This window comes from Triticum urartu, chromosome 3A, assembly GCF_056163025.1.
Source record: "Triticum urartu cultivar PI428250 chromosome 3A, HENAU_Tu73, whole genome shotgun sequence".
Classification (NCBI taxonomy): Eukaryota; Viridiplantae; Streptophyta; class Magnoliopsida; order Poales; family Poaceae; genus Triticum; species Triticum urartu.
Window position 1 is genome coordinate 109,888,574 of NC_141875.1, and position 288,358 is coordinate 110,176,931.

Below are 288,358 nucleotides of genomic sequence, written 5' to 3' on the forward strand. Positions count from 1 at the left end.
AGAGTGACAAATCCTAATCTCGAAATACGCCAACCCAACAAGTACCTTTAGAGACACCTGTAGAGCACCTTTATAATCACCCAGTTATGTTGTGACGTTTGATGGCACACAAAGTGTTCCTCCTGTAAACGGGAGTTGCATACTCTCATAGTCATAGGAACATGTATAAGTCATGAAGAAAGCAATAGCAACAAACTAAACGATCAAGTGCTATGCTTACAGAATGGGTCAAGTCAATCACATCATTCTCTTAATGATGTGATCTCGTTAATCAAATGACAACTCATGTCTATGGTTAGGAAATATAACCATCTTTGATCAGCGAGCTAGTCAAGTAGAGGCATACTAGTGACACTCTGTTTGTCTATGTATTCACACATGTATTATGTTTTCGGTTAATACAGTTCTAGCATGAATAATAAACATTTATAATGATATAAGGAAATAAATAATAGCTTTATTATTGCCTCTAGGGCATATTTCCTTCAGTCTCCCACTTGCACTAGAGTCAATAATCTAGTTCACATCGCCATGTGATTTAACATCTATAGTTCACATCACCATGTGATTAACACCCATAGTTCACATCTACATGTGACCGGTTACTGAGGTGTGATCATGTTTTGCTTGTGAGAGAAGTTTAGTCAACAGGTCTTCCACATTCAGATCCGTAAGTATTTTGCAAATTTCTATGTCAACAATGCTCTGCATGGAGATATTCTAGCTAATTGCTCCCACTTTCAATATGTATCCAGATTGAGACTTAGAGTCATCTGGATCAATGTTAAAACTTGCATCGATGTAACCCTTTACGATGAACCTTTTGTCACCTCCATAATCAAGAAACATATCCTTATTCCACTAAGGATAATTTTGACCAATGTCTAGTGATCTACTCCTAGATCACTATTGTACTCCCTTGCCAAACTCAGAGCAGGGTATACAATAGGTCTGGTACACAGCATGACGTACTTTATAGAACCTATGGCTAAGGCATAGGGAATGACTTTCATTCTCTCTCTATCTTCTGCCGTGGTCGGGGTTTGAGTCTTACTCAACTTCACACCTTGTAACACAGGCAAGAACTTCTTATTTGACTATTCCATTTTGAACTACTTCAAAATCTTGTCAAGGTATGTACTCATTGAAAAACTTATCAAGCATCTTGATCTATCTCTATAGATCTTGATGCTCAATATGTAAGCAGCTTCACTGAGGTCTTTCTTTGAAAAACTCCTTTCAAATATTCCTTTATGCTTTGCAGAATAATTCTACATTATCTCCGATCAACAATATGTCTTTCACATATACTTATCAGAAATGCTATAGCACTCCCACTCACTTTCTTGTAAATACAGGCTTCAGCGCAAGTCTGTATAAAACTATATGCTTTGATCAACTTATCAAAGCGTATATTCCAACTCCGAGATGCTTGCACCAGTCCATAGATGGATCGCTGGAGCTTGCATATTTTTTTAGTACCTTTAGGATTAACAAAACCTTCTGGTTGCATCATATACAACTCTTCTTTAATAAATCCATTAAGGAATGCAGTTTTGTTTATCCATTTGCCAGATTTCATAAAATGCGGCAATTGCTAACATGATTCGTACAGACTTAAGCATAAATACGAGTGAGAAACTCTCATCGTAGTCAACACCTTGAACTTGTCGAAAAACTTTTTGCGACAATTCTAGCTTTGTAGATAGTAACACTACTATCAGCGTCCGTCTTCCTCTTGAAGATCCATTTAATCTCAATGGCTCACCGATCATTGGGAAAGTCAATCAAAGTCCATACTTTGTTCTCATACATGGATCTCATCTCAGATTTCATGGCCTCAAGCCATTTCACGGAATCTGGGCTCATCACCGCTTTGTCATAGTTCGTAGGCTCGTCATGGTCAAGTAACATGACCTCAAGAACAGGATTACCGTACCACTCTGGTGCGGATCTCACTCTGGTTTACCTACGAGGTTCGGTAGTAACTTCATCTGAAGTTACATGATCATCATCATTAGCTTCCTCACTAATCGGTGTAGTAGTCACATGAACAGATTTTTGTGATGAACTACTTTCCAATAAGGGAGCAGGTACAGTTACCTCATCAAGTTCTACTTTCCTCCCACTCACTTCTTTCTAGAGAAACTCCTTCTCTAGAAAGGATCCATTCTCAGCAATGAATAACTTGCCTTCGGATCTGTGATAGAAGGTGTACCCAACATTTTCTTTTGGGTATCCTATGAAGATTTACTTCTCCGATTTGGGTTCGAGCTTATCATGTTGAAACTTTTTCACATAAGCATTGCAGTCCCAAACTTTAAGAAACGACAGCTTAGGTTTCTCGCCAAACCATAGTTCATACGGTTTCGTCTCAACGGATTTAGATGGTGCCCTTTTTAACGTGAATGTAGCTGTCTCTAATGCATAACCCCAAAACGATAGTGGTAGATCGGTAAGAGACATCATAGATCGCACTATATCTAATAAAGTACGGTTATGACGTTCGGACACACCATTACACTGTGGTGTTCGAGGTGGCGTGAGTAGTGAAACTATTTTACATTGTTTTAACTGAAGGACAAACTCGTAACTCAAATATTTTACTTCTGTGATCATATCATAGAAACTTTTATTTTTGTTACGATGATTCTCCACATCACTCTGAAATTCTTTGAACTTTTCAAATATTTTAGACTTGTGTTTCATCAAGTAGATATACTCATATCTGCTCAAATCATCTGTGAAGATCAGAAAATAATGATACCTGCTACGATCCTCAATATTCATCGGACCACATACATCAGTATGTATGATTTCCAACAAATCTGTTGCTCGCTCCATTGTTCTGGAAAACGGAGTCTTAGTCATCTTGCCCATGAGGCATGGTTTGCAAGCATCAACTGATTCATAATCAAGTGATTCCAAAAACCCATCAGCATGGATTTTCTTCATGCGCTTTACACCAATATGACCTAAACGGCAGTGCCACAAATAAGTTGCACTATCATTATTAACTTTGCATCTTTTGGCTTCAATATTATGAATATGTGTATCACCACGATTGAGATCCAACAAACCATTTTCATTGGGTGTATGACCATAGAAGGTTTTATTCATGTAAACAGAACAACAATTATTCTCTAACTTACATGAATAACCGTACTGCAATAAACATGATCCAATCATATTTATGCTCAGCGCAAACACCAAATAACACTTATTTAGGTTCAACACTAATCCCGAAAGTATAGGGTGAGGGAGTCCTGGATTAGGGGGTGTTCGGGTAGCCGGACTATACCCTCAGTCGGACTCCTGGACTATGAAGATACAACATTGAAGACTTCATCCCGTGTCCGGATGGGACTTTCCTTGGCGTGGAAGGCAAGCTTGGCGATGCGGATATTCAAGATCTCCTACCATTGTAACCGACTCTGTGTAACCCTAACCCTATCCGATGTCTATATAAACCGGAGGGTTGTAGTCCGTAGGCAATCAACTCCATATACAACAATCATACCATAGGCTAGCTTCTAGGGTTTAGCCTCCTTGATCTCGTGGTAGATCTACTCTTGTACTACCTATATCATCAATATTAATCAAGCAGGACGTAGGGTTTTACCTCCATCAAGAGGGCCCGAACCTGGGTAAAACATCGTGTTCCCTGCCTCCTGTTACCATCCGGCCTAGACACACAGTTCGGGACCCACTACCCGAGATCCGCCGGTTTTGACACTGACATTGGTGCTTTCATTGAGAGTTCCTCTGTGTCGTCGCCTTTAGGCCCGATGGCTCCTTTGATCATCAACAACGATGCAGTCCAGGGTGAGACTTTGCTCCCCGGACAGATCTTCGTCTTCGGCGGCTTCGCTCTGCGGGCCAATTCGCTCGGCCACCTGGAGCAGATCGAAAGCTACGCCCCTGGCCATCAGGTTAGGTTTGGAAGCCTAAACTACACGGCTGACATCCATGGGGACTTGATCTTCAACGGATTCGAGCCACAGCCAAGCGCGCCGCACTGTCTCGATGGGCATGATATAGCTCTGCCGCTGAACAACGCCTTGGAGGCCGCATACGCATCGGTTTCGACCATTGATTCGGAGCCTACTGCGCCGATCGAGGATCAGCGGTTGGACGCTGCCTCAGGGGCTGCGATCTCAGAGGCGATCGACCAGAACGCTAGCCCCGCACTCTGTACTACCCATGACTCCGAGGATCCGGACTCCTACCTGGACTCCGAACCCCCCGCGCCCCTGCCAATCGAATCTGATTGGGCGCCGATAATGGAGTTCACCGCCGCAGACATCTTTCAGCATTCGCCTTTTGGCGACATCCTGAATTCTCTTAAGTCTCTCTCTTTATCAGGAGAGCCCTGGCCGGACTACGGTCAGCGAGGGTGGAATACGGACGATGAGGAAATTCAAAGCCCACCCACCACCCACTTTGTAGCCACTGTCGACGATCTAATCGACATGCTTGACTTCAGCTCCGAAGACATCGACGGCATGGACGACGATGTAGGAGACGAACAGGAACCAGCACCTGTAGGGCGCTGGAAGGCCACCTCATCATATGACATATATATGGTGGACACTCCAAAAGATGGAGATGGCGATGGAACAGTGGGGGATGACGCCCCCAAGAAACAGCCAAAGCGCCGGCGTCAGTGGCGCCGCTCTAAATCCCGCCAAAACAAAAACGGTGATTCCGGCACGGGAGATAATACTACCCCGGATAGCGCCGAAGAACACCCACCTCAGCAAGATTCGGCACAGGAAGATGGAGAAACTAGCCCTCATGAGAGAGCGGCAGACCGAGAGGTCGAGGATGATAACTATATGCCTCCTTCCGAAGACGAGGCAAGCCTCGATGACGACGAATTCGTCATACCATCAGACCCTGCCGAACAAGAGCGTTTTAAACGCAGGCTTTTAGCCACGGCAAGCAGCCTCAAGAAAAAGCAGCAACAGCTTAGAGCTGCCCAAGATTTGCTAGCTGACAGATGGACTGAAGTCCTTGCGGCCGAAGAGTATAAACTCGAACGCCCCTCCAAGAGTTACCCGAAGCGCAGGCCGCTACCCCGATCAGAGGAGGAAGCACCTACATCACCAACGCATGACATGGCAGACCGGCCACCTCGCGGACGCGACAGAGAGGCCTCTCGGCCCTCCACCCAAGCCATGCCCCGACGCCGCTCAACTAAGGCACGGGAAAATGCGCCCGACCTGCGAGACATACTGGAGGATAAGGCAAGACAAACAAGATCGATCTACGGATCGCGCAGGCGCCCTACGGCATGTGACAATGATCTTCACTCTGGATACAACAAATCCGGCCGGGCCGAACACAACAGACATAGCTCTTCCGAGCTGCGTCGTGATATAGCCCAGTACAGAGGCGCCGCACACCCGCTATGCTTCACGAATGAAGTAATGGATCATAAAATCCCAGAGGGTTTCAAACCCGTAAACATCGAATCATACGATGGCACAACAGATCCGGTGGTATTGATCGAGGATTATCTCCTTCACATCCACATGGCACGCGGCGATGATCTACACGCCATCAAATACCTCCCGCTCAAACTTAAAGGACCGGCCTGGCATTGGCTTAACAGCTTGCCAGCAGACTCAATCGGTTCTTGGGAGGACCTGGAAGCCGCATTCCTCGACAACTTCCAGGGCACTTACGTGCGACCACCGGATGCCGACGACTTAAGCCACATAATTCAGCAGCCAGAAGAATCGGCCAGACAATTCTTGACACAGTTCCTAACAAAGAAAAACCAGATAGTCGACTGTCCGGACACAGAGGCCCTAGCAGCCTTCAAGCATAACATCCGCGACGAGTGGCTTGCCTGGCACCTGGGACAGGAAAAGCCGAAATCCATGGCAGCCCTCACGACACTCATGACCCGCTTTTGCACGGGAGAAGACAGCTGGCTAGCTCGCATTAACAACTTATCAAAGAACCCTGGTAATTCAGATACCAAGGATAAAAGTGGGAGGACACGTCGGAATAAGCAAAAATGCCACGTTAACAGCGACAGCAATGAAGACACGGCAGTCAATGCCGGATTCAAAGGCTATAAATCCGGTCAGCGGAAAAAGCCATTCGAAAAGAATACTCATGGCCCGTCCAGTTTGGACCGAATACTCGATCGCTTGTGCCAGATACATGGCACCCCCGAAATGCCAGCCAATCACACTAACAGGGATTGTTGGGTGTTCAAGCAGGCAGGCAAGTTAAGGGCCGAAAACAGAGACAAGGGGCTGCACAGCGACGACGAGGAGCCCAAGCCGCCGAACAACAATGGACAAAAGGGCTTTCCCCCACAAGTGCGGACGGTGAACATGATATACGCAACCCACATTCCCAAGCGGGAGCGGAACCGTGCGCTATGGGACGTATACGCGATGGAGCCAGTCGCCCCAAAGTTCAACCCATGGTCCTCCTGCCCGATCACTTTTGATCGAAGGGACCATCCCACTAGCATCCGTCATGGCGGCTTCGCCGCATTGGTTCTCGACCCAATCATCAACGGATTTCATCTCACAAGAGTCCTCATGGACGGCGGCAGTAGCCTGAACCTGCTTTATCAGGATACAGTGCGGAAAATGGGCATAGATCCCTCAAGGATTAAGCCCACAAGAACAACCTTTAAAGGCATTATACCAGGTGTAGAAGCCAACTGTACAGGCTCAGTAACACTTGACGTGGTCTTCGGATCCCCGGACAATTTCCGAAGCGAAGAGTTAATCTTTGATATAGTCCCATTTCGCAGTGGCTATCACGCCCTGCTCGGACGAACTGCATTCGCAAAATTTAATGCGGTGCCGCACTACGCATATCTCAAGCTCAAGATGCCAGGCCCTCGAGGAGTAATTATGGTCAACGGAAACACCGAACGCTCCCTCCGTACGGAGGAGCATACGGCGGCTCTCGCAGCGGAGGTACAAAGTAGCCTTCTCAGGCAATTCTCCAGTCCGGCCATTAAAAAGCCAGACACTGCCAAGCGCGCCCAGAGTAACCCACAGCAGGACCGCCTGGCACACTCTGAGCAAGCGTAGCAATGCGGCCCCAACCCCAGCCTTCGCAACATAGCGAAACCAGTACCTCGCGTACATAACTACGCCCTTGAAATACCATGGGCACAGGGGAAGGGGCACAATAACGGCACGCCCAAAATACGGCTTAAAACGTACTAGGGGCTGCCGGATTCTTTTTTTAATTTTTTCTTACTTTCAGGACTCCATACTTCGGACGACCTGTTCGGCAATTCGACTGCCGCACAAACGATGCAAGATCTAGGGAGGCAGACAAGCCATGCCGCATTATGGAACCCCCAGGTGGTCTCTATTACGAGCAGTATACCTGTTTTGAATACAATTCCGTGGCCTGCCCCTGGCTAGGACATGTTAAATAGTCCAATATCTTTACCTTATAATACCACTTGTATCGTTCTGCTCTAACAGCAGCCTTTATATAAACAATGCATAGATTTTGTCTATTTTCTGCATTACTCTCTTTTATATATGTTCATTAATGACATGTTGCACCCGTACACTGTGGTACGGCAAGTACGCCAGGGGCTTCAGTACCCTTTAATATGGTGTGAGAAGTCCGTACACTTTCACAAGTGTGGCACCCCGAACTTATAGCACTATATGCATCGGCTCCGAATCATGATTTGGGTCAATAGTTGGGTTTTCCCGGCTCCTATGTTTTGGTGCCTTACGTTCCGCTATATCGGCTAAGGTAGCACTAGGAGAACCACTGCGATTGTGCCCCGGTTGAGCTGGGTTAAGCACCTCAGTGGAGAAAGCTAAAATTGACTGTCATGATGAGGCGAGAGACCGGCCGCTGTTCGAGAGGTTTTTCGAGTCCCTAAAGACTTATGCCGCTTCGAGCGAGGAGCCCGATTTGTCCGGCCAAGGCGTGGATAGCGCCCCGAACTCGGTCTTCCGAACTAGGGGCTTCGCCGAAATTTAAAATTATAAAGTTCTATGGCTAAGTGAGAGTGTTCAAGCATTATAGTCCGATTGCCTGGTTCGTTGTGCTGAGCGCCTCCCTCGAAGGACCCAACTATGGGAAAAAGAGCGCTCAGGTTTATCCCGAACACCCCAGCACTAGTGGCATGGGGGCATAAGCCGACGACTGGCCATCTCTCAATTTTTTGATAAACGGCCGCACAGAAAATAATATTTTAAATTCAACAAGCATTGCTTAAGCGCCTATGAACAAGTTTTCAGCGCACAGGATAAAAACGAGCGAGTTTATTCAAAATACATCCTTGGTACATTCATCCGCCACAAGGCGGGCACCCGCAAGAACATCCTTGTAATAGTTCTTGGGCTTGCGATGCTCCTTCCCCGGCGGCGGCCCGTCCTTCACAAGCTTCTCACCGTCCAGCTTACCCCAGTGCACCTTTGCATGGGCAAGGGCCCGACGGGCACCTTCGATGCAGACGGAGCGCTTGATGACCTCGAGCCTTGGACAGGCCTCCACCAGCCGCCGCACCAGCCCGAAGTAGCTCCCAGGCAGGGCCTCTTCAGGCCACAGCCGGACTATGAAGCCCTTCATGGCCTGTTCGGCCGCCTTGTGGAGCTCGACCAGCTGTTTCAGCTGGTCGCTCAAGGGCACAGGGTGTCCGGCGTCAACATACTGAGACCAGAACACCTTCTCCGTCAAGCTGCCCTCTTCAGCTCGGTAGAATGCGGCGGCGTCGGATACGCTGCGGGGAAGATCTGCGAATGCCCCTAGAGAACTCCGGATTCGGGTAAGTAACAAGTAGTTTACTTTTATATTTCTTCTTTGCATAAAGAATGCCTTACCCGCTGCTATCTTCTTCATCTCCTCCAACTCTTGGAGGGCCTTTTGGGCTTCGGCCTTGGCAGACTTGGCAGTCTCAAGGGCCTCCGCGAGCTCGGACGCTTGGGTCTTTGACTCAAGCTCCAAACTCTCATGTTTTTTCATGAGAGCCTGAAGCTCTTGCTGCACCTCGCCGACCTGAGCCCCAAGTTTCTCTCGCTCGGTGCGCTCCGCGACCGTTTTCTTTTCGGCCTCGGACAGTGCCTGCTTGAGGGTCGCCACCTCAGTCGTGGCCCCTATAATAAGCAATGCAATCCTGTTATTTTTTGCAATCACGCCTCTCTATAGGCACTTTTTCTGTAAGGTATTTCCTACCTTCTTTTCCCTCGAGCTGCCGCTTGGCAAGGCCGAGCTCTTGCTCGGTCCGCTTGAGGTCCTGTTTCAGGACACCCACCTCCGCAGTCAGTGCGGCGGTGGATAGCAGTGAAGCCTGCACACGCATATTGACTCTTTATTGTTAGACTCCTGCGAAATTTACTAGATCCTCTATTCGGCTTTTCTTTCCGAACGCCAAACAGAGCATCAGGGGCTACTGTCTATGCGGTAATATTTTTACATATTTTTACTTACCTCGAAGCCTGTTAGAAGGCTAGCGCAAGCTTCAGTCAGTCTGCTCTTGGCGGACTGAACCTTCTGGATCACCGTACTCATAATAGTATGGTGCCCCTCGTCGATGGAGGCGCCGTCAAGCACCTCCAGCAGATTGTCCGGCTCCTCCGGTTGGACTGAGGCCGCCGGCTCAGAAGGCTTGCTCCCCTTGGAAGGAGTTCGCCTACCGTGGTCCGGAACTGTGGAAGATTCCGGCGCGGTGTCCGGCACAAAGCCGGACTTGGAGCCCTGGGGGGCCTTATCCCCTTCACTCCTAGAGTCCGGGAGGTTGCCTTGCGGCTCCTCCGGGACCACCTCCTCCTGCCCCGGAGCTTGTTGCGACGCCACTTCGGCATCGTCTGCAGTGCGGGGGGAGACAGCGGGCGGAACTGAGTTCACGTCCGATGAGTCCAGGGAGCCGCCCGACGATTCGTCGAATTCGGCCCGGGGCGGACTACATAATTACATTCGACATTAGGGAAAGCTGTGCAACAAAGGAACATCATAAGTTATTCTGATATCCGAACTTACGATTTCGCCGGACGCTTGGCCCTGTTTGGCCACTCCTCTTTGCCCTCTTCGGCGTTGGGGGCGTAGTCCGGCGGAGGGGTCTTCCTTTTCCTAGACCCCTCGGCCCCCCGTTGGGGCGGCCTTCCTCTTCTCTCCTCCCTCTGCTGGGGGGGGGGAGAGTTTTCTTCTTCCTCCTCCTCGTTTTCGCGGGAGGAGAGCATCTCGGACTCGTCGGATGACGAGTCCGACACCACCACATTACGGGCACTCTTTCGAGTCCCCGTGGCCTTCTTCTTCTTGGCCTTCTTCTCCGGCACCACATAAGGCGCCGGAACCAGCAGCTTCACTAGGAGAGCAGGGGTTGGGTCTTCGGGCAAGGGAGCCAGACAGTTAATCGATCCGGACTGCGCCTGCCAAGCCTGTCAAAGGTGAGGGAGTTTAGATCCCGCATAGAGTCAGACTATGAAAAAACTTAACATCCTGTAAAAGGTGAAAATAGCTTACCTCGCTAGCGTGACGCCGCGAGCTGTATCCGCGGTCCTTGGAAGCGGATGTGGGAGCGTTGGCGCCTTTGGTTAGCACCTTCCAGACGTCTTCATACGTCGTGTCGAAGAGCCTGTTAAGGGTTTGGTGCTGCACTGGGTCGAACTCCCATAGATTAAAGTCCCGTTGTTGACACGGGAGGATCCGGCGAACGAGCATAACCTGGACTACATTGACGAGCTTGATCGGCTTGCTCACCAGGGACTGGATGCATGTCTGCAGTCCGGTCACCTCTTTTTCGTCGCCCCACGACAGGCCCGTCTCTTTCCAGGACATAAGCCGCATGGGGGGTCCGGATCAGAACTCGGGGGCTGCGATCCATTTCGGATCGCGTGGCTCGGTGATGTAAAACTACCACGATTGCCACCCCTTCAGGGTCTCCACGAAGGAGCCCTCGAGCCATAGGACGTTGGCCATCTTGCCCGCCATGGCGCATCCGCACTCCGCCTGGCTGCCGCGCACCACCTTGGGCTTGACGTTGAAGGTCTTGAGCCAGAGGCCGAAATGGGGGCGGATTCGGAGGAAAGCCTCGCACACAACGATAAACGCCGAGATGTTGAGGACGAAGTTCGGGGCCAGATCGTGGAAATCCAGGCCATAGTAAAACATGAGCCCCCGGACAAATGGGTGGAGTGGAAAACCCAGTCCGCGAAGGAAGTGGGGAAGGAATACTACCCTCTCATGGGGCCTTGGGGTGGGGAGAAGCTGCCCCTCCTCGGGAAGTCGGTGCACGATGTCTTTGGACAAGTATCTGGCCTTCCTTAGCTTTTTGACATGGCCCTCCGTGATGGAGGAGACCATCCACTTGCCTCCCGCTCCGGACATTGCTGGAGAAGGTTGAGGTGGGAAGTGCGGGCTTGGGCGCTGGAGCTCGAGTGCGCAGGAGATGAATAGGCAAAGGAGGAAGAAGGCGTAGGTAAAAAGGTGGATCCTTATCCCCTTATATGGGCGGATGCGGTTGTGCGTCCCCACCTGCCTAGTAAAACTCGCTTGCCTCCCAAGCGCCGTGATAAGTGGCGCGATTGGATTACCCACGTCCGTATTGATGAGAATCTCGTAAAGGGGGTACACGATCTCTGCTTTGACAAGACGTGCCAAGGAAACCTCCTCGCAAAACATGCTGAGGTGGAAAAGTAAAAAACAATTCGAGTGAAGGACTTGGCCGTAGTGTGATGACACACTACAGAATACGTTGGCAGTTTTGTTTTGTGTTAATATTATTCTCTCTATGGCGATATGTGGAAGCTTATTTTGCAGAGTCGGACACTACTCTTGGTGTTTACAATCTTCTATGAAGGACTTGGAGGAGGAACCCGCCTTGCAATGCCGAAGACAATTTGCGCGCCAGACTCGTCGTCATTGAAGCCTGGTTCAGGGGCTACTGAGGGAGTCCTGGATTAGGGGGTGTTCGGGTAGCCGGACTATACCCTCAGCCGGACTCCTGGACTATGAAGATACAAGATTAAAGACTTTGTCCCGTGTCCGGATGGGACTTTCCTTGGCGTGGAAGGCAAGCTTGGCGATGTGGATATTCAAGATCTCCTACCATTGTAACCGACTCTGTGTAACCCTAACCCTATCCAGTGTCTATATAAACCGGAGGGTTGTAGTCCATAGGCAATCAACTCCATATACAACAATCATACCATAGGCTAACTTCTAGGGTTTAGCCTCCTTGATCTCATGGTAGATCTACTCTTGTACTACCTATATCATCAATATTAATCAAGCAAGACGTAGGGTTTTACCTCCATCAAGAGGGCCCGAACCTGGGTAAAACATCGTGTTCCCTGCCTCCTGTTACCATCCGGCCTAGACGCACAGTTCGGGACCCACTACTTGAGATCCGCCGGTTTTGACACTATCATTATTAACTTTGCATCTTTTGGCTTCAATATTATGAATATGTGTATCACCACGATCGAGATCCAACAAACCATTTTCATTGGGTGTATGACCATAGAAGGTTTTATTCATGTAAACAGAACAACAATTATTCTCTAACTTACATGAATAACCGTATTGCAATAAACATGATCCAATCATATTTATGATCAGCGCAAACACCAAATAACACTTATTTAGGTTCAAAACTAATCCCGAAAGTATAGGGAGTGTGCGGTGATGATCATATCAATCTTGGAACCACTTCCAACACACATCATCACTTCACCCTTAACTAGTCTCCGCAACTCCCGTTTCGAGTTACTACTCTTAGCAACTGAACTAGTATCAAATAATGAGGGGTTGCTATAAACACTAGTAAAGTACACATCAATAACATGTATATAAAATATACCTATGTTCACTTTGCCATCCTTCTTATCCGCCAATTACTTGGGGTAGTTCCGCTTCCAGTGACCAGTCCCTTTGCAGTAGAAGCACTCAGTTTCAGGCTTAGGTCCAGACTTGGGTTTTTTCACTTGAGCAGCAACTTGCTTGCTGTTCTTCTTGAAGTTCCCCTTTCTTCCCTTTGTCCCTTTACTTGAAACTAGTGATTTTGTTTACCATCAACACTTGATGCTTTTCTTGATTTCTACCTTCGTCGATTTCAGCATCACGAAGAGCTTGGGAATCGTTTCCGTTATCCCTTGCATATCATAGTTCATCACGAAGTTCTACTAACTTGGTGATGGTGACTAGAGAATTCTGTCAATCACTATCTTATCTGGAAGATTAACTCCCACTTGATTCAAGCGATTGTAGTACCCAGACAATCTGAGCACATGCTCACTGCTTGAGCTATTCTCCTCCATCTTTTAGCTATAGAACTTGTTGGAGACTTCATATCTCTCAACTCGGGTATTTGCTTGAAATATTAACTTCAACTCCTGGAACATCTCATATGGTCCATGACATTCAAAAAGTCTTTGAAGTCCCGATTCTAAGCCATTAAGCATGGTGAACTAAACTATCAAGTAGTCATCATATTGAGCTAGCCAAACATTCATAACGTCTGGATCTACTCCTGCAATAGGTCTGTCACCTAGCGGTGCATCAAAGACATAATTCTTCTGTGCAGCAATGAGGATAATCCTCAGATCACAGATCCAATCCGCATCATTGCTACTAACATTTTTCAACATAATTTTCTCTAGGAACATATCAAAAATAAAAAAGGGGAGCTAAACGCGAGCTATTGATCTACAACATAGATATGCAAATACTATCAGGACTAAGTTCATGATAAATTTAAGTTCAATTAATCATATTACTTAAGAACTCCCACTTAGAAAGACATCCCTCTAATCTTCTAAGTGACCACTTGATCCAAATCAACTAAACCATAACCGATCATCACATGAAATGGAGTAGTTTTCAATGGTGAACATCACTATGTTGATCATATCTACTATATGATTCACGCTCGACCTTTCGGTCTCAGTGTTCCGAGGCCATATCTGCATATGCTAGGCTCGTCAAGTTTAACCTGAGTATTCTGCGTGTGCAAAACTGGCTTGCACCCGTTGTAGATGGACGTAGAGCTTATCACACCCGATCATCACGTGGTGTCTGGGCACGACGAACTTTGGCAACAGTGCATACTCAGGGAGAACACTTATACCTTGAAATTTTAGTAAGGGATCATCTTATAAAGCTACCATCGAACTAAGCAAAATAAGATGCATAAAATATAAACATCATATGCAATCATAATATGTGACATGATATGGCCATGATCATCTTGCGCCTTTGATATCCATCTCCAAAGTACTGTCATGATCTCCATCGTCACCGGCATGACACCATGATCTCCATCATCTTGATCTATATCAATGTGTCGTCACATGGTCGTCTCGCCAACTATTGCTCTTGCAACTATTGCTATCACATAGCGATAAAGTAAAGCGATTATTTGGTGCTTGCATCTTATGCAATAAAGAGACAACCATAAGGCTTCTGCCAGTTGTCGATAACTTCAACAAAACATGATCATTTTATACAACAACTTATATCTCATCACGTCTTGACCATATCACATCACAACATGCCCTGCAAAAACAAGTTAGATGTCCTCTACTTTGTTGTTGCAAGTTTTACGTGGCTGCTACGGGCTTAGCAAGAACCGTTCTTACCTATGCATCAAAACCACAACGATAGTTTGTCAAGTTGGTGCTGTTTTAACCTTCTCAAGGACCGGGCATAGCCACACCCGATTCAACTAAAGTTGGAGAAACTGACACCCGCTAGTCACCTGTGTGCATAGCACGGCGGTAAAACCAGTCTCGCGTAAGCGTACGCGTAATGTCGGTCCGGGCCGCTTCATCCAACAATACCGCCGAATCAAAGTGTGACATGCTGGTAAGCAGTATGACTTATATCTCCCACAACTCACTTGTGTTCTACTCGTGCATATTACATCAATGCATAAAACCTAGGCTCTGATACCACTGTTGGGGAACGTAGTAATTTCAAAAAAATTCCTACGCACACACAAGATCATGGTGATGCATAGCAACGAGAGGGGAGAGTGTTGTCTACGTACCCTCGTAGACCGGAAGCGAATGCGTTAGCACAACGCGGTTGATGTAGTCGTACGTCTTCACGGCCCGACCGATCAAGCACCGAAACTACGGCACCTCCGAGTTCTAGCACACGTTCAGCTCGATGACGATTCCCGGACTCCGATCCGGCAAAGTGTCGGGGAAGAGTTCCGTCAGCACGATGGAGTGGTGACGATCTTGATGTTCTACCGTCGCAGGGCTTCGCCTAAGCACTGCTACAATATTATCGAGGATTATGGTGGAAGGGGGCACCGCACACGGCTAAGAGATCAATGATCAATTGTTGTGTCTTTGGGGTTCCCCCTGCACCCGTATATAAAGGAGCAAGGGAGGAGGAGGCCGGCCCTAGGAGGGGCGCGCCAAGTGTGGAGTCCTACTAGGACTCCCTAGTCCTAGTAGGATTCCACCTCCCATATGGAATAGGAAAAGAGGAGGGAAAAGGAGAAGGAAGGAAGGGGGCGCCCCCCTTCCCTAGTCCAATTCGGACTAGACCAAGGGGAGGGGTGCGGCCACCCTTGAGGCCCTTTTCCTTCTTTCCCGTATGGCCCAATAAGGCCCAATACGTATTCCCGTAACTCTCCGGTACTCCGAAAAATACTCGAATCACTCGGAACCTTTCCGATGTCCGAATATAGTCGTCCAATATATCGATCTTTACGTCTCGACCATTTCGAGAGTCCTCATCATGTCCCCGATCTCATCCGGGACTCCAAACTCCTTCGGTACATCAAAACTCATAAACTCATAATATAACTGTCATCGAAAACCTTAAGCGTGCGGACCCTACGGGTTCGAGAACAATGTAGACATGACCGAGACACGTCTCCGGTCAATAACCAATAGCGGAACCTGGATGCTCATATTGGCTCCCACATATTCTACGAAGATCTTTATCGGTCAGACCGCATAACAACATACGTTGTTCCCTTAGTCATCGGTATGTTACTTGCCTGAGATTCGATCGTCGGTATCTCAATACCTAGTTCAATCTCGTTACCGGCAAGTCTCTTTACTCGTTCCGTAATACATCATCCTGCAACTAACACATTAGTTGCAATGCTTGCAAGGCTTAAGTGATGTGCATTACTGAGAGGCCCAGAGATACCTCTCCGACAATCGGAGTGACAAATCCTAATCTCGAAATACGCCAACCCAACAAGTACCTTCGGAGACACCTGTAGAGCACCTTTATAATCACCCAGTTACATTGTGACGTTTGGTGGCACACAAAGTGTTCCTCCGGTAAAAGGGAGTTGCATACTCTCATAGTCATTGGAACATGTATAAGTCATGAAGAAAGCAATAGCAACAAACTAAACGGTCAAGTGCTATACTAACGGAATGGGTCAAGTCAATCACATCATTCTCCTAATGATGTGATCCCGTTAATCAAATGACAACTCATGTCTATGGTTAGGAAACATAACCATCTTTGATCAACGAGCTAGTCAAGTAGAGGCATACTAGTGACACTTTGTTTGTCTATGTATTCACACATGTATTATGTTTCCAGTTAATACAATTCTAGCATGAATAATAAACATTTATCATGATATAAGGAAATAAATAATAGCTTTATTATTGCCTCTAGGGCATATTTCCTTCATAAGGTACATGCCTATCTCGTGGATATGATGCTCATTTCTGAGGAGGCGCATCGTGCGCAGACGCAACCACTTGATGTCTCACATATCATGTGGTGTGAGCTCCGGTTTACAGTGTTCAACCGTAAGGTACCCATCTACGGTCCTTACCCGTTTCACTTGATCTCAAAGACTTGGGAGAATCTCTATCCCAATGTTGAGTTTGAGGCCTTCGACTGGACCCGTCACGAGCCCATCAAGCTCCGCGTCAAGCCTAAGTGGGCTAACACCACTACCAGTGCTGAAGCAGCGGCTGCTCAGATGGATGTCGATGAGGATGAGATTGAAGAGGAGGAAGCGGATGAGGACAACTCTGCTGGGTATGCTCCTCCCTCTACTGAGCCCTCATGGGCTAAGAAGCTGAAGGCCAAGATGAAGGCCTTATTCTGCATGCAAGCCAAGGGGCAATACAAAAATCAAGTTGCTTCCAAGGAGAGTCGCCGCCGCGACAAGAGGATCTTGAGGACGTTTGGCGAGGACATATCCAGTGGGTCTGAGAAGCACATCACTCCAGAGGCTGAATGGATGGCGAAGCAGGGTTACAAGTGGACTAATTCTGAGGAGGACCCTCATACGTCTCCGTCGTATCTACTTTTCCAAACACTTTTGCCCTTGTTTTGGACTCTAACTTGTATGATTTGAATGGAACTAACCCGGACTGATGCTGTTTTCAGCAGAATTGCCATGGTGTTGTTTTATGTGCATAAAACAAATATTCTCGGAATGACCTGAAACTCCACGGAACATCTTAGAAAAAATAATAAAAAATCCTCGCCAAAGATGAAGACCAGGGGGCCCACACCCTTCTCACGAGGGTGGGGGGGAACCCCCCCTAGGGTGCACCCCCTACCTCGTGCCCCCCTGGATGCCCTCCGACGCCAACTCCAACTCTATATATTTGCTTTCAGAGAGAAAAAAATCAGGGAGAAGAAATCATCGCGTTTTACGATACGGAGCCGCCACCAAGCCCTAAAACCTCTCGGGAGGGCTGATCTGGAGTCCGTTCGGGGCTCCGGAGAGGGGGATTCGTTGCCGTCGTCATCATCAACCATCCTCCATCACCAATGTCATGATGCTCACCGCCGTGTGTGAGTAATTCCATCGTAGGCTTGCTGGACGGTGATGGGTTGGATGAGATTTATTATGTAATCGAGTTAGTTTTGTTAGGGTTTGATCCCTAGTATCCACTATGTTCTGAGATTGATGTTGCTATGACTTTGCTATGCTTAATGCTTGTCACTAGGGCCCGAGTGCCATGATTTCAGATCTGAACCTATTATGTTTTCATGAATATATATGAGTTCTTGATCCTATCTTGCAAGTCTATAGTCACCTACTATGTGTTATGATCCGGCAACCCCGAAGTGACAATAACCGGGATACTTACCGGTGATGACCATAGTTTGAGGAGTTCATGTATTCACTATGTGCTAATGCTTTGTTCTGGTTCTGTTTAAAAGGAGGCCTTAATATCCCTTAGTTTCCAATAGGACCCCGCTGCCACGGGAGGGTAGGAGAAAAGATGTCATGCAAGTTCTTTTCCATAAGCACATATGACTATATACAGAATACATGCCTACATTACATTGATGAATTGGAGCTAGTTCTGTGTCACCCTATGTTATGACTGTTACATGATGAACCGCATCCGGCATAACTATCCATCACTGATCCGGTGCCTACGAGTTTTCCATATACTGGTTTACACTTATTTACTTTCCCGCTGCTACTGTTACCATCACTACAAAATACCAAAAACATTACTTTTGCTGTCTTTACTTTTGTTGCCGCTACCACCACTATCATATTACTTTGCTACTACACACTTTGCTGCAGATACAGGATTGAAGACTTCGTCTCGTGTCCGGATGGGACTCTACTTTGCGTGGAAGGCAAGCTAGGCAATACGGATATGTGTATCTCCTCCTTTGTAACCGACCTTGTGTAACCATAACCTCTCCGGTGTCTATATAAACCCGAGGGTTTTAGTCCGTAGGACAACATACAATCATACCATAGGCTAGCTTCTAGGGTTTAGCCTCTCCGATCTCGTGGTAGATCTACTCTTGTACTACCCATATCATCAATATTAATCAAGTAGGACGTAGGGTTTTACCTCCATCAAGAGGGCCCGAACCTGGGTAAAACATTGTGTCCCCTGCCTCCTATTACCATTTGCCTTAGACGCACAGTTCGGGACCCCCTACCCGAGATCCGCCGGTTTTGACACCGACAATGATGCTCACCGCCATGCGTGAGTAATTCCATTGTAGGCTTGCTGGACGGTGATGGGTTGGATGGGATCTATCATGTAATCGAGTTAGTTTTGTTAGGGTTTGATCCCTAGTATCCACTATGTTCTGAGATTGATGTTGTTATGACTTTGCTATGCTTAATGCTTGTCACTAGGGCCCGAGTGCCATGATTTCAGATCTGAACCTATTATGTTTTCATCAATATATGAGAGTTCTTGATCCTATCTTGCAAGTCTATAGTCACCTATTATGTGTTATGATCCATTAACCCCGAAGTGACAATAACCGGGATACTTACCGGTGATGACCGTAGTTTGAGGAGTTCATGTATTCACTATGTGTTAATGCTTTGTTCCGGAACTCTATTAAAAGGAGGCCTTAATATCCCTTAGTTTTCATAAGGACCCCGCTACCACGGGAGGGTAGGACAAAAGATGGCATGCAAGTTCTTTTCCATAAGCACGTATGACTATATTCGGAATACATGCCTACATTATATCAATGAACTGGAGCTAGTTCTGTGTCACCCTAGGTTATGATTGTTACATGATGAACCGCATCCGGCATAATTCTCCATCACTGATCCATTGCCTACGAGCTTTCCATATATTGTTCTTCGCTTATTTACTTTTCTGTTGCTATTGTTATCATCACTACAAAATACCAAAAACATTACTTTTGCTACTGTTACCTTTTGCTACCGTTACCACTACTATCATATTACTTTGCTACTGAACACTTTGCTGCAGATATTAAGTTTCTAGGTGTGGTTGAATTGACAACTCAGCTGCTAATACTTGAGAATATTCTTTGGCTCCCCTTGTGTCGAATTAATAAATTTGGGTTGAATACTCTACCCTCGAAAGCTGTTGCGATCCCCTATACTTGTGGGTTATCAGAGCCCATCCCCACTGCTGAGACTGACGAGGAGCATGACGAGTGATCGTTTCAGCTTGAGCCACCACTTGTGTCGTAGGTGTCCTCTCTGCCTTTTTGGTGTCACGATGCCAAAGGGGGAGAGAGAGAGTAGGATTTGTGAGTCATATGTCGTGTTTCGTCCTGTCGCTTTGTTTTCGTTTCGTTGAACCTCGTTTACATTGGTTTGGTTTGTGCTTGTGAGACCTTTCTATCATATGGTGTAAGACATATGCACTCTTGCGTACCTTATTGAGCCTATGCTATCAGGTGCCCGTTACTTTATGCTCATAGTTATTGTGTTGTGTAGTGTTAGCTTTATCATTACAAGATTTGCCTTGTCTATACAATATAGGGGGAGTGTTGATCCTAGTATGTGTGCCGTGTAGTCCAAAGCACTTCTCTAGTTAGCACACATCTAGGGGGAGCCCGTTTATATTTTATAGATGTGGGGTTTGCCCATGTTCCTTTTTATATCCCTTTGTGCAAATCCCGTATTGTCATCAATCCAACAAAAATGGGGAGATTGTAAGGGCATATTAATCCCTTAGTTGTTTTGGTGATTGGTGAGAATGCTTTTGCGGACTAATCGTGTGCATGGAGTATTTCAGACATATCATGACTAGGCACAAGACGATTTGGTGCCCCACGAAGACTATTGAAGATGACATTTCTCTACGTTTCTTTTCTATGGATTTGAGTCATAGGAAAGCCGTACTATTAAGAGGGGGTCCGCTTTGGAAAGGTTTGGGTGGAATCATCACGTAAACGTCTACTACTTTTGCACCACCTCTCCTTTGGCCCTTTGGAGCATCCTCCATCTCTCTTTGTCTATGCAAAATGAAGGTCTCCTAATGTTGCTGAACTGGGGCATGCAGTAGTACTACTCCTCGGAGCGGTAGTACGGCAGGCCCTTGCGGTAGTACCGCCTCTGGCGCGGTAGTACCGCAAGTGCTCACGGTAGTACCGCACCTTGGGAGCGGTAGTACCGTGGCCTCAGGCCAGGCCCTACTGCTAGTGCTGCAGTAGGGGCGGATGTAATTTTTTACATCCCCGCCCTACGCGGCAGTACCATTCCATGGGCGCGGTAGTACCATGCACTTTGGCCAGGCTCAGCAGCATGAGCGGTAGTAGGGGCGGATGTAATTTTTTACATCCGCGCCCTACGCGGTAGTACCCCTCCAGGTCTGCGGTAGTACCGTGTCGGATTTTTGCATGGATCAAAACTCAGCAGAAGTAGTCACGGATGTATTTTTATATGTCCATGCCTTCCCGGCCTAGTCCATTCCTGCCTTGCGGTAGTACCGCAAGGGGGTGCAGTAGTACCGTGCCAGCGGTTCTACCGCTCCTTGCCTTAGCGCTTCAGGACTGGTCTTAGGCCCTGCCGCGGCAGCGGTAGTACCGTGAGCCCTTGCGGTAGTACCGCTTGTTTGGTGCGGTAGTACCAGAGGTCGCGGGCTGGTTAAGTGGATAACAGTTGGATTTGCTCTTTCACTATATAAGGGGTGTCTTCTTCTCCGAGTTGACTACCTCTTCCACCTCCAAGCTCCATTGTTGCTCTAAGCTCCATTTTCGCCCGATCTCTCTCCCTAGCCGATCAAACTTGTTGATATCCTAGGGATTGGTTGAGAAGGCCCAGATTTACACATCCACCAAGAGATATTTGATAACCCCACTAATCCCTCGCGGATCTTGTTACTCTTGGGTGTTTGAGCACCCTAGACGGTCGAGGTCATCACGAAGCCATACTCCATTGTGATGAAACTTCATGGTGTTGTTGGGAGCCTCCAATTAAGTTGTGGAGATTGCCCCAACCTTGTTTGTAAAGGTTTGGTGGCCGCCTTCAAGGGCGCCAATAGTGGAATCACGACATCTCGCACTGTGCGGGGGCGTGAGGAGAATACGGTGGCCCTAGTGGCTTATTGGGGAGCATTGTGCCTCCACACCGCTCCAACGGAGACGTACTTCCTCTCAAAGGGAAGGAACTTCGGTAACACATCCTCGTCTTCACCGACACCACTCTTGGTTATCTCTTCCCTTTACTCGTGCAAGCTTATCTTGTGTTACTTCCCTTGCTTGCTTGTTTACTTATTGTTGTTGCATCATATAGGTTGCTCACCTAGTTGCATATCTAGACAACCTACTTTGATGCAAAGTTTAAATTGGTAAAGAAAAGCAAAAAATTGTTAGTTGCCTATTCACCCCCCTCTAGTCAACTATATCGATCCTTTCACCCGTGTTCGCAAAAGTAGGGATCGTTGGTTTACTTAAAGAGAACATTATTCTATGTTATTGTGCAACTATTTTGTCTATTATCTGTACCTTGATCCCGGGGCTCGTCAGTACCTAAGACTCTGGAGGTCCGAAAAAAGAGATGTTAAGGATAGAGAGAAGAGAAAAGCTATGATGAAAGCCGGTGATAGTAAACTAAGTACGTGATGCGGCTTGAATCTACGTCGGTATTTCCCCAAAGAGGAAGGGATGATGCAGCATAGCGACGGTAGATATTTCCCTCAGTGATGAGACCAAGGTTATCGAACCAGTAGGAGAACTAAGCAACAACACGTAAGTGGTGCCCGCACACAAATAACAACTACTCACAACCCGATGTATTAATGGGGTTGTCAATCCCTTTCGGGTAACGGTGCCAGAAATTGACAAAACGGACGTGAATAAATTGTAGTAGACTGATAGATTGAACGCCAAATGAAATAAATAAGAATAAATTGCAGCAAGGTATTTTCGTATTTTTGGTTTAATAGATCTGAAAATAAAAGGCAAATAAAATAGATCCCGAAGGCAAATATATTAAAGAAGAGACCTGGGAGCCGTAGGTTTCACTAGTGGCTTCTCTCGAGAAAAATAGCAAATGGTGGGTAAACAAATTACTGTTGGGAAATTGATAGAACTTCAAATAATCTTGACGATATCCAGGCAATGATCATTACATAGGCATCACGTCCAAGATTAGTAGACCGACTCCTTCCTGCATCTACTACTATTACTCCACACATCGACCGTTATCCAACATGCATCTAGTGTATTAAGTTCATGGGGAAACAGAGTAATGCAATAATAACGATGACATGATGTAGACAAGATCTATCTATGTAGATATAGACCCCATCGTTTTATCCTTAGTAGCAACGATATATACTTGTTGGTTCCCCTTCTGTCACTGGGATAAAGCACCGTAAGATCGAACCCACTACAAAGCACCTCTTCCCATTGCAAGATAAATAGATCAAGTTGGTCAAACAAAACCCAAATATCGGAGAAGAAATACGAGGCTATAAGTAATCATGCATATAAGAGATCAAAGAAGATTCAAATAACTTTCATGGATAAAAATATAGATCTAATCATAAACTCAAAGTTCATCCAATCCCAACAAACACACCGCAAAAAGAGTTACATCATATGGATCTCCAAGAGACCATTGTATTGAGAATCAAACGAGAGAGAGGAAGCAATCTAGCTACTAACTATGGACCCGAAGGTCTACAAAGAACTACACACGCATCATCGGAGAGGCACCAATGGAAGTGGTGAACCTCTCCATGATGGTGTCTAGATTGTATCCGGTGGTTCTAGACTCTACGGCGGCTGGAATTGATTTTCGTCGACTCCCCTAGGATTTCTAGAATATTGGGGTATTTATAGAGCAAAGAGGTGGTCCAAGGGGCACCCGAGGTGGGCACAACCCACCAGGATGCGCTTGGGCCTCCTGGTGCGCCCTGGTGGGTTGTGCTCCCCTCGGAGCACCCCCAGGCGATGCCTTGGCCCATTGGGTGTCTTCTGGTCCAAAAAAAATCTCCAAAGAGTTTCGCTACGTTTGGACTCCGTTTGGTATTGATTTCCTACGATGTAAAAATCATGTAGAAAACAGGAACTGGCACTTGGCACTATGTCAATAGGTTAGTACCAAAAATGATATAAAATTATTATAAAACATCCAAGATTGATAATATAACAACATGGAACAATAAAAACTTATAGATACGTTGGAGATGTATGCTACCTCTTGAGCACTGCGTTGGTTTTCCCTTGAAGAGGAATGGGTGATGCAGCAAAGTAGCACCTCAGTTTTTGAGAACCAAGGTGTCAATCCAGTAGGAGACTTCACACAAGTCCCTCATACCTACACAAACAAATAAGAACCTCGCAACCAACGCGATAAAGGGGTTGTGAATCCCTTCACGGTCACTTACGAGAGTGAGATCTGATAGAGATAATAAGATAAATATTTTTGGTATTTTTATGATATAGATTGGAAAATAAAGATCACAAAATAAAATAGATTGGAAACTTATATGATAGAAGATAGACCCGGAGGCCATAGGTTTCACTAGTGACTTCTCTCAAGTTAGCATAAGTAATACGGTGGGTGAACAAATTACTGTCGAGCAATTGATAGAAACGTGCATAATTATGAGAATATCTAGGCATGATCATGTATATAGGTATCACGTCCGCGACAAGTAGAACGAAACGATTCTGCATCTACTACTATTACTCCACACATCGACCACTATCTAGCATGCATCTAGAGTATTAAGTTCATAAGAATAGAGTAATGCATTAGGCAAGATGACATGATGTAGAGGGATAAACTCAAGCAATACGATATAAACCACATCTTTTTATCCTCGATGGCAACAATACAATACGTGCCTTGCTACCCCTGCTGTCGCTGGGAAAGGACACCGCAAGATTGAACCCAAAGCTAAGAACTTCTCTATTGCAAGAAAGATCAATCTAGTAGGGCAAACCAAACTGATAATTCGAAGAGACTTGCAACAATACAAATCATACATAGAAGATTTCAGAGAAGAATCAAATATTGTTCATAGATAAACTTGATCATAAACCCACAATTCATCGGATCTCGACAAACACACCGCAAAAAGAGTTACATCGAATATATCTCCAAGAAGATTGAGGAGAACTTTGTATTGAGATCCAAAGAGAGAGAAGAAGCCATCTAGCTAATAATTTTTGGAGACGTATCAAGCATCCCCAAGCTTAATTCCTGCTCGTCCTCGAGTAGGTAAATGATAAAAACAGAATTTTTGATGTGGAATGCTACCTAGAATAATTCTTAATCTAATTTTCTTTATTGTGGCATGAATATTCAGATCCGAAAGATTCAAGACAAAAGTTTAATATTGACATAAAAACAATAATACTTCAAGCATACTAACAAAGCAATCATGTCTCCTCAAAATAACATGGCAAAAGAAAGTCCATCCCTACAAAATCATATAGTTTGGTCATGCTCCATTTTCGTCACACAAGAATGCTCTCATCTTGCACAACCCCGATGACAAGCCAAGCAATTGTTTCATACTTTAGTAATCTCAAACTTTTTTCAACTTTCACGCAATACATGAGCGAGAGCCATGGATATAGCACTATGGGTGGAATAGAATATAATAATGGGGGTTATGTGGAGAAGACAAAAAAAAGAGGAAGTCTCACATCGACGCGGCTAATCAACGGGCTAGGGAGATGCCCATCAATTAATGTCAATACAAGGAGTAGGGATTGCCATGCAACATATGCACTAGAGCTATAAATGTATGAAATCTCAACAAAAGAAACCAAGTGGGTGTGCATCCAACTTGCTTGCTCACGAAGACCTAGGGCATTTGAGGAAGCCCATTGTTGGAATATACAAGCCAAGTTCTATAATGAAAAATTCCCACTAGTATATGAAAGTGACAAAACAAGAGACTCTCTATCATAAAAATCATGGTGCTACTTTGAAGCATAAGTGTGGAAAAAAGGATAGTAGCATTGTCCCTTTTTATTTCTTTTTTTCTTTTTGGGGCCTTTTTTTATTTGGCCTTTCTCTCCTTTATTTTATTTTATTTGGGACAATTCTCTATTAATGATGATCATCACACTTCTATTTACTTACAATTCAATGATTACAACTCGATACTAGAACAAAGTATGACTCTATATGAATGCCTCCGGCAGTGTACCGGGAAGGGCAATGAATCAAGAGTCACATGTATGATAAATTATGCATGGTGGATTTGCCACAAATATGATGTCAACTACATGATCATGCAAAGCAATATGACAATGATGAAGCGTGTCATAAATGAAACAGTGGAAAGTTGCATGGCAATATATCTCGGAATGGATATGGAAATGCCATAATAGGTAGGTATGGTGGCTGTTTTGAGGAAGATATAAGAAGGTTTATGTGTGATAGAGCGTATAATATCATGGGGTTTGGATGCACTGGCGAAGTTTGCACCAACTCTCAAGGTGAGAAAGGGCAATGCACGGTACCGAAGAGGCTAGTAATGATGGAAAGGTGACAGTGCGTATAATCCATGGACTCAACATTAGTCATAAAGAACTCACATACTTATTGCAAAAATATACAAGTCATCAAAAACCAAGCACTACGCACATGCTCCTAGGGGGGTAGATTGGTAGGAAAACACCATCGCTCATCCCCGACTGCCACTCATAAGGAAGACAATCAAAGAACACCTCATGTTTCAAATTTGTTACACAACGGTTACCATACGTGCATGCTACGGGACTTGCAATCTTCAACACAAGTATTTCTCAATTTTACAACTACTCAACTAGCACAACTCTAATATCACCATCTTTATATCTCAAAACAATTATCAAGCATCCAACTTCTCATAGTATTCAACGCACTTTTTATGATAGTATATATTATACCCATCCTGGATGCCTATCATATTAGGACTAATTTTATAGCCAAAGTAAATTACCATGATGTTCTAAAGGAATCTCAAAATAATATAAGTGAAGCATGAGAGATCAATAATTTCTATAAAATAAAACCACCACCGTGCTCTAAAAGATATAACTGAAGCACTAGAACAAAATTATCTAGCTCAGAAGATATGAAGCACATAGAGTATTCTAATAAATTCCGATTCATGTGTGTCTCTCCCAAAAGGTGTGTACAGAAAGGATGATTGTGGTAAACTAAAAATCAAAGACTCAAATCATACAAGACACTCCAAGCAAAACACATATCATGTGGTGAATAAAAATATAGCCTCAAGTAAAGTTACCGATGGACGAAGACGAAGGCATCCCCAAGCTTAGGCTTTTGGTTGTCCTTGAATTTACCTTGTGGTTCCTTGGTCATCCCCAAGCTTAGGCTCTTGCCACTCCTTATTCCATAATCCATCAAATCTTTACCCAAAACTTGAAAACTTCACAACACAAAACTCAACAGAAGATCTTATGAGCTCCGTTAGTCTAAGAAAACAAACCACCACTTAAGTTACTGTAATGAACTCATTCTTTATTTATATTGGTGTTAAACCTACTGTATTCTAACTTATCTATGGTTCATACACTCCGATACTAGCCATAGATTCATGAAAATAAGCAAACAACACACGAAAAAACAGAATCTGTCAAAAACAGAACAGTCTGTAGTAATATGTAGGTTTCGATTACTTATGTAATTACAAAAATTCTGAAATAAATTTTTTGACGTGAGGAATGTGTCTATTAATCATCTGCAAAAAGAATCAACCTAATCGCACTCTCCAGTAAAAAATGGCAACAAATCTCATGAGCGCTAAAGTTTCTGTGTTTTACAGCAAGATCGCAAAAACTACCCCCAAGTCTTCCCAAAGGTTCTACTTGGCACAAACACTAATTAAAATCATAAAACCACATATAAACAGAGGGTAGATGAATTATTTATTACTAAAAAGAACCAAAAAGAAAGAAACAAAAATAAAACGGGTTGCCTCCCAACAAGCGCTATCGTTTAACGCCCCTAGCTAGGTATAAAAGCAAGAATAGATCTAGGTATTGCCATCTTTGGTATGCAATTCGTAGGTGGCTCTCATAATAGATTCATAAGGTAATTTAATTTTCTTTCTAGGAAAGTGTTCCATGCCTTTCCTTAACGAAAATTGGAATCTAATATTCCCTTCTTTCATATCAATAACTGCACCAATCGTTCCAAGGAAAGGTCTACCAAGAATAATGGGACATGTAGGATTGCAATCAATGTCAAGAACAATGAAATCTATGGGCACATAATTACTATTTGCAACAATAAGAACACCATTAATCCTTCCCGTAGGTTTCTTAATAGTGGAATCCGCAAGACGCAAATTTAACGAACAATCATCAAATTCACGGAAACCCAACACATCACACAAAGTTTTTGGAATCGTGGAAATGCTAGCACCCAAATCACATAAAGCATAGAATTCATGATCTTTATTTTTAATTTTAATAGTAGTTTCCCACTCATCATGAATTTTTCTAGGAATAGAAACTTCTAATTCAAGCTTTTCTTCATAAGATTGCATTAAAGCATCAACGATATGTTTGGTAAAAGCTTTATTTTGACTATAAGCATGCGGAGAATTTAGCACTGATTGTAACAAGGAAATACAGTCTATCAAAGAGCAATTATCATAATTAAATTCCTTAAAATCCAAAATAGTGGGTTCCTTGCTATGTGAAGTTTTGACCTCTTCAATCCCACATTTATTAATTTTTGCATCAAGATCTAAAAACTCTGAATCATCGACGCCTTTTAACTAAAGTTGACTCATCTCCAGTCCCATCATTATCAAGATTCATATTGCAAAAAAAGATTTAATAGGAGACACATCAATCACTTAGATCTTCATCCTTATTATCATCAAAACTAGAAGAACACACTTCTATAAAGCAATCCTTTTTAGCACGCATCCTAGTGGTTCTTTCTTTGCACTCATCAATGGAAATTCCCATGGCTTTGAGAGACTCATTGATATCATGCTTAGGTGGAATAGATCTAAGTTTCAAAGAATCAACATCAAGAGAAATTCTATCCACGTTCCTAGCCAACTCATCAATCTTAGACATTTTTTCTTTAATCAAAGCATTGAAACTCTTTTGCGAACTAATAAATTCTTTAATACTAGATTCAAATCAAAGGGCATCTTATTAGAATTTCCATAAGAATTATTGTAGGAATTACCATAATTATTAGAGGAATTACTAGGATACGACCTAGGACTAAAGTTTCCTCTATACGCGTTGTTACCAAAATTGTTCCTACCAACAAAATTCACATCCATACATTCATTATTATTCTCAATCAAAGTAGACAAAGGCATATAATTAGGATCAGAAGAAACACTCTTATTAGCAAACAATTTTATAAGTTCATCCATCTTTCCTCTCAAAACATTAATTTCTTCTATAGCATGAACCTTTTTACTAGTAGATCTTTCGGTGTGCCATTGAGAATAATTAATCATAATATTATCTAGGAGCTTAGTAGCTTCTCCTAAAGTAATTTCCATAAAAGTGCCTCCCGCTTCCGAATCTAAAAGATTTCTAGAAGCAAAATTCAATCCAGCATAAAAAAATATAATCATCCATAAATTCAAACCATGAGTAGGGCAATTGCGAATCATTAATTTCATCATCTCCCAAGATTGTGCAACATGCTCATGATCTAGTTGTTTAAAGTTCATAATATCGTTTCTAAGAGAGATGATCTTAGCGGGAGGAAAATACTTAGAGATAAAAGCATCTTTGCACTTATGCCAAGAATCAATACTATTTTTAGGCAAAGAGGAAAACCAAGTTTTAGCACGATCTCTAAGCGAAAACGGGAATAGCTTCAATTTAACAATATCATTATCCACATCTTTCTTGTTTTGCATATCACACAAATCAACAAAGATGTTCAGATGGGTAGCAACATCTTCAGTAGGAAGGCCAGAAAACGGATCTTTCATGACAGGATTCAGCAAAGCAGTATTAATTTCACAAGATTCAACATCGGTAAGAGGAGCAATCGGAGTGCTAATAAAATCATTATTGTTGGTATTGAAAAAATCACACAATTTAGTATTATCTTGAGCCATCATGACAAACAATCCAACACACAAGCACACAAGAAGCGAGCAAAAAAGAGGCGAACGGAAAAAGAGGGCGAACAGTAAAGAGGGCGTAAAACGGCAAGGGTGAAGTGGGGGAGAGGAAAATGAGAGGCAAATGGCAAATAATGTAATGCGAGGGATAAGAGTTTGTGATGGGTACTTGGTATGTCTTGACTTGTGCATAGATCTCCCTGGCAATGGCGCCAGAAATCCCTCTTTCTACCTCTTGAGCATTGTGTTGGTTTTCCCTTGAAGAGGAAAGGGTGATGTAGTAAAGTAGCATAAGTATTTCCCTCAGTTTTTGAGAACCAAGGTATCAATCCAGTAGGAGACTTCACACAAGTCCCTCGTACCTACACAAACAAATAAGAACCTCGCAACCAACGCGATAAAGGGATTGTCAATCCCTTCACGGTCACTTATGAGAGTGAGTTCTGATAGAGATAATGAGATAAATATTTTTGGTATTTTCATGATATAGATTGGAAAATAAAGATTGCAAAATAAAATAGATTGGAAACTTATATGATAAAAGATAGACCCGAGGGCCATAGGTTTCACTAGTGACTTCTCTCAAGATAGCATAAGTATTACGGTGGGTGAAAAAATTACTGTCGAGCAATTGATTGGAAAGTGCATAATTATGAGAATATCTAGGCATGATCATGTATATAGGCATGACATCCGCGACAAGTAGACCGAAACGATTCTGCATCTACTACTATTACTCCACACATCGACCGCTATCCAGCATGCATCTAGAGTATTAAGTTCATAAGAACAGAGTAATGCATTAGGCAAGATGACATGATGTAGAGGGATAAACTCAAGCAATATGATATAAACCCCATCTTTTTATCCTCGATGGCAACAATACAATACGTGCCTTGCTACCCCTGCTGTCACTAGGAAAGGACACCGCAAGATTGAACCCAAAGCTAAGCACTTCTCCTATTGCAAGAAAGATCAATCTAGTAGGATAAACCAAACTGATAATTCGAACAGACTTGCAAAGATAACAAATCATACATGAAAGATTTCATAGAAGAAAATATTGTTCATAGATAAACTTGATCATAAACCCACAATTCATCGGATCTCGACAAACACATCACAAAAAGAGTTACATCGAATAGATCTCCAAGAAGATCAAGGAGAACTTTGTATTGAGATCCAATGAGAGAGAGAAAAAGCCATCTAGCTAATAACTATGGACCCAAAGGTCTGTGGTAAACTACTCACACATCATCGGAGAGGCTATGGTGTTGATGTAGAAGCCCTCCGTGATCGATTCCCCCTCCGATGGAGCTTCGAAAAAGGCCCCAAGATGGGATCTCTTGGGTACAGAAGGTTGCGGCGGTGGAAATAGGGTTTCGTGGTGCTCCTGGATGTTTTTGGGGTATATGGATATATATAGGAGGAAGAAGTAGGTCGGTGGAGCTACGAGGGGCCCATGAGGGTGGGGGCGCGCCCAGGGGGACAGGCGCACCTCCCTGCCTCGTGGCTGCCTCATTTCTTTCTTTACATCTACTCCAAGTCCCCTGGATCACGTTTGTTCCGAAAATAACTCTCCCAAAGGTTTCATTCTGTTTGGATTCCATTTGATATTCCTTTTCTGCGAAACACTGAAATAGGCAAAAAAAACAGCAATTTGCACTGGGCCTTGGGTTAGTAGGTTAGTCCCAAAAATAATATAAAAGTGTATAATAAATCCCATTAAACATCCAAAATAGATAATATAATAGCATGGAACAATCAAAAATTATAGATACGTTGGAGATGTATCAACATATCACCATCGTCAAGCTTAATTCCTGCTCGTCCTCGAGTAGGTAAATGATAAAAACATATTTTTTTGATGTGGAATGCTGCCTAACATGTCATATCATATTCTTTTATTTATAGCATGGAAATTTGGACTTTTATATTGTTCAAAGCAATAATCTAGTTTTGACATGATAACTTAAATACTCGAGCATATTAACAAGTAATGATGTCTTACGAAATATCAACGCTAAAATAAGCTATCCCTAGCCCATCATGCTAAATCATTGATCCATTCATGAAACACACTCGCATATTAACTAGACCCAATGCTCAAGTACGATCATAGTGCCTCCTAGTTGGTGCTTTATATGAGAAGATGGAGACTCAAATTCAAAATGAAAATTGCATAAATTAAAAGAAAGGCCCTTCGCGGAGGGAAGTAGGGATTTGTAGAGGTGCGAGAGCTCAAAGCGAAAATTGAGAGATAAAAACATTTTGAGAGGCATACTTTTCCCACCAATGAAAACGACTTAGAGTTCCCAACACTTTCCATGCTAGATATATCATAGGCGGTTCCCAAACAGAAATTAAATTTATTCCTTTTCCCCCAAACTTTCACTTTCCATGGCTAACCGTATCCACGGGTGCCTTCCATACCAACACTTTCCAAGGAATTTATTATTTGACAACATAAAGTAAATTCATTTCTCATTTCGGGACTGGGCATCCCTAATACCTTTGCCTTATCTCGTGCAATGGCAAGTGAATAAACACTCATCGTGAGAATAACACATCTAGCATGGAAAATATTAGCCACCCCTCACTGACTTGTTAGCGGTACGAGCACACAAAAGAGAAATTTATTTTGAATATTAGAGATGGCACATACAAATTTGCTTTGAATGGAAAAATAATACTTCATATAGGTAGGTATAGTGGACTCATATGGCAAAACTGGTTTAAAGGTTTTTGGATGCACAAGTAGTGATCATACTTAGTGCAAAATGAAGGCTAGCAAAAGATTTAGAAGCAACCAACCAAGAAACGAATAATCTCATAAGCGAGCATTAAGCATAATTAACACCGAATAATGCACCACAAGTAGGATATAATTTCATTGCATAATTATTGACTTTCATGCTTGCATAGGGAATCACAAACCTTAACACCAATATTCTTACTAAAGCATAATTACTCATCAAGATGAGTCACATATCACATCATCATATCTCAAAACTATTATTAAGAATTAAGTTTATTTTGTCCAATGATCTTCATGAAAGTTTTTATTATATCCTTCTTGGATATCTATCACTTTGGAACTAATTTCCATATGTTGCTTTTGATAAGCTCAAACAAATATAAGTGAAGATCATGAGCATAAAATTTCTTTCTCTCAAATTAATTTAAGTGAAGCAAGAGAGAATTTATTGAAAATTTTACTAACTCTCTAATAAATCTAAGTGAAGCAAGAGAGAATTTCTTCAAAAAATACTAAAGCACACCGTGCTCAAAAGGATATAAGTGAAGCACTAGAGCAAATCCATAGCTCATAAAAATTTAAGTGAAGCATAGAGAGAAATTCTAACAAGTCAAGACATAAATTTGGCTCTCTCAAATAGGTGTTTCCAGCAAGGGATCAAGACTACAAACACAAAATAAAACAAGCAAAGACTCTTATCATACAAGACACTCCAAGCAAAACACATAGTATGTGATGAATAAAAATATAGTTTTGAGTAAATTACCGATGATCGTTAGAAGAAAGAGGGGATGCCACTCGGGGCATCCCCAAGCTTAGTTGCTTGCTCTCTTTTGGATAATAGCTTGGGATGCCGGGGCATCCCCAAGCTTAGGCTCTTCTTACTCCTTATTCCTTAATCCATCGTAAGATAATCCAAAACTTGAATACTCCAATCACACAAAGCTCAACAAAAGCCTTCCTGAGATCCGTTAGTATAAGAAAACAAATTACTACTATAAGTGTTGTAGCAAACCAATTAATATTTTTTTCTTGCATTATATCTACTATATTCCAACTTTTCTATGGAAAAAACTCATCAAAGAACACCATAGAGTCATCAAAATAAGCACATAGCGCAAAGAAAACAGAACAGTCTGTAGCAATCTGGATAGTTCGAATACTTCTGTAACTCCAAAAACTCTGAAAAATTAGGACCACCTGGGCAATTTGTATATTAATCTACTGCAAAAGGAATTTCTATTTTATCGCTCTCTGGTTAAAAGCGAAAATTATTTTCGCGAGCTCAAAAGTTTCTGTTGTTTTCAGCAAGATCAAACAACTATCACCCAAGAAGATCCTAAAGGCTTTACTTGGCACAAACACTAATTAAAACACCAAAAAACAATAATAACAATAGCATAATTGTGCTAACACTCAAGAAAAAAAAGCAAAAATAAAAAATAAATTTTATTCATTGGGTTGCCTCCCAACAAGCGCTATAGTTTTACACCCTTAGCAAGGCATAAAGCAAGGATCTAAGTTTTGTCATCTTTGATTAGAGATCCATAAGAGGCCCCCATGATTGATTCATATGGTGGCCTACTTCTTGTTCTAGGGAAGTTCTCCATACCCTTCCTCAAAGGAAATTGGAACTTAATATTGCCTTCTTTCATATCAATCACGACACCGATAGTGCGTAAAAACGGTCTACCAAGAATAATTGGACAAGATGGCTTGCAATCAATATCAAGAACAATAAAATATATGGGCAAATAATTCCTATTTGCAAGAATACGAACATCATTAATTCTCCCCATAAGCTTTTTAATAGTAGAATCCGCCAAGTGAAAATTTAAAGAACATGATTCAATATCGGTAAGACCAAGCACATCACATAAAGATTTTGGAATTGTAGACACACTAGCACACCCAAGTCACACAAAGCAAATAACTCGTAATTTTTAATCTTGACTTTGATAGTAGGTTCCCATTCATCATGTAATTTTCTAGGAATTGAAACTTCTAATTCGAACTTTTCTTCTAAAGCTTTCATCGTAGCATCAACAATATGTTTAGTAAAAAATTTATTATGTACAAAAGCATGGAGTGAATTTTGAAGGAAATATGCCCTAGAGGCAATAATAAAGTTGTTATTTATATTTCCTTATATCATGATACATTTTTATTATTCATGCTAGAATTGTATTAACCGGAAACTTAGTACATGTGTGAATATATAGACAAACAGAGTGTCACTAGTTTGCCTCTACTTGACTAGCTCATTGAATCAATGATGGTTATGTTTCCTACCATAGACATGAGTTGTCATTTGATTAATGGGATCACATCATTAGAGAATGATGTGATTGACTTGACCCATCCGTTAGCTTAGCACGATGATCGTTTAGTCTGTTGCTATTGCTTTCTTCATGACTTATACATGTTCCTATGACTATGAGATTATGCAACTCCTGAGTACCGGAGGAACACTTTGTGTGCTACCAAAGGTCACAACATAACTGGGTGATTATAAAGGTGCTCTACAGGTGTCTCCGATGGTGCTTGTTGAGTTGACATACATCAAGATTAGGATTTGTCACTCCGATTGTCGGAGAGGTATCTCTGGGCCCTCTCGGTAATGCACATCACTATAAGCCTTGCAAGCATTGTGACTAATGAGTTAGTTGCAGGATGATGTATTATGAAACGAGTAAAGAGACTTGCCGGTAACGAGATTGAACTAGGTATTGAGATACCGATGATCGAATCTCGGGCAAGTAACATACCGATGACAAAGGGAACAACACATGTTGTTATGCGGTTTGACCGATAAAGATCTTCGTAGAATATGTAGGAACCAATATGAGCATCCAGGTTCCGCTATTGGTTATTGACCGGAGATGAGTCTCGGTCATGTCTACATTGTTCTCGAACCCGTAGGGTCTGCACGCTTAAAGTTCGGTGACGACCGGTATTATGAGTTTATATGTTTTGATGTACCGAAGGTAGTTTGGAGTATCGGATATGATCATGGACATGTTGAGGAGTCTCAAAATGGTCGAGACGTAAAGATTGATATATTGGATGGCTATATTCGGACACCGGAAGTGTTCCGGATGATTTCGGAGAAAAACGGAGTGCTAGAGGGGTTACCGGAACCCCCCGGGGAAGTATTGGGCCTTAGTGGGCCTGAGGGGAGAGAGAGGGCTGCAGCCTAGGAGGTGGCGTGGCCCCTCTTTCCCTCTCCCTCTCTTTCCTTCCCCCTTCCCTCCTCCTAGTTCGACTAGGAAAGGATGAATCCTCTTCCTAGTTGGAATAGGATTCCTCCTCTCCTTGGGGCGCACCAAGGCTGGCCGGCCTCCCCCCTTGCTCCTTTATATACGAGGGCAGAGGGGGGGGCACCCAAAGACACACAAGTTGATTGTTCGAAGCAGTGTGCCGTGCTCCCTCCACCATAATCCACCTCGATCATATCGTAGCGGTGCTTAGGTGAAGCCCTGCGTCGGTAGCAACATCATCACCGTCATCACGCTGTCGTGCTGACGAAACTCTCCCGTAAAGCTTTGCTGGATCGGAGTTCGTGGGACGTCACCGAGCTGAACGTGTGCTGAACTTGGAGGAGCCGTTCGTTCGGTACTTGGATCAGTCGGATCGTGAAGACGTATGACTACATCAATCGCGTTCTCATAACGCTTCCGCTTACGGTCTACGAGGGTACGTTGACGATACTCTCCCCTCTCGTTGCTATGCATCACCATGATCTTGTGCGTGCGTAGGAAAATTTTGAAATTAATACGTTTCCCAACAGTGGCATCCGAGCCAGGTTTATGCGTAGATGTCATATGACCGTGTAGAACACAAAGGAGTTGTGGGCGTGGGTATATACATATTGCTTGCCGTCACTAGTTGATTCTTGATTCAACGGCATTGTCAGATGAAGCGGCCCAGACCGACATTACGCTTACGCTTACGCGAGACTGGTTCTACCGACGTGCTTCGCACACAGGTGGCTAGTGGGTGTCTGTTTCTCCAGCTTTTGTTGAACCGGGTTCAATGAACAGGGTTCTTTCTGAAGATCAAAAAGCAATCACTACACCGCGTTGTGGTTTTTGATGCGTAGGTAAGAATGGTTCTTGCTCAGCCCATAGTAGTGTTGGGGAACGTAGCAATTTTAAAAAATTTCCTACGCACATGCAAGATCATGGTGATGCATAGCAACGAGAGGGGAGAGTGTTGTCTACGTACCCTCATAGACCGAAAGCGGGAGCGTTAGCACAACACGGTTGATGTAGTCGTACGTCTTCACGGCCCGACCGATCAAGCACCGAAACTACGGCACCTCCGAGTTCTAGCACACGTTCAGCTCGATGACGATCCCCGGACTCCGATCCAGCAGAATGTCGGGGAAGAGTTCCGTCAGCATGACGGTGTGGTGACGATCTTGATGTTCTACTGTCACAGGGGTTCGCCTAAGCACCACTACAATATTATCGAGGACTATGGTGGAGGGGGGCACCGCACACGGCTAAGAGATCAATGATCAACTATTGTGTCTCTGGGGTGCCCCTGCCCCCGTATATAAAGGAGCAAGGGAGGGAGGCGGCCGGCCTAGGAGGAGGGCGCGCCAAGGGGGGAGTCCTACTCCCACCGGGAGTAGGACTCCTCCTTCCCTTGTTGGAGTAGGAGAGAAGGAAAGAGGGGGAGAGGAACAAGGAAAAGTGGGCTGCACCCCTTGTCCAATTCGGACCAGAGGGGGGGGGGGGGCGCACGCCTCCTTCCTTTTGGCCTCTCTCCTCTATTCCCGTATGGCCCAATAAGGCCCATATACTCCCCGGCGAATTCCCGTAACTCTCCGGTACTCCGAAAAATATCCGAATCACTCGGTACCTTTCCGATGTCCGAATATAGTCGTCCAATATATTGATCTTTACATCTCGACCATTTCGAGACTCCTCGTCATGTCCCCGATCTCAGCCGGGACTCCGAACTCCTTCGGTACATCAAAACTCATAAACTCATAATATAACTGTCATCGAAACCTTAAGCGTGCGGACCCTACGGGTTCGAGAACTATGTAGACATGACCGAGACACGTCTCCGGTCAATAACCAATAGCGGAACCTGGATGCTCATATTGGCTCCCACATATTCTACGAAGATCTTTATCGGTCAGACAGCATAACAACATACGTTGTTCCCTTTGTCGTCGGTATGTTACTTGCCCGAGATTCGATCGTCGGTATCTCAATACCTAGTTCAATCTCGTTACCAGCAAGTCTCTTTTACTCATTCCGTAATACATCATCCCGCAAGTAACTTATTAGTTGCAATGCTTGCAAGGCTTAAGTGATGTGCATTACCGAGAGGGCCCAGAGATACCTCTCCGACAATCGGAGTGACAAATCCTAATCTCGAAATACGCCAACCCAACAAGTACCTTCGGAGACACCTGTAGAGCACCTTTATAATCACCCAGTTACGTTGTGACGGTTTGTCGCACACAAAGTGTTCCTCCGGTAAACGGGAGTTGCATAATCTCATAGTGATAGGAACATGTATAAGTTATGAAGAAAGCAATAGCAACAAACTAAACGATCAAGTGCTAAGCTAATGGAATGGGTCAAGTCAATCACATCATTCTCCTAATGATGTGATCCCGTTAATCAAATGACAACTCATGTCTATGGCTAGGAAACATAACCATCTTCGATCAACGAGCTAGTCAAGTAGAGGCATACTAGTGACACTCTGTTTGTCTATGTATTCACACATGTATTATGTTTCCGGTTAATACAATTCTAGCATGAATAATAAACATTTATCATGAAATAAGGAAATAAATAATAAATTTATTATTGCCTCTAGGGCATATTTCCTTCAGTCTCCCACTTGCACTACAGTCAATAATCTAGTTCACATCGCCATGTGATTTAACATCAATAGTTCACATCACCATGTGATTAACACCCATAGTTCACATCGTCATGTGACCAACACCCAAAGGGTTTACTAGATTCAATAATCTAGCTAGTTCTCAACGCTATGTGATTAACGCCCAAAGAGTACTAGGGTGTGATCATGTTTTGCTTGTGAGAGAAGTTTAGTCAACGGGTCTGCCACATTCAGATCCGTAAGTATTTTGCAAATTTCTATGTCAACAATGCTCTGCACTAAGCTACTCTAGCTAATTGCTCCCACTTTCGATATGCATCCAGATTAAGACTTTGAGTCATCTGGATCAGTGTCAAAACTTGCATCGACGTAACCCTTTACGAGAACCTTTTGTCACCTCCATAATCGAGAAACATATCCTTATTCCACTAAGGATAATTTTGACCAATGTCCAGTGATCTACTCCTAGATCACTATTGTACTCCCTTGCCAAACTCAGGGCAGGGTGTACAATAGGTCTGGTACACAACATGGCATACTTTATAGAACCTATGGCCGAGGCATAGGGAATGACTTTCATTCTCTCTCTATCTTCTGCCGTAGTCGGGTTTTGAGTCTTACTCAACTTCACACCTTGTAACACAGGCAAGAACTCCTTCTTTGACTGTTCCATTTTGAACTACTTCAAAATCTTGTCAAGGTATGTACTCATTGAAAAACTCATCAAGCGTCTTGATCTATCTCTATAGATCTTGATGCTCAATATGTAAGCAGCTTCACCGAGGTCTTTCTTTGAAAAACTCCTTTCAAACATTCCTTTATGCTTTGCAAAATAATTCTACATTATCTCCGATCAACAATATGTCATTCACATATATTTATCAGAAATGTTGTAGTGCTCCCACTCACTTTCTTGTAAATACAGGCTTCACCGCAAGTCTGTATAAAACTATATGCTTTGATCAACTTATCAAAGCGTATATTCCAACTCCGAGATGCTTGCACCAGTCCATAGATGGATCGCTGGAGCTTGCATATTTTGTTAGCACCTTTAGGATTGACAAAACCTTCTGGTTGCATCATATACAACTCTTCTTTAATAAATCCATTAAGGAATGTAGTTTTGTTTATCCATTTGCCAGATTTCATAAAATGCGACAATTGCTAACATGATTCGGACAGACTTAAGCATAGATACGAGTGAGAAACTCTCATCGTAGTCAACACCTTGAACTTGTCGAAAACCTTTTGCGACAATTCTAGCTTTGTAGATAGTAACACTACTATCACCGTCCGTCTTCCTCTTGAAGATCCATTTATTTTTTACGGCTTGCTGATCAATGGGCAAGTCAACCAAAGTCCACACTTTGTTCTCATACATGGATCCCATCTCAGATTTTATGGCCTCAAGCCATTTCACGGAATCTGGCTCATCATCGATTCCTCATAGTTCATAGGCTCGTCATGGTCAAGTAACATGACCTCCAGAACAGGATTACCATACCACTCTGGTGCGGATCTCACTCTGGTTTACCTACAAGGTTCGGTAGTAACTTGATCTGAAGTTTACATGATCATCATCATTAGCTTCCTCACTAATTGCTGTAGTAGTCATAGGAACAGATTTCTGTGATGCACTACTTTCCAATAAGGGAGCAGGTACAGTTACCTCATCAAGTTCTACTTTCCTCCCACTCACTTCTTTCGAGAGAAACTCCTTCTCTAGAAAGGATCCATTCTCAGCAATGAATAACTTGCCTTCGGATCTGTGATAGAAGGTGTACCCAACATTTTCTATTGGGTATCCTATGAAGATGCACTACTCCGATTTGGGTTTGAGCTTATCAGGTTGAAACTTTTTCACATAAGCATTGCAACCTCAAACTTTAAGAAACGACAACTGAGGTTTCTTGCCAAACCATAGTTCATACGGTGTCATCTCAACGGATTTAGATGGTGCCCTATTTAATGTGAATGTAGCTGTCTCTAATGCACAACCCCAAAATGAAAGTGGTAAATCGGTAAGAGACATCATAGATCGCACCATATCTAATAAAGTACGGTTACGATGTTCGGACACACCATTACACTGTAATGGTGTTCTAGGTGGCATGAGTAGTGAAACTTTTTCACATTGTTTTAACTGAAGGCCAAACTCGTAACTCAAATATTTTACTTCTGCGATCATATCGTAGATACTTTTATTTTTGTTACGATGTTTCTCCACTTCACTCTGAAATTCTTTGAACTTTTCAATGTTTCAGATTTGTGTTTCATCAAGTAGATATACTCATATCTTCTCAAATCATCTGTGAAGATCAGAAAATAATGATACCTGCCGCGAGCCTCGATATTCATCGGACCACATACATAATGATGTATGATTTCCAACAAATCTGTTGCTTGGTCCATTGTTCCGGAGAACAGAGTCTTAGTCATCTTGCCCATGAGGCATGGTTCGCAAGCATCAACTGATTCATAATGAAGTGATTCCAAAAGCCCATCAGCATGGATTTTCTTCATGCGCTTTACACCAATATAACCTAGCCGGTAGTGCCACAAATAAGTTGCACTATCATTATTAACTTTGCATCTTTTGGCTTCAATATTATAAAAATGTGTATCACCACGAATGAGATCCAACAAACCATTTTCATTGGGTGTATGACCATAGAAGGTTTTATTCATGTAAACAGAACAACAATTATTCTCTAACTTACATGAATAACCGTATTGCAATAAACATGATCAAATCATATTCATGCTCAACGCAAACACTAAATAACACTTATTTAGGTTCAACACTAATCCCGAAAGTATAGGGAGTGTGCGATGATGATCATATCAATCTTGGAACTACTTCCAACACACATCATCACTTCACCCTTAACTAGTCTCTGTTCATTCTGCAACTCCCGTTTCGAGTTACTACTCTTAGCAACTGAACCAGTATCAAATACCGAGGGGTTGCTACGAACACTAGTAATATACACATCAATAATCTGTATATCAAATATACCTTTGTTCACTTTGCCATCCTTCTTATCCGCCAATTACTTGGGGTAGTTCAGCTTCCAGTGACCAGTCCCTTTGCAGTAGAAGCACTCATTTTCAGGCTTAGGTCCAGACTTGGGTTTTTTCACTTGAGCAGCAACTTGCTTGCTGTTCTTCTTGAAGTTCCCCTTTCTTCCCTTTGTCCCTTTACTTGAAACTAGTGATTTTGTTTACCATCAACACTTGATGCTTTTCTTGTTTTCTACCTTCGTCGATTTCAGCATCACGAAGAGCTTGGGAATCGTTTCCGTTATCCCTTGCATATTATAGTTTATCACGAAGTTCTACTAACTTGGTGATGGTGACTAGAGAATTCTGTCAATCACTATTTTATCTGGAAGATTAACTCCCACTTGATTCAAGCAATTGTAGTACCCAGAAAATTTGAGCACATGCTCACTGCTTGAACTATTCTCCTCCATCTTTTAGCTATAGAACTTGTTGGAGACTTCATATCTCTCAACTCGGGTATTTACTTGAAATATTAACTTCAACTCCTGGAACATCTCATATGGTCCATGACGTTCAAAACATCTTTGAAATCCCGATTCTAAGCGGTTAAACATGGTGCACTAAACTATCAAGTAGTCATCATATTGAGCTAGCCAAACATTCATAACGTCTGCATCTGCTCCTGCAATAGGTCAGTCACCTAGCGGTGAATTAAAGACATAATTCTTCTGTGCAGCAATGAGGATAAACCTCAGATCACGGACCCAGTCCGCATCATTGCTACTATCATCTTTCAACTTAGTTTTCTCTAGGAACACATATAAAACATAGGGAAGCAATAACGTGAGCTATTGATCTACAACATAGATATGCAAATACTATCAGGACTGAGTTCATGATTAATTAAAGTTCAATTAATCATACTACTTAAGAACTCCCACTTAGAAAGACATCCCTCTAATCTTCTAAGTGATCACGTGATCCAAATCAACTAAACCATAACCGATCATCACGTGAAATGGAGTAGTTTTCAACGCTAAACATCACTATGTTGATCATATCTACTATATGATTCACGCTCGACCTTTCGGTCTCAATGTTCCGAGGCCATATCTGCATATGCTAGGCTCGTCAAGTTTAACCTGAGTATTCTGCGTGTGCAAAACTGGCTTGCACCCATTGTAAATGGACGTAGAGCTTATCACACCCGATCATCACGTGGTGTCTGGGCACGATGAACTTTGGCAATGGTGCATACTCAGGGAGAACACTTTTATCTTGAAATTTAGTGAGAGATCATCTTATAATGCTACCGTCAATCAAAGCAAGATAAGATGCATAAATGATAAACATCACATGCAATCAATATAAGTGATATGATATGGCCATCATCATCTTGTGCTTGTGATCTCCATCTCCGAAGCACCGTCATGATCACCATCGTCACCGGCGCGACACCTTGATCTCCATCGTAGCATCGTTGTCGCCTCGCCAATCTTATGCTTCCACGACTATCGCTACCGCTTAGTGATAAAGTAAAGCATTACAACGTAATTGCATTGCATACAATAAAGCGACAACCATATGGCTCCTGCTAGTTGCCGATAACTCAGTTACAAAACATGATCATCTCATACAATAAAATTGAGCATCATGTCTTGACCATATCACATCACAACATGCCCTGCAAAAACAAGTTAGACGTCCTCTACTTTGTTGTTGCAAGTTTTACGTGGCTGCTATGGGCTTAGCAAGAACCGTTCTTACCTACGCATCAAAACCACAATGATAGTTTGTCAAGTTGGTGCTGTTTTAACCTTCGCAAGGACCGGGCGTAGCCACACTCGGTTCAACTAAAGTTGGAGAAACTGACACCCGCCAGCCACCTGTGTGCAAAGCACGTCGATAGAATCAGTCTCGCGTAAGCGTACGCGTAATGTCGGTCCGTGCCGCTTCATCCAACAATACCGCCGAACCAAAGTATGACATGCTGATAAGCAGTCTGACTTATATCGCCCACAACTCACTTGTGTACTACTCGTGCACAACATCAACGCATAAAACCTAGGCTCGGATGCCACTGTTGGGGAACGTAGCAATTTCAAATAAATTCCTACGCACACGCAAGATCATGGTGATGCATAGCAATAAGAGGGGAGAGTGTTGTCTACGTACCCTCGTAGACTGAAAGCGGAAGCGTTAGCACAACGCGGTTGATGTAGTCGTACGTCTTCACGGCCTGACCGATCAAGCACCGAAACTACGGCACCTCCGAGTTCTAGCACACGTTCAGCTCGATGACGATCCCCGGACTCCGATCCAGCAGAATGTCGGGGAAGAGTTCCGTCAGCACGACGGTGTGGTGACGATCTTGATGTTCTACTGTCGCAGGGCTTCGCCTAAGCACCACTACAATATTATCGAGGACTATGGTGGAGGGGGGCACCGCACACGGCTAAGAGATCAATGATCAACTGTTGTGTCTCTGGGGTGCCCCTGCCCCCGTATATAAAGGAGCAAGGGAGGGAGGCGGCCGGCCTAGGAGGAGGGCGCGCCAAGGGGGGAGTCCTACTCCCACCGGGAGTAGGACTCCTCCTTCCCTTGTTGGAGTAGGAGAGAAGGAAAGAGGGGGAGAGGAACAAGGAAAAGTGGGCTGCACCCCTTGTCCAATTCGGACCAGAGGGGGGGGGGGCGCACGCCTCCTTCCTTTTGGCCTCTCTCCTCTATTCCCGTATGGCCCAATAAGGCCCATATACTCCCCGGCGAATTCCCGTAACTCTCCGGTACTCCGAAAAATATCTGAATCACTCGGAACCTTTCCGATGTCCGAATATGGTCGTCCAATATATCGATCTTTACGTCTCGATCATTTCGAGACTCCTCGTCATGTCCCCGATCTCATCCGGGACTCCGAACTCCTTAGGTACATCAAAACTCATAAACTCATAATATAACTGTCATCGAAACCTTAAGTGTGCGGACCCTACGGGTTCGAGAACTATGTAGACATGACCGAGACACGTCTCCGGTCAATAACCAATAGCGGAACCTGGATGCTCATATTGGCTCCCACATATTCTACGAAGATCTTTATCGGTCAGACCGCATAACAACATACGTTGTTCCCTTTGTCATCGATATGTTACTTGCTCGAGATTCGATCGTCGGTATCTCAATACCTAGTTCAATCTCGTTACCGGAAAGTCTCTTTTACTCGTTCCGTAATACATCATCCCGCAAGTAACTTATTAGTTGCAATGCTTGCAAGGCTTAAGTGATGTGCATTACCGAGAGGGCCCAGAGATACCTCTCCGACAATCGGAGTGACAAATCCTAATCTCGAAATACGCCAACCCAACAAGTACCTTCGGAGACACCTGTAGAGCACCTTTATAATCACCCAGTTACGTTGTGACGGTTTGTCGCACACAAAGTGTTCCTCCGGTAAACGGGAGTTGCATAATCTCATAGTGATAGGAACATGTATAAGTTATGAAGAAAGCAATAGCAACAAACTAAACGATCAAGTGCTAAGCTAATGGAATGGGTCAAGTCAATCACATCATTCTCCTAATGATGTGATCCCGTTAATCAAATGACAACTCATGTCTATGGCTAGGAAACATAACCATCTTCGATCAACGAGCTAGTCAAGTAGAGGCATACTAGTGACACTCTGTTTGTCTATGTATTCACACATGTATTATGTTTCCGGTTAATACAATTCTAGCATGAATAATAAACATTTATCATGAAATAAGGAAATAAATAATAACTTTATTATTGCCTCTAGGGCATATTTCCTTCAAGTAGCCACATAAAACTTGCAACAACAAAGTAGAGGACGTCTAACTTGTTTTTGCAGGGCATGTTGTGATGTGATATGGTCAAGACATGATGCTAAATTTTATTGTATGAGATGATCATGTTTTGTAACACAGTTATCGGCAACTGGCAGGAGCCATATGGTTGTCGCTTTATTGTATGAAATGCAATCGCCATGTAATTGCTTTACTTTATCACTAAGCGGTAGCGATAGTCGTGGAGGCAATAGTTGGCATGAAGACAATGATGCTTTGATGGAGATCAAGGTGTCAAGCCGGTGATGATGGTGATCATGACAGTGCTTTGGAGATGGAGATCACAGGCACAAGATGATGATGGCCATATCATATCACTTATATTGATTGCATGTGATGTTTATCTTTTATGCATCTTATTTTTCTTAGATCGACGGTAGCATTATAAGATGATCTCTCACTAAATTTCAAGGTATAAGTGTTCTCGCTGTGTATGCACCGTTGCGAAAGTTCGTCGTGCCGAGACACCATGTGATGATCGGGTGTGATAAGCTCTACGTTCACATACAATGGGTAAGGGAGTCCTGGACTAAGGGGTCCTCGGATGTCCGACCTGTTATCCATGGGCCGGACTGATGGGCTGTGAAGACATGAAGACCGAAGACTATACCTGTGTCCGGATTGGACTCTCCTTGGCGTGGAAGGCAAGCTTGGCGACCGACTATGAAGATTCCTTCTTATTTAACCGACTCTATGTAAACCCTAGATCCCCTGGTGTCTATATAAACCGTAGGGGTTAGTACAGAAAGGACACATTCATTACCATAGTCATACAGGTTAGAATCCTTGGGTTTAGCCATTACAATCTCGTGGTAGATCAACTCTTGTAACACCCATATTCATCAATATCAATCAAGCAGGACGTAGGGTATTACCTCCATAGAGAGGGCTCGAACCTAGGTAAACATTGTGTCCCCTGTCTCTTGTTACCATCGATCCTAGACGCACAGTTTGGGACCCCCTACCCGAGATCCGCCGGGTTTGACACCGACATTGGTGCTTTCATTGAGAGTTCCACTGTGCCGTCAACGAAAGGCTCGATGGACCCTTCAATCGTCTATAGCAACGCTGTCCAAGGAGAAACCTTCCTCCCCGGACAAATTTTCATGTTCGGCGGTTTCGTACTGCAGGCCAACTCGCTCGGCCATCTGGAGCAGATCGATAGCTACGCCCCTGGCCACCAGTTCAGATTTGGAAGCTTGAACTACATCACGGATATCCGTGGAGACTTGATCTTTAGTGGATTTGAAGCCGCATTGACCGTTTCCCCTTGCTCCGAGGAACATGACTTAAATCTGTCATCGGATCACATCCAGGAGATGGTCCCTGTTGCTGCAACGGCCTTAGAACCAGAGCAGATCCCGCCATCTGAAGCCACAGAGTCCGCGGTGTTGGAGCCGCGCACGGACTCGTCACCCCGCGATATCTGCGTCAATGGAACTCCGGATTCCTCTCCAGCTATAAATTCCGGACCATATACGCTTGCGGACACCGAGCTAGATCGGTTATCAATCTTCGAATTTGGTGCCACAGACGTCTTTCAGCACTCACCTTTGGGCGATGTATTAAACTCTTTAAAGAACATGTCATTCACGGGAGAATCGCAGCTGAACTATGTCCGGTTCGAACTAGGGGCTGACGATAGAGAATTTTGTTTCCCACCCGCCACCCACTTCATAGCCACTGTCGAGGACTTAACCGACATGCCCACTCCTGGCTCCACAGACATTGACGGTCCAGGCGACAATGCAGATAAGGAGCAAGGCCAAGATCCGCCAGTCTTCAGACGCAAGACGGCCACCCCTTCACATGACGTGTACATGATTGATACACTTAAAAAGCCTTGCGGCAAAGACAAGGGAGATCCAGTTAAAACTCCTGAGTCACAGTCTAAGTTCCGGCGCCCCAAGTCACACCGCAACAACAATGGCACTGGAGAAAATAGTACTCCGGACGGTGCCGAAAGCAATGAAGACCATGTGGGAGCAACATTCGAGCAGGAGGAACAGGAAAACGGGTAAGCCAGCCCCGACGAACAGGCCCTGCCCAGCGACGGATCAGAGGATGACAACTACCTCCCGCTCTCCGAAGATGAGGAAAGCCACAACGACGAAGACTTCATCGTACCCGAAGAGCCCCTCGAATAGGAGCGCTTCAAGCGCAGGCTGATAGCTACGGCAAGGAGCCTGAAAAAGAAGTAGCAGCAGCTTCAAGCTGACCAAGACCTACTCAATGACAGATGGATTGAAGTCCTGATCGCCCAAGAATACGGCCTCAGTGGCCCAGCCAAAAGCTACCCAAAGCACATATCGCTCTACCAGTCCGATGACGGGGCGTTGGAGCCCATACCATCGTCACACAACACGGCAGGTCGTCGGCAACTCTGTCCGGATAAAAAGGCAACTCAAGCCGAACACCAGACCGCCCCACCTTGCCGTAAAGGCAAGAAGAACACATGCCACAATTACCCGGACAACCTGCAGAGGGACTGGGACAATAGAGCAGGAAGCGCAAGACCGATCTACGGATCACGAAAACATGCTTCGACACGCAACGATGGCTACCTATTTGGACGTGTCACACCTCGCCGCAACCAGGCCGAAAACCGCAATGGGACTCCTTTGGAGTTATGCCGCAGTGTGGCCCAACATAGAGGCGCCACACACCTGCTTTGCTTCACTGATGAAGTAATGGATCATGAATGCCCCGAAGGATTCAAACCCGTCAATATTGAATCATACGACGGGACAACCGATCCCGCAGTATGGATAGAAGATTTCATCCTCCACATCCATATGGCCCGTGGAGACGACCTCCACGCCATTAAATACCTCCCACTAAAACTAAAAGGACCAGCTCGGTACTGGTTAAACAACCTACCTAAAAATTCCATAGGCAGCTGGAAGGACTTGGAAGAGGCCTTCCTCGATAACTTCCGAGGAACACATGTCCGGCCACCGGATGCCGATGACCTAAGTCACATTGTCCAACAGCCCTGGCGAATCAGCCAGGGAGCTCTGGACCCAGTTCATAGTGAAAAACAACCAAATCGTCTACTGTCCGGACGTGAAAGCCCTCGCGGCTTTCAGACACAGCGTCCGGACGAATGGCTTGCACGCCACCTCGGCCAAGAAGGACCTAAATCCATGACAACTCTCACTGCTCTGATGACTCGCTTTTGCGCAGGAGAAGATAGATGGCTTGCTCGTAGAAGCAATAGGGCCAGCAACCGGGGCACCTTCGAAATACAAGACGCCAACGGCAAGCCACGGGGAAGCAAAAACAACAGTCACAATGACAATGAAAGATCAAGCGACACATCGGTCAATGCCGGATTCAGCAACCCCAAGCCCGACCAGCGGAAGAAGCCATCCAAGGCGAATCGAGATGAACCATCTAACCAGGACATGATTTTGGACCGACCCTACCAGATTCATGGCCACCCCGATAAATCAGCTAATCATACCAACAGAAAACTGATGGGTCTTTAAACAGGCCGGCAAGCTCAACGCCGAACACAGGGGAAGGAAGCCGTCAACCGACAGGGATGGTGGAAAGGTTCACCAACGAAAAACCAGGGGTCTAAAGCAGTCTCCACCCGAGGATTAACTACCCCTAGAACGGAAATAGCAGCCCGGCTTCCGCCACCCACTCCGTACACCTACAAAGTTTGTACCGCGCATACATCATTACACACTCAAGATATCATGGGCATCGGCGGAAGCACAATACGACAAACCTGCGAGCACTCCAGTAACTTTTTCTATATATAATTATTTATTTTCTTTTTATTTCCTCTTTTGATATCGTTTAAAAAATAGGTGACGAACAGTTTAAAAATCGGAAACTGGCTCTATCGGAGTTCAGATCCGTACACTCACCTAAAGGGGCTACGCCCATCAAGGATTCCCCACCGAGGACTGGTGGCACAGATGTGCGGTAGGAGGTCCAAAATAACTTTTTGTAGACCGCACTCCCCATTTTTCGAGCCTGTACTATGCCTGTTCCTCCGCCTCCAACCCCGAGCATGTCAAATAGCCGGGTGGAATGGCTTTTATATAATCATAAGTAATCATTGGCATATCGCTCAGTTACCAGTAAACAATATCCGAACTAATCATCTGTATGGTTTTCTCGACAAATATGGCTCCTACCGTTATTTCACAGAAATACCTTGGCCTAATCTGCTAGGGGCTCAGTGTGGGAACAAATGAGCTACGAGTAAAGTACGAACAGCTCCATAGCATACTTCGGCGTCGCAAGTTTGGACTTATATGCATCAGCTCCGAATCATTGTCTTGGGTCAATAGTTGGTTGCCTGGCTCCTGTGCTTGCTACCCTATGTTCCACTCTATCATCTAGGGTAGTAAAGGGAGAACTACTGCGATTGTGCTCTGGTCTAAACTGGACGAGCACCTCAGTAGAGAAAGCCGAAAATTGACTGTCATGATGCGGCGTGAGCTGGTCAACCACTTGACGACTTATTGGAATCTTTAGTGATTCTCCATGTCACACGAGGGGTCTTTTTCAGATCAAACATGTAAGGCACCATACGCCACATACATACCAGGGGCTATGTCATAGCCCCACCATAAAACTCCTATGGCTAAGTGAAAGTGTTAACGCTTTATAGTCCGATTGCCTGGTTCACCGCATTATCACCTCCTTCATGGACCAAGACGTTGGATAAAGAGTGATTAAATGTTTTTCCGAACACCCCCGTACTTCCTACAAGGGGGCTGAAGCCGACGACTGGAAAACTTTCAGACTATATCAAAACGGCCGCACAGGAGGAATTCAAGCTTTCAAGCAAAAAACATAAATAGATTAACTATAAAATTGTCTTTTACAATTTTCACTCGAACATTATGTCTTTCGAGCACTGACCCTCTACAAAGCGAGCCGCCTCTAGAACGTCCTCAAAATAATGTTCCGGTCCCGGACGGTCCTTGCCTTTGGGTGGACCCTTCGTCGCAACATCGATGGCTCTCATCTTCCCCCAGAACGTCTTGACTCGGGCGAAAGCCATCCGTGCACCCTCAATGCACATTGAGCGCTTCACAGCATCGATACGCGGCACCGCGTCAACAAGCCTTTGCACTAAACCGAAATAGTTGTTCGGAACAGGCTCGGTTGGCCACAGCCGGACTACGATGTCCTTCATGGCAGCGCCGGTCATCCTATGAAGTTCGGTCCATTGGGACATCTGTTCATTAAGCCACAAGGGGCGCTTTGACGCGCCAAACTGCGACCAAAAAAGCTTCTCTGTTGCATATCCATCACGTGCTTGGTAATACTATGCCGCATCGGCAGAACTCTTCGGCAAGTCCAAGAACTCGTCCGGAGAACTCCATACTTGGTTGAGCTGGACATAGTTCGGGTCACCGAACTTAGTTTGTAGCAGAAAGGGCTTTCCTCGTGGGCCGCTCTGCATTCTGACCGCACTCCTCTTGCCTCTTGCAAGGCCTTCTCCAGGTCAGCTGTTAAGGCTTCACTCTCCTTCTCCAGAAATTCACAGCGGCTGGTAGCATTCTCCAACTCGAGCGTCATCGTGGATATCTTCTCCTCATCTTGGCGCCGTACAGCTCGTTCGGCTTCTAGTTCAGCCGATGCCTTTTCGGCAGCAGCATTGCTACGCCGGTCCTGCTCCTTGGCCCAGGCCAGCTCCGCTCGAAGAACTTCAACAGCGGCAGCACCATCTGCAGCCAAATTTCAGCGTCACGCTTATACCACAAAAATGTATGAGGGTTGCCCCGAATACATATGTTGCGACTCGTCAAGACGCATATTGATTAAAGCAATATCATCCCCTGCCACATCAAGCTTTCGCTGCAAATCGGCAATCTCCATAGTCCGGGAAGTGGCCAAAGGGAAGGCAGCCTGTGTTCAAGGTTTATCAGGTTAGTCCTCGAACGATCCTTTTTTGATCCTCTGTTTTGCTTCCCAGTGGAAGCCAACCCGAGTATCAGGGGCTACTACCTATACACAGGCGTATCTTCACAAATGAAACATTGCTGGGAACATTATGTTACAAACCTCGAAGCCCTTCAGTAGGATCATGAAGGCTTCATTTAAACCGCTCTTCGCGGACGAAATCATCTCAATCACTGTACCCATCAAGGTACGCTGTTCCCCTGAGACATATGCTTTCCGCAACATGTCTTGCAATATATCCGGAGTCTCCGGGCTTCCGGAAACTGCTCCAACAGCACGATCATCCTTTGAAGGAATCTGCTCGCCCGTCTCCAAAATCGCTGTCGGCTGTGAACCGAATAGTTCAAGGCCCTTGTTACCATCAGCCCCGGAATCCCGGATGGTCGGAGGCCCACCTTGGGGTACCGCCTCTTCTGTCCCCTGGTCTAAAGGGACCCTCCACGATGACACTTCAGAGTCATCCGCCTTGTTGGGCGATGAGGTTGGAGGAGGCATCTCGCTCTGCATCATCTCTGGAAGGAGACTCCCCAAAGAAGAGGATCGCCCAAAAAAATTCTGTGTCGACCTATAAAAATGCACGAATGCGTTATGGTAACAGCAACAGAACATGACGCTATCAAGGTACTCCAGATTTTCTTACGGTTTGGCCGAGGGTTTGTCCCCTTGTTGGAGCTGCTCAACGGCGTCACCTTCCAAACCCAAGCCGGTCAACGGTGGCATCTTGCCCTTCTTGGAAGTCCGCCCCTCCCCATCTTCGGAGGCGGCCCTTTTCCTCCTCTTCGGAGAAGGAACACCGGGTCCTTCCCCGCCTTTGTCTTTGGGCGAGGAAAGGTCGATTTCTCCGGACTCAGTGTCCGACTTACCTCTAGAACCAAGGTCATCTTGGGTCTTCTCGCCCTCCCCTGCTGATGCCTGGTATGGCACCAAGGCCAGGATCCTTGTTAACACAGGAGTAGCTGAGTCTTCGGGAAGGGGAGCCGGACACCTAATCAATTCCAGCTTCTTTATCCAGCCCTTAAAAAGGATGATACCATTGGTTTCTTGCCACTGGATATCTGACTGTAAGGTATCCGGTAAACGTGTACTTACCAGGGTGTCCGGATGGTTGCAGTCTAGGCCGACATCTCTGGCGGTGTCCGGCCATGGCCTTCGTTTTCCGAAGACTAATCTCCACATTCCTTCGTGCGTTGCGCCGAAGAAGTTCTGAAGAGTTCGCGGCCCTTCTGGATTGAACTCCCATAGGCGGAGAGGCCGTCGCTGGCATGGCAGGGTTCGACGAACTAGCATTATATGAACGGCGCTGGCTATATCGATGTCCCTCTCAATGAGGCTCCGGATGCGACTTTGCAGAGTTTGCACATCATTCGTTGATCCCCAATCTAGCCCCTTATTAATCCATGATGCAAGTTGAGTTGGAGGGCTGGGTCGAAATACGGGCGCAGTCGCCCACTTGGAGCTACGGGGCTCGGTGATATAGAACCACCCCTGCTGCCACAGATCGGAAGATTTGGCGAAGGATCCTTTCAGCCAAACGGCGCTAGCAAGCTTGCTCACTGCAGCACCGCCGCACTCGGCCTGCTCCCCCTCTACCACTTGTGGCTTCACATCAAAGGTCTTGAGCCACAAGCCGAAGTGCGGAGGAGTTCAGAGGAGGGCTTCACACATGACGATAAACGTCGAGATAAGAAGAATAGAGTCCGGGGCCAAATCATGGAAGTCTAGCTCGTAATAATACATGAGCCCTCGGACGAAGGGGTTAAGTGCAAACCCCAACCCACGGAGGAAGTGGGACACGAACACGACCCTCTCGCTGGATCTGGGGGTGGGAATGACATGCCCCTCGGCGGGAAGCCGATGATGGATTTCAGCGGTCAGGTACCATGCTGTCCGAAGCTTCGCAATGTCTTCCTCCGTGACAGAAGAGGCTACCCACCGGCCTTGACGGTTAGATCCGGACATGATTGGGGCTGGTGGCGACCGAAGCCCGGGAGTTGGAGCTCGGGGTAGCAGGAGTTGAGGAAGAAGCAAGCATGGAAGAAAAAGATGGGTCGGTACCCCTATATAAAGGCTGAAAATATCAAACGTCCCCTCTCGGGCCTCAAAAACTTGCTGGTTTCCAAGGAGTTGTACCCAAGCGACGGTTGGGTTACCCACGTTCGGGTCGATAGGAATCCCTTAAAAAAGGGAGGCACGATCTCCGTTTGGATAAAATACGCCAATAATGCAACGTCCTGGGACATGGGGCGACGGGCCGGCTAAAACGGTTCACAGGGAAAGGCCGGGCAGGCGTGGTGTCCTATTACCAAAAAGTGGTCGGTGGACTGAACCCATGAAATACTATATCCTCTACGGTTGTGCATACAAGTCCGGATACAATCATTACATCTGAAGATCAACTGGGAGTTCGGAAGAGGGAACCCACCTTGCAATGCCAAAGATAATCTGCGCACCGAACTCCTTGTCATTGAAGCCAGGTTCAGGAGCTACTGAGGGAGTCATGGACTAAGGGGTCCTCGAACGTACGACCTGTTATCCGTGGGCCGGACTGATGAGCTATGAAGACATGAAGACCGAAGACTATACCTGTTTCCGGATTGGACTCTCCTTGGCGTGGAAGGCAAGCTTGGCGACCGACTATGAAGATTTCTTCTTATGTAACCGACTCTATGTAAACCCTAGATCCCCCCGATGTCTATATAAACCGGAGGGGTTAGTCCGGAAAGGACACATTCATTATCATAGTCATACAAGTTAGACTCCTAGTGTTTAGCCATTATGATCTCGTGGTAGATCAACTATTGTAACACCCATATTCATCAATATCAATCAAGCATGACGTAGGGTATTACCTCCATAGAGAGGGCCCGAACCCGGGTAAACATTGTGTCCCCTGTCTCCTGCTACCATCGATCCTAGAAGCACAGTTCGGGACCCCGTACCCGAGATCCACCGGTTTTGACACCGACAACGGGTGCAAGCCAGTTTTTGCACACGCAGAATACTCGGGTTAAACTTGATGAGCCTAAAATATGCAGATATGGCCTCGGAACACTGAGACCGAAAGGTCGAGCGTGAATCATATAGTAGATATGATCAACATAGTGATGTTCACCATTGAAAACTGCTCAATCTCACGTGATGATCGGACATGGTTTAGTTGATATGGATCACGTGATCACTTAGATGATTAGAGGGATATCTGTCTAAGTGGGAGTTCTTAAGTAATATGATTAATTGAACTTAAATTTATCATGAACTTAGTACCTGATAGTATTGTGCATGTCTACGTTGTAGTAGATAGATGGCCCGTGTTGTTGTTCCATTGAATTTTAATGCGTTCCTTCAGAAAGCAAAGTTGATGGTAACAATTACATGGACTGGGTCCGTAACTTGAGAATTATCCTCATTGCTGCATAGAAGAATTACGTCCTGGAAGCACCGCTAGGTGCCAAACCCGCTGTAGGAGCAACGCTAGATGTTATGAACGTCTGGCAGAGCAAAGTTGATGACTACTCGATAGTTCAGTGTGACATGCTTTACGGCTTAGAACCGGGACTTCAACGACGTTTTGAACGTTATGGAGCATATGAGATGTTCCAGGAGTTGAAGTTAATATTTCAAGCAAATGCCCGGATTGAGAGATATGAAGTCTCCAATAAGTTCTACAGCTGCAGGATGGAGGAGAATAGTTCTATCAGTGAACATATACTCAGAATGTTTGGGTACCACAACCACTTGATTCAACTGGGAGTTAATCTTCCTGATGATAGTGTCATTGACAGAGTTCTTCAATCACTGCCACCAAGCTACAAGAGCTTCGTGATGAACTATAATATGCAAGGGGTGGATAAGATGATTCCCGAGCTCTTTGCAATGCTAAAGGCTGCGGAGGTAGAAATCAAAAAGGAGCATCAAGTGTTGATGGTCAACAAGACCACCAGTTTCAAGAAAAAAGAGTAAAGGGAAGAAGGGCACCTTGAAGAAGAATGACAAGCAAGTTGCTGCTCAAGTGAAGAAGCCCATGTCTGGACCGAAACCTGAGACTGAGTGCTTCTACTACAAAGGGACTGGTCACTGGAAGCGGAACTGCCCCAAGTATTTGGGGGATAAGAAGGATGGCAAGGTGAACAAAGGTATATGTGATATACATGTTATTGATGTGTACCTTACTAATGCTGGCAGTAGCACCTGGGTATTTGATACTGGTTCTGTTGCTAATATTTGCAACTCGAAACATGGGCTACGGATTAAGCGAAGATTGGCTAAGGACGAGGTGACGATGCACGTGGGAAATGGTTCCAAAGTCGATGTGATCGCGGTCGGCACGCTACCTCTACATCTACCTTCGGGATTAGTTTAGACCTAATTAATTGTTATTTGGTGCCAGCGTTGAGCATGAACATTATATCTGGATCTTTTTTGATGCGAGACGGTTATTCATTTAAATCTGAGAATAATGGTTGTTCTATTTATATGAGTAGTATCTTTTATGGTCATGCACCCTTGAAGAGTGGTCTATTCTTGATGAATCTCGATGGTAGTGATACACATATTCATAATATTGAAGATAAAAGATGCAGAGTTGATAATGATAGTGGAACTTATTTGTGGCACTGCCATTTAGGTCATATTGGTGTAAAGCGCATGAAGAAACTCCATTCTGATGGACTTTTGGAATCACTTGATTATGAATCACTTGGTACTTGCGAACCATGCCTCATGTGCAAGATGACTAAAACGATGTTCTACAGAACTATGGAGCAAGCTACAGATTTGTTGGAAATAATACATACTGATGTATGTGGTCCGATGAATATTGAGGCTCGCGGCGGGTATCATTATTTTCTCACCTTCACAGATGATTTGAGCAGATATGGGTATATCTACTTGATGAAACATAAGTCTGAAACATTTGAAAACTTCAAAGAATTTCAGAGTGAAGTGGAAAATCATCGTAACAAGAAAATAAAGTTTCTACGATCTGATCGTGGAGGAGAATATTTGAGTTACGAGTTTGGTCTTCATTTGAAACAATGTGGGATAGTTTCACAACTCACGCCACCCGGAACACCACAGCGTAATGGTATGTCCGAACGTCGTAATCGTACTTTACTAGATATGGTGCGATGTATGATGTCTCTTACTGATTTACCGCTATCGTTTTGGGGTTATGCTTTAGAGACAGCGACATTCACGTTAAATAGGGCACCATCTAAATCCGTTGAGACGACGCCTGATGAACTGTGCTTTGGCAAGAAACCAAAGTTGTCGTTTCTTAAAGTTTGGGGCTGCGATGCTTATGTGAAAAAGCTTCAACCTGATAAGCTCGAACCCAAATCGGAGAAATGTGTCTTCATAGGATACCCAAAGGAGACTGTTGGGTACACCTTCTACCATAGATCTGAAGGCAAGACATTCGTTGCTAAGAATGAATCCTTTCTAGAGAAGGAGTTTCTCTCGAAAGAAGTGAGTGGGAGAAAAGTATAACTTTATAAGGTAACTGTACCTGCTCCCTTATAGGAAAGTAGTTCATCACAGAAATATGTTCCTGTGACTCCTACAACAATTAGTGAGGAAGCTAATGATGAAGATCATGTAACTTCAGATCAAGTTACTACCGAACCTTGTAGGTCAACCAGAGTAAGATCTGCACCAGAGTGGTACGATAATCCTGTTCTGGAAGTCATGTTACTTGACCATGACGAACCTATGAACTATGAGGAAGCGATGATGAGCCCAAATTCCGCAAAATGGCTTGAGGCATGAAATCTGAGATGGGATCCATGTATGAGAACAAAGTGTGGACTTTGGTTGACTTGCCCGATGATCGGAAAGCCATCAAGAATAAATGGATCTTCAAGAAGAAGACTGACGCTGACGGTAATGTTATTGTCTACAAAGCTCGTCTTGTTGCAAAAGGTTTTCGACAAGTTCAAGGAATTGACTACGATGAGACATTCTCACCCATAGCGATGCTTAAGTCCGTCCGAATCATGTTAGCAATTGCCGCATTTTATGATATGAAATTTGGCAAATTGATGTAAAGACTGCATTCCTGAATCGATTTCTGGAAGAAGAATTGTATATGATGCAACCTGAAGGTTTTTTCGATCCAAAGGGAGCTAACAAAGTGTGCAAGCTCCAGCGATCCATCTATGGACTGGTGCAAGCATCTCGGAGTTGGAATAAACATTTTGATAGTGTGATCAAAGCATATGGTTTTATATAGACTTTTGGAGAAGCCTGTATTTACAAGAAAGTGAGTGGGAGCTCTGTAGCATTTCGAATATTATATGTGGATGACATATTGTTGATTGAAAATGATATAGAATTTCTGGATAACATAAAGGGATACTTGAATAAGAGTTTTTCAATGAAAGACCTCGGTGAAGCTGCTTATATATTGGGCATCAAGATCTATAGAGATAGATCAAGACGCTTAATTGGACTTTCACAAAGCACATACCTTGATAAAGTTTTGAAGAAGTTCAAAATGGATCAAGCAAATAAAGGGTTCTTGCCTGTGTTACAAGGTGTGAAGTTGAGTCAGACTCAATGCCCGACCATTGCCAAAGATACAGAGAAAATGAAAGATGTTCCCTATGCTTCAGCCATAGGCTCTATCATTTATGCAATGTTGTGTACCAGACCTGATGTGTGCCTTGCTATTAGCTTAGCAGGGAGGTACCAAAGTAATCCAGTAGTGGATCACTGGACAACGGTCAAGAACATCCTGAAATACCTGGAAAGGACTAAGGGTATGTTTCTCGTTTATGGAGGTGACAAAGAGCTCGTCATAATTGGTTACGTCAATGCAAGCTTTGACACTGATCCGGATGACTCTAAGTCATAAACCAGATACATGTTTTTATTGAACGGTGGAGCTGTTAGCTGGTGCAGTTCTAAACAAAGCGTTGTGGCGGGATCTACGTGTGAAGCGGAGTACATAGCTGCTTCGGAAGCCGCAAATGAAGGAGTCTGGATGAAGGAGTACATATCCGATCTAGGTGTCATACCTAGTGCATCGGGTCCAATGAAAATCTTTTGTGACAATACTGGTGCAATTGCCTTGGCAAAGGAATCCATATTTCACAAAAAAACCAAGCACATCAAGAGACGCTTCAATTCCATCTGCGATCAAGTCAAGGAGGGAGACATAGAGATTTGCAAGATACATACGGATCTGAATGTTGCAGACCCGTTGACTAAGCCTCTCTCACGAGCAAAACATGATCAGCACCAAGACTCCATGGGTTTTAGAATCATTACTGTGTAACCTAGATTATTGACTCTAGTGCAAGTGGGAGACTGAAGGAAATATGCCCTAGAGGCAATAATAAAGTTGTTACTTATATTTACATATATCATGATTAATGTTTATTATTCATGCTAGAATTGTATTAACCGGAAACTTAGTACATGTGTGAATATATAGACAAATAGAGTGTCACTAGTTTGCCTCTACTTGACTAGCTCATTGAATCAATGATGGTTATGTTTTATTACCATAGACATGAGTTGTCATTTGATTAACGGGATCACATCACTAGAGAATGATGTGATTGAATTGACCCATCCGTTAGCTTAGCACGATGATCGTTTAGTTTGTTGCTATTGCTTTCTTCATGACTTATACATGTTCCTATGACTATGAGATTATGCAACTCCCGAGTACCGGAGGAACACTTTGTGTGCTACCAAACGTCACAACATAACTGGGTGATTATAAAGGTGCTCTACAGGTGTCTTCGATGGTGCTTGTTGAGTTGGCATAGACCAAGATTAGGATTTGTCACTCCGATTGTCGGAGAGGTATGTCTGGGCCCTCACGGTAATGCACATCAGTCTAAGCCTTGCAAGCATTGTGACTAATGAGTTATTTGCGGGATGATGTATTACGAAATGAGTAAAGAGACTTACCGGTAACGAGATTGAACTAGGTATTGAGATACCGACGATCGAATCTCGGGCAAGTAACATACCGATGACAAAGGGGACAACGTATGCTGTTATGCGGTTTGACCGATAAAGATCTTCGTAGAATATGTAGAAACCAATATGAGCATCCAGGTTCCGCTATCGGTTATAGACCAGAGACGAGTCTCGCTCATGTCTACATAGTTCTCGAACCCATAGGGTCCGCACGCTTAAAGTTCGGTGACAATCAGTATTACGAGTTTATATGTTTTGATGTACCGAAGGTAGTTCGGAGTACCGGATATGATCACGGACATGACGAGGAGTCTCGAAATGGTCGAGACGTAAAGATTGATATATTGGATGGCTATATTCAGACATCGGAAGTGTTCCGGATGATTTCGCAGAAAACCAGAGTGCCGAAGGGGTTACCGGAACCCCCCGGGGAAGTATTGGGCCTTACTAGGCGCGAGGGAAGAGAGAGGGCTGCAGCCCAGGAGGTGGCGCGCCCCCTCCCATGGGGACTCCAAATTGGACTAGGGGAGGGGGGCGCGGCCCCTCTTTCCCTCTCCCTCTCCCTCTCTTTCCTCCCCCCTTCCCTCTTCCTAGTTGGACTAGGAAAGGATGAATCCTCTTCCTAGTAGGAAGAGGATTCCTCCTCTCCTTGGGGCGCACCAAGGCTGGCCGGCCTCCCCCCTTGCTCCTTTATATACAGGGGCGGGGGGCACCCAAAGATACACAAGTTGATTGTTCCAAGCCGTGTGCGGTGCCCCCCTCCACCATAATCCACCTTGATCATATCGTAGCGGTGCTTAGGTGAAGCCCTGCATCGGTAGCAACATCATCACCGTCATCACGCGGTCGTGCTGAAGGAATTCTCCCGTGAAGCTCTGCTAGATCGGAGTTCCTGGGACGTCATCGAGCTGAACGTGTGCTGAACTCGGAGGTGTCGTGCGTTCAGTACTTGGATCGGTCGGATCGTCAAGACGTATGACTACATCAACCGTGTTCTCATAACGCTTCCGCTTACGGTCTATGAGGGTACATGGATGATACTCTCCCCTCTCGTTGCTATGCATCACCATGATCTTGTGTGTGCGTAGGAAAATTTTGAAACTACTACGTTTCCCAACAAATTTATCATGGATTCACTACAAAAAAAAGACACATCCGTGACATTTTGGGCCGAACAATTTTTTTCTGTCATACTTATGACACTTCTATGACGATAATTGTGACAAAACCCGGTATCATCATAGATGTGGTGGGATCCTACTTCTATGACAAAAAATCATGATAGAAAATGAGCTTTTTGTCCTGGGCGGGCTGGAGGCGCAGCTGCATGACATTCTTTGGGCCGTCCATGATGGAAAAAACCGTGGTAGAATAGAGGGCGAGGAAAATATCTGGGTGTTCCCAGTTATGGTCGGTAGTCGGGGCCGAGCGATGCGCATTTCTCTCGTAAACGCACGCGCGTGGGTGCGAGGCGTTGGGCTCTAACTGAACCCGAGTGAGGCGTTCGCGTACAGAACCCGAGCGGTTGCACTGCAAGCTACGCGTTACTAAACCCGAGCGATCGATCAATGGCTGTTAACTAAACCCAATCGAGCGATTCCTTGGCTACTGCTGCTAACTGAAGCCGATCAATGCTGCCTCTGGATGAACAGTGGGCGTTGCTGGGGGGGTGGATGAACAATTCCCGGTGGGGTGGATGAACAGGACCTCGTGGTGTTGCCTCTGGATGAACAGGACCCTGATCGATCGAGCCGGTTGGGGCTAGATGAACAGGACGACCCCGTGGAGGGCTGGATGAATAGTAGACGGTGGAGGGCTGGATGAATAGTAGTCCATGGAGGGGTGGTTGAACAGGAGCCTGTGTGGAGAGGGCTGGTTGAACAGTAGCCGATGGAGTAGCGTGCGGTGGAGGCTGGATGAACAGGGGCCCGTGGATGAACAGTCACAGGTGGAGGCTGGAGGGGGTGGACGGTGGATGAACAGTAGCTCGTGCAGGCTGGAGGAGGTCGACGGTGGAGATGAACAGTATCCCGTGGAGTCCCGTTTTGTGGTACGCCACACCCCTCCCAATGAAGAGGACCCCCGTTTCGATCGTAGCACTCCAGCACAAGTCTGTTTCCTCTGCTTTGCGGTACGCCACACCCCTCCTGATGAACAGGACCCCCGTTTTGACCGTAGGAGGTCTGTTTCCTCCGTTTTGCGGTACACTAGACCCCTCCTGATGAAAAGGATCCCGTTTCGACCATGGCCGGTCGAACACAAGGCCGTTTCCTCTGTTCTGCGGTACGCCAGGCCTTGTTTCCATCGGCTGTTCCGTCCAAGCGCTCCCGATGAACACGACGACGCATTCAGTTCCGACCCAGTCGGTTCGCTCCCCATGAACACGACGACAACGCTGTTTCTCCGTTCCGACCCAGCCATGTACATGAGCCCTGGCCGTACGTATGCGCGAGTAGGCGTTCGAGACCCTGCCCATATATACGTACGTGGCCGTATTTCCTTTCTTTCACACTGGCCGATGTACGTACGTGTACATGCTACGTGCGCGCCTCTACTACAACACGTGCGCGCCTCTACATGGACCAGTATGTGCGTACACGTTCGCGACTAGAATGACAACGCTACGTACGCTTCGACCAGGTGGGTCCCGACTGTCAGCCACTTCCTTGCGTGCGAAGATGTAGCTGGTGGGTCCCAGCAGTCAGGGGGGTGAATCATTTTTTTCGCCCGTGCGCACTTCCTTGCATGCGAAGATGTCGCTGGTAGGTCCCAACAGTCAGGGGGAAACGTTTTTTTTGGTGAAATACGGTTGCCCGTCTGGTGAGTCCCTGCTGTCACGTGGAGGAATCATTATTTTCCGCGTAATAAGGAGGCACTTCCTTGCTGCGGCCATGGACCCAGCTGTCAGCCTCTCCACATACAGTCCATGTCCGATGGAAGCCATTCCTTGACCACGTTGACCACGCCGCGTCGAGAGCACCAGGGCGGTGGACGACGGCCAGGCCTAGAAAGGGGATGCCACGGAGCCGGGGAAGACGCGGCAGTGGATGCCCACGCGTAGAGGAGTATGAGGGTTCATTGGTTCGCTCCGGTGTGAGGCTGCCGTCGCCGCAGAATAACAGGGTGTGTGGGTGAGTAGAGGGATGGCCTGGCCAGCGGTGGGAGTAGTAGGGGGCGGTGAGTCCTCCGCTGCATCGCAGCCGGCCATGGGAGGCAGGAGCACGAGGCACGACCGGCGCTGGTTTAGGCGGCTGGAGCAAGAAGACCAGAGGTTGAAGAAGCACTACGGCCATTGGATGGACATCGTATGGTCACTGGAGCTAGAATCATGCATATTGACTAAGTTGACAAAGCCCTCCGTCCCCGTCAACTTAGTAGGCCCACAAGTCAGCCTCTCACTATAGTGGGTCCCAGCTAGCAGGGGGAGTATTCATTTTGTTGCGTAATAAGGAGGCACTTCCTTGCATGCAAAGATGTAGCTGGTGGGTCCCAGCAGTCAGGGGGGAAACATTTTTTTCGCGAAATATGGTGGCCTGTCCGGTGGGCCCTTCTGTCAAGTGGAGGAATAATTATTTTGCGTGTAATAAGGAGGCACTTCCTTGCGGCCGCCGTGGACCCAGCTGTCAGCCTCTCCACGTATAGTTCTCTTCCGATGGAAGCCGTTCCTTGACCACGTTGACCACGCCTGTAACATCCCAAATTTTTAATTTGGAATGTTATACACAAGATCATTGCGTAGCATATTTTACTGCATTTTGGTTGATCCTAGAAAATTCTATGCAACTCAAGGACCCTCGGAGAGAGTTGGGGATTTCGTTATTTTCAGATTTGAGTTTTCTCAAATTTTGAAAATAGGATCATTTGATTTTATTTATTTTATCTTCAATTATTTCTATTACAAAAATATGAGAGAGGGAATAAAAGGACTTTCCCAAAATAAATAAATATTGGGGATTTAATAAAAAAATCAAATAAGATTTTATTTGGGTTTTATTTGCTATTTTATTTGAATTTAGGAAAAATGTGAGTTTTTCAAAATTGCATTTAGGCCCCAAATAAATGTTCATCCTCTGCGGCTTGATTTTAGAAGCCGGGGAAAATTTATTTCAGGATTTTTGGAGTCCGTTTAGTATTCATTTTGTTTTTTTCTGAGCGTAATTATTAAAAAAAATCCGAACCGACTCTGGGCCGTAACCGGCCAGGACTCCGCCTGGCCGGGCCTTTAAATAGTGCCGCCCGAGGCCCGACAGCCCAGCCGTGCCCCCGCCCCCAAACCCTAACCCTAGAGCGCCGCCGCCGCCGCGCCGCGTCGCCTCGCCACCCGCCGTCGCCTCGCCGTGCCGCCCCGCCGCTGGACCGCCGCCGCGCCGCCTCGCCGGACCGCCGGATCCGCCGCCGCCAGAGGTAGATCTCGTTGCCGGTATTTTTAGAAAACCGATCGGTTTTCTGTCGGTTTCGTTCGGTTTTTTTAGTTTCATTTTTGAAATAGATCGGTTTTCCGGTTTATTTATTTAGCGAGCATTCGCCTGTTCGTTCGTTTTAACGAACGCGTTCTTCGTTTAGGTCCAATAACGAACGTTCGTTCGTTAATCTGTTCGTCGTTTTTCTTTTTCTCGGATTTAATCCGCGATTTTTCTGATCGCGATTCCTGATCCGTTTTTTGTTCTAGTATAACTTTTCGCTCGTTTATCGGAATCAGGCGATTCAAGCGTCTGGTTTTTGTCTCGAAACCATATTTCCGTTTAACCAACTCAAACAAGTTTTTGCCACTGTAAAAATTGCCCTAGATCCAGAATAGTAAACAAAGCTTGTTTCTTTTGTTGTTTGTCTTTCGTTGCTTCGTTCGATTTGATTCTTTTTGCCAGCCGGAGTTCTTAAGTTGAACTTTCTGGTTATATCTCTTATTTGAGTTTTACCTGTGCATTAGTTGAGTACTTATTGTATGCTTGTTTGCGATAGAGTACCCGGAGTGCGCCGCTTGCTACTTCGAATCGCTAGGTTTTGCGGATCATCAGCAAGGCAAGTAACACTTTGATCATACCTCCTACTACCCAGTTTTATTGCATTAGATCAATCCTCACACATTGCATGATTACGATCTAATTAAATTGTGGGTTTGGGAAGTAGTTGAGGTAGTACCTATTACCTGTTATTATCAAACCTTTGGGAGTTACTTCTACGTTTGCTTATTATGCCATGCTATGCTAGTAGACGTGGATTGGGTGAGTGTATCCATGACAAATGTGAGATTGTTAAATTAATGGTTTATCTAAGGTGGCAACTTAAATACACATCTGGGTGGATTGAGGCACCTGGGTATTCCAGCGATTGCCTTTTTCTTTTGGACCGCCACCCAGGCTCAAAGGGATCATGAGATTATTCATGCTAGAAACTTCCGTGTGCAGCCACAAGATACTATGGGCTCTAGCATAGTTGACTAAGTCGCACGAACTCTTACAGTGATAGACTAGAAGATGTAGGGGATGTAGGTTGGTACGGTCTACCCGATCGTAAGGTGCTAGCGCTTCTGAAAAACTATGTCTCGGTCATCCGTTTCTCAAACACATTGTAGTGCAAGAAATCCAACAGAGGAGATCGAGTCTTGTGGGGAAAAGTGCACAAACCTCTGCAGAGTGTATAAACTAATCATGGTTAACCGTGTCCCCGGTTATGGACATCTTGAGTATCTAGTACTTGGAGTATCATGTGAATCTCATCATATTACTCTAAAATTAATTTGTCGGGTTTGTTTAATGATGATGATTAATTGGGATTGAGAATGCTATCAACCATTCTCAATGTTTAACAACTACCATGATAGTTAAATAAAATTTATTCCTTTGCAGTAGGGAAAAATTGGCTTTACGCAAAAAACTGTAACCATAGAGCTTTCCACCAGCCAAATATGCATATAGTATAGCCTATTTCATTCCATTACTCTCTATGTGTTACATTGCCAGCATATTCCATGTGCTGACCTGCTTCGGGCTGCAACGTTAATGTTGCAGACTTTTCAGACGACGATTAAGGTGCTTTTAGGTCGTGGTTCTATACTTAGTGATGCCGTTGGAGTTGATGGACTCACTTATCTTCCAAGCCTTTCGCTGTTATCATTATTAGATGGCCTTAAGCCATATTTATTGTAATAAGCTCTCTCTTGAGACACTCGATGTAATAAGTGTGTGATTGCTACTCTGTTATAAATCATTCAAGTATTGTGTGGTGTCAGCATTACTGATCCAGGGATGACACCGGAGCACAGAGATTGGACCGTTTGAGGTCTGGTCGCTACAACGCCGCGCTGAGAGCACCAGGGCGGTGGACGATGGCGACGCCTAGGAAGGGGACGACGTGGAGCCAGGGAAGACGCGGCAGTGGATGCCCACGCGTAGAGGAGTATGAGGGTTCACTGGTTCGCTGCGGTGTGAGGCTGCCATCACCGCAGAATAACATGGGGTGTGGGTGAGTAGAGGGATGGCCTGGCCAGCGGTGGGAGTAGTAGGGGGCGGTGAGGCCTCCGCGGCATCGCAGCTGGCCACAGGAGGCAGGAGCATGAGGCACGACCGACGCTGGTTTGGGTGGTTGGAGCACGAAGACCAGAGGTTGAAGAAGCACTACGGCCGTTGGATGGACATCGTACAGTCACTGGAGCTAGAATCGTGCATATTGACTACGTTGACAAAGCCCTCCGTCCCCGTCAACTTAGTAGGCCCACAAGTTAGCCTCCCACTATACTGGGTCCTAGCTAGCAGGGGGAGTATTCATTTTTTTGCGTAATAAGGAGGCACTTCCTTGCGTGCGAAGATATAGCTGGTTGGTCCAAGCTGTCAGCGGCGGTAACGTTTTTTCGTGAAATATAGAGGCCCTTTCGGTGGGTCCTAGATGTCATGTGGAGGAATCATTATTTTGCGCGTAATAAGGAGGAATTTCCTTGCGTGCGGCCATGGACCCAGCTGTCAGCCTCTCCACATACAGTCCACTTCAGATGCATGTCGATCGTTGACCATGTTGACCAGGCCGCGCCGAGAGTACCAGGGCGGTTGACGACGGCGAGGCATTTTTCAAAGTTTGGAAATTGCAGTGGCATTTCTCGGAAACACCAGATTTGGAGTGGCATTTATCAAATTAACCCAAAACAAAAATAATTGGGCAAGCTGCTGGGTCCCTGGTGTCAGCCGCTCGTGGTGCAATTCTCTCGTTTTTTGACTACAATGACAATGGCATGGGACCCAGATGTCAGAAATCCACTAGGAGGAGCCATTTTTTTATTGGCTTGAAGTAAGGAGGCACTTGCTTGTGTACTGCCATGACCTTGGCGGGTCCCTGCTGTCATCCTCTCCACGTACAATCATCTCCTGATTGCGTACGCGTCAACTTGGTAGGCCCACAAGTCAGCCTCTAAACCCGTGGAGGACAAATACAACCCATTTATATATAAAAAAATAACAGCCCATTCCATACGTTCAAACGGAAAGTTCAACATTCAGAGCAAAGTAACAGGTCTGATCCACATATAGAGTACTGAACTTCCACGTTGACAACCATCATAGCCAAGTTAACTATCTACTCCCACTAATACTCTAGTAGCGTACAAGTACTAACTTACTCTTAGCTAACTAGACAATGCTGGCCGCCATCTGCGGTACACGCTAAACGCCGGCACCGGCGTCCTCCGCCTCGCCTCGGACTTGCCAGAGGTGCGATAGGGCGCATTGCTCGCGCATGATGGCCCTTTCCATGCCGGCGTGGTCCACCGAAGCTCCGGCTTCTAAGCAGGAAACCCACTTGACGAGCTGGTAGTAAAAATCAGCGTCGCGAACGTGTGCGTGCCTGACAGCCTCCAGGGCTATTTGCCGGGCGCTGGCCTCCACGTAGTCGGCCCAGTTGCGGGCACTCTACTCGTGACTCAGAGCGTCGATGCGCTGCTGCTCCATGTCCCGCTGGCGGCGCAAATTGGCAATACGCTGCTCCTCCGCCAGGTGGTCACGCTCCAACAACTCCTCATGGTCTGCATTGCCATCTAAAGACCGATAGAATGCCTCCTCCCTTCGTCTGCCTTCTAGTGAAAAACCGAACACTAGTTCCGGCGGTGACCGCCTCCGGTGTCGCCTATCACGAATGGGTGGGGCATGTCGAACGTGGCAAGAGCGAGGATAAGTGGCGAGCGACGTCGGGCCGATGGGGCCTTATAAGGATAGGGTGATTTGGGTGATGGTGCCAATGGAGAAGCCCGGGAAACAGTAATTATTGGCGGAAGGTAGGCGAACTAGCGTGTCGCGGGAAACATGATGGTCATCACGGTCATCGGAATTCAATGCATAAGCAGGCATGGCTTAGCGCGCCAGCTTGCGGTGGAAAGCTAGAAAAACTGAAATTATGACTGTGCCGTCCCGTCCCGTCAGTGGTGCGTCCCGTCCGTGCTGGGTCGCACGCTGGCATGACGGTCAAACGAGTGAACTCGAATCATCCAGATGAGGTACTCCCTCCTTGTCAAAAATGATTCCATCACTCATCATCTACCTTGGTTGGTTAGATTTTTGAATTAAGCCCTGCAAACCGGAAAGGAGGTAGTACGTGCGTGATCCGCTATTTATTCGTGTAGGATCGAGTAGGTCGTTTTTTGAATTGAGCCCCGCAAACCGGAAAGGAGGTAGTACGTGTGTGATCCGCTATTTATCCGTGCAGGATCGAGTAGGTCGGATAGTGTATGTGTAGGATCGGACGGCGTACGTGTATGATCACATTAGCTGATGAACGTTCGCTGGGAGATAAGGCATTTGCGAACATTTTTGCTGGCAGTTTCTTCAGATTCGCATGGCTTTTTCTTCAGACCAGCTTGTCAGTTTCTCTAGAGGTAGGCATTTTTATTCAAAAAACTACCACTTCGGATCTTGCGTCGGAACTAAAACTGCCAGGAGCGCATTAGTAGGCTAGCTAGTGATCGATCAGTAACTTGTAAACACTGAGCGAACAGAAATAAGGAATTGTTAGTAACTTGTAAACACCGAGAACACAAAAATAAGGATCATGTTGTGCACATCAGTAAGAGCCGATCCGTTCAAAATGTTCACACGAGACTCACAGGCCTGGCATTGTAATATGTTCACATTAGTAGCCCAAATTCAAAACCAACTAGTACGATTCCCATACATAAGATCAACATGTCAATGCATCTCAATGATTCACAGATCATATATAAATATGTAGCTCCAAAAGCAAAGATCTAGAAAAAACATTTGTTCTTCCTACTAACATGGATGCTTCTCTTGGCCAACATTAAGTACAGACTGAAAGACAAATTTGTTTGTGAAGTCTACAATTCCTCTTGCAAACGTAAGTGGTTTCACCAAGAGCTGGAACCATGAGAATGAACCACACATGATGGAGGAACATCCACTGCAATATGATTTGGTCTTCTCTCGATCATACGTCGAGACAATTTTCGGAATGCAAACTTTAACTTAGGCAAAATGATGCCCATTGTATAATAACACCAAAGCAATGAAGCACCTAGTGTTGGCCAATAAATAGTACAATACTACTTTTCTGCAGTCCATGAAGTGACTATCCAATCTTTTTGTGTCTATTTTCAAATGGCACTCCATGCGGTGACTATACTATTCTCTTGTGCAGTTGAACCAAAATTGCGGTCACTTTGTGTGTTTGCCACATAGCGACGGGCAGACATCTCTGTCTGCACAAATATCAAGCAGCTAGTAAACATATACCCCACCTTGTATTTTTGGTTTAAACATGTCTCTTCCGCTTAGCATCGGTCATGTTTTGCATTGGACAATTTGATACAGTCATGTTTTGCCCTGGACAATTTCATACTGAATTGATTTGCTGGTTCAGAGTAGAAATATAGCGCCCATTCTTCATCATACCAAGGATATCCATGTTCGCAATGATGGAAGAGGTGAAATCGATACAACCGAAATTGAGCATCCAATCATTGAATCCTGTCCTGCACCTCCAATGTAGGTCCACCCTGCCAATAAATTCACATGCAAACCACTAGTATTACTATCTAATGACAGCACAAAAAGAGTAGCAAGATAGTAGCAAACCATGTACCTTCGTAATGAACAGCTCATAGTGCCACCAATTGGATATAATGGTTTGGAAGAAAACATGCTCCTAATGTTGAACCAGTTGGACTTTTTGTGTAGTTCCACTAAAATTGAGCATCCCTATTTGCATAGATATTGAAAGCGTGATTACTATAAAAGTGGCACTAGTTGAAGCATAGACTCGCAAATATAAGCATTCCAATTTCTTAATGGGAAAAGGTAGCTAGACTATTTCTAACCACCTGTTTGAAGGAATAAATAAGGCAACAACGGCTGATGTCTCTCTTCTGTCTCACAGGATCAGATGTAAATATAAGGATAGTTTAGTTTCTTGGATAGCTGACCTTACATAGTTTCTTTTGTAAGTATTTCTCCTTTCTTGTAATTTTTTTAATGTTGTAACTAATACTCTGTTATTTACTAATAAAGGACTGTGAGGCTGTTGCCTTGCAGTAAATAGTCAAAAAAAAACAACGGCTGATGTCAAAAAGGCATATATAGTTATTTCTGAAAGAATGATCGATTCCTGACCTTTCCTCTTCTTTTAAGCATATTTTGTGCAGTTCAACTAAAATAAAATGCCATAACCGCCTTGACAATTCAGTGACACTGTACAAAAGGAAATGACTTAACATTACATCATGATGTCAGGTATGTAGTCGACGGGCATTAGAGACAAACATACATACCTCCTTCGATAACATAATGAACATTAATTTTAGCAAAGGTGTGACTAGCTTTACCGGGATAATTTGAGTGAACTCTACACCCTCTGTTCCTTAATATAAGATGTTTTCGTAATTCAATTTAAAGTACCCAAACGTCCAGTATTTAGAAAAATAGGTAGTAGTTTTCTTGAGCACATATCTGGGAAAGCTTGCCACACTTTATATATGTCCATACGCTAATGCAACACCATTCGAATGGTACAAATATACACTAATCTAGTGGATACTGCAACATAGAGTAGTTATTTTATTACAGGCTACAATACAATGGTTTTACTGAAGATATTTCCATAAGCTCTATGTCATGGAGTTGTCACGGCAGATGTCCTCGTGATAGGACTTAGTCATGGAGCCATCGCTATGGGTTAACTTAAAGGGGTTAAAACGGACAAGGGACGCAAGGGTTTATACTGGTTCGGCCCCTTACGATGAAGGTAAAAGCCTACTCCAGTTGTGATGGAATTGCTAGGGTTTCGATGACCAGGGAGCGAATCCGCTTTGACTAGCTCTCGAGTTGTTGTGTGTTATCCCTAAACCACCGCTGGGTCATCCCTTCATATACACAGGTCGACGCCCGCCGGTTTGCAGAGTCCCGAAGCCGGATCATCATTGTGTCCAACTCGGTCTCTATTCCTCCTATCTTGCAATACAAGTTACATGACAATGTCGGTTTATGTTTACATGCCTTAACCCGCCTTAGGGCCTTGGGCCTTCATGAAGCGTCATCATCCTTTATCTTCTGGGCTTCTAATTCTTATAGAGTTAACCCGGCCACTCCTAGCCGGTTTATGTCCAGTAATAATATCCCCAACATTAGGCCCCGAATTGATTTGAATTTATTCATGTCAATCTCAACACTTAGAAAAATTCCTCCTCTTGCACCTTCGCACGGATCTTGTAAACCGCCCTGACTTCATCCTCCGGATTTGTGGTAAACCGCCGTGATGCCATCTATTCATTGAAGCCGAAGATGCCTTTTATTAATGAGCATCCAACCATCAAGGCGACAACTTTATTAAATATCCATTTTTGAGCTCCTCGATTCTCGCGCCTGTCGCTTATCTCTTCGCCTTATAAATAGGGCCGAGGCCCCTTTCTTTTTCCTCCGCTGCCTCTTCGTCTCTTCTTCCTCCTCGCGGCGTCCATGTACCTGAGCACCACTGCTGTCGTCGAACTTCGCCCCTACCTCATCGTTGGCCGCTGCATCACCCTGATCGAACCAGAAAGCCGCTGCATCACCCTGATCGAACCAGAAAGCCGCGGCATCTCTCTGCCGTTCATGTGACATTGGTAAGCCTTCTTTCCTTCCACCCTAGATCTTGTCTTTAGGGCTTCACTGTTCATTGGATTTCATCAAAACTCTGGTGCTATTCTTCTCTTTTCTTCTCCGTAACATCAAAGGCTAGTTTGGACCTGTTATTCTTGCGCGACTGTAGCTATAATCTTATTTTCCTCATTAGACTCCCCCTTTATATAGAGAACAACTTATTTGGATCTTCTGAACTGTTTAAACAACTGAAGTTTAAACCTGAATATATTCCAGTTTCTATCACACTTCAGATCTGAAATTTTCATGTAAATTTGTGAAACTTGTTTCCCCTTACTTAGGTATTTTTAGATCTGTACTCCTCACACCAATATAGGCAGTTTAACTTTTTGAAGTATGATAATCCGGTAGGTACCATTAGTCCCCTTTTAATCCGCCGATTCATTTATACTCCGGTTTAACAATATGCATATACCTCTGCTTCTGTTCACTGCCTTACCATTTATAAACACTCTGTCGTAGGCGGTTTATAACTTCCTCCGATTTATCAATTTCACATGCTTGGATTCCTTTTCCCTCAACCTGTTGTACCTTATGCATCACCATTAATGAATCATAAACCGGCATTATTTTCTTCCCAGCTCTTCACTTGCAATGGCCAAGCAGTTCTAATCCTGTAACTGGGTCCCTTCCCGGGTTACCGAGGAGCAACTAAACGGAATGGTCAAAATTGGTACCTTATCAAAGAAGAATGAGATCCGGTGGCGAGTTCCTGGGCCGGAAAACCCTCCTACCCCTGGAGAGGGTGAAGTAGTGGTGTTTGCTGATCATATAGGTCGTGGTTTTAAACCTCCTGGATCCAAGTTTTTCCGGGATGTACTTGCCAGCTTTCAGATCCACCCTCAGGATATTGGACCCAACTCTGTATCCAACATCTGCAACTTTCAGGTTTTTTGTGAAGTGTATCTACAAGAAGAACCAACTGTCGAGCTGTTCTGGGATTTCTTCCATTTAAACCATCACACTAAATTCATAGACGGGCACAATACTGAACTTGGTGGCGTCTCTATTCAGAGAAGGAAAGAAGTTGAGTTTACTCATGCCAAACTTCACAGTCACCCAAAGGAGTGGAACCAAACTTGGTTCTATTGCAGAGACACCTCTCCTGAAGATGAGAACCCTCTGCCGGGTTATCGTGATCACCGGATTGCTAATACTCATCCGCTTCCGCAACGACTAAGTGCCAAGGAACGGGCCTCATATGCCCCACAACTCGCTAAACTTAGAGCTTTCATGGCCAACGGTTTAACAAGCGTGGGCTTCGTCCGTTGCTGGATATCCTGGAGCATTTTGCCGTTAAGTCGTTGCTCCGGCTTAATGTGTGAGTATACTGGTGACGTGCAAGACTCCCAACGTCATATCAATATTCAGCTAACAGATGAGGAAGTCACTGAGTCTGTTAAGAAAATGTTGAATGAACCGGAAGCTGTCTGCAACAAGACCGGGTTAAGCCCCTTTTACATGCAAAAAAACCGTCCGCTGTAAGTATTGTCTGTGCTTCCGCTTTACACTTGACATTTTTGGACTGTGCAACTTTGAATACCCTCTGCCCATTTTTAAATAGGGTGATGATATGTTCTGAAAAAACAAACCTCAGGAGAAAGCGGTGAAGCCTTCTCGTCCTAAAACGAAAGCCATCAAGAAAACCACAAAAAGGAAGGCACCTGAACCCATCGGTTTAGAGCTTGATGACGACCCGGATGAACTGGAAGCAGAGGTAGAACTTGATTCACTTGGTTCACTTTTCATGCATCTCATTGACAACGATATTTATCAGGAGGACGTTGAGGGCAGCCAAGATGATGATGCAGAGGTAATTACCCTTTCCTCCGGTTCAGACTCTCTGCCAACACAAAAAATCCATCAAGCAGTACGGAAAGTAAGATTTTCTCACCCCCTTGCTCACTTGCATCCAAAATTTCTTTTGAAGAAGCAGTAGCACGAGGCTCGCCGCACAACCCGGCACAGTGGTCAAACGGTCACTTCGACCGGTTTACCGAACACCCCGGTTCGAAAACGCCGACCCGAGGTCTCACCCACTTCTGACACTTCTTATCCCAAGGCAGGATTTTTCCGACAACCTCTTAATCCGTCTAATTCAAATTATCAGGTGACACCTCCTTCTTCATCTAGCGAATCCACGGCCACCCAACTCCCTCCTCTTAAGACCGTGGCTGGGTAAGTATTTCAACCCAATCTTTTGACGTTTCACACCTTATATGCTATGCTAACCTTTGCATCTGTTCTCTTTTTTTAGGGCCAAGGCCAGACCCAGTAAGAAGGCCCAGGTGAATAACCCATCTGACGATCATGTGGTGATTGAACCGGAGCTGACTACCGAACCGGATGGTCCAAATACTGAAGCCACATTTGATGAACCGCCCCCTCAAGATCATAATGTTGATGAACAAGTAGAAATTGATACCGCTGTGCCAGATGATAAACCGGCAAGTCCAATCCAGGCTGATGACAGACCTTCTAGTCCAGTGAAGACTACTGACACTCCATCAACTCCAGAAAAGGCTGTTGAATATAAAGAAGATGAGACTATTATTACCGGTATTGGCCACACCTCTCCTTGCCATCCTGTTGTATTGGCGAAACATAGTGACAAAGAAGAACGTGATCCATGGAGAAAGGCAAATGGAGCACTGATTTATCAAGCTATGCCCACTTCAGTGCTCAAGAACTTCACTCTGGCTTTCCAAACCGTCTGCACACAAACCGTGATTATGAAGCCGGTTTGGTGAATCTGATGAAGGAGCGCTATGATGTAATGACATAACTTTTCCTTTCTTAAGTCCAATTGCAAATACCAACTCTAGTAGCCCCCAAGGGCCGGTTTACGATAGCAATCATAAATCGGGACTTTGTAATATCTCAACCCTTGCATACTTATCCTCCATATGGCAGGTGATCCTTTGAAATAAACCGGTACTTCATCGTTGTATTCCTGTAGTTTTCATTTGTGTAGTCCCCAAGGGCCGGTTTATCTTTCCAAAGTGAACCGGGATTTTAACCAATGCTTCGATTTGAACAAATATACAGTAGCCCCCAAGTGCCAAAGATAATGTTTGCATTGTATTTGGGACTTGAAAAAAATTCCTAATAACAAAGCAAATAGGCATTAGCCCCCAAGTACAAAGTGCATAACTTTTTATGTGCTTGGTACTTCAAATATATACATCCCACTGATGATATGTTATTCCTTTACAGGCTGAGCTGAGAAAAAAGGACTCTCAAACCGCTGATCTTCAAGAAAACATCAAATCTCAGCAAGTGGAGACTTCTAAAGCCAAGGAAGAACTGAGCACCGCCTTAACAGCCATGGAGAAGCTGAAGGAAAATTTTAAGAAGGAACGTGCAGATTGGGATGCCGAGAAGGCTGCTTTAGCCAAGAAAGCCAAAGACGCAGAAGCAACCCTTAAACTGGTGGTTGAGGAACTGACCGGTTTAAAGCGGCAAATAAACGCTATGACCTCTGCTGTATTTGGTAAGCGCCCTCATCTGGCTTGTTTCAAGTCCCCTTTACCTTAGCAGTCACCGGTTTACTATTGCTCGCAATGCTACAGGGACCCGCATTACCCATCTGGGTTCCGATATGCGGATGAAGCTGAAAGCAGCCTACACCTTGACAGAACAATTGTATTCCGGATCCCAATGGGCTATCTGCACTACTGCGTACAACAGGCATCCTCCATCGTTGATAAAAGAAACCATCGAGAAGCTGTCCATGTTGCCTGCCCGGCTGGAGAAACTTAAAAATCAGCTGCAAGGTCAGGCGCATTGACTGCGCTAATCCGGGCCAAGGCATGGATTCCATATCTTGAACCGGCAGATATCGGCCAAGGCTACCCCAGCGTGAAGGAAGATGATACAGAATTCAATAATGATGATCTCCGAAGGCTGACAAGGGAAATGCGTCCTATAGCAAGAAAATTGGCGGATGACACAGATCTATCTCATTATCAACTGGTTTATGATGTTGATCAGAAAAAATATCCTGCGCCGATTCATGATGTAGAGGATCTTGTTCCGCCAATCCATAAGCACACTTATGCTCCTGACATTGACCCTTCCCCTCTTATAAGTGAAGAAGCCGTATTCCAAGCGTTAACCGGAATCGATTGGACAACAATTGATTTCCAGCCACTGGTTAGAGAGGAGGAGGATACACCAACTCAAGATGATCCGCAATCTTCAAGTCGTCCTGGTGATGAATCTTGACCGGAGGCCGGTTTAACTGTCACAGTCTGCCACTTGTTATTGAAACAATTATTCCTGGTGGGCATTTAAAGCGCCTTGTAATATGCTAGTTCAAACACTCGCTTTTTATGCCATCGAGCATATTTATTTTGCTTGATACTGATAACTCACCATGCCTTTGGGATCTATTATATGCATAGTCCATTGCGGCTTTTATTGAACGTGTTCCTGCATATAAGAACTTGAAAGTGTCCTAGTGGTTTACCACTGGACAGGTCATGATGCCCAAATATATATATGGCTTGGGTGTATAACCAAGACTGTAATAACCAGATATAAAATAGATGATACCTGTGATATATCTCATTGGATGTCCAACTATTGGGATAATAAGGGTGATAACACCAATCTGGAGTATTGATGACTCCTTTCATTCTTGCCGGTTTATATCAAAACCGTACCGGGTTATGAGAAACACCGGTTTACTCATATAATTCTGGTGACTTCTAGTCAAAACCAGACCGGATCAAAGTATTGTCGGTTTAGAACTAATCATGTACTGACAACTGAGCGTTGAAAGCCATGCTGGGTTGTAATAAACACCGGTTTATCAGAAAATATTCATAAATCCCTTATCAAAAAAGGTTAAAATATTTGCAACAAATACAAGAAAATATGCAAGGCTTTTCATGGGCTGTCAGGCCCTAAATCGAGGCTTTTCATGGGCTGCCATGCTGCTGAGTTAAACCATTTTTCAAAGCCTTTTAAGATGGACCTCAATCTTTAACTAATCGTCGTTTTAACTTTGACAAGTTTAGGGTCTATGAGATTGACTTGTCAAACGTTCGATGGGTCATACCAGGTTTACCTGGACAGAGTGGCTTACTTAAAGAGGCAGGATAACCCGGGTTTTAGGTGAATACACCTAACTTCCAAGCCTGGCTTGATATCCTATTACAAGGGTGCAAGCTCGTTGTTCTTTGAGAAGCAAGGAGCCACCAAGTAATATTTGAGCTGTGCTCAGTGGGTACCTATGTTTGAGTTGTGCTTCTTGCAACAGACTCTCTTTGGTTCCACATAATTTCCTTTTTGGCTTTAAGCCTATCAAGAGGTGTAGCTAGGGTGTAAATACAACCAAGCCCCTAGTGATTTCCCTGTTTGGCCTTAAGCCGATCAAGAGGCGTAGCTATGGTTCGAATACGACCAAGCCCCCTAGTGATTTCCTTTATATCTGTGTGGCCTTATAAGTCGGGTTAGTAGAACTCCGTTTTATAAGTAGAAGCCCCCATGTAACCACACACGATGTAAAAAAACAATAGATACCCCGCTTTAGCTGAGGCTCCAGTTTATTATACAATATATACATCGTCATAAGTATGTACATAAGAAGAGCCCGTGGCTCAAGTATAGTAAGTCCAAAGAAGAGCTATATTCCACAGCCGCTGGGTCTCCTCCTCCGATTTACGTGAGTCTTTGTGCTCTCGAACATCGATAAGGTAGTATGATCCATTGTGCAAATTTTTGCTAACCACAAAAGGTCCTTCCCAAGGTGGGGATAACTTGTGCATATCAGTCTGATCCTAGATGAGCCGGAGCACCAGATCGCCCTCTTGAAAAGTTCTGGTCTAAACCCGGCGGTTATGATAACGTCGGAGATCTTGTTGATAAATCACCGAACACGCCACTGCTAGATCACGCTCCTCATCTAACAGGTCCAGTGAGTCCTGACGTGCTTTCTCATTCTCAGCTTCAACATAATCCGCCACACAGGGCGAGTCATGATGGATGTCACTAGGAAGAACCGCCTCTACTCCGTAAACCATGAAGAAAGGCGTGTAACCTGTAGATCTGTTTGGTGTGGTGTTGATACTCCATAACACGGAAAGCAACTCCTCCACCCAACAACCCGGCCTCCGCTTTAAAGGAACCATAAGCCGGGGTTTAATACCTCTCAAAATCTCTTGATTTGCCCTCTCTGCTTGACCATTAGATTGGGGGTGAGCCACTGATGACACATCAAGCCGGATGTGTTCATGTTGACAAAATTCTTCCATAGCACCCTTGGACAGATTAGTACCATTATCAGTTATAATGCTGTATGGAAAACCAAACTGAAATATCACTTTTTGATGAATTGAACCGTCGTGGCTGCATCACACTTACTAACTGGCTCTGCCTCTACCCACTTGGTAAACTTATCAATCGCTACCAACAGGTTGGTCTTTTTGTCCTTGGACCTCTTAAAGGGTCCAACCATATCTAGCCCCCAAGTTGCAAACGACCAAGTGATTGGAATCATTCTCAACTCCTGAGCCGGAACATGTGCACGGCGTGCAAATTTCTGACAACCGTCACACCTTTTTACTAAATCCTCAACATCAGCATGAGCCGTCAACCAATAGAAGCCGTGACGAAAAGCCCTAGCCACCAAGGATTTTGAACTGGCGTGGTGACCACAATCTCCTTCGTGGATCTCTCGCAAAATCTCACAACCTTATTTAGGAGACACACAATGCTGAATCGCCCCTGTGACGCTGTAATGATGTACCTCCCCATTGATAATGGTCATTGACTTGGATCGCCGGATTATCTGCTGGGCCAAGGTTTCATCGCCTGGTAACTCGCCCCGGTTCATATAAGCCAGGTATGGGACTGTCCAATCCGGTATAACATGAAGAGCCGCTGCCAATTGAGCCTCCGGGTCAGGAATAGCCAACTCCTCCTCTGTGGGTAACCTAACCGATGGATTATTAAGTACATCCAGGAAGACATTGGGTGGCACCGGTTTACGCTGAGAGCCTAGGCGACTTAAAGCGTCCGTTGCTTCATTCTTTCGCCAGTCTATATGATCGACCTGATAACCCTTAAAATGACCAGCCACTATATCCACCTCTCGTTGATATGCTGTCATGAGCGGATCCTTGGAATCCCAAGTGCCAGACACCTGTTGAGCCACCAGGTCCGAGTCACCAAAGCACTTAACTCGGCTTAAATTCATCTCCTTAGCCATCCGAAGGCCATGGAGCAAGGCCTCATATTCAGTTGCATTGTTAGTACAAGGGAACATTAAGCGGAGAACGTAACAAAACTTGTCACCTCGTGGGGAAGTTAATATGACTCCAGGCCCCGAGCCCTCCAATTGCCTGGACCCATCAAAATGAATAGTCCAATACGTGTTATCTGGCTTTTCCTCTCGTGCCTGCAACTCTGTCCAATCATTAATGAAGTCCACAAGTGCTTGTGATTTGATTGCTGTGCGAGGCGTATATTTTATCCCGTGAGGTCCAAGCTCAATAGCCCACTTGGCAATCCGGCCAGTCGCCTCTCTGTTTTGGATGATATCTCCCAGAGGGGCTGAACTAACCACTGTGATAGGATTACCTTGAAAATAATGCTTGAGCTTCCGGCTTGCCATGAAAACTCCATACACCAACTTCTGCCAATGCGGGTACCTCTGCTTTGATTCAATAAGCACCTCACTGATGTAATAAACCGGCCGTTGAACCAGATGATCCTTTTCGTCCTCCTTGCGCTCTACCACAATAACCACACTAACAGCCCTGGCATTAGCAGCCACATATAGCAATAAGGGCTCTTTATCGATCGGAGCCGCAAGAACGGGCGGTTCGGCCTACTGTCTCTTCAAGTCCTCAAACGCTTTATCAGCCGCGTCACTCCAGATGAAATCATCCGTTTTCTTTAGCATCTGATACAAAGGGATAGCCTTCTCCCCAAGGCGGCTGATAAACCGGCTTAGAGCTGCAATCCAGCCCGCCAAACGCTGAACATCATTGATACATGCCGGTTTAGCCAGAGATGTGATAGCCGTGATCTTCTCCGGATTAGCCTCAATGCCTTTGCTAGACACCAGAAAACCTAAGAGCTTGCCTGCCGGAACACCAAAGACACATTTAGCCGGATTAAACATCATCTTATAGACCCGGAGGTTATCAAAGGTCTCCCTCAGGTCATCTATCAAAGTTTCCTCCTTCCTAGATTTCACCACAATATCATCCACATAAGCATGAACATTGCGGCCAATCTGGTTATGAAGACAATTCTGAACACAGCGCTGATAAGTCGCTTGTGCACTCTTGAGCCCAAAAGGCATGGATACATAGCAGAAGGCTCCTAAGGGAGTTATGAAAGTTGTCTTCTCCTGGTCCTTAACTGCCATTTTGATCTGATGATAACCAAAATACGCATCCAGAAAACACAAACGTCACAACCCGCCGTAGCATCAATAATCTGATCAATACGCGGGAGAGCAAAGGGATCAGCTGGACAGGCCTTGCTCAAGTCTGTGTAATCCACACACATACGGCAAGTGTCGTTCTTCTTTAGCACCAGCACCGGATTAGCTAGCCACTCAGGGTGAAAAACCTCCACGATAAACCCCGCTGCCAAAAGTCGGGCTACCTCCTCACCAATAGCCTTGCGCCTCTCTTCGTTGAAGCGGCGGAGAAATTGCCTGACCGGTTTAAACTTAGGATCTATGTTAAGGGTGTGCTCAGCGAGTTCCCTCGGTACACCTGGCATGTCAGAAGGCTTCCATGCAAAGATGTCCTGGTTCTCACGGATGAACTCGATGAGCTCGCTTTCCTATTTCAGATACAAGTTAGCGCTAATACTGAACTGCTGAGATGAATCACCAGGAACAAAATCAACTGTTTTTGTGTCTGCAGCCGATTTAAATTTCAACGCCAGATCATGCTCAGTAGTTGGCTTTTTCAGAGAATTCATATCCGTCGGATCAACATTGTCTTTATAAAACTTCAGCTCCTCTGTGGCACAAACTGACTCAGCATAAGCCGCATCCCCTTCTTCGCATTCTAAGGCAATCTTCCTGCTCCCATGTACGGTGATGGTCCCCTTATGACCCGGCATCTTAAGCTGAAGATAAACATAACATGGCCTCGCCATGAACTTAGCATAAGCTGGCCTCCCGAACAGGGCATGATACGGACTCTTGATTTTCACCACTTCAAAAGTCAAGGTTTCTGACCTTGAATCATGATCATCTCCAAAAGCCACCTCTAGAGCTATCTTGCCAACTTGGTATGACGATTTACCAGGCACTACTCCATGAAAGACAGTGTTCGACGGTTTAAGGCTCTTGTCTGTCAGCCCCATGCGACAGAAGGTATCATAGTAAAGGATATTGATACTGCTCCCTCCATCCATAAGCACCTTGGTGAACTTGTAACCCCCAACTTGAGGGGCTACCACTAAGGCCAGATGACCCGGATTATCAATCCGGGGAGGATGATCCTCCCGACTCCATAAAATAGGTTGCTCAGACCAGCGCAAATACCAAGGCACCGCCGGTTCGACGGAGTTCACGGCCCTTTTGTGAAGCTTCTGATCGCGCTTACACAAGCTAGTGGTAAAGACATGATACTGCCCGCTATTCAGCTGCTTCGGATTGCTCTGATAACCCGATTGCTGCTGCTATTGATTCCCCTGATGGTTATAACCTCCTTGATTGCCCTGATTACCTTGATTACCATGTCCGGCTTGATCACCTTGGAATCCCGAACCAGAGCTGACACCTCCATAACCCGACCCTTGAAAACCGCCTCCTGACCCGCCGGGCGGGCCATTGTCGTATTGGAACATATTGGAATTTTTGAACTCTCGCATGATGAAGCAGTCCTTCCAAAGATGCGAAGCTGGCTTCTCCTTCAATCCGTGCTTTGGACAGGGTTGATTTAACAGGCGCTCCTCATTGGGGCCTGACCCTCCACCCCTCTGGGGCAGTTTACCCTTACAGCGCTGACTGTTATCCTGGGCATTGGTGTTAGCCACAAAGTCCAAGCTATTATTCGCCTTGCGCTTACCATTGTTCCCATGACCTGCCGGGTTATGCTGCTGCCCCTTGGCACTGCCGTTCTTCTTCCCTTTCCCCAGTTTGTCCTCTTCAGAATCAGGGTCCTTGGTACTATCTGAATCGGCATATTTAACCAAAGCGGCCATAAGCATTGACATGTCATTACAGTGACGTTTGAGCCTTCCCAACTTCAGTTTTAATGGCATGAACCGGCAGTTGCGCTCCAACGTCAAAACTGTTGTATCTGCATTGATGTGGTCTGATGAATGCAAAATAGCTGAGACTCGCTTCACCCAATGGGTCGTAGACTCCCCATCCTCTTGAACACAAGCGGCTAGGTCCACAACTGACATGGGCTGCTTACATGTATCCTTGAAATTTTGGATAAACCGACTCTTTAACTCGGCCCATGACGCAATGGAATTAGCTGGTAAACTCTTTAACCAGGTACGGGTCGTTCCTTCCAACATCATGGTGAAATATTTAGCACACACCGCTTCATCCACATCCAACATCTCCATTGCCATCTCATAACTCTCAACCCATGATTCAGGGGGCAAATCAGCAGCGTAATTGGGCACCTTACGAGGGCCTTTAAAATCCTTGGGTAGTCGCACATTACGCAAGGCCGGGGTGAGGCATGGTACCCCCAAAGAACTGAAGACCACACCTGGCTCCACTGAGGTGGTTGGACGAACCGGAGTAGGCTGACGAGCTGCGTGCTAAGCTGCTAACTCGGCCTCTCGACGTGCTCGGCCATGATCCACCACATCTTGTGCATTAGCACCACCACCTGTCGGGTTACGGTAACACGCACTGCTTGACACAGTCGGTTTATCAATATGCATGTTGTAGCTCCGGCTTGGACGAGGGGTGGAATGGATCCTCTCACGACTATGCGAATAAGCCTGCTACTGGGTTAAAGCCGTTTGGAGGAGTTCCCTAGCCTGTCGTGTCTCAACTGTCACCAGTGACTTGCCTTCGATCGGGAGAGCTGCCAATCGTGAAGCGGCGGCCACAATGTTATCCAACGGGTTGGAGTAATGCCCCAGGGGCATCGGAACGCGCTGTGACACAATGTTGTTCTGACGAGGCGGGTCCATCGCGCGCGGCTGAACCGGCGCTCCTGTTACTAGTGCCTCAGTCCAGTTTACCACTGGCTGGTTACAGGTTCCTGCTCCTGGCGTGTTGAAGAGATTTCTTGGCTCATAACCCAGCGGGAGGTGCGACCAGTATCTCCTCCTCATGACATCATCTGAGGCACTCTGATCCAGCCTAAGCCGGTAGGCCTGAGCTTCTAACTCAGCCCGTTCTGTAGCCATCCTGGCGTTATCTGCTGCCAGGTCCACTTTAGCCTGAGTTATCTAATCCTTCACCTTTGCAATCTCCGCGTTGTGCTGATCTCGGTTTGCCGCATCCACCTCTGCTGCCAGCAACGTTGCTAAAGCGTCGAATAAATCGGACAAAACCTGAGCCGGAGACGGTGCTGAGCCCCCTGCCCCCGCTGGCGTTGTTGTTGCTGAACCGGAGATCATTGCCACAACGGTAGAAGAGTGTTGTGCTGGCTGTGTACCGGCCATAAAGACCGTGACCTGGCTTGGCAGATCGAGGGGGTCCGGAATACTGTTACCATCAGAACCTCCACTAATCCGTCCATCCTGCAGTTGGTACAGTGACTCGGTCTCTCCGGTTGAAGACTCGTCATCGGAACAGACAACGGTTTCTCCATTAGAAGCCGGTCCATACTCATATTCGGCTCCATGGACGACACCTACGAAGACATGCCTTGCTGCGGGCTGAACCTGGGCAGAGTTTGCACGTTGAGCCGTCTCGATGAGGTCGGTGCAAGTGTGCGGCTCAGGGCCCGGTTCGCCGATCTTGCCGATCAAGACGTGAATTCCGCCAAAGGGGACCCAGTATCTATATTCAATTGAACCAGCCTCGGGACCCCATCCTGCATCATCGATGTAGAGCTTGCCGTGATGACTTTTAGTCATCCAGCCCACAGCGTATCCCATGAGCCCTTCGAAGCTGCCCTTCAAGAGCTCGAAACCATCGTGCGATAACCCCAATATGGGCGCCAACTATCGTGGAGTTGTCACGGCAGATGTCCTCGTGATAGGACTTAGTCGTGGAGCCATCGCTACGGGTTAACTTAAAGGGGTTAAAACGGACAAGGGACGCAAGGGTTTATACTGGTTCGGCCCCTTACGATGAAGGTAAAAGTCTACTCTAGTTGTGATGGAATTGCTAGGGTTTCGATGACCAGGGAGCGAATCTGCTTGCCTAGCTCTCGAGTTGTTGTGTGTTATCCCTAAATCGACGTCGGGTCGTCCCTTTATATACACAGGTCGACGCCCGCCGGTTTACAGAGTCCCGAAGTCGGATCATCATTGTGTCCAACTCGGTCTTTATTCCTCCTATCTTGCAATACAAGTTACATGACAATGTCGGTTTATGTCTACAGGCCTTAACCCGCCTTAGGGCCTTGGGCCTTCATGAAGCGCCATCATACTTTATCTTCTGGGCTTCTAATTCTTATAGAGTTAACCCAGCCAATCCTGGCCGGTTTATGTCCAATAATAGTATCCCCAACACTCCAGCACTGGAAAATTTCTATAAGAATTAACAATACAAAATGTAAAGGTAACAAGTTTCAGCATTGGTATACTAGCTGTGCAAGAGCATTAAACCAAATAAAAAGTCTGAAGGTAACTAGCATTATTAACTAATGATAGTATTAAAAAATTGCAAACCATGTACCTTTAAGGTAAATATCATTTCAAACTCGAGTGGACATGAAAAATTACTATCCCAATCTTGATAATCGATCAAACATAAAAACTTGATCGAACGAATCAATACAATAGCCAAAGGAGGAGGTGCGCACTCTTGACCTTTCCTCTTGTCTTCATAACTTTTTGTGCAGTTTAACCAAAATAAAATGACATCAGCGCCTTGGCATTTAGGTGACATTGTACAAAAAAATTGACTTATCTCATGAAAGTGAGGTATGTAATCTATAAGCATTAACAGTGCAAAAATCTGAAGGTAGTAACAAGTTTCATTGTTGGTATATTGGCTATGCAACAACATTAGAATGCCTTAGCTGAAAAATCTTTAATACATCCACAATCAACAGCTGCTACCTCTTAAGCACTGCGTTGGTTTTCCCTTGAAGAGGAAAGGGTGATGCAGCAGAGCATCGTAAGTATTTCCCTCGGTTTTTGGGAACCAAGGTATCAATGCAGTAGGAGGCCACACACGAGTCCCTCGCACCTACACAAACAAATAAACTCCTCGCAACCAACTCGATAAAGGGGTTGTCAATCCCTTCACGGTCATTTACGAAAGTGAGATCTGATAGATATCATAAGATAATATTTTTGGTATTTTTATGATAAAGAGAAATAAAGATGCAAGTAAAATAAATGGCAATGGAAATAACTAAGTATTGGAAGATTAATATGATGGAAAATAGACCCGGGGGCCATAGGTTTCACTAGTGGCTTCTCTCGAGAGCATAAGTATTACGATGGGTGAACAAATTACTATTGAGCAATTGACAGAATTGAGCATAGTTATGAGAATATCTAGGTATGATCATATATATAGGCATCACGTCCGAGACAAGTAGACTGACTCCTGCCTGCATCTACTACTATTACTCCACACATCGACCGCTATCCAGCATGCATCTAGAGTATTAATTTTAAGAGAATAGAGTAATGCTTTAAGCAAGACGACATGATGTAGAGGGATAAACTCATGCAATATGATATAAACCCCATCTTGTTATCCTCGATGGCAACAATACAATACGTGCCTTGCTGCCCCTACTATCACTGGGAAAGGACACCGCAAGATTGAACCCAAAGCTAAGCACTTCTCCCATTGCAAGAAAGATCAATCTAGTACGCCAAACCAAATTGATAATTCGAAGAGACTTGCAAAGATAACCAATCATACATAAAAGAATTAAGAGAAGATTCAGATATTGTTCATAGATAAACTTGATCATAAACCCACAATTCATCGGTCTCAACAAACACACCGCAAAAGAAGATTACATCGAATAGATCTCCACAAGAGAGGGGGAGAACTTTGTATCGAGATCCAAAAAGAGAGAAGAAGCCATCTAGCTAATAACTATGGACCCGAAGGTCTGAAGTAAACTACTCACACTTCATCGGAGAGGCTATGGTGTTGATGTAGAAGCCCTCCGTGATCGATACCCCCTCCGGTGGAGCTCCGGAAAAGGCCCCAAGATGGGATCTCATGGATACAGAAAGTTACGGCGGTGGAATTAGGGTTTTGGCTCCGTATTTGGTAGTTTGGGGGTACGTAGGTATATATAGGAGGAAGAAGTACGTCGGTGGAGCAACCTGGGCCCCATGAGGGTGGAGGGCGCGCCTGGGGGGGCAGGCGCGCCCCCTACCTCATGCCTTCCTGGTTGATGTCTTGACGTAGGGTCCAAGTCCTCTGGATCACGTTTGTTCCGGAAATCATGTTCCCGAAGGTTTCATTCCGTTTGGACTCCGTTTGATATTCTTTTTCTACGAAACTCTGAAATAGGCAAAAAAACAGCAATTCTGGGCTGGGCCTCCGGTTAATGGGTTAGTCCCAAAAATAATATAAAAGTGTATAATAAAGCCCAATAATGTCCAAAACAGGATATAATATAGCATGGAACAATCAAAAATTATAGATACGTTGGAGACGTATCAAGCATCCCCAAGCTTAATTCCTGCTCGTCCTCGAGTAGGTAAATGTTAAAAAAAGAATTTTTGATGTGGAATGCTACTTGGCATAATTTCAATGTAATTCTTCTTAATTGTGGTATGAATATTCAGATCCGAAAGATTCAAGACAAAAGTTCAATATTGGCATAGAAATAATAATACTTCAAGCATACTAACTAAGCAATTATGTCTCTTCAAAATAACATGGCCAAAGAAAGTTATCCCTACAAAATCATATAGTCTGGCTATGCTCCATCTTCACCACACAAAGTATTTAAATCATGCATAACCCCGATGACAAGCCAAGCAATTGTTTCATACTTTTGGTGTTCTCAAACTTTTTCAATCTTCACGCAATACATGAGCGTGAGCCATGGACATAGCACTATAGGTGGAATAGAATGGTGGTTGTGGAGAAGACAAAAAAGGGGAAAGATAGTCTCACATCAACTAGGCGTAACAATCCTTGATGACTTGTCCTTTCTTTCCGAATCCTTGCTTCTCCGTGAGGGTCTTCGTTCATAACGATCATCTCTACTCCTTTCTCTAGATGGTGATTCTTCTCTTCTACTTCTTCTCTTGGGAAGATATTCTCTTCTCTTGTAGGGGGGCGTACACTCATTGGAATAGTGTTCGGGCCTTCCACAATTGTAGCAGTTTCGCTCTCGACTAGAAGATCTTTTGTCATTGTAGGACCTTGACTTGGAGCTTCTCTCTTTGCTTCTACTCTTGTAGAACTTGTTGAAGTTCTTCACCATTAAGCTCAATTCTTCATTGTAGGTTTGTTTCTCACTCGATGATGTGGGGGATTCACATGAGGCTTTGTAAGCACCACTTGATTTGTTGTGAAGTTCCTCTTTATCCTTGAGTGACATCTCATGAGCAACAATTCTTCCGATGACTTCCGTTGGCTTGAGATCTTTGTAATTTGGCATCATTTGAATCAATGTGCACATGGTATCATATTTTCCATCCAAGGCTCTTAGGATCTTCTTGATGATGAATCTATCGGTCATCTCTTCACTCCCTAAGCCGGAAATCTCATTTGTGATAAGAGCAAGCCTAGAGTACATTTCAGCAACACCTTAACCATCCTTCATTTTGAACTTGTCAAGTTGACTTTGAAGCACATCCAATTTGGATTCCTTGACGGAGTCGGTACCTTCGTGCATATCAATCAAAGTATCCCAAATCTCCTTTGCATTCTCAAGACGGCTGATTTTGTGGAATTCTTCGGGGCACAATCCGTTGAAGAGGATATCACAAGCTTGAGCATTGTATTGCAGCATTTTCAACTCTTCCGCGGTGGCTTCACGGTTCGGTTCTTTCCCGTCAAAGAATTCATCTTGCAAGCCAATACACACAATAGCCCAAATGGCGAGGTTATGTCCAAGAATATGCATTTTCATCTTATGCTTCCAACTAGCAAAATTAGTGCCATCAAAGTAAGGACCTCTGCGGTGATAATTTCCCTCGCTAGACGCCATACTCTCCTAGGTTGTGAAACCAAGGCTATGACCGCCAAAAGCTATGGAAATCAAAGCAAATGGAGACCAAAGCTCTGATACCACTTGTAGGATCGAAAGTATGTCTAGAGGGGGGTGATTAGACTACTTGACCAAATAAAAATCTAGCCTTTTCCCAATTTTAGTTCTTGGCAGATTTTAGCTATCTTAGCACAAGTCAAGCAATCTCCACACAATTCAAGAAAGCATGCAAAAGAGTATATGAGCAGCGGAAAGTAAAGCATGCAACTTGCAAGAATGTAAAGAGAAGGGTTTGGAGGATTCAAACGCAATTGGAGACACGGATGTTTTTGTCGTGGTTCCGATAGGTGGTGCTATTGTAAATCCATGTTGATGGAGACTTCAACCCACGGAGGGTAACGGTTGCACGAGTCCACGGAGGGCTCCACCCACGAAGGGTCCACGAAGAAGCAACCTTGTCTATTCCATCACGGCTGTCGCCCACGAAGGACTTGCCTCACTAGCGGTAGATCTTCACGAAGTAGGCGATCTCCTTGCCCTTACAAACTCCTTGGTTCAACTCCACAATCTTGTCGGAGGCTCCCAAGTGACACCTAGCCAATCTAGGAGACACCACTCTCCAAGAAGTAACAAATGGTGTGTTGATGATGAACTCCTTGCTCTTGTGCTTCAAATGATAGTCTCCCCAACACTCAACTCTCTCTCTCACAGGATTTGGATTTGGTGGAAAGAAGATTTGAGTGGAAAGCAACTTGGGGAAGGCTAGAGATCAAGATTCATATGGTTGGAATGGAATATCTTGACCTCAACACAAGTGTAGGTGGTAATCTCTCAGAAAATGTGTATTGGAAGTGTAGGTATGTTCTGATGGCTCTCTACATGAATGAAGAGTGGGTGGAGGGGTATATATAGCCTCCACACAAAATCTAACCGTTACACACAATTTGCCAAACTCGGTGGGACCGAATGGTTAAACTCGGTCGGACCGATTCAGCAAATCTAGTGACTGTTAGGATTTTTGGTGGGATTGAGATGCAACTCGGTAGGACCGATATGGTTAGGGTTAGGGCATAACGTAATCTCGGTGTGACCGATTACACAAACTTGGTGGGACCGATTTTGGTAATAAGCTAACCAGAGAGTTGGTCAGGTAAACTCGGTGGGACCGATTCGCTCATCTCGGTGAGACTGAAGTGTTACAAAAGGGAAACAGAGAGTTTACATTGCAATCTCGGTGGGACCGATCGCTCATCTCGGTAAGACCGAAACGTTACGAAGGGAAATAGAGAGACTATAATCCCATCTCGGTGAGACCGATTTGCCTAGGGTTTGTGGCAGTGGCTATGACATTTGAAACTCGGTGGCGCCGGATAGAAAGAATCGGTGGGGCCGAGTTTGACTTTTGGTTTAGGTCATATGTGGATGTGGAAGGTAGTTGAGGATTTTGGAGCATATCACTAAGCATTTTGAGCAAGCAAGCCATTAAGCAACACCTCATCCCTCCTTGATAGTATTGGCTTTTCCTATAGACTCAATGTCATCTTGGATCACTAAAATATAAAATCTAGAGTCTTGAGCTTCAAGCTTGAGCCAAACTTTTTGTCCTTAGAATTTTGAGGGATCCACTTTCCTCATCCATGCCATGCCATTCATTGAGCTTTTCCTGAAATATTAATCTTGGAATAATGTTACCTCAATGAGCTATATGTTGTTAGGAATTACCAAAACCACCCAGGGATAGTTGCACTTTCAGGTATATATAGGAGGAACAAGTACGTCGGTGGAGCAATGTGGGCCCCACAAGGGTGGAGGGCGCGCCCCCCTACCTCGTGCCTTCCCGGTTGATGTCTTGACGTAGGGTCCAAGTCCTCTAGATCACGTTTGTTCCGAAAATCACATTCCCGAAGGTTTCATTCCGTTTGATATTCTTTTTCTACGAAACTCTGAAATAGGCAAAAAAACAGCAATTCTGGGCTGGGCCTCCGGTTAATAGGTTAGTCCCAAAAATAATATAAAAGTGTATAATAAAGCCCAATAATGTCCAAAACAGGATATAATATAGCATGGGACAATAAAAAATTATAGATACGTTGGAGACGTATCAAGCATCCCCAAGCTTAATTACTGCTCGTCCTCGAGATGATAAAAACAGAATTTTTGATGTGGAATGCTACTTGGCGTAATTTCAATGTAATTCTTCTTAATTGTGGTATGAATATTCAGATCCGAAAGATTGAAGACAAAATTTCAATATTGGCATAGAAATAATAATACTTCAAGCATACTAACTAAGCAATTATGTCTCTTCAAAATAACATGGCCAAAGAAAGTTATCCCTACAAAATCATATAGCCTGGCTATGCTCCATCTTCACCACACAAAGTATTTAAATCATGCATAACCCCGATGAAAAGCCAAGCAATTGTTTCATACTTTTGGTGTTCTCAAACTTTTTCAATCTTCACGCAATACATGAGCGTGAGCCATGGACATAGCACTATAGGTGTAATAGAATGGTGGTTGTGGAGAAGACAAAAAAGGGGAAAGATTGTCTCACATCAACTAGGCGTATCAACGGGCTATGGAGATGCCCATTAATAATATCAATGTGAGTGAGTAGGGATTGCCATGCAACGGATGCACTGGAGCTATAAGTATATGAAAGCTCAACAAAAAGAACTAAGTGGGTGTGCATCCAACTTGCTTGCTCACGAAGACCTAGGGCATTTTAAGGAAGCCCATCATTGGAATATACAAGCCAAGTTCTATAATGAAAAATCCCACTAGTATATGAAAGTGATAACATAGGAGACTCTCTATGAAGATCTTGGTGCTACTTTGAAGCACAAGTGTGGTAAAAGGATAGTAGCATTGTCCCTTCTCTCTTTTTCCCTCATTTTTTTATTTGGGCCTTTTCTCCCTTTTTTATGGCCTATTTTTTTATTTTTTTATTTAGTCCGGAGTCTCATCCCGACTTGTGGGGGAATCATAGTCTCCATCATCCTTTCCTCACTTGGGACAATAATCTAAAAATGATGATCATCACACTTTTTTATTTACTTACAACTCAACAATTACAACTCAATACTTAGAACAAAATATGACTCTATGTGAATGCCTCCGGCGGTGTACCGAGATATGCAATGAATCAAGAGTGACATGTATGAAAGAATTATGAACGACGGCTTTGCCACGAATACAATGTCAACTACATGATCACGCAAAGCAATATGAAAATGATGGAGCGTGTCATAGTAAATGGAACGGTGGTAAGTTGCATGGCAATATATCTCGGAATGGCTATGGAAATGCCATGATAGGTAGGTATGGTGGCTGTTTTGAGGAAGGTATATATATGGTGGGTGTATGATACCGGCGAAAAGTGCGCGGTATTAGAGAGACTAGCAATGGTGGAAGGGTGAGAGTGCGTATGATCCATGGACTCAACATTAGTCATAAAGAACTCATATACTTATTGCAAAAATCTACAAGTTATCAAAGCAAAGTATTACGCGCATGCTCCTAGGGGGATAGATTGGTAGGAAAATACCATTGCTCGTCCCCGACCGCCACTTATAAGGAAGACAATCAATAAATAAATCATGCTCCGACTTCATCACATAACGGTTCACCATAGGTGCATGCTACGGGAATCACAAACTTTAACACAAGTATTTCTCAAATTCACAACTACTCAACTAGCATGACCCTAATATCACCATCTCCATATCTCAAAACAATTATCAAGTATCAAACTTCTCATAGTATTGAACACACTCATAAGAAAATTTTATTATTAATCTTGAATGCCTAACATAATTAAAGAAATTTACCATGCTGTTTTGTAGGACTCTCAAAATAATCTAAGTGAAACATGAGAGAACAATGGTTTCTATAAAACAAATCCACCAACGTGCTCTAAAAGATACAAGTGAAGCACTAGAGCAAACACTATATAACTCAAAAGATATAAGTGAAGCACATAGAGTATTCTAACAATTTCCGAATCATGTGTGTCTCCCTCAAAAGGTATGTACAGAAAGGATGATTGTGGAAAACTAACAAATAAAAACTCAAATAATACAAGACGCTCCAAGCAAAACACATATCATGTGGTAAATAAAAATATAGCTCCAAGTAAAGTTACCGATGGAAGTAGACGAAAGAGGGGATGCCTTCCAGGGCATCCCCAAGCTTTGGCTTTTAGGTGTCCTTATATTATATTGCGGGTGCCATGGTCATCCCCAAGCTTAGGCTCTTTCCACTACTTGTTCCATAATCAATCAAATCTTTACCCAAAACTTGAAAACTTCACAACACAAAACTTAAAGTAGAAAATCTCGTGAGCTCCGTTAGCGAAAGAAACAAAACACCACTTCAAGGTATTGTAATGAACTCATTCTTTATTTATATTGGTGTTAAACCTAATGTATTCCAACTTCTCTATGGTTTATAAACTATTTTACTAGCCATAGTTTTTTAAAATAAGCAAACAACAGACGAAAAACAGAATCTAGCACAAACAGAACAGTCTGTAGTAATCTGTATCTAACGCAAGATCTGGAACCCCAAAAATTCTAAAATAAATTGCTGGACGTGAGGAATTTATCTATTAATCATCTGTAAAAATAATTAACTAAATAGCACTTTCCAAATAGAAATGACAGCAATTCTCGTGAGCGGTAAAGTTTCTGTTTTCTACAGCAAGATTAAAAAGACTTTCCCCAAGTCTTCCCAACGGTTCTACTTGGCACAAACACTAATTAAAAACAAAAAACACAACCAAAACAGAGGCTAGATAAATTACTTATTACTAAACAGGAGCAAAAAGCAAGGAATAAAAATAAAATTGGGTTGCCTCCCAACAAGCGCTATCGTTTAACGCCCCTAGCTAGGCATAAAAGCGAAGATAGATCTAGGTATTGCCATCTTTGGTAGGCAATGCATAAGTGGCTCTCATAATAGATTCATATGGTAATTTAATTTTCTTTCTAGGGAAGTGTTCCATGCCTTTCCTTAACGGAAATTGGAATCTAATATTCCCTTGCTTCATATTAATAATTGCACCAATCGTTCTAAGGAAAGGTCTACCAAGAATAATAGGACATGAAGGATTGCAATCTATGCCAAGAACAATAAAATCTACGGGCACATAATTCCTATTTGCAACAATAAGAACATCATTAATTTTTCCCATAGGTTTCTTGATAGTGGAATCCGCAAGGTGCAAGTTTAAAGAACAATCATCAAAATCACGGAAACCTAGCAAATCACACAAAGTCTTAGGAATCGTGGAAACACTAGCACCCAAATCACACAAAGCATAGCACTCATGATCTTTAATTTTAATTTTAATAGTAGGTTCCCACTCACCATAAAGTTTTCTAGGGATAGAAACTTCCAACTCAAGTTTTTCTTCATAAGATTGCATCAAAGCATCAACGATATGTTTGGTAAAGGCTTTATTTTGACTATAAGCACGAGGAGAATTTAGCACGGATTGCAACAAGGAAATACAATCTATCAAAGAGAAATTATCATAATTAAATTCCTTGAAATCCAAAATAGTGGGTTCATCGATATTTGAAGTTTTGACTTCTTCAATCCCACTTTTAACAATTTTAGCATCAAGATCTAAAGACTATGAATTTTTGGAACGCCTTCTAGGTAAAGGTGGATCATATTCAGTCCCATCATTATCAAGATTCATATTACAAAACAAATATTTAATAGGGGACACATCAATAACTTTTAGATCTTTATCTTTATTATCATGGAAACTAGAAGAACAAGCTTTTATAAAGCAATCTTTCTTAGCACGCATCCTAGTGGTTCTTTCTTTGCACTCATCAATGGAAGCTCTCATAGCTTTGAGAGACTCATTGATATCATGCTTAGGTGGAATAGATCTAAGTTTCAAAGAATCAACATCAAGAGAAATTCTATCAACGTTCCTAGCCAACTCATCAATCTTAAGCAATTTTTCTTCAATGAAAGCATTGAAATTCTTTTGCGAAGTAATAAATTCTTTAGTATTAGATTCAAAATCAGAGGGCATCTTATTAAAATTTCCATAAGAATTGTTGTAGGATTTACCATAATTATTAGAGGAATTACTAGGATAAGGCCTAGGATTAAAGTTTCCTCTATACACGTTGTTACCAAAATTATTCCTACCAACAAAATTCACATCCAAAGATTCATTATTATTCTCAATCAAAGTAGACAAAGGCATATCATTAGGATCAGAAGAAACACTTTTATTAGCGAATAATTTCATAAGTTCATCCATCTTTCCACTCAAAACATTAATTTCTTCTATCGCATGCACTTTCTTATTAGTAGATCTTTCGGTGTGCCATTGAGAATAATTAACAATAATATTATCTAGGAGTTTAGTAGCTTCTCGTAAAGTGATTTCCATAAAAGTGCCTCCCGCAGCCGAATCTAAAAGGTTTCTCGAAGCAAAATTCAATCCGGCATAAAAATTTTGTATAATCATCCATAAATTCAAACCATGTGTAGGGCAATTACGTATCATTAATTTCATCCTCTCCCAAGCTTGTGCAACATGTTCGTGATCAAGTTGCTTAAAATTCATAATATCGTTTCTAAGAGTGATGATCTTAGTGGGAGGAAAATACTTAGAGATAAAAGCATCTTTGCACTTATTCCACGAATCAATACTATTTTTAGGTAAAGACGAAAACCAAGCTTTAGCATGGTCTCTAAGCGAAAAAGGAAATAGCTTTAATTTAACAATATCATTGTCCACATATTTCTTCTTTTGCATATCACACAAATCAACAAAGTTGTTTAGATGGGTAGCGGCATCTTCACTAGGAACGCCAGAAAACAGATCTTTCATGACAAGATTCAGCAAAGCAGCATTAATTTCACAAGATTCAGCGTCGGTAAGAGAAGCAATCGGAGTGCTAATAAAATCATTGTTGTTGGTATTAGTAAAGTCACACAATTTGGTATTATCTTGAGCCATCGTAACAAGCAAGCAATCCAACACACAAGCAAACAAGAGACGGGCAAAAAGAGGCAAATAGAGAAAGAGGAGGAGGCGGGAGAGAGAGAGGGCGAATAAAACGGCAAGGGTGAAGTGGGGGGAGAGGAAAACGAGAGGCAAATGGCAAATAATGTAATGCGGGAGATAAGGGTTTGTGATGGGTACCTGGTATGTTGACTTTTGCATAGACTCCCCGAGAACGGCGCCAGAAATCCTTCTTGCTACCTCTTGAGCACTGCGTTGGTTTTCCCTTGAAGAGGAAAGGGTGATGGAGCAGAGCAGCGTAAGTATTTCCCTCGGTTTTTGAGAACCAAGGTATCAATCCAGTAGGAGGCCACGCATGAATCCCTCGCACCTACACAAACAAATAAACTCCTCGCAACCAACGCGATAAAGGGGTTGTCAATCCCTTCACGGTCACTTACGAAAGTGAGATCTGATAACATAATATTTTTGGTATTTTTATGATAGAGAAATAAAGATGCAAGTAAAATAAATGGCAAAGGAAATAACTAAGTATTGGGAGATTAATATGATGGAAAATAGACCCGGGGGCCATAGGTTTCACTAGTGGCTTCTCTCGAGAGCATAAGTATTACGGTGGGTGAACAAATTATTGTTGAGCAATTGACAGAATTGAGCATAGTTATGAGAATATCTATGTATGATCATGTATATAGGCCTCACGTCCGAGACAAGTAGACCGACTCCTGCCTGCATCTACTACTATTACTCCACACATCGACCACTATCCAGCATGCATCTAGAGTATTAAGTTCAAGAGAACAGAGTAATGCTTTAAGCAAGATGACATGATGTAGAGGGATAAACTCATGCAATATGAAATAAACCCCATCTTGTTATCCTCGATGGAAACAATACAATACGTGCCTTGCTACCCCTACTGTCACTGGGAAAGGACACCGCAAGATTGAACCCAAAGCTAAGCACTTCTCCCATTGCAAGAAAGATCGATCTAGTAGGCCAAACCAAACTGATAATTCGAAGAGACTTGCAAAGATAACCAATCATACATAAAAGAATTCGGAGAAGATTCAAATATTGTTCATAGATAAACTTGATCATAAACCCACAATTCATCGGTCTCAACAAACACACCGCAAAAGAAGATTACATCGAATAGATCTCCACCAGAGAGGGGGAGAACTTTGTATTGATATCCAAAAAGAGAGAAGAAACCATCTAGCTAATAACTATGGACCCGAAGGTCTGAAGTAAACTACTCACACTTCATACTCTAGATGTTGATGTAGAAGCCCTCCGTGATCGATACCCCCTCTGGCAGAGCTCCGGAAAAGTCCCCAAGATGGGATCTCATGGATACAGAAAGTTACGGCGGTGGAATTAGGGTTTTGGCTCCGTATCTGGTAGTTTGGGGGTACGTAGGTATATATAGGAGGAAGAAGTGCGTCGATGGAGCAACATGGCCCCCACGAGGGTGGAGGGCGCGCCTGGGGGGGGGGGTAGGCGCGCCCCCTACCTGGTGCCTTCCTGGTTGATGTCTTGACGTAGGGTCCAAGTCTCTGGATCACGTTTGTTCCGAAAATCACGTTCCCGAAGGTTTCATTCCGTTTGGACTCCGTTTGATATTCTTTTTCTATGAAACTCTGCAATAGGCAAAAAAACAGCAATTCTGGGCTGGGCCTCCGGTTAATAGTTAGTCCCAAAAATAATATAAAAGTGTATAATAAAGCCCAATATTGTCCAAAACAGGATATAATATAGCATGGAACAATCAAAAATTATAGATACGTTGGAGACGTATCAACAGCTAACCCTGAAATAATCCAGAGACATTAAATGACATTGCTTAAATTTATCGGTGGCATTAGACTGAGTGCGGCATTAGTTAAATGCGGCATCACTTTAGAAGTAGCATTGGTTGACTTTACTTCTAGCGTTATACTAACAGCAAAAAAGTGGCAATAAGAGCATGGGAGACCCATTCGGACAGTGGGCGCACCAGTACGATGTACCTCCACGGAGGCATAGAGTGATGAGGGAGGTATGGTTGCCCAGAGCAACAAATATGCAGGCAGCATATGTGGATTACGTCCCATTTTTGTTCTCTTTAGCCACCTTTTTCCTATGTGAGAACAACAAACCGATCAACCTGGTCATTCTCTATTGCGTTGTCATGCCTTTCTACCCTTCTTCAACCAAGAGACACGAGACTCGTTCCTTAGCTACTGATTTTCCCCTTTTCAACCTAGATGCGGGTTAGATGCCTACTCACTTGGACAGTACAGTCTCCCTTCCTTTCCTTATTCAACCCAGACATGGATTAGTCTGCATGAAGTAGGGTTTCCTTTAATAGTGCAAATTAAGGTTTTTGTCTGCGTGACCAGCAGAGCAGAGGATAGGAAATTGGGAAGATGGTGGAGTGGAAAAAGATCCACTTGCAGCGACGTGGCATATGGGGCAATAGAACAAGGGTATGGTTCGAAAAGAGGTAGCATACCCGAGGGTCAGTGAGAAGTGGCTTCGCTCGTGGTCGTCGTCCTCCGCACGCACTACGGCATCGAGCTTGGGGACGGAGGCCATCCCACGCGGGCGCTAGGTCTGGGAGGACGACCTTGTCATTAGTGCGTGACCTCGCTTGCCGACGATGAGTGCGTCAACGCTGCACGTCCTTTTCTTCCCTGGCGGATCTGTGACCACCGGTGAGGAGGGAGAGAGAGGTCGTCTTTTTTAGATCTGGAGAGAGGGTGATAGTGTGAGAAGCAAGTGGGCAGCCCTTAGCAAGAAAGCTCTGAAGCTCCAGCCTATATATCTTTTTTATACTACTAGTACTAGAGGTGGAGTAGTGGTAGAGTAGTTTATATTTTCTCTGCAAATAGTACCAGTTAGTCGTGCTTCAAAACTGAATGGCACACCATTAAAAAATAAAGGTCGATAACTAATGCGGCACCTCGGGCCAACGCGGCCAGATCGCATTTTGCATGATAAATTACACACCATGTTTCGTTGACATGTGGTCCCGTTCCAACATGTCAGTGAGACGATGGCGAGTCCTTTTGTACAAATTCGAAAAGGACGTGTAGGCCGAGGCGCCTCTTCGTGTACTGTGGCAAACTAGCAACCGTCCACCGACTCTTTGCCTTTCCCTCTCGATTTTGAACTGTTGTCGCACGCTCTTCCTCCCTCCTCCATTTGCCTTCACCCTTCCTTCTGCCATTGTTCGATCGTCTTCTCCATGGAGGGAACAAGCTGGAAATGACCCCGTTATTCTGGCCCCGATCTGAAAGATGACGTGGTGGGGGAACTCATTGATCGGTGCGACGTCATCACCTCGTCTAGCATGTTCGGTTCGTTCAAGCCCATTCTCAACTCAACTAATAACATCATTACAAGGAACCCATGGGTCTAGGAGTGGTTTGATCTCCCCTATCTTCTTGGCTATAAGCTTGTTCGCATCGGCGCAGATGACGGAGGCCTCGCCTTGTGCAAGTTGGCGCCGCTTGATAACGATACGTGTGATGTCAAGATGCCATCGCTTCAGGGTAAGGCCTAGGCTGGCGCAAATGGAGATTGGGTTGTTTATATTGGGTACAATTGCGAGTGGGAACTTGTGAATGTGTACACTCGTTAGCGGATTCCACTTCCAAAAATCTCCGAGTGCCCTGAGGTTGAGCACACAGATGATCTACATACGTTCAAATACGATCATGGTGACTGTCGTCTACGGAAGATAGCAATATGTCGAGTTCCCAACAATTCTTGGAATTACAAGAACTATCAAGTTGTTGCTATCTTCGACAAGCTTGTTGCCGTCCTTCATGGTTCGACTGGATGGATGTTGCTCAACAATCAGTTTCTATACATGGATGTGTACTGTGATGCAATTCAATACGAGGATCTTGTGTTTACTGCCACTACTCGTGGCACTGTTTTTGCATGGGATCCTCATAGTTTTGGTACGTTTGTCTTCCACCATAATTATAATTGTTTCATACACATGCATGCGAGTTAGCAAGTTTCCCTTCTCTACTAATTAACCTTCTTCTTGTGTTTCCAAGGTCCTGTGAACATTCCACCACCTATACTTGCAAATTTTCATAACCAAGGGGGAGATGATGATGGTGATGATCATGAGCATGAGGACGAGCAGAACTTATATACTCAGTGGCGCCTGGCAACTAATTCCGATGGATCACCTCTTCTTGTTTGTATATAGTGCACTGTGATTATTACTACTGAGGTAGAAGGTGTTCTCTCCCATGGTCGCCCTCTCCGGACCTATTCCAACACCCGTTGCAGGGTATTTGGGATGGATACTAGTGTGCTAGCGCCAATACCTTCTCCCTGGTATAGTATTGATAGTCTTGGAGAAAACTCACTCTTCCTTGGACAAAACTATCCAATAATGGTGAAAGGCGATCCAGCTGTTGTTGACACAACGTTACTACCATTTATGAGAAGCAACTGTATCTATACCTCGGACATTGCGGTGGTTCCCTACCCTAGTCCTGATATATGCCGCTTCAGCCTGGATGATCAGTCATGTGTTGCTCTCGATATTGACAATAGCTGGCCCTTCCCAAAGCACCTATGGTTCAAAGCAAGCGTTTCCAACGCCGATGATTGGTTGAGTTGAAGTTCATTTCATTGCTTGTTATTTGTTGTGTGATGAAAACTTCAGTATTTACTAGAATGTTTTTTTGGAAATAATCTATAATCCAACATGTATCCTCGTTGTCGTTGTGTGTTGATGACTTGTTGTATGTAATGAATGGTACATTTGCAAATGCATGTCATAGACTCAATTTATAAATGGTTTTTGAGTCACTTCTTGGAGTGCGAGTACCGTAGTAGTATAGCCAGCATCCGGTTAGTATATGAAGTTGCCACATAACATAGAGCCAACCTAATATTGGAGTATGCTAGCCCTCCACCGGCGCGCCGCTTCAAATGGCGGAGGAAGTGAGAGGTCGCGTCACCTTGTGTCTAGATCTGAGATGCCACGTGTACCAGATGAATGACTCCAAGTTCGACCACCGTGATGCTAGGTGCGAGCCGAGGAACACTGTTGGAGAGACCCCCCTCATAATTTTCCTACATTATTGGCCGTTTGATTCATATGATAGAATGCTATAGGATTTTTTCCCTATGTAACCATGTTTTAATTGGCAATCTAGCATCCACTCCAACTTTTGTTTCACTTCCTTTGTTCCTGCGAAGAGAGTACTTGCTCTAAATGATGACCGTTGCAAGAGCCGCCTATATTAATTAACCATGCTCTAAAAAGGTGGACCAGCTTTGGCTATAGTAGTACTGTACTAGGTTAGTAGGTGACCTTGCGCTTGGCTCTTCTCCTTTTCCGGAAGTTGAACAATAATGATGGTAATACAGTAGTACTTCTGGCAATCTGACACCAAATGAACTGCTGCACCTCCATCGCTTGTAAGCAAAAGTTTCTCCTCGTGCTGCGAGCCACCGCGCACGCGTTGGCGAGGGAGAAGGCATAGTAAGCAAGCTTCTCGTCGTTCTGCGAGTTGACGGGACACATCAAAGTTATTTATTAGTACTCTCTTCAAAAAGGGCCGGCCATGTCCATGGCTACTGTCGGGGATATACCTCGCGGCGTAAACCGGCCGGAAGTATAACTCGACCGGACTAGGCGTTTCATTGGTAAACCGCCAGAGGATTGGCGGTTTACATGTCTGGCGGTTCACTGGTATGACGATTCACGTGCCTGAAAGACTCATTGGTGAACCGACGCGTGTTCCAGATGGATGACAAGGCCCAAGGCCCAGCAGGCCGGTTTAGGTTAATGGTGGGCCGGTTTAAGAGGAAAGGCATGAAGAACATTTATCTTACAAGGAGTTAAGACCTGGACTTGTATCCGGTTTGTATTAAGATAGACTAGTCCTAATCCTAATAGGACTCCACATGTAACCCGCCCCTTCAACATATATAAGGAGGGGCAGGGCTCCCCAAAAGGGGACAAGACTCACAAGTTCCACGGGTTGGACAAGTTAGGTTTAGACAATAGCTCTCGAGATAGAGCACTCTTGTAACCGTGATCATCATCATCAATATCAATGAAGCAGGATGTAGGTTTTTACCTCCACCGTGAGGGGCCGAACCTGGGTAAAACATCACCTCTCTCGTCCCGCTCAACCCCTCTCAAGCTACCACATAGATGCGTTGGCCTCGCGACTAAGTCCTGACACTAAGGACATCTGCCGTGACAATTTCACGACAGTTGGCGCCCACTGTAGAGCGTGCGCATGATGGTGTTGAGTTCTTGGAGCGATCTTTTCTAAAGGTTTCGAGAAGTTCGCCAAATTTTTCCGATGAAGAGGAGCTGATGTGAAAAGATCTACATCAGAAGCTAGGGTTTCGTCGTAAGCGCCGCCACACACATTTGTGGCGATCCATCCAAGGACGAATCGATATCTGTTACGGCCGAGACCGTCGTTTTCTGCTACTCCGAGCGCGTCAAATCTCAAGGAGGCACGAGACGCAAGTTTGTTCTTCGACGAGATCAAGACCAATTATTCCCGGCCATGTACGTCTACCTGGAAATCCGCTTGCAGTCAATTCCGAGGTTGGAGGGCCGGCGAGTGTCCACTGTGGCGTTAAAAAAAAGGAAAAAAAAAGGGAAGACCACGACCCGGAAAAGGACGTGGACAGGGGCACGGTTTCGGCCCTATCCAGAGTCACCCACGCCTCTCCCTCGTACGGCAGATCGGCCGCAAGCCGGCCTCGCCGACTGTCGCCGTCCGCCTTCGAGACCTCCGTTCTCTGCCCATCTCAGCAGTAGCGGGGCTGAACCGCCGCCCGGCGCGGACCCGCCTGTATTGCCGCCTCTGCTAAGGCCCATGGCCTCGCCTCGTTCTCCGCCCACAATGGCCCTGCCTGTGTTCCACCGCGGCCGGCTCCGCGTTGATGTTGCTCCGGGCCAGGCTCCGCCTTGCGCGCCCTGCACTGCATCGCACTTCATCGCGTCCGCGTCGTTTCAGCTGGCTTGGCGCGTTTCGCTCCGCTTGCTGGCCTCCCCGTCGCCACCGGGCCGTCGCGTGTCTCAGCACTGCCTGCTGGCTCGTGCGCACGCCCACTTCGCTAGCGCCGCCGCCGGAGAACCGCCTTCTAGCGCCCCGTGCTGCGGCCACAAGTCGCCGCAACCGCCGTGGCACCGCCTGGCTGCTTCCACCACCATGGCTCGCTGGATCCGCCCGCGCCTTCTTTCATGACGGGTATTGTCAGACTCGTCAGATGACATGCATTGAGCGGCTGGGATTCTGAAGACGATGAGTATGGTACCACCAAGCAGTGGTTTTCCATGATATGGTGTTTGATATGAGGACAAGGAGCGGTCAATGATTACAGCTGCTGCTACTGTTTCCTCCATGTGAAGACTTGAGCCAATGTAAAATACTAAAGCCAGTACCAGTTAAAGAACGGTGCAAGTATGCATATAATGTGCACGGTAAGGCGTTTGCACCCGGAACAGAGATTAAAAGAAAAGGGGTTCTATTGTGACTTGCCGAACAAAAAACAATCAGGTGCTATTTTTCTAAACACTTACTGTACTTGGTATAATTAAATATCATCCAAAGCTTTTTTCACGGTATGCTATTGTGTACACAGATCAATTAGCTCATGGCCGAAGTATGATCCGGTCCTCGTGCGCTGTCATTGGAGGTCGAGTCGACATCCGCGCTAAGTCAAATTGCTTAGCTGATGTGCGTAAACCACGGCCCCTGCGGTCCGATCTACATCAACACGATGCAGCTGACTCGACCGTCCGCGCAATTTACCATACCTGAGGTTGACTCGTCCGTCCGTGCGGCTTACCGCGCCTGCAACTGACTCGCCCGTCCGCGCCGGTTTACAACGCCACGAGCAACTCACCCGGCAATTATTTATGACAAAAAGTGATGTTGTACCGCGGAGATGGAGGCACGCCAACATCTTGTGGCACAGGTGGTCGTCGTTACTCAACGGACTCCCGCACCGGCTTACAACGCCGTGGCCGCCTCTCGCGACCGCGCCGGCTTACAACGTCGTGGCCGTCTCTCGCGACCACGCCGACTTACAACAAGGAGGACAACTTGCCCGTCCGCACCGGCTTACAACGCCACGGCCGGTTCATCTGTCTGTGCCGCTTCAGATATTGCGGTCGTCTTTACCGTCCTCCTCTCGCGGCCTGGTCTACATCAACACACCGGGCTGCACCTGTCTGCATAAGCTGTTTATTGGGTATGAGCAAGTCACAGCTTGGGTAGCCCGGTTTTTCTTTCAAATTGGAGGCAAATTATCGTAAACCGTCGTTTGCACTGGGTGGCTCAATGGGCAGGCGCACAAGTCGCCGCCACTATAGTTTTGGTTAAACTTCAAATTGCCAGTTGGAAGGAACCATTGGCCGAGTTGCTGACACGGCTCGTATGGGATCATTTATAACCCGCCACAGTCACCTCAACTTTCTGTGGATTCACATCGCATTATCAACATCAATGATATACACCTTCTGCTATGGTCAAACACGGAGAATCTCAAGCCAACTCCTTGAGTCACCCTGAGACTCGGGGGCTACAATGATATGATTCAGCTATATGCCGGTTTTTCAGTGAAGTCAAGAACGCCAGGACATTGGAGAGAAAGATAACTCAGTCCCGGAGGCTACTGTTATATTGATGAAAATTTAAAGGCCGTCAGAAATATTCCGGCTCACAATGATGCTTCCGGTTTACAATCCGGTTTAAGAGGAAACTATCTCTTGCAAATCTCTGAAGCTCTCAAATCCGGTTTAAAAATTTCCGGTTCAAAAAGGAATTAACTTCTCGCAAGTTCGAGTTTAAAGGCCGTCAGAAAATTTCCGGCTAAAAATAAAAGATTCCGGTTTAAAATCCGGTTCAAGGAAAAGATATCTCCCACAAAGCTTTGAAGCTCTCAATATCCGGTTCAAGATCCTGGTTCAAGAAGAATTTATCTCTTGCAAAAAGTTAAAAATTGCCGAAGAGGACCTGTTGCCATGATGCGCGGTTCAAACATGGGTATCCCGCCTTACTGGCCTGACATATTATTGATCACTTGGGGGCTTCTGCTTCATAAAGCGGGGTCTCTGTTCTTTTACATCATGCATGGTTACACGGAGTTGTTCTGTCTTAAAGCGGCCTCCGATTTACCCCTTGAAAATTTTATAAACATCACTTGGGGGCTTGGTCGTGTCCGAACCAATGCAACACCTTTTGATAGGCGAAAGCCACCAGATCACTTGGGGACATGGTCAAGTCTGAACCAGTCACGCCTCTTGATCGGCCTAAGGCCATAGAATCACTTGGGGGCTTGGTCGAACCCGAACCATTGCCACGCCTCTTGATCGGCATAATGCCACGGTTTCATTTGGGGACCTGGCTGACTTGAACCATAGCTACACCATTGGGGAGTTTGGTCGTGTCCGACCATGGTAACACCATCTGATCGGCTCAATAAGCCTCTTTTTGCAAATGGTTTTATCATTGCCTTTGCTTCAATATTTTCCTTGATAACTGTTTCTTTTATTTTTGTTGCGTTTTTAAACTGACAATTCTTAAACCGGTTTGACTGTCAAATTACAAATTGACGGAACACGTCAAATCTTAATCCGGAGGCTATCTGCCGGGTTTGATTTTCTGTTACCATCCTATTATGGAGTAAATCGGTGTTTATCAACCCGGCTCAGCTTTCAACTACAAGTTGTCAGTACACGATCAATTTATAATCCGGAGACTATCAGCCCGGTCTGGTTTGACTACGAGTTGCTAGTATTATATATGGTTAATCCGGTGTTTATCACAACCCGGTACGGTTTATCATAAACCGGCACAATATGGAAGGAGTTATCAGTACTCAAAATTTGGGTTATTACCTCTATTACAAAAAGTTGGTAAACCGACGATGTGATTCAATGTCACAGGTATGATATGTTTCATATTTGATTATTCTCAAGTGCAGCCTTGGTTATAAACCTGGGTTATATGTTGGGCCTTATGACCCGTCCGGCGATAAACCGCCAGGACACTTTAAACTTGTTGTATGCAGAAACAGGTTGAATAAAGCATGATTATAAGTCACTGGTGTTTATTAAACCGGCCTGGCTTTGGACTATATGTCGCCAGCATGATGATAAATTATCCGGTGTTTATTAAACCGGCCTGGCTTTGGACTATATGTCGCCAGCATGATGATAAATTATCCGGTGTTTATTAAACCGGCCTGGTTTTGGACTATATGTCGCCGGTATGATGATAAATTATCCGGTGTTTATTAAACCGGCCTGGCTTTAAGATGATAAGTCGCCAGTTTATGATGAGAAATTGTCCGGTGTTTATTAAACCGGCCTGGCTTTTGACTATAAGTCACCCGTATCTTTTTGGATTGCGTCATTCGAATCATGGGCGTATAAATCATTGGGTTATATTATTCAAATAGCCAAACTTGGCTGAATTTTCATTATGATATTGAATGAATAAGGTTTTCATACCTGATTATATTATCTTGAACAGCCAACATGGCTGGATTTTTATTATGGTTATTAATAACCGGTATTATTGAGGTTTTCAAAAGTCGCTTTAGCGCAATGGCTATTATTTTATCAGAGGATATGCTTTATTCTACAATTGAAGGAATAGTCCCGAGTCACTGCAGGCTTACAACCCGGCACTTGGGGGCTACATTATTTAAATTGAGCTTATATGCAAGTCTCATGTCGCTGCAAGCATGCACCATAACACTTGGGGGCTAATGCAAAGTCATTTTTATTGGCATTATTGAAGACCCGACTCGTCATATCATGATGAGCCGGCCCTTGGGGGCTACCAATTGCTCCTGTCAAACATTCAAGGTATACAAAGCTCTTAACCTTGTGGACGTGGGTTCAAGCCCTACAATGGAAGCTACATTATAAGATGTTATTTTCATTGAAGTATATATCAAGTCCCGGTGCAGTCTTATCTTACTAAGCCGGCCCTTGGGGGCTACACATCACTGCTAAAATCTACATGCTTATATTTACAAAGTCCCCGCTCATTATTGCATAATGACCCGGCCCTTGGGGGTTACACTGATTGAAGTTTTTATAAGCAATTACAAGTCCCAGGTTGCTGCAAGCATGACAACCCGGTACTTGGGGGCTACATATATGGAGTATTCAGTTTATATGATTGAGATGAACAAACCGGATTTCTTCAAGGTTGAAACACTTATTGGAGCAAGTCTTAAGTACAGGTAGTATGCATATAAAGAAGGAACATCTTCATTTTATCAGTTTTGAGAAAATCAGGAAGATCAATTACATGACCCGGTGTCGACAACAATTATGACCCGGTGCCATCAATATTTATAAACCGGCCATTTTGGTAAATATTAAACCGGTAAGTTTTACATCTTCAAACCGGCTGAATATCAGATAGGTATGTCAAGACCCATATTTCTTAAACCGGCGCTTTGGGAGCTGAGTCAAAGGAGTTATTCTTCACAATATTTCTCTGTGGCAAACCAATGTCGGCAAATTGATTATGAAGCTGGTCTGTTGACCCGGACTTCCCAGAAGGAGGAAATAACAAGGACTTAAGGGTGATCAGGTACCGGTTTACAAGAATTCTTAACCCGGAGCATAACCTGTCAAATTTGTTCTTGTGTTTATTTTGCAGCATAAGTTTACCATGGATAAATCCAAGCTAAACTTGGGGGCTAATGTCGGGGATATACCTCGCGGCGTAAACTGGCCGGAAGTATAACCCGGCCGGCTAGGCGTTTCATTGGTAAACCGCCAGAGGATTGGCGGTTTACATGTCTGGCGGTTCACTGGTATGACGATTCACGTGCCTGAAAGACTCATTGGTGAACCGGCGCGTGTTCCAGATGGATGACAAGGCCCAAGGCCCAGCAGGCCAGTTTAGGTTAATGGTGGGCCGCTTTAAGAGGAAAGGCATGAGGAACATTTATCTTACAAGGAGTTAAGACCTGGACTTGTATCCGGTTTGTATTAAGATAGACTAGTCCTAATCCTAATAGGACTCCACATGTAACCCGCCCCTTCAACATATATAAGGAGGGGCAGGGCTCCCCAAAAGGGGACAAGACTCACAAGTTCCGCGGGTTGGACAAGTTAGGTTTAGACAATAGCTCTCGAGATAGAGCACTCTTGTAACCGTGATCATCATCATCAATATCAATGAAGCAGGATGTAGGCTTTTACCTCCACCGTGAGGGGCCGAACCTGGGTAAAACATCGCGTCTCTCGTCCCGCTCAACCCCTCTCAAGCTACCACATAGATGTGTTGGCCTCGCGACTAAGTCCTGACACTAAGGACATCTACCGTGACAATTCCACGACAGCTACCATCCCGTGCTCTGCCATTGAGTACGTGCACTATTGACGTGCCATCGAGGAGAAAAAATATTGTGTAGTAGTACTAGGTGCCATCAAAGTGCATGACTCACTTACGCATTGCATATCTCCATTTTCTTGCATGACACGCCACCTTGATGCTAGATGTCCCGCGTGTCATGGAGGCATATAGTATGATTTTGTAAAATGGAGGCATATAGATGTCCTGCGTGTCAGCAAAAGGATGAACAAAGCTCATGTCTTAGACGAAAGAGTGGAAGAACATAGAGATTCCCGACGACCGAGAAGGAGCAACAAACCTCGGGGTGGAGCGTCTGCACTCATAATATTTTATATTATTCAGCGATATAAAATCAACCAAATCTCTCCACATTCCTATACCATTCTATAGTATGAGAATAACTTTGAACGTAAGCCATTGATTCACTCTATCCACTGGTCATAGTTGGAAAATCCAAACAAAACCAAGCATTGGATCAACTCTTTTTTCGAGATCAACTCTTTTAGCACTTAGATTCTTGCTGCCTGCCCACCTAGCCCACCTATATATCCACTCATGTGTGATGACCACAGGAGCTATCCACTCATATTGTATGTTAAAAAAATAAAGGTCGATAACTAATGCGGCACCTCGGGCCAATCGGCCAGATTGCATTTTGCATGAGAAATTACACACCATGTTTCCTTGACATGTGGTCCCGTTCCAACATGTCAGTGAGACGACGGTGAGTCCTTTTGTACAATTTCTGAAAGGACGTGTAGGCCGGGGCGCCTCTTCGTGTACCGTGGCAAACTGGCAACCGTCCACCCACTCTTCGCCTTTCCCTCTCGATTTGGAACTGTTGTCGCACGCTCTTCCTCCCTCTTCCATTTGCCTTCACCCTTCCTTCTGCTATTGTTCGATCGTCTTCTCCATGGAGGGAACAAGACAGAAACGACCCCGTTATTCTTGCCCTAATCTGAAAGATGACATGGTGGGGGAACTCATTGATCAGTGCGATGTCATCACCTCAGCTAGCATGGCAGGTTCGTTCAAGCCCATTCTTGACTCAAGTAATAACATCATTACAAGGAACCCAAGGGTCCAGGAGCAGTTTGATCTCCCCTATCTTCTTCGCTATAAGCCTGTTCGCATGGGCACGGACAACGGAGGCCTCGCCTTGTGCAAGTTGATGCCGCTTGATAACGATATGTGTGATGTCAAGATGCCATCGCTTCAGGGTAAGGCATGGGCTGGCGCAAATGGAGATTGGGTTTTTTATATTGGGTACAATTGCGAGTGGGAACTTGTGAATGTGTACACTCGTCAGCGGATTCCACTTCCAAAAATCTCCGAGTGCCCTGAGGTTGAGCACACAGATGATCTACGTATGTTCAAATACGATCATGGTGACTGTCGTCTACGGAAGATAGCAATTTGTCGAGTTCCCAACCACTCTTGGAATTACAAGAACTATCAAGTTGTTGCTATCTTCGACAAGCTTGTTGCCTTCCTTACTGATTCCACGGTTCGTCCATGGATATTGCTCAAAAATCAGTTTCTGTACATGGATGAGTACTGTGATGCAATTGAATACGAGGATCTTGTGTTTGCTACCACCACTCGTGGCACTATTTTTGCATGGGATCCTCATAGTTTTTGTACATTTGTCTTCCACCGTAATTATAATTGTTTTATCCACATGCATGCGAGTTAGCAAGTTTACCTTCTCTACTAAATAACCTTCTTCTTGTGTTTCCAAGGTCCAGTGAACATTCCACCACCTATACTTGGAAATTTTTATAACCAAGGGGGAGATGACGATGGTGATGATCACGAGCATGAGGACGAGCAGGGCCCGTATGCTCTCTAGCGGCTGGCAACTAATTCCGATGGATCACCCCTTATTGTATGTATACAACCCACTGCTGATGTTACTACTAAGGGAGCAGGTGTTGTCTCCCATGGTCGCACTCTCCGGACCTATTCCAATGCCCGTTGCATGGTATTCGGGATGGATACTAGTGTGCTAGAGCCAACACCTTCTCCCTAGTACAGTATTGATAGTCTTGGAGAAAACTTGCTCTTCCTTGGACAAAACTATCCAATGATGATGAAAGGCGATCCAGCTGCTGTTGACACAACGTTACTACCATTTATGAGAAGCAACGGTATCTATAAATCAGACATTGCGGTGGTTCCCTACCCTGGTCCTAATATAGTAGGCCGCTTCAGCCTGGATGATCAGTCGTGCCTTGGTATCGAGATTGACAGTAGCTGGCTCTTCCCAGAGAATCGTTTGTGGTTCAAAGCAAGCGTTTCCAACGCCGAGGATTGGTTGAGTTGAAGTTCATTTCATTGCTTGTTATTTGTTGTGTGATGAAAACTTTAGTATTTATAATGTATCCTCATTGTCGTTGTGGGTTGATGACCTGTTGTATGTAATAAAATGATATGCCTGCGATAAACTTACTAAATTTATGAATGGCTTTCGAGTCGCTTCTCTGAGTGGGTGCTGCGACGAGGCAAAAAAATATTTTCCGAATACATAATTGTACGTGCATTGCAACAGGTTATCAGATGAGGCCAATCAACAATAGTACACTATTTGTACTAGCTTCACATGCTGCACTATCTCTACGTCTACATACGTAATACAATAAGTTTTAAACTTGAAACCAGCCACCCATCCTCACAAAGAACACTTTTTAACCTAGCACAGACTCCAGGAAATTTGGCCACAGTGTGAGGTGGGCCATATGTTAATGTGTTCGCTATACGTAACCAGCACCTCGAATCCTCGATACTACTAATACTATAAGTACAGTAGTAGGAGTAGTAGGGTGGCATGGGCCAGAAGAAGCATTCACGTCTAGGAGTACGACACACGCCACCAGCACGACTTCCATCTGACAACATATTTCTTGGAGTTCGTGCTACTGCAATCTCTTCAACCTCGTCGTTTCTCTAACTCAGCCATCGCGAGGCGGGCGAGGTGGGGGTTTGCCGATAGTCGGTTTCCTCAACTGCGGTCCCACTTGTAAGGCCAACTCCAACGCACGACCCCAAAAGGACCTCCATTTTGCCCGGATTCTGTCTGTTTGAGTAGGGCAATGGGGTTGTGTCCGGGCCATTTCTCGGATGCGGTGGCCGTGCACCGAACGCGCGGACGCATCCCAGCCGCGTACATTTTTCTTTGCAAACACATATCTTTTTTTCATCATTGATTTTTTTGGTGCATGGAAATACATCACCAAAATTTTGACTAGAAAAGCAAGAACAAATAAAACAAGAACCACAAGAATACATTTTAGAAGATATCCAACTTCCATAACTGCTCCTGTAAGTTGGATTAGTGCCTTCTCGATGCATTCATTGTTGATCTGTGGAGGCTCGATCTTGCGTACTTCTTTCTTCTTCGAGTGTAAAGAAGTAGACGTGTCTAGCCTCTATTCTATCAACAAGTGCACTAGTCTCATCTCTAGCCTCTATGCTAGCTAAAAGTGCTAGAACATCTACTAAATTGCGCTCTATAAATATATCGTTGTACTCTTCTTCCCAATACCAAAACTTGCATCCATTCTACACAATAAAATTTTATGTTAGCATAACTAGTCTAATCCGAGAGCACAACCAAAGATTTGGTCGAGTTCTTCCTCCTTTTGCCGATACGTGGGACATCCAGCATCCAGGTCGTGTCATGCAAGACAATAAAGTGGTAGTTGAAGCCATGTGATGTGCATCTTGGGTTAAACTGTAAATAGAATCTTACTACTCTTGAGTAACTCCAAAAGCGGCCACCGAAGATCTTTATTGGATTTGTTTTTCATCACCAACACGTCGAGGTGAAAGAGGTGCAGGTTCAGTGGGTCATCTTGTGTTTTCACTGACATGTGGGACCGCATATGAGCAAACAGACGATGGGCTCCGCGCGTCTGCTGGCTGGTTGAGAAGAGAGATAGAGGAGGGCTGAGCACGGACTCCGGGAAATTTGTTCTCCGTAACCAGAACCTCGATCTAGTGGGGTGGCATGGGCCATAACTAGCATTCATGTCTAGCGGTACGGCACACGCCACCCACACGAGTCCCATCCGACACTAATTTTCTTGGAATCCATGCTACAGCCATCTCTTCTCCCTCCTGTTTTCTCAGCCATCGTGCGGTGGGCGGGGTGGAGGTTTGCCGATAGTCGGTTTGCTCAACTGCGGTCCCACTTGTAAGTGAAAATGCAACACAGCACGCTTTCCCCCTTGAGCGGCATGCCGGACCAACCGCGTGGGGGTGCGACGCGAACACGGCAGGCTTTTCCTTTTGAACTTGTAACTTGTAAAATTTGGTTCTGCTCCATTGTGCCACCGATAGACAGAAATAATGATTTTCCCTAGAGTAATGAGAAGTTTGGTTCTACCGCGGTTCATGATTGTAGTACGTACGAAAATTATGAAGTTGATGCGAAAGGTAAGATAATTACTAGTAGTACCATATACTACTACATGGATTTGACGGAAAGATAAAGATACATACAGATCCATCAACGACATCCTCACGCGCTAGTGCACCGGGTCACCAACCGATGTGTGAGGAGCAACGACGTTGGCGGCAAGCTCAACGTGCTTCTGAACAATGCCGTCCAAGGTTGCCATGCGGTCCAAGAAGGCCAGCATCCTATCATCCTCCTCTTGCATGTAGTAGTCCTTGTGGACAGTTTGTGCGTAGACGTGGGTGATTATGTCAATGGTGTCTTGCTGCACCAGGCACTGCGCGGCGAGCACGACCTCGAGGTGGACATTCTCCGGCGCTACGGCGGGCAGTCGCAGGGCCACCAGTGCGTCGAAGAGGTTGTCACCATAGAGGCCGTTGAGGGTGGTAGGCATCGCAGAGCCTAGGCGCGTGGGCTGGAGGCGTACGTCAAGGTCGTCCGCGAGCTTCTTGACGATGATGAACTTGTCGAGGAAGCCGACGAGGACCTCATCGAACAAGGAGACGAAGTTGTCGTCCAAGCGGCCCCTCACCCTGGCGGGCTCAAGCACTACCTGGAGACGTTCCTCGGTGCCGGGCCGCAGGCCGGCGGTGTGGACCATCTGGCACAGCCGGATGATGGTCGCCCTCATCGCCTCCATGGGTCTAGCTTCTAGTCAACTGATCTTGCGATTGGAGTGATGACTCTTGCCCTTGGGTGCGTGGGTGCGTAGGTGCGTAGGATTCCGTACATTGGACTGGCGGGAGCCTTTATATGAGAAGTGCAGACTGTGTTGAATTCACGTGCGTGTTGGCCATCTACTCCTCGCCCCTCTACTCCACCTGCCTTTGGCTATATGACAGGTTGGCCATCCACCCGTTGGGCCCATGTGTCATACACCCAAAGGCAGGTCCAGTAAGTCAATGAAGCTGCGTCCCGCTCCGTGCCGGTGCAGTATAGTCATCTCACCAAACCTCTAGTTGGGGCCAAACGAGAGAACTTTGATGTTTACTGGTTTATTGGTCCCCCTTGCATTTTGCGCCAAGTTTTGATCTTTGATTTAACTAATAAAATGTTAATGCATGTAACCAAAAATGTTGTGTAAGTCACCTTACGAAAACCAAATAATCCCACAACACTTAGGCACAGTACATTAACTCCCTCCTCGTTTCTTATTTCATGACATATCAACCAATGAGAGATGTGGGCCGTGCATGCTTTCAATGACTTAAGACTACCAAACATCACATGCGGTGGTTAGTTCATTGCATGTAATCCTATTAAGTAGCAAAAAGACATTAAGTTATCTCGCCGATAGCAATAAAACAATACACCATGTATTTATTTACAGAGGGAGTAGTACATTTTTTGTGACATGCATTACTGTATATTGCTAGTCAAATACTAAATCCAGATGGACCTGGTAGTACTACTAAATCCAGACGGTGGTGCTAGTACTAGTAGTAGTACTACCAATGTACTAGCACTATACTACCCGTTGGTCAAATTATTACATGCTGCTCTCACAGTGAAGTGACAAGACCCTACGCCGGAGATGACACCTGAGTATAGGCGCCGTGTTCGACATACCATAGTTAGCCTCACCGTCTGCAGTCACTATCATCATGGTTGTAGACCTAGTCTGCTTACAACTAGCCGTGTTCGACATAATTTCCCGTGCATAGATGCCCGTGCATTGCACGGAACACCAAGATTGGGGGGTGGACGGCGCCGGCAGTGTCCATCGCGCCAGATTTTTCCATGGCCTTCTAGATGTGGTGGGGAGGAGATGAGGCTGATTGTGAGAGAAAAGGAGTTGTTTGTAAATAGGGAACAAGTGCGGGCATCTTTTTGCAAAACTGGAGAAGTTTGGTTTGTATGCGTCAGATCTAGATCCGACGGCTATTGGTGAAAGATGGCAGGCACAACATCATCACCAACTCAGGACATGTTTGATTTGCAGGATTTTGAAAACGCAGGAATAGGACACGGCAATATTACAAGTTTCAAACTGATATTACAAATGTTAGGAGTAATACTGCAGCTACGAAGAGGGAATTACTAGGAAGTTTACGTAAGAACTTTCGTTACTTTAGGTGGATGCAGCATTATTGTACAAACTAAAATCCACCGCCCTGACAAGTCACTAATGGGCAAATAAGTTTTCGAGTCTCTGGCCACTTGATGTTTCAAAAACAGATTCAGCTTCTGCGGAGACTTTGTCATTTAGGTTTAGACGCTTGCGGTGATCAGCAAGCCATTCATTGTTGCGCTAGAGAACGCCAAACCTCATTACCTTGAGCACACTTGCCTCCAGAACAAAGAACCTGGCCAATTTAATCTCTGATGTGCTGCCTCGGTAGTCGATCAAATCAGTTTCTGTAAGATGGAGATCAAGGCATTCGATGAGATTGTTATAGTGCAGCACATTTTTCACTTTCGGGTCTTTTTTTGTCTGCAAAAGAAGAGAACATATTAGAGCAGCTGGCTGTATAAGATTGTCGTGTCATCAAGAGGTACCAATATCATTCGCTCATACGATAGGGTTGGCTGGCTAGTGATATGTTTTCACTCTCTCTCTCTCTCTCCCTCTCTCTTTCTCTTTCCTCTCATTTACCTAGGAGTACGTGAAGAGCTTGGGCATTTGTGGCCGATTCCATATTTCGCAAAAGTATGCCACATAATACGCATCGATGTCAAATCAAAAGATTTTGGCACCGCTCTCGCGATGTGGGAGAGTTGGCACCACTGTGCACACTAACCCACATGTATAAGCAAATCAATCAAACCAACTACACCAGCCTCTCACTCTCCCAAACAAGTGTTTTTTATTGCCTCAGTCCTCTCTCTCCCACGCAAGTGTTTTTTCATTGCGTGAGTTAATTTGGCACCGGAGCAAAGTAGGTAATCCAGATTGGGGCACCAGGTGAGCAATGGAGGGGCATCGATGCCAAATGCATCACAAGTGAATTTGGCACGTGTTTTGGCTTACATAGTGGAGGGCCGTTATAGCCCACTTTTGTACTACCTCTTATTTAGTATAATATTTTGACCATAGATTTATGTAAGAAAATGCCAATGCATGTCACTAAAAATTAAACCATTTGAAATTATGTTCAAATATGAATTCAACGATATAGTTCTTAGTGAGATGCATTAACATTTTGTCAGTTAAATCTATGGTCAAATTTTGATACTACAAAATAGGAAGAGTAAACCAGGACGGAGGTAGTACTTGTTCTTAGGGTAACCATAGAGTTATTGGAGTAGTCTAAGTTACTTTCCACTATGACTAGCCTAGCCTACTATAGTAGTATAACAAAAAAATGATGCAGGTGATAACGTGAGAAAAACATACTAAAAATATTTCTTTTGGTGCAATGCGTAGATGTAGTTTTGAACACTACACTTGTCATCGTAATTTGGGAAAATTACGAAAAAAATTGAGCTACGTTGTGATTACCGTTTACTAATAGGAAAGAAGTTTCACCTCGATGAGTAGCTTCTCCGTGCACGAAAAGCATGTAAGGAATCCAACAACTTGATCCAGATTGGGGCCGATAGATTTTATTGCCAAGATCTTAACTATGCGCATAGACTGGGTCAAACTTGTGGGAATCATTTTCTGGATGACGGTCGTAAATACATCAAGAAGAAATTTAAAAATGTGAATTTCAAGAAGACGGAGAATAATATGAGTGATGTACCTGAACGATTACAGATCCAATAAAGAGTTCGGAGAATTTGGCAGACGAGTGCACCAACGCTGTCAATTTCAGCGCGTCAATGACCCTGATTTTGTTGGACCTTCTAGATCTGATACAAGCAATCTCTCAAGGAAAGGCGCATTCTCAATGACCATAACGTGGAACTGCTGGAGTGATCTCTTCCCAATTGATGTCTTGTTGCGGGGCCAGCAAGACACATAAATCCATCGGAGATTCGTCGAGGCGATGTGGAGGCTAATGAACCCGTGGATCTGCTCAAGACGAAGGTACTCGAGTGCAGTACAACTGCGGAGCAGGTGCTCCATAGCCTTCTTCGAGATGACAACATCGAAGAGGTCAAGCTGCTTGAGTTGAGGGAGAAGTGTTGGAAATATGCCCTAGAGGCAATAATAAATTGATTATTATTATATTTCCTTGTTCATGATAATCGTTTATTATCCATGCTATAATTGTATTGATAGGAAACGCAGATACATGTGTGGATACATAGACAACACCATGTCCCTAGTAAGCCTCTAGTTGACTAGCTCGTTGATCAATAGATGGTTACGGTTTCCTAACCATGGACATTGGATGTCATTGATAACGGGATCACATCATTAGGAGAATGATGTGATGGACAAAGACCCAATCCTAAGCATAGCACAAGATCGTGTAGTTCGTATGTTAAAGCTTTTCTAATGTCAAGTATCATTTCCTTAGGCCATGAGATTGTGCAACTCCCGGATACCGTAGGAGTGCTTTGGGTGTGCCAAACGTCACAAAGTAACTGGGTGGCTATAAAGGTATGAAAGTGCGTTATATCGACTAGAGGGGGGTGAATAGGCGATTTTTATGAAAGTCTTCAAAACATGGGAGTTATGAAGACAAACAGTGAAGATTATGCCTATTACTATGCAGCGGAAGTTAGATTACACTAGGACAGCCATGGTCATGTATTCAATAGAGTGAAAGCACAGTGACAAACAGCTTCAGTGTAATAAGGATCAGGTAGGAAGAAGTTATGAAGCCAAACAGATTATACATTCACGTTGTGAAGACAAAAGATAAAGCAAGCATGCAATGGCTTCACAATGTGCAACAGTAAGAAAAGGAAGTGAAGATGAAACCAGTGACTCGTTGAAGACAATGATTTATTGGACCAGTTCCAGTTGCTGTGACAAATGTACGTCTAGTTGGAGCAGCTAGGTATTTAAACCAAAGGACACACAGTCCCGGACACCCAGTCCTGAACACATAGTTCAGGACACCCAGTCCTCACCGTAATCTCCTTGAGCTAAGGTCACTTAGTCCTCGCCCAATCACTCTGGTAAGTCTTCAAGGTAGGCTCCCAAACCTTCACAGACTTCGTTCACTGGCAATCCACAATTTCTCTTGGATGCTCTGAACGCGACGCCTAACCGTCTGGAGGATTCACAGTCCTCAAGTGTAATAAGTCTTCAGATCACACAGACACGAAGACTTAAGTGATGCCCAATTTACTCTAGCTCTGGGTGGTTAGGGCTTTTCTCCTCACTAGGAATTTTTCTTTCAAAGGCTTCGAGGTGGGTTGCTCTCAAACGACAAAAGCCGTGCACTGGAATCTGAGCAGCCAACCGTTTATGGTTGTGGGGGTGGGCTATTTATAGCCACTTGGCAACCCGACCTGATTTGTCCGAAATGACCCTGGGTCACTAAGGAACTGACACGTGTACCAACGGTCGTATTTTGAACTCACACGGCAACTTTACTTGGGCTACAAGTAAAGCTGACTTGTCTGACTCTGGACAAGATTTGCTCTCATAGTCTTCGCTCGAAGACATAGGATGTGAATTAGGCATCACTTCAGTCATTCTGACTGGTTCTCTTGGACCCCACTTAACAGTACGGTGGTTCCTATGACACAACATGAAAGAAATAAAACTACGAAGGATCTAAGTCTTCGAGTTCCATAAGCTTCATAGGGAGTCTTCTCATGTCATTGTCTTCAATATGAATATCTTCATAAACCACCATTGTCTTCAATGTCTTCGTACATTTTTAGGGGTCATCTCTGGTAGTGAAACCGAATCATTGAGGGACTTCTACCTGTGTTATCCTGCAATTCTCACAAACACATTAGTCCCTCAACTAGGTTTGTCGTCAATACTCCAAAACCAACTAGGGGTGGCACTAGATGCACTTACAATCTCCCCCTTTTTGGTGATTGATGACAAACTAGTTGAAGTTTTCAACGGGGAACATAATTTGTGAAATTGTAAAGGAATTGTCATCATAAGTTGCAAGGGCTCCCCCTGAAGATGTGCATATAAGTAATTTGCTTCTTGAATGCAAATGCACATGGCAGGTTGTACTTGTGGAGATCCACTTCAACTTATGATGACAATCCACTATGCATGTGAAAGTATATGAAGATAATGACATGCATAATGGAAAATGGACGTCTGCAGAATGATCTAAGTGCGGAATTTATCGTCGCACATGCGGAATTTATCTTCGCATAACAAAGTGATAGCAGACGACCATCAAGGCTAAGTGTTACAACTCAAGGAAGCAAATGTAGCAAAAACGGGAGTTGTAAGCACGAAGCAAAATGTAGCAAAATATGAAGGCACCCGCCCATAGTGACCCGCTTGAAGACTATAAACATCATATGCTTCTCCCCCTTTTGTCAGTGATGACCAAAAAGGTTTGAAGACATAGAGTTTTCTACGCGTTCCCAGGCGCAGCAGGGTCGGTGGAGTTTGGTGGCGGTGCAGACGAGCTTGGTGCAGATTCGACGCGCGTTGAAGCAAGTGGAGATGATGTCGCGTCGTCTTCTTCTTCAATAATCCGGGCAGACACGGTGGCAGCAGAAGAAGAGAACTCTGACTCTTCAAGTGATGGTGTGCTTCGCATCACAGCTCTTCTTGGAGGTGTGGTGTCAAACTTGAAGTGCTCTGTGAAGCCATCCTCTTGCAGTTCAGCTTCAGTGCACATCATGGTGACGCCTTTCCAAGTGCGGCGACAGGTCTCATGTGTGACAAATGCATTCTTGGTTGCCAGATTTCTGATGCGATTGACGTCTTGCATGATGCTTCTCATCTGCCTCTTGAGCCAGTCGTGATGCCTATCTTGCTTTTGGTGTAAAGCCACAAGAAGCTCTCGGTCATTGAGTGTACGAGCGCGCTTCTTGGGTCTCATTGCAGCTGTGCTGTTAGTGGCTTCAGTTGATGCAGGGGCACATGTTGTGCCAGCCATTGGATACACTCGTGAGAGAGCTTCAACACCTTCAATATTTTGAGTGAAGCTCTGGTGTTCTGCATTCTGAAGACTTAATGGTTGCTTGGCAGGCTCTGGATATATTGCTTCAGCAGATGTGTCCACATCTGGCAAGAATATCGTATGGTTCCGGGCTGAGGGTTGATAGGAGATTGCAGAGTGAAGCTTGATCAGCCTCATAACCCTAGGAGCATAGAACTTCAATCCAAACAATTCTGAGGCAGACAATGCAAGCTGACGGATGAAGAGATCCTGTGAGTTGAAGCATTTGCCATGAAGAATGCAGAAGATGAGAGTCTTCATTGCACCATCAATCGTTGCATATCGAGAGTGTCCCTTAACGGGCCAAAGAGTCCGCCTTATGATGTGATATATTGTTCTGGGCAGGTACTCTAAGTCTTCAACGAAGAACCTAGTTGGATAGGGTGCATTGGGAGGCAATGGCTTCATCATTGAGAGCATCTGACTCATATCTGGCTCAGGACGCTGAAATATGCTCTCAATTGCTTCAGCATGGAGTTGGTAGCCTTCTTCAAAGAATTCGCCAGGAGTGGGAAGGCCGGTAAGCTCAATTATGTCGAAAGCATTGGCTTCATGATGGGTATTGCCGGTCATCCACTCCAGGACCCATGTCTTCGGATCTCTGTTATAGCCTTTGATATGCAGGGTGGCATAGAACTGAAGCAGAAGCTCTTCGTTCCAGTGCTCTTCATCGGTGATAAACGGCAGTAGACCCACTTGCTTGAAGCAATCCAGTGCTTCTTCCAGACCAGGCAGACCAGCAACAGCTTCAACCTCAAGGCGCTTGTGAGGAAAGATGCGGCCTTGGTTGTACAGGATGCATGAATAATAGCTGCGCTGTTGATAGCTCCAGAACCTATCTGATACAATCCGTTCCCTTGAATAGGGGTTCTTGGAGGTGTCAAAAAAAGTGTTGTCTGCCCTGAAGCTGTTGATGTTGAAGGAGCCAGGAGCTGATGCAGGACCTGGGAACCTTGGCAGTCGTGGGATCGGCTTCTGGACCTGGGGCCTGTGCGCAACATGATAGTTGAATTGGGGACCCGCAGCAGACTCAGGCACAGAAGGTTCAGGAGCAGTAGCTTCATTGTCTTCTGAAGCTATTGTTGGGGAGGGCTCCACATTTGCTTCGGCGTTGTTTGTGGCAGCCTCAACATTTGCAGCCTCCACACGTGTAGTGGGAGGGACGAACTCAGGCACGTTCTCCTAGAGAACTGCTTCTTGTTGGTGCGGGGGAGTTGAAGCTTGTGGTATTTCTTCATGCTCTTCGGCTGATGCAGCTGGAATGTCGTCAGCAGTCTGAGCCCTTGGCCCTTTGCGAAGCCTACGGAATGTAGGCGCCGGTGGAGTTGCAGTGGGTTGGGGCTCATTATCTTCCTCCTGTGGGCGATCTGCCCACGATGCATCTTGTGTGATTGGCGTCAATGGATGACCAATGCTGATCTGTTCGCTTGATTCAAGCTGAGGAAGGGCTGCATCACCTTGTACATTGTCTTGGAGACCAATGTCTTCAGCAGCGTTGTGGTCGACTGCTGGAATGTCTTCAGCGTGCGGAGCCTTTGTGAAGGCAGGCTCATGCACAGTCAACTGACGATCTACGTCAGGATAGCGGACGGAGAGGGGTTCAACTATCAAGGGCTCTGTGGGAGCAGCCCGAGATTTCTTGGTCTTGCGCTTCTTGATGGTGGGGTCAGAAGGAGAGGCTTCAGAGTGTTTCCTCTTCCTAGCTTCAGCCTCTGCAGTCCGTGTCTTCTTGAGCTCTGAGGCGGTTGATCGACTCTTTGGCTTCGAGCCAGTCTTTGCAGTGGGGAAGACAATCGGATCAACTTCTGACCTTGGCGCTTCTGGTTCAGGCACAACAGTCTTCTTTTTCTTCTTCGCGGCCACCTTGGGGTCAATGCCGGGACGCCCAAGTGCCTTGCGCTTCTCGGCCTCATTGTAGGCCTGCACGCAGCGATTAGCCAGAGTCTTCATGCGCTCTCGCGAGCCTTGAGCTTCGGCACGCGTCTTCAGAAAGTTCTCTTTCAGCTCGTGCAACATGATCTTGAAGTTTTTCACTTCTTGCACGCTGAGCTTGGCCACGTGCGTCTTGAACTGAGCCTTTTCATAATCAATTTTTTGCTTCAGTTCTACAATGCGTTGGGCTATTGCAAGTTCTGAAGCAATTGCCCCTTGAAAGGCAACGCTGAGGCCTATGGGCAGCTGCAGATCGTCGAAACTGATGTTCGGTGAGGCAAACCATTCATCGATGAAATTGTGGATGATGGCGACATCAAACAGAGGCAGATTGTTGAAGATTTCAGCCTCCTCCTTGCTCTTGATGAGCTGCTCCAGTGCGTCATCTCCCAGATCTTCATCGCTTGATAGATCAATGGCTTCACTACGCAAAATGGCAGCAGCAGTGAGCTCTTTCCCTGTGTGTTGCCGGGGCTCCTTATCCTTCAGGGGCTTGGAGATGCGGGATACATCTTCAGACTGCACACTGACTTCAGGAGGTGCAGTTTTCAATGGCTTCACCCTTGAGATTTTGGGAGATGCGACTGGCTTTGAAGCTTTTGGCTTCTTCTGCTTTGGCGGCGCAGCAGGGGCGTCATCAGACTCAGTATCTGCTGGAGGGTCATTCACGGCAGTCCCTTGGACTAGGATGCGAGTGATGAGCCCTGCAAGATTGGCATATGGCCCGATGATATTGGGATTGGCGTAGCGTGTGCCATCCGCCCTTGGTTCAGAGGGACCAGGATTGAAGTCTAACCCCAGCTTCTTCTTGTTTTGCTTCGCAGAGTTCTGAGCAAATTTGAAGTTGCGCTTGAACAGATTGTCATTGCGACACCAGAGAAGTGATGATGGATGTGCTTCAGCTGGCTGTGGTCCTCTGACCATGCATGGATAGAAGCCTTGAGCAATGGCTTCATCTCTGGACCTGGGTACGAGATTTTTGTATAATATGTCTCCCCACGGTCTCTTGATGGCGCTCTTCTCCGCATACTCCTCAGTGACGAAGCGGTAGTGGAACCATTGCTCTGCCCAATATCTTCGAATCCATTGGATTCGTGTCTTGCGCTGACCATAGCTCTCTTCAGGATCAGTTTTGTACATCTCTGCCAATTCATCAGGCAAATCTTTGGACGTTCCACAGCGTTGCTGTCTGCCTCCCTTCCTTGCTGCTGTTTCTGAAGCCATGAATCTTAACTTGGAAGGCTTCAAGATGTTCAAAGTCTTCAAAGGCTTCCTTTTGCTTGACCAACAAGAACTGGCTTTAGGAGAGTTGATGTGATGCTGCAAGTACTCTGCAAATGAATGCAGACTATGAGAACCAAAGGATTCTCCCACGGACATGTACCTGTGACAGCATTAAGGTGCGAGGGAAGGGGAAGAGGTCATATGCATTCTCAGAAGATTTTGAAGATAAATCAGTTTAGAAGACATTGACCTCATCGTGCGAAGACATTCACTCATAGATAAGAAGTTGGTTCCAGATTTGTACGAACCCACAGATCAGTACAAGTGAGGAATCTAACTACTTCGTAATGCACAAGTGAATATTCTAGGCAGGTTATGAGATGCAGACTGAAAGAGATGTAACTCGTGAGAGCAGAAACTTCTTATGGCAGAAAGTGACTGAACTATAGGATCAAGAGAGGCTGTAAAAAGAGGTTTTATTTACCACACTTGGAACTGCTAGACGAAGTGGGAGTTGAGGCCAAGCAGTTCGATCCTCCGTGCCCTAACTTGGCGACGGAAGACACCTACGGCGACGGCGGAGAGAGCGATGTCCGCTGTCGGCGTGAAAACGGCGTCGGAGAGGTTGCGGCAGTGAAGCGCTTCGTCGCTGGCGTCGTCGAGAGCTAGCGGTGGCGCTAGGGTTCGTGCGAGGGTGGAAGAAGAGATAATGACCGCAGTGAATCGTGTATTTATAGGGATAGAGGCGGCACTGCGCTATTACGCAGGTGCCCCTGGCGGTTCGCATTTGAGGCACGCGTGGCCAGTTAGAGGAAGATTGGGATTTGTTCCACGTCCCACGCACGCCTAAATTGTCGGGCGGTCGTTCCTGCTTCTCCGGATCTTATGTGGAGGAATGAGCATTAAAAACGGACTTTTATGGTTGTCTCTATGTCTTCAGCTGACGAGGACACAGTGAAGACATTGGACAGTTTCAACAGAATGCATATGACTTGGAGAGATAGAGTTTGAGATAGAAAGCATAGTGAGGTTAGGGTCCGATCACATTCACTTAGTTCAGAAGATTCAACCAAGAAGACATAGCTATAAGTGAGTGCTGTAGAGGACAGAAATATAATCAACATAGTGAAGCTAATCATGAAGACATGTTGAGTTCGAAGCCAAACCAAATGTGAAGACATTGCAAGGTAACGCCATGAGTGAAACACTTCAAAATGGAACGTTTGGTGGTGGCGTTACCCACCGTATAGGAAGTATTAGACCCAGACACGGCGCAAAATTATCGTGGCGCTCCGAAGTCAAATTCCACATTAATGTATTCACACTTAGAATGTATGTCTTCATTGATTGAAGATATACATTACTTCGTGTGTTGCACATCTAAGTCATCAATATGCATAAGTGTTAGGATGTGTGCCTGATCACAGGACATTTGAGGATTCCAAGATATTTAGCTCACACCGTAACTTGCAAAACCTCTTCTCATCCAAGGGCTTGGTGAAGATATCTGCCAATTGCTCTTCAGTGTTGACGTGTATGATATCAATATCTTCCTTTGCAACATGATCTCTGAGAAAATGATGACGAATTTCAATGTGCTTTGTCTTCGAGTGCTGAACTGGGTTGTTGGCAATCTTGATGGCGCTTTCGTTGTCGCAGTAAAGTGGCACTTGCTTCAGATGAATGCCATAATCCTTGAGTGTTTGCTTCATCCATAGAAGCTGAGCGCAGCAAGATCCAGCAGTAATGTATTCAGATTCAGCAGTGGAGAGAGATACACAGTTCTGCTTCTTTGAAGACCAGCATACAAGTGATCGTCCCAGAAAATGACATGTGCCTGATGTAGACTTGCGATCAACTTTGTCACCAGCATAATCAGCATCCGAAAATCCAACCAAATCAAACTCTGAGCCCTTTGGATACCACAATCCTAGAGTTGGGGTGTGAGCCAAATATCGAAGAATTCGCTTCACAGCTAAGTGATGCGACTCCTTTGGTGTCGCTTGAAATCGAGCACACATGCAAACACTAAGCATGATATCTGGCCTAGATGCACATAAGTAAAGCAAAGACCCAATCATGGAGCGGTATACCTTTTGATCGAACTCTTTACCATTGTCGTCAGGACCTAGATGATGTTTGGCTGGCATTGGTGTTGTGAAGCCTTTGCAGTCTTGCATAGCGAACTTCTTCAGGCACTCTTTAAGATATTTCTCTTGAGATATGAAGATGCCGTTGCGTTGTTGCCGTATTTGAAGACCGAGGAAGAACTTCAGCTCCCCCATCATGGACATCTGATATTGCTCTTGCATCATATATCCAAACTCTTCACTATACTTCTGATTGGTGCAGCCGAAGATAATGTCATCCACATATATTTGGCACACAAACAGTTCACCATCGTATGTCTTCGTGAAAAGAGTGGGATCCAGGGAACCAGGTATGAAGCCTTTGCTCTTCAGGAAGTACTTGAGTGTATCATACCAGGCCCTGGGGGCTTGTTTGAGGCCATACAGTGCCTTGTTGAGCTTGTATACCATATCAGGATGTTTTGGATTTTCAAAACCAGGTGGTTGTGCAACATACACTTCTTCTTCAATCTTGCCATTGAGAAAGGCACTTTTCACATCCATTTGATATAGAAGTATGTTATGATGATTTGCATATGCCAGCAGTATGCGTATAGCTTCAAGCCTTGCCGCAGGAGCAAATGTTTCATCGAAGTCAATGCCCTCCACTTGAGTATATCCTTGAGCAATAAGACGAGCTTTGTTTCTGACAACTTGACCATGCTCATCTTGCTTGTTGCGGTGTATCCATTTGGTGCCTATAATGTTGTGCTTCCGTGGATCAGGACGCTTAACCAGTTCCCATACATTATTCAGCTCAAACTGTTGAAGCTCTTCTTGCATAGCTTGAATCCATTCAGGTTCCATGAAGGCTTCTTCCACTTTCTTGGGTTCTGATATTGAGACGAATGCGAAATGCCCACAGAAGTTTGTTAGCTGTGTTGCCCTTGAACGAGTGAGTGGACCAGGTGCATTGATGCTGTCAATTATTCTGTCAAACTGCACTTCATTTGCAACACGAGGATGCACAGGGCGAAGACTTTGCTCTTGCTGATCTGTGTTGTCATTTGGAGGTATATCTTCAGGCTGAGCATTGTCTTCATGTGGATCAGGTGCTGATATGATAAGTTCTTCTTCTGGATGAGCTTCAGAAGGTACAATCTCTCCAGTTCCCATGAGCTTGATTGATTCATTAGCTGGAACTTCATCTAGCACATTTGGCAATTGCTCTCTCTGTGATCCATTGGTTTCATCGAACCGCACATCCATAGTTTCAACCACTTTGTAGTGGAAGAGATTGAAGACTCTGTAGGAGTGCGAATCCTTTCCATATCCAAGCATGAAGCCCTCATGTGCTTTTGGTGCAAACTTTGAGGTGTGGTGTGGGTCCTTGATCCAGCATTTTGCGCCAAATACTCTGAAGTAACTGACATTTGGCTTCTTGCCAGTTAGGAGTTCATAAGATGTCTTGTTCAGAAGCTTGTGAAGATAAACACAATTGATTGTATGGCATGCGGTATCAATGGCTTCAGTCCAGAATTTTCTTGGAGTCTTGTATTCATCTAGCATTGTTCTGGCCATTTCAATGAGTGTTCTGTTCTTGCGTTCGACGACGCCATTCTGCTGTGGCGTGTATGGAGCTGAGAATTCATGTGTGATGCCCAAGGTATCAAGATATGTGTCAAGGCCAGTGTTCTTGAATTCAGTGCCATTATCACTTCTGATGTGCTTTATCTTGGCGCCAAAATTGTTCATAGCTCGATTGGCGAAGCGTCTGAAGACATCCTGCACTTCAGTCTTGTAGAGGATTATGTGTACCCAAGTATATCTAGAGTAATCATCAACAATGACGAAGCCATAGAGGCAAGCAGAAGTAGTGAAAGTTGAGTAGTGTGTGGGACCGAAAAGATCCATGTGGAGCAATTCGAAGGGTTGTGTAGTAGTCATGATTGTCTTCGAAGGATGTTTTGCCCTTGTCATCTTTCCTGCTTCACAGGCACCGCATAAGTGATCTTTCTTGAACTTGACGCCTTCGATGCCTATGACATGCTTCTTCTTTGCAAGGGTGTGGAGGTACCTCATGCCAGCATGCCCAAGCCTCCGATGCCAAAGCCAGCATTCTGAAGCTTTTGCAAGAAGACATACTGCAAGTTGTGGTCCTGCAGAGAAATCTACCACGTACAAATCACCTTTCCGATATCCTTCAAACACTAGAGATTTGTCAGATTCCATTAGCACCAGGCAGCGATATTTTCCAAACATTACGATCATATTCAAATCGCAAAGCATTGAGACAGACATTAAGTTGAAGCCAAGGGATTCAACAAGCATGACTTTATCCATGTGTTGATCCTTTGAGATTGTAACTCTACCTAGACCCAATACCTTACTTTTACCAGTGTCAGCAAATGTGATGTGGCTCTTGTCGGATGGACGTAATGTTGAGTCCATAAGAAGGCTTCTTTTGCTAGTCATGTGATTTGTACACCCACTGTCAATAATCCATTCTGAAGACTTTGAAGTCACTGGTGTCGTACCCTACAGTGCAGTTAGGGGGATAGGCTTCACAAAGGGTATTGTGAAGCATAAACATTTGACGAACCAGTGGGTTATGAAAACTTAAATCCAGATTAGGACTAATAGGGAGAGTAGCATGCGATTCAGGAACGAAGTACATAATGATGCCATTCGGGCATTTTATCTTGCGCCCTACAAGATTTTTAAGGTCCCCAGCAATAGCATCAGAAGATTTTGTTTTTCTGCTAGAGACCTTTCCCTGCAAAAGAGAGTTAAGCTTTCTTAACCACCCACATCTTCAAGGGTGGCTTAGAAGCAATAAGTCTAAGTGCAGCATCTGAGAATTTTGGCTTTGAAGCCTTAGCAAACAGTCTAGCAGGTGGACAATAATACTCATAGGAATAAGCAGAATAATTTTTGGTCATATGAACATGACGGTTTGATGAGCCGCTCTCATATTCATATGCCTGAGTATGGTTTTCCTGCAAAACATTTGCGTTAGTGTGACTCAGGTGAGTCCTCTGTTTGTATGAAGCCTTCGGACCGTATGAAGCCTTTGGTCTGAGATTTGTCTTCTTCAAGTGAGGTATCATGAAGACATTCACAGGAAGATTTTCCAGACACTTTTTGGAAACCCAGATCTTCTTCATAGGCGGTCCATTCCTGCAGTTAGTACCAATGTACCTGGCAAACACTTCACCATTCTGATTCTTAAACAGTTTATAGTTTGCATCAAAGGATTCATCAATGATAATGGGGTTAGCACAAGTGAAGCCAGATAAGTTGGATGGATCTGCTGAAAGTTCCTTTGCAGCAACCCATGTGGTTTTGGGGTACTGCTCAGGTTTCCAGTAAGAGCCATCTGCATTAATTTTCCTCATGAACCCAACACCCTCTTTCCTAGGGTTTCGGTTCAGAATCTGCTTCTTAAGGACATCACATAGTGTCTGATTCCCTTTCAGACTTTTGTACATCCCTGTTTCAAGCAATGTCTTCAACCTAGCATTCTCATCAGCAATAGCAGTGGTATTCTCAGCAGAGGGGTTAGTTACCATGTCAACAGTTGAAGATATTGCAACAGCAGTAGCAGTGGAACATTCAGCAACAGAATTAGCATTATCACGCTCAATGCATTTAAGACATGGTGGTTCAAATCCTTCCTGAGCGGAACTGATCTGTTCGGCTCGAAGTGACTCATTTTCCTTTTGAAGATCTTCATGATCCGCTCTCAACTTCTCAAGATCTTGCTTCTTTTGAAGATAATCATAGGAAAGCTTTTCATGAGTAGTTGAGAGAGTCTCAAGACGATCTTCAAGTTCCTGATACTTAACGTGAAGATTTTTTATGTCTTCAATTAAGGATTCAGAACGAGTCATTTCAGCACCCAACAGATCATCGCTTCTGTCTAACAGTTTTTGAATATGTTCCATAGCTTTCTGTTGTTCAGTTGCAATTTTAGCAAGTGTTTTGTAGCTAGGTTTTGAATCACATTCAGAGTCATCGTCACTAGATGTTTCATAGCGAGTAGCGCGTGTGTTTATCTTGACACCGCGTGCCATGAAGCAGTAGGTAGGAGTGGAGTCGTTCTTGTCATTTGCGTCGGTGTCGGTGATGCGGTCATTGTCTTCAGTGTTGAAGATGGACTTGGCGACGTATGCTGTAGCCAGACTCGCAATGCCAGAATCAGACTCCTCCTCAGACTCCACCTCTGCCTCCTCAGATGCGGACTCCTCCTCTGAATCCATTTCCTTTCCAACAAACACACGTGCCTTGCCAGATGAGCTCTTCTTGTGTGATGAAGACTTTGATGAAGACTTGGAAGAAGACTTTGAGTATTTCTTCTTCTTCTTGTCGTCAGAATCATATTCCTTGCTCTTTTTCTTCCTTCTGTTCTCATTGTCCCACTGAGGACATTCAGAGATGAAGTGTCCAGTTTTCTTGCACTTGTGACATGTTTTCTTCTTGTAGTCATGAGCAGAAGCTTCATCATTCCTTGAGCTTGATCGTGAAGATTTTCTGAAGCCTTTCTTCTTGGTGAATTTTTGGAACTTCTTTACTAGCATTGCAAGTTCCCTTCCAATGTCTTCAGGATCATCAGAACTACTGTCAGATTCTTCTTCAGATGAGGAAACAACTTTTGCCTTCAAGGCACGAGTTCGCCCATAGTTTGGACCGTAGATATCTCTTTTCTCAGAAAGCTGAAACTCGTGTGTGTTGAGCCTCTCAAGTATGTCAGATGGATCAAGTGTCTTGAAATCAGGACGTTCTTGAATCATCAGGGCCAGGATGTCAAACGAACTATCAAGTGATCTCAGCAGCGTCTTGACGATTTCATGTTTGGTGATCTCAGTGGCGCCGAGGGCTTGAAGCTCATTTGTGATGTCAGTGAGCCGGTCAAATGTGTGCTGGACATTCTCATTGTCATTTCGCTTGAAGCGGTTGAAGAGATTGCGAAGGACATTGATTCTTTGATCTCTCTGGGTTGAGATGCCTTCATTGACCTTGGAGAGCCAGTCCCAAACCAGCTTGGATGTCTTCAAAGCACTCACACGGCCATACTGTCCTTTGGTCAGATGACCACAGATGATGTTCTTGGCAGTAGAGTCCAGTTGAACGAATTTCTTGACATCAGCAGCAGTGACACCTTCTCTAGCCTTGGGAACGCCGTTTTCGACGACATACCATAGGTCGACGTCAATGGCTTCAAGATGCATGCGCATCTTATTCTTCCAATAGGGATATTCAGTTCCATCGAAGACGGGGCACGCAGCGGAGACTTTGATTATCCCTGCAGTCGACATAGCTAAAACTCCAGGTGGTTAAACCGAATCACACAGAACGAGGGAGCACCTCGCTCTGATACCAATTGAAAGTGCGTTATATCGACTAGAGGGGGGGTGAATAGGCGATTTTTATGAAAGTCTTCAAAACGTGGGAGTTATGAAGACAAACAGTGAAGATTATGCCTATTACTATGCAGCGGAAGTTAGATTACACTAGGCTAGCCATGGTCATGTATTCAATAGAGTGAAAGCACAGTGACAAACAGCTTCAGTGTAATAAGGATCAGGTAGGAAGAAGTTATGAAGCCAAACAAATTATACATTCACGTTGTGAAGACAAAAGATAAAGCAAGCATGCAATGGCTTCACAATGTGCAACAGTAAGAAAAGGAAGTGAAGATGAAACCAGTGACTCGTTGAAGACAATGATTTGTTGGACCAGTTCCAGTTGCTGTGACAACTGTACGTCTGGTTGGAGCGGCTAGGTATTTAAACCAAAGGACACACAGTCCCGGACACCCAGTCCTGAACACACAGTTCAGGACACCCAGTCCTCACCGTAATCTCCTTGAGCTAAGGTCACTTAGTCCTCGCCCAATCACTCTGGTAAGTCTTCAAGGTAGGCTCCCAAACCTTCACAGACTTCGTTCACTGGCAATCCACAATTTCTCTTGGATGCTCTGAACGCGACGCCTAACCGTCTGGAGGATTCACAGTCCTCAAGTGTAATAAGTCTTCAGATCACACAGACACGAAGACTTAAGTGATGCCCAATTTACTCTGGCTCTGGGTGGTTAGGGCTTTTCTCCTCACTAGGAATTTTTCTTTCAAAGGCTTCAGGTGGGTTGCTCTCAAACGACAAAAGCCGTGCACTGGAATCTGAGCAGCCAACCGTTTATGGTTGTGGGGGTGGGCTATTTATAGCCACTTGGCAACCCGACCTGATTTGTCCGAGATGACCCTGGGTCACTAAGGAACTGACACGTGTACCAACGGTCGTATTTTGAACTCACACGGCAACTTTACTTGGGCTACAAGTAAAGCTGACTTGTCTGACTCTGGACAAGATTTGCTCTCATAGTCTTCGCTCGAAGACATAGGATGTGAATTAGGCATCACTTCAGTCATTCTGACTGGTTCTCTTGGACCCCACTTAACAGTACGGTGGTTCCTATGACACAACATGAAAGAAATAAAACTACGAAGGATCTAAGTCTTCGAGTTCCATAAGCTTCATAGGGAGTCTTCTCATGTCATTGTCTTCAATATGAATATCTTCATAAACCACCATTGTCTTCAATGTCTTCGTACATTTTTAGGGGTCATCTTTGGTAGTGAAACCGAATCATTGAGGGACTTCTACCTGTGTTATCCTGCAATTCTCACAAACACATTAGTCCCTCAACTAGGTTTGTCGTCAATACTCCAAAACCAACTAGGGGTGGCACTAGATGCACTTACAAGGTACACTACGGGTATCTCTGAAAGTGTCTGTTGGGTTGGCACGAATCGAGACTGGGATTTGTCACTCCGTGTGATGGAGAGGTGTCTCTGGGCCCACTCGGTAGGACATCATCATAATGTGCACAATGTGATCAAGGAGTTGATCACGGGATGATGTGTTACAGAACGAGTAAAGAGACTTGCCGGTAACGAGATTGAACAAGGTATCGGGATACCGATGATCGAATCTCGGGCAAGTATCGTACCGCTAGACAAAGGGAATTGTATACGGGATTGATTAAGTCCTTGACATCGTGGTTCATCCGATGAGATCATCGTGGAACATGTGGGAGCCAACATGGGTATCCAGATCCCGCTGTTGGTTATTGACCGGAGAGTCATCTCGGTCATGTCTGCATGTCTCCCAAACCCGTAGGGTCTACACACTTAAGGTTCGGTGATGCTAGGGTTATAGAGATATTAGTATGCGGTAACCCGAAAGTTGTTCGGAGTCCCGGATGAGATCCCAGACGTCACGAGGAGTTTCGGAATGGTCCGGAGGTAAAGAATTATATATATGAAGTGCTATTTCGGCCATCGGGACAAGTTTCGGGGTCACCGGTATTGTACCGGGAGCACCGGAAGGGTCCCGGGGGTCCACCGGGTGGGGCCACCTGCCCCGGGGGGCCACATGGGCTGTAGGGGGTGCGCCTTGGCCTATATGGGCCAAGGGCACCAGCCCCAAGAAGCCCATGCGCCAAGAGAGAGGGAAAGGAAGAGTCCTAAAAGGGGAAGGCACCTCCGAGGTGCCTTGGGGAGGAGGGACTCCTAACTGGCCGCACCCTTCCTTGGAGGAAGGGCCAAAGGCTGCGCCCCCTCTCCCTTGGCCCTATATATAGTGGGGGAAAGGGAGGGCAGCAACACCTGAGCCCTGGCGCCTCCCTCTCCCTCCCATGACACATCTCCCTCCTCCCACAGCGCTTGGCGAAGCCCTGTTGGAATCCCGCTACTTCCACCACCACGTCGTCGTGCTGTTGGATCTCCATCAACCTCTCCTTCCCCCTTGCTGGATCAAGAAGGAGGAGACGTCGCTGCTCCGTACGTGTGTTGAACGCAGAGGTGTCGTCCGTTCGGCGCTAGGATCATCGGTGATTTGGATCACGACGAGTACGACTCCATCAACCCCGTTCTCTTGAACGCTTCCGCGCGCGATCTACAAGGGTATGTAGATCCACTCCTCCCTCGTTGCTAGATGACTCCATAGATAGATCTTGGTGACACGTAGGAAAATTTTGAATTTATGCTACGTTACCCAACAAGAAGAAGGGCGGGCGCGGCATTAATCTGGGGAAGATAGCAGGAGCTGAAGCTGGCGCGGCGCAGCGTTGGCGCGAGGCGGAGCGCAGACGGCGGCAGAGAGCGACATTGTCGAGCTTCAAAGCTGAGCTCCTCGAGCTGATCTAGGGCGGGGTATAAGAACCACTCGTCGAACTTGGGTTGGACCTTGCAGTTGGTACTGAACATGCGGATGTCAAGGCGTCTGGCTGGCCCATGGTGCCATGAAAGGATCTTGGAGACTGCGGCCATGCGTTTGCAATCCCCGTTGTAGAGGCAGCTGTCGACGGTGAGGTTGAGGGGGACGCGGCGCCAGAGGGGGCGCCACCGCCGAGAGAGAAGGGCGGTCCGCATGGAAAATTTGGTGGGGAGGAGGCCAATGATGATGAGCAACATGTTGTCGGGGAGGCTGCTGATGAAGTCCAGGCTTGCCGGATGCGGTTTTGGCTCGAGCCGCCTTCGCTTGTTGGCTGCCTCGCCGTCCATCTCAACCGGCGGAGACGCCGGTGTACATGTGTGCTAGTGTGTGTTGCGTGTTGAGCGTGCGCGAGTGCGTCCTTCTGTGCATGCCGCCGCGCAGTGGTGAATTGTGCGCGAGTGCGTCCTTCACGCGGAAGAAGTGTGTCCTCAATGCGCCCTCAATTTACTAGCATGCGGGGTGCTACCCCGAGTGGTTTCAACTTTTTTTACTTCACCGCGTGTCAGATGGGCCTCTAGTTTACTTATTTTCACCCACTGCCACATGGGCCAACACACAAAGATATAGAACACGAGCTGACAAGGCAGCATGTGGACTGGTTGACCGGTCAACTAAATAATATATGGAGCTATGCGCTGACACAGTGAGCATATAATCCGTCGGTATAGAGTGCTCGAGTGATAGGGGAGGCCCGTGAGAGATAGCAGAGAGAGAGAAAGAGCTACTCCCTCCGTTCGATAATGTAGTTCCAACATTTTTTAAAAGTCAAACTTTTGAAACTTTGACCAAGTTTATAAAGAAATTACTTATATCTACAATACCAAAGATAAATGATAGTATGAAGTAAGTACATGTTGTGATGAATCTAATGGTCGTTCCAGATGTAAATGTCTTCCTCCACATATACGTGGTCAAACTTTTCTGAGGTTTGACTTTTCAAAACATCCATATGCTTATGGACGTGAGAGGGTCCCTAACTAGAGAGAGAGAGTGAAATAGAAAGAGTGAGTGAAAAAAGTTTGTGTGCGTGTGTGAAAGAGACATGGGCAACACTCGATAAAAGTCGAGAAAAAACGTGTGTGTCTTATGCAAACATATCACACATGCATCTTCGAGAATGGAAGCAAGGTGAGGAGATAGTGTGTGGTTGTTTGCAACCGAGAGAGCAAGACCCCTAGCAAGTGGCCAGGAGTGGTCTGACAAACAAGGGAGAGAGGTCGAGAGAGACGTACGGAGAAAATGCAGACATTGGGAGGAGAGAGTGTATGTTTGTCGTAGAGAGATCCCCTGGAGATCGTGATGGGACTACATGGGTGGGAGATCGAGTGACAAGGTGTGTGCGCGATAGAAGATACCCCGAGAGATATCGAGATAGACGTATGGATGGAAGGAGACAATACGTGTGTTCCTGATGGCTAGTTAGAGATAATCATATTTAGGGGGGAGTGCTTGCGCCTATGATGGTGTGAGGGATTATGGTACTTATTAGGGGGTGCATGTCACATGGAGAGAGAATAAGGGCGGAGAGTGTTGGATGGGTCTATATGTATAGCGCGAGCGAGACATGTGTATGTGTGAACCAGGGAGATATAAAGTTTGAGAGAGATTGAGGAGCCCCGATAGGGCTGAGTGGTGCGGCAGATAGCTAAGAGGGGAAAGAGATATTCCATCTGCTCGATAATGAAGTGCATGTAAATTTTTTAGGAGTCAAACTTTGGAAACTTTGATCAGGTTTACGCAAATGTTATTTGTATCTACAATACCAAAGATACATCATACGAAAATACATCTCATGGTGAATCTAATGGTATATGTTTGCCGTTCTAGATGTAATTGTTTTTCTCCACGTACATGGTCAAACTTTGTGATGTTTGACTTTTCAATAAATCAATATGCTATGGACCGAGGAGAGTGCCTAAGTCGAGAGAGATCAAGTGCGTGTGAAGGAGAATGAGTAAGTGTGCAGAAATAGTATGTGTGTGAAAGAGAAAGTGACAACAAACGATATATGAGAGAGAGTGTGTGTTTTTTCGTTTCTTAGGAACATCTCACGCATGCATCTCCGAGATAGAAAAGCGAGGCGAGGAGATACACGAAGATAGCTACTGTGTGATTGTTTGCAACGGAGAGAGACACCCCTATAGCACATATCCAATAGAGGTCTGGCCAACAAGGAACAAAGGTCGAGAGGGACACATGGAGAACATGGACGCATGGGGAGGGCGAGAGGGTGTGTTTGTGATAGAGAGATCCCCTCGAGATCTTGAGGGGACTATATGGGTGGGAGATCGAGGGAGGTGCGTGCGCGATAGAAAGATGCCCCGAGAGAAATCGAGATAGACCATGCACATCTTTGTGATGGAGACTAAGATTAGCTAGTCATATACATATAGGGGGGACTGCGTGTGCCTAAAATTGAGTGAGAGACCATCATACTTGGCTACCTAGGCATGAGATTGTGTGTGTGTGCATGTGAGATGGAGAGAGAACGAGGGAGAGAGATAGAGTTTTAGATGGGCCTATCGAGTGCGAGTGAGATATGCATGTGTATGTGTGACCCAGGTAGATGGAGAGTTTGAGAGAGGGGGGAGAGCTCTGAGATGACAGAGTGGTGCGTGAGAGAGTTATGGGCAACGAGCCAAGGAATTTGTGTGCGTACGATGAGTGCACCCAAGATATCTAGCTTGGACTAGAGAATCATACATAGTGTGCGAGAGAGACCTATAGATGGAGTATATATGCATGGGAACTAGAAAGACCCCCCCCCACACACACACACACAAAGAGAGAGAGAGAGAGATGGAGAGAAAGCGAGAGGGACCAACAAGGTTTGTGTGTTGGATGTGTGCGACAGAATTGAATATTGTCGGAGAGAGAGAGAGAGAGAGAAAGCAGGAGTCTGGAAGAGGGGGGGTCGCGTTTTATGCATCAAAGACTGATATAAACCATGTTTCGATATAAACTTGCATTCAAATATTTAAATTGGAGAACATGTTGTCTGCAATCAACACATGAACGGATATATGCGTATATCAAACAAGTTCATTAATTTGACTTTCAACATGTTCATGGAGTACTATAATACTGTATAACATGCTACTCGATTGAGGTGTTCAATTTGGATTTAGTTCACTATTTTGACCTGGTGAACGAGCTATTTCATTGAATCGAGATATTTCATTTTGGGTTTGATTCCCGTTTTTGAGTGGGTCAACTATTTGTCATATAGTAAATCGCTAGCAACGAGCATGTAAAAACACATTACTCCCGAGCATCATCTCTCCATCTAAAAAAGAAGTGGCAAGCTAATATTTCACAATTTGATTCGAATCGACTTGGTAAGGTAGACGTGGATGCTCATTCTCCCAAAATTTAAATGAACCGTTAAACATCATCTGCTCGGTGGAATTCGCCCGAGCAAATAAATGGGACACGCGAAATTACCGTCCTATGTGGGACACGCATCAATTGGCCCGTTGTACATCGAGGGTAGGTTCGTAACTACATCCAAGCGCGCCTTCTCCTCGGCCTAAATGACATGTGCCGAATAATTCATAAACCATGGTCGGCAAAACACGCTCTCCTCGCCCGAAATAGCTCGCACCCACTATTTCAAAACACGCTCTCCTCGCCCGAAATCGCTCGCGCCCACTATATTTCAAAACACGCCCGAAATCGCCCGAAATCGCCCCCGCGCACTATTTGGGGAGAAGCAAAGTTACTCTACTATCCACGACCCTCCGTACACAGACCCAAGCCGACAAGCCTAAAGGCAGGGGTAGAACTGTAACTCCCCCTCACATTTCAGACAAATGCGTCCGTAAAACATGGTTCCACTCGCCTCCCAATCCCCCCCCCATTCATACCTCATGGGCGCCAAATCACCTTCTCCCCGGAAGCTTCCTTCTCCCGAGCCGCGAAACCTCAGCCCCTCCTCCATGGCGCCCCCACCACACCAATTTCACACCCACCCTCCTCCCTAATGCCGGAGATGTTGTCCATTTGCTGTCGTGCACTGGGCTGTGTGCCTCTTACTCCATGTTGCTGGAGCTGCCTCGACGACGGCCGCGTGAACCGTACCGGAGCCGATTCACCCCCGCCGTTGTTCACGGCGCCGGAGCGGCTCCAACTTCGGATCCGTCCAGAGTCCCGGCGCTACTTCCCCGTAGCCGAATACCATCGCGACATCGTTGTTTCCCTGCCGCCGGTCGCCATCGCAATCGCGCCGGCCTCACCGACTCGGCAGCTGGACCTGACTACTTCACCATGCCACCAGATAGGTCGCACCCTCATCTCAAATCACTTTATTTAGGCGTCAGTTGTCTGAATTTTTATTCTGGGCCAATTGATTCCCAATGGGAACCAGCACCCCTCGAGGCGGCGGAGCTCCTAGGCTGCCGGTTGGCTGGTGTCTAACGCAAGGGTGCGGGGCCGCAAGTTTGCCGCGGAAGCAGCGCTTAGATGGCTATCTTAGAGTTGCATGGGTTGAAGGTACTACCGCCGCCGGATCTGGATGACGGGGGTCTTTGTGGATTGGCCCGGGGGTGGCGCAACCACGGCAGTGCAGTGGGGCGGGGAGCGGGGTTTTGGCCGGGGCCACGGACGGCGGAGGCAGGCTGCTCTACCGTTGGTCGCTGGCTCTTCGGGGAAGATTCCTAACAGTGTCATCCGGGAGGCACAAGACGGTCATCAAGCCATCCGGCGTAGATCGGACAGTACCAAAATAAAATAAAATCGTGTGACCCTAATTTAGTCTTCAGCCAATAGACGTGTGACCACTCTCGTACCTTGTTGTTGATCTCTTAGTGTATTTCTTCAGATCAAAGAGATGTGTCATTCTTAACATTATGTGTTATCTGCATCTTTAGCCACACCGTCTTCGACTCACCGCAGCTGCTCCAACAAGGGAAGCATACACCAGAAGGGAGCTGTAGTCCCCACTTGACAGTTCCCTGCATCGAATGCGTGTGCCCGACATGGATAGCCACAACAACTGCAGGGCCATCGACAAGTCAGCACATGATGCTCACTCCTATGGATGGCGGCCAGATAGGTTGTACCCTCATCTTACTTGTGTGCAACATTTATGGCTTTATTATTCATCTAAGCATGGAAAATAGATTATCACATTTCACTGTATATTCATGCTGATCTCTTACGGGTCTTGTTCAGGAGTTAACGTTGTTCCATAGTTCAGCTAAGATACTTGTTCTTTAGGTAACGATGTTCCATAGTTATCATCCATCAGCCAATGCTATCACACAGGCTGGTGATTATAGTATTATACCACTTCTAGTATTACCTATGTTGTTCTTTAATACTTTTGTGTGCCATCTAGTTAATCTTGAGTACAAACGATACATATTCTGTAGCTTTCATCTGTGTTCTCCCTTTAGTTTTTGAGACCTGTTGCTGCTAGTTAACCATGGTCCTACTATTTATGTCGTCTCCTACAAGCACTCATTACATAAATGTAACTACTAGTTGTCTTCCATGCATGTCAGATATAATTGCACACACTGATATATCCACAAGAACCTCACGGAGCAATGTAAAGGGCAATAAAATTGATGTCAATGATACCCGATATGATGGAACATGTAAAGGCAGTTCTTCAGAAGACTTGCAGAAAGATGTTGAATCCTCTTCACCCCACAAGGTCCTTGCTCTAACTTGGCCCGTGATATGGGTACAACATGCATATATGTCCTGGAGTGTATCTACTCTGTTGCAATGCCATGTGCTTAGCATGCTGATCATGCATGTAAATATGTCATGCCTTCCTCTTTTTCAGTACCTATTCCGTTCATGATAACATGTTTTCAAATTCAAGCACTATCATTCTACACTATCGCAATGACATCTGCTTAATTTGGACATCATGCTTCTGAATATCTTATGCATTGTTATTCATCAGTATGTACTTCATCTGTCTCGCATACCATGTTTTTTACATTGAAGTGATGTTCTAGTGCTCTGTTGCAATGCCATCTTAGTTTCCCAATCATACACGTGTATGTTGCCTTAGTTTTTCTGTACGTATTCCGCTAGCATACATTTTTACATTCAACTAGTGTTTTTTACTATGTTGTCCTGTCGTATCCCTAGCTCTTACACCATACTCCCTCCATCCGGATTACATGTTGCCGAAATGGATAAAAAAGGATGTTCTAGAACTGAAATACGCCTAGACCCATCCATTTTTTTCCGGATGGAGGGAATACATGTCAATATGTCATGCCTTTCTATTCTTCAGTACCTATTCCATCTCTCTGTAGTAGCATGTTTTATAATTGAAGCACCATTCTTCTATACAAGGCATGCATGGGGAAGACGACTATGTTAGAATCCGAAGGGTTACAAACCAGGTCTTTGCAAAAGATCCAAACGCCAGGAAATAAACCAACTCCAGTTTTTATAGACACTGCTCCAGCACAGAGAAACCCAACTCCTACTGATAATAAGCAGATTCCAGTGGCCAAAGAACTAGTCCGCTCCAGTCCAGCAAAAATATGTCAACTCCATTCTAAGAAGCATGTGCATATCCTTGCATCATGAAATTTTATAGCATGCTGATCATATTTTCTACATGTTTCTTACCCATCTCTCTTTTAGAAAATAAGCTTAACAGATAGAAGAATTTCTGCATTGGTATCGTCTGTGAGGAAAGATTCTTGCGGGAATTCTCTATGCTCCAATGCAGATGTAAGTACCTGTTGTACATCACTATATTTTTACATCAGCATGTATTTTCTTAATCGGCGTGAATCTAACCTTTATCTGATCTAAATTTAGTCGTAGCAAATGTATGATTAAAGGCCACAATGTTGATTTTTTAAGGAAAACTGCCTGGTAGTTTTGCATCCTGAGCTGCATGAGTGTACTATCTCATATCAGTGGGTTTGATCACTTTGGTTCTGCAGTGGGTTTTCAGTGTTTTTTACTGTGTTGTCCTGTCGTATCCCTAGCTCTTACATCATACTCCCTCTGTCCGGATTACATGTCGCGAAAATGGATAAAACTGGATGTATCTAGAACTGCAATACGCCTAGACCCATCCATTTATTTTCGGATGGAGGGAATACATGTCAATATGTCATGCCTTTCTATTCTTCAGTACCTATTCCATCTCTGCTGTAGCATGTTTTATAATTGAAGCACCATTCTTCTATATAAGGCATGCAAGGGGAAGACAGCTATGTTAGAATCTGAAGGGTTACAAACCAGGTCTTTGCAAAAGATCCAAATGCCAGGAGATAACAAACCAACTTCATTTTTCATAGATACTGCTCCAGCACAGAGAAACCCAACTCGCACTGATAATAAGCAGATTCCAGTGGCCAAAGAATTAGTCAGCTCCAGTCCAGCAAAAGAATGTCAACTCCATTGTAAGAAGCGTGTGCATATGCTCGCATCATGAAATTTTATAGCATTCTGATCATATTTTCTACATGTTTCTTACTCATCTCTCTTTTAGAAAATAAGGTTAAATGATAGAAGACTTCCTTCATTGGGATTGTATTCGAGGAAAATATCTTGCGGGAATTCTCTGTGCTCCAATGCTGATGTAAGTACCTGTTGTATATCACTATGTTTTTACATCAGCATGTATTTTGTTAATCGGCGTGAATCCAACCTTTATCTGATCTAAAATTAGTTGTAGCAAAATGTTAAAGGCGCAAATGTTGATTTTTGTAAAGAAAACTGCCTGGTAGTTTTGCATACTGAGCTGCATGAGTGTACTATCTCATATCATGCACATTACTGAATTCTAGTGCTGCTCTGGTTGCCCATTCATTCATTGTGTCAATGTTGCTTTCGTATTACCTTACCTGGCTGTAGCTGTGCCATATTGTGTTAATTTGGTGTTGGCTAGTTGCCCAAACGTTCGTTGTGCCAATGTTGCTTTCCTATTATCTGACTTGGCCAATGATAGCAATGCTGGTGTCTTAATTTGGTGCAGGCTACTAAAGATAAGAAGACAAACTCTGAAAACAGCAAGGCAACCCCATTGTTTCTTTCCAATAAATCTAGGCCAGGTAATATGGCAATAACTCATGATTAATATGTTTGGTTCCCCTCCTAATTTATGTTATGATGCAGTGGTCGAGACACTCTCCACTATCAATAATACAAGCCTGCCAAAATCGCCATATGAATCTGTTCAGTATCCTCTGTCTCGAATGCAACAGAAAAAATGTATGTTTGTGAACCAATTAACGGCTGAAGGAATGATGGAAATGGTGGAGGAATCAGAGGTGCAGAGTCGTGCGACACAACAACTGATCAATGTTTTCAGAGACAGTGTAGCAAAGCAGCAAGAACTTGCCCACATGCTTATGGGTGTCATCCGTGCTGAGGTTGCAGATTGTGATGTTGTAGACCGTTAGGTTCTGTTCATTTATTTGCATTGGCATCAATCTTTGATTGCCCAGTGGATGTAATTTCCTGTAATATATGCTGGATGTGCAACGTTTTTCCCTGTATGTCGTACCTTTGCTTGATCGGTTTTGGTCTTGTGCATAATTGCTCATCGTGATGGGCTCAAATTATCTAATTTGGTCTAAAGACATGTACGAACTTTAGTGGGCCCATTAAGTTAATGGGCCATTACCAGGCCAAAAGCTAATGGTCGACCCTCTTAACTCCTGGGTCGTTAACAGGCCGACATCAAAGCGGGCAACGGGAGGGCCCAATTGATTTCACGGGCCATTAACAGGTCGTTACTAAGTTCGGGCTACATATGGACCAACTATACCGTGGGCCTTTAGCAGGCCGAAAGAGACAGTGGGCTTGTACTGGACCATGAAGAGCATGGGCCGCTAAGAGGCCGAAAGTCAGGTCGTATTGTAAATGGCCCAACTGTGTTGTGGGCCTTTAGAAGGCCGAAAGAGAAACCGGGCTGGTATTGGACCATGAAGGGCATGGGCTGTTAAAAGGCCAAAACTCAGGCCGACTACAAATGGCCCAACAGATATATGGGTCGTCAACAGGCTGAAAGACACACCGGGCCGAAAATTGGCCAAACCCTTAAATGGGTCGCTAAAAGGCCGAAACTCAGGTCCGACTACAAATGTCCCAACTCATTTATGGGTTGTCAACAGGCTGAAAGACACACTGGGCCGGAAATTAGCCCAACATTTAAATAGGTCGCTAAAAGGCCGAAAAGATGTACATCGTGAAAATTGGCCCATCCACTGAATGGGCTGTTAACAGGCCGAAATCTCACCGGGCCGATATTGAGCCAAATATATAGCGGGCTGTTAACAGGCTTGAACTGACGATGGGCTGCAATGGTGTCAAATCTTTAATGGCCGTTAACGGGCTAAATTGGCACATCTCGTATGGGCCATGAGCTTAAATGGACCTGACACAAGTAGGCCTTATATGGGTCGGCCTGCTAATTTTTACTGGGCCGGCCTTTTTCACCGGAATGGGCCACTGTTGGGCCGTGCCACGTGTCGACCTATCATAGGCGCCTCCTGTCCAATGAGTGGATGACATCTGTCCCAACGGTGAGGCAACACGTGTTTCCTCCGGCCAATGATGATTTTAAACGTGGAAAATCCCCATTGGCGTGGAAAATCCCCATTGGTCCGGGTTGTTAACGGGTTATCGGATCCAAAACCGGACCCGATAGCTTAACGGCGTTCCATTACGGTGGATGCCACATGTCGGTCAGCCTTGATGAAAGCACTTCTGTGACGCACGATTTATCGTCATGGAAGTGGACACTTCCGTGATGATAATTTTGGTAATGTCATGGAACACTTCTACAACAACACAGGTATGACTATCTTGATCCTGTCATAAAATCTTCATGGATGTACATGCATGACAAAAAACGTGCCCTACTGTGACAAACACGTATCATCACGAAAGTGTATTTTTTGTAGTGATTGTAACAAAGAAATACAATCAATCAAAGAGCAACTATCATAATTAAAGTCTTTGTAATCCAAAAGAGTGGGCACATCACTAGTTAAAGTTTTGACCTCTTCAAACCCACTTTTATCAATTTTCTCAACAAGATTTTCACCCTCCGAAATATCGGGACGCCTTCTAACTAAAGTTGAATCTTCTCCAGTCCCTTTTTCATCAAGCTCAACTTTACTAAACAAGGAATCAATAGAAGAAACACCAATCATTTTAAGATCTTCATCACTTTTACAGAAATAATCACTAGAAAACGTTTTTTTTTCTAAAAATTCTCTTTTAGCTCTGAGCATAGAGGTTCTTTTCTTACTTTCATCCATAGAAACATACAGAGCTTTAATTGATTCCTCAAATTTAGGCACAAAAATTTTCATCTTGAGATTTTCTACATCATGAGCAATTCTATCAACGCTTCTAGACAAATCATCAATCTTATTCAACTTTTCTTCTATGGTGGTGTTGAAAACTTATTGCATGTTGATAAATTCTTTAATATTATTCTCAAGATCAGAGGTGTTCCTATTATTATTATAAGAAGGATTTCCATTGAAATTACCATAATTATTAGAGGAATTACTAGGAAAAGGCCTAGGATTAAAATTACCTCTATAAGCATTGCTATTGAAATTGTTGCACGAGATAAAATTCACAACTACGGCATCACTATTTTCCTAAATCAAAGTAGACAAAGGCATATCATTGAAATCAATAGGAGTACTTTTACTAGCAACCAATTTCATAAGAGCATCAAGTTTTTCACTCAAAGAAGAAATTTCTTCAACCGAATTAACTTTTTTACTAGTAGCTCTTTCGGTATGCCATTGTGAATAATTTGCCATAATATTATCAAGCAATTTGGTGGCTTCACCCAAATTTATTTCCATAAAAGTACCACCCGCGGAGGAATCTAAAAGATTACGAGAAACAAAATTCAATCCCGCATAAATTTTTTGTATGATCATCCAAAGATTTAACCCATGAGTTGGGCAATTCCTTAGCATCATTTTCATCATTTTCCAAGATTGTGCAACATGCTCATATTCAAGTTGCTTGAAATTCATGATCTGGGTTCTAAGGGAAATAATTTTTGCGGGCGGAAAATACTTAGTGATAAAAGCATCTTTGCACTTATTCCAAGAATCGATACTATTGCGAGGCAAAGAAGAAAACCATTTTTTTGCAGAATCACGCAAAGAAAACGGAAATAATTTCACCTTCACAACATCATTGTCCACATATTTTTTTCTTTTGCATATCGCATAATTCCATGAAGGTATTAAGATGGGACGCGGCATCCTCATTAGAAGTACCGGAAAATTAATCTTTCATAACAAGATTCAGCAAAACAGTATTAATATCAGAAGACTCCGCAGTAGTGGCGGGAGGAGCAATCAGAGTGCCAATAAAATCATTGTTGTTGGTATTTGAGAAATCACACAACTTGGTGCTCTCTTGAGTCATGATGACTACGCAACAAGATTGGACTCAAAAACAGATCCGCCAAAAAAATGGCGAACAAAAAAGAGGGGCGAATAAAACAGCAAATATTTGTGAAGTGGGGGAGAGTAAAAAGAGGGGCGAATAAAACAGCAAATAAATAAGAATAAATTGTAGCAAGGTATTTTTGTATTTTTGGTTTAATAGATCTGAAAATAAAAGGCAAATAAAATAGATCACAAAGGCAAATATATTAAAGAAGAGACCCCGGGGCCGTAGGTTTCACTAGTGGCTTCTCTCGAGAAAAATAGCAAATGGTGGGTAAACAAATTACTATTGGACAATTTATAGAACTTCAAATAATCATGACGATATCCAGGTAATGATCATTATATAGGTATCACATCCAAGATTAGTAGACCGACTCCTGCCTGCATCTAGTACTATTACTCCACACATCGACCGCTATCCAACATGCATCTATTGTATTAAGTTCATGGGGAAACGGAGTAATGCAATAAGAACGATGACATGATGTAGACAAGATCTATCTATGTAGATTGTAGAGATAGACCCCATCATTTTATCCTTAGTAGCAATGATACATACGTGTCGGTTCCCCTTCTGTCACTGGGATCAAGCATCGTAAGATCGAACCCACTACAAAGCACCTCTTCCCATTGCAAGATAAATAGATCAAGTTGGTCAAACAAAAACCAAATATCAGAGCATAAATACGAGGCTATAAGCAATCATGCATATAAGAGATCAAAAAAGATTCAAATAACTTTCATGGATACAAAGATAGATCTGATCATAAACTCAAAGTTCATCCGATCCCAACGAACACATCGCAAAAAGAGTTACACCATATGGATCTCCAAGAGACCATTGTATTGACAATCAAACAAGAGAGAGGAAGCCATCTAGATACTAACTACGGACCCGAAGGTCTACAAAGAACTACTCAGGCATCATCGAAGAGGCACCAATGGAAGTGATGAACCCCTCCATGCTGGTGTCTAGATTGGATCTGGTGGTTCTGGACTCTGTGGCAGCTGTAATTGATTTTCGTCGACTCCCCGAGGGTTTCTGGAATATTGGGGTATTTATAGAGCAAAGAGGCGGTCCGGGGGGCACCCGAGGTGGGCACAACCCACCAGGGCGCGCCTGGGCCTCCTGGCGCGCCCTGGTGGATTGTGCTCCCCACGGAGCACCCCCAGGCACTGCCTTGGCCCACTGGGTGTCTTCTGGTCCAAAAAAAATCTCCAAAAAGTTTCGCTGTGTTTGGACTCCGTTTGGTATTGATTTCCTGCGATGTAAAAAACATGCTGAAAACAGCAACTGGCACTTGGCACTATGTCAATAGGTTAGTACCAAAAAAGATATGAATTGACTATAACATCCAAGATTGATAATATAACAGCATGGAACAGTCAAAAATTATAGATACGTTGGAAACGTATCAGTACGGTAGCCGAAATTAAGTCACTTGTGGAGACTACGATGCAGTCAATAAACATACAATGTGTTGGTCTCGTTATCCTTAACAAGCGAGGTAACCCAGCGAGTCAAATAGGGCTAAGGTTGGACAATAGATCCTCCATGTGAAGACAATCAGTAATGGTGTTATTAGGACACATCTCCCACATAATTTTATATCCCAATTGTTTGTACATAGTGGTAGGTGGAATCTTAGGTCTAGCCCATTTCCGTTATATTGTTTCAACCTCTGCGATAAATTGGTCTAGGAAACTAGAATGATTTGAGATAACAAGGACTTGCAGATATTTCCTTGCCAAGTTTAATTCACCTTTTGGATTTGATAAATCCCAAGGTCTCTAGGTTAGAAAATTATATCTATAATCAGTCAAGATTTGTGAATTACCTATTCTACACCCATTGCATAGAATAATACTCTTTCGATAGAAAACACATGCCCCATTTACTGGTTCGGCTTTGCCTATTTACCTTCGCATGATCAATGGAATTTGGAACGAGCTGTTTTGTAATTTTATTCAGGCTTGTTTTCTTCCGGTATTCACAGTTGCACCCCGGGAATCTAGTACAAGCAAATTTTATTTCTTCAGACTAGTTAGTTTTCCTGTTTTTTGCCGGGTTCTTTTCACCCTTCCGTTTCTCTCTTCCTCAGTTTTAAACAGTTCTATTTTTTCTTGTATTTCCCTTTTCATTTTTCATTTTCCGTTTCCTAAAATTCTTGAACATTTTTCAAAGCCCACCTCAATTTTTTAAATACATAAATATTTTTAAAATTATGAATGCTTCTCAAATCCTTAAAATTTTTTAAAGTAAATTAACTTTTCTAATATCCATGGAAATTTTATAAAAACCATGAACATTTCTCGAATCATGAATTTTTTTAGACATATTTGAACATTTTATGAATTGAGAAAAGAAATTTATCTATAATTTTTTAAATATATTTTACATCCATGTAATTTTTTGAACTCACAAACTTTTTCAAATCTCATAGAAACTGACAGCTTGTTTTTCCGAGCAAGAGGCTGTATTTTTTCCTACAGATTTCTTTCTCACCGAGCGGCAGAAATAAATGCAAGTGGAAAACAGAAATCGTAAGTGAACTTTTAGTAAATTTAGAAATATTTTTTCATAAGTATACTTTTATATAAATTTAGGTTTTTTTATATTTTGCTCTAGCTTAAAGCGTTGAATGGGAGCTAATATGTCTCCTCCACAGGACCCATGTTGCAAAAACGCACTATGGGCCGGGACGAATAGCTTCGGTTGCCTCGCTCCACTCTCATCGGCTTGCCTTGCTACGTTCTTTTTCTCCCGGACGTTATTATAGTTATACAAAACCAACAGTTATAGTACAAAGAAAAACTGGCTCCTGTTTTGACAGATTCGAAAAAGTTCCGAATTAAAAACATGGTCGCAAATTAAAAACATGTTCAAGAAATTTCAGAAAAATTTCACAAATTTAGAAATTTTCTATTCTTTTTTAAAAAACTGCAAATTAAAAAATTGATCATGAATTTTCATGTTAGATAACCGAATTCAAGCAATGCGGTTTACTTGAAAGTTTCCATGATGGAGAATGGTAGACAAGTTAAAAATAACTTCATAAATTTGAAAAAGCATATGCAATTTTTTAAATGTTTTCCTAAAAATATTGCCAAATATAATAATACTGTAATATAAAAAAATGTGCATGAAATTTAAAAATTTCCATAAACTTGAACTTTTTTTTTCTGAATTTGAAAAGGTGTCGATGAAGTTGAACAATTGTTAATGAATTTTGAAAATTCTTCATGAATTGTAAAAATTGTTCAGGTATTAAAAATCATGGGTTTCAATTTCTTTTCACGAATGCAAAATATAAAAAATAATTGAAAAACATGAATTTAGAAAGTGTTCACGAATTTAACATTTATTAATCAATTCTAAAATTTTCACAAATATAAGAAAACGTCCATGAATAGAAATTATGTTTCCCATTTTTAGAAAAAATTAAAGAAATTAAAAGTTAGCAAACATGATTTTTTTCATGAAATTTAAAAACATTCTATTAATTTTAAAGGTGTCGGCAATTTTTTTGCTGAATTTTGAATATTTTCATTACTATAAAACTTTACATATTTTAAAAATGTAGCGGATTTTAAAAAGTAACCATGAATTAAAACTGAGAAATAAACAATCTAGTAAAAAATAAGAAAAAGCTAGAAAAAACAAATGGAACCATCCCAAAACCGAAAGAACCATCTACATGGGCGGACCCAATAGCGCCTAGACGGGTCTTGATTTGCTCGGCCAACACCGCTTTATGCGCGGAATAGGATTCCCGCATGTACACAACATGGCTGATCCATAATTTCGCGCTTGGGCGGGCCGCTTCTTATATAAATCTTGGGCTAGTTGGACTTATTCTTATAAGATATATAGGATGCGAGGAACAATATATATAGAATGCTAGGAAATCTCACGTGGGCCACGACCAACTTGTTAACCCCTAGTCCTCGCTCCTAGCTACATTATATTTGCATGTCTCTACCTTGCTAATCACTAGTCAAGGGGTCCTCAAACCTAAAAAAAGATTAGTCAAGGGGTCCTTCCCTACAAAAATAACTAGTTAAGGGTCCTTGTTGCAAGGGTTGTTTCCAAACTCCTCTATTGACGACAAGTGGCGCACACATCATCACTAGAGTTTGGATGGGTCCACTTGAGGGGGTGAGAGGGTTGGATGTTGAGTTTTTTTATTGGATTCAATTTTCATAAGAATTCTAGCATCCACTCCAACCTTTTGAAATAAATCCTTATTTTTCACTTGATACAAACAAAATCAGATCGTACAGGAATCCAATGAGCATGTCATTCCAATCCTACGGTTTTTCCTATTCCTGTGTTTTTGTAACCCTGCAAATCAAAGAGGAACATCACTTGCACCATGCATCCAAATTATTAACCGCTTTCGTTGTTGCACTAATCACATCGATATGTTTTGTTTCTCATGTTGATAGGTTTCACAAACTTTTTTTGGACACAACTTGTGCTCCCAAATATAACCAACTTGTGCTCCCCAAAATAACATACTTGTACTCTCCGAGATAAACGACTTGTACTCCCTCACGCATAATGTACTCCCATGTAGTGCAATTTTTACTCCTCGGTGTAACATGTATTCCCGCCACCAAGTAACATAGTGTAACTTGTACTCCTTGTGCGGTGCAATCTATACCCCCAACCCGAATTGTACTTCACACTGCAGTAAAACACATGCTTCTTTGAACGTGCAACTTGTACTCCACGCCAGTACAACTCGTATCCCGACACCACCTTTACACAAGAAAACAAAGAAAACCAAGAACAGAAGGAAAAACAAGGAGCAACATACTTCGAATCCTCATGAGTGAACGATGCTTAGCAAGCACCATGTGGCCAGGCCCTAATAGCCCGTGTGTGACCTCCACATGTGTATGTGTGGAGGGGGGAGGGTAACTCCCAACTAGCACGCTACGTGTCGGAGTAATGGGCCACGGGTAGGCTAACCCAAGTCCCTGAACCTTTCAAGACATCAGGGCAGGCTGTGCCTAGATGGACCCCAGGACGAAGAGCCGCCTTCTGCGAAGTCGGCGGCAAGGCAACCGACTGCCTACTCGCGGCCGAGTCCCGGAGACGGCTTCAGGATGAGCCGACTCCTAACTAGCAACCTCCAGAGAAGCCGGCCATGGGAGTCGGCCCGCGACTCCAACAAACCCCACGCCCTCATCAAGAGGGACGGGGCGGGGAGTGGCTACAGTAAAGCCCACTCCCACCCCTTTCCAAGGGCAGGCATGGCCACAGTACGCCGTAACCGCGAAGATCTCCGTCCGGCGCGGCACTGTTGCCATGCCGGCCCTGACATCAGCACCAGTGGGCAGAATCATGCGCCCACGACGGCTTGTCTATACGACTCTGGGGCGACGGGTCCCACCAGTCAGCGGGAGTCCAGAAGACGGCGAGAGCGCCACCGGTCGGCTCGGATGGGAGTCGGCCCCCAGGAGTCGGCCAGCCCCTCCCCCGGGGCCCACGCGCCATTAACCAGATGTGACGAGTGGCAATAGTGATCGCCCGCCAGGCGGCGGGGCTGTCGCCACGACCCCATGACCAAGCCCGCGTCATTAGAAGCACGCCTACAGTAATCAGCAGCCGACAAGACCCGCCAGCGGCGGACACGGCCTGTCGGCGCCGTACCGGACCAGTCGGCGGGGCCCGCCAGTTGGCAGGCCCCAGCAGTCGGCGGAGAAGACGGAGGCCGGAGAAACTGACGGCTGGGCCCGCGCCCAGCCGGATTACCATTGTACCCCTAGGGGGTAGGCCTATATAAACCCCCCAGGGCACCCATGCAAAGGGTTCGAATCCATTAGCACTAGACCAGATGAGATAGGAAGGAGAGAGCTAGCCTAGCCTTCTCCTACCTCCAGGAAACAGCTCAAGGAGCAACCGTGTACACCCTTTGCCATAGTGATCATGCGGAGACCCCGCAGAGAAGCAGTAGGGGTATTATCTCCACGAAAAGCCCCGAAGCTGGGTAAGATTCGCCGGCGTGCATGTCTTCGCCTTATCCCGTTTCCAGGCACCGGCGGCATTCTACTCGCCCCCACCATGATAAGCCATCCTTTGGCATATGTCGCACCCAACCCCCGACATTTGGCGCCCACCGTGGGGCCTGGTGCACCGTCGTCCGGAGACCTGCTCTGGACGGGAACCCTTTTCCTCCCTGGCGAGCGCAGCCAGCCCGGCACACCAGACAGAGTTTGCGCTGACGCGCTGCACGGCGCTGAGATCGCCTGCGCAGCCAGCTGCCTCGCCGATCTTGCTGGCGAGGTTCGCCTCTCCGACGAGCCTGCATCCGACGCAGGCACGGGCGGCCCTGAGAGCCTCCTCGCGGGCCTCCTTGACCAACTCCACATCGCCGGCGAGCCTGCCATGGACTTGGAGTCTGTAGGCTCCACCGACCCGATGTTGGTCGACTTCGACACCGCGTCGCTCGATGCGTTCCCCACCAACGTGGTGGTCTACAACGAGCCGCTCCCTCGCGCGGAGAGCGACGGAAGCACCGTCACCGAGGTGCTCGTCATCGGTCATGACGAGCCTCCCGGCGGAGGAGCGCATGACCCACTTGGCGCGGCACTGCAAAACCTGACTGCACCCATTTCGGAAGACGCTGACATGGAGACGTTGGAGGCACGCCGCCTTCAGCTCGTCAAAGGCGCGAGAAAGCTAGCTAGCATGAGACGCTTGTCAGAAGCCTACAAGCGTGAGATGGATCGCGCTGTGGGTGGCTCGCCAGCCCCAGCTGGGCCCAGCCGCCTAGGTGCGGTCCAGTAGTGCGGCGTGGCCATCGCCAACCTGTTCGGGCAAATCGCCCTGTGTACGCCCGCCTGTGGAGAACATTCGAGCCACCCAGGCGGCGGCAGACGAGCTGGACAACTTCAAGGGCAAAGAGCGCCGCCTGATGACGGAGCGAGTCCAGCGGCTCCTCAACGCGGCTGCCGCACAGAATGAGGCCGGCTGCCGCACCGAGGCGCCACAGCGACAAAACGACGACCCGCCTCCACGCCGAGATCAAGGTGCGACGTCTCGGACACCGACTGGCGGCGCCCGAGGAAGGAAAGACAAGGATCCGGCTGTCAGCCACAGCCGGACTCGCATTACCATAGAGCATGACCAAGACAGCCGCCCGAGAGCAGTGAAATGACGGGACGACTGTCCGCCTCCTCCTCGCAAGGAAAGGCGAGTCTCCCCGCCGCCTGTTGACCATCTGACTATCGGCGACCGCCTCGGCCGCCGAGAGGGAGTCGGAGAAAACGACGCCCGCCACCGGATCGACCGACTTCACCGATCCCTGGCGCTGGAAGAAGAAGATGAGTTGGGTCCGCCTTGTTTCGGGCCCCGCATTCAAGACGAGCCCTTTCCCAAAGGGTTCACGCTCCCAAGAGACACGCCCAAGTACACCGGCTCCGTGAAGCCGGAGGACTGGCTAGTTGACTACTCCACGGCCGTCAGCATAGCGAACGGCAACAAGCGTGTTGCCGTGAGATACGTTCCGCTCATGCTCCAGGGCACGGCCCAGACATGGCTGAACAGCCTGAAGCCCCGCAGCATCAACAGTTGGGTCGACTTCACCGACGCATTCGTCCGCAACTTCACAAGCACGTACAAGCGTCCTCCCAAGCCTCATCAGCTTTCCTTGTGCGTGCAAGGCCCCAACGAGTCAACTCGCGACTACCTGACGCGTTGGGCCGAGCTCCGGAACTCTTGTGAGGGCGTGCACAAGGTGCAGGCTATCGAGTACTTCAACGCCGAGTGCAGAGAAGGCACCCTCCTCAAGCACAAGCTCCTCTGCGACGAGCCAGAAACCCTCGACGAGCTGCTAATCATAGCAGACAAATATGCCACGGCCGACTCCTCCATGAAGGCGGAAATTCAAGTCAGTGCGACTGGCAAAGTGGCCCCTCAGGCTCCTAGAACTCCGGCTGGAGACGCCAGTCAGCGACAATAGCAGAGCGGCCAGAAGCGCAAGGCCCCACAGCCGGCTTCCAGCAGCCGGCAGGTGGCGATAGTCGAAGACCAGCAGCCGGAAGGGCAGCCTCCACCCAAGCGACAGAAAGGCGGCAAGCCCAACTGGTTGCCGGCTTTCTCATACGAGCAGACTCTGGATGGTCCTTGCAAGTTCCATAGCGGTGCGAAGCCGTTGAATCACACCACCCGGAAGTGCCACTGGCTCACCAGGATCGCCAAAGGAGACGGCCTCTTGCCTCCCTCGCCTGCTGGGCAGCAGCCTCCGCCTCCACCCCAGCAGCCGGCTGTTAGGCCAGTCGGCGCAGTACAAGACGAGTACCCCGAAGAGCACAGAGCCTACGTGATATTTACCAGCGTGGCTGACGATCGACTCAGCAAGCGGCCGCAGCAGCAAGAGGTGAATGCAGTAGCATCAGAGACACCAGAATTCATGCACTGGTCCGAGAAGCCCATCAGCTGGAGCAGGGCTGATCACCCAGAGGTGATGCCGAGTCCGGGCTCTTATGCCTTGGTCTTGGATGCCACCTTTGCCACGGATAGACGAGCTGCTCGTTTCTCGCGAGTTCTGATAGATGGAGGCAGCAGCATCAACATCCTGTACAAGGACACCATGAAGAAGTTGGGAATCAAGCAAACATAGCTTCAGAATAGCCGGACTATGTTCCACGGCATTGTTCCTGGCCTTTCCTGCTCACCAATCGGCAAGATCCTGATGGATGTCCTCTTTGGAGACAAAGATCACTTCCGCCGAGAGTCAGTTTGGTTTGAGGTGGTGGATCTCGAGAGCCCATACCATGCACTACTTGGCCGACCCGCCCTGGCCAAGTTCATGGCGGTCCCCCACTACGCCTACCTCAAGATGAAGATGCCTAGTTCCAAGGGGATTCTGACCGTAGCCGGCGACTACCGGAAGTCGTCTGCCTGTGCGGCTGAGAGTAGTTGGTTGGCCGAGTCCCTGGTGATCGCGGCCGAGAAGCGGCTCCTTGACCGGGTTGTGGCGATGGCCGGCAAGCAGCTAGAGGTGTCGCCTAACCCCAAGGAGTCGGAGGCTGGGGGTTCGTTCAAGCCGGCCAAAGAGACAAAGAAGATACCCTTGGATTCGGAGCACCCAGAGAGGTACGCTGTCGTAGGTGCAAACCTCGACAGCAAATAGGAAGGCGAGCTCGTCGATTTCCTCCGTCAGAATCGGGACATCTTCGCATGGTCCCTCAAAGATATGCCAGGTGTACCGATGGAATTCGCCGAGCACAAGTTACGTGTTTGATCTGATGCAAAGCCAGTCAGGCAGCCCTTGCGCCGCTTATCAGAAGAAAAGAGAAGAGTTGTCGGAGAAGAGATAGCCCGACTCCTAGCAGCCGGCTTCATTATGGAAGTGTTCTTTCCAGAGTGGCTAGCCAACCCGTTCCTGGTACTGAAGAAGAACAAGCAGTGGCGAATGTGTATTGACTACACAAGCCTCAACAAGGCTTGCCCCAAGGACCCGTTTGCTTTGCCGAGAATCGATCAGGTGATAGACTCCACAGCCGGATGCGAGCTGCTGAGCTTCTTGGATGCATATTCGGGATATCACCAGATCAAGCTAAACCCGGCTGACAAACTGAAGACCGCCTTCATCACACCGTTTGGAGCCTTCTGCTATCTAACCATGACGTTCGGCTTGAGGAATGCCGGCACCACCTTTCAGCGTTGCATGCAGAAGTGCCTCCTCAAGCAACTCAGCAGAAACGCCCACGTCTACGTGGACGATGTGGTGGTGAAGACGGAGAAGCGTGGAACACTGCTGGAAGACCTCAAGGAGACCTTTGAGAACCTGCGCCGATTCCAGATCAAGCTCAACCCTGAGAAGTGCGTCTTCGGAGTACCAGCCGGCCAACTCCTTGGCTTCCTGGTCTCTGAACGCGGCATAGAGTGCAACCCTACAAAGATCAAGGCCATTGAGAGGATGGAGGTACCCAGCCAACTGCTGGACGTGCAAAAGTTCACTGGCTGCTTGGCGTCCATCAGCCGATTCATCAGTCGGCTGGGCGAGAAAGCTCTCCCCTTATACCAGCTCATGAAGAAGACCACTTTTTTCGAGTGGAACCACAAGGCGGACGAAGCCTTTCTTCAGTTGAAGAAGATGTTGACTACTCCACCCGTTCTGGCGGCTCCTACTCCTAAGGAGCCCATGCTCCTGTACATCGCCGCCACCAGCCGGGTAGTCAGCACAGTCATTGTAGTGGAATGCAAGGAGGAAGGCAAGGCACTACCTGTCCAGAGACCGGTATATTACCTGAGCGAAGTGTTGTCGACCTCCAAGCAGAACTACCCCCACTACCAGAAGATGTGCTATGGCGTGCACTTTGCCGCCAAGAAGTTGAAGCCTTACTTTCAAGAGCATCCAATCACTGTGGTCTGCACGGCCCCACTTGCCGAGATCATCGGAAGTCGAGATGCTTCTGGCCGAGTGGCCAAATGGGCCATAGAGCTGGCTCCCTACACCATCTACTACCAGCCCCGCACCGCCATCAAATCACAAGCACTGGCCGACTTCCTCGTAGACTGGGCCGAGACCCAGTACCTACCACCAGCGCCCGACTCCACCCATTGGCGGATGCATTTCGACGGCTCCAAGATGCGCACCGGCTTGGGAGCCGGCGTTGTCCTCACTTCTCCTAAAGGCGACAAGCTCAAATACACACTACAAATCCACTTCGCCACCTCCAACAACGTCGCCAAATACGAGGCGCTCATTCATGGGCTCCGGCTTGCCAAAGAACTTGGCATTCGCCGGATCCTGTGTTATGGCGACTCGGACTTAGTGGTCCAACGGTCGTCTGGCAACTGGGACGCCAAAGATGCAAACATGGCGAGTTACCGTTTCCTCGTGCAGCAACTCAGTGGATATTTCGAGGGGTGCGAGTTCCTCAATGTACCAAGAAACGACAACGACCAAGCAGACGCCCTGGCACGAATCGGCTCTACCCGCCAATCAATACCATCTGGCATCGCCCTTCAGCGCCTCCTCAAGCCGTCTGTCAAGCCTTCACCAGAATCAGACTCCATCTTTGTGCCAGCTCCCCCCAAAGAAGTCAGATCCGACTCCAGAGCCCCGGCAAACGGTACGAGGATTTTGGCATATGGCTCCAAAGCCGCCACAGTCGAAGCCGGCCCAGGGACTGCAGAACCCGGCCCGGGGACTGCGGCGCTCAGCCCGAAGACTCCAGAACTCGACCCAAGGGCTAAACCAGTCGGTCCGGGGACTTCATTAATCCAGCAAGAGGTTGTTGACTCCAGCCCGCCGCCTCCCGGCCCAGCCGCCCTCATCCAAGTCGCAGTTCTGGCAGTCGAAGAAATAGCAGCACCCTCATGGGCCCAACCCATCCTCAAATTCCTGCTGAGCAAAGAGCTGCCGACTGATGAGACCTCAGCTCGGCAAGTACAACGCCGAGTGGCAGCCTACACCATAGTCAACAAAGAGCTGGTCAGGAGCAGCGTCACTGGTGTCTACCAGCGCTGCGTAGAGCCAGAGCAAGGCCAAGCAATTCTAAAAGACATCCATCAAGGCGAGTGCGGCCACCATGCGGCTTCCAGAGCACTCGTCGCCAAAGCCTTCCGACACGGTTTATTTTGGCCAACGGCCTTAGAAGAGGCCAAGGAATTGGCCCAAAAATGCAAAGGGTGCCAGAAGTTCCGCTCCAAGCCACATCAGTTGGCTTCTGCACTCAAGACCATCTCTGTGACGCCCTCGATTTGACTGTACACTAATCATACACGCAAATGTGTACGATCAAGGTCAAGGACTCACGGGAAGATATCACAACACAACTCTAGACACAAATTAAAATAATACAAGCTTTATATTACAAGCCAGGGGCCTCGAGGGCTCGAATACATAAGCTCGAATACACAAGAGTCAGCGGAAGCAACAATATCTGAGCACAGACATGAGTTAAACCAGTTTGCCTTAAGAAGGCTAGCACAAAAGCAACAACGATCGGAAAGGCAAGGCCTCCTGCCTGGGAGCCTCCTAACTACTCCTAGTCGTCTGCGGTCTTCACGTAGTAGTAGGCATCCTCCGGGTAGTAGTAGTCATCAGTGGCGTCGCCAGGCTCCTGGGATCCGTCATCTGGTCGCAACAATTGGGTATGGGGGAAAAGAAGTAGCAAAGCAACCGTGAGTACTCATCCAAAGTACTCGCAAGACTTACATCAGATCTAAACTAAGTATGCATCTGTATCAAAGGAATGGGTTGTATCTGTGGACTAAACTGCAGAATGCCATAAGGGAAGGGGAAAGCCTAGCCTATCGAAAACTAGCATCTTCTGGAAACCACCATCTTTCAGCAACAGGAGGGAGTAGAGTAGCATAAAGTAAAGTAGTAGAAGTGCTATCAACCTCGGCCAGAGATCCTTTCTCGACTCCCTGCGAGAAAGCAATCCCAGAGCCATACTATCCAGTTATCATCTCATATCCAAGTCTCATCACAATCCATTTCTCATCACAAGTATCCAGTCCTAGTTGTACTCATCAGGATACAACTCCAAGTGTCCGTTACCATAGGACAGGCTATCGATAGATGTTTTCTTCCCTGCAGGGGTGCACCAATTTACCCACCACGCTCGATTAACTCCGGCCGGACACACTTTCCTGGGTCATGCCCGGCCTTGGCCAAACAATACGCTGCAACCCGACCTAGGCTTAATAGAGAGGCCAGCACGCCGGACTAAACCTATGCCCCCAGGGGTCATGGGCGATCTCCCCGGGAACTCCTGCACGTTGCGAACGCGGCCGGTGAGCAGACCTAGCTACCTCCTTCAACAAGGTAGGTGCTTTCCAGTCCAACCCGGCGCGCGCCGCTCAGTCGCTGACGTCTATTAAGCTTTGGCTGATGTATACGACGCAGAACGCCCATACTATGCCCACGTGATGCTTAGTGCTATCAGGCCAGAGGCCCCTCGGATCAAATGTCCAAATCGTAGTGGATTAGGAATGCGTGGTAACGAGCAGAGACTCACGATCGGTGTGACCCCGTCGCCCCGTCTCGAGTACTTGCGGCAAGGGCTAAGATTGCCCGGCCACGCCTCGTAAGTATCTCGCGGGCACCTCCCAGGTCAACCCGACTCCACATCACTCGCAATTAAGCTCGCGCGGGTACCCCTCAAGGTCGACTCGTCTTTAGTAACATGGCTCAGTGTAAAGTCATAGTAACCATAGTAACTGTGTGTCTAACACCAAGGGGAAAACCCGAGGAATCACCCCCGGTGAATCCCACTCGATGTTATCATCAAGGTGAACGTAAGAGGATCCACCCTCGAGGTTCACACTTGAGGGGTTGCACGACAGAGCGGTAACGGAAGTGGTTAGGGAGGAAATCACCCTCGATGACCTCGACCGTATAGCTACACTGCAGAGATCTCATCAGGAGTGATGTATGAGGTTCACCCTCGGCACTCGATTGTAACTCTGTAGTGTCGTACAACTAGGGGGGTGATGTGCGGTGTTTGGGCCTGGACGTCGATCACGTTGATCGAGTCATCAAACATAAAGCGAGGCAACTGGGACAAGGTGGGGGGTCACTGATGGATCACTAACCAACCTATACTAAGCAGTTTAGGATAAGCAGGTAAGGTATGAAAGCAGGTAACAACAACAGGCTATGCATCAGAGTAGGATCATACAGAAAGCAGTAGCAGTTCTAATGCAAGCATGAGAGGGAAAGAAAAGGGCGATATCGAAATGCTCAAGGGGGGTTTGCTTGCCTGGTTGCTCTGGCAAGGTGGGGTCGTCGGGGATGTAGTCGTACTCAGTCGCATCAACGTCGGTCTCGGGGTCTACTGGAGAAGAAGAGGGGGAAGAAATAGTAAATACAGGGCAAACAAGCATCACAAAACATAACCTGGCAATATGCTGTGTCGGGTGTGACCTAACGTATGGCTACACGATATGGTGAAGGGGGAAATCAACCGGGAATGTTTTCCCGGTTCCAGACGTCTGTCAGACAGATGAACCGGAGGGGAAAAGTTCAACGTTTGCTGTGCTAGGGACGTGTGATAGACGAACGGAGGGCGTATTCGGATTCGTCTCGTCGTTCTGAGCAACTTTCATATATAAAGGTTTTCGATCCGAGCTACGGTTTATTTTATATTAATTTTAAAAGATTTAAATCATTTTTAGGATTTATTTAATTAATTTAATCAACATTATCCAGAATAGTGTTTGCTAACATCATCATGACGTCAGCAAGACGTCAGCAGTCAACATTGACCGTTGACCTGGTCAACCTGACGTGTGGGCCCCGTGGGACCCACCTGTCATTCTCTGTTTAGGTTAATTAGGGTTTAGGTTAATTAAACATGATTAATTAGGTTAATTAATTTAGTTTAATTAATTAAGTTAATTAACTCTTTAATTAATTAATTAATTAATTTTATTATTTATTTAAAAAAAACCGTTCTGGGGGCTGGGGCTCATATGTCATTGGCCCATAGGCCTTAACGAGCGGGCACACGGGTGCGGGCGCCTGGGCGCGGGCGCACCCGAGCGGGTACTGGGCGCACACGACGCACACCGGTGCCGGCGGCCAGGGCAAGGGGAGGCGGGGCTCCGGCGAGCCACCGGAGCGGCGACGGCTGGCGTTAGGACGAGCGGGGCGCGCCCAGCGCGAGTGCGCGCGCGGTGGTGCGGGGGGTGCGACCACCGCGTGCGGTGGAGGGCAGCAGCGCCGGCGGCCACCGAAGCGAACAGCAGCAGCAAAGAGGAGGCGGGGAACGAGGTGAGACCAGGCAGGCGACGGCGGCGCGAGGCGTGTGCGGCCAGGAGCGCGCAGCAAGTGCGGCCGCGGCGAGCAATGGCGGGAGCAGAGCAGGGAGGAGCAGCAACGGCCGTAGGGGAGGCTAGGCAGTGCAGCACAGCGCGGATGGGCACGCGCGCGCCAACGGCAGCAGCCGTGCGTGGGTGCAGGCAGGCGCGCGCGGGGCGCAGGAGGCTACGGTTGGGCGCAGGCGGTCGCGGAGCAGGCGGCGATGCGCGCCGCGGGCGGGCGAGGAGGGCAGGGAGCGTCGGTTGGGACGCCCGTGGGGTGCGTCGGGCGCGAGCTGGGGGTGCACGAGCACGGCCAGGGCGTGGCCGGGCCACGATGTCCAACGGGGCAGGGGGAAAGAGGAGGAAAGGGAGCATGGGGAGGCGCTCACAGGGCCGGTAGGGATTCGGGCAGTGGGGCGCGGGGAGCAAGGCGAGGACGACGACGGCGGAGCGGGAGGTAGCCGGCGAGGGGGGGGTCTGGGCGGTGACGAACTGCGTCGGGTGGCGGCATGGTTCGGTTCCAGTCGCGGGGGGGGGGGGGGATCGAGCCCCTGATCCAATCAGGGGGAGGGGAGCGAGTGGGGGCGTGGGGGTGTCGGTTAGGCTTTCGGGGGCAAGGGGGCCATATAGGCCAGGGAAGGTGCGGGGTGGGCCGGCTGGGCCGGCCTAGTCGGCTGAGCCAACTGGGCCTATAGGCCCACTGGGGGAGGGGGGGCCTTTTCTCTTTCTTTCTTTGCCCCTTTTTTTCTTTTTCTTAAACCCTTTTTTTGTCTTCTTATAAATTGTGAGACTAAAAGAGTTTTGATAGAAAAGAGACTTGTCAACTAAAACAAGCACATAATTCTAAGAGTCACAAAAAGTTTGAGGCCAAAATAAGTTGCCTAACCATTTTTAGAAATTGAAAAGGCCAATTTTAAATGATGTTGGACCACAAATTAATTCCTAGGGGCACTTTCGGAAACCAAAAGAGGTTGGTTCCAACATGACAAATATCCTGGGATTATTTGCCGCACTTTGCACATTTTAGTTTTCATGTTTGTCAAATTTGAATTTTTACTTTAAATTTGAGTTTGAATAAGAACAGTGATTTGGATAAAGTGAAGATTAGCAACAGTAACCTGATGACATGGCACCATTAACAGGTGATTACTGTAGCATGACACTGGGGGTGTTACAAATCTCCTCCACTACAAGAAATCTCGTCCCGAGATTTAACTGGTGAAGTAAAGAGTAACTTCGGGAGAACTGGCCCTTATAGGGTTAATTATCTGGTGAATAATTCAGGGAATGAGGCAGAAGTATCTCTCGAGTTGAAACTTAATAAAACATCGAGAGCAAAGTTTGAAGGTACAATAAGAAGTTACAACCAAATGGACAAACGATCGATACCTGAACAACGGGTGAGAAGGGGGTTCAGAGTATCGGGTATAGATCATCTCTCGGAGGGTGGCTCGTGATTTACATACGAAGGCAAGTGGAAAGGATACTTTGAAATCAAGGAGGTACACGAGAGTCAGGTTTCGATTCTGTGGAACTTTGGATTATGGGCCCACCATGTGGGTTAAAAGTAGGAAGGCGCTAACATCTTGAACGGTAATGATAGCAAGGCAGGTCAGAGGATAGCCTGTCAGTTATGTTGGCAACAAAGTTTGGTACCAAGGGCGTGGGACGAAGAGAACCATTTTCCTGCTCGTTGAAACGAGGCGGACCAATAGGCAAAGTTCTCGTCCATCGGTGGCTACCGGAATGTCAACAACAATAATAACAGGGTCTTACTGACAAATTGTACACCGAGGTGTTTACATAAGCATGGAACTATTACTGCTTAGATAATATAGATCACAATAAGGTTTAAACAAACCAATGGAAAGGAAATGTAATTGTCAGATTAAACAGAACAATGGAAAGGAAAATGTGTTTAAACACATATTTCAGGGGTATGTCCTTCCCAAGGACAAGCAGAGCATGATATCCATGACAGGATAGAAGTATAAAACCATTTAGGTAAGGGGAAAGAAATTTCATGACATTACCCATACAACGGTGTTTGGATAATTGATAAAGAATAATTTAGTATCGTGCTTCAAATGTTCTTATTGAAGATCGGAGTACCACAGACATGCTTCAAGATAGCATTGACATGGTCACCGGGTAAAGATCAGACCTTGGATTCACAAGGGGTCCATCGGGAATTTCTAGAACATATCATGTTATTTTATCAGGGAAAATATGAGGAGGTGGCCGATGGGTTCAGCAGCAATCCATCGACATGCCAAAAGGATGTATTTTCGAAATTATATGAACAAGTTTGTGTTGGGGAATGCAAGAATGTTATCGATGATAACATAAATCATCGAGGGGAAGGATTGTATTTCTCACCATGAATTCGATTGATATCTTGGAAAAGCTCAGAGTGTTGATGATGATCACGACAGATTTTGTCGAGGTACTATGAAGAGGCCATCGAACAGCGACGACATCAAGCAAGAGGAATGATGAAGCGAAAGGTTATTGGAACCACGGATGTGACACAAGCTCGAAAATCAAGCTTGTTGTTTGAGGTGAAATGATAAGATGAGGAAGATCGACATAATCTTAGTTCGTCGTCGGAAGTTGTGCTCCGGGTAGCACAGTTAAAATCAGCTCGATAATGATATAGCCGATCAGGCTAGGAATGACGTGATGGGGTATAAAGCTTCCCAATATCAAGTACTAGGTGCAATGCCAGAAAGTAGATCAGAGTAAAGGTTGGACGGGGGAATGATTTGCAGAGGATAAGTAATTGTAACTTACCCAGTAAATGGTATCAGGGAGGAAATATGGTCGGGACCATAACTGCAAGGGATCCAATTTACGATACCGGAAGAATTATTCGAATGGTTAAATATCCTTGCAAGAATCTTTCATGATAAGTTCCATACCGTGTCCGTGGGCATGAACACAAAGGTTCAGGGTCGACTCCCACTTCTACAATGCATAACCTTTCATTTTACTTCTTGCTCTTGATGAAGCTATAGTATTGAAATTTTATCTGACGAAAAGCCAGTAGAGTATAACCCGCATAACTTTCGAGTTCACACAGATTAGGGAAGGCATAGGATCAACCCATCGGGGCATCTTAGGAACATATATCATAAATTTTGAGAATAAGTAACACAAGCTCGGTAGTAGAGCATGCTTGAGAAAGTGGATGATACAATTTACCAAAAGCATTATGTATCCGAGGAAAGGCTCACAAGCTTATTGAATATGAAGAACGTTGTCGGATAAAATCCGAAAAAGGGGTCTGGTGGTCCACAGTGTGGATCTGATGTGAGCATCAATATTCAACCAGAGGGAGAAAGAATGCTAGGAGATCAGATTATAGAAACAACTGACTAACTCAAGGCTCAATTGCAAAGGAATTATGAATTCCAAGACAGGGGATCAGAAGCAATGCTCTGATTAGGGATGGATAGGTAGAATAGCCATAGGAGTACAATCGATGGCGATTTGATTGGTCGAGATCCAGCTCATGTTAAATTGACGTCTGAGCCGGAAGGATGAATTCTAGGATCTGATTGAGGATTGCGAGCAATTCGCAACATATTGTATCAACGGACTCAAAATGATAATGACAAAGGCTGACAATAAGATTACTAGACTTATGGTTTTAACCGTAATGCAAGCAAGCAAGAAATTCAAGAACAATAGGTTGTTGAGGATTTTCACAAGAACGAATGGTATTACGAAGACTTTTGTGAAGTACATGAGTCAACTAAGGATGAGCAGATACTCGATAGGTGCACAAAGTTATCCGTAGGGGTATTCAGATGACAAGGAACTACAAGGCAGTAAGCTCAAAGGATTCTCGGGAAAAAAGAGAGCAGTTCAGGGCATCTTGTAATAACAAGATCAACAAGGAATGATTTTATGAATGACAAGTGTATGTAGTTATCCATAAGGATATATCGGTGGTAGGGAACTGCAAAGAAGTGGGCACAGGGTCTCGGGTCTCATCAAGGAGTATCTTCAAAGTCTTCTGATGAAACAGTCGGTCATCTGTGGTGAAGGGGCTCTCCGGGATGAAGTGATTACGAGAACCTAAGGTCAAGTTAGTAAAAAAGTTTAACCCGAATAGACGAGAGATCAGAGCCCCAGAGTATAGACGAGAAATAAAAGATCCTAATACCACCCAATTGCGACGTGGGCCCGTAAGCCACACAGCCAAGTTAGTAAAATAGTTTTGGATGAGTAGACTCAACTTCGTCCAAGGAGTTAGAAAGGGGGATACCTACAGGCAGTCGGCTCTGATACCAACTTGTGACGCCCTCGATTTGACCGTACACTAATCATACATGCAAATGTGTACAATCAAGGTCAAGGACTCACGAGAAGATATCACAACACAACTCTAGACACAAATTAAAATAATACAAGCTTCATATTACAAGCCAGGGGCCTCGAGGGCTCGAATACATAAGCTCGAATACACAAGAGTCAGCGGAAGCAACAATATCTGAGCACAGACATGAGTTAAACCAGTTTGCCTTAAGAAGGCTAGCACAAAAGCAACAACGATCGAAAAGGCAAGGCCTCCTGCCTGGGAGCCTCCTAACTACTCCTAGTCGTCTGCGGTCTTCACGTAGTAGTAGGCATCCTCCGGGTAGTAGTAGTCATCAGTGGAGTCGTCAGGCTCCTGGGATCCGTCATCTGGTCGCAACAATCGGGTATGGGGGAAAATAAGTAGCAAAGCAATCGTGAGTACTCATCTAAAGTACTCGCAAGACTTACATCAGATCTAAACTAAGTATGCATCTGTATCAAAGGAATGGGTTATATCTATGGACTAAACTGCAGAATGCCAGAAGGGAAGGGGAAAGCCTAGCCTATCGAAAACTAGCATCTTCTAGAAACCACCATCTTTCAGCAACACGAGGGAGTAGAGTAGCGTAAAGTAAAGTAGTAGAAATGTTATCAACCTCGGCCAGAGATCCTTTCTTGACTCCCTGCGAGAAAGCAATCCCAGAGCCATACTATCCAGTTATCATATCATATCCAAGTCTCATCACAATCCATTTCTCATCACAAGTATCCAGTCCTAGTTGTACCGATCGGGATACAACTCCAAGTGTCCGTTACCGTAGGACGGGCTATCGATAGATGTTTTCTTCCCTGCAAGGGTGCGCCAACTTACCCACCACGCTCAATTAACTCCGGCCGGACACACTTTCCTGGGTCATGCCTAGCCTCGGCCAAACAATACGCCGCAACCCGACCTAGGCTTAATAGAGAGGCCAGCACGTCGGACTAAACCTATGCCCCCAGGGGTCATGGGCCATCTCCCCAGGAACTCCTGCACATTGCGAACGTGGCCGGTGAGCAGACCTAGCTACCTCCTTCAACAAGGTAGGTGCTTTCCAGTCCAACCCGGCACGCGCCACTCAGTCGCTGGCGTCTATTAAGCTTCGGCTGATGTATACGGCACAGAACGCCCATACTATGCCCACGTGATGGTTAGTGCTATCATGCCAGAGGCCCCTCAGATCAAATATCCAAATCGTAGTGGATTAGGAACGCGCGGTAACAAGCAGAGACTCACGATCGATGTGACCCCGTCGCCCCGTCTCGAGTACTTGCGGCAAGGGCTAAGATTGTCCGGCCACGCCTCGTAAGTATCTCGCGGGCTCCTCCCAGGTCAACCCAACTCCACATCACTTGCAATTAAGCTCGCGCAGGTATCCCTCAAGGTCGACCCGTCTTTAGTAACATGGCTCAGTGTAAATTCATAGTAACCATAGTAACTGTGTGTCTAACACCAAGGGGAAAATCCAAGGAATCACCCCCGGTGAATCCCACTCGAGGGAGGGGGGTCCGGGCGGCGACGAACTGCGTCGGGTGGCGGCGTGGTTCGGTTCTAGGCGCGGGGGGGGGGGATCGAGCCCCTGATCCAATCGGGGGGAGGGAAGCGAGTGGGGGCGTGGGGGTGTCGGTTAGGGTTTCGGGGGCAAGGGGGCCATATAGGCCAGGGAAGGTCTGGGGTGGGCCGGCTGGGCCGGCCTGGTCGGCTGGGCCGGCCTGGTCGGCTGAGCCGACTGGGCCTATAGGCCCACTGGGGGAGGGGGCCTTTTCTCTTTCTTTCTTTGCCCCTTTTTTCTTTTTCTTAAACCCTTTTTTTGTCTTCTTATAAATTGTGAGACTAAAAGAGTTTTGATAGAAAAGAGACTTGTCAACTAAAACAAGCACATTAATTCTAAGAGTCACAAAAAGTTTGAGGCCAAAAAAAGTTGCCTAACCATTTTTAGAAATTGAAAAGGCCAATTTTAAATGATGTTGGACCACAAATTAATTCCCAGGGGCACTTTCGGAAACCAAAAGAGGTTGGTTCCAACATGACAAATATCCTAGGATTATTTGCCGCACTTTGCACATTTTAGTTTTCATGTTTGTCAAATTTGAATTTTTACTTTAAATTTGAGTTTGAATAAGAACAGTGATTTGGATCAAGTGAAGATTAGCAACAGTAACCTGATGACATGGCACCATTAACAGGTGATTACTGTAGCATGACACTCGGGGTGTTACAATCCCCATTGCCTGACCCTTCGCAGTTTGGGGCCTAGACATGGTGGGACCATTCAAGATGGCATGAGGTGGCTTAACTCACTTACTTGTCACGGTGGACAAGTTCACCAAGTGGATAGAAGCGAAGCCAATCAAGAAACTGAATGGTCCTACTGCCGTGACTTTCATCTCGACATCATAATTCGGTACGGCATACCACACAGCATCATCACCGACAACGGCATCAATTTTGCCAAAGGCGCCTTGGCCCGTTTCTGCGCGACACAGGGCATCCGACTGGACTTAGCGTCCATTGCCCATCCGCAGTCAAACGGCCAGGTGGAGCGAGCAAACGGCCTCATCCTGTCCGGCATCAAGCCTCGACTGGTTGAACCGCTGGAGCGTTCGCCCGGCTGTTGGCTTGACAAGTTGCCAGCCGTCCTCTGGAGTTTGCGCACGACTCCAAACAAGTCAACCGGCTTCACGCCTTTCTTCCTTGTCTACGGTGCTGAAGCCGTCATCCCAACGGACATAGAGTTCGACTCCCTGCGAGTCACCATGTACACCGAGGAGGAAGTAGAAGAAGCACGTCAAGACAGCGTCGATCTGCTGGAAGAGGGCCGGCTGTTGGCACTCAGCCGGTCTAGCATCTACCAGCAGAGCCTGCTCCGATACTACAACAGGAAGGTCAGGCCGAGATCTTTCCAAGAGGGCGACCTTGTGCTCCGGCTGATCTAGCAAACAGCCGGCCAGCACAAGCTGTCTGCGCCTTGGGAAGGCCCTTTCATCATCAGCAAAGTGCTGGGCAATGACTCCTACTACCTGATTGACGCTCAGAAGCCCCGAGCACGCAAGAGGGACGACTCCGGCAAAGAAACAGAGCGGCCATGGAATGCAAATCTCCTCCGAAGATTTTACAGTTGATGCAGTATGTACCACACTACCTTTTGTATTAAAGTACCAAGACTTCGGGCCCCCCGAGACGAGCTCGGGGACTGCCCTCTTTTATCTATATGATAAGAATTATGCCTACGAGTGTGTCACTCTTTGTTATGCTGCTTGGCACCGGGTTCGACTAGTCGGCCCGGGGACTTGCCGCCTTGCGCTATGAAATACTTCCTGCAGGCGGACAAGTAGTGTGTGGCACCTAAGCCATCTCCTTTCAGAAGCCGCAGCCCGCAGAGCAACTGTCCGGTGGGCAGGAGTAAGGTAGAATGGGCGTTCGCATGAAAAATGGCTAAGGACTCAAAGCATAAAACATAGCTTAAGCCGGCTTCCAGCCTTTTTTCGCAAACCGACTATTGAGTAGTCGGCTCGCCGCCTTCTATTCAACTTGCTAAAAAACTCTAAAACGGCTAAGTACTTGCCTTCCCAAAAGTAGCCAAGCATTTGATCCAGCGGCAGTCCGCAGAGCGGCTGTCCGACTGGCAAGACGACAACTAAGGGAAGGCGGCAAAGGAAAAAGCCAAAGGAGCAATGAGCAAGAAAAGATAGAATTCGGATAAATATTTACATAACATAGGCCCTTGGCCGAATCTTCGAGCAGAAGTTTAAAATACACCCCGCGGGTGGAATTGTGCGAATTAACAAGTTCTTCAAAGACTACTAAAGCAGATAAAATAAAGGTAAGGCGGCAGCCGGATTTGGAGGGTCAGAGGAGACGGCGGTGTCAGGCGTTGGGGCGGCCGACTGGGCGGTCTCGGCTTGATCGTCTCCGGCGGCAGTCGGCTCGGCCGCACGCGGCTCGTTGCTGGAGGCGCGGTCGAGCTGAGGCTGGCCGTCCGCTTCGCCTTCTGGTGCTTCCATCTCGCCTCCGTCCTCCGCCTCGCCTTCCTCCTCGACGCTGGAGCCGATCACCTCCGCCGAGTCCTCGCCGTAGTCTGGGTTCATCCCAAACCACTCCGGCGGTACCTCCTCGCCATCTTCAGCCTGCTCGGGGATGAAGATGCTGGTGTCGGTGTACTCGGCGATCGCCGCGTCGGGCTTGACGAGGGCATCCTCCGCGGCTGCCAGCTTCGGTTGGGCCTCTGACTGGAGTGTGGCCAGCCGGTCTAGGTCCAGCCCCGTATACCATGCCTTGACGAATTCCAAGGCTCAGCGCGCTCCAGCCCGGGCCGAGGAACCTTTCCAGGCCTCAAGACGGCCAGCCGTGACCTCTAGCCAGTCGGCAGTCCGACTGGGGGTGCGCGGAGCCTGCATGTCCGGCCACAGGGCAGCGATCGCCTAGGCGCCGACACGTTGAAACCGGCGCAGCATCCGGTGAGCCGGCCGAAGGCGAGCCTCGATGCTCAGGAGCTGCTCGTCAAGGGTTCGGGGGGTGTCGGCGGCGATATCTGCGCCTTCCGCCCTCCGCCCTTCACGGTCAGCCTCGATGGCTTGGTTAGCGGCCTGCGAGTGGCCAGGGAAGAAGTCTGCCAAGACAAAAAGAATGAAGAAGCAAGTCAAAAATCAGGAGTCGGTTCGACCTATAGTCGGCAGCTCGAAGAAAGAAAGTAAAGAAGCTCACCATCAACGATGTCCTCAATCCTCATGGAAGCCGGACGCCAGCAATGCCTCCTTGTCAGACCAGGAGGAGCGCTCGCTTGCGAACTCGGCCAGGAGGGCGGTCTCCGCTTCTTCCGCCTCCTTCTACGTCTTCTTAAGCAGCTCCTTCTGCTTTGCCAATTGTGCGGCCAACAGATCGCGCTCTGCGAGAGCTTGCTGCACTCCTCCCCCTTGGCGCGCAACACGGAGTTGGCTTCGCTCAGCTGCTGTTGAAGAGTGGCGTTGGCCTTTGAAGAGAAAGAAGAAAGAAGACGTTAAGTCATCAACAAAGGAGGTCGCCGGGGAGATCCGGCCCGACTGCTCAGCAGTCGGTCCGAATCTCGGGGACTACAGCCCGCGGGTGCGCCAGCGCGCCCCCGCAAAGAAGAAAAAGGACTCACTCCGGCTCTCCGACAAGTCGGCGGTCCGCTTGCCCAACTCTTCAACATTGCGGTTGAAGGCGGTGACACGGAGGTTGTGATAGTCCTGCGACAAGTATTTCAGACAAAAGTTAGTATCCGGAACTCACCAATTGGAGTTCCGGGCCGCCTGCTCAGCAGCTGGCCCAAAACTCGGGGACTACACCCAGTGGGTGCGCTGGCGCGCCCCCATAGAGAGGAACAAGAAAACAAGGACAAAGGAGAAAGCATACCCGGACGGCTGCCCGCGATGCCAGGTACGCCTTAGTGCAGTTCTGGATGGCGTCGCCCTCAGCTTGCAGCTTTGTCTGGACGTCCAGAAGCGCGTGGTTCAGCGGGCCCGTGCCGCCTCCTCGCACCCACCCAATGGGCGCGACGCTCGTCGCTTCGGTGTCTGGGATCGCCGAGCTGGCGGTGCCGGTCTCCAAGGGGCGTTGCGCCGAAGTTGCCTTCTCAGGACGGCGGCGCGTTGGCGAGCCGACTTGAAGGAGTAGCCTCGCCACGGCCTCGTCTTCAGTCGGCGGCACCGGCGGGTTCGTCGGCTATTTGCCTTGCGCGCTCCCAGACGGCGGCGGAGGCGGCGGCGGAACAATCACGTCCGGCATGGAGGTGTCGCCGCCTTCCCTCTCCATGATGGGGTTCTCGCCGCCGGCTTCCCCAGTCTGCCCTGTGAACTCCGGAGGCGGCGGCGCAGAGTTCAACGGGGTGACGAACACCGTCGATTGGCGGTGCGTGGCCTCCTCAGCCTGCCGCCTCACCGCGACAGCATCTTCGACCTCCGCCAGCTTCTTCTCGGCGGAGGCCTCCGCCTTCTCGGCCTCCACCTTCTCCAGGCGGGCGGCCTCTTCCTCGTCGCGCTTCTCCTGTGCATTTCGCTCCGCCGCCTCCCGGAGGTCGGCGGCGGGGTCAATCCGCCGAGTGGTGGCGGACGTCTCCGCCGACCCCATGACGGAGGTGGCGACGACCCTCTCAAGAGTGAGGGGAGCCCTGAAGCAAGGGAAGCAAGTAAAGACTCAGACAAAAGCCACAAAGAAGGAATAAAGGCGTTAAGATGGAATACTCACGCGGAGACCAGTGGCGGCTTCTTTACTTCCTTGCGGAAGCGGATGGCCTTCGCGGCCGCCTCGTCCTGCTTGGTCGCCGCAGCCGAACTCTTGGGCTTCTTTGGCCGACTGCCGAACAAGGTCGGCACGGCCCTGCGCTTCTTCCCGCCGCCTGTAGCGCCCGGCGCGGCAGGAGAGCCCGCGCCGGGATGGCCGACTCCTGGCCAGTGGCGGGGGGCGACCTCCTCCTCATCATCAGGCCAGTCCTCTAGACTGGCCCCGAACCGCGGGCCGCCTCCTCCCTCGGCGTCGTCTTCCAAAGCCGCCGCCCCCAGATCGGGGTCGTCGACGTCGCTCTCCGCCCGGTCGGCGAGGAACTCCCGGGCCGGCCCCGTGGTGCCGGCTGATGGATGGAGGAGGGGATTCTGACCAAAGCCGACTGGTCAGGTCGGACAAGACAAACTCGGCAAGAAAGAAGACAATTCAAAGAAAGAAGGAAAAAGGCAACTCACTACGGGCGGGGGGGGGGGCGTGGCGCGAGAGTACGGCTCCTTGCCGAACCGCCAATCCTCCAGGAGCTTGCTGTCCGAGAGGTAGTTCACCATGTAGGCCACCTCCTCGTGAGGCATGTCCTTGGTGCACATCCGACTCGGGTCACGGTGCCCGCTCATTTGGCATATCATGTGGGGGCGACCTTGGAGCGGGAGAACTCGGCGCGCCACGAAGGCGGCCAATAGATCCGGACCAGTCAAGCCCTCCGACTGCGTCAGCACTCGGAGTCGCGTGACGGCGCCGGCTCCCGCAAGCGTCAGCGACTTGGCCCGATACGACCGGTTGGGCAGCCTCCCAGCCGGCGGGCCAGCTTCGAAAGCCGGCAGATTGACCCAATCGCCCTTCGCGAAGACGCTCTTCACGTAGAAGTACGATCGCTGCCACATCTTCATCGACTTTATCAGCTTGATGGTGGGGAAGGGGTTGTCAGCCCCCGACCTCCGCACGGCGATGAACGCGCCGCACCGAGCCGGCACGCCTGCGGCCTGGGTGCCGAGCTTGGAGTAGAAGAACCCCCCAAGAGCTCGATGGTGGGGAGGACTCCGAGGAAGCCTTCGCACAGGGCAACGAAGGCGGACAGCAGCACCACCGTGTTGGGCGTGAGGTGATGCGGCTGGAGGCCGTAGAACTCCAGAAAGGAGCGGAAGAAGCTTCTCACCGGCAGCCCCAGGCCGCGCAGGCAGTGCGAGCGGAAGATAACCCGCTCGCCCTCCTCCGGCGCCGGAGAGATCTCCCCCCTCGGTGCAAGGCGTACCCGCACGTAATCCTCGCTGGGAAGCCGACGAGTCTTGCGGAGGAACTCGATGTGGTCGTCATGGACCTCTGAGCCGTCCCAGGTGCCGGAATGCACCGAGGGAGGCACGGTGGCGGAGGAAGAGCTCATCGTGAGCGGATCGCCGCGGCGTTTGGCAAAGCTTGGGCGCGCGGCGGTGCGAGGAAGAATAAGAAGAAGAGCAAGGAGTAGCGTGGAGGAGGGGCGCGCGTGCTCTGCCGCTCCCCCCTCCTCCCCCTACTTATAGCCTCATGGGCTGCGAAGCCGAGGGGGCGGTCATGGGATTTACTGCGCCCACGACCCCACGACCCCCACGTTTCCACGCCAAAGTTACTGCACGCAGTAACTTTATGGGAATCCCAACCGTCCGCTCGGGCCGCAGCGGATCCGCTCATGCGCCGAGGCGCGGTAATGGTGGGCCCCGCCTGCGGGCTTGTCCCGTCACGCGTGTGGGCAGGCAGACTGGCCCGGCCGCGTGTCGCCGCGTGACAGGCCCGGAACGGGCGGCGGCCGGGAAGCTTAGCCAGCACGCCACTTGGATCCCGTCGCGGCGTTCGAAATATTGTTCAAATCAGAGTTGAGCGAGTCCGACTCCTTCTAGTCGGCCTGGCAGAAGTCAAGCAAGATCCATGTCTCGGTCACCCGGAAAGAGAAACTGCTGAGGCTCCTCGGCCGATCGTCCGTGGTGCCTCATCAGCTTCGGGGACTACTGTCGGAGTAATGGGCCACGGGTAGGCTAACCCGAGACATCAGGGCAGGCTGCGTCCCGATGGACCCCAGGACGAAGAGCCGCCTTCTGAGAAGTCGGCGGCAAGGCAACCGACTGCCCACTCACGGCCAAGTCCCGAAGACGGCTTCAGGATGAGCCGACTCCTAACTAGCGACCTCCAGAGAAGCCGGCCATGGGAGCCGGCCCGCGACTCCAACAAACCCCACGCCCTCATCAAGAGGGACGGGGCGGGGAGTGGCTACAGTAAAGCCCACTCCCACCCCTTTCCAAGGGCAGGCATGGCCACAGTACGCCGTACCCGCGGAGATCTTCGTCCGGCGCGGCACTGTTGCCATGCCGGCCCTGACATCAGCACCAGTGGGCAGAATCCTGCGCCCACGACGGCTTGTCTGTACGACTCTGGGGCGGCAGGTCCCACCAGTTAGCGGGAGTCCAGAAGACGGCGAGAGCGCCACTAGTCGGCCCGGATGGGAGTCGGCCCCCAGGAGTCGGCCAGCCCCTCCCCCGGGGCCCACGCGCCATTAACCAGATGTGACGAGGAGTGGCAATAGTGATCGCCCGCCAGGCGGCGGGGCTGTCGCCACGACCCCATGACCAACCTGCGTCATTAGAAGCACGTCTACAGTAATCAGCAGCCGATAAGACCCGCCAGCGGCGGACATGGCCTGTCGACGCCGTACCGGACCAGTCGGCGGGGCCCGCCAATTGGCGGGCCCAGCAGTCGGCGGAGAAGACGGAGGCTGGAGAAACTGACGGCTGGGCCCGCGCCCAGCCGGATTACCATTGTACCCCTGGGGGGTAGGCCTATATAAACCCCCCAGGGCACCCATGCAAAGGGTTCGAATCCATTAGCACTAGACCAGATGAGATAGGAAGGAGGGAGCTAGCCTAGCCTTCTCCTACCTCCAGGAAACAGCTCAAGGAGCAACCATGTACACCCTTTGCCATAGTGATCACGCGGAGACCCCGCAGAGCAGCAGTAGGGGGTATTATCTCCACGGAGAGCCCCGAAGCTGGGTAAGATTCGCCGGCGTGCATGTCTTCGCCTTATCCCGTTTCCAGGCACCAGCGACGTTCTACTCGCCCCCACCATGATAAGCCATCCTTTGGCATATGTCGCACCCAACCCCCGACACTACGAGGACCTTTTTTTTCTATGCGGCGAAGGTAATCACTAGTTAAGAGATACCCCTGACAAGGATTACTTTCAAACCTCTAATAGCAGACAAGTGGCGCAATGCCTCCATCTACTTTTTAAAGTTCATTGACTAGAGTGAAGTTCTACCATAAGAAAAGCAAGCAGAATAAATTTTATCGAGGGAGCTCCGCCTTTTTCTTTAGTAAAAAGAACAGAGCTTTCTTTTGGCAAAAATGATTCAGATGTATTATCAAAATTCACCGAAAGTACAAAGTATCTCAAACATAATAAAAATTGCATCGAGATTCTGAGACCGCCGAACGATCACTATCGCAGCTAGAACGAGCCGTCGACGCGCCACCGCCGCCGCTCCTCTATCAAAGTCGGCTTGACCTTGTCGATAATAGCCGGAAAGTCTTCGTGCACGTGCTCTTAAGGACCAGCGCCCTAGAACCGCAGTCGTCGCCATTGAACCATTGAATAGCTCTAAAGTACCTGACACCAAATCTCACCAGACAACGACAAACCCTAACCTCACAACCCCAAGGAGACGGCGGGAATCTACCCCGTATCTCCGTCGACTACGTGCCGAACTCGAGAAGGATCGCAGCCCAGAAAAACAAATTCAAAGAAGAAGCATCGCCATCCGCCCGACCACCACACCTGTAAGGACTAAAAAACCCCGAACCCAAACCATTAACCGGAGCGGAGGCACCGGGATCCCCCTCCCCACCACCGGTTGCCGGAGCGAAGAACAATGTTCAAGTAAACGAGGAAAAGTGGATGAATCCCCACAAAAAAAATGTGGACAAAAACCAGTTGCAAGTGTTACGGTTCTGATTTGACTATTAGCGAACCGTTTAATAAAAACTCGTCAAAGTTTCTTTTCTTTCCATGGAAAAAAAAGGTTGTCAAAGCTGAAACTTGAACGTTACTTTCCGGTGAAGAGAGAATGTTGTCGCGCACATGACTTTGCACCACCTACCCAGCTACCATTCACCATTGCTGACCTTACTGAAAACTGTCAACCGTCCCCAGCTACCACTTGGCCGCTAACGACACACGTTGCTCTGCCACCTGCCAGAAAATCTATCCACGGGAGGAGGAGTATGTTATCTCACTTATCTGCACCTAGGTTTCATATGATCACACGAACATGTCCAATCAATAAATAATAACCTACCGCTCGCCATTGTTGACTCGAAACTCCCAACGAAACGGTCCCTCCCAACCACTTGGCAGCTGGCACATGTCGGTCCGGGACAGCTAACCGCCAGGGTACGTGCAGCTGCTTGCTTTCATTTTACAGGTTTGAAGGCGGGCATATGTATAGGAGTACCAATAATTGGAGCACAAACTTCACATGATCGAGAAAGGTTTTCCAAGCCAGCAAGCAGTACGCGTTATTCTTTAGACCGCAGTAGCCAGCGAAGTTCAATGGTGAGTATGACATTTGCAAACGTTTTTTTCTATGACAAGTTGTTCAAACACACATGGACAATTTCTTCAGAAACACACAGATTCTGCAAACAACGGGATTTCGATGTGAATTTTGCGGTGTTCGCTTGAAGGAATTGCCATGTTCCCATAACATAAGACGCCGTGAAAAACGCTCGCAAATGGCCACCCCCCTAGCGAACGTCCGCTGAATAGCATTACCCTTATTTTTTTCCCCACCCCTTTTGTTATTATAGATATATATTGCAGCATTCATACAAAGCACAAGCCACCGGCTTCCCAATTCATTGGTCTGCAATCGGCAGCATCGTAAGATGGGGAAGAATATCACAGGCAATCTGCAGACCACTTTCAGAAAACACCGGCAAGAATCAGATCAAAGCCATCATGCATGCCTTGCCATGCCATGCCATGAAGCCCATGACTGCAATCCCATTGCCGCGATCTGAGCGGCCTACACATGATGCCCATCTCCTCCCCATATTCAGACAACAACTACCACTCATACAGCCTGCAGACCGAGCGTCCGGTCCATCCACCCGATGATGTCGGCGGCGATCTCGTCGCGCTCGGGCTCGAAGAGCAGGTCGTGGAGGAACCCCTCGTACAGCCTCAGGTCCTTGTGCCTCGACGCGGCCTCCGTGTAGAGCTCCTGCGAGGCCAGCGGGTCCGTCACCCGGTCCGCGGTGCCATGCAGGACCATGAACGGGACAGTCACCTTCTTCAGGTTGTGCAGCAGGTAGGAGGATATGCGCAGGATCTCATGGCCCGTCCGGACCCTGATCGGCCCGGTGTAGACCAGTGGGTCAGAGTACTTCGCCAGCAGCGCGGCGGGGTCGCGAGACACCGGAATGCCCCGCTTGTTTGCTCCCTTGAATTGGAACTTGGGTGCTATCAGAGAGAATATCGGTGCCACGGCCTGCGTTGATTCAGATAAGTCTCAGTGACGAAACACATCTTGGCATGCAGGTACCGATATGTTCCACATTTTGAAGTTTTAAATTTGACGTTGGAATCCAAAAGCAGACTTCCGAAATAATATCAGAAACGAGAAGTATCAAATCCGGTCAAATGCTTTCATGCAATCATTTTTTATCTTAGTCATCCCAAATGCCCACAAAATAATACGGAGTACTAGGAAACCAGAATAGTTATATTACCCCAACAATCGGATGCGCTGGTTTTACACGCACAGCTGGTGAAGTCAGGATGATCCCTTCCAGTCTGGTTCTGATGTGAGCGTACAGCGACGCCTGCAAAATGACAGCTAGTGATGAGCATGCATGAAACAAGAAAGTTAAGCGTTGTTAAATGAGCATCGTTAGCCAAACCATTTCAACCAGGCTATTTTGTTAATGCTTTGCACCATTCTCCGCCGGCAGGGTATCCATTGTTCACAGGCCCAGAGGAGTAGGGTCAGTGTCTAGATCTGGCCTAAATACCGATGACAAAAAGCGATTTAATTCGACAAGCCATACCTTTAAAACAACAGCTCCACCAGTTGAGTGACCGAGTAGAAAACAAGGAACATCTGGATTCTCCAGCATAATTTTATCAAGGAGTACTTCCTGTTCAGAGATGATAATATAGCATTACATATCACATCAGCCATCGGGAACAGAATAGCTCTGTCCCTTCTATCAAAAAACCTTGAACAGAAGAATGTAGAAGTAGGTGCACAGACAGAGACTTACCATGTCTTCTATAACATAATCAAGTGAAGGAACATAACCGTGCAGACCATCACTGCCACCATGACCTATTATGCATAAGCTCAAGTTAGCCTGATGATGTTAAAACGAGTGCAAAATTCAGTAGGCATGTTCACACCTCACAGGAACAAAGAGATTCAAAACCACGAATAATTTTCTCGAAGGACTGATTGACACATAGGAATGAATTCCAAGGAAAGAATCCGCAACTATGGGGGCACAACATGACAACCTTAGCACCATTGCTTATATTTTACCTTATAATGTGTTATAAAGAAAAGCTACTACTAGTAATTTATTCAGTTTCCTAGTCTGTTTTTTCCATAGCAATTAAGAACTAACAGTTAGTTTACATTTTGCTCTGAGGAACAATTATGTAAGATCGAGCAACATGCCTCGAAATTGATCATTCATTGAATTTGTTTCTAAATATAGCACTGATCTTCCACCAACCCAACCATGTGTAACATTTCCTTTAATATAGCAGAATAACACATGTTCAGAAAACCAGAAGTAGGTTTCCTTACCTATCCAATCCATTGCATATACTCCAAAGCCACATGACGTTAGCTGCTCGGCAAAATGCAAATACCTCCCACTGAAACACAAGATCAAGATACTCTTAGTAATGCCTTCAATACAAGGAGGATATATGAAAAATATAGATACACCACCATGCTGCAGCATGGAGGACTGGAGGGGAATGACTCGACAGGATTTCCTTACCTATGCTCATTGAGCCCATGTACGATGAGCAGAACGCCCCTAAAGCAAAAGAGGAAGATAGTCAATACAAAATTGTGTCACAGCAGGTGAAAGAGGTGCTAAGTTTGATGCTTCAAACTTCCCATTTCTAATGAAAGAGACTGAAACAGAGAACCACACTCTTCTCAAAAGGTGTTCACGCATGTAAAGCCATAAAACCAGTCAGCATAATTAGGGGTGGCGGATTACCTAAATTAGTTGCAGTTATCTCCTTTTTCAACATTTGTTTGCTGGGTTTGTTTGACTATTATGCCATTCATATTGAAAACAGAGTTGACGGTCAGCTCATGCAACTACAACTGGGTCATGTCAAGAATAATCAACACTTCGGTTGCACAAAGTGGGCGCATTAAAGAATTAAGAAAAAATCATCTCCCCCTTTCTTGATAGCTAAGTTTTCCTGTGTCACATGGAGACATTACGTTAAGGTTTTTCATTGAGAGATAAGAATGGAACAGAAGTTGGAGATAAGCATCAGCTTATATTCTCCTAATCCATTCCACTTTACTTGTTCCTCCTTTGCTGTATTTCAAAGTTGCTTTACACTATCACAGAAAAAAAAAATGCACAGAGCTATCGTTAATGTAGTCAACTAGTTGAGGTTCCGATCGACAGGCGCGTACAAGAAATATGACAACCTAAAACAGCAGCTCTGCGATGAGGACAAACTCCATGCATCATCATTGACAGGGGTAATGACCATGAATGCAAAGATCAATGGAGATCTGACATTTTTTTTATGTACTCAACGTGCATCGCACGGCACGTCTCTTTATGAGTAGAGCAGCAGCCACAAAGTCTTCTGAAGAACACTAGGTCCAGGTATCCAGTAAAGCACTCTAATTGCGTGATCAAAACCGCAGCAGAAAAATGCATGATCTAAATGCTCATCGCGCCTTGCCATTACTACACTGGAATCGCCTAAACAGGAGCAGAAAAATGCAGCTTTAACTGAAATTACCGCCCGTTGGGGTCAGAGAAGAGTGCCAAAGGCGCAAGAGAACTATCCACCACGCAGAATTCGCAAATAAACAAAGCTTCCAAGGGATCAAAGACCCGAAGAAAATCCTTGTTTTATTCTTTAGGAAAAAAATCGTTGTAATATTGACTGATTCAGACGAAAGAGCAAATCCCTTCTGGGTGAGGTCAAGTCCACGAACTACCGTTCTCCCACCGCTCCGCCCATATAATATATATATATACAGCAAAAAAGTGAGGAGTAAAAAATCACGAACCACGAAAGCGAAATCCACACAAAGGAACAAAAGGAAACCACCAATTTCCACGGCGACCGAAACCCCCCAGGGTCCACGGAAGGCAATTCGATCGCACACGCCACGGGGACGGGCGGACGGGCTCACCTCATCTCGGCGCCGGCCGCCGGCGCCCAGACGCGGCAGAAGAGCGCGTTCCGCCTGGCCCCGGCGACGACGAAGGTGCCGCACGTCCTCCCGTCCCCGTCCTCCTCCTCCGCCATGGGCACCTCCTCCGCGAGCGCCCGGCGGCGGCGCACGTCCTCCTCCTCCGCGGCCCTGCGCCGGCTCCTGGCCCTCCCGAGCCGGCCGGGCTCCACCGCCGGGCTCGCGGCGTCGGGGCGGCGGCGGCGGCCGACGAGGAGCAGCAGCCAGAGGAAGAGCGAGTGGAGCGCGACGGCCAGGCGGAGCAGCGCGCGGCGGGACAGCACGGAGCGGAAGACGGGCACGATCCGGCCCGTGGCGCCCGAGGTCATCATCATCTCGTCGCCGCCCGTCTCCATGGCTCTGGCTCTCCCACCGCTGCGCGTTTTTTTGTGCTTTACTTTTTCTTCGCGTCTTACGCGCCCGCGGGCTTCGTGGGCCGCCCGCGCGTATTTATAGCGCGGACTGTGGCGAGAGCGTGGCTTGTTGTCCCCTTCCTGGAAATCCGTATTCTCAAGTTATTTTTTAAATTTCCTCATTAATACTGTAAAGAAGTGAGGAGATGGCGGTCCCACTAACAGTTGTAACGGATCAGCGGTCCAGCTAACAGCTGTGCCATGCCACGGCCCCACGCGTCACTCCCCTCAACCGTGTGTTTGTTTCTTGTGAAGAAAACTTGGCATAATTAAGCACTTGTATGTAACATTTATACTACACCACACAATTAATTTAGAGTATATGAACATTATTTGTTAGATATGCCACTAAGAGATATACTACTAGATTGCCTTTCCAACCAGTGTATATACATTTATTGTAGACAAATCGATCATTAGTATACGTTTTTTTATAGCGGTGCTAGGCTCCGGTTGACTGGCGCCAACCCCTCGTTGGTCGCATCCCGCACGTTGGATGTGATGCCTCTCAGCCGTCCAGATCAGCTCCTCACATTGTTTGTTTTTGCCTCCAAAAAACACAGAACGCAAGCACGAAAAAAGAGTGGTAGTCGAGTGCCGTCGACACCCACCATGGACGCCTCAAGCGGCTGACCTCAAAGCACCGCCGGCTCGCCACCCTTGCAGCACACGTCCTCGCAGTTCCAATAGCCGCCCTCATAGTAACGTCGCCGTTGGTCGGAGTGTTATCGTCGGTGACGCCTTAACACGTGGTGGTTGTCGTTGCAGCGCCTAGTCATCGTCGTAGCGCCCCGTCACAGCAGCATCGTACCGTCAACTGCAGCTTTCGGTGTCACAGCTCGCACCATCGTCGTTGGTTGAAGCTTCTTCCATCTTCGGTTGCAACTTCGTGGTTGCGTAATGGCTCGGCCCCAACTTCTGTCGGTGCCGGTTGAAGGTTTTTTTCGTCAGTAGAAGCATTTTCCATCAAAGGTTGCAGCTTCCCCCAGTTGCCGCAGTGGCCGGTCACCAACTTTCGTCATCTCCGGTTGTAGCAATCGGTGTCGTCGGTAGTAGCTTTCTCGACCGTTGGATGTAGCTTTGGCTGATGTTGGTTCTAGCAAAATTGACGGTGACGATGCACCCACCCTCTCGCTCGTCGCAACAATGGCCATGGTTGGTTGTAGTTTTTGTTCCACTGGTTCCAGCAATCTCCATCATCGGTCCCAGCAACCTAAGTGCCGGTTACAGCATTTGCAATTGCCAGAAGCAGCATCTCGGTCGACTGCTCCCAGTTGTGCGCCCGCCAGTTGCAACATCCCCTGACAGCTGCTCCCAACTGCGCGCCCTCGCCGCCTTCCTTCCAATGATGCCACCTCCCCTCACAATGTGGGGAGGGGAGGGAGGAACTAGCTACGCAGATCCTGCCCCTGGCTCAGGCTCACGGGGCCTCCCAACCTTGCATGTCAACGACCATGAGAGAGGAAAGACAGTGGTGGGAATACGGCTCACTGGAGGAGCTCGCTGGAGGAGAAGGATATGAGAAGATGATGTGGACAAGGGTCAGCCGGTGGAGGCTAGTGGCTACAGGAGGAGAAGGAGATGAGGAGATACGATGGAGAAGAAAAAAAGGACGAGAACGGTCGGAAGAGATAAGGTGAGAAGGTGGGCTGAGTGACCACGTGTTGCAAGGCGAGATGGTGGGGCTACGTGATGGAACTATGCCCTAGAGGCAATAATAAAATGGTTATTATTATTTTTACTTAATCATGATAAATGTTTATTATTTATGCTAGAATTGTATTGATCGGAAACTTAAATACACGTGTGGATACATAAACAAATACCATGTCCCTAGTGAGACTCTACTAGACTAGCTCGTTGATCAAAGATGGTTAAGGTTTTCTAACCATAGACATGAGTTGTCATTTGATAACGGTATCACATCATTAGGAGAATGATGTGATGGACAAGACCCATCCGTTAGCTTAGCATATGATCGTTTGGTTTATTGCTACTGCTTTCTTAATGTCAAATACATATTTCTTCAACCATGAAATCATGCAACGTAGATACGTCTCCAACGTATCTACTTTTTCTAACGCTTTTTCTCTTGTTTTGGACTCTAATTTGCATGATTTGAATGAAACTAACCCCGGACTGACGTTGTTTTCAGCAGAACTACCATGGTGTTGTTTTTTGTGTAGAAATAAAAGTTATCGGAATGAAACGAAACTTTGCGGGGAATTTTTATATAAAATATAAGAATTTTTGGAGTCAAGACCTACCGAAGGGGGGCACCTGGGTGGGCACAACCCACCAGGGCACGCCCCCTCACCAGGCGCACCCAGGTGGGTTGTCCCCACCTGGTGGCCCACAGACCCTGAAACCAACGCTATAAAATCATATTTACGGAGAGAAAAATCAAGGAGAACGAATTATCGCGATCCACGAGACAGAGCCACCGCCAAGTCCTATTCTTCCTCGGGAGGGCAGATTTGGAGTCCATTCGGGGCTCCGGAGAGGGGGATCTTCGTTCTTCGTCATCACTAACCCTTCTCCATTGCCAATTACATGATGCTCCCCACCGGGAGTGAGAATTCCTTCGTAGGCTCGCTAGTCGGTGAGGAGTTGGATGAGATTCATCATGTAATCGAGTTAGTTTTGTTAGGGCTTGATCCCTAGTATCCACTATGTTCTTAGATTGATATTGCTATGACTTTACCATGCTTAATGCTTGTCACCTTGGGACCGGGTGCTCCAGACTTGAGCCTCATCCACACCGCTCTCACTGGTGAAAGGAATTATAACCTTGGAGCGATTGTTGCACGCAGACTTCAGCACAACGCTAAAAGTTGCTATTTCTATGGTGGAATATATGCCACGTGTTTAGCACGAGGGTTGGGTGTTGCACCTTTGCCCTTTGATCCTATTCTACCCCGACGCAGTATTTAGATTTTGACACTTTAAAAGATCATAAGGTTCTCAAGGGGAAGGTTGCCAACTTCACTTATAATCTATTGTTTAACCAAAAAATCTGTTGTGCACACATATTTGCCTACGCCTACTCTTTTTGATTATCACAACAAAGGAAGATATTTTGTTCTTGAGAGTGAGGCCCGAGCTCACAATGCAGCAATGGAGGCAGCACGGCAGGCCAATGCATCCGCACCGAGAGCCTCTATGAGCTACCACGCCAACTACTATCCAGATTACTGATCGACTATCAAGTTAGGTCAAAAGCCTAAACTTGGGGGAGTACGTGTTTCTCATCGACATTACATTCATGTCCACTTATTCATCTTGTCGGTGTTCACACTTTTTCATTGTATCATCCATGCTTAGATTCATTTTTCTTACTTTCTTCTTGTGTGTTTGGAAAACTTTAGAAAAACCAAAAAAATTAGTTGTAGATAGTTTACTTTTCATGCATGCTTACTTGTTATATTAAAAAGAAATCCAAAAAGATTTCATTCTTCTTCTTTTGCTTGTTGGAAGCTTTCCCGTGTAAATAGTTTTTCTCATTTTTGCTTTTTCCTTTTATTTGCTTGTTCAAGAAAACCAAAAACTCCAAAAATATTTCAGTGTGTTTCTCTGAATTTCTTTTCTTTAATTCGAGTTGTACCGAGGAGAAGACCACGATGAACTGTTGAACTAATAAAGAGCCCATTTTACCTTGTCTTCTCCTGTGGAATAAAATGTTTTGCAGATTCCGGCTTAATCCATGGCGCTCTTGCACTATTATTATTTTCACATTGTTCGGTTGTGCAAGTGAAAGGCAATAATGACGATATTCGATGAACTGGCCGTGGCAGAGAGAAACTGGTATGAACTCGACTTGTTCTGTTTGTGTAAATATGTTTAACCTAGTATCCATGATTCAGCCCATTATGATTAAACATGTTTACAATGACAATTAGAGGTTATAGTTTCTCATGCCATGCATAAGTAGGTGGGAGTGGATAATGATTTATCTTGGATATCAACATTGCGTTAAAATGATTGTGATGTAGTATGATGATATGGTATCGTCCTCTGAATGTTTGAGTGGCTTGACCTGGCACATGTTCATGCATGTAGTTGAATCAAAACCAACATAGCATGTATGATATTTATGTTCATGGTGACCATATCCTACTCATGCTAGTGTCCAATGTTACTTATGCATAATGCATGATCATGATCGTTGTTGCTCTCTAGCTAGTCACTTCTCAATCTAATTGCTAGCCTTCGCCTGTACTAAGTGGGGATTCTGCTTGTACATCAAAACCCTTGAACCCAAAGTTATTCCAGATGAGTCCGCCATATCTACCTATATGCGGTATTACCCTACCATCCTAAGTAAATTTGCATGCGCCACCTCTAGAAACTTCTAAAAATATCTGTTTTGTTTGCGTGGATCGTTCATGGAACGACAGGAGGTGGTCGGTATCTTCCATGCTAAGCGGGTTATTCTCAGGTCAAGTGTTTATTCACTCACCATCGCACGAGAAAAGGGCGGTAATAGGGATTGTTGGGGATATCGCACGATGGTTTCAAGTTCTTAGAGGGAAACTTCGAAGGGATCAAGCTGTCTCCCATGTCATCCTGGCAATAGTCAGTGTCAATAAGGTTGTTAAAAAAGAAGCCAAGAGAACCAAGGGCTACCTCCGACTCAGAGGCATCATCCAGCTTCAGCAATTCAAAGGCGCTTGGTTTCTTTCTAGACCTCCTGCTGGTCTTTTTGGCGGCTCTCGCAGCAGCTTTAGCCTTTTTGGCAGCCTCATGGTCATATTTGGCCTTCCAGAAGTCAGATTTAGCCTGTGCAAGGATAACATATTTGAGTTCATGCAATGTTTAAGTGCCAAAGGAAAAAGAAATCAAAAGATTCACCTCTGGCGCCGGGTTAAGCTTGCAGAAAGGATTCAAACCCACTTTGCTGCAATCTTCATATTTGCTATTTACAAGTGTGGTTGCCATCTCAACGATGCCCTCTTCAGTCAGTCGTAGAGAGCTATGGCGTAAGGGATCATCTGTTCCTCCAGTATATGTACACATAAAGCCGGATCGACGGCTTAAGGGTATGATCTGCCATGCAACCCAGCAGCAGATTAGGTCGACTCCAGTTAAGTTGTTTCCTAGCAAGGCTTGAACTTTTCTGATGGTAGGGACAAGTTTCTTGCATTCGGCGGCGGTAAGTGTATCAAGGAGTTGGTACTTTGAGTCAAGACACTCAGGGCGATAACCCGGCAACGGATTTTCATCAGACGACGAGATATCTTTGCAGTAGAACCATGTTTGGTTCCGGTCTTTGGGATGGCTTGGCAGAGCTACTTGAGGGAAGATGGCATCTCGTCTGCGTTGAATTGAAATCCCGCCAAGTTCCAAGCTAGGCCCATTTGTGAACTCGTTCTGCCGGTTCAAGTAGAAATACTCTCTGAAAAGCTCAACACTAGGCTCTTCTTGAAGGTATACCTCATAAAAGACTTGGAAGTTACAGATGTTTGATATGGAATTGGGCCCAATGTCTTGCGGATGGAGTTTGAAGAAGTGTAGGATATCTCTGAAGAATTTAGAGCCGGGTGGCGAGAAGCCCCGGTTCATATGATCAGTAAATACAATCACTTCACCGTCCTTAGGCTGAGGTTTCTCTTCGCCCGGGTCAGGAACACGGTAATGCATCACACTCTTATCTGGCAAATATCCAACGCTGATAAAATCCTTCAAGGTGCTCTCAATGACTATGGAGGGAACCCAGTTGCAGGTCGTGATTGTTTTGGGCGGCATGGTGAAAGGACAACCTAAAAGACAGGAAAGAATTTGCCGGCTCAAGATGATTGTTAAAATTGCAAGTTAACAAGTACATGGCATGTTCAGAATGGCGGCTTAAGCAAGGGCTAATGATATATGAAGTAACGATAAGCCGGCAGAGTAAGCCGCCATGACTAAGATATTCAAGAGTTACCAAGAGTAAAATTTGCTAAGTGTTGAAACAAACAGGTTCTGCAGATTAAGGTTACAAATTTGGATCTACCGATGTTCAGAAAAAGGAAATAAATTCGGAATCTACAGAGGTTACAGTGGAAAAGTAGAGGTGCCCTAGAGGAGATATGTCGCGATGGGGATATATTCTAGTGTCAAAAACAAGTGCTAAAACTACTACCGTGCAAGATTCATATGGTTTTTGGATCTAACCCATGGAAATAAACAAGGAGAAAGAAGGGCGGCGACAAACGCTGATGAACACCGACGAACACCAACAAAACCTAATGACAGATCTATGACGAAGGAAAGAGGGCTTACTGATGCTGTTAGGACAGCGGAGTGGCGTCATAGTTTTCTGGTCTATTCAGGGCGATGCAGTGGCCGGAGTTGAGGTTGGAGACGGAGGTCGATGGCGGCAAGGCTTGTTCGGGTCGGTGCGTCACGAAGAGGAAGAAAGGAGAAGGAGAAGAATGAAAGATGACTCTATGGTCCTATTTATAAGGAAACAGAAAAACAGGCAGACGCGAAAGACGAGGAGGCCAAATGATGGTTATCCAGCTAATTAGACACCTTGATTTTCGGAAAGACACTAAGATAAATATCCGTTAAAGATGACATCGTGGCAGGTTTCCGAAATTCTTGGAGATGACATCATAGCGGGTTATAAGGTTTTCACAGCAGATGTGGAAGGAGTTTTCTAAGTCTTGAAGATTGACATGAACAAGTTCAAATCAACCTGGGGCCTAATGTTGGGGATATAACTATTAAGTATGACCCGCCCAGGAGGGGTCGGGTCATCCCTATGACGATTCATCGCAATGAAGCCCAAGATCATATGGCGGTTCACAGATAGGCTTGGTAGAGGGCCCAGACCCGAAGGCGGCTTAAGGCCCATGGATATAAACCGCCATGTATGTAAACTTGTAGTGTAAGGCATGTAAGAAAGGTCACCGAGCCGGATACGTTGTATAAGCCGGTCGGGACTCTGTAGCCCGCAGGGCGTCAACCCGTGTATATAAGGGGACGACCTAGCGGCGGCTTAGGACAAGAAACAAGAGATCGAGAGCCGGGTCAAGCGTATTCGCTCCCTGCTCATCGAAACCCTAACAATACCACCTACAATTGGATTAGGCTTTTAGCTTCACCGTAAGGGGCCAAACCAGTATAAACTCCTCGTGTCCTTTGTCCTGATTAACCCCTTTAAGCTAACCTCATCACGATGTCTTGGGGATATAACTATTAGGTATGACCCACCCAGGAGGGGCCGGGTCATCCCCATGAAGACTTATCGTTATGAAGCCCAAGATCGCACGACGGTTCATAGATAGGCTTAGTAGTGGGCCCAGATCCGAAGGCGGCTTAAGGACCATAAGCGTAAACCGCCATGTATGTAAAACTTGTAATGTAAGGCATGTAAGATACGTCACCGAGCCGGACACATTGTATGAGCCGGCCGGGACCCTGTAGGTGGCAGGGCGTCAACCCGTGTATATAAGGGGACAACCCGGCAGCGGCTTAGGACAAGAAACAACAGATTCGAGAGCCGGTCAAGCGTATTCGCTCCCCGCTCATCGAAACCCTAGCAATTCCACATACAGCTGGATTAGGCTTTACCTTCACCGTAAGGGGCCGAACCAGTATAAACTCCTTGTGTCATTTGTCCTGATTAACCCCTTTAAGCTAACCTCAATGCGATGGCTCCACAACTAAGTCCTCTCTCTAGGACATCTGACGTGATATTTCCACGACAGTTGGCACCCACCGTGGGGCTATCGCAATATGGTTTCGAGTTCTTGAAGGGCAACTTCGAAGGTATCAAGGGATACGTCATGGGCCAGATGACTAAGAGTCGCCACGGCAGGCTCTACATCGATGATGTAGGCTGGGGCCCCGAGGCCGGCTCAATTGAGTACGGATACCGGGTCCCCTTCAGCGGAATTCACGTCTTCATTGGCAAGATCGGCGAACCGGGCCCTGAGCCGGACATCTGCACCGACATCGTCGAGACGGCTCAACGTGCGAGACCCACCCGGATTCGGCCGGCCATGAAGCGTGCCTTTGTGGGATTTATCCATGGAGAGGGATTTGAGGAAAGATCAACATCTGGAGACGAGACCGTCGTCTATTCCAATGGCGTGTCATCCACTGGTGAGACAGAGTCGTCATATCAATTGCAAGACGGCTGGCTTGGGGGCTGTTCCGATGGCGACAGTATTCCGGACACCCATGAGCCACCGAACCGGGTTGCGATCTTCATGGCCGGTACACAACCTGTACAGCTGATACGTCTCCATCGTATCTATAATTTTTGATTGTTCCGTGCCAATATTATTCAACTTTCATATACTTTTGGCAACTTTTTATACTATTTTGGGACTAACATATTGATCCAGTGCCCAGTGCCAATTCCTGTTTGTTGCATGTTTTATGTTTCATAGAAACCCCATATCAAACGGAATCCAAACGGGATAAAAATGGACGGAGAATATTTTTGGAATATTTGGATAATTCGGGAAGAAAAATCCACGCGAGACGGTGCCCGAGGGAGGCACGAGGCAGGGGGGCGCGCCCCACCCCCTGGGCGCGCCCCTGACCCTTGTGGGCTCCCCGTAAGGCGGTTGATGCCCTTCTTTGGCCGCAAGAAAGCTAATTTTTGGAAAAAAAAAATCACGGCGAAGATTTCAGTCCAATCGGAGTTACGGATCTCCATTCTCCGTATATATATATATATATATATATATATATATATATATATATATATATATATATACATTTGGGCTATTCTGTTACGCGTAACAGAATATTATTCTGTTACCCTTTTTGAACTGACGGTTTCAGGTGGTTGTACTGATGTTTTTGAAGCGGTTGAACTGATGCTTTCAGTTGTGTTTAACAGATCGTCTTCTTTAGTTCAAAAACTTTTTGTAATTTTTTTGTCGGAACGTGGCGTGTAATATATCGTTGGAAAGCTCTTGACAACCATATTTCAAGTATATTGAACGTTTTTGCAAAATCATTATGGTTTAAGAGCAGTTTTGAAAAAACCATTTTTTCCAAAATCGAAAACGTGAATCGTATTTTGGACTCAATTTTCAAACGGTTTGTCGGAATTGAGCAAAGAAGATGGCGTTGGAAAGCTGGTTAAAATCCGCATCTTCCATATATGTATTGTTTTTTCTAATTCTATATGATTTAAAAGTAATTTGAAAAACGGTGAAATTCTGGGCGAAACGTATTTTCACGATTTTTTGCAAACGGTTTTTCGGATTGACGCAAATGATACGACGTTGGAAAACTATGTAAAATGCGCAACTTTTTCATATAGAAATGTTTTTCTAATTCCTTACGGTTTAAAAATGAATACGAATACGGTCCAATTTGATTTTGAACGAGATTTTTTTTTAAAAGTTTGTCAAAATATGGCAAATAATATACCGTTGGATAGCTATCGAAAATGCGAAACTTAGTCATGTTATACGTTTTCTCTACTTCGCAACCGTTTAAGAGTAATTTTGAATACGGCATGACGGATCCTGCTATTTTTTCGTGTGAAAAACAGAGTAGTCGTACTGATATATATGTTTGTTTGTACTGAGCTATTTTTTGTAGAGTAATTTTCAATGGTTCCGGAAAAGGGTACTTGTACTGATGCTTGCATGGGTTTGTACTAAGCGTGTTTTCACTAACTAGACTTTGCTCTGTTTTTTTGGTAATATTTTTCTCATAAGTTTTCAACGGTTTACTGTATCGTCGCCCCTATACTTGTATGGTTTGTATCATCAAACTGAATGATATTTTATTCAAAAAGAAAATGTGTTTGTTTTGTTTCCTTTTTTTAACTCATTTTTTTTGACAACGTTGTTCTGAACTTCTCTCATTTTACGACTTGTACTGAGGTACTTACTAAGTAGGATTTTCACGGGGTTTCTTTTTTTGCTTGAACTTTACAATTTGAATTTCTGTCGTTTCTTTTATTCCGAACAGACCATCATTTTTAACTCGTACTGAGGTACTTACTGCGCCCGAGCTGGGGTGGCTCGAGCACGATGGAGTTGTGGACGGCGCCAAGCACGTCGGTGGACTGACGTCGCAGGTGCTGGTGCTGGAATAGCTCCATCTCTGGCTTTACCCATGGCATCGCGCCAGATGGCGAAAGGTTGCCTGGTGGCCGGGCCTCACGCGAACTGATGCACGCGCATCACCTGGCCGGCCGGGAGGTGGAGGCGCGCTGGCGAAGGGGAGGAGGCGGGGGCAGGGAGGATGAGGCCGGGCAGCGTTGCGCGTGGGGAGGGAGGCGGCAGTGCGCGGGGAGGGAGGCGACGGCGCGGTGGGGGGCCGATGGCTGGGGCGGTGGGGGCCGGTGGCTGGGGCGGCAGCGCGGTGGTGAGGCCGGTGGTCGGTGCGGCCGATCCACTCGCTGCGGAAGAAGGAAGGTGGAAGAAGTGGTGGGCCGCGGGGAGGTTCAGTTCGATGGGCTCCGTCGGTGGCCAGTCACAGCGCCGCGGGCTCCCTCGCTCCGGCTGACGCCGTCGCTCGCTCGCCCACGACGGCTGCCTCCGGCGGAAGGAGGTGGGTTAGGTTCAGGATGGCTCAGGGAGTTTCTATGGTGTAGCTCGTCGCGTCCTTATAGAGCCCAGGGGTAACAGAATAATATTCTGTTACTAGTAATAGAATAGTCCAGCCCTATATATATATATATATATATATACGAAACGGTGAAAGGGCAGAAGGGGAGAACGCAGAAACAGAGAGAGACAGATCCAATCTCGGAGGGGCTCTCGCCCCTCCCACGCCATGGAGGCCAAGGACCAAAGGCGAAACCCTTCTCCCATCTAGGGAGGAGGTCAAGGAAGAAGAAGACGAAGGGGCCCCCTCTCCCCTTCTCTTCCAGTGGCGTCGGAATGCTGCCGTGGCCATCATCATCACCGCAATCTTCACCAACAACTTCACCGCCATCATCACCAACTCTTCCCCCCTCTATGCAGCGGTGTAACCTCTCTCTTACCCGCTATAATCTCTACTTACACATGGTGCTCAATGCTATATATTATTTCTCAATGATGTATGGCTATCCTATGATGTTTGAGTAGATCTGTTTTGTCCTATGGGTTATTTGATGATCGTGATTGGTTTGAGTTGCATGTTTTATTATTGATGCTGTCCTATGGTGCTCTCCGTGTCACGCAAGCGTGAGGGATTCCCGCTGTAGGGTTTGCAATATGTTCATGATTTGCTTATGGTGGGTGGCGTGAGTGACAGAAGCACATACCTGAGTAAGTAGGTTGTTTGCGTATGGGATAAAGAGGACTTGATACTTTAATGCTATGGTTGGGTTTACCTTAATGATCTTTAGTAGTTGCGGATGCTTGCTAGAGTTCCAATCATAAGTGCATATGATCCAAGTAGAGAAAGTATGTTAGCTTATGCCTCTCCCTCAAATAAAATCGCAATAATGATTACCGGTCTAGTTATCGATTGCCTAGGGACAAATAACTTTCTCGTGACAACAAGCTCTCTACTAAAAATAACTTAGTTGTGTCTTTACCTAAACAGCCCCTACTTTTTATTTACGTAATCTTTATTATCTTGCAAACCTATCAAACAACACCTACAAAGTACTTCTAGTTTCATACTTGTTTTAGATAAAGCGAACATCAAGCGTCCGTAGAGTTGTATTGGTGGTCGATAGAACTTGAGGGAATATTTGTTCTGCCTTTAGCTCCTCGTTAGGTTTGACACTCTTACTTATCGAAAACTGTTGCGATCCCCTATACTTGTGGGTTATCAACAACACTCATCAACAGCAGCGGAGCTGGTTTCCGGGTCAGGAGCGACGACGGCTGCCGGGGCAGGAGGCCCTGAGCACCCGCCGGTTTAGGTTTTAACTAACTTATTGGATAAGCTGACTACGCTGATTACGACAGCTGTTAACCCGGTGGATCAAGATCAGCATAATGCGGCGATTATAAAAGTGCGTGATGATATGGCACAGGCCAGGGAGGCACTGAACGCTGAAAATACCAGGATGGCTGAGGAGCGGGTTGCTTTGGATGCACAAGCACATTGAGTCCAAGCGGAATCTTACCAGCTCATGCTAGATCAGAACGCCTCAAATGAGGTGATGAGGAGGAGGCATCAGAGTCGTCTGCCGGTGACTATTGAAGCAAGGAATCTTTTTAACATGCCAGGGCAGGAACCAGTAACCCAGCAGTAGTAAACCGGGCGGGAGCACCTGGGACAGGAACGCCGGCTCAGCCACGTGTAATGGATCCGCCTCGACAGAACAGTAATCCGCCGCAGCATATATCGACGCCACCGGGTCATTACTCCAACCCTTTGGATAACATGGTTGCGGCGGCATCCCGACTGGCGGCTATCCCTGTGGAGGGTGACTCGCCAGCAGCGGTTGAGACACGGAGGGCTAGGGAGTTTCTTCAGACAGCATTGGTGCAGCAGCAGGCGTACTCTTATAGCCGTGATAGGATTCGTTCCACACCTCATCCGAGCCGAAGCTACAACAGACATTTAGATGAGCCGGCAGTGTCAAGCAGTGGACGGAATCATAACTCGCCGCGTGGTAATGACCTGGCGGGCGGTGGAGCTAATGCTCAGAACATGGTGGATCAAGGAAGAGCCCGTCGAGAGGCTGAGCTGGCGGCTCAGTATGCGGCTCATCAACCAACTCCGATTCGTCCAACCACCTCGGTGGAGCTGGGTCCGACCTTTAGAAACTTAGGGTTGCCGTGTTTAGCGCCGGATCTGCGGAATGAACGTCTGCCCAAGGATTTCAAAGGGCCTCGTAAGGTGCCCAATTACACCATTGATTTAAGTCTTGAAGCATGGATTGAGAGTTATGAGATGGCGATGGAGTTGTTGGATGTCAGTGAAGCAGCTTGTGCTAAATACTTTCCTTTGATGTTGGAAGGAACAACCCGTACTTGGTTAAAGGGGCTCCCAGCTAATTCCATCGGGTCATGGGCCGAGTTAAAGGCCTGGTTCATCTAGAACTTTAAGGATACGTGTTAACAGCCCATGTCCATTGTGGATCTGGCCTCTTGTGCCCAAGAGGAAGGCGAGTCAATAACCCATTGGGTGCGCCGGGTCTCAACAATCTTACATTCATCAGATCGTATTAACACCAACTCAGCAGTGTTGATGTTGGAGAACAATTGCCGTTTCCTGCCTCTGAAGCAGAAGTTAGGACGGGTCAAGCGTCACTGCAATGACATGGGGACGCTCATGGCAGCTCTAGTTAAATATGCTGACTCTGATAGTACCAAAGATCTCGAGTCTAATGACGATAAAGCAGGGAAGGGAAAGACGAGCGGCAACGTTAAAGGCCAGCAATATAACCCGGGAGGCAATGGTAAGCGCAAGCTGATAATAGTTTTGACTTTATGGCTAACACCAATGTACATGACATTGGACAACGTCGTAAGGGCAGGCCGCCGCCAAGAGCCGGCAGGTCCAGTGTCAATCTTGAGCGGATGTTGAATGAGCCCTGCCCATGACATGGTACGAAGGAAAGGCCATCAGGGCACCTGTGGAAGGATTGTAACATCATGAGGGAGTTCAATAATTCAAACTTTTTTCATAACAGTCACGGGCCTGGTGGCGGTCCTGGGTCCGGCTCTCATGGTCCAGGTCACGGCGGTGGCGGCTCTAATTCCGGGTTTCAGGGAAATCAGAATAATCATGGCAACTAGGGTGGTTACAACCAGCAAGGTAATCAGGGGGGCAGCAGCAGTAGTCTGGTTATTAGAGCAACCCAAAACAGTTGAATAGTGGGCAGTATCACGTATTTACCACTAGCTTATGTAAACATGACCGGAAGCTCATAAGAGGGCAGTCAATGCTGTTGAGCCGGCGGTTCCCCGCTACTTGCGTTGGTCTGAGCAGTCCATTGTGTGGAGCTGGGAGGATCACCCACCCTGAGTTGATAATCCGGGTCACTTAGCGTTGGTGGTGGCACCTTAGGTTGGAGGGTATAAGTTCACCAAGGTACTCATGGATGGAGGAAGCAGTATTAACATTCTCTATTATGAGACCTTCCGTCGCATGGGATTGTCAGACAAAAATCTTAAGCCGTCAAACACCGTTTTCATGGTGTGGTGCCTGGTAAGTCGGCATATCCAGTGGGTAAGATAGCTCTGGAGGTTGCTTTTGGAGATGACCATGATTCCAGGTCAAAGACATTGGCCTTTGAAGTGGTGAAAATCAAAAGCCCATATCATGCTTTGTTTGGACGGCCGGCTTATGCTAAGTTCATGGCCAGGCCCTGCTATGTTTATCTGCAGCTCAAGATGCCGGGTCACAAGGGGACCATCACAGTACATGGAAGCCGGAAGATAGCTTTGGAGTGTGAAGAGGGTGATGCAGCTTATGCCGAGTCAGTTTGTGCGATAGAAGAGTTAAATTTCTACAAGGACAATGTTGACCCGGCAGATATGATGTCCCTAAAGAAGCCCACAATAGAGCATGACCCGGTTTTGAAGTTTAAATCGGCAGATGATACCAAGATGATTAATTTTGTTCCTGGCGACTCGTCTAGGCAGTTCACAATCAGTGCCAATCTGGATCCAAAATAGGAAGGCGCGCTCATCTAGTTCATCCGTGAGAACCGGGACATTTTTGCATGGAAGCCTTCTGACATGCCAGGTGTACCGAGGGAGCTCGCTGAGCACACTCTTAATATTGATCCGAAATTTAAACCGGTTAGGCAGTTTCTTCGCCGGTTTAATGAGGAGAGGTGGAAAGCTATTGGAGAAGAAGTAGCCCGGCTTCTGGCGGCTGGGTTTATTCTTGAGGTTTTTCATCCCGAGTGGTTGGCTAATCTGGTGCTGGTGCTTAAAAAATGGCACTTGGTGTATGTGTGTGGATTACACGGATTTAAACAAGGCTTGTCCAGCTGATCCTTTTGCTCTCCCTCGTATTGATCAGATTATTGATGCTACGGTGGGTTGTGAGCGTTTGAGTTTTTTGGATGCTTATTCTAGTTTTCATCAGATCAAGATGGCAGTTAAGGACCAGGAGAAGACAACATTTATAACTCCCTTTGGAGCCTTCTGCTATGTATCAATGCCTTTTGGGCTCAAGAGTGCCCAGGCGACTTATCAGAGATGTGTGCAGAACTGTTTACATAACCAGATTGGGCGCAATGTTCATGCTTATGTAGATGACATTGTAGTAAATTCAAGGAAGAGAGAGACCCTGATTGATGATTTGAAGGAGACATTTGACAATCTCCGGGTCTAGAAGATGACGATTAACCCGACCAAGTGTGTTTTTGGTGTGCCGGCAGGCCAGCTCTTGGGTTTTCTGGTTTCAGACAGATGCATTGAAGCTAACCCGGAGAAGATCAAAGCCATTACTTCTCTGGCTGAACCGGCATGTGTCAATGATGTTCAGCGACTTGCAGGTCATATTGCGGCTCTGAGCCGATTCCTAAGCCGGCTAGGTGAGAAGGCTCTGCCTCTTTATCAGATGATGAAGAAGACAGATCATTTTGTTTGGAGTGACGCTGCTAACCAAGCCTTTGAGGATCTGAAAAACAGCTGGCTGAGCCACTCGTACTTGCTGCCCCTATTGATAAGGAGCCATTGCTGTTATATGTGGCTGCTAATGCCCGGGCCGTCAGCGTGGCTATTGTCGTGGAGCGAAAGGAGGCAGGCAAGGAGCATCCGGTTCAAAGGCCGATTTATTATATCAGTGAGGTTCTTATTGAGTCCAAGCAGAGATATCCACACTAGCACAAGCTCGTATATGGGGTGTTCTTGGCAAGCCGGAAGCTTAAGCATTATTTTCTGGGTCATCCCATCACTGTGGTCAGTTCTGCTCCTTTGGGAGACATCATCCAAAACAGAGAAGCGACTGGCCGGGTTTCCAAGTGGGCTATTGAGCTTGGACCTCATGGGTTGAAGTATGTGCCTCGCACGGCTATAAAATCTCAGGCGTTGGTGGATTTCACACTAGTAGAAAAAGGGTCAAACGTGAAGCACATTAGTGCCGGTTTGTATTTGAGCCGGCACTAATGTATACATTAGTGCCGGTTCCAACGGCTAGCCGGGCCACTTTCATTATTACCGGTTCGTGCCATGAACCGGTACTAATGAGAGTGGTGGCAGGATGTTGTCAGACTAGGGCCCCTCCAGCCCCTTTAGTACCGGTTCTTGGCACGAACCGGTCTAAAGGTCGTCCTACATAAACCCTTCGTCCACCCGAGCTCGCTCTGTTCTTCCCCTTTCCCCTCTCCTCTCTTTGTTCTTCCCCTCTTCCTCTCGAGCTCATCACACATTTTGCCCAAAATTTGTCAAGATTTGAAGGCCCCCATCCATTAAAATGATCACAAAGGTTAGCAACTTTGTCCTTTCATCTCTCATTGCTAGATTAGCTCTTGCAATGCTTTATATAGTGATTAATTTGTGAGTTTAGTAATTTGGGAGGATGTATATATATATATGTGCTAGTATTTGATTTATATGCAATTTGAGGTCAAAAATAACACTTAGTTTGCATATGTAGGTGTGGTTTACTTAGTGCCTTCTAAATCTCCGTCGTAACCACCGTCGATCGCCCGCACCGTCCCGTCGCCGGCACCACCTTGTGGTGAGCCTCTTGTTCATGAAATTTTATATAAAAATTGATGTTTGTGTGATTTGGATATATAGTTACTCGTATAATTATCTTACCCGTACGTTGTTTGTTATACATATAGTGCCATGGTTTTGATATCCGGCCCCGTCGGCCCTCGTCCTTGTTATGATTCAGATGTGGTATATATATTCTATTTTAAAACTAGTTGCATTTCGTGTTTATGACAAATTATGCCCATCAAGTTGACATAGAAATTTTTTCTAGGAGGTATGTGAACCGGAAATTCCAACCGACCCTATTGTCGAGAGGTTAAATTTAGTTGAAAGAGAAAACAAGTACTTGAAAGAAAAATTGAAAAGAATTGAGGGGGAGAAGATGGAATTGGAGTTGCATGTTGCCGATGTCGTCGATGATCACAAGATCAAGATGGAGAAAATGCGCTTGAAGATTAGAAAGATTAGAAAATATGCCATCGATAGTGAGGCTTGGTATCATTATGCTGTTGGATCCATTGTTACCTTAGTTGCGATCTTGATCGCATTTGTTGTTGCATTTAAATGCTTTAGCTAGAGAGTTATTTGTTTGTTGCATTTAAGTGTTGTATGAACTTTATGTATGAACTTGTATTAATTTGGTCTATTCGGTGTTGTGTAATGAAGATGAGCCGGCAATGGATGTACGATGACCGATGCTCTCCCCAGTTCGTTGAGGGCGTGCATACTTTTCTGCTTGCGGCTGAGGCAAACAAGCGGGCGGATGGTTTTATGCCTTGTCCATGTGCTGGCTGTAAGAATGGTCACAATTACTCTACGTCAAGAACCATTCACGTCCACCTGTTTAAGTCCGGTTTCATGCCCCACTATAATGTTTGGACCAAGCACGGAGAAAGAGGGGTTATGATGGAAGACAATGAAGAAGAAGAGGACGACGACAGCTATCCTGGCCATGGGTTCCCTGAATATGATGATACAACAATGGGGGAAGAAGCTGAGCCGGTAATGCGGGAAGAAGCTGAGCCGGCAATGCGGGAAGAAGCTGAAGAAGAGGCATCAGATGAGCCCGTTGATGATCTAGGTCGGGCCATTGCCGATGCAAAGAGAAACTGCGCAAGTGATTTGGAGAAGAAGAAGTTACAGCGCATGTTAGAGGATCACAAAAAATTGTTGTACCCGAATTGCGTAGGTGACAAGAAAAAGCTGGGCACCACACTATAATTGCTGCAATGGAAGGTAGAGAATGGTGTATCTGACAAGGGATTTGGAAAGTTGCTGGTAATGATAAAGGATATGCTTCCAAAGGACAACGAATTGCCCGAGAGTACGTACGAAGCAAAGAAGGTTGTCTGCCCTCTAGGGTTAGAGGTGCAGAAGATACATGCATGCCCTAATGATTGCATCCTCTACCGCGGTGAGTACGAGGATTTGAACGCTTGCCCGGTATGTGGTGCATTGCACTATAAGATCAGCCGCGATGACCCTGGTGATGTCGAGGGCGAGCGCCCCAGGAAGAAGATTCCTGCCAAGGTGATGTGGTATGCTCCTATAATACCACAGTTGAAACGTTTGTTCCAAAACAAAGAGCATGCCAAGGCGATGCAATGGTACAGAGAAGACCGTAAGAAAGACGGAAAGTTGAGAGTACCTGCTGACGGGTCGCAGTGGAGAAAAATCGAAAGAAAGTACGGGAAGGAGTTTGCAGATGACGCAAGGAGCGTATGGTTTGGTCTAAGCGCAGATGGCATTAATCCTTTTGGGGAGCAGAGCAGCAACCATAGCACCTGGCCTGTGACTCTATGTTTGTATAACCTTCCTCCTTGGTTGTGCATGAAGCAGAAGTTCATTATGATGCCAGTGCTCATCCAAGGCCCTAAGCAACCCGGCAACGACATTGATGTGTACCTAAGGCCATTAGTTGAAGAACTCTTACAACTGTGGAATGGAACAGGTGTACGTGCGTGGGATGAGCACATGGGGGAAGAATTTGACCTAAAGGCATTGCTGTTCGTGACCATCAATGATTGGCCTGCTCTCAGTAACCTTTCAGGATAGACAAACAAGGGATACTGCGCATGCACGCACTGTTTGGACGATACCGACAGTATATATTTGGCTAATTGTAAGAAGAATGTGTACCTGGGACATCGTCGATTTCTTCCGAGCAGGCATCCCGTAAGAAATAAAGGCAAGCATTTCAAAGGTGAGGCGGATCACCGGACAAAACCTCGCCACCCTACTGGTGTTGATGTACATGATATGGTCAAGGATTTGAAGGTGGTCTTTGGAAAGGGTCCTGGTGGACAACCTGTTCCGAATGACGCTGACGGACGCGCACCCATGTGGAAGAAGAAATCTATATTTTGGGACCTGCCCTATTGGAAAGACCTAGAGGTCCGCTTCGCAATCGACGTGATGCACATGACGAAGAATCTTTGTGTGACCCTGCTTGGCTTCTTGGGCGTGTATGGGAAGACAAAAGATATACCTGAGGCACGAGAGGACCAGCAACGTATGCACGGAAAAGACGGCATACATCAGGGTCATGCAAGCTACGCTCTTACCAAAGAAGAGAAGGAAATCTTCTTTGAATGCTTGCTCGGTATTAAGGTATCGTCTGGCTTCTCGTCGAATATAAAGGGAATAATAAACATGGCAGAGAAAAAGTTCCAGAACCTAAAGTCTCATGACTGCCACGTGATTATGACGCAACTGCTTCCAGTTGCATTGAGGGGGCTTCTACCGGAAAACGTTCGATTAGCCATTGTGAAGCTATGTGCATTTCTCAATGCAATCTCTCAGAAGGTAATCGATCCAGAAATCATACCAAGGTTAGAGAATGATTTGGTGCAATGTCTTGTCAGTTTCGAGTTGGTGTTCCCACCATCCTTCTTCAACATCATGACGCACGTCCTAGTTCACCTATGCGAAGAGATTAACGTTTTGGGTCCTGTATTTCTACACAATATGTTCCCCTTTGAGAGGTTCATGGGAGTCTTAAAGAAATATGTTCATAACCGTGCTAGGCCAGAAGGAAGCATCTCCAAGGGCCGTCAAAATGAGGAGGTCATTGAGTTTTGTATTGACTTTATTCCTGACCTTAAGCCGATTGGTGTTCCTGAATCGCGGCATAAGGGCAGACTGGATGGAAAAGGCACGCTAGGAGGGGAACAAATAATATGTATGGACGGACATTCTCTCACTGAAGCACACTACACAGTTCTACAGAATTCCGCCTTGGTGGCTCCGTATATGGATGAACACAAGAATTTGCTACGCTCCAAACACCCGGAGCGGTCTGATGACTGGATTACACGTGAACAAACCAGGAGTTTCGCCAGCTGGTTGCAGACACGTACCATGCATGACACCTCTATTGAAGATGACATGTACTTGCTATCCCAGTTACCATCTTCGAATATAATGACTTTCAAAGGGTACGAGATAAATGGTAATACATTTTACACGATCGCCCAAGATAAGAAGAGCACCAACCAAAACAGTGGTGTCCGCTTTGATGCAGAAACCAAGACAGGAAAGGAAACATATTATGGTTATATACAGGACATATGGGAACTTGACTATCGACGTGGTTTGAAGGTCCCTTTGTTTTGGTGCAAATGGGTCAATATGACACGAGGCGGGGTAACGGAAGACCCGCAGTACGGAATGACAACAGTGGATCTCAACAATCTTGCGTATGTAGACGAACCATTCATCCTAGCCAATGATGTGGCACATGTTTTCTATGTGAAGGACATGTCTACCAAGCCAAGAAAAAGAAAAGATAAGGAAGCGAATGCATCATACGATGAGCCGAAGCGGCACATAGTTCTTTCTGGGAAGAGAAACATCGTGGGAGTGGATGACAAGACAGACAAGTCAGAAGATTATGAAAAGTTTGATGAAATTGCTCCATTCACAGTGAATATTGACCCGAGCATCCTATTAAATGATGAACATTTTCCATGGTTACGGCGCAAAGGGACACACGCGAAGAAAAAGTTTCACACCCAAAGATCTGGGATGTGATCGGCTTCACTATCATCACTTTCTTCTGTGTTTCACACCCAGAAGGGAATCTCTGTAATAGTTAGGGTAGTTAATTATGTGTTTTGGCATTTGAAACGCGAAATTTTTTTATGTGCAAACAAATTCTTTCATGCCTTTACTGATTTTTAAAGTTAAGTTATTCACAAACTAGTGATTCACACTAATTTCAAATAATTCAAAATTTAAACTATTCAAATTTGAAAACTACGGGCACTAACAGAAAGTTTGTAATTTTTTGTACCTAAAGCAAAAATATTCACAAAGAAACTCTAAATACACAAAAAAAACAACTGAAAAATAAATAAAGCAAAAAAATAAATAAATAAGCCCGCCTACTAGGCCAGAGCGGCCTGCATACGACTAGAAACCCAACCTGTTGTTGGGCCAGGATGCAGGCCCGCAAAGGCCCAGTAGGCCAACAGGGCAGCACAGAACATGTAGGCCCAGTAGGCCTGCTTTGGAGAGGAGCTCGAGAGAGCTACCGCACGGGGGTTTATAAACCAGCGCGGTCGCCCCTCGGCTAGCGAGGTGGGACTAAACTTGCACACCGCACCTGCGCCAGCGCACCCCCTTTAGTACCGGTTCGTGGCACCAACCGGTACTAAAGGGGGGCCTTTAGTACCGGTTGGAGCCACCAACCGGTACTAAAGGGGGTGCGGTTCCCGCCGCTTGGCCTGGCCAAAACAGGCCTTTAGTACCGGTTGGTGGCTCCAACCGGTACTAAAGGTGCCTTCTATATATACAACACTTACGAAAGTTTTATTCTCCCTCTGTTTCTTCCTCTGTTTCCCCATTGAAGCACCGCCCGCGCGCCCCGATCGATCGACGCCATCGCCGTCGCCGCCCCCGTCCCCGTCGCTGCCCTCGTCTCCGTCGCCGCCCCAGGCCCGTCCCCGTCGCGCCATCCCCGCGTCGCCGCCCCCGCGTCACGCCCCAGCCCGTCGCCGCCCCCGGCCGTTGCCTCGCCGTCGCCGTCGCCCCGCTGTGAGCTCTCCCCCTCTAACCCCTCTCCCTCGCCCCCGGCGGCCACCATGGGCGCCGCCCCTCCCCGAGCCCATACACACACAAGCATGATGAACACACACACACACACGTACATATGTATGAATTAATGCATGTATATATTAGTATATACGTATTTTGTATGTTTAATTAGTTTAGATTTTTTAGATTATTATTTTTTCACTAGTATATATGTATGAATGCATGTTAGATGGATATAATTAGTGTTTAATTAGTATGGAAATTTTTTATATAATGTTGTTTTTCAGTTTTTTAATGGATGTATAAAAGTTGTGTTTTCTTTTTTTAGTGTTAGATGCTTAATTAGTATGAAATAGCATATAGAATTTTGACATATGCAATGATAGCATAATTAGTGTTATATAGAAATGTTAGAAATTTTAGTTATCAAAATCCAATCATTAAAAAAATGTTACTTTTTGCGGGCATATAGCTAGTATTTGTTCTCGACGATGCCCGGCCCGCATCCTCGCCGTCGACCCGTCCGCGACGACGTCCGACTGACCCATGTCCGGGACTGGGCTCCGCCGGGCTGGCACTGGGAGGTGCTGCCTGGAAGGGCGCGCCGCTTGATGAGGAACCCGGCCCCGGGTCCCGTCGTCGACCCTGATCTCATTTGGTGGCGTTCGCGTGGGCCAGTTTCGGTGCGGAGGGAGCCGGCCCCGCCGGAGGTGGTACGTCGCCGTGTCAGGGAGGAGGACGAGCACGTCCATCGCTACATGGTTGCGTTAGAGGGCGGCAGGTTCTCCAATACCTGGCAGTTTCTTCAGGGATCTCACTTCAGCTATGATCCTGTGAGGGTTCCTTCTCTTTGGGTGTCCACCGCCCGCGCCGCAGGAACCGCGAGTGTCCTAGATTCTTCTGTAGTATTCGATCTTTAATTAGCTACCTAGCCAGTGATGTACTATTCAATATTATATATTATTCGAGACGATGTATTCGAGATTATATCTATTATTCGAGACGATGTATTCAAGATTATATCTATTATTCGAGACGATGTATTCGAGATTATATCTATTATTCGAGACGATGTATTCGAGATTATATCTATTATTCGAGACGATGTAATTTGAATACTAAATTGTTTTATATTTCTATTGGCATAGTTAAATAAAAGCTATGGTGGACAATACCGACAGAGAGGGAGAACAGACCATGTTCGATATAATACGCGGGCCAGATGATGATCAGAATGAAGAAGATTATGACGGCTCCGAATTTCTAAACAACACCGGAGAGGGTGATATGATATTCGATCGCGACGACCGAATTGATGAAGTCATGAACTACGATTATGACAATGATGAAGAACATGTTGATCCTGAAACAACAAAGACCGGCGAGGTATATATATTTATATAAGCAGGCATCTGGTGATCATCACATGTTTTAAATGAGTTGAAGATATATTAACGAATCGATCTTTCTTCTTTCAGCCATCCAGATCGAGCAAATCTTCAGGCAACAGGACGAAACGAGGCCCGAACAAAAATTTGAAGGAGGGCGTAAAGTATAATATCGAGGCAATCAAACCTAATGGCGAACCATTAGCGCCTAAGAAGATTGCGGACAAGTTCGTTCGTCAGTGCGGAGTTCTTGTGAAGGACCAACTCCCGATCTCCCTTCAAGAATGGAGAGAGCCAGCAAAGCCACGTCCAGATCTTACTTTTGTCGACGACAGACAAAAAAGTCTGCTTTGGGATACTCTCATGGAACATTTCACCCTACCAGATCATTTCACAGAAACAGATGTGCAGAAAGTCAAGGACGCTGCTCTTAGGAAGATGGCGGTTGCATTCAAGAACCACAAGAATCGTGAATGGGACAAGTACGTCAAGGGAGGAAGGAAGACTCCAGTATTTGAGGGAACACTAGAGAATCAAAGTGCTCATTGGGACGATTTCATGAAATTCAAGGATTCAGAATTAGCTAAGGAACGGTCGAGAATAAACAAGAAGAATGCCGAAAAAAAGGATAAGTTCCATAAGTTGGGGCCAGGTGGCTACGCGGTGGCAATGCCTAAGTGGGATAAGTCTGAGAAAGAGATGGAGGATGCAGGTGTCACTCCGGTTACTAAGAGCTGGCCCCCCAGGTGCAGGACTTGGTTCTATGCGCATGGGGGGGAGTTGGACCCGAAGACAGGCAAAGTTTCGACGAAGGCATGTCTGAACGGAGCCGACGATAATATACTTGTTGCAATAGAAGAGGCTCGAACGAGGGTGTTCCAGCCCAACAGAGAGAACGACGAGCTTACGCGTGCCCTGGGAAATCCTGAACACCCGGGAAGAACACGAGGCAAGGGCGCTATTCCGTGGTATGAGGGGTTTTCGGACTGGAACACCGACTGCAGAACCCGTGCGAGAAGGAAGATTGCGGAGGAGAAGCAGAGGAAGATGGAGGAGGAGAAGAGGAAGCTGGACTATGAACGCCTTCAAGGCCTAGAATCAGCGCACGCGGACTTGGTAGTCAAATTCCAGCGGCAGCAGGAGCAGATCGACTCACTTAGCCAGCAAAGGGGGTCTCAGCAGCTGCAGCAGCTAGCGGATGATCCAGCATTGGATACCACTGCCCCATCCATGCCGAGAAGCAGCGTGGGTTCCGCCCCGTTTGACGCAATGCTGGATAGATACCCCGTGGATGACATCACGGAGAACACTAACTGCGAGCTACACTTCAAAATTAAGAACATATCCTTGAAGGTGGCGGACGGCGTTGCTTATACAAATTCCCCCGATGCAACTTTCCATTGCAACCCGATTCCAGCAGGCTATGCTCGTGTCGTGGTTGATGAGGTGGTGGACCAATATTCGGGGCTAGAGCTTGACATTCCTGGAGGTGACGAGGAGCACACACTCGGAGATGCCAAACATCATATCATCCTATGGAGAAAGGATTGCATCATCTTTCGAAGGCCACCGACACCGCGTCACCCGACTCCTCGTCGAAGTCCGCCACCGAGTCAGCAGACTCCTGCTCCTCCAAGTCCACCAACGCATGAGGCCACTCCTCCTCCTCCAAGTCCGGCAAAGTGTCAGGCCACTCCTCCTCCAAGTCCGACACAGCGTCAGACGTCCACTCCTCCTCCAAGTCCGGCACAACCTCAGGCCACTCCTCCTCCAAGTCCGGCACAGCTTCAGGCCACTCCTCCTCGTCCAACTCAGCCCCGTCAGCCGTCTCCGCCGCCTCAGCAATCGCAGAAGAGACACCCCGCAGCTATGGTGCGTAGCGGTACGAGTCGATGTCATAGTACATGAAGTACAGGTGGAGGCAAGCGATATAAATATGGTCCAAACCTCACTACTCCTCTTCCTGAGAGGGCTTACGACAGGATCGAGGAGCAAACCAATGCCATAGTGCGGGCAGAAGTCGACGCCCATTTTGGATCGAAACAGCCACCGCCGCCAAGGGAGAAAGTGCCTGTGGAAGTAGTTGACCACTTCATTTGTATGGCTCAACCACCAGCTCCTAAGCCTGTTGACACAGACTATGAGCGCCACATCAGGAAGTTACATCGACAACGTCTACAGAAGGAGGCGAGCTCGAGCTCGAGCAAACAACAAGCATCTGTCAAAAAATGCAGGAAAACCGTTGCCCAGCTGGGAGAACAGGCGGCGCAATCGATCCCCCCGCTTTTTGTGCCGCCAACAACACGTGACAGTACGCGCGCCCAATATTATTGCGGGCAAACAGTTTACGTTCCCGAGGTGGGCGATGTGGTAATAACCCAGGAGCATATAATGCAGGCTGAAACTCTCAACACCACTGTTGGACAACTCCTCGAGATCAAGGACATGCCTGTGCTTACAAAGGAGGAAATAAAACGGAAATATGCCCGGGGCCAACCTTTGGTCAAGCTAGAAGAGGGCAAGAAGCTCCCAACAAGAATGTATGAATTGCATCAATGGTACATGGACATTACCAAGAGATCTGATCGAGAGTCCCTCATGGTGCAAGTCAAGAAGGATCATTACTACCATCAGAAATCTGTGACTATTGAGTATCCTGAACTGTTTCAGTTATACAATCAAGACGCACTCGACAAATCTATCGTCAGTTGCTATTGTCTGTAAGTGATTTCTTTCTGTAATTTAAGTCTCAAGCTAGCTGTAGTGATCCTTTTGATCAATCATTACCTGTAATTATCCTCACTATATTCTTTTCTGTGGTATTATGCAGGATGAAGATGTATGAAATGAGAAAAGGTGGACGCTATGGCATTGGGTTCATTGACCCAAACACCGTTAATGAATACACATGGAAAATAAACAAGCATCATGAAAAGCAGGTAGAGGACAGCATGCTAGAGTTCTTGAAGCGCCTCAAATACAATGAAGATATACTACTTCCTTACAACTTCCAGTGAGTCACACTTTCTTGTACTACAAATTCTCTGTTTTTGCCTACTAGCTAGCTACATGTTTTTGCTTACATATGCCCACTTAATTAAGACATGCAAATGTGTGTGCATGCAGATTTCACTGGATCTTGTGTATCATTAAAGTTGATGCCGGAACAGTTGAAATACTGGACTCACTACTCAAAGCAAATAGTGACTACAACATCTTGTTTGGGATAGTCAACAGGTAATTTCAATCATTATTAACTATATATCTCGGCCTATTTAGTTCGTCATTTCATGATATGAACTATTTAATAACCCCTTTATTCATTTTCTTTGTCGGCGGGCAGGGCTTGGGCAAGGCTCATCAGCGTCACGGAAGGCGAATGGAAACGATAGCTGAAATGGCTTCGACCCAAGGTAAGTAATTAAGTAGTACTAGCTAGCTAGCTAGCTGCCATCTCTTTAATTATCATGCTTGATTAATTATTATCTGATCAAATTAAATTCCATTCTTGTAATAAAGGCCCTGAAGCAGGCGCAGGGGACTGATCTGTGTGCATTCTGCGTTTGCGAGAACATTCGCATGATGGCGTCCGAAAGGAGCAGATCTCAAAGACAGGAATGGGTACGCTTGTCAGAACACTATTCACAATTTTTACACCATTATCGATATCTAGTCACACAACTAATACACATGCATATTGATCTCCTTCTTAACAGTTCACAGAGGTGCGGGACAAGCTCCTAGAAAGGAGCGCGTAGAAGCACTTCAAGAGGAAATAGCGGGATTTTTGCTCGACCAGGTCATAAATCCGAAGGGAGAATACTATTACCCGCTACCGCCCCCATCGACCAGGTCATGAACCACTTCCAATTGTCATCGTGCTCCGAAGGCACCAATTAGGCTAATGCCACTGGCTCCGAAGGCAACATGCATATGTAGGAGAAATTGTATATAGCTATACATGTGTGTATGTGTGAATTAATATGGTGGTTTGTGAGACATTGATGATATATGTATGATTGGTTCTACTAGAAATTCTATATATATATATATGCATAACGTGTACAATGTGTTGTATCGTAAAATACCAGCAAACGAAAAATAATTAAAATGGAAAACACAAAATTAAATGAAAAAGAAATCATAAAACCAAAAACCCGCCAAACATTTTAGTACCGGTTGGTGTTACCAAGCGGTACTAAAGGGCTCCCGGCCCCCGGAGCTGGCTCGTGCCACGTGGTTGCCCTTTAGCACCGGTTCGTGCTGAACTGGTACTAAAGGGGGGGGGGCTTTAGTGCCCACACTTTAGTGCCGGTTATGGAACCGACACTAAAGGGCCTTACGAACCGGTGCTATTGCCCGGTTCTGCACTAGTGATCATCAATTATTGTACAGAGCTGCAGGTGCCTGAGGAAAAGCCGGATAACACATATTGGACGATTCATTTTGATGGGTCCAGGCAATTGGAGGGCTCGGGGGCTGGAGTTATTCTTGCTTCCCCTCGAGGTGATAAATTTTGTTATGTTCTCCGTTTGATGTTTCCTTGTACTAACAATGCAGCTGAGTATGAAGCTTTGCTCCATGGCCTTCGGATGGCTTAGGAGATGAATTTAAGCCAGGTTAAATGCTTTAGTGATTCAGACTTGGTGGCTCAACAAGTCTCTGGTACTTGGGATTCTAAGGATCCACTCATGGCGGCTTATCGGCAAGACGTGGATATCATCGTTGGTCACTTTAAGGGTTATCAAGTGGATCACATTGATCGAAGGAAAAATGAAGCAACGGATGCCTTAAGCCGGTTAGGTTCTCAACGTAAACCGATGCCGCCTAATGTATTTCTTGACGTCTTGCATAACTCGTCGGTCAAGTTACCCATGGAGGAGGATTTAGCTATTCTCGACCCGGAAGCTCAGTTGGTGGCGGCTCTGCACGTGATCCCGAATTGGACAGTTCCTTATTTCGCTTACATGACCCGAGGCGAGTTATACGTCTCCAACGTATCTATAATTTTTGATTGTTCCATGCTATTATATTATCAACCTTGGATGTTTTATATGCATTTATATGCTATTTTATATGATTTTTGGGACTAACCTATTAACCTAGAGCCCAGTGCCAGCTTCTGTTTTTTCCTTGTTTTAGAGTATCGCAGAAAAGGAAAATCAAACGGAGTCCAATTGACCTGAAACTTCATGGAACTTATTTTTGGACCAGAAGAAGCCCATGGAGTATCAGAGATGGACCAGAAGAGTCCCGGGCTGCCCACGAGGGTGGGGGGCGCCCCCCCCCCCCGAGCGCGGCCCCTGCCTCATGGACAGCCCGGAGATCCACCAACGTGCTTCTTCCTCCTATATATATCCATATACCCTAAAAACTTCGAGGAGCATAATAGATCGAGAGTTTCGCTGCCAAAAGCCTCCGTAGCCACCGAAAACCAATCTAGACCCATTCAGGCACCCTACCGGAGGGGGAAATCCCTCTCCGATGGCCATCTTCATCATCCCGACGCTCTCCATGATGAGGAGGGAGTAGTTCTCCCTCGGGGTTGAGGGTATGTACCAGTAGCTATGTGTTTGATCTCTCTCTCTCTCTCTCTCTCTCTCTCTATCTCGTGTTATTGATTTGGCACGATCTTGATGTATCGCGAGCTTTGCTATTATAGTTGTATCTTATGATGTTTCTCCCCCTCTACTCTCTTGTGATGAATTGAGTTTTCCCTTTGAAATTATCTTATCGGATTGAGTCTTTAAGGATTTGAGAACACTTGATGTATGTCTTGCACGTTCGTATCTGTGGTGACAATGGGATATCACGTGATCCACTTGATGTATGTTTTGGTGATCAACTTGCGAGTTCCGTGACCTCGTGAACTTATGCATAAGGGTTGGCACACATTTTCGTCTTGACTCTCTGGTAGAAACTATGGGGCACTCTTTGAAGTTCTTTGTGTTGGTTGAATAGATGAATCTGAGATTGTGTGATGCATATCGTATGATCATACCCATGGATACTTGAGGTGACATTGGAGTATCTAGGTGACATTAGGGTTTTGGTTGATTTGTGTCTTAAGGTGTTATTCTAGTACGAACTCTATGATAGATTGAACAGAAAGAATAGCTTCATGTTATTTTACTATAGACTCTTGAATAGATTGATCAGAAAGAATAACTTTGAGGTGGTTTCGTACCCTACCATAATCTCTTCGTTGTTCTCCGCTATTAGTGACTTTGGAGTGACTCTTTGTTGTATGTTGAGGGATAGTTATATGATCCAATTATGTTATTATTGTTGAGAGGACTTGCACTAGTGAAAGTATGAACCCTAGGCCTTGTTTCCACGCATTGCAATACCGTTTGTGCTCACTTTTATCATTAGTTACCTTGCTATTTTTATATTTTCAGATTACAAAAACCATTATCTACTATCCATATTGCACTTCTACCACCATCTCTTCACCGAACTAGTGCACCTATACAATTTACCATTTGTATTGGGTGTGTTGGGGACACAAGAGACTCTTTGTTATTTGGTTGCAGGGTTGTTTGAGAGAGACCATCTTCATCCTACGCCTCCCACGGATTGATAAACCTTAGGTCATGCACTTGAGGGAAATTTTCTACTGTCCTACAAACCTCTACACTTGGAGGCCCAACAATGTCTACATGAAGAAGGTTGTGTAGTAGACATCAAGCTCTTTTCTGGCGCCATTGCCGGGGAGGTTAGCGCTTGAAGGTATATCTTTAGATCTTGCAATCGAATCTTTTAGTTTATTGTTTTATCACTAGTTTAGTTTATAAAAGAAAATTAAAAAATGGAATTGAGGGTACCTCATATGCTTCATCTTTTTAATATGTTTCATGAAAATAAGGATTCCAATAATTGTGCTCAAGTGCTAGAAGAAGAATGCATTAGAATGTTTGGCACTAAATATTTGAATGATGAGCATGATTGCACTGTTGTTAGTATGAATTCCTTGAATATCCAGATGATATTTTTTGTCCCCCAAGTTTTGATGAGCAAATTTATTATGATGATAGCATGCCTCCTACTTATGATGATTATATTGATGAAAGTGGGTTTGGAAGAGTGTCAACTTTAGGAAGTAATGATCCCACTATTTTGGAGGATGTTGAATCTTATTATGATAATTATCAAAGTGGATTTGGAGAGGTCATGACTTTATTTAGTGATGATTCCACTATCTTGGAAGAGGTTTCAATCGATTATGATGAGAACAAAGTTGCTACTTATGATCATTATTGTGATGATACATATGCTATAAAAAGTAGTGATGATTATATTTATAAAACTTGGCATGATTATTATTACCCTTTTTCTGAACATTACTCTTTTAATGTGGAAACAATTTATAGTATTCGAGTCTCTTATGATACTCCCACTATTCCGAATGAGAAGAATTTTGCTTATGTGGAGAGTAGTAAATTTTCTATGCTTGTAGATCATGAAAATAATGCTTTATGTGATGGTTAAATTGTTGATTTCATTCATGATTCTACTGAAAATTATTATGATAGAGGAACATATGCCTGTAGGAATTGCAATAATATAAAGTTTCCTCTCTATGTGCTTAAAATCTTGAAGTTATGCTTGTTTTGCTTTCCTGTGCAAGTTGATTCTTGTTCCCACAAGTTTTTTGCTCACAAAATCCCTATGCATAGGAAGAGGGTTAGACTTAAATGTGCATATTATTCATGATGCTCTCTTTATGTTTCAATTCTTATCCTTTATGTGAGCATCATTGAAATCATCATGCCTAGCTAGGGGCGTTAAACGTTAACGCTTGTTGGGAGGCAACCCAACTTAATTTTTTGTTCCTTGATTTTTGTTCCTGTTTAGTAATATATAATTCATCTAGCCTATGTTATGATTGAGTTTTTATGCTTTATTTAGTGTTTGTGCCAAGTAAAGCCTTTAGGATCTTCTTGGGTGATTGTTATTTGATCTTGCTGTAAAAAACAGAAAGTATGCGTTCACGAGAATAATTTTCATTTTTACCAGTGAGCGATAAAATACCAATTCGAACTGCAGTAGATTAATAAACAAATTGCCTAGGACTTCCTAATTTCTCAGGATTTTTGGAGTTACATAAGTATTCGAAACCTACAGATTACTACAGACTGTTCTGTTTTTGATAGATTCTGTTTTCTATGTGTTGTTTGCTTATTTTGATGAATCTATGAGTAGTATCGGAGGGTATGAACCATAGAGAAGTTGGAATACAGTAAATATTACACCAATATGAATTTATAATGAGTTCACAACAGTACCTAAGTGGTGATTTATTTTCTTATACTAACGGAGCTTACGAGTTTTCTGTTAAGTTTTGTGTTGTGAAGTTTTCAAGTTTTGGGTAAACATTCGATGGACAATGGAATAAGGAGTGGCAAGAGCCTAAGATTGGGGATGCCCAAGGCACCCCAAGGTAATATTCAAGGAAAACCAAAAGCCTAATCTTGGGGATGCCCCAGAAGGCATCCCCTCTTTCGTCTTTGTTCATCGGTAACTTTACTTGGAGCTATATTTTTATTTACCACGTGATATGTGTTTTGCTCGGAGCGTCATTTTATTTTATTTAGTTTTGCTTGCTGTTTGAATAAAATACCAAGATCTGAAATTCTTAAATGTTAGAGAGTCTTCACATAGTTGCATAATTATTTGACTACTCATTGATCTTCACTTATATCTTTCAGAGTAGTTTGTTGTTGCTCTAGTGCTTCACTTATATCTTTTTAGAGCATGGTGGTGGTTTTATTTTATAGATATAGATGAACTCTCATGTGTCACTTATATTATTTTGAGAGTCCTAAACAGCATGGTAATTTGCTTTGGTTGTGAATTTAGTCCTAATATGATGGGCATCCAAGAGGGATATAATAAAAACTTTCATATAAAGTGCATTGAATACTAAGAGAAGTTTGATACTTGATTACTGTTTTGAGATATGGAGATGGTGATATTAGAGTCATGCTAGTTGAGTAGTTGTGAATTTGAGAAATACTTGTGTTGAAGTTTGTGATTCCCGTAGCATGCATGTATGGTGAACCGTTATCTGATGAAGTCGGAGCATGATTTATTTATTGATTGTCTTCCTTATGAGTGGCGGTCGGGGACGAGTGATGGTCTTTTCCTACCAATCTATCCCCCTAGGAGCATGCGTGTAGTACTTTGTTTCGATAACTAATAGATTTTTGCAATAGGTATGTGAGTTCTTTATGACTAATGTTGAGTCCATGGATTATACGCACTCTCACCCTTCCACCATTGCTAGCCTCTCTAGTACCGCGCAACTTTTGTCGGTACCATACACCCACCATTACCTTCATCAAAACAGCCACTATACCTACCTATTATGACATTTCCATAGCCATTCCGAGATATATTGCCATGTAACTTTCCACCGTTCCGTTTATTATGACATGCTCCATCATTGTCATATTGCTTTGCATGATCATGTAGTTGACATCGTATTTGTGGCAAAGCCATCGTTCATAATTCTTTCATACATGTCACTCATGAGTCATTGCACATGCCGGTACACCGCCGGAGTCATTCATATAGAGTCACATCTTGTTCTAAGTATCGAGTTGTAATTCTTGAGTTGTAAGTAAATAAAAGTGTGATGATCATCATTATTAGAGCATTGTCCCAAGTGAGGAAAGGATGATGGAGACTATGATTCCCCCACAAGTCGGGATGAGACTCCGGACGAAAATGAATAAATAAAAGAAGAGAAAGGCCATGAAAAAAGGAGAAGGCCCAAAAAATGAGAGAAAAAGAGAGAAGGGGCAATGCTACTATCCTTTTACCACACTTGTGCTTCAAAGTAGCACCATGATCTTCATGATAGAGAGTCTCCTATGTTGTCACTTTCATATACTAGTGGGAATATTACATTATATAACTTGGCTTGTATATTCCAATGATGGTCTTCCTCAAAATTGCCGTAGGTCTTCATGAGCAAGCGAGTTGGATGCATACCCACTTAGTTTCTTTTGTTGAGCTTTCATACACTTATAGCTCTAGTGCATCCGTTGCATGGCAATCCCTACTCACTCACATTGATATCTATTGATGGGCATCTCCATAGCCCGTCGATACGCCTAGTTGATGTGAGACTATCTTCTCCTTTTTGTCTTCTCCACAACCACCATTCTATTCCACCTATAGTGCTATATCCATGGCTCACACTCATGTATTGCGTGAAGATTGAAAAAGTTTGAGAACACCAAAAGTATGAAACAATTTCTTGGCTTGTCATCGGGGTTGTGCATGATTTAAATATTTTGTGTGGTGAAGATGGAGCATAGCCAGACTATATGATTTGTAGGGATAACTTTCTTTGGCCATGTTATTTTGAGAAGACATGATTGCTTTGTTAGTATGCTTGAAGTGTTATTGTTTTTATGTCAATATTAAACTTTTGTCTTGAATCTTATGGATTTGAATATTCTTGCCACAATAAAGAAGATTACATGGATAAATATGTTAGGTAGCATTCCACATCAAAAATTCTGTTTTTATCATTTACAAATCGAGGATGAGCAGGAATTAAGCTTGGGGATGCTGATACGTCTCCAACGTATCTATAATTTTTGATTGTTCCATGCTATTATATTATCAACCTTGGATGTTTTATATGCATTTATATGCTATTTTATATGATTTTTGGGACTAACCTATCTTCTATATCTAAATAGGGGCACCCCACTAGCTGATTTTCCTGACTCCTCGTGAAGCCACATCACCCGAATTGTTATAGCCGTTGATATGGTATAGCTGAGTAGTCTGCAGCCGTCTGATCAGTAACTGATGAAATTTACAGAGAGTTGCCACCGCTAAGTGACAATAACGATTCGTTCCTTCTCTCTCATCCATTCTTTCTTCTTGACAGAACCGAACATACACAGCGCAGCACACAGAAAAGAAAAGCATCGCTTGCAACAACTCATCCCCATTGCTTCCTCAACCTAGCTCGCTGTGGCAGCACACAAACTCTGATGGCACCCCAGGCGGACGCGGTCGCTCTCCCGTGTGGTTCTCTTGACAGTGCACCTGGTCACTCCCCATGGCCGGATGCCGCTCCCTCGTGTGGTTCTGTCGACAGTGCGTCCTGTCATTCCTCATGGCCAGCCTAGCTCATTTTTTTGATCTCCTTCGTTACTGGATATTATGGTGTGCGCTCTGGTGGAACGGGTTCACGACGAATCAAGAAATAAATTTTATGTTTAGAGTTGATGCAATCCATGGCCTAAATTGTTCAATACAGTAGGATTTGGTGGTAGTTGTGCGTCTATATTTGTTCATCCATGCCTCTGCCGAAGCTTGAAGACGACCCAAACTGGGCTAGATGAGAGGCTGCGGCCGCACGGCTCGTTGCTAGGCCATATCAAGCCCAATAGTGCTGCTACATTATCTGTAGTTGTCCGTGCTAGCCCATGTAAAAGCCAGGCCCGCGACTTGCTTAGTTGGTCCTGTTGTTAGCCCATCTAACGTATGGCAATAAGGTCTCCGAGGCTTCATCTCTATCTTCCGCTAACCACCGCCGCTCTCTCTTCTACTCGCCAGTCGCCACCATGAAACGGCAGCCACCACTACATATGAAACAGCAGCATTGCATTCAACGCGGATCATTACTCCGCCCTCCATTACCACGCCACTCTCTCTTCCGCTCGCCGCTGCCTTTTTCTTTAAAAAGATGTCCTCGAGCACGCACAATTACTCACATCCTACTCTTTGTCTCTAGCCCTCCACTCTAGTAGGTGGATGCTCCCAATTTTTAACCATCGTCGGTCTCTCCGATTCATGAACTTATGCTTTTTGAATCTGCCTGCTTACGCTCCGGATCCACAGGTGCTTGGCTCATTGAAGAAAAAAAGCACACAACCTCTCTTTGTCCCCATATTATTCTCTAATATGTATGTGTTCCATGTACGATTTTTTGTATTCATTTCTATCGGGAATAATCTTTCAATGCTAGAGTTTAATCCCTCAAATATGTCATATGCAGTTTTTTGAAGATGGGGCAGACAGATAGTAGTTCCTATTTTTGACCTGAAACAATACCTCTGCGTACCAGATGAACTGACCAGAAAGAGGCCAGTAGGGGTAAGATTATAGTTTTTGTTTTTGTTTGCATGCTATTGAAGAGTACCATGGAATTCAACATGGATTTCCACAAGCTGTAGCAACTTAGATTACCAAACCACTTTTACTCTGTAAGAAAACTGAAACCCCCCAATTGCATGTTGTTGGAGAGATTATTTGACATTCCATGATAGAAACACAACCGAGCATTATCTCCTTCTGGGTAAAAAATGATTATGCCCTTCAAGTGTTACTTAACTAGGTTATGTTTCATGTAATCCATCACTTGGGTTTTGGCGTATGGATCTGTCAGTATTTTACCATATCATTACAAGAGGTATATATGGGTTGCTATCGTCAAGCACGCATGCAAGTAGCAACGAACTACACTTCTATTTATATTTGATATGTTGTGGCTTAAATTTTAATCCATTCTAACTCTTATTTGTACTACTTCAGGATGATCATATGCATGTATATGGATTCAGCTTATGCAATTATATATGGGCTGAATTGCATTAGTAATTATTTATATTGTGGCTTAAATTGTAACCCAGCCGAACTTCCATTAGTAACTACATGATGATCCTACGCATGTAGTGAGATATGGATTCACCTTATGGACCTATGAAAATTGAATTTGTGATATATGCGCCGCTATCCACTTTATTGGGATGATTATGTAGATTTTATTATAATTGTTGTCAATATATACGATTTTCCTATTACATGTGCAAATGGTACAAAAAAATAAAGATTGGCCATATAATTTTTTTGAATGAAATTGCTTCCAAAATATTGATTACATCGATAGTAACAAAAGTTGTCAAAATGTTACAGCAAGCCTCAAGGCCTAGCAAGTATATGTTTGCTTTCACGATGTCCACATTTATCCTTGCACCAGCTCTCATCTAGAAAATCCCGCAGCAACGCGCGGGTAGCACCTAGTTAACATAGAGCCCAGTGCCAGTTTCTATTTTTTTCCTTGTTTTAGAGTATCGCAGAAAAGGAAAATCAAACGGAGTCCAATTGACCAGAAACTTCACAGAACTTATTTTTGGACCAGAAGAAGCCCACGGAGTATCGGAGATGGACCAGAAGAGTCTCCGGCTGCCCACGAGGGTCTCGGGTGCCCCTGCCTCGTGGACAGTCCGGAGATCCGCCGATGTACTTCTTCCTCCTATATATATCCATATACCCTAAAAACTTCGGGGACTAGAATAGATCGGGAGTTCCGCCGCCAGAAGCCTCTGTAGCCACCAAAAACCAATCTAGACCCGTCCCAGCACCCTGCCGGAGGGGGGGAATCCCTCTCCGGTGGCCATCTTCATCATCCCGAGGAGGGAGTAGTTCTCCCTCGGGGCTGAGGATATGTACTAGTAGCTATGTGTTTGATCTCCTTTTCTCTCTCTCTCTCTCTGTCTCTCTCTCTCGTGTTCTTGATTTGGCACAATCTTGATGTTCGCGAGCTTTGCTATTATAGTTGGATCTTATGATGTTTCTCCCCCTCTACTCTCTTGTGATGAATTGAGTTTTCCCTTTGAAGTTATCTTATCAGATTGAGTCTTTAAGGATTTGAGAACACTTGACGTATGTCTTGCACGTGCTTATCTTTGGTGACAATGGGATATCACGTGATCCACTTGATGTATGTTTTGGTGATCAACTTGCGAGTTCCATGACCTCATGAACTTATGCATAGGGGTTGGCACATGTTTTCGTCTTGATTCTCCGGTAGAAACTTTGGGGCACTCTTTGAAGTTCTTTGTGTTGTTTGAATAGATGAATCTGAGATTGTGTGATGCATATCATATAATCATATCCACGGATACTTGAGGTGACATTGGAGTATCTAGGTGACATTAGGGTTTTGGTTGATTCGTGTCTTAAGGTGTTATTCTAGTACGAACTCTATGATAGATTGAATGGAAAGAATAGCTTCATGTTATTTTACTACAGACTCTTGAATAGATTGATCAGAAAGAATAACTTTGAGGTGGTTTCGTACCCTACCATAATCTCTTCGTTGTTCTCCGCTATTAGTGACTTTGGAGTGACTCTTTGTTGTATGTTGAGGGATAGTTATATGATCCAATTATGTTATTATTGTTGAGAGGACTTGCACTAGTGAAAGTATGAACCCTAGTCCTTGTTTCCATGCATTGCAATACCGTTTGTGCTTACTTTTATCATTAGTTACCTTGCTGTTTTTATATTTTCAGATTACAAAAACCATTATCTACTATCCATATTGCACTTATCACCATCTCTTCGCCGAACTAGTGCACCTAAACAATTTACCATTGTATTGGGTGTGTTGGGGACACAAGAGACTCTTTTTTATTTGGTTGCAAGGTTGTTTGAGAGAGACCATCTTCATCCTACGCCTCCCACAGATTGATAAACCTTAGGTCATCCACTTGAGGGAAATTTGCTACTGTCCTACAAACCTCTGCACTTGGAGGCCCAACAACGTCTATAAGAAGGTTGTGTAGTACACATCAGCGAGTTACCTGAGGATGAAACTTTAGCTAGGCAGATAGCTCGGCGGTCTAAGTCAATGACAATTGTTAATGGAGAATTACATCACCACAGTGTTACAGGGGCATTTCAACGTTGTGTTTCTCCAGAAGAGGGCTATGAGATCTTACGAGAGATCCATGAAGGAGATTGTGGTCATCACGCCGGTTCAAAATCCCTTGTGGCTAAAGCTTTCCGTCATTGAGAAACAGTATAATGCAGCTAGCTAGGAGCCTCCACAGCGATTTGACTACATCAACTGTTGGATCCTCGAACCAACAATTCAGATCCAACTCTCATCATCCCAGGTCCCCTGCGCGCTGCATGCACCGTGTCGCGGGCCTCTTCTCCACAGAACGACCTGCTTTTGCTCACCTTAATCGGGCCGTCCAAGGCCCACTTCTTATCCAACCGAACAAGTTCTCTGTTCCTCCGCGTCCCCGTATCTTCCTCTGCACCGTTCGTGCCTTCCTCCCTGATGCGCTGGCTTTCCGTCGTGGGCGTGCTTGTGCTACGCGACTGCATCCACGCCGGTCCGGTTCACCCTCCTTCTACTCTTCCTCCGTACCACCTTCCTTGCAGTCTGCAATCCGTGTTCTTTCTCCCATTCATCTGCGGCCTCCACCTTGTTCGGCAGCCATGTTTCTTGCCCAGGGTTAGTTTGTGTTCACATACTCTCCTTCATCCCTGTTTTATCATTTGTTCATTACCCAGTCATCTTACTTGCAATTTTTTTGGATCTGCTCGATGGTTCAGATTTTCTGATTGGAGCAAGGCCATTGGAGATAATATGAGAGGAGAAGGAAGAGGATCTTTGTGTTGGGAACGATGGTGGCAGATGGCTGATCTCTCGCTGGCGGCTACCCTTCTCTCCGGGGGCTGGCTTCTCCCTACACAGTGCTTCGTCAGCGTCTGTGGCTATGGACAACGAGAGGGACATGGAGGTAGCCGAGGTCATGTCGTGGATTCTGTGCAATCCTGTGCAGGGGCATCACTCATAGCGATGACACGCTGATGGCTGGAGGTGGGAAGAAATTCACATCTGTCAAGGACTCAAGGTCGCCTGGGGTGCCACCATTTGAACCGACCATGTGTAAGAACAAAATGTGACAACTGCAAGGAAATATTGTGATTTCTAGGATCACCTATTCATCTTTGAGATAATCTCTTGTGTTCCTCGGCCTGTGAGTAGTTAATTGTTTTCTTCTCTCATCAGGTGAATGATAACTTGGAGGTTTTGTTGCTCAATGAATTTGTACAACACTGCCGGTAAATAGCTAACCATTTAACTTGTCTTAGAGAAACAATACGCACTATTCTCCATCTACGTGGCTGCGCTGTGCCATTATCAATCAGGAGCTCCAAGCTTTATGAGTAAGTCTCCACATTCTCTAGAGAGTGTTTGCCTCTAAATTGACCATTCTTTTAACCTGTACAAGGTAGGGTAAGATTTTCTTTTCCCAGTTTTGATGTCCGTGTGATGTGCCAATGTTGGCATTCATTCTCATGCTTGAAATTCTATTGACAAAAAATCATAATTTACGCGAAGTGAAAGAACCGGTGATTTATTTTCTGTTCTGCAAGAATGATTAGAATGTGATTAGTCCATATATTCCAATGTTGGCCATTATATGATACCACACATGATTGAAGGATTAAATGACAATGTTATCCACGCCAAATAGGTTACATTGATCGAGGTACGGCCTTCTTTAACAGAAACATCTGATCAAATACTCCACTCTTCTTCCGCATGATTAAGCCTGGCAGGACGATGTGTTTTAAAAATTTGAGCAAAAACTCCTCTGCTCTGGGCAATGTTATGGAAATTGCTCCTTTTTTGAGAAAATAGTAGACTGTACTGTGAAGTACAACGCCATCCGAGTAAGCACCAGATTTAACAAGAAAATCAAGCAAATTGAAAAGACCCTACAGGCTGCAGCTCCAGAAAGTTTTCATGATATAGAGCTAACAACGACATAGGCATGCACACAAGCCGTGGAAGGACCTAAAATCAGGTCTTTGTCGCTTCAACACGACCTAAGGTAACATGTAGGGATGTAGTATGTACAAAGTCGAGCTATTCAAAACAGAAAACGATAGGTATGTGTCAACTTCATGAACCTTAGTTTTGAATAGTAGTGCTGTTGGAAACCTTATTAAACTGGTGCTTGTGAAATCACAATATTTGTGATTTATAACAAAATGTAAATTTCTTTTACTGGATTTGCATCACACATCTAATCAATGTCAGAAATCTTTTGAAGTTGTTGGCATTTTCTCATGTATATCATATAGAGTTTTTTCAGGTCTTTATATTTACTACTGTACATACACTTATCATTATCATTATTTTCTCATGTATATCATATACTTATCATTATTTTCTCAAGATAGACGGGCACAGCAACGCGCGCTTCTATGATCTAGTGGGTTCTATTGGTTAACAGCTCATGCCGATGCGGAGGACCTTGTCAGTAGGTGTGATGGATGTCAGAAATTTGCAAGACGAGCTCATGTGCCGGCTCAAGAATTGAGGATGATTCCAATTACTTGGCCGTTTGTAGTCTGGGGGCTTGATATGGTTGGACCTTTCAAAAGATCCAAGGATAAGAAGACCCACCTATTGGTGGCGGTTGACAAGTTCACTAAATGGGTAGAGGCAAAGCCGGTTAGTAAGTGTGACGTAGCAACGGCGGTTCAATTCATGAAGAAGGTGATCTTCCGTTTTGGCTTTCCACACAGCATTATCACAGATAATGGCACTAATCTTTCTAAAGGTGCTATGGAGGAATTTTGTCAGCGAGAGCATATCCGGCTCGATGTATCATCAGTGGCTCACCCTCAATCCAATGGTCAAGCTGAGAGAGCAAATCAGGAGATCTTGAAGGGTATCAAGCCCCGACTTATGGTCCCCTTGCAAAGGACGCCGGGTTGTTGGGTAGAGGAGTTACCTTCAGTGTTATGGAGCATCAACAACACCCCAAACAGATCTACGAGCTACACACCTTTTTTCATGGTTTATGGAGTAGAGGCAGTTCTTCCTAGTGACATCTGTCATGACTCGCCTCATGTGGCGGCTTATGTTGAAACTGACAATGAAAAAGCACGTCAAGATGCGCTGGATCTATTGGACGAGGAGCGTGATATAGCAGTAGCTCGTTCGACGATTTATCAGCATGACTTACGCCGTTCTCACAGCCGCCGGGTTAAAACCAGAGCTTTTCAAGAAGGTGACCTGGTGCTCCGGCTTATCCAAGACCAGACAGATATGCATAAATTATCCCCACCTTGGGAAGGACCCTTTGTGGTCAGCAAGAATCTGAACAACGGGTCATACTATCTTGTCGATGTTCGAGACCACAAGGACTCACGCACGTCGGAGGAGGAGACCCGCCGGCTGATGACCCACAAGTATAGGGGATCTATCGTAGCTTTTCGATAAGTAAGAGTGTCGAACCCAACGAGGAGCAGAAGGAAATGATAAGCTGTTTTCAGTAAGGTATTCTCTGCAAGCACTGAAATTATCGGTAACAGATAGTTTTGTGATAAGGTAATTTGTAAGGTAATCAACAACCACTAAAATATGTGTATACCCATTAGAGGAAGGAAAAGGTCCCATATAATCAAAGCCCCAAACATCAAATGGTTCAATAACAAGTGAATAATTCATAGGCATTTCTTGACGTCTACTAATATTACCAATTCTCTGACATTCATCACGAGATAAGACAAACTTATGGGCATCCTTGAAGAGAGTAGGCCAATAAAAACCGGATTGCAATACCTTATGTGCAGTTCTATCTCCAGCGTGGTGTCCTCCATAAGCCTCGGAGTGAAACTTGTGTAGGATCTGTTCCTGTTCATGCTCAGGTACACAACGTCTAATAACACCATCTACTCCTTTATAAAGATGTGGGTCATCCCAAAAGTAATGTCTCAAATCATAGAAGAACTTTTTCTTTTGCTGGTATGTCAAACTAGGTGGTATAAATTTAGCAACAATATAATTAGCATAATCAGCATACCATGGAGCAGTACGAGAAGCATTTATGACATTTAATTATTCATCAGGAAAGCTATCATCAATAGGTAGTGGGTCATCAAGAACATTCTCTAACCTAGAAAAGTTGTCTGCAACGGGGTTCTCAGCTCCCTTTCTATCAATGATATGCAAATCAAATTCTTGTAGCAGGAGAACCCATCTAATAAGTCTAGGTTTATCATCTTTCTTTTCCATAAGATATTTAATAGCAGCATGATCAGTGTGGATAGTTACTTTAGAATCAACAATATAAGGTCTAAACTTATCACAAGCAAATACAACTGCTAAAAATTCTTTTTCAGTAGTAGCATAATTTCTCTGGGCATTATCTAGAGTTTTACTAGCATATTGAATAACATTTAATTTCTTATCAACTCTTTGCCCTAGAACAACCCCTACAGCATAATCACTAGCATCACACATAATTTCAAAAGGTAAATTCTAATCAGGTGGCTGAACAATAGGTGTAGAAATCAAAGCTTTCTTAAGTACTTCGAATGCTTCTACACAATCATCATCAAAGACAAAAAGGAATATATTTTTGTAATAGGTTAGTCAGAGGCCGAGAATTTTTTGAGAAGTCCTTAATGAACCTCTTATAAAAACCGGCATGACCAAGGAAACTTATTATACCTTTGATGTCCTTGGGACACGACATCTTTTCAATAGCATCAACTTTAGCGTTATCAACTTCAATACCTCCTTCAGAAATTTTATGCCCCAAGACAATACCTTCATTAACCATAAAGTGGCACTTCTCCCAGTTCAAGACAAGACTAGTTTCTTCACATCTCCGCAAAACTCGATCAAGGTTGCTCAAGCAATCATCAAAAGAGGATCCATAAATGGAGAAATCATCCATGAAAACCTCACAAATCTTTTCACAAAAGTCAGAGAATATATCCATCATGCATCTTTGAAACGTAGCAGGTGCATTACATAAACCAAAAGGCATACATCTATAAGCAAAAGTACCGAAAGGGCAAGTAAAAGTGGTCTTTGCTTGATCATCAGCTGACACAGGTATTTGAGAGAAGCCAGAGTAACCATCTAGAAAGCAAAAGTGTGTATGTTTGGATAATCTTTCTAGCATTTGATCAATGAAAGGCAATGGGTAATGATCCTTTTTAGTAACTTTATTTAATTTGCGGAAATCAATTACCATTCTATATCCTGTAATAATTCTTTGTGGAATCAATTCATCTTTATCATTAGGAACGACAGTAATACCTCCCTTCTTAGGGACACAATGGACAGGACTTATCCACTGACTGTCAGCAACGGGATAAATTATACCTGCCTCAAGGAGCTTTAATATTTCCTTTCTTACCACTTCTTTCATCTTAGGATTCAGCCGTCGTTGGTGATCAATAACTGGTTTGGCATCTTTCTCCAAATTTATTTTGCGTTGACACAGAGTGGGACTAATGCCCTTAAGATCATTAAGAGTATATCCAATAGCAGCGCGGTGCTTCTTCAGAGTTTTCAATAATTTTTCTTCCTCCTTCTCTGAAAGGTTAGCACTAATAATTACATGATATATCTTATTTTCATCAAGATAAGCATATTTAAGAGTTTCAGGTAAAGGTTTAAGCTCAAACACGGGATCACCCTTGGGTGGAGGAGGATTCCCTGAGATTTCAATAGGCAAGTTGTGTTTCAGAATAGGTCCCTGTATAAAGAATACGTCATCTATTTCCCTTCTTTCATTCATGAACATATCATTTTCATGGTCTAACAAATATTGTTCTACAGGATCAGTAGGAGGCATGGCAATAGAAGCAAGACCAATAATTTCATCTTTACTAGGCAATTCTTTATCATGAGGTTGTCTATGAAATTTAGCAAAATTAAACTCATGAGACATATCCCTTAAACCAACAGAAACAATATCCTTATTGCAGTCTATCTTAGCATTGTATTCAAGAAGGGTCTACCAAATATAATGGGACAAAAGCTATCTTGTGGGGAACCAAGAACAAGAAAATCAGCAGGATATTTAACCTTCCCACACAAGACTTCAACATCTCTAACAATCCCAATTGGTGAAATAGTATCTCTATTGGCAAGCTTAATGGTAACATCGATATCTTCTATCTCAACAGGTGCAATATCATGCATAATTTCTTTGTATAAGGAATGAGGTATTGCACTTGCACTAGCACCCATATCACATAAGCCATGATAGCAATGATCTCCTATTTTAACAGAAATAACAGGCATGCCTACAACAGGTCTATGTTTATTTTTAGTATCAGGTCTAGCAATTCTAGCAGTCTCATCACAGAAGTAAATAACATGCCCATCAATATTATCGGCCAAGAGATCTTTAACCATAGCAATATTAGGATCAACTTTAATTTGTTCAGGGGGTTTGGGTGTCTTAATATTACTTTTGTTGACTACAGTTGAAGCTTTAGCATGATCCTTTATTCTAACAGGGAAAGGTGGTTTCTCAACATAAGCAGTAGGAACAACAGGATCATTATAAGTGATAGTCTTTTCTTCAACTCTAACAGGTGCAATACTTTTACTTCAATGGGAGGATTGTATTTAAACCACTTCTCCTTAGGAAGATCAACATGAGTAGCAAAGGATTCACAAAAAGAAGCTACTATCTCATAGTCAAGTCCATATTTAGTGCTAAATTCATGAAAAGCATCAGTATCCATAAAAGATTTAACACAATCAAACTTAGGTGTTATACCTAACTCCTTACCTTCATCGAGGTCCCAATCTTCAGAGTTGCGTTTAATTATTTCCAATAAATCCCATTTGAATTCAATAGTCTTCATCATAAAAGATACAGTACAAGAAGTATCGAGCATGGAGCGATTACTGAGAGAAAGCCGAGCATACTTTTTTTGAATAATCATTTCTCTTGAGAGCTCATGATTGGGGCATGAACATAACATTGACTTAAGACTCCCCCAAGCTTGAGCGATGCTTTCTCCTTCACGGGGCCAAAAATTCTGATGAAACTTCTGATGAAATTCCAATTTCAATCGCTTGTAGTCCCATGATCCCATATGATCACATAGCCTATACCATATCAATGCCTCTCCCTTCAAAGATAAAGGGAAGACCTTGTTCTTGATAACATCATCGGGCATACCTGCATGCCTAAATAATTCACAAACTTCATCCACATAGATTAAGTGTAAATCGGGATGAAATGTTCCATCTCCTACAAAAGGATTAGCTAGCAATTTCTCTATCATACCCGAAGGAATTTCAAAGTAAACATTTTCAGTAGGTTCAGTAGGTTGAGGAGCAACTCTTTTCTCTACTGGTCGGGGTGAAGATACCTCGAACAAGCCCCTCAAAGGATTATGTTCCATAGTAACAAGTGACAGTAAATTTCAGCACACTATATAAATTTTTCCTTACCAAATTCCACCTACCAAAGACGCTTCACTCCCCGACAACGGCGCCAGAAAAGAGTCTTGATGACCCACAAGTATAGGGGACCTATCGTAGCTTTTCGGTAAGTAAGAGTGTCGAACCCAACGAGGAGCAGAAGGGAATGATAAGCAGTGTTCAGTAAGGTATTCTCTGCAAGCACTGAAATTATCGGTAACAGATAGTTTTGTGACAAGGTAATTTGTAACGAGTAGCAAGTAATAAAAGTAAATAAGGTGCAGCAAGATGGCCCAATCCTTTTTGTAGCAAAGGACAAGCCTGGACAAACTCTTATATGAAGGAAAGCGCTCCCGAGGACACATGAGAATTATCGTCAAGCTAGCTTTCATCACGATCATATGATTCACGTTTGGTACTTTGATAATTTGATATGTGGGTGGACCGGTGCTTGGGTACTGTCCTTACTTGGACAAGCATCCCACTTATGATTAACCCCTATTGCAAGCATCCGCAACTACAACAGAAGTATCAAGATAAACCTAACCATAGCATGAAACATATGGATCCAAATCAGCCCCTTACGAAGCAACACATAATCTAGGGTTTAAGTTCTATCACTCTAGCAACCCATCATCTACTTATTACTTCCCAATGCCTCCCTCTAGGCCCAAACAATGGTGAAGTGTCATGTAGTTGACGTTCACATGACACCACTAGAGGGATGACAACATACATCTCATCAAAATATCGAACGAATACCAAATTCACATGATTACTAATAGCAAGACTTCTCCCATGTCCTCAGGAACAAACATAACTACTCACAAAGCATATTCATGTTCATAATCAGAGGGGTATTAATATGAACATATGATCTTCCACCAAGTAAACCAACTAGCATCAACTACAAGGAGTAATCAACACTAGTAGCAACCCACAGGTACCAATCTGAGGTTTGGACACAAAGATTGGATACAAGAGATGAACTAGGGTTTGAGATGAGATGGTGCTGGTGAAGATGTTGATGGATATTGACCCCCTCCCGATGAGAGGATCGTTGGTGATGATGATGGTGATGATTTCTCCCTCCCAGAGGGAAGTTTCCCCGGCAGAACAGCTCTGCCGGAGCCCTAGATTGGTTCCGCCTTGTGGCGGCGGAGTTTCTTCCCCAAAGCTTGCTTATCATTTTTTCCTCGACGAAAGACCTCATATAGCAGAAGATGGGCATCGGAGGGCCACCAGGGGGCCCACGAGGTAGGGGGGCGTGCCCAGGGGATAGGGCGCCCCCCCGCCCTCATGGCCAGGGTGTGGCCCCCCTCTGGAACTTTCTCTGCTCAGTATTTTTTATTAATTCCAAAAAGGACTTGCGTGAAGTTTCAGGACTTTTGGAGCTGTGCAGAATAGGTCTATAATATTTGCTCCTTTTCCAGCCCAGAATCCCAGCTGCCGGCATTCTCCCTCTTCTTGTAAACCTTATAAAATAAGAGAGAATAGGCATAAGTATTGTCACATAATGTGTAATAACAACCCATAATGCAATAAATATTGATTTAAAAGCATGATGCAAAATGGACGTATCACCGGCCCTGGAATATCGCTCAACTTAGGCCTTACTATACCTGAGCCACCGGCTCTTCCAATGTACATATTTTGACAATGTATATACTATGATCAATATAATAAATCTGGCATCCCTGCTAAAGCAGGGCCTCTATTGTTTTTTCATCTCTGACTAATAAGTCCTCCATGACTTGGGGGCTTTTTCTTTATACAACACAATTATAATAACCCTCTGATACGGCTTATAAACTGGATACATACATGAAGAAAAATTTGGGACCAAAGAGGGTCCGTGGCAAAAGCACGGCTCAAGCATGGGTACCCCTTGAGCACAGCTCACAATGTCACTAGGGGGATTTTTTGTTCTAAAGAACAATGAGTTCATCACCTTGTGATAGGCTATAAAAGCCAGGTGTCTTCACCTAAAAACCCGGGTTATCCTGCCTGTATGCCAGCTGCTTCTCCATCTGGTAATCCTGATTGACCCATCGAACTCTTAACCATCATATTTGAACTTGTTAAGGTTAAAACGATGGATATCGTGAGAGAGCACGGTTTTATGGATAGCAAGGAGAAGCTCAGGCTATAAAGCCGCCTTCCTTGGAACTTGGATAAATCGTCCTGTGATGTCTGATAGCGACTCTGACCCCGCGCACTCCTGACAAGTCTATCTTTAAATAAGAACTGAACTTGTCCGGGTTAAAATGTCGATTGGGTATTGTGAGTGCCGGCTCACGGAAAGCGCGTACCTTCCAGTGGCTAATGCTACTTTCATTAAAGAAGATATTTTGGCTTGGCGGCCTATGAAAGCCTTGGATTTTTTCTGTTGTTGTTTGATTTGAATCTCTTTTTGAAATTTTCTCTTTTGATAATACCTGGTTGAGAGCCATTAAGGTTTATAAAGCCTTCTGAGTTGTATATGACAATATCCGGTGTTTATTGACCTGGTCTGGTTTTGACTATAAGTCGCCAGTATGAGATATAAACACGGTGTTTATTGACCCGGCCTGATTTTTTGACTGCAAGTCGCCAGCAAGGACTCAAAGTCAATATCCGGTGTTTATTAACCCGACCCGGTGTTCGTTCGTAAACCGGCAAAGTATGATAACTACCAGTATCCAAAGTCTTGGGTTATGGCCCTTACTACACTGGTTTGATGAAATCAACCATGTGATCAAATATCACATGTATGAAATATTTTTCAGGTATATATGATTATTATTCTAACAAGCTTTGGTTAAAATTCATGATAAAGTTTATCTTTGGGCATTATGACCCGTCCAGTGATAAACCGCCAGGACACATTTTCTATATTCTATACAGGAGCAAATTCGAAAGTACCCACAAGGGCTGAATCGCATACATTCATATCATAGGATAAGTGAGTAGCGCAACTATGCACGATGGCATAACAGAACAAGGAGTTCAAATGTTTCAGACTTATGTTTCATTAAGTAGATATACCCATATCTACTTAAATCATCTGTGAAGGTGAGAAAATAACGATATCCGCCACGAGCCTCAATATTCATCGGACCACATACATCTGCATGTATGATTTCCAACAAATCTGTTGCTCTCTCCATAGTACCGGAGAATGGCGTTTTGGTCATCTTGCCCATGAGGCACGGTTCGCAAGTACCAAGTGATTCATAATCAAGTGGTTCCAAAAGTCCATCAGAATGGAGTTTCTTCATGCGTTTTACACCGATATGACCTAAACGGCAGTGCCACAAATAAGTTGCACTCTCATTATCAACTCTGCATCTTTTGGCTTCAACATTATGAATATGTGTGTTACTACTATCGAGATTCAACAAGAATAGACCACTCTTCAAGGGTGCATGACCATAAAAGATATTACTCATATAAATAGAACAACCATTATTCTCTGATTTAAATGAATAACCGTCTCGCATCAAACAAGATCCAGATATAATGTTCATGCTTAACGCTGGCACCAAATAACAATTATTTAGGTCTAATACTAATCCCGAAGGTAGATGTAGAGGTAGCGTGCCGACTGCGATTACATCGACTTTGGAACCGTTTCCCACGCGCATCGTCACCTCGTCCTTAACCAATCTTCGCTTGATCCGTAGTCCCTGTTTCGAGTTGCAAATATTAGCAACAGAACCGGTATCAAATACCCAGGTGCTACTGCGAGCATTAGTAAGGTACACATCAATAACATGTATATCACATATACCTTTGTTCACCTTGCCATCCTTCTTATCCGCCAAATACTTGGGGCAGTTCCGCTTCCAGTGACCAGTCTGCTTACAATAGAAGCACTCAGTTTCAGGCTTAGGTCCAGGTTTGGGTTTCTTCTCTTGAGTAGCAACTTGCTTGCCGTTCTTTTTGAAGTTCCCCTTCTTCTTCCCTTTGCCCTTTTTCTTGAAACTAGTGGTCTTGTTGACCATCAACACTTGATGCTCCTTCTTGATTTCTACCTCCGCAGCTTTCAGCATCGCGAAGAGCTCGGGAATAGTCTTGTTCATCCCTTGCATATTATAGTTCATCACGAAGCTCTTGTAGCTTGGTGGCAGTGATAGAAGAATTCTGTCAATGACACAATCATCTGGAAGATTAACTCCCAATTGAATCAAGTGATTATTATACCCAGACATTTTGAGTATATGCTCAGTGACAGAACTGTTCTCCTCCATCTTGCAGCTATAGAACTTATTGGAGACTTCATATCTCTCAATCCGGGCATTTGCTTGAAATATTAACTTCAACTCCTGGAACATCTCATATGCTCCATGACGTTCAAAACGTCGTTGAAGTCCCTATTCTAAGCCGTAAAGCATGGCACACTGAACTATCGAGTAGTCATCAGCTTTGCTCTGCCAGACGTTCATAACATCCGGCGTTGCTCCTGCAGCAGGCCTGGCACCCAGCGGTGCTTCCAGGACGTAATTCTTCTGTGCAGCAATGAGGATAATCCTCAAGTTACGGACCCAGTCCGTGTAATTGCTACCATCATCTTTCAACTTCGCTTTCTCAAGGAACGCATTAAAATTCAACGGAACAACAGCACGAGCCATCTATCTACAATCAAACATAAACAAGCAAGATACTAATCAGGTACTAAGTTTCATGATAAATTTAAGTTCAGTTAATCAAATTAATTAAAGAACTCCCACTTAGATAGACATCCCTCTAATCCTCTAAGTGATCACGTGATCCAAATCAACTAAACCATAACCGATCATCACGTGAGATGGAGTAGTTTTCAATGGTGAACATCGTTATGTTGATCATATCTACTATATGGTTCACGCTCGACCTTTCGGTCTCCGTGTTCCGAGGCCATATCTGTATATGCTTGGCTCGTCAAGTATAACCTGAGTATTCCGCGTGTGCAACTTTTTTGCACCCGTTGTATTTGAACGTAGAACCTATCACACCCGATCATCACGTGGTGTCTCAGCACGAAGAACTTTCGCAACGGTGCATACTCAGGGAGAACACTTCTTGATAATTTAGTGAGAGATCATCTTATAATGCTACCGTCAATCAAAGCAAGATAAGATGCATAAAAAGGATAAACATCACATGCAATCAATATAAGTGATATGATATGGCCATCATCATCTTGTGCTTGTGATCTCCATCTCCGAAGCACCGTCGTGATCACCATCGTCACCGGCGTGACCCCTTGATCTCCATCGTAGCATCGTTGTCGTCTCGCCGAGCTTATGCTTCCACGACTATCACTACCACTTAGTAATAAAGTAAAGCATTACATCGCGATTTCATTGCATACAATAAAGCGACAACCATATGGCTCCTGCCAGTTGCCGATAAATCGGTTACAAAACATGATCATCTCATACAATAAAATTCAGCATCATGTCTTGACCATATCACATCACAACATGCCCTGCAAAAACAAGTTAGACGCCCTCTACTTTGTTGTTGCAAGTTTTATGTGGCTGCTACGGGCTTAAGCAAGAACCAATCTCACCTACGCATCAAAACCACAATGATAGTTTGTCAAATAGACTCCGTTTTAACCTTCGCAAGGACCGGGCGTAGCCATACTCGGTTCAACTAAAGTTGGAGAGACAGTCGCCCGCAAGCCACCTATGTGCAAAGCACGTCGGGGGAACCGGTCTCGCGTAAGCATACGCGTAAGGTTGGTCCGGGTCGTCTCGTCCAACAATGCCGCTGAACCAAAGTATGACATGCTGGTAGGCAGTATGACTTATATCGCCCACAACTCACTTGTGTTCTACTCGTGCATATAACATCAACATAAATAACCTAGGCTCGGATGCCACTGTTGGGTTTCGTAGTAATTTCAAAAAAATTCCTACGCACACGCAAGATCATGTGATGCATAGCAACGAGAGGGGAGAGTGTTGTCTACGTACCCACGCAGACCGACTGCGGAAGCGTTGACACAACATAGATGAAGTAGTCGTACGTCTTCACGGTCCAAGCGATCAAGCACCGAAACTACGGCACCTCCGAGTTCGAGCACACGTTCAGCTCGATGACGATCCCCGGACTCCGATCCAGCAAAGTGTCGGGGAAGAGTTCCGTCAGCACGACGGCGTGGTGACGATCTTGATGTACTACAGCAGCAGGTCTTCGCCTAAACTCCGCTACAGTATTATCGAGGACTATGGTGGCTGGGGGCACCGCACACGGCTAAGGAATAGATCACGTGGATCAACTTGTGTGTTTCTGGGGTGCCTCTGCCTCAGTATATAAAGGAGTAGAGGGGGGGAGGCTGGCCGGCCAAGGGTGGCGCGCCAGGAGAGTCCTACTCCCTCTGGGAGTAGGATCCCCCCCCCAATCCTAGTTGGAATAGGACTCCTTGGGGGGGAAAGAGAGAGAGGGGGGCCGGCCACCTCTCCTAGTCCTAATAGGACTAGGGGCGGGGGGGAGGTGTGCGGCCACCTTGGGCTGCTCCTTTCTCCTTTCCACTAAAGCCTACTAAGGCCCATATAGCTCCCGGGGGGTTCCGGTAACCTCCCGGTACTCCGGTAAAATCCCGATTTCACCCGGAACACTTCCGATATCCAAACATAGGCTTCCAATATATCAATCTTTATGTCTCGACCATTTAGAGACTCCTCGTCATGTCCGTGATCACATCCGGGACTCCGAACAACCTTCAGTATATCAAAATGCATAAACTCATAATATAACTGTCATCGTAACCTTAAGCGTGCGGACCCTACGGGTTCGAGAACAATGTAGACATGACCGAGACACGTCTCCGGTCAATAACCAATAGCGGGACCTGGATGCCCATATTGGCTCCTACATATTCTACGAAGATCTTTATCGGTCAGACCGCATAACAACATACGTTGTTCCCTTTGTCATCGGTATGTTACTTGCCCGAGATTCGATCGTCGGTATTCCAATACCTAGCTCAATCTTGTTACCGGCAAGTCTCTTTACTCATTCTGTAATACATCATCCCGCAACTAACTCATTTAGTTGCAATGCTTGCAAGGCTTAAGTGTGTGCATTACCGAGAGGGCCCAGAGATACCTCTCCGACAATCGGAGTGACAAATCCTAATCTCGAAATACGCCAACCCAACATCTACCTTTGGAGACACCTGTAATGCTCCTTTATAATCACCCAGTTACGTTGTGACGTTTGGTAGCACCCAAAGTGTTCCTCCGGCAAACGGGAGTTGCATAATCTCATAGTCATAGGAACATGTATAAGTCATGAAGAAAGCAATAGCAACATACTAAACGATCGGGTGCTAAGCTAATGGAATGGGTCATGTCAATCAGATCATTCAACTAATGATGTGACCTCGTTAATCAAATAACAACACTTTGTTCATGGTTAGGAAACATAACCATCTTTGATTGACGAGCTAGTCAAGTAGAGGCATACTAGTGACACTTTGTTTGTCTATGTATTCACACATGTATTATGTTTCCGGTTAATACAATTCTAGCATGAATAATAAACATTTATCATGATTATAAGGAAATAAATAATAACTTTATTATTGCCTCTAGGGCATATTTCCTTCAGTCTCCCACTTGCACTAGAGTCAATAATCTAGATTGCACCGTAATGATTCTAACACCCATGGAGCGTTGGTGCTGATCATGTTTTGCTCGTGGAAGAGGCTTAGTCAATGGGTCTGCAACATTCAGATCCGTATGTATCTTGCAAATCTCTATGTCTCCCACCTGGACTAGATCCCGGATGGAATTGAAGCGTCTCTTGATGTGCTTGGTTCTCTTGTGAAATCTGGATTCCTTTGCCAAGGCAATTGCACCAGTACTGTCACAAAAGATTTTCATTGGACCCGATGCACTAGGTATGACACCTAGATCGGATATGAACTCCTTCATCCAGACTCCTTCATTTGCTGCTTCCGAAGCAGCTATGTACTCCGCTTCACATGTAGATCCCGCTACAACGCTTTGTTTAGAACTGCACCAACTGACAGCTCCACCGTTTAATGTAAACACGTATCCGGTCTGCGATTTAGAATCGTCTGGATCAGTGTCAAAGCTTGCATCAACGTAACCTTTTACGACGAGCTCTTTGTCACCTCCATATACGAGAAGCATATCCTTAGTCCTTTTCAGGTATTTCAGGATGTTCTTGACCGCTGTCCAGTGATCCACTCCTGGATTACTTTGGTACCTCCCTGCTAGACTTATAGCAAGGCACACATCAGGTCTGGTACACAGCATTGCATACATGATAGATCCTATCGCTGATGCATAGGGAACATCTTTCATATTCTCTCTATCTTCTGCAGTGGTCGGGCATTGAGTCTTACTCAATTTCACACCTTGTAACACAGGCAAGAATCCTTTCTTTGCTTGATCCATTTTGAACTTCTTCAAAATTTTGTCAAGGTATGTTGTTTGTGAAAGTCCAATTTAAGCGTCTTGATCTATCTCTATAGATCTTAATGCCTAATATGTAAGCAGCTTCACCGAGGTCTTTCATTGAAAAACTCTTATTCAAGTATCCTTTTATGCTATCCAGAAATTCTATATCATTTCCAATCAACAATATGTCATCCACATATAATATCAGAAATGCTACAGAGCTCCCACTCACTTTCTTGTAAATACAGGCTTCTCCAAAAGTCTGTATAAAACCAAATGCTTTGATCACACTATCAAAACGTTTATTCCAACTCCGAGAGGCTTGCACCAGTCCATAAATGGATCGCTGGAGCTTGCACACTTTGTTAGCTCCCTTTGGATCGACAAAACCTTCTGGTTGCATCATATACAACTCTTCTTCCAGAAATCCATTCAGGAATACAGTTTTGACATCCATCTGCCAAATTTCATAATCATAAAATGCGGCAATTGCTAACATGATTCGGACAGACTTAAGCATCGCTACGGGTGAGAAGGTCTCATCGTAGTCAATCCCTTGAACTTGCCGAAAACCTTTCGCGACAAGTCGAGCTTTGTAGACAGTAATATTTCCGTCAGCGTCAGTCTTCTTCTTGAAGATCCATTTATTCTCAATTGCTTGCCGATCATCGGGCAAGTCAACCAAAGTCCATACTTTGTTCTCATACATGGATCCCATCTCAGATTTCATGGCTTCAAGCCACTTTGCGGAATCTGGGCTCACCATCGCTTCTTCATAGTTCGTAGGTTCATCATGATCTAGTAGCATGACTTCCAGAACGGGATTACCGTACCACTCTGGTGCGGATCTTACTCTGGTTGATCTACGAGGTTCAGTAGTATCTTGTCCTGAAGTTTCATGATCATCATCATTAGCTTCCTCACTAACTGGTGTAGGTGTCATAGAAACAGTTTTCTGTGATGTACTACTTTCCAATAAGGGAGTAGGTACAGTTACCTCGTCAAGTTCTACTTTCCTCCCACTCACTTCTTTCGAGAGAAACTCCTTCTCCAGAAAGTTTCCGAATTTAGCAACAAAAGTCTTGCCTTCGGATCTGTGATAGAAGGTGTATCCAATAGTTTCCTTTGGATATCCTATGAATACACATTTCTCCGATTTGGGTTCGAGCTTATCAGGTTGAAGCTTTTTCACATAAGCATCACAGCCCCAAACTTTCAGAAACGACAACTTTGGTTTCTTGCCAAACCACAGTTCATAAGGCGTCGTCTCAACGGATTTTGATGGTGCCCTATTTAACGTGAATGCGGCCGTCTCTAGAGCGTATCCCCAAAACGATAGCGGTAAATCAGTAAGAGACATCATAGATTGCACCATATCCAGTAAAGTACGATTACGACGTTCGGACACACCATTACGCTGAGGTGTTCCGGGTGGCGTGAGTTGCGAAACTATTCCACAATTTTTCAAATGTACACCAAACTCGTAACTCAAATATTCTCCTCCACGATCAGATCGTAGAAACTTTATTTTCTTGTTACGATGATTTTCAACATCACTCCGAAATTCCTTGAAATTTTCAAATGTTTCAGACTTATGTTTCATTAAGTAGATATACCCATATCTACTTAAATCATCTGTGAAGGTGAGAAAATAACGATATCCGCCACGAGCCTCAATATTCATCGGACCACATACATCTGCATGTATGATTTCCAACAAATCTGTTGCTCTCTCCATAGTACCGGAGAATGGCGTTTTGGTCATCTTGCCCATGAGGCACGGTTCGCAAGTACCAAGTGATTCATAATCAAGTGGTTCCAAAAGTCCATCAGAATGGAGTTTCTTCATGCGTTTTACACCGATATGACCTAAACGGCAGTGCCACAAATAAGTTGCACTCTCATTATCAACTCTGCATCTTTTGGCTTCAACATTATGAATATGTGTGTTACTACTATCGAGATTCAACAAGAATAGACCACTCTTCAAGGGTGCATGACCATAAAAGATATTACTCATATAAATAGAACAACCATTATTCTCTGATTTAAATGAATAACCGTCTCGCATCAAACAAGATCCAGATATAATGTTCATGCTTAACGCTGGCACCAAATAACAATTATTTAGGTCTAATACTAATCCCGAAGGTAGATGTAGAGGTAGCGTGCCGACTGCGATTACATCGACTTTGGAACCGTTTCCCACGCGCATCGTCACCTCGTCCTTAACCAATCTTCGCTTGATCCGTAGTCCCTGTTTCGAGTTGCAAATATTAGCAACAGAACCGGTATCAAATACCCAGGTGCTACTGCGAGCATTAGTAAGGTACACATCAATAACATGTATATCACATATACCTTTGTTCACCTTGCCATCCTTCTTATCCGCCAAATACTTGGGGCAGTTCCGCTTCCAGTGACCAGTCTGCTTACAATAGAAGCACTCAGTTTCAGGCTTAGGTCCAGGTTTGGGTTTCTTCTCTTGAGTAGCAACTTGCTTGCCGTTCTTTTTGAAGTTCCCCTTCTTCTTCCCTTTGCCCTTTTTCTTGAAACTAGTGGTCTTGTTGACCATCAACACTTGATGCTCCTTCTTGATTTCTACCTCCGCAGCTTTCAGCATCGCGAAGAGCTCGGGAATAGTCTTGTTCATCCCTTGCATATTATAGTTCATCACGAAGCTCTTGTAGCTTGGTGGCAGTGATAGAAGAATTCTGTCAATGACACAATCATCTGGAAGATTAACTCCCAATTGAATCAAGTGATTATTATACCCAGACATTTTGAGTATATGCTCAGTGACAGAACTGTTCTCCTCCATCTTGCAGCTATAGAACTTATTGGAGACTTCATATCTCTCAATCCGGGCATTTGCTTGAAATATTAACTTCAACTCCTGGAACATCTCATATGCTCCATGACGTTCAAAACGTCGTTGAAGTCCCTATTCTAAGCCGTAAAGCATGGCACACTGAACTATCGAGTAGTCATCAGCTTTGCTCTGCCAGACGTTCATAACATCCGGCGTTGCTCCTGCAGCAGGCCTGGCACCCAGCGGTGCTTCCAGGACGTAATTCTTCTGTGCAGCAATGAGGATAATCCTCAAGTTACGGACCCAGTCCGTGTAATTGCTACCATCATCTTTCAACTTCGCTTTCTCAAGGAACGCATTAAAATTCAACGGAACAACAGCACGAGCCATCTATCTACAATCAAACATAAACAAGCAAGATACTAATCAGGTACTAAGTTTCATGATAAATTTAAGTTCAGTTAATCAAATTAATTAAAGAACTCCCACTTAGATAGACATCCCTCTAATCCTCTAAGTGATCACGTGATCCAAATCAACTAAACCATAACCGATCATCACGTGAGATGGAGTAGTTTTCAATGGTGAACATCGTTATGTTGATCATATCTACTATATGGTTCACGCTCGACCTTTCGGTCTCCGTGTTCCGAGGCCATATCTGTATATGCTTGGCTCGTCAAGTATAACCTGAGTATTCCGCGTGTGCAACTTTTTTGCACCCGTTGTATTTGAACGTAGAACCTATCACACCCGATCATCACGTGGTGTCTCAGCACGAAGAACTTTCGCAACGGTGCATACTCAGGGAGAACACTTCTTGATAATTTAGTGAGAGATCATCTTATAATGCTACCGTCAATCAAAGCAAGATAAGATGCATAAAAAGGATAAACATCACATGCAATCAATATAAGTGATATGATATGGCCATCATCATCTTGTGCTTGTGATCTCCATCTCCGAAGCACCGTCGTGATCACCATCGTCACCGGCGTGACCCCTTGATCTCCATCGTAGCATCGTTGTCGTCTCGCCGAGCTTATGCTTCCACGACTATCACTACCACTTAGTAATAAAGTAAAGCATTACATCGCGATTTCATTGCATACAATAAAGCGACAACCATATGGCTCCTGCCAGTTGCCGATAACTCGGTTACAAAACATGATCATCTCATACAATAAAATTCAGCATCATGTCTTGACCATATCACATCACAACATGCCCTGCAAAAACAAGTTAGACGCCCTCTACTTTGTTGTTGCAAGTTTTACGTGGCTGCTACGGGCTTAAGCAAGAACCAATCTCACCTACGCATCAAAACCACAATGATAGTTTGTCAAATAGACTCCGTTTTAACCTTCGCAAGGACCGGGCGTAGCCATACTCGGTTCAACTAAAGTTGGAGAGACAGTCGCCCGCAAGCCACCTATGTGCAAAGCACGTCGGGGGAACCGGTCTCGCGTAAGCATACGCGTAAGGTTGGTCCGGGTCGTCTCGTCCAACAATGCCGCTGAACCAAAGTATGACATGCTGGTAGGCAGTATGACTTATATCGCCCACAACTCACTTGTGTTCTACTCGTGCATATAACATCAACATAAATAACCTAGGCTCGGATGCCACTGTTGGGTTTCATAGTAATTTCAAAAAAATTCCTACGCACACGCAAGATCATGTGATGCATAGCAACGAGAGGGGAGAGTGTTGTCTACGTACCCACGCAGACCGACTGCGGAAGCGTTGACACAACATAGATGAAGTAGTCGTACGTCTTCACGGTCCAAGCGATCAAGCACCGAAACTACGGCACCTCCGAGTTCGAGCACACGTTCAGCTCGATGACGATCCCCGGACTCCGATCCAGCAAAGTGTCGGGGAAGAGTTCCGTCAGCACGACGGCGTGGTGACGATCTTGATGTACTACAGCAGCAGGTCTTCGCCTAAACTCCGCTACAGTATTATCGAGGACTATGGTGGCTGGGGGCACCGCACACGGCTAAGGAATAGATCACGTGGATCAACTTGTGTGTTTCTGGGGTGCCTCTGCCTCAGTATATAAAGGAGTAGAGGGGGGGAGGCTGGCCGGCCAAGGGTGGCGTGCCAGGAGAGTCCTACTCCCTCTGGGAGTAGGATCCCCCCCAATCCTAGTTGGAATAGGACTCCTTGGGGGGGAAAGAGAGAGAGGGGGGCCGGCCACCTCTCCTAGTCCTAATAGGACTAGGGGCGGGGGGGAGGTGTGCGGCCACCTTGGGCTGCTCCTTTCTCCTTTCCACTAAAGCCCACTAAGGCCCATATAGCTCCCGGGGGGTTCCGGTAACCTCCCGGTACTCCGGTAATATCCCGATTTCACCCGGAACACTTCCGATATCCAAACATAGGCTTCCAATATATCAATCTTTATGTCTCGACCATTTAGAGACTCCTCGTCATGTCCGTGATCACATCCGGGACTCCGAACAACCTTCAGTATATCAAAATGCATAAACTCATAATATAACTGTCATCGTAACCTTAAGCGTGCGGACCCTACGGGTTCGAGAACAATGTAGACATGACCGAGACACGTCTCCGGTCAATAACCAATAGCGGGACCTGGATGCCCATATTGGCTCCTACATATTCTACGAAGATCTTTATCGGTCAGATCGCATAACAACATACGTTGTTCCCTTTGTCATCGGTATGTTACTTGCCCGAGATTCGATCGTCGGTATTCCAATACCTAGCTCAATCTTGTTACCGGCAAGTCTCTTTACTCATTCTGTAATACATCATCCCGCAACTAACTCATTTAGTTGCAATGCTTGCAAGGCTTAAGTGATGTGCATTACCGAGAGGGCCCAGAGATACCTCTCCGACAATCGGAGTGACAAATCCTAATCTCGAAATACGCCAACCCAACATCTACCTTTGGAGACACCTGTAATGCTCCTTTATAATCACCCAGTTACGTTGTGACGTTTGGTAGCACCCAAAGTGTTCCTCCGCAAACGGGAGTTGCATAATCTCATAGTCATAGGAACATGTATAAGTCATGAAGAAAGCAATAGCAACATACTAAACGATCGGGTGCTAAGCTAATGGAATGGGTCATGTCAATCAGATCATTCAACTAATGATGTGACCTCGTTAATCAAATAACAACACTTTGTTCATGGTTAGGAAACATAACCATCTTTGATTAACGAGCTAGTCAAGTAGAGGCATACTAGTGACACTTTGTTTGTCTATGTATTCACACATGTATTATGTTTCCGGTTAATACAATTCTAGCATGAATAATAAACATTTATCATGATTATAAGGAAATAAATAATAACTTTATTATTGCCTCTAGGGCATATTTCCTTCAGCTGGTACTTGGTAACATTGGTTTCTTCGCCAATGATGGTAGCATGGGGACGAATTTCCTTCACACAGGTAGCAAAGTCTTCTTGGTCAAAAGGAGTCCCGTCTTCCTTAAATATGGGGGTACCCTTTGGCAACGTCTGCCGGGTCTAGCTCCGGTACCCAGGCTTTGGAGCAGCTTAGAGCAGTTAAGGCTCCGGCTCTCGCACAAGACCGCTTAATCTCTTGAAACCTACCGGGGAAGACAGACAACTTCTTTAAAACATCGCTCAATAAGCTTGGCTCCTGGTTTACTGGGTAGATGGTGGCAAGGGTTCGCTGAACTCCAATGTATAATTATTCCACAAGTGTATAAACCGCCTTCAGCTTCACCAGAGTATCTTGGTTCAGATTACGGCTCCGGGGACCTATGTAGTTTACACAATGGGCTAAGTGCCGGCTTATGGTATATCGACAAGGATTCACTTTCAAATAAAGTAATAAGAAGACTTACCAAAGATGGCAGAAACCATCTGAGACACATGGTTCTTTAAACCGATGAGCTCAGCGGTAACCTTTTCCAAAGCTGCTTCAGCCTTCTCCGCCCGCTGAGTCAGAACAGTTTTTTGTTGAGCCCAAGCCTCCTTATCTGCTACAAAGTTTGTCTTCAGTTTTTGTGTTTCAGAAACGCTGAACTGGAATTTAGATTCAGCTTGCCGGGTCTCAGTTTCTTGAGCCGCCAGCCGGGTCTTCGCATCAGTCAGTTGAGAATCCAAGTCATTCATGGCGGTCTGCAGACAAGTATAGATGTGTTAAAGTATATTCCAATAAAGGTCATATTGATTAAAGTCCCAAGGACTTTGCAAAGCAACACCACTTGGCACTTGGGGGCTAATGTCTGCCAAAACAATTCTTAAATGCAGAAATGACTCTTCTAAAAAAGTCCCAAGTGTTTTACAGGTAACAACGCTTGGCACTTGGGGGCTAATGCATGATATTCAGAAGGATTTTCCCTCTTGAGCCGGATAAAGATATTAGCAGTTTCGACTGGTTCATGAAAGTTATGAAGCTAAGTACCGGCTCATTCATGATGATTAATGCGACCCTTGGGGACTACAGGTACTAAAGTATGCTATCAGTTAAATCCGGTTAAACATTTTAAACCGGACTCGGGGAAAATCTAGGTCAGAACATCAAGCTATATCTCAAGTCTACAGATCATTCAAGTTTATCATAATCAGAAGACTTGGGGGCTAGCAGAGCATATAAACTTATGAAAGCCAGAGAGCATACGTCATATTTTAGTTGCAGCTATTTGACCATCTCAATTTCAGAGTCACGGTTGGAATGCACGTGACTAAGATAGCCAGATAGCACGTCACTAATACTCAGGTGAGCATAGTGCGAGATGTCAAACCTTACTTTTTGCCTCTCCAAGACCTCTTGCTTGGTGGAGTGTCTCGCTAACACAGTTGGATTTCCCGGTTCAACAAATCCTGTCCCAGTGATTAAAATATCATCGTTATGAGCGTGTGGCGGGTTAGCTGAGCCTGACGACTCAGTAGTGCATGGATTGAGGATAGTCTCGTCAACAGACGGCTCAGGGAGATCTAAGTGAACGTTGGCAGCAAGGTTTTCCGGTGCTTCAGGTTGTTTCGAGGCAAGAGTCGGCTGCGCCGGTTCAGCGACTTTTGAATCTTCAGCCGGTTTGGACACCTTGGCCTTCTTGGGCTTTGCTTGACCTCTAAGGAGAATTTAAAAAAGTCAATATAACAATACAAGCATAAAGGTGCGGAAGAAAGGATAGTTATCTTTACCCGGGGCGGTCTTAAAAGCCGGCAGCTGAGTTAGGGAGGAATCACTAGAAGAGGAACAAGCAATCTCCTATAAAGAAAAATGGAATTATGGTTGAGTGATTTATAAAAGAGAGTCGTTCATCAGAGTTAAGAGGTAAAAGAACCTCATTCTGGCGTTTCCGAGGAGTTTTCGGTAAGCCAGAGGGCAGCTCATTGTCTTCACCGGTCCGGGCCTGACGGCGGCTCTCATATTGCTATTTTTTCAAAAGAAAATGAGGATCTAAATAAGCCAAGGGGTGTGAAAACCTTACTTTTCGGGTTAGCCGCCGAGGTTTCTACCTTGGCAAAGGTTCTGAGTCGGAGGAAATAGTTACCTCTTCTTCTACTGCCTGGCTGGCCCCCGTGTCATCCTGGTAATAGTCAGTGTCAATAAGGTTGTTAAAAAGCAGGCCAAGAGAGTCAAGGGCTACCTCCGACTCAGAGGTGTCATCCAGCTTGAGTAACTCAGAGGCAGTTGATTTCTTTTTGGACTTCCTGGTTGTCTTCTTGGCGGCTATTGCGGTGGCTCTAGCTTTTTTGGCAGCCTCATGATCGTATTTGGCCTTCCAAAAGTCAGATTTAGCCTGTAGGAAAATAATAGGTTGAAACTCATGCAAATACTTAACTACCGAAGGAAAAGGAGTTAAGGGGATTTACCTCTGGTGCCGGGTTAAGTTTGCAGAAAGGATTTAATCCTACTTTGCTGCAGTCTTCATACTTGCTGTTGACAAGGGTAGTTGACATTTCAACAATGGATTATTCGGTCAGACGAAGGGAGCTATGATGTAATGGATCATCTGTTCCTCCAGTGTAGTTGCACATCAAATCAGATCGGCAGCTCAGAGGGATGATCCGCCATGCGATCCAACATTGGATCAAGTCAACTCTAGTTAAGCCGTTTCCCAGCAAGGCTTGAACTCTTTTGATGGTTGGTTGAAGTTTCTTGTGTTCAGCGGCAGAGAGTTTATCGGGGAGCGAATATTTGGCGTCAAGATGCTCAACACGATAACCCGACATTGGTTCTTAATCATCCGGTGACGTATGTTTGCAATAGAACTAGGTTTGGTTCCAATCCTTGGGATGGCTTGGCAAGACTGCCAGAGGAAAGACAACATCTCGTCTGTGCTGAATTGAAATCCCACCAAGTTCTAAACTGGGGCCATTTGTATACTCATTCTGGCGGTTCAAGTAAAAATACTCTCTGAAGAGTTCAACAGTAGGTGCTTCTTGAAGATAAACCTCACAGAAAACTTGGAAATTACAGATGTTTGATATGGAATTGGGTCCAATGTCTTGCAGATGAAGCTTGAAAAAATGCAGGACCTCTCTGAAGAATTTTGAGCCGGGCGGTGAAAAACCCCGGTTCATATGATCAGTAAAAACGATGATTTCGCCATCTTTCGGCCGAGGCTTTTCTTCGACCGGGTCAGGGGCGCGGTAGGACATAACGCTCTTTTCTGGTAAATACCCAATGGTGACAAAATCCTTCAGGGTGTCCTCAGTCACTGTGGAAGGGACCCAGTTGCAAATTATCGTCGTCTTTGGCGGCATAGCAAAAGGATAAGCTAAAAAGGAAGTAATTTGCTGGTTCAAGTTAATTGGTGGAATTACAAGTTAATGATTGCAACACAGATGCGTAATGGCGTCTTAAATAAGGGCTAATGGTATATGAAGGAAAAATAAGCCGGCATGGTAAGCCGCCATGACTAAGGAGACTCAAAAATTGCCAGCGACAAAAAATTGGTTAAGTACTGAGGTAAACAAGATTCACAAATTGCAGATATTACTTTGGATCAACGTCTGTTCAAAAAAGAAAAATAAATCTAGACCTAAAAATCAGTACAAATGAGTTCATGAGCTTGCACAAGGATTTTTTTCCAAGAAAAGGGGATCTACTGGTATTGAAAGTGGAAGTAAAACAACTACCGCATTGGTTTTATGCCATTTTCAGATCAAGAAGTTCATAGCACAACATGGAGGATGAACTACGACAAAATATGAAGAACACATAGGAGCTCGCGAACCCTAATGCGGATCTAAGGTATGGAAAGGCCGAAACTTACGGATGCAGATCTACCGCGGAGGGTCACCGCCGTTCTCTGGATCAACTGAGGCTGATGCAGCGGCCGAGGTTGAGAAATATGAGGTGCTCTGTGACGGCGGCGGAGTTCGAATGGTAGAAGGGTTGCGAGAGGAAGAAGATGCTGGAAAGGGGGAGAATGAGGAAGACCAGTAGTACCTATTTATAAGGAGACAGGCGAACAAGCAGGTGCGAAAAACGAGGAGAGCAAATGAAGGTTACCCAGCTAGATGGGTGCCTTGATTTTCGGAAAGACATTAAGGTAAAGATCCGTTGAAGATGACGTCATTGCAATTTCTGGAAATATTGGGAGGTGACGTCATGGCGGGTTATGAGATCTTCATAGATAAGAGAAGGAATGATTTTTTCTAAGTCTTGAAGATTGACATGAACAAGTTCAAATCAACTTGGGGCCTAATGTTGGGGATATAACTATTAGGTATGACCCGCCCAGGAGGGGCTGGGTCATCCCCATGAAGACTTATCGTTATGAAGCCCAAGATCGCATGACAGTTCATAGATAGGCTTAGTAGTGGGCCCAGACCCGAAGGCGGCTTAAGGCCCATAAGCGTAAGCCTCCATGTATGTAAAACTTGTAATGTAAGGCATGTAAGATACGTCGCCGAGCCGGACACGTTGTATGAGACGGCCGGGACTCTGTAGGCCACAGGGCGTCAACCCGTGTATATAAGGGGACGATCTGGCTGCGGCGTAGGACAAGAAACAACATATTCAAGAGCCGGTCAAGCGTATTCGCTCCCCGCTCATCGAAACCCTAGCAATTCCACATACAACTGGATTAGGCTTTACCTTCACCGTAAGGGGGCGAGCCAGTATAAACTCCTTGTGTCCTTTGTCCTGATTAACCCCTTTAAGCTAACCTCAACGCGATGGCTGCACGACTAGGTCCTCACTCTAGGACATCTGACATGATATTTCCACGACACGATGGCTCCACGACTAAGTCCTCACACTAGGACATCTGCCGTGACAATTCCACGACAGAGATGCCCAGTCCCAGATTGCAAAATACAAAAAGATTTAATCGCTCAAATAATCAAACAAAAACTCCCAATGGAGTCAAAACCTTTATTTTTATCGCCTGGGAACCACCACTAGCCTATTTACCATGGGAGATATTGTTAACTGATAGTCGTGAAGTAAATGAGAAGGGTGCATGTCTCAAAATACCATTTATCTCTGTTTTAAAATTTTGAGCTCTGGCACCTCTGCATATCACTGCTTCCCTCTGCGAAGGGACTATCTATTTACTTTTATGTTGTGTCAACACCTTCTAAAACAAGCGCTATAAACTGAGAGAGCACAACTGTCATGACTTATGCATTGTGTGTAGCTAATGTTGGGTGCATCATGACTGGATCTTTTCTACCATCTTACAATCTTTAGTCGCTGCTTGGACTTTGGAGGTGCTCTGAATTTATGTTTTGCGGTCTCAGAATGGGTTAGCGAGATACCACTATTGTCATATTATATCATGGTTGTTTTGACAACGTGTTGCCGTTTGAGATGCCTTATTATTGCTTGCTAGCTGATTATGTCATTGATATGAGTTAATATAATCTTTAAGAGTTATTGTCAGCATGGTTAGTTATAATGTTGGCTGAAAACCTGGGTCCTGTTTAAGTTTATTTATGCAAACAAGAGCAACAGAGTTCGTAAAAGTTTTTCTTTTTCACTTTCAGTTTATCAACTGAATTGCTTGAGGACAAGCATTTAAGCTTGGAGGAGTTGATACATCTCCAACGTATCTACTTTTACTAACGCTTTTTCTCTTGTTTTGGACTCTAATTTGCATGATTTGAATGAAACCAACCCCGGACTGACGCTGTTTTCAGCAGAACTACCATGGTGTTGCTTTTGTGCAGAAATAAAAGTTCTCACAATGGAACGAAACTTTGCGGGGAATTTTTATATAATATATAAGAATTCCTAGAGCCAAGACCTACCGAAGGGGGGCACCTAGGTGGGCACAACCCACCAGGGCGCACCCCCTCACCAGGCGCGCCCAGGTGGGTTGTACCCACCTGGTGGCCCCGCAGACCCTGAAACCAACGCTATAAAATCCTATTTTCGGAGAAAAATAATCAGGGAGAAAGAATTATCGCGATCCATGAGACGGAGCCGCCGCCAAGCCTAGTACTTCCTCGGGAGGGCAGATCTGGAGTCCGTTTGGGGCTTCAGAGAGGGAGGGTCTTCATTCTTCGTCATCACCAATGCTTCTCCATTGCCAATTCCATGATGCTCCCCACCGGGAGTGAGTAATTCCTTCATAGGCTCGCTGGTCGGTGAGGAGTTGGATGAGATTCATCATGTAATCGAGTTAGTTTTGTTAGGGCTTGATCCCTAGTATCCACTATGTTCTTAGATTGATGTTGCTATGACTTTGCTATGCTTAATGCTTGCCACTTTGGGCCCGGGTGCCATGATTTCAGATCTGAACCATTTATGTTATCACCATTATATTCATGTTCTAGATCCGATCTTGCAAGTTATAGTCACCTACTACGTGTTATGATTCGGTAACCCCAGAGTGACAATAACCGTGACTTCTTCTGGTGATTACCGTAGTTTGAGGAGTTCATGTATTCACTATGTGTTATTGCTTTGTTCCGGTTCTCTATTAAAAGTAGGCCTTAATATCCCTTAGTTTCCAATATGGACCCCGCTGCCACAGGAGGGTAGGACAAAAGATGTCATGCAAGTTCTTTTAATAAAGCACGTATGACTATTTACGGAATACATGCCTACATTATATCGATGAACTGGAGCTAGTGTTGTATCACACTGGGTTATAACTATCTCATGATGAATATCATCCAACAAGTCACCGATCCAATGCCTACGAATTTATCCTATATTATTTCTGCTAAGTTACTACTGCTATCATCACTGTTACACTTGCTACAAACTATTACTATCACTGTTACCGTTACTATTGTTGCTGCTACTATTATCAAAACTATCATACTACTGTGCTACTGATCACTTTGCTGCAGATAATTAATCTCCAAGTGTGGTTGAATTGACAACTCAGCTGCTAATACCTTCAAATATTCTTTGGCCCCCCTTGTGTCGAATCTATAAATTTGGGTTGAATACGCTACCCTCGAAAACTGTTGCGATCCCCCATACTTGTGGGTTATCAAACTCCCGGATACCAGAGGAATACCTTGTGTGCTATCAAACGTCACAACGTAGCTAGGTGATCATAAAGATGCTCTACATGTATCTCTGAAGGTGTCTGTTGAGTTGGCATGGATCGAGATTGAGATTTGTCACTCGGTGTATTGGAGAGGTATCTTTGGGCCCTCTCGGTAATACATCATCACAAAAATCTTGCAAGCAAAGTGACTAAGGAGTTAGTTACGAGATGATGTATTACGGAACGAGTAAAGAGACTTGCCGGTAACGAGATGGAACTAGGTGTGGAGATACCGACGATCAAATCTCGGGTAACTAACATACCGACAGACAAAGGGAACTGCGTATGTTGACATAAAGGTTCGGCGATAAAGATCTTCGTAGAATATGTAGGAATCAATATGGGCATCCAGGTCCCGCTATTGGTTATTGACTGGAGAAGCGTCTCGGTTATGTCTACATCATTCTCGAATCCTTACATCCCTCGAACTCTAGATCCAGCTGAGGCTGAGGGAGAGTTTCGTCGGCATGATGGCGTGGTGACGGTGATGATGAAGTTATCAATGCAGGGCTTCTCCTAAGCACTACGACAATATGACCGAGCTGGAAAATTGTGGAGGGGGCACCGCACACGGCTAAGATAAATCTTGTGTGCCTTTGGGGTGCCCCCCTACCCATGTATATAAAGGAGGGAGAAGGAGGAGGCCGGCCTAGGAGGGGAGCGCCTATAGGGGGAGTCCAACTAGGATTCCCAATCCAAGTTGGAGTCCCCTTCCTTTTCCAAGAGGGGAGAGAGGGAAGGAGTAGGAGAGGGAGAAGGAAAGAGAGGCGGGTGCCGCCCCCTCCCTAGTCCAATTTGGAGTTGCCATGGGGGGCGCGCGGCCAACCCTTAAGGCCCTTCTCTCCTTTCCCGTATGGCCGATTAAGGCCCACTACTTCCCCCGGCGAATTCCCGTAACTCTTCGGTACTCCGAAAAATACCCAAATCACTCGGAACCTTTCCGATGTATGAATATAGCCTTCCAATATATCGATATTTATGTCTCGACCATTTTGAGACTCCTCGTCATGTCTGTGATCTCATCCGGCACTCCAAACAACCTTAGGTACATCAAATCACATAACACATAATACAAATCGTCATCGAACGTTAAGCATGCGGACCCTACATGTTCGAGAACTATGTAGACATGACCGAGACACATCTCCGATCAATAACAAATAGCGGAAACTGGATTCTCATATTGGCTCCCACATATTCTATGAAGATCTTTATCAGTCAAACCGCATAACAACATACGTTGTTCCCTTTGTCATCGGTATGTTACTTGCCCGGGATTCGATCGTCGGTATCCTCATACCTATTTCAATATCGTTACCGGCAAGTCTCGTTACTCATTCCATAATGCATCATCATGTAACTAACTCTTTAGTCACATTGCTTGCAAGGCTTATAGTGATGAGCATTACCGAGAGGGCCCAGAGATACCTCTCCGACAATCGGAGTGACAAATCCTAATCTCGATCTATGCCAACTCAACAAACACCATCGGAGACACCTACAGAGCATCTTTATAATCACCCAGTTACGTTGTGACGTTTGATAGCACACTAAGTGTTCCTCGGTATTCAGGAGTTGCATAATCTCATAGTCATATGAACATGTATAAGTCATGAAGAAAGCAATAGCAATAAACTAAACGATCATAGTGCTAAGCTAACTGTTGGGTCTTAGTCCATCACATCGCTCTCTAATGATGTGATCCCGTTCATTAAATGACAACACATGTCTATGGCTAGGAAACTTAACCATCTATGATTAACGAGCTAGTCAAGTAGAGGCATACTAGGGACACTATGTTTGTCTACGTATTCACACAAGTACGAAGTTTTCGATTAATACAATTCTAGCATGAATAATAAACATTTATCATGATATAAGGAAATATAAATAACAACTTTATTATTGCCTCTAGGGCATATTTCCTTCACAAACAACTAGCAAGCAAAGATAGAAGTGATATCGAGGGTAATGCTCATCTTGCCTGCAAAGTTCTCAGGGTTGTCGAAAGCTTGCTCCTTGTTAGTGTACTCAACAAGTTCCTCGTTCACGAACTCATCTCCCAGCTCTACCCAAAGCAAGAACACAAGCAACGGAACAACAATCAATCACGATGCAATGCACAAGCAACATGATGCAAGACATGTCAATATGGGATGCAAGGTATGATGTGCAATGCATATGGGTACTCCGGAAGGGAAAAGATGATCGAGGCATCAACTTAGCAAAACAAGTATGCCTCTGGAAAGATGAGGTGATTTCAGTCGAAATCGATATAAGAATCACCGGATCGGGTGCACGGTTTGCAAATGACAAGCAAAACAAGAAAGATGCAAAACTGCGCTTAACAACATCATAGCACTTAGAATGCAGCAAAAAACTAAACTACAACACTCCAACATAGCAACAAAGCACATGGTAGTGAAGTACACATGAAGCTCTACAAATCAAGAACACTGAGCTCCTGCTAGAACTCACTCGAACAAGCCTAAAATATCATGGCAAAAATGCAAATGATATCAGCTTCACAGACTTAGAGAAAATACTTACCATGTCAAAACAGCATCAGGTAGCAATGTTTAGAGCTAGCAAACGACATGCTATAGGAGCATATCATGGCAAACAAAGGCATAGAATGCTAGTACTAAAGGCATAGAACAAAGCTCCCTTAGTGAACTTTAACCAAAGATGCATAGAAAATATGGTGGCACCCATGCAAACATGGAAGTAATATTATCAATTTCAGACTTAGAAGAAAAACATGACATGACAGAAACGGATTCATGATAGCAACTTTGCAAGCTCATGCCACTCACCACAAAGCATTTCATGGCATAACAAGGTAACAAACCATAAGTAGACATATTCATGAAGCTAAACATTGAAAGAGCAACTTTATAGGGTACATGGATCACTAGCAAAACACATGGCAAAACGGAAACTCATGTTAACAATCTGACAGCAACCATATTTAGCAAAAGTAGAGCATGGAAAAGACATTCTACACTACTCCATAATTACCACCGGAGACATTAATGGATAGAGCAATACCACATCTTCTAAACACTCTTACTAAACTACCACAAAAAGTGCATGGATCTACTGGTAGGAACAAATTTACAAAGCATCAAAATGTAACAGGGAGAAGACTTGGCAAAAATACTAAGTGTCTGAAAACAGCAACATGACGAGGCCTACTTTGCATGCTTGTGCTAGTCACCACATAGCTCATAAAAATACAATACTTGCACCACTGTAAAGATGGCATGAAGGAGATCATAAAATATGTAGACATCATGCTCATAGGATGCACCCACAAAATGCAACAAAAATGACAAATCATCAAGTTCTGTCAAATTCCAGCAGACAACATCATATAGCACTTTTGCAATGACGATAAGGGCATCAATATGGACAGTAACATGCATTCAAATGACACTAACATGAAGATAATCACAAGACGAACATTTTGATATATCATGCATGCAAGACGGAGTTAAGGACATGGAGGTATGACATTATGAATAAGGGCACATGATGTTAGAATTTCGGGACTTCAAAATCTCACCCTCTCAGATCTCAGATCTAGGGTTTGCACGGCTTGCGATGATGGCCGGAGTTCGTTGCCGAAGAAGACGAGGAGGCGGCGGCCGGAGCTCGGGGAAGGCGGCCGAAGTGGAAGGAGCTCGCCGGAGCGCGGGGAAGGACATCACCAGACTCGGGGTCACCGGGTCCGGCTAGATCCGGGGCCGGAGCGGCGGAAGCGGCTAGGAGGTGGCGTGGTGAGGTCGACGTCGCCAGTTGGCGGCGAGGTCGGCGACGTGGTCGGTGGCACTCGACGGAGCAAAAGGCGGTGAACGGCGGCGCGGGGCCTCGGGCGGCGGCGCGCTCTAGTGGTCGGCGCGGGAGGCGGGCAGCGGGCGCCTCGGGCTCGGAGGGCCTCGCTCGGGTCGAGCGGGGCGGTGGCGGTGTGATACGTCTCCAATGTATCTATAATTTTTTATTATTCCATGCAATTATATATTATGTTTTGGATGTTTAATGGGCTTATTTATACACTTTTATATTATTTTTGGGACTAACCTACTAACCCAAGGCCCAGTGCAAATTGTTGTTTTTTTTGCCTATTTCAGTATTTCACAGAAAAGGAATATCAAACGGAATCCAAACGGAATGAAACCTTTGGGAGAGTTATTTTTGGAACAAATGTGATCCAGGGGACTTGGAGTAGACGTCAAGAAAGAAGCGAGGCGGCCACGAGGCAGGGAGGCGCGGCTGCCCCCTGGGCGCGCCCCCATCCTCGTGGGCCCCTCGCAGCTCCACCGACCTACTTCTTCCTCCTCCTATATATATATATATATCCATATACCCCGAAAACATCCAGGAGCACCACCAAACCCTATTTCCACCGCCGCAACCTTATGTACCCAAGAGATCCCATCTTGAGGCCTTTTCTGGAGCTCCGCCAAAGGGGGAATCGATCACAGAGGGCTTCTACATCAACACCATAGCCTCTCCGATGATGTGTGAGTAGTTTACCACAGACCTTCGGGTCTTGTTGGGGATATTACTACTGGAGGTAAACCGACCTTATGTAGCTGGGTTGACTCTTTGAAGAATAGAAGCCCATGAAGATGTGAGGATAATGGCGCTTTAAGGAAGGCCCAAGGCCCAAAGGTGGGTTACAGCCTATAAATGTAAACCAACCTAGCCATATAACTTGTATGGTAAGATAGGGAGAGTAGAGACCGAACCGGACACGTTTATGATCCGGCTTCGGGACTCTGTAGCCCGGCGGGCGTCAACCTATGTATATAAAGGGACGACCCGACCGTGGTTTAGGGACAAACAACAACAACTTGAGAGCCAGACAAAGCAGATTCGCTCCCTGGCCTTTGAAACCCTAGCAATACCAATCACAACTAGACGTAGGCTTTTACCTTCCTCGAAGGAGACGAACTAGTATAAAATTCCCCGTGTCCCTTTGTCCGGTTTAACCCCTTAAAGCTAACCCGTAGTGATGGCTCCACGACTAAGTCCTTTCACAAGGACATCTGCCGTGACAAACCCACGACAGTTGGCGCCCACCGTGGGGCTATCGCACAATGGTTTCGAGTTCTTGAAGGGCAGCTTTGATGGACTTAAGGGATACGTTGTGGGCCAGATGACGAAGAGTCGTCGCGGCAAGCTCTACATCGACAACGCAGGATGGGGTCCCGAGGCCGATTCAATCGAATACGGGTACCGGGTCCCCTTTGGTGGGATTCACGTCTTCATCGGCAAGATCGGCGAACCGGCCCCTGAGCCGGGCATCTGCACCGACATCATCGAAACGGCTCGGCGTGCAAGTTCTTCGCTGGTTCAGCCCGAGACAAGGCATGTCTTCGTGGGTGTCATCCATGGATAGAGCTACGAGGACGAACCGGTGTTTGATGGAGAGACCGTGGTCTGTTCTGACGACGAGTCTTCTGGAGAGACCGAATCACTTTACCAGTTGCAGGATGGCTAGATTGATGGAGGATCCGAGGGCAACAGTATTCCGGATTCCCCTGATCTGCCAAACCGGGCCGCCATCTTCATGGCCGGCACACAATCAGCGCCTCATTCATCTACCACCGCAGCAATGCTCTCCGGTTCAACAACGGCCACACCGGCAGGGGCAGGAAGCTCAGCTCCACCTCCAGCCCAAGTCCTGTCTGATTTGTTCGACGCTTTGGCAACGTTGATGGCCGCAGAGGTGGATGCAGCAGCTAGGGATCAACACAATGTGGAAATTGCAAAGGTGAAAGATCAGATAGCCCAGGCTAAAGCGGATCTGGCAACAGAGAATGCTAGGATAGCCGCAGAGCGGGCTGAATTGGAAGCACATGCCTACCGGATTAGGCTAGATCAGAATGCTTCAGAGGAAGTCATGCGAAGAAGGTACCGATCGCGTCTCCCGTCGGTTTATGAGCCGCAGAATCTCTTCAACACGCCAGGAGCAGGAGCTGGTAACCAATCCATATCAAACCGAGTGGAGGCACCGGGAACAAGAGCGCTGGTTCAACCGCACACGATGGACCCGCCTCGCCAGAACAACGTTGTGCCACAGTATGTGCCGACGCCTCCTGGGCATTATTCCAACCCGTTGGACAACATTGTGGTCTCCGCTTCATGCCTAGCGGCCCTCCCAACCGACGGCGAGTCACCAGTTGCAGTGGAAGCACGTCGGGCCAGGGATCTCCTTCAAACAGCACTAAATCAATAGCAGGCGTATTCACACAGTCATGAGAGGATTCATTCCACTCCCCGTCCAAGCCGGAGCTACAACAGACACGTGGAGGACGAACCGGCCGTATCTAGCAGTGCACGTCACCGAAATTCACCACGAGGAAACAACCCGGCAGGGGGAGGCGCTAATGCGCACGATGTTGTGGACCATGGCCGCGCACGTCGGGAGGCCGAGTTGGCAGCTCGACACGGAGCACGACAACATACTCCGGTTCACCCTACGGCCTCGGTGGAGCCAGGTGTGGTGTTCAGTTCTTTAGGGGTGCCGTGTCTTACCCCCACTTTGCGTAATGTGAGACTGCCCCAAGGATTTCAAGGGACCTCGTAAAGTACCAAATTACACCGCCGATTTGCAACTAGAGGCGTGGGTAGAGAGCTATGAGATGGTAATGGAAATGTTAGATGTGGATGAGGCAGTGTGTGCTAAATATTTCACCATGATGTTGGAAGGAACAGCTTGCACTTGGTTGAAGAGCTTACTAACCAATTCTGTCAGATCATGGGCTGAGTTAAACCACCAGTTTATCCAAAACTTCAAAGATACTTGTAAGCAGCCGATGTCAATCGTGGATCTGGCCGCTTGTGTCCAAGAGGAAGGGGAGTCTACAACCCATTGGGTCAAGTGGGTTTCGGCGATTTTGCATTCATTGCGGACACTGCAGTGTTAACATTGGAGGGCAATTGCCGTTTCTTACCGCTCAAACAGAAGTTGGGAAGACTCAAACGTCACTGTAATGATATGTCAACGCTCATGGCCGCTTTGGTTAAATACGCCGATTCAGATAATACCAAAGACCCAAACTCAGAGGAGGATAAAGCGGGGAAAGGTAAGAAGAACGGCAATACCAAGGGTCAGCAGCATAATCCGGTAGGCCATGGAAACGGTGGTAAGCGCAAGGCCGACAGCAGCTTGGACTTTGTTGCAAATACCAACGCGCAGGAGAATGGCCAGCACCGTAAGGGCAAGCAGCCCCAGAGGGGTGGAGGTTCAGGCCCCAATTTGGAGCGCTTGTTGAATCAGCCCTGTCCAAAGCATGGATCGAAGGAAAAACCGGCGTCACGTCTTTGGAAGGACTGTTATATCATGCGGGATTTCAATAATTCCAATATGTTCCAATATGACAATGGCCCGCCCGGCGGTTCATGAGGAGGTTTCCACGGGCCGGGTTACAGAGGTGGTGGTTCCAGTTTAGGGTTTCAAGGCAACCAAACCGGACACGTCAATCAAGGGCACCAAGGCAACCATGGAGGTTACAACCATCAGGGGAATCAGCAGCAGCAGCAGCAGTCGGGTTATCAGAGCAATCCCAAACAGCTGAACAGCGGGCAGTATCATGTCTTCACTACTAGTTTGTGCAAACGTGATCAGAAGCTTCACAAAAGGGCAGTAAACTCTGTTGAACCGGCAGTACCTCAGTATTTACGCTGGTCTGAGATACCTATTTTGTGGAGTAGAGATGATCACCCACCCCGGATTGATAATCCAGGTCACTTGGCCCTGGTGGTGGCCTCTCAAGTCGGGGGATACAAGTTTACCAAAGTACTCATGGATGGGGGAAGTAGTATCAATATTTTGTATTATGATACATTCCGCTGTATGGGGTTGACAGATAAGGATCTTAAACCGTCAAATACGGTCTTTCATGGCGTGGTGCCTGGTAAGTCTGCATATCCTGTTGGCAAGATAGCTTTGGAGGTAGCTTTTGGAGATGACTATGATTCAAGGTCAGAAACATTGACATTTTAGGTGGTAAAGATCAAAAGTCCATACCACGCCTTGTTTGGGCGGCCGGCTTATGCTAAGTTTATGTCAAGGCCATGTTATGTTTATCTACAGCTTAAAATGCTAGGTCATAAAGGGACTATCACAGTACATGGAAGTAGAAAGATTTCTTTGGAGTGTGAAGAAGGTGATGCGGCTTATGCTGAGTCGGTTTGTGCCACAGAGGAGTTGAAATTCTATAAGGAGCAAGTTGATCCGGCAGACATGACCTCTTTGAAAAAGCCAACTACAGAACATGATCCAGCGTTGAAGTTCAAATTGGCTACAGACACTAAGATGGTTGACTTTGTTCCTGGCGATTCATCCAAACAGTTTAGCATCAGCGCTAACCTGGATCCCAAATAGGAAAGCGCGCTCATCGAGTTCATCCATGAGAATCGGGACATCTTTGCATGGAAACCTTCTGACATGCCAGGTGTACCGAGGGAACTCGCTGAGCACACACTCAACATTGATCCTAAGTTTAAACCGGTCCGGCAGTTCCTCCGCCGTTTCAATGAAGAGAGACGTAAGGCTATAGGTGAAGAGGTAGCCCGTCTGTTGGCCGCAGGGTTTATTGTTGAAGTTTTTCATCCAGAGTGGTTAGCTAATCCGGTGCTAGTTCTTAAGAAAAATGGCACTTGGCGCATGTGTGTGGACTACACAGATTTAAACAAGGCTTGCCCTGCAGACCCCTTTGCTCTCCCTCGCATTGATCAGATAATTGATGCTACGGCGAGTTGTGACCATTTGTGTTTTCTGGATGCTTACTCTAGTTATCATCAGATCAAAATGGCGGTTAAGGACCAGGAGAAGACAGCTTTCATAACTCCCTTTGGAGCCTTCTGCTATGTTTCCATGCCTTTTGGACTCAAGAGTGCCCAGGCAACTTACCAGTGATGTGTCCAGAACTGTCTTCATAAACAAATTGGGCGCAATGTTAAGAACCAGTATTACGAAACATGCTCAATGGCATGGCAGACAAACGGAGTTTCAGCTATCCTATTACATGAAGCCTCAAAGCGGCTCAAACAGTATCATTGTTTTTCATAGTAGCCATATAAAACAGCGACCGGATCAGGACTCTTCATTGCGACGGTTTGATGGTTGAGGGTTAGTTGGTGTAGCCACTTCTTCATCCCTCCCCAGACGTTGGAAATCAGCCGTTGACCAATCGATTCTAGTTAACGCTTGAAATACTACTTCCTCATGGATAAGATTGGAAGGGTTAATACCAGGAGCGTAAGTGTGCTTACGAATCGGAGGCACAAGTTCTTCGACTTCACGGATGTCGGCCGTCTATCTTTTCCCTTTTGCATCATAAAACGGTTGAAAATGGGACAACTCGGTATCCTCAGCCAACTTGCTGGCTACTGGCCGCATCTATTTGGTCAGCCGCCGAAGATCATCATTGTCGAAGTTTGAACCATCTTCTTTGACGCCTGGGTATCCTTTGATGATATACTCCGCTTCAAGGTCTGGAATCCAGGCTTTGGCTCGAATAAGGGCGGTTAAAGCTCCTGCTCGGGCAGCTGCTCTCTTCAACTCGGCAATACGAGCTGGTAACATGCCCAACTTCTCAAGGGTTTCCTTAATCAAAGTTGGAGCCGGTTTGTTATAAGCTGCCGTGCTAATAACCCGTTGAGACCCAGAGTATAGCTGTTCAACCAATGTATATGCCACTTTGAGCTTCATCTACATATCTGTACCAAGATGAGCGATCCGAGTGCCTGCCAAAGATTTTATCAACATTTTGGTCAGTTATAAGATTCATTGACTGGCGCAACATATATAAGTAGACACTTACCAAAGATAGCAGATGTCATAGCATTGATTTGGCGTTTCAAACGGGCTAGTTCTTCAACCACTGGCTTCAGGGCTGCCTCGTCGTCTACAGCTCTTTTGGTTAGACCGGATTTCTCGGTTTCCCATTCAGCACGTTCTTGGTTGAAGGTTTCTTTCAGATTTTCCATTCCGGCCAGGGCCTGGGTCAGCTCCTCTTTGGCTTTTGCAGCCTCAGCTTGTTGTGACTTCACATTTTCTTGCAAGTCAGAATTTTGGGCATCTTTGTTTCTCAGTTCAGCCTGCAATGTTGAAGGTATGTTAAACAAACAACATATATCTGTGCTAAAGTACAAAGCGTATAACAAAGTTATGCACTTCATACTTGGGGGCTAATGCCTATTTGCTCTCAAATACTACACTTTATACAAGTCTCCAGAACAATGCAAGCATTATCCTTGACACTTGGGGGCTAATGTGCGTCTGTTCTAGAACGGATGTGTTAATTAAAAACCGGATTAACTTGCCAAGTTAAACCGGCCTTTGGGGGCTATGCTGCAGAAAGTTATCTAATTTTTTCAAGATGAGTCTTATCTATTATTAGTGACATGCCATTGCAAGGATCAATGATGGGATGCTTAAAGTGTTACAAAGACCCGGTTTGTGATTAACAATCATAAAACGGCCCTTGGGGGCTACTTGGGATAGTGTTTCAGCTATAAATCAATATACGAAGGGAGAGGAATTTACCTCATATCGCTCTTTCATCAAGTTCACCAAACCGGCTTCATAATCCCGGTTTGAGTGCAGACGGTTCAAGAGCCAGAATGAAGCTCATCAGCGTTAAGATGAGCATAGTTTGATAAGTCGCTGCTCCATTTACCTTTATCCCAGGCAGCTTGTTCTTCTTTAGCACTATGCTGAGCTAAAATGATGGGATGGCCAGGAGAGCTGTGGCCTATTCCAGTAATAATAACATCATCACCTTGGCCTTCAGGATTTTTGGTGGATGATGTTGGAATTTCAGTGTCTTTCACCGGACTAGCCTGGATTGGCCCTGCCGGTTCAGTATCGGGTGCAGCAGGCTCAGCATCTATTGGTTCATCGGTATGTTGGCCTTCAAGGGTTGGATCATCAAAAGTAGCTTCAGGTTGGGGGTCTTTCGGTTCATCAGTCTGTTCTGGTTCACCTCTTGGTTCTTCTTCTTCGGCGACAGGGTCTTCTGGCGGATTGGTGACCCGAGCTTTCTTGCTGGGTCTGGCTTTGGCCCTGCAAACAGAATAAAAAAGGATTAACATCCTATTCAAAGGATTTAGGGCGCATTTAAAGTAAAGGTTTTTACAACTCACCCGACCATGGTTTTCAAAGGGGGGAGTTGAGTTGCTGTCGATTCACCAGAAGAGGAAGGAGGTGTCACCTGATAATTTGAATCAGACGGATTAAGAGGCTGTCTGAAATAACCTGCCTTGGGGTAAGAATGGTCAGAAGTAGGAGAGACCTCAGACCGGCGCTTCCGAACCGGAGTGTTAGGTAAACCGGCTGAAGTGACCTGTTGGCCACCGTGCCAGGTTGTCCGGTGAGCTTCATGCTGTTGAGTCTTCAAAATAAATGTTGGATCCAAGTGAGCAAGAGGATGAGAAAAGCTTACTTTCCAGACTGCTTGGCGAGTTTTTTGTGTTGGCATAGAGTCTGAACCGGAGGAAAGGGTAATTACCTCTACGTCATCAGCTTGACTAGCTTATGCATCCTCCCGAGGAAGATCATTGTTAATGAGATGCATAAAAAGAGAGCCAAGTGAGTCAAGTTCTACCTCAGCTTCTAGATCATCAGTATCATCATCAAGCTCCATATTAATCCGGTCAGCTATTTTTCGCTTTGACGTCCGTTTGACAGCTTTGGTCTTTGGGCGGGATAACTTGACCGCTTTGTCTCCAGTCGGCTTTGCCGCTTTCTCTACGGTTTTCCGTTTCCAGAAGGGGTCGCCACCCTACATATAAAGAAGAAGGGTTACAGGTTGCATAAGTTCAAGATATTAGAGATAAAGAGGGAGTATAATGCTTACAGCAGGTGGTTTGTTCTTGACATAGAAGGGACTTAGACCGGTTTGACTACAGATCAGTTCCGACTCATTCAGAATCTTCTTTACACCTTCAGTGACTTCTTCCTCAGATAATTGGATGTTGCAATGGCGTTGAGGGTCGTCAACCTCACCGGTATATTCGCACATTAAACCGGGACGCCGGCTTAGTGGCAAGATACTCCAGGATATCCAACAACGCACAAAGTCCACGCCTGTTAAACCGTTTGCCATAAAGGCCCAGAGTTTGGCGAGTTGAGGAGCATATTTCGCCCTTTCCGAAGAGCTTAGGCGTTGTGGCATTGGGTGAGTATTTGATAGTCTGTGATCACGAAAGCCGGGGAGGGGATTTTCACCCTCAGGCGAAGTGTCTTTGCAATAAAACCATGTTTGGTTCCATTCCTTTGGGTGGCTATGATGTTTGGCATGAGGAAATTCAACTTCTTTCTGCTTTTGAATCGAGACGCCACCAAGTTCTGTCTTCGGACCATTTACAAACTCTGTGCGCCGGTTTAAGTGAAAGAAATCCCGGAATAGTCCTGCAGTTGGTTCTTCTTGTAAATATACTTCACAAAAGACCTAGAAGTTGCATAAGTTGGAAACCGAGTTGGGACCAATAGCTTGCGGATGAAGTTGGAAGCTGGCAAGCACATCTCGATAAAATTTTGACCCTGGAGGTTTGAAGTCACGACCTATATGGTCAACAAAGACCACCACCTCACCTTGCCTTGGGGTTGGAGGATTTTCTGTTCCGGGAACTCGCCATTTGATTTCAGTTTTCTTAGGCAGGGAACCGATGCTAACCATCTCATTCAACTGAGCCTCAGTAACCCGAGAACGAGCCTAGTTGCAGGCAGTGAATTGTATGGCCATTGCAAAGCAAAGAAACTGAAAATGAAAGGCCGGTTTACAAATTACGCATGATCATATGCAAGAGACAAGGGAGTAAGAAACATACTGATATGTGAAATAGTATGAACTGGAGACTAATGCAAAAAGGGAAAAAAGTAATACTAGCACATGATTACTCAGACACTGTTAAATCGGAGCATAATTATGAAGGTAAAATGCTCCTCCGGTTTATTAGAGGGCTAATGGCATAGACTGCTTATACAAGGTTAAACCGCCTATGTTGGTGTAAGGAGAAACATATCTCACAGTGATATATAATTTTTTTGGATCTAAGGTAAGACAGAAAAGCAAAAATAATTGGATCTAGAAGGGGTGCAGAACCGAAGCAATTTATGAAGGACTAGATCAGTTCTTTGCGCATAAGGGTTTGTGATGATAATGGAAGGTTAGCTACGGCAAGGGATACGTCAAGCACGAAGTGACCATCTACAGACTAAAGGCAGAACAGGGAAGAACAACACTGAAGCGCTGATGAACTGCAGAAGAACCGCAAAGAATGTCGAAACCCTAGAACAGATTTGTGGCAAAAAAAGCAGAGAACTTACCGGAGCTGGTGAGGAAGAGGAAAGGCACCGCAGTATTCTGGTGCGTTCAGGGTGATGCAGCGGCCAGGGTCGGAGCAGAGGCGACGGTCGACGGTGGCGGCGGAGCTCCAGAGGTTGAGCGGCACGACGAGGACGACGCGAAGAGGCACGAGGGGGAAAAGGTGAAAATGACCCCTCGGTCCTATTTATAAGGCGAAGCGATAAAACGGCAAGTGCGGGAATCGAGGAGCCCAAAAATGGATAAGTTAATAAAGGTGTCGCCTCGATGACTGAATATATATTAAATGAAGGTAATCTCTGACACCAACGGATGGATGACGTCAGGGCGGTTTATCATAATTTTGAAGTATGACGTCACGGCGGTTTACAAGATCAAAAGTGAAGATAGGAGAGAAGATTTTTTCTAAGTGTGGGAGATTGACATGAACAAGTTCAAACCAATCTGGGGCCTAATGTTGGGGATATTACTACTGGAGGTAAACTGGCCTTATGTAGCCGGGTTGACTCTTTGAAGAATAGAAGCCCATGAAGATGTGAGGATAATGGCGCTTTAAGGAAGGCCCAAGGCCCAAAGGCGGGTTACAGCCTGTAAATGTAAACCGACCTAGTCATATAACTTGTATGGTAAGATAGGGAGAGTAGAGACCGAACCGGACACGTTTATGATCCGGCTTCGGGACTCTATAGCCCGGCGGGCGTCAACCTATGTATATAAACGGACGACTCGGCTGCGGTTTAGGGACAGACAACAACAACTCGAGAGCCAGACAAAGCGGATTCGCTCCCTGGCCTTCGAAACCCTAGCAATACCAATCACAACTAGACGTAGTCTTTTACCTTCCTCGAAGGCGCCGAACTAGTATAAAATTCCCCATGTCCCTTTGTCCGGTTTAACCCCTTAAAGCTATCCCGTAGCGATGGCTCCACGACTAAGTCCTTTCACAAGGACATCTGCCGTGACAAACCCACGACAGGTCCATAGTTATTAGCTAGATGGCTTCTTCTCTCTCTTTGGAGCTCAATACAATGTTCTCCTCGATCTTCTTGGAGATCTATTCGATGTAACTCTTTTTGCGGTGTGTTTGTCGAGATCCGATGAATTGTGGGTTTATGATCAAGTTTATCTATGAACAATATTTGATTCTTCTCTGAAATATTTTATGTATGACTGGTTATCTTTGCAAGTCTCTTTGAATAATCAGTTTGGTTTGGCCTACTAGATTGATCTTTCTTGCAATGGGAGAAGTGCTTAGCTTTGGGTTCAATCTTGCGGTGTCCTTTCCCAGTGACAGCAGGGGTAGCAAGGCACGTATTGTATTTTTTCCATCGAGGATAAAAAGATGGGGTTTATATCATATTGCTTGAGTTTATCCCTCTACATCATGTCATCTTTCCTAATGCGTTACTCTGTTCTTATGAACTTAATACTCTAGATGCATGCTGGATAGCGGTCGATGTGTGGAGTAATAGTAGTATATGCAGAATCGTTTCGGTCTACTTGTTGCAGACGTGATGCCTATATACATGATCATGCATATATATTCTCATAATTATGCACTTTTCTATCAATTGCTCAACAGTAATTTGTTCACTGCTACCTCTTGAGCATTGCGTTGGATTTCCCCGAAGAGGAAGGGATGATGCAGCAAAGTAGCGTAAGTATTTCGCTCAGTTTTTGAGAACCAAGGTATCAATCCAGTAGGAGGCTACGCTCGAGTCCCTCGTACCTACACAAAAACAATAGCTCAACGCAACCAACGCGCTTAGGGGTTGTCAATCCCTTCACGGTCACTTACGAAAGTGAGATCTGATAGAGATGATAAATAATATTTTTTGGTATTTTTGGTATAGAGGTGCAAAGTAAAAGCAAAGTAAAAGCAAAGCAATAATAAAGTGATGGAGATTGATATGATGAGAAAGAGACCCGGGGGCCATAGGTTTCACTAGTGGCTTCTCTCAAGAGCATAAGTATTCTATGGTGGGTGAACAAATTACTATTGACCAATTGACAGAATTGAGCATAGTTTTGAGAATATCTAGGTATGATCATGTATATAGGCATCACGTCCGAGACAAGTAGACCGAAACGATTCTGCATCTACTACTATTACTCCACTCATCGACCGCTATCCAGCATGCATCTAGAGTATTAAGTTAAAAACAGAGTAACGCCTTAAGCAAGATGACATGAAGTATAGGGATAGTTTCATGCAATATGATAAAAAATCCCATCTTGTTATCCTCGATGGCAACGATACAATACATGCCTTGCTGCCCCTTCTGTCACTGGGAAAGGACACCGCAAGATCGAACCCAAAGCTAAGCACTTCTCCCATGGCAAGAACAACCAATCTAGTAGGCCAAACCGAACTGATAATTTGAAGAGACTTGCAAAGATAACCAATCATACATAAAAGAATTCAGAGAAGATTCAAATATTATTCATAGATAGACTTGATCATAAACCCACAATTCATCGGTCTCAACAAACACACCGCAAAAAGAAGATTACATCGAATAGATCTCCACGAGAGAGGGGGAGAACATTGTATTGAGATCCAAAAAGAGAGAAGAATCCATCTAGCTACTAGCTATGGACCCGTATGTCTGAAGTAAACTACTCACACTTCATCAGAGGGGCTTGGATGATGATGTAGAAGCCCTCCGTGATCGATGCCTCCTCCGACGGAGCTCCAGAACAGGCCCCAAGATGGGATCTCATGGATACAGAAAGTTGCGGCGGTGGAATTAGGTTTTTGGCTCCGTCCCCGATCATTTGGGGGTACGTGGATATATATAGGAGGAAGAAGTACGTCGGTGGAGCTTCAAGGGGCCCACGAGGCAGGGGGAGCGCCCTAGGGGGGGGGGCGCCCCCTACCCTCGTGACCACCTCGTGGCTTTCTTGACGGAGGGTCCAAGTCTCCTGGATCTTATCTGATGAGAAAATCACGTTTTCGAAGGTTTCATTCCGTTTGGACTCCGTTTGATATTCCTTTTCTTCAAAACCCTAAAACAGGCAAAAACAACAATTCTGGGCTGGGCCTCCGGTTAATAGGTTAGTCCCAAAAATAATATAAAAGTGGATAATAAAGCCCAATAATGTCTAAAACAGTAGATAATATAGCATGGTGCAATCAAAAATTATAGATACGTTGGAGACGTACCAAGCATCCCCAAGCTTAATTCTTGCTCGTCCTTGAGTAGGTAAATGATAAAAACAGAATGTCTGATGCGGAGTGCTACTTGGCATAATTTCAATGTAAATCGTCTTAATTGTGGTATGAATATTCAGATTCAAAAGATTCAAGACAAAAGTTCATATTGATATAAAAAGAATAATACTTCAAGCATACTAACAAAGCAATTATGTCTTCTCAAAATATCATGGCCAAAGAAAGCTATCCCTACAAAATCATATAGTCTGGCTATGCTCTATCTTCACCACACAAAGTATTTGAATCATGCACAACCCCTATGACAAGCCAACCAATTGTTTCATACTTTTGACATTTTCAAAACTTTTTTCGATCTTCACGCAATACATGAGCGTGAGCCATGGATATAGCACTATAGGTGCAATAGAATGGTGGTTGTGGAGAAGACAAAAAGGGAGAAGATAGTCTCACATCAACTAGGCGTATGAACGGGCTATGGAGATTCCCATCAATAGATATCAATGTGAGTGAGTAGGGATTGCCATGCAACGGATGCACTAGAGATATAAGTATATGAAAGCTCAAAAGAAACTAAGTGGGTGTGCATCCAACTCGCTTGCTCACGAAGACCTAGGGCATTTTGAGGAAGCCCATCATTGGAATATACAAGCCAAGTTCTATAATGAAAAATTCCCACTAGTATATGAAAGTGACATAATGAGAGACTCTCTATCATGAAGATCATGGTGCTACTTTGAAGCACAAGTGTGGTAAAAGGATAGTAACATTGTCCCTTCTCTCTTTTTCTCTCATATTTTTTTATTTGGGCCTTTCTCTTTTTTATGGCCTCTTTTTTTATATTATTTTTTTCGTCCGGAGTCTCATCCCGACTTGTGGGGGAATCATAGTCTCCATCATCCTTTCCTCACTGGGACAATGCTCTAATAATGATGATCATCACACTTTTATTTACTTAAAACTCATGAATTACAACTCAATTCTTAGAACAAAATATGACTCTATATGAATGCCTCCGGCGGTGTACCGGGATGTGCAATGACTCATGAGTGACATGTATGAAAGAATTATGAACAGTGGCTTTGCCATAAATACAATGTCAACTACATGATCATGCATAGCAATATGACAATGATGGAGCGTGTCATAATGAAAGGAACGGTGGAAAGTTGCATGGCATTATATCTCGGAATGGCTATGGAAATGCCATGATAGGTAGGTATGGTGGCTGTTTTGAGGGAGGTATTTGGTGGGTGTATGATACCGGCGAAAAGTGCGCGGTATTAGAGAGGCTAGCAATGGTGGAAGGAAGGAAAGTGCGTATAATCCATGGACTCAACATTAGTCGTAAAGAACTCATATACTTATTGCGAAAATATAGAAGTTATCAAAGCAAAGTATTATGTGCATGCTCCTAGGGGGATAGATTGGTAGGAAAAGACCATCGCTCGTCCCCGACCGCCACTCATAAGGAAGACAATCAATAAATAAATCATGCTCCGAGTTCATCACATAACGGTTCACCATACGTGCATGCTACGGGAATCACAAACTTCAACACAAGCATTTCTCAAATTCACAACTACTCAACTAGCATGACTCTAATATCACCATCCTCATATCTCAAAACAATTATCAAGCATCAATTTCTTCTTAGTATTCAACACACGCATACGAAAGTTTTATTATTAATCTTGCATACCAAGCATATTAGGATTTTAAGCAAATTACCATCCTATTAAGACTCTCAAAATAATCTAAGTGAAGCATGAGAGATCAATAGTTTCTATAAAAAAAATCCACCACCGTGCTCTAAAAGATATAAGTGAAGCACTAGAGCAAAACTATAAAGCTCAAAATATATACGTGAAGTACATAGAGTATTCTATCAAATTACAAATCATGTATGGCTCTCTCAAAAGATGTGTACAGCAAGGATGATTGTGGTAAACTAATAAGAAAAGACTCAAATCATAAAAGACGCTCCTAGCAAAACACATATCATCTGGTGAATAAAAATATAGCTCCAAGTAAAGTTACCGATAGAAGTAGACGAAAGAGGGGATGCCTTCCGGGGCATCCCCAAGCTTTGGCTTTTAGGTGTCCTTAGATTATCTTGGGGGTGCCATGGGCATCCCCAAGCTTAGGCTCTTGCCACTCCTTGTTCCATAATCCATCAAATCTATACCCAAAACTTGAAAACTTCACAACACAAAACTTAAAGTAGAAAACTCGTGAGCTCCGTTAGCGAAAGAAAACAAAAGACCACTTCAAGGTACTGTAATGAACTCATTCTTTATTTATATGGGTGTTAAACCTACTGTATTCCAACTTCTCTATGGATTATAAACTATTTTACTAGCCATAGATTCATCAAAATAAGCAAACAACACACGAAAAACAGAATCTGTCAAAAACAAAACAGTTTGTAGTAAATCTGTAGCTAGCGCAAGATCTGGAACCCTAAAAATTCTAAAATAAATTGCTGGACGTGAGGAATTTATATATTAATCATCTGCAAAAATAATTAACTAAATATCACTTTCAAAATAAAAAATGACAGCAGTTCTCGTGAGCGCTAAAGTTTCTGTTTTTTACAGCAAGTTCAACAAGACTTTCCCCAAGTCTTCCCAACGGTTCTACTTGACACAAACACTAATTAAACACAAAAAAACACAACCAAAACAGAGGTTAGATTATTTATTTATTACTAAACAGGAGCAAAAGGCAAGGAATAAAAATAAAATTTGGTTGCCTCCCAACAAGCGCTATCGTTTAACGCCCCTAGCTAGGCATAACAAGTAAGAATAGATCTAGGCATTGCCATCTTTGGTAGGCAATCCATAAGTGGCTCTCATGATAGATTCATATGGTAATTTTATTTTATTTCTAGGGAAGTGTTCCATGCCCTTTTTTAATGGAAATTGAAATCTAATATTCCCTTCCTTCATATCAATAATTGCACCAACCGTTCTAAGGAAAGGTCTACCGAGAATAATAGGGCAAGAAGGATTGCAATCTATATCAAGAACGATAAAATCTACGGGAACATAATTCTTGTAGGTGTCAAAACCGGCGGATCTCGGGTAGGGGGTCCCGAACTGTGCGTCTAGGCCGGATGGTAACAGGAGGCAGGGGACACGACGTTTTACCCAGGTTCGGGCCCTCTTGATGGAGGTAAAACCCTACGTCCTGCTTGATTAATATTGATGATATGGGTAGTACAAGAGTATATCTATCACAAGATCAGAGAGGCTAAACCCTAGAAGCTAGCCTATGGTATGATTGTATGTTGTGATTGTTGTCCTACGGACTAAAACCCTTCGGTTTATATAGACACCGGAGAGGGTTAGGGTTACACAAGGTCGGTTACAAAGGAGGAGATATCCATATCCGTATTGCCTAGCTTGCCTTCCACGCCAAGTAGAGTCCCATCCGGACACGAGATGAAGTCTTCAATCTTGTATCTTCATAGTCTAACAGTCCGGCCAATGGAGATAGTCTGGCTATCCAGAGACCCCCTAATCCAGGACTCCCTCAGTAGCCCCTGAACCAGGCTTCAATGACGATGAGTCCGGCGCGCAGTATTGTCTTCGGCATTGCAAGGCGGGTTCCTTCTCCGAATACACCGCAGAAGAATTTGAGTACGAGGATAGTGTCCGACCCTGCAAAATAAGTTCCACATTCCACTGTAGAGAGAATAATATTTTCGCAGATCTAATTTGCTGGCTTGTTTTGGCAGCATGACGTTACATCATGGCCCGATGATTATTTGAACCGTTTCTTTTAACCAGACCCGCACATAACGCGAGGCAGTTTTTCGACACATCTTGTCAAAGCAGAGATCGTGTCCCCTTATTACGGGATTCTCATCAACACGGGCGTGGGGAACCCAACCGCGCCATCAATTGCGGCGCTTGGGGGATAAGCGAGTTTTACCAGGAAAATGGGGACACTTAGTTTCGTCCGCCCATATAAAGGGATAAGGATTCACCTTTCTATACACGCCTTCTTCCTCCCTTACCCATCCATTTTCGCACACTCGAGCTCTATCGCCCAAGTCCGCACTTCCCACCTCGACTTTCTCCAATCATGTCCGGAGCGGGAGGCAAGTGGATGGTCTCCTCCGTCACAGAGGGAGACATCAAGAAACTGAGGAGAGCCGGATACCTGCCCGACGACATCGCGCACCGGCTCCCAGATGAGGGGCAGCTCATCCCCACCCCCAGGCCCCATGAGAGGGTAGTATTCCTCACCCATTTCCTCCGTGGACTGGGATTCCCTCTCCATCCCTTCATCCGGGCTCATGTTTTATTACGGCCTGGATTTCCACGACCTGGCCCCGAACTTCATCCTCAACATCTCGGCGTTTATCGTCGTGTGCGAGGCCTTCCTCCGCATCAAGCCCCACTTCAGCTTATGGCTAAAGACCTTCAATGTCAAGCCGAAGGTGGTGGGCGGCCGCCAGGCGGAGTGCGGAGGCGCCATCGTGGGCAAGATGCCCAACATAACATGGCTCGAGGGCTCCTTTGTGGAAACCATAAAGGGGTGGCAATCGGGGTGGTTCTATATCACCGAGCCGCGCGACCCTGCATGGGCAGCGGCCCCCGAGTTCCGATCTGGCATCCCCACGCGGCTCACCTCCTGGAAAGAGAAGGGCCTGTCCTGGGTTAGTTCGAAAGAGTTGACCGGACTCCAAACATGTATTCAAAACATGGTGGACAAGAAGCTCAAGCTTGTCAACATAGTCCAAGTTATGCTCATCCGCCGGATACTCCCGTGCCAACAACGGGAGTTCAACTTGTGGGAGTTCAATCCGGCGCAGCACCGAACTCTGAATAGGCTCTTCGACACAACTCATGAAGACGCCTGGAGGGTGCTGTTCAAAAGTGCCGAGGTCCCCCCCCCATTACTGAGGATCGCGGATTCAGCGCGAAGCGCCAAGCCAGTGTGGTAAGCTGCTTTACCTTTCACAGGATACTTATTTTTTTATATAGATTGACTTTATGCGGGATCTAAACTCCCGTACCTTTGACAAGACTGGCAGAAGATGGCCGGAAAGATCGACTGTCTGGCTCCTTTGCCCGAAGGCCCCGCAGACGGTCTTCTGGCGAAGATGCTGACTCCGGCCCCTTATAAGGTGCCGTATAAGACCAAGAAGGCCAAGGGAACCCGAAAGAGTTCCCGACGCCAGGCGTCATCGGACTCACCGTCCGATGACTTTGCGGTGCACTCTTCCCCCGAAGACGAGGAAGAAGAAGAAGAAGATGCTCCCCCACCGACTGGGGGAGACAAGAAAAGGAAGGTCGCCCCAACCGGGGAGGCCGGAGGGTCCAAGAAGGGAAGGACTCTCCTTCCGGACAGTTCCACCACCGCCGACGAAGGCGAAGGCGAGTGGTTGCCCAGGGTCAAGCCCCCGGGGAGATCGTAAGTATTTGGATACCAGAGTAACTCCTAGGATTCCTTTGTCGCACTGCTTTCCCTAACACCGAACGCAATTATGCAGGCCGCCATGAGCCAGTATCGATGTATCATCGGACGGCTCCTTGGGCTTGTCGGACATGGATAGCGATTGAGTCCCGACCGCCACCTCCCCTCATCCGGCCGACGACGCCGAGGTGTTGTCTCAAGAAGCACCGGATCGAGGGGAGATAGTCCTGGAGGCGCCTCAAGGCGACCTTCCGGACTCCGGGAGCTGCGGGGACGGGGCCCCCGAGAGCTCCGAGTTCGGCCCTCAGCCGAACACCGTGTCGGACCCTCCAGCGGTTTCGGGCTCGGGCAGGCGGCCTCCTTCTAAGAGGGGCAAGACGCCTGTGCCGGTGACCTCTGTCCATCCAGAGGCACCGGACAATCTGTTGGAAGCGCTTCGCAACGCTTCCATCGACGAGGAGTACCGCACTATCATGAGTGCGGTGATCGGCTCACTCCAACCCCACAGGCGTCGTCTGCGTTCCGCAGGCTTCGCAAAGGTCCAAGGCCTCAAGTCTATGCTGAAGACATTCCGGCTGCATCAGCGGCAGAAGAAGCACCACAAGAGCCCACTCCTCTGCTCCACCAAGAAGCAGTTCTCCAGGAGAACGTGCTTATGACCGACCCTCCAGCTAGTCAAGCGGAGGATGAAAATCTTGAGGCTGCCACAACCAACAACGAAGCTAATGTGGAGCCCTCCCCAGCAAAAGCTTCAGAAGACAGCGAAGCCACTGAACCCACAACTTCTGTTCCTGAGTCTGCTGCAGGTCCCCAATTCAACTATCATGTTGAGCACAGGCCTCAGGTCCAGAAGCCAATCCCCAGACTGCCAAGGTTTCCAGGTCCTGCATCAGCACCTGGCTCCTTCAACATCAATGCCTTCAGGGAAGATAATACTTTCTTCAATAGCTCCAAGAACCCCTATTCAAGGGAAAGGATTTCATCAGATAGGTTCTGGAGCTATCCTCAGCGCAGCTACTACTCTTGCATACTGTACAACCAAGGTCGCATTTTCCCGCACAAGCGCCTTGATGTTGAAGCTATTGCTGGTCTGCCCTGTCTAGAGGAAGCGTTGGATTGCTTCAAACAAGTGGGTCTGCTACAGTTCATTACTGATGAAGAGCATTGGAACGAAGAGCTCCTGCTACAATTTTATGCCACACTACACATCAAAGGATACAACAGAGATCCGAAGACTTGGGTCCAAGAGTGGATGACCGGCAACGTTCATCACGAAGCCAATGCATTTGATATCATTGAGCTCACTGGCCTGCCCACTCCAGGCGAATTCTTCGAGCAAGGCTGTCGGCTACACACTGAAGCTTGAGAGCATATTTCAGAGGCCTGAACCGAATATGAGTCAGATGCTCTCCATGATGAAGCCATTGCCCCACGATGCTCCTTATCCCACAGAGTTCTTCGTTGAAGACCTTGAGTACCTGCCCAGGACCATCTATCACATCATCCGGCGGACTCTCTGGCCCATTAAAGGACACTCTCCAAATGCCAAGATCGAGGGTGCAATGAAGACTCTGATATTCTGTATCCTTCATGGCAAATGCTTCAACGCACAGGATTTCTTCATACGCCAACTAGCTGCATCAGGCTCAGATCTGTTTGGTTTAAAGTTCTATGCTCCTTGGGTAATGAGGCTGATCAAACTTCACTCTGCCATCTCGTATCAGCCCTCAGCCCGCAACCATCGGATCTTCTTGCCTGATGTGGATACCTCTGCTGAAGCCATCTATCCTGAACCTGCCAAGCAACCTCTGAGTCTTCAGAATGCAGAACACCAGAGCTTCACTCAAAACGGTGAAGATGTTGAAGCCATCTCCAGGGTGTATCCTTTGGCTGGCACTACACGTGCACCACACCCTGCTTCAACTGAAGCCACTGACAGTGCAACTGCTTCAAGACCCATGAAGCGCACTCGTGTTCTCAACGACCGAGAGCTTCTTATGGCCCTTCATCAAAAGCAGGATAGGCATCATGACTGGTTGAAGAGACAGATGAAAAGCCTCTTGGTGGATGTAAATCACATCCGAAATCTTGCCACCAAGAACGCTTTTGTTTCCCATGAAACCTGTCGCTGCACATGGAAAGGGCTAACGATGATGCTTTCTGAAGCTGATCTTCAAGAGGATGGCTTCTCTGAGAAATTCAAGTTTGACTCCACACCTCCTCGAAGAGCTGTGCTGCTGGGGACTCCATCTCTTGAAGACTCTGAGTTTTCTTCCTCTGCTGCCACAGTCACTGCCAGAATCATTGAGGAAGAAGACGATGCTACTTCACCACCATCTGCTTCAGCACCTCCAAGCTCTTCTGCACCGCCAAACAACGCCAACAACCCCGCTCCTTCACCTACTCCTCATGGGAACGAGTAGAGGCTCTATGTCTTCAAACCTTTTTGGTCATTACTGACAAAAGGGGGAGAAGCATATGAGATTGATAGTCTTCAAGCGGGTTCATATGGGCGGGTGCCTTATATCTTGCTTCGTGCTTACAACTCTCGTTTTTTTGCTACATTTGGTTCTTATGAGTTGTAACACTTAAACCAGATGGTCGTCTGCTACTTGTTTGCCACCCTGTTTTGCGAAGATAAATTCCGCATGTGCGACGATAAATTCCGCACTTATCTCATTCTGCAGACGTCCATTTTCCATTATGCATGTCATTATCTTCATATACTTTCACATGCATAGTGAATTGTCATCATAAGCAGAAGTGGATCTCCACAAGTACAACCTGCCATGTGCATTTGCATTCCAAAAGCAAATCAACTTATATGCACATATTCAGGGGGAGCCCGTGATGCATCTAGTGCATCTTATGAAGACAATTCCTTATCCTTTACAATTTCACAGACTATATTCCCCGTTGAAAACTTCAACTAGTTTGTCATCAATCACCAAAAAGGGGGAGATTGTAGGTGCATCTAGTGCCACCCCTAGTTGGTTTTGGAGTATTGACGACAAACCTAGTTGAGGGACTAATGTGTTTGTCAGAATTGCAGGATAACACAGGTAGAAGTCCCTCATTGATTCGGTTTTACTACCAGTGATGACCCCTAAAAATGTATGAAGACATTGAAGTCAAAGGTGGTATATGAAGATATTCACATTGAAGACTATGACAAAAGAAGACATGATATGAAGCCTATGGAGCTCGAAGACTTAGATCTTTCGTAGTTCTTTTTCCTTTGTGTTGAGTCATAGGAACCACCATACTGTTAAGTGGGGTCCAGGAGAACCAGTCAGAATGACTGAAGTGATGCCTAAACCAAAAACCTATGTCTTCGAGTGAAGACATTGAGAGCGAATCTTGTCCAGAGCCGGACAAGTCAGCTTTGCTTGTAGCCCAAGTAAAGTTGCCATGAGAGTTTGAAATCTGACCGTTGGGACACGTGTTAGTTCCTTAGTGACCCAGGGTCATTTCGGACAAATCAGGTCGGGTTGCCAAGTGGCTATAAATAGCCCACCCCCTACAACCATAAACGGTTGGCTGCTTAGATTGACAGTACGGCTTTTGTCGTGTGAGAGCAACCCACCTCGAAGCCTTTGAGAGAGAGAATTCCTTGCGAGGATAAAGCCCTAACCACCCAGAGCCAGAGAACATCGGGCATCACTTAAGTCTTCTTGTCTGTGTGATCTGAAGACTTATTACACTTGAGGACTGTGCATCCCCAGACGGTTAGGCGTCGCGTTCAGAGCATCCAGGAGACATTGTGGATTGCCAGTGAACGAAGTCTGTGAAGGTTTGGGAGTCTACCTTGAAGACTTACCAGAGTGATTGGGCGAGGACTATGTGACCTTAGCTCAAGGAGAATACGGTGAGGACTTGGTGTCCTGAGATGCGTGTTCAGGACTGGGTGTCCGGGACTGTGTGTCCTAAGGTTTAAATACCTAGCCGCTCCAACCAGATGTACAGTTGTCACAGCAACTGGAACTGGTCCAACACATCATTATCTTCAACGAGTCACTGGTTTCATCTTCACTTCCTTTTACTTACTGATCACTCATTGTGAAGTCATTGCGTGTCTGTTCTATATTTTGTCTTCACAACGTGAGTGTATGATCTGTTTGGCTTCATAGTATCTTCCTACCTGATCCTAATTACACTACAGCTATTTGTCACTGTGCTTTCACTCTGTTGATACTTGACCATGGCTTGCCTAGTGTAGTCTAACTTCCGCTGCATTGTAATAGGCATATCTCTACTGTTTGTCTTCATAACTTCCTCGTTTTGAAGACTTTCATAAAAATTGCCTATTCACCCCCCTCTAGTCGATATAACGCACTTTCAATTGGTATCAGAGCAAGGTGCTCCCTTGTTCTGTGTGATTCGGTTTAACCACCTGGAGTTTTAGCTATGTCGACTGCAGGGATAATTAAAGTCTCCGCTGTGTGCCCCGTCTTCGATGGAACTGAATATCCCTACTGGAAGAATAAGATGCGTATGCATCTTGAAGCCATTGGCGTCGACCTATGGTATGTCGTCGAGAACGGCGTTCCCAAGGCTGGAGAAGGTGTCACTGCTGCTGATGTCAAGAAATTCATTCAACTGGACTCTACTGCCAAGAACATCATCTGTGGTCATCTGACCAAAGGACAGTATGGCCGTGTGAGTGCTTTGAAGACATCCAAGCTGGTTTGGGACTGGCTCTCCAAGGTCAACGAAGGCATCTAAACCCAGAGAGATCAAAGAATCAGTGTCCTTCGCAATCTCTTCAACCGCTTCAAGCGAAATGACAATGAGAATGTCCAGCACACATTTGACAGACTCACTGACATCACAAATGAGCTTCAAGCCCTCGGCGCCACTGAGATTACCAAACATGAAGTCGTCAAGACGCTGCTGAGATCACTTGATAGTTCGTTTGACATCCTGGCCCTGATGATCCAAGAACGTCCTGATTTCAAGACACTCGATCCGTCTGACATACTTGAGAGGCTCAATACACATGAGTTCAAACTATGGGCGAACTCGTGCCTTGAAGGCAAAAGCTGTTTCCTCATCTGAAGAAGAATCTGACAGCAGTTCTGATGATCCTGAAGACATTGGAAGGGAACTTGCAATGCTAGTGAAGAAGTTCCAAAAATTCACCAAGAAGAAAGGCTTCAGAAAGTCTTCACGATCAAGCTCAAGGAATAATGAAGCTTCTGCTCATGACTACAAGAAGGAAACGTGCCACAAGTGCAAGAAAACTGGACACTTCATCTCTGAGTGTCCATAGTGGGACAATGAGAACAGAAAGAAGAAGAAGAGCAAGGAATATGACTCTGACGACAAGAAGAAGAAGAAATACACAAAGTCTTCTTCCAAGTCTTCCTCAAAGTCTTCATCACACAAGAAGAGCTCATCTGGCAAGGCACGTGCGTTTGTTGGCAAGGAAATGGATTCAGAGGAGGAGTCCGCTTCTGAGGAGGCAGAGGTGGAGTCTGAGGAGGAGTCTGATTCTGGCATTGCAAGTCTGGCTACAGCATACGTCGCCAAGTCCATCTTCAACACTGAAGACAATGACTTCATCACCAACACCGATGCAAATGACAAGGACTACTCTACTCCTACCTACTGTTTCATGGCACGCGGTGCCAAGGTAAACAAACGCACCACTCACTATCAAACATCTAGTGATGATGACTCTAATTGTGATTCAAAACCCAGTTACAAAACACTCGCTAAAATTGCAACTGAACAACAGAACGCCATGGAACATATTCAAAAACTGTTAGACAGAAGCGATGATCTGTTGGGTGCTGAAATGACTCGATCTGGATCCTTAATTGAAGACATAAAAAATCTTCACGTTAAGTATCAGGAACTTGAAGATCGTCATGATACTCTCTCAAAAACTCATGAAAAGCTTTCCTATGATTATCTTCAAAGGAAGCAAGAACTTGAGAAATTGAGAGCGGCTCATGAAGATCTTCAAAAGGAAAACGAGTCACTTCACGTCGAACAGATCAGTTCCGCTCAGGAAGGATTTGAACCACCATGTCTTAAATGCATTGAGCGTGATAATGCTACTTCTGTTGCTGAATGTTCCACTGCTACTACTGTTGCAATATCTTCAACTGTTGATGTGGTAACTAACCCCTCTGTTCAGGATACCACTGCTATTGCTGATGAGAATGCTAGGTTGAAGACATTGCTTGAAACAGGGATGTACAAAAGCCTTAAAGGGCATCAGACGTTATGTGATGTCCTGAAAAAGCAGATTCTGAACCGAAACCCTAGGAAAGAGGGTGTAGGGTTCGTAAGGAAAATAAATGCAGATGGCTCTTACTGGAAACCTGAGCAGTACCCCAAAACCAAGTGGGTTGCTGCAAAGGAACCTTCAGCAGATCCATCCAATTTATCTGGCTTCACCTGTGCTAACCCCATTATCATTGATGAATCCTTTGATGCAAACTATGTACTGTTTAAAAATCAGAATGGTGTAGTGTTTGCCAGGTACATTGGTACTAAATGCAGGAATGGACCGCCTATGAAGAAGATCTGGGTTCCGAAAAAGTGTCTGGAAAATCTTCCTGTGAATGTCTTCATGACACCTCACATGAAGAAGACAAACCTTAGTCCAAAGGCTTCATGCAGACAGAGGACTCACCTGAGTCCCACTAACGCAAATGTTTTCCAGGGAAACCATACTCAGGCATATGAATATGAGAGTGGTTCATCAAACCGTCATGTTCATATGACCAAAAACTATTCTGCCTATTCTTATGAGTACTATTGTCCTCCTGCTAGACTGTTTGCTAGGGCTACAAAACCAAAATTCTCAGATGCTGCACTTAGACTTATTGCTTCTAAGCCACCCTTGAAGATGTGGGTGGTTAAGAAAGCTTAACTCTCTTTTGCAGGGAAAGGTCTCCAGCAGAAAAACAAAATCTTCTGACGCTATTGCTGGGGACCTTAAAAATCTTGTAGGGCGCAAGATAAAATGCCCGAATGGCATCATTATGTACTTCGTTCCTAAATCGCATGCTACTCTCCCTATTAGTCCTAATCTGGATCTAAGTTTTCATAACCCACTGGTTCGTCAAGTGTTTTTGCTTCACAATTCTCTTCGTGAAGCCTATCCCCCTAACTGCACTGTAGGGTACGACACCAGCGTCTTCAAAGTCTTCAGAATGGATTATTGACAGTGGGTGTACAAATCACATGACTGGCAAAAGAAGCCTTCTTATGGACTCAACCTTACGTCCATGCGACAAGAGCCACATCACATTTGCTGACACTGGTAAAAGTAAGGTATTGGGTCTAGGTAGAGTTGCAATCTCAAAGGATCAACACATGGATAAAGTCATGCTTGTTGAATCCCTTGGTTTCAACTTAATGTCTATCTTGATGCTTTGCGATTTGAACATGGTCGTAATATTTGGAAAATTTCGTTGCCTTGTACTAATGGAATCTGACAAGTCTCTAGTGTTTGAAGGGTATCGGAAAGATGATTTGTATGTGGTAGATTTCTTAGCAGGGCCACAACTTGCAGTATGTCTTCTTGCAAAAGCTTCAGAATGCTGGCTTTGGCATCGGAGGCTTGGGCATGCTGGCATGAGGAACCTCCACACCCTTGCGAAGAAGAAACATGTCATAGGCATCGAGGGCGTCAAGTTCAAGAAAGATCACTTATGCGGTGCTTGTGAAGCAGGGAAGATGACGAGGGCAAAACATCTCTCGAAGACAATCATGACCACTACTCGACCCTTCGAACTGCTTCACATGGATCTGTTTGGTCCCACTCACTACTCAACTTTTTCCACTACTGCTTGCCTCTATGGCTTTGTCATTGTTGATGATTATTCCAGATATACTTGGGTGCACATAATCCTTTACAAGACTGAAGTGCAGGATGTCTTCAGACGCTTCGCCAATCGAGCAATGAACAACTATGGCGCCAAGATAAAGCACATCAGAAGTGACAATGGCACTGAATTCAAGAACACTGGCCTTGATACATATCTTGATACTTTGGGCATCACACATGAATTCTCAGCTCCGTACACGCCACAGCAGAATGGCGTCGTCGAACGCAAGAACAGAACACTCATTGAAATGGCCAGAACGATGCTAGATGAATACAAGACTCCAAGAAAATTCTGGCCTGAAGCCATTGACACTGCATGCCATACAATCAACCGCGTTTATCTTCACAAGCTTCTGAACAAGACATCTTATGAACTCCTAACTGGCAAGAAGCCAAATGTCAGTTACTTCAGAGTATTTGGCGCAAGATGCTGGATCAAGGACCCACACCACACCTCAAAGTTTGCACCAAAAGCACATGAGGGTTTTATGCTTGGATATGGAAAGGATTCGCACTCCTAAAGAGTCTTCAATCTCTTTCACTACAAAGTGGTTGAAACAGTGGATGTGCGGTTCGATGAGACTAATGGTTCACAAAGAGAGCAACTGCCAAATGTGCTAGATGAAGTTCCAGCTAGTGAATCAATCAAGCTTATGGGAACTGGAGAGATTATACCTTCTGAAGCTCATCCTGAAGAAGAACTTATCATTTCAGCACCTGATCAAGATGAAGACAATGCTTAGCCTGAAGACATTCCTCCCAACAACAACAGTGAACAGCAAGAGCAAAGTCTTCGCCCTGTACATCCTCGCGTTGCCAATGAAGTGCAGATTGAAAGAATAATTGATAGCATCAATGCACCTGGTCCACTCACTCGTTCAAGGGCAACTCTGCTAGCAAATTTCTGTGGGCACTTCGCATTCGTCTCAATATCAGAACCCAAGAAAGTTGAAGAAGCCTTCATGGAACCTGAATGGATTCAAGCGATGCAAGAAGAGCTTCAACAGTTTGAGCTGAATAATGTATGGGAACTGGTTAAGCGTCCTGATCCACGGAAGCACAACATAATAGGCACCAAATGGATATACCGCAACAAGCAAGATGAGCATGGTCAAGTTGTCAGAAACAAAGCTCGTCTCGTTGCTCAAGGATATACTCAAGTGGAAGGCATTGACTTCGATGCTGTGGCTAGGCTTGAAGCCATACGCATACTGCTGGCCTATGCAAATCATCATAACATACTTCTATATCAAATGGATGTGAAGAGTGCCTTTCTCAATGGCAAGATTGAAGAAGAAGTGTATGTTGCACAACCACCTGGCTTTGAAAATCCAAAACATCCTGACATGGTATACAAGCTCAACAAGGCACTGTATGGCCTCAAACAAGCCCCTAGGGCCTGGTATGACACACTCAAATACTTCCTGAAGAGCAAAGGCTTCATACCTAGTTCCCTAGATCCCACTATTTTCACGAAGACATATGATGGTGAACTGTTTGTGTGCCAAATATATGTGGATGACATTATCTTCGGCTGCACCAATTAGAAGTACAGTGAAGAGTTTGGATATATGATGCAAGAGCAATATCAGATGTCCATGATGGGGGAGCTGAAGTTCTTCCTTGGTCTTCAAATACGACAACAACGCAATGGCATCTTCATATCTCAAGAGAAGTATCTCAAAGATTGCCTGAAGAAGTTTGGTATGCAAGACTGCAAAGGCTTCACAACACCAATGCCAGCCAAACATCATCTGGGTCCTGACGACAATGGTAAAGAGTTCGATCAAAAGGTATACCGCTCCATGATTGGTTCTTTACTTTATCTATGTGCATCTAGGCCAGATATTATGCTTAGTGTTTGCATGTGTGCTCGATTTCAAGCGGCACCAAAGGAGTCGCATCACTTAGCTGTGAAGCGAATTCTTCGATATTTGGCTCACACCCCAACTCTAGGATTATGGTATCCAAAGGGCTCAGAGTTTGATTTGGTTGGATTTTCGGATGCTGATTATGCTGGTGACAAAGTTGATCGCAAGTCTACATCAGGCACATGTCACTTTTTGGGACGATCACTTGTATGTTGGTCTTCAAAGAAGCAGAACTGTGTATCTCTCTCCACTGCTGAATCTGAATACATTGCTGCTGGATCTTGCTGCGCTCAGCTTCTATGGATGAAGCAAACACTCAACGACTATGGCATTCATCTGAAGCAAGTGCCACTTTACTGCGACAACGAAAGCGCCATCAAGATTGCCAACAACCCAGTTCAGCACTCGAAGACAAAGCACATTGAAATTCGTCATCACTTTCTCAGAGATCATGTTGTGAAGGAAGACATTGATATCATACACGTCAACACCAAAGAGCAATTGGCAGATATCTTCACCAAGCCCTTGGATGAGAAGAGGTTTTGCAAGTTACGGTGTGAGCTAAATATCCTGGAATCCTCAAATGTCCTGTGATCAGGCACACATCCTAACACTTATGCATATGATGACTTAGATGTGCAACACACAAAGTAAAGTATATCTTCAATCAATGAAGACATACATTCTAAGTGTGAATACATTAATGTGGAATTTGACTTCGGAGCACCACGATAATTGTGCGCCGTGTCTTGGTCTAATACTTCCTATATGGTGGGTAACGCCACCACAAAACGTTCTATTTTGAAGTGTTTCACTCATGGCGTTACCTTGCAATGTCTTCACATTTGGTTTGGCTTCGAACTCAACATATTTTCATGATTATCTTCACTATGTTGATTATATATATATATATATATATATATATATATATATATATATATATATATATATGCTAGTGTTCTGTCCTCTACAGCATTCACTTATAGCTATATCTTCGTGTTGAATCTTTTAAACTAAGTGAATGTGATCGGACCCCAACTTCTCTATGCTTTCTATCTCAAACTCTGTCTCTCCAAGTCATATGCATTCTATTGAAACTGTCGAATGTCTTCACTGCGTCCTTGTCAGCAGAAGATATAGAGACAACCATAAAGTCCGTTTTCAATGCTCATTCCTCCACATAAAATCCGGAGAAGCAGGAACGACCACCCGAGAATCCAGGCGTGCGTGGGACGTGGAACAAACCCCAAACTTCCGCAAACTGGCCACACATTCCTCAGATGCGAATCGCCAGGGGCACCTGTGTAATAGCACAGTGCCGCCCTTCTGCCTATAAATACACACTCACAGTGGTAACTATCTCTTCTTCCACCCTCGCACGAACCCTAGCGCCACCGCTAGCTCTCGACGACGCCGGCGACGAAGCGCTTCGCTGCCGCAACCTCTCCGACGCCGTCTTCACGCCGACCGCGGACATCGTCCTCTCCGCCGTCGCCATAGGTCTCCTCCGTCGCCAAGTTAGGGCATGGACGAGTGAACTGCCCGGCCTCGTCTCTCGCTCCGTCTAGCAGTTCTCAGTGTGGTAAATAAAACTGCCTTTTTACAGCACCGTTAATCCTATTGATCTGTCACTTTCTACCACAAGCAGTTTCTGCTCACACAAACTAGATCTCTCTCAAACTGCATCTCATAACATGCCTAGAATATTCACTTGTGCTTCAAAAAGTAGTTAGATTCCTCACTTGTACTGATCTATGGATTCGTACAAATCTGGAACCAACTTCTTATCTATGAGTGAATGTCTTCGCACGATGAGGTCAATGTCTTCTAAACTGATTTATCTTCAAAATCTTCTGAGAATGCATATGACCTCTTCCCCTTCCCTCGCACCTTACTGCTGTCACAGGTACATGTCCGTGGGAGAATCCTTTGGTTCTCGTAGTCTGCATTCATTTGCAGAATTCCTACAGCATCACATAAATTCTCCTGAAGCCAGTTCCTGTTGGTCCAGCAAAAGAAAGCCTTTGAAGCCTTTGAACGTCTTGAAGCCTTCCAAGTTAAGGTTTATGGCTTCAGAAACAGCAGCAAGGAAGGGGGGCAGACAGCGACGTGGAGGAACATCCAAAGATCTGCCTGATGATCTGGCAGAAATGTATAAAACAGATCCTGAAGAGAATTATGGTCAGCGCAAGACCCGAATCCAATGGATTCGACGCTATTTGGCAGAACAATGGTTCAAATACCGCTTCACAACCCAAGAGTATGCTGAGAAAAGTGCCATCAAAAGACCGTGGGGAGACATCTTATACAAGAACCTTGTACCCAGGTCCAGAGATGAAGCTATTGCCCAAAGCTTCTATCCATGCATGGTTCGTGGGCCACAGCCTGATGATGCACATCCGTCGTCACTACTCTGGTGTCGTGACGACAATCTGTTCAAGCGCAACTTCCAGTTTGCTCAAAACTCAGCGAAGCAGAACAAGAAGAAATTTGGGTTAGACTTCAACCCTGGTCCCTCAGCACCAAGGGCAGATGGCACACGAGAAGCAGAACCCAATGTCATCGGTCCGTATGCCAACCTTGAAGGCCTCCTCACCTACATCTTGGTTCAAGGGACTGCAGTGAATGAGCCTGCAGCTGACACTGAGTCTGATGAAGCGCCTGCAGTGCCTGCAGTGCCGAAGCCGAAGCAGTTGAAGAAGCTAAAAGCTTCAAAGCCAGCCTCTTCACCCAAAATCTCAAAGGCGAAGCCATTGGTGACTGCACCTCCTAAAGACAGTGTGCAGTCTGAAGACTTATCACGCGTCTCAAGGCACCAGAAGGCCAAGATGCCTCTGTCTCACACTGGCAAAGAGCTCACAGCTGCTGCCATCCTGCGTAGTGAAGCCATTGATCTGTCTAGTGATGAAGATCTTGGAGATGACGCTCTTGAGCAACTCATCAAGAGCAAAGAAGAAGCAGAAATCTTCAACAATCTGCCTCTCTTTGATGTCGCCATCATCCACAACTTCATTGACGAGTGGTTTGCCACACCAGACATCAGCTTTGAAGATCTACAGCTACCCGTTGGCCTAAGCGTCGCCTTCCAAGGTGCTATTGCTTCAGAACTTGCCATTGCCCAGCGCATTGTTGAACTGAAGCAGAAAATTGATCATGAAAAGGCTCAGTTCAAGAAGAATATGGCCAAGCTCAGCGTGCAAGAAGTGAAGAGCTTCAAGATCATGTTGCATGAGCTAAAGGAAAACTTTCTGAAGAAGCGTCCAGAAGCTCAGGGTTCACGTGAGCGGATGAAGTCTCTGGCTGACAGATGTGTGCAAGCCTACAATGAGGCTGAAGAGCGCAAGGCACTTGGGCGTCCTGGCATCGACCCCAAGATGGCCGCAAAGAAAAAGAAGAAGACTGTTCCAGCTGAACCAGAGGCACCAAGGCAGAAAGCAGTTCCGCTTGTCTTCCCAACTGCAACGACTGGCTCGAAGCCAAAGAGCCGGTCAACAGCTTCAGAGCTCAAGAAGACAAGAACTTCTGAGGCTCAAGCCAGGAAGAGGAAGAGCTCTGAAGCCTCTCCTACTACCCCCAGCAAGAAAAAGAGAAAGACCAAGAAATCTCGGGCTGCTCCCACAGAGCCCTTGATAGTTGAACCTATTTCTATGGTTCACCCTGACGCAGAACGTCAACTGACGGTTCATGAGCCTGCTTCCGTAGAGGCTCCTGAAGCTGAAGACATTCCAGCAGCTGATCCCATCGCTGCTGAAGACATTGGTCATCGTGACAATGTAGAAGATGATGCAGCCATTCCTCCGTTAGAACACAGCGAACTCATCAGCATTGGTCGTCCACTGACGCCAATTGCACAGGATGTTTCATGGGCGGATCGCCCTCAAGAGGAAGAAGACTTTGAGGCCCAGCCCACTCCAACCCCACAGGCGTCGTCTGCGTTCCGCAGGCTTCGCAAAGGTCCAAGGCCTCAAGTCTATGCTGAAGACATTCCGGCTGCATCAGCCGCAGAAGAAGCACCACAAGAGCCCACTCCTCTGCTCCACCAAGAAGCAGTTCTCCAAGAGAACGTGCTTGTGACCGACCCTCCAGCTAGTCAACCGGAGGATGAAAATCTTGAGGCTGCCACAACCAACAACGAAGCTAATGTGGAGCCCTCCCCAGCAAAAGCTTCAGAAGACAGCGAAGCCACTGAACCCACAACTTCTGTTCCTGAGTCTGCTGTAGGTCCCCAATTCAACTATCATGTTGAGCATAGGCCTCAGGTCCAGAAGCCAATCCCCAGACTGCCAAGGTTTCCAGGTCCTGCATTAGCACCTGGCTCCTTCAACATCAATGCCTTCAGGGAAGATAATACTTTCTTCAATAGCTCCAAGAACCCCTATTCAAGGGAAAGGATTTCATCAGATAGGTTCTGGAGCTATCCTCAGCGCAGCTACTACTCTTGCATACTGTACAACCAAGGTCGCATTTTCCCGCACAAGCGCCTTGATTTTGAAGCTATTGCTGGTTTGCCCTGTCTAGAGGAAGCGTTGGATTGCTTCAAACAAGTGGGTCTGCTACAGTTCATTACTGATGAAGAGCATTGGAACGAAGAGCTCCTGCTACAATTTTATGCCACACTGCACATCAAAGGATACAACAGAGATCCGAAGACTTGGGTCCTGGAGTGGATGACCGGCAACGTTCATCACGAAGCCAATGCATTTGATATCATTGAGCTCACTGGCCTGCCCACTCCAGGCGAATTCTTCGAGCAAGGCTGTCGGCTACACACTGAAGCTATTGAGAGCATATTTCAGAGGCCTGAACCGAATATGAGTCAGATGCTCTCCATGATGAAGCCATTGCCCCACGATGCTCCTTATCCCACAGAGTTCTTCGTTGAAGACCTTGAGTACCTGCCCAGGACCATCTATCACATCATCCGGCAGACTCTCTGGCCCATTAAAGGACACTCTCCAAATGCCAAGATCGAGGGTGCAATGAAGACTCTGATATTCTATATCCTTCATGGCAAATGCTTCAACGCACAGGATTTCTTCATACGCCAACTAGCTGCATCAGGCTCAGATCTGTTTCGTTTAAAGTTCTATGCTCCTTGGGTAATGAGGCTGATCAAACTTCACTCTGCCATCTCGTATCAGCCCTCAGCCCGCAACCATCGGATCTTCTTGCCTGATGTGGATACCTCTGCTGAAGCCATCTATCCTGAACCTGCCAAGCAACCTCTGAGTCTTCAGAATGCAGAACACCAGAGCTTCACTCAAAACGTTGAAGGTGTTGAAGCCATCTCCAGGGTGTATCCTTTGGCTGGCACTACACGTGCACCACACCCTGCTTCAACTGAAGCCACTGACAGTGCAACTGCTTCAAGACCCACGAAGCGCACTCGTGTTCTCAACGACCGAGAGCTTCTTGTGGCCCTTCATCAAAAGCAGGATAGGCATCATGACTGGTTGAAGAGACAGATGAAAAGCCTCTTGGTGGATGTAAATCGCATCCGAAATCTTGCCACCAAGAACGCTTTCGTTGCCCATGAAACCTGTCGCCGCACATGGAAAGGGCTAACGATGATGCTTTCTGAAGCTGATCTTCAAGAGGATGGCTTCTCTGAGAAATTCAAGTTTGACTCCACACCTCCTCGAAGAGCTGTGCTGCTGGGGACTCCATCTCTTGAAGACTCTGAGTTTTCTTCCTCTGCTGCCACAGTCACTACCAGAATCATTGAGGAAGAAGACGATGCTACTTCACCACCATCTGCTTCAGCACCTCCAAGCTCTTCTGCACCGCCAAACAACGCCAACAACCCTGCTCCTTCACCTACTCCTCATGGGAACGAGTAGAGGCTCTATGTCTTCAAACCTTTTTGGTCATTACTGACAAAAGGGGGAGAAGCATATGAGATTGATAGTCTTCAAGCGGGTTCATATGGGCGGGTGCCTTATATCTTGCTTCGTGCTTACAACTCTCGTTTTTTGCTACATTTGGTTCTTATGAGTTGTAACACTTAAACCAGATGGTCGTCTGCTACTTGTTTGCCACCCTGTTTTGCAAAGATAAATTCCGCATGTGCGACGATAAATTCCGCACTTATCTCATTCTGCAGACGTCCATTTTCCATTATGCATGTCATTATCTTCATAAACTTTCACATGCATAGTGAATTGTCATCATAAGCAGAAGTGGATCTCCACAAGTACAACCTGCCATGTGCATTTGCATTCCAAAAGCAAATCAACTTATATGCACATCTTCAGGGGGAGCCCTTGCAACTTATGAAGACAATTCCTTATCCTTTACAATTTCACAGACTATATTCCCCGTTGAAAACTTCAACTAGTTTGTCATCAATCACCAAAAAGGGGGAGATTGTAAGTGCATCTAGTGCCACCCCTAGTTGGTTTTGGAGTATTGACGACAAACCTAGTTGAGGGACTAATGTGTTTGTGAGAATTGCAGGATAACACAGGTAGAAGTCCCTCATTGATTCGGTTTTACTACCAGTGATGACCCCTAAAAATGTATGAAGACATTGAAGTCAAAGGTGGTATATGAAGATATTCACATTGAAGACTATGACAAAAGAAGACACGATATGAAGCCTATGGAGCTCGAAGACTTAGATCTTTCGTAGTTCTTTTTCTTTTGTGTTTAGTCATAGGAACCACCGTACTGTTAAGTGGGGTCCAGGAGAACCAGTCAGAATGACTGAAGTGATGCCTAAACCAAAAACCTATGTCTTCAAGTGAAGACATTGAGAGCGAATCTTGTCCAGAGCCGGACAAGTCAGCTTTGCTTGTAGCCCAAGTAAAGTTGCCATGAGAGTTTGAAATCTCACCGTTGGGACACGTGTCAGTTCCTTAGTGACCTAGGGTCATTTCGGACAAATCAGGTCGGGTTGCCAAGTGGCTATAAATAGCCCACCCCCTACAACCATAAACGGTTGGCTGCTTAGATTGAGAGTACGGCTTTTGTCGTGTGAGAGCAACCCACCTCGAAGCCTTTGAGAGAGAGAATTCCTTGCGAGGATAAAGCCCTAACCACCCAGAGCCAGAGAACATCGGACATCAGTTAAGTCTTCTTGTCTGTGTGATCCGAAGACTTATTACACTTGACGATTGTGCATCCCCAGACGGTTAGGCGTCACGTTCAGAGCATCCAAGAGACATTGTGGATTGCCAGTGAACGAAGTCTGTGAAGGTTTGAGAGTCTACCTTGAAGACTTACCAGAGTGATTGGGCGAGGACTATGTGACCTTAGCTCAAGGAGAATACGGTGAGGACTTGGTGTCCTGAGCTGCGTGTTCAGGACTGGGTGTCCGGGACTGTGTGTCCTAAGGTTTAAATACCTAGCCGCTCCAACCAGACGTACAGTTGTCACAGCAACTGGAACTGGTCCAACACATCATTGTCTTCAACGAGTCACTGGTTTCATCTTCACTTCCTTTTACTTACTGATCACTCATTGTGAAGTCATTGCGTGTCTGTTCTATATTTTGTCTTCACAACGTGAGTGTATGATCTATTTGGCTTCATAGTATCTTCCTACCTGATCCTAATTACACTACAGCTATTTGTCACTGTGCTTTCACTCTGTTGATACTTGACCATGGCTTGCCTAGTGTAGTCTAACTTCCGCTGCATTGTAATAGGCATATCTCTACTGTTTGTCTTCATAACTTCCTCGTTTTGAAGACTTTCATAAAAATCGCCTATTCACCCCCCCTCTAGTCGATATAACGCACTTTCACAGGATCGTTGTATGTTCGCCAGGGGCCACGACCGAGGTGGCGACCCTGAAGCAAGCGCTGACCAAGGCCGAAGATACAGCGGCCAAGGAGTGCACCGAGCGAGAGAAGCATGAGGCTCAGGTGGGCGAGGTGCAGCAAGAGCTCCAGGCTCTTGTGGCGAAGCACGAGGGGTTGGAGCTTGACTCCAAGACGCGGGAGTCTGAGCTTGCCGCGGCCCTCGAGAGTGTAAAAAGTGCCAAGGACGAAGCCCAAAAGGCCCTCCAAGAGATCGACGCGATGAAGAAGATAGCGGCGGGTAAGGCTTTCTATATGCAAAGCAAGCATGTAAAAGTAAATTACCGATTACTTACCCGGATCCGGAGCTCTTCAGGAGCATTCGTAGATTTGCCCCGTAGTGTGGCCGATGCCGCACAATTTTACCAGGCCGAGGACGGAAGCTCGACGGAGAAGCTGTTCTGGTCTCAGTATGCTGAGGCCGAACATCCGGTGCCATTGAGCGACCAGCTGAAGCAAATGGTCGAGCTACATAAGGTGGCCGATCAGGACATGAAGAGCTTTATAGTCCGGTTGTGGCCTGGCGACGCCCTTCCGAATAGCTTCTTCGGCCTCATGGGGCGGCTTGTGGATGCCTGCCCGCGGCTAGAGGTCGTCAAGCGATCTGTCTGCATTGAAGGTGCACGCTGGGCTTTCGCCCATGCGAAATTGCAGTGGGTCAAGCTAGATGCCGTGAAGCTGATCAAGGAGGGGCCGCCAGAGGGCAAGGAGCACCGCCACCCCGAGATGTACTACGAGGGTGTTCTGCCGGGCGCCCGTCTCATCGCCGACGAGTGTTCAAAAGATGTAATATTTGAATGAGATTTGCGCGTGTGATCCTGTATGATGAAAACTTGTTTCATATGCGCTATGCAACACTTGTGTGAATTTAAAATATTACCTTCTGTTTGGCCGTTTATCCAATCTGAGAGATGGCTAGTCCTTGGCTTCTGCCCCCATGCCATGAGTGCTGGGGTGTTCGGGATAAACCTGAGCACTCTTGTTCCCATATTTGGGTCCTTCGAGGGAGGTGCTCAGCACAACAAACAAGGCAACCGGACTAATAATGCTTTATCACTCTCACTTAGCCATAGAATTCTATAATTTTAAATTTCGGCGAAGCCCTGAGTATTCGGAAGGCCGAATTCGGGGCGCGATACACGCCTATAAGCCGGACAGGGCCGGCCCCTCGCCCTAAGCGGCATAAGTCTTTAGGGACTCGAAAAACCTCGCCGAACAGCGACCAGTCTCTCGCCTTATCATGACAGTCAGTTTTAGCTTTCTCTACTGAGGTGCTGAACCCAGCAGAACCGGGGCACAATCGCAGTAGTTCTCCTTGCGCTACCTTAGCCGATAGAGCGGAACGTAAGGTACCAAAACATAGGAGCCAAGCAAACCCAACATTTGACCAAAGACATGATTCGGAGCTGATGCGTATAATGCTATAAGTTCGGGGTGCCGCACTTGTCAAAGTGTTCGGACTTTTCACACCGCATTGTGGGGTACGTAAGCCCCTGGTGTATTGGCCGTACCATAGTGTACGGTTGCAAGGCATCATTAATGAACACATAGATATATATATATATATATATATATATATATATATATATAACAAGAATGCAATAATAGTTGTAATGTCATGCATTGTTTATTGAAAAATTGCGTTAAAGCAGAGTGATACAGATAGTGCGATAAGCAAAGAGTAGGACTGCATCCCTTCCAAGGGCAAGTTGAGGAATGATATTAAATTGAATATTTCACTCGTTACTGTAATAAACCTGGGAATTCCGTGGTATGACATAGCTGTCTGCCTCCTTGGTTGCTGCATCATGTGTTCAGCAATAGTGCTGCCGGACAGTGTTTCCAGAGATTAAGGTCCTGAAAGAAAAATAAAAATAACCAAACGGGAAGCCCCTAGTGCGGTTTAGGCTGCGTTTTGGGGCGTGCCGCAGTTGTGCCCCCTCCCCACCTGTGCCCATGGTATTTATAATGCGTAATTATGTACGCGCGGCACGAATATCGCCGTTGGGCTGGGATTGGGGTGGCCGCCGTATTGCTACGCGAACTCAGATCGAGCCAGGCGGTCTATTTGCCGATTGCCCCAAGCGCGCTTGCAGGTGTCCGGGCTTTGAAGCGCCGAACTGGTTGATTGCCTTGAGAGGCTGCTTTGTGCTTCTGCTGCGAGGGCCGCGGTGTGCTCCTTTGTTCGGAGAGAGCGCTCTGTGTTTCCATTGACTGTAATAACTCCGCGAGGTCCTGGCATCTTGAGCTTGAGGTATGCATAATGCGGTACCGCATTGAATCTAGCAAATGCGGTTCGCCCGAGCAGCGCGTGATAACCACTGTGGAACGGGACTATATCGAAGATTAACTCTTCGCTTAGGAAATTATCCGGGGATCCAAAGACCACTTCCAGTGTAACTGAGCCTGTGCAATGGGCCTCTACACCTGGAATGACGCCCTTAAAGGTCGTTTTTGTGGGTTTGATCCTTGAGGGGTCTATACCCATTTTGCGCACTGTGTCCTGATAAAGCAGGTTCAGGCTGCTGCTGCCGTCCATAAGGACTTGAGTGAGGTGAAATCCGTCGATGATTGGGTCTAGGACCAGTACGGCGAATCCGCCATGACAGATACTAGTGGGGTGGTCCCTGCGATCGAAGATGATCGGACAGGAGGACCAAGGGTTGAACTTTGGGGCGACTGGCTCAAACGCATATATGTCCCTGAGCTCACGCTTCCGCTCCCTCTTGGGGATGTGGGTTGCGTATATCATGTTCACCGTCCGCACTTGCGGGGGAAACCTCTTCTATCCTCCAGTGTGCGGCTGCCGGGGCTCCTCCTCGTCATCGCTATGCGGTCCCTTGTCCTTGTTTTTGGCAATTAACTTGCCGGCCTGCTTGAACACCCAACAATCCCTGTTGGTGTTATTGGCTGGCTTGTCTGGGGTGCCGTGTATTTGACACAAGCGATCGAGTATATGGTCCAAGCTGGACGGACCCAGCGTACTTTGTTTGAATGGCTTTTTCCGCTGACCGGGTTTAGAGCCTTTGAATCTGGCATTGACTATCGTATCCTCAGTATTTTTGCTGTTAATGCAGCGCTTATTCTTGTTGCGACGTGACCTGCTATTGCCGTCCTTGGTATCTGAGGTACCATGGTTTTTTGATATGTTATTACTGCGAGCCAGCCAGCTGTCTTCTCCCGCACAAAAGCGGGTCATGAGCGTCGTGAGAGCTGCCATAGATTTTGGCTTTTCCTGACCAAGATGCCGGGCTAGCCACTCGTCTCGGATGTTGTGCTTGAAAGCCGCTAAGGCCTCCGCATCTGGACAGTCAACGATTTGATTTTTCTTTGTAAGGAACCGAGTCCAGAATTGCCTAGCCGACTCTTCTGGCTGTTGAATTATGTGGCTCAAGTCATCAGCGTCTGGTGGTCGCACATAAGTGCCCTGAAAGTTGTCGAGGAATGCGGCTTCCAGATCTTCCCAACAGCTAATGGAGTCCGCTGGCAAGCTGTTAAGCCAATGCCGCGCTGGTCCCTTGAGCTTTAGTGGGAGGTATTTGATGGCGTGTAAGTCATCGCCGCGGGCCATGTGGATGTGGAGGAGAAAGTCCTCAATCCATACCGCAGGATCTGTTGTGCCGTCGTATGATTCAATATTTACAGGTTTGAAACCTTCTGGGAATTGATGTTCCATTACTTCGTCTGTGAAGCATAAGGGGTGTGCGGCGCCTCTGTATTGGGCTATATCGCGACGCAGCTCGAATGGGTCTTGCCCGCTGTGTTCGGCCTGGTCGGATTTGATTTTACTGTATTTGACGTGACGTTTGTCGTCTCGCAGAGTGGTGCGCCCTCATGATCGGTAGATCGATCTTGAATGCTTTGCCTTGTCCTCCAATATGTCTCGCGGGTCTGGCGTATCTCCCCATGCCTTTTTATTTGAATGGCGTTGGGGTGGAGGCTGAGCTTTTGGCTGGAATGCCTCTCTATCGCGGCCACGAGGTGGCCGATCAGCCGTATCATACGCTTCTTCCTCTAGTCGGGGTAGTAACCTGCGCCTTGGGTAACTCTTGGAGGGGCGCTCGAGTTTATATTCCTCGGCCGTGAGGACTTCAGTCCATTTGTCAGCTAGCAGATCTTGATCAGCTTGAAGCTGATGCTGCTTTTTCTTCAGGCTATTTGCCGTGGCCATAAGCCGGCGCTTGAAGCGCTCTTGTTCGACGGGATCCTCTGGTATGGCGAATTCATCATCGCCGAGGCTTGCCTCGTCTTCGGAGGGGGTCATGTGATTGTCATCCTCCTCCTCTCCGTCTGCTGCTCTCTCAGGAGAGCTGGCTCCTCCATCCTCTTGCTCTAAATCTTGCTGGAGGGGTTTGTTGTTTTCTTCGGCACTATCCGGAGTGTTATTATCTCCTGTGCCGGTATCACCACTTTTGCTTTGGCGGGACTTAGAGCGGCGCCGCTGACGCCGGCGTTTGGGTTGCTTCTTGGAGGGGTCATCCTCCGCTATCCCGTCGTCATTGCTTTCTTTGGGTGTATCCACCATGTATATGTCATATGACGAGGTGGCTTTCCAGTGCCCTATGGGTGCTGGTTCATGTTCATCTCCTACATCGTCGTCCATACCGTCGATGTCTTCGGAGTCGAAGTCGAGCATGTCGGTTAAATCATCGACATTGGCTACGAAGTGGGTGGTGGGTGGGCGTCGAATTTCTTTGTCGTCCGCATCCCAATCCTGTTGGACATAATCCG

The 288,358-nt window shown here is 45.7% G+C and overlaps 1 protein-coding gene across 1 annotated transcript; it reads right to left on the bottom strand.

Moving 5' to 3' along the window:
- Window positions 1–173,402: 173,402 nt before the first annotated feature.
- LOC125543130 (alpha/beta-Hydrolases superfamily protein) lies at window positions 173,403–177,507 on the bottom strand. The gene is made up of 7 exons (XM_048706382.2): window positions 177,038–177,507; window positions 175,638–175,676; window positions 175,439–175,509; window positions 174,894–174,958; window positions 174,678–174,767; window positions 174,360–174,452; window positions 173,403–174,118 (listed from the first exon to the last, which is right to left on the bottom strand). Exons 1-7 carry the CDS (start codon window positions 177,430–177,432, stop codon window positions 173,702–173,704), a joined length of 1,170 nt encoding a protein of 389 aa, XP_048562339.1. The 5' UTR covers window positions 177,433–177,507; the 3' UTR covers window positions 173,403–173,701.
- Between the last annotated feature and the right edge of the window lie 110,851 nt (window positions 177,508–288,358).

Excerpts from the sequence above, each read along its gene's own strand:
- LOC125543130 (XM_048706382.2), bottom strand. The coding sequence starts at position 177,432 with ATGGAGACGGGCGGCGACGAGATGATGATGACCTCGGGCGCCACGGGC. Across the intron at positions 175,510-175,637 it reads CATGGGCTCAATGAGCATAG|TGGGAGGTATTTGCATTTTG; the intron begins GTAAGGAAATCC and ends CTTGTGTTTCAG. Across the intron at positions 174,119-174,359 it reads CAGCGCATCCGATTGTTGGG|GCCGTGGCACCGATATTCTC; the intron begins GTAATATAACTA and ends GAATCAACGCAG.